Source organism: Anticarsia gemmatalis, chromosome 2 (assembly GCF_050436995.1).
Source record: "Anticarsia gemmatalis isolate Benzon Research Colony breed Stoneville strain chromosome 2, ilAntGemm2 primary, whole genome shotgun sequence".
In the NCBI taxonomy this organism is placed as follows: domain Eukaryota; kingdom Metazoa; phylum Arthropoda; class Insecta; order Lepidoptera; family Erebidae; genus Anticarsia; species Anticarsia gemmatalis.
In genome coordinates this window covers 8,932,592-9,135,571 of record NC_134746.1, presented here as the reverse complement: position 1 = coordinate 9,135,571, position 202,980 = coordinate 8,932,592, and the positions used below count along the sequence as shown (strand labels likewise).

At 34.5% G+C, this 202,980-nt stretch overlaps 19 protein-coding genes across 32 annotated transcripts; 10 read left to right on the top strand and 9 right to left on the bottom strand.

Annotated features, from left to right (window-relative positions):
* Positions 1-11,154: 11,154 nt before the first annotated feature.
* On the bottom strand, positions 11,155-15,374 carry LOC142986349 (uncharacterized). Its single transcript, XM_076134808.1, has 2 exons — positions 12,975-15,374; positions 11,155-11,168 (listed from the first exon to the last, which is right to left on the bottom strand). The coding sequence occupies exons 1-2, from the start codon at positions 15,280-15,282 to the stop codon at positions 11,155-11,157; spliced, it is 2,322 nt and encodes a 773-aa protein (XP_075990923.1). The 5' UTR covers positions 15,283-15,374.
* A 1,624-nt stretch (positions 15,375-16,998) lies between these two features.
* Positions 16,999-18,992, bottom strand: LOC142986339 (uncharacterized). Its single transcript, XM_076134797.1, has 2 exons — positions 17,088-18,992; positions 16,999-17,004 (listed from the first exon to the last, which is right to left on the bottom strand). The coding sequence occupies exons 1-2, from the start codon at positions 18,990-18,992 to the stop codon at positions 16,999-17,001; spliced, it is 1,911 nt and encodes a 636-aa protein (XP_075990912.1).
* Positions 18,993-33,426: 14,434 nt separating this feature from the next.
* LOC142983693 (cytochrome P450 6k1-like) lies at positions 33,427-39,551 on the top strand. Its single transcript, XM_076130694.1, has 8 exons — positions 33,427-33,842; positions 34,063-34,218; positions 37,058-37,242; positions 37,344-37,504; positions 37,739-37,857; positions 37,943-38,048; positions 38,138-38,389; positions 38,840-39,551. Exons 1-8 carry the CDS (start codon positions 33,471-33,473, stop codon positions 38,995-38,997), a joined length of 1,509 nt encoding a protein of 502 aa, XP_075986809.1. The 5' UTR covers positions 33,427-33,470; the 3' UTR covers positions 38,998-39,551.
* Positions 39,552-59,106: 19,555 nt separating this feature from the next.
* LOC142983686 (uncharacterized) lies at positions 59,107-74,555 on the top strand. Its single transcript, XM_076130681.1, has 5 exons — positions 59,107-59,304; positions 66,982-67,150; positions 70,217-70,322; positions 71,185-71,368; positions 71,978-74,555. The coding sequence occupies exons 2-5, from the start codon at positions 66,991-66,993 to the stop codon at positions 72,077-72,079; spliced, it is 552 nt and encodes a 183-aa protein (XP_075986796.1). The 5' UTR covers positions 59,107-59,304; positions 66,982-66,990; the 3' UTR covers positions 72,080-74,555.
* Positions 74,556-79,888: 5,333 nt separating this feature from the next.
* Positions 79,889-97,468, top strand: LOC142983677 (glucose dehydrogenase [FAD, quinone]-like). Its single transcript, XM_076130669.1, has 7 exons — positions 79,889-80,107; positions 91,835-92,739; positions 93,682-93,898; positions 94,751-94,952; positions 95,211-95,422; positions 96,314-96,463; positions 96,751-97,468. The coding sequence occupies exons 2-7, from the start codon at positions 91,859-91,861 to the stop codon at positions 96,991-96,993; spliced, it is 1,905 nt and encodes a 634-aa protein (XP_075986784.1). The 5' UTR covers positions 79,889-80,107; positions 91,835-91,858; the 3' UTR covers positions 96,994-97,468.
* A 303-nt stretch (positions 97,469-97,771) lies between these two features.
* mRpL51 (mitochondrial ribosomal protein L51) lies at positions 97,772-99,083 on the bottom strand. The gene is made up of 4 exons (XM_076122931.1): positions 98,889-99,083; positions 98,698-98,817; positions 98,293-98,437; positions 97,772-97,989 (listed from the first exon to the last, which is right to left on the bottom strand). The coding sequence occupies exons 1-4, from the start codon at positions 98,948-98,950 to the stop codon at positions 97,846-97,848; spliced, it is 471 nt and encodes a 156-aa protein (XP_075979046.1). The 5' UTR covers positions 98,951-99,083; the 3' UTR covers positions 97,772-97,845.
* A 452-nt stretch (positions 99,084-99,535) lies between these two features.
* On the top strand, positions 99,536-104,573 carry LOC142983647 (uncharacterized). Its single transcript, XM_076130633.1, has 2 exons — positions 99,536-99,617; positions 100,003-104,573. The coding sequence occupies exon 2, from the start codon at positions 100,019-100,021 to the stop codon at positions 101,177-101,179; it is 1,161 nt and encodes a 386-aa protein (XP_075986748.1). The 5' UTR covers positions 99,536-99,617; positions 100,003-100,018; the 3' UTR covers positions 101,180-104,573.
* Positions 104,574-104,970: 397 nt separating this feature from the next.
* LOC142983658 (uncharacterized) lies at positions 104,971-107,024 on the bottom strand. 3 transcript variants are annotated; one of them, XM_076130652.1, is made up of 5 exons: positions 106,818-107,019; positions 106,595-106,719; positions 105,828-106,202; positions 105,441-105,652; positions 104,971-105,190 (listed from the first exon to the last, which is right to left on the bottom strand). In XM_076130652.1, exons 2-5 carry the CDS (start codon positions 106,707-106,709, stop codon positions 105,020-105,022), a joined length of 873 nt encoding a protein of 290 aa, XP_075986767.1. In that variant the 5' UTR covers positions 106,710-106,719; positions 106,818-107,019; the 3' UTR covers positions 104,971-105,019. The 3 variants fall into 3 exon arrangements, with proteins under 3 accessions (XP_075986767.1, XP_075986774.1, XP_075986759.1); XM_076130659.1 differs by having other exon boundaries at positions 106,878-107,019; XM_076130644.1 differs by having other exon boundaries at positions 104,972-105,190; positions 106,865-107,024.
* Positions 107,025-107,327: 303 nt separating this feature from the next.
* Coq4 (Coenzyme Q4) lies at positions 107,328-108,694 on the top strand. The gene is made up of 3 exons (XM_076130621.1): positions 107,328-108,114; positions 108,235-108,397; positions 108,474-108,694. Exons 1-3 carry the CDS (start codon positions 107,617-107,619, stop codon positions 108,557-108,559), a joined length of 747 nt encoding a protein of 248 aa, XP_075986736.1. The 5' UTR covers positions 107,328-107,616; the 3' UTR covers positions 108,560-108,694.
* On the bottom strand, positions 108,683-112,246 carry csul (protein arginine N-methyltransferase 5). The gene is made up of 9 exons (XM_076130609.1): positions 111,753-112,246; positions 111,371-111,658; positions 110,983-111,162; positions 110,524-110,680; positions 110,164-110,310; positions 109,812-109,965; positions 109,362-109,600; positions 109,022-109,279; positions 108,683-108,902 (listed from the first exon to the last, which is right to left on the bottom strand). The coding sequence occupies exons 1-9, from the start codon at positions 112,151-112,153 to the stop codon at positions 108,747-108,749; spliced, it is 1,980 nt and encodes a 659-aa protein (XP_075986724.1). The 5' UTR covers positions 112,154-112,246; the 3' UTR covers positions 108,683-108,746.
* A 794-nt stretch (positions 112,247-113,040) lies between these two features.
* LOC142983620 (uncharacterized) lies at positions 113,041-114,344 on the top strand. The gene is made up of 2 exons (XM_076130600.1): positions 113,041-113,577; positions 113,890-114,344. The coding sequence occupies exons 1-2, from the start codon at positions 113,309-113,311 to the stop codon at positions 114,221-114,223; spliced, it is 603 nt and encodes a 200-aa protein (XP_075986715.1). The 5' UTR covers positions 113,041-113,308; the 3' UTR covers positions 114,224-114,344.
* Positions 114,345-114,363: 19 nt separating this feature from the next.
* Positions 114,364-121,073, bottom strand: LOC142983596 (high affinity copper uptake protein 1-like). Of its 4 annotated transcripts, XM_076130571.1 has the most exons (8): positions 120,906-120,981; positions 120,768-120,806; positions 119,092-119,240; positions 117,791-117,907; positions 117,272-117,384; positions 116,453-116,575; positions 115,478-115,507; positions 114,364-114,799 (listed from the first exon to the last, which is right to left on the bottom strand). In XM_076130571.1, exons 3-8 carry the CDS (start codon positions 119,233-119,235, stop codon positions 114,598-114,600), a joined length of 729 nt encoding a protein of 242 aa, XP_075986686.1. In that variant the 5' UTR covers positions 119,236-119,240; positions 120,768-120,806; positions 120,906-120,981; the 3' UTR covers positions 114,364-114,597. The 4 variants fall into 4 exon arrangements, with proteins under 4 accessions (XP_075986686.1, XP_075986702.1, XP_075986694.1 ...); XM_076130587.1 differs by lacking the exon at positions 120,768-120,806 and having other exon boundaries at positions 120,930-121,073; XM_076130579.1 differs by lacking the exon at positions 120,768-120,806 and having other exon boundaries at positions 120,906-121,051.
* Positions 121,074-122,460: 1,387 nt separating this feature from the next.
* LOC142983557 (bromodomain-containing protein 2-like) lies at positions 122,461-137,304 on the top strand. 7 transcript variants are annotated; one of them, XM_076130551.1, is made up of 21 exons: positions 122,462-122,926; positions 125,075-125,152; positions 125,322-125,474; positions 125,556-125,612; positions 125,721-125,891; positions 125,974-126,168; positions 126,309-126,581; positions 126,669-126,767; positions 126,851-127,000; positions 127,228-127,401; positions 127,476-127,723; positions 128,167-128,501; positions 128,586-128,855; positions 129,061-129,219; positions 129,698-129,820; positions 130,034-130,150; positions 133,905-133,969; positions 134,185-135,243; positions 135,325-135,467; positions 135,582-135,765; positions 135,920-137,304. In XM_076130551.1, the coding sequence occupies exons 3-21, from the start codon at positions 125,430-125,432 to the stop codon at positions 135,983-135,985; spliced, it is 3,933 nt and encodes a 1,310-aa protein (XP_075986666.1). In that variant the 5' UTR covers positions 122,462-122,926; positions 125,075-125,152; positions 125,322-125,429; the 3' UTR covers positions 135,986-137,304. The 7 variants fall into 7 exon arrangements, with proteins under 7 accessions (XP_075986622.1, XP_075986666.1, XP_075986656.1 ...); XM_076130541.1 differs by having other exon boundaries at positions 134,182-135,243; XM_076130507.1 differs by having other exon boundaries at positions 122,461-122,926; positions 128,167-128,855.
* Positions 137,305-140,900: 3,596 nt separating this feature from the next.
* On the bottom strand, positions 140,901-149,732 carry Pcl (polycomb protein Pcl). 3 transcript variants are annotated; one of them, XM_076130489.1, is made up of 11 exons: positions 149,380-149,732; positions 146,819-147,031; positions 146,295-146,576; positions 144,737-144,882; positions 144,202-144,291; positions 143,703-143,785; positions 143,143-143,338; positions 142,807-142,974; positions 142,585-142,688; positions 141,595-142,501; positions 140,901-141,425 (listed from the first exon to the last, which is right to left on the bottom strand). In XM_076130489.1, exons 1-11 carry the CDS (start codon positions 149,393-149,395, stop codon positions 141,033-141,035), a joined length of 2,598 nt encoding a protein of 865 aa, XP_075986604.1. In that variant the 5' UTR covers positions 149,396-149,732; the 3' UTR covers positions 140,901-141,032. The 3 variants fall into 3 exon arrangements, with proteins under 3 accessions (XP_075986604.1, XP_075986588.1, XP_075986596.1); XM_076130473.1 differs by having other exon boundaries at positions 146,295-146,588; positions 149,380-149,730; XM_076130481.1 differs by having other exon boundaries at positions 146,295-146,588; positions 146,819-147,029; positions 149,679-149,707.
* Positions 149,733-150,567: 835 nt separating this feature from the next.
* Positions 150,568-151,645, top strand: LOC142978453 (leucine-rich repeat-containing protein 57-like). Its single transcript, XM_076122919.1, has one exon. It carries the CDS (start codon positions 150,728-150,730, stop codon positions 151,442-151,444), a length of 717 nt encoding a protein of 238 aa, XP_075979034.1. The 5' UTR covers positions 150,568-150,727; the 3' UTR covers positions 151,445-151,645.
* Positions 151,646-152,780: 1,135 nt separating this feature from the next.
* On the top strand, positions 152,781-169,946 carry Agpat2 (1-Acylglycerol-3-phosphate O-acyltransferase 2). The gene is made up of 7 exons (XM_076130461.1): positions 152,781-152,970; positions 156,387-156,492; positions 156,611-156,699; positions 160,015-160,148; positions 162,224-162,402; positions 168,450-168,615; positions 169,469-169,946. Exons 2-7 carry the CDS (start codon positions 156,403-156,405, stop codon positions 169,630-169,632), a joined length of 822 nt encoding a protein of 273 aa, XP_075986576.1. The 5' UTR covers positions 152,781-152,970; positions 156,387-156,402; the 3' UTR covers positions 169,633-169,946.
* Positions 169,947-169,970: 24 nt separating this feature from the next.
* On the bottom strand, positions 169,971-179,259 carry LOC142983522 (1-acyl-sn-glycerol-3-phosphate acyltransferase alpha-like). Its single transcript, XM_076130450.1, has 5 exons — positions 178,923-179,259; positions 178,508-178,641; positions 177,733-177,914; positions 176,046-176,214; positions 169,971-175,744 (listed from the first exon to the last, which is right to left on the bottom strand). Exons 1-5 carry the CDS (start codon positions 179,111-179,113, stop codon positions 175,572-175,574), a joined length of 849 nt encoding a protein of 282 aa, XP_075986565.1. The 5' UTR covers positions 179,114-179,259; the 3' UTR covers positions 169,971-175,571.
* A 3,499-nt stretch (positions 179,260-182,758) lies between these two features.
* Positions 182,759-193,501, bottom strand: LOC142983512 (1-acyl-sn-glycerol-3-phosphate acyltransferase beta-like). Its single transcript, XM_076130440.1, has 5 exons — positions 193,239-193,501; positions 186,737-186,870; positions 185,823-186,004; positions 184,147-184,315; positions 182,759-183,018 (listed from the first exon to the last, which is right to left on the bottom strand). The coding sequence occupies exons 1-5, from the start codon at positions 193,427-193,429 to the stop codon at positions 182,846-182,848; spliced, it is 849 nt and encodes a 282-aa protein (XP_075986555.1). The 5' UTR covers positions 193,430-193,501; the 3' UTR covers positions 182,759-182,845.
* A 4,060-nt stretch (positions 193,502-197,561) lies between these two features.
* LOC142978443 (uncharacterized) lies at positions 197,562-199,486 on the top strand. Its single transcript, XM_076122907.1, has 2 exons — positions 197,562-197,864; positions 198,463-199,486. The coding sequence occupies exons 1-2, from the start codon at positions 197,666-197,668 to the stop codon at positions 198,822-198,824; spliced, it is 561 nt and encodes a 186-aa protein (XP_075979022.1). The 5' UTR covers positions 197,562-197,665; the 3' UTR covers positions 198,825-199,486.
* The last annotated feature ends 3,494 nt before the right edge of the window (positions 199,487-202,980 follow it).

Below are 202,980 nucleotides of genomic sequence, written 5' to 3'. Positions count from 1 at the left end.
GAAATTCTGGCAATTAGCAAGATTAATAGCTTGCGGATGCTCGGGTTTCAATAGAATTATTATTTAACACTTTTATCTCTACCAACAGGTATTTTTCTCGATGGGGTTATAATTTTTTATTTGTTCTTTGTGCCAGCGTGTACGTGAGTAGATATTTTATTCATGTGGTGTCTGATCGCTTTCAACCCGCTTCAACACTTACATAAAGTATTTACCAAAGCTTTACAAAGTTAAGGCTTTCCTAACTGTTATATTTTATTTGTTCAGAAGTTTGAGAACGGTATAAAAATACCGATTCTGTAAAGTTAGGTCGTACACTGAATATTGAAATAAACGATGCGACCCGTTTGAATAACTTCAACTACTTAACGCTAGAAGTTTGTTTGAAAGTTTAATAATAATAAATAATAAAAAATATTTATTTCTCTTCAAAGGTAATACAGTTTTTCAGTGTTACAATGAATATATACAACAGAAAATATATAATAGTTGAATAACTTGTAGGTTATATAAATAAATTATTATATATTTAAAGTTTTGTATGCTAATATAATAACGTTTTATTGGCACACAAACTATTATAAATGAACTAACTTTGATGTTTGAGTGACGTAACTATCAGCTCTGCGATACATTTTTCATTTATTTCTTCGAAATGAAAAATGCTATAGCAACATAATTTTAGTAAATATTATGTATTAATAAAATACGAGCATTACGTGTTTGATATATTTATTGACAGAGAATGCCAAATCGTTATATGATTAATATATGGCATCTACCATAGAGTAGAAGGAGTTTAGGTGGAGTTTAGGTTCACCACATTTCTCCCCTCCTAACCTCTTAGCTGTTCTGCTGAATATAAGATGCAGCCAACACCTGGTTGAGGTGTCGGCGCCAGACATCGCCGTTGTCGGTGCGGATCTCATAATGAAGTCGGCCTAGACGTCTTGTGATAGTACCAAACTGCCAATGGTGCTTAGCACTCGTGTAGTCACGGGCCTGTACTCGTTCGCCGACTTCCAACTGTCTGACCTTGATCTCTTGATGTTTTGATGTAGTTTTTTTATGGGTGTTTCTAAACATGCAGTGTAATGCTGTTCGAACTTCTCTTCCAAACATTAACTGATAAGGTGTCTGACCATTCAAGTTTGGTGTCCGTCTGAGGCGAGTTTTTACCATGACAAGTTTCTCTTGAAGATTACCCCTTTCTCCCTCTAAGCTTCGTAAGATTCTCTTGACTGTTTGTACGTATCGTTCAGCTTGTCCATTGGTTGCAGGGTGGTATGGAGCAGAGGTTTTGTGCGAAATCATACAGTCTTTTAGAAATTTTTCGAACTCTCCCGATACGAATTGTCGGCCATTGTCTGAGACAAGGAGTAGAGGTGTTCCATAGGTGCAAAATAGTTCTTTCAATTTTTGGATGCACCAAGAGCTTGTCGTTGATTTAGTAGGTATAATCTCTGTCCATTTCGAAAATGCGTCTACAACTATTAAAAGATAGTATCCGTAAACAGGTCCGGCAAAGTCAATATGAAGCCTTTGCCAGGGGCCCTTTGGGTGTTCCCAGTGGTGTAGTGGTGCTTTCTCTGGTTCATTTTGTTGTAATCTACATGTTCTACAGGACTTAACTTTTGTTTCGATATCATTGTCAATTCCTTTCCAGTATACAAAACTGCGGGCCAGTAGCTTCATTTTCACAATGCCCGGGTGACCGAGGTGTAGTTCGTCCAGCACTCGTTCGCGTAATGTTTTTGGGATTAAGACTCGCGTTCCTCTTAGTATACATCCATCTTGTAAAGTAAATTCATTATCATTGTAACCGAGCGTTTTAAGTGATCGGCCAGTTTGTAATGCGAGTACTAATGGTGTATAATCGGAATCAATACTTGTCTCTTTCGCTATGATATTTGGGTTGACATCAATGGTATGTATTTGTTGAAGTTGAAAGCTGTAATTCTGGTCCATTTTGTTTGCCTTTGTGTTTTCTACTGGGAACCTGGATAAGTAATCTGCATTTGAGTTGTTAGGCGAAGTTCTGTATTCAATGTTGTAGTCAAATCCAGATAAGAAATGAGCGTAGTGGAATAATCGCATTGTACTCATTGCTGGTAACGTTTGATGTGGGTGGAAAATTATTGTCAGTGGTTTATGGTCTGTCACTAGGATAAATTTTCTACCGTAACAATAATAAAAGAACTTCTTCAATCCCCAGTATATGGCAGTAGCTTCTTTGTCAATTTGGCTGTACTTCTTCTCGCTATCCGATAGTGTTCTGGAAGCGAATGCTATCGGTCTTTCTGTTCCATCTGGGAGTCTATGTGATAGTACTGCTCCGATTCCCAGTGGAGATGCGTCTGTTGCAAGAACCAAGGGCCTCTTGGGATCAAAATGTATAAGTACTCTTTCGCTTAGAATTTCTTTTTTAATGTGTATAAAGCTCTGTTCGCATTCTGTAGACCATCGAAAACTAGATTCTTTCTTGAGTAAGTTGTTCAGTGGATTCGTGATCGATGATAGGTTGGGTATAAATTTGTTGTAAAAATTTGCCATTCCAAGAAATGTCCTCAATTCTGCGGTGTTGACTGGGCGTTCTGTTTTAATTATTGCGTTAATCTTTTCTCTGTTTTTGTGTAGACCTTCTTTGTCGATAGTGTGTCCCAAATAGTCGATGCTTGTTTTGAAAAAGTGGCACTTATTTTTGTTTACTCGTAGGTTATTTTCTTTTAGTTTGTCTAACACGAGCTTAAGTCTCTGTAGTAATTGTTCTTTGTTGATGCCTTGAATGATGATGTCATCAAAGAAACATTTTACACCTTCGAGATCTTGAAGGAGTTTATCCATAAATTTCTGCCAAAGGCTCGGCGCGACCTTAACGCCGAACATTAGGCGGTTCACCTTAAAAGTGCCTCGATGCGTACTTAGTGTTTGTAGCATTGCGCTTTCTTCATCCATTGTCATGTTGAGATATGCCTGGGTGATGTCGAGTGTACAGAATAGTTTACCTCCGTTCATCTCTGCAAATATATCTTCTATCATAGGTATTGGATATTGTTCATCTTGTATGACTTTATTTAGTGTAACTTTATAATCAGCGCACAATCGGATACTCCCATTCGGTTTGACAACTGGTACCACTGGAGTACCCCAATCAGAGTGGTCGACTTTCGTGATGACACCCTGTTTGCATAGTCGCTCGATCTCTTCATCCACTTTGGTTTTTAAAGCGTACGGTATTCTACGTGGTTTGATAAAAATTGGTCTTGTGTTTTCTTGTAGATTTAGGTGTCCTCTGTAATTGGGTATTTCGCCTAAGTCGGATCGAAATACTGATGTCTTGTAAAGTTCCAAAAGCTGGTCTAATTCTAGATTTTCGGATTGCTGTAAAGTTTTTATATCTGCTAAATTTAGAGTTTCGAGTTCTTTCATCCAACTCCGGCCAAAAACGGGGTCAACGTTGTTGTTGATGAGGTATAATTTACCGTGGAATTCTTTTCCTTGGCATCTGCATTGAACGTATGCAACACCTGCAGGTTCGATTACTTCGCCGGTATATGTTTTGAGTTTTATATTAGTTTTAAAGATTCTTTTGCCGATTTTCAATTTTCTGTAGTCTCGTAATGACATAGAAGTAAGTGTGGCTCCAGTGTCAAATTCCATTTTCATCTTAGCATGTTCAATGTGTACCGTTATCATGTATTTTTCGGATGTTTCACCAGATATAACATTAATATCATTCCATTCATCATCATCGCTTATCGCTGAGTCGTTTAATTGATTTATATCCGGTGTAGTCTTACTGGGCTTCGCATCTGAGCGCCGTTGTAGACACACACTAGCTAAGTGTCCGACCTTCTTGCATTTATAGCATGTTATGTTTATAGCGCTACATTTCTTGGTTTCGTGATTTAAACCACAGCGGAAACATTTCCCTTTTAAATCTCTTGGTGTGATTCCTCTAAAAGGAGATTTTTTTGAATTATTGTAGGAATCAGTGGAAATTTTATTGATATTGTCACTACTTGGTTGTTCATTCGGAAGCATTGATGTATTTTCTGCTTTACTCATTTCAATAGATGTTGCAATCTGTGTCAGGTGTTTAAATGTACATACTGTTCGGTCTTGTAAAATTTTTGTACGTGCGTCGCTATCTTTCAATCCTCTTATGAGTTGAAGAGATAAAAAGCTTTCTGAAATGTTTTTCTGGCAGTGTTGACATTTAAATTCGCAGTTGGTAGTGAGCTTTTTTAAATCTGCGGCGTATTGCGCTACTGTTTCATCCGATTTTTGAGTTCTCGATATAAATTTATGTTGTAGAACCCATTTGCTAGGTTTTGGGTCTAAGTAGTCGTCAAGTGTTTCAGTAATTTCGTTAAATGTCTTATTCAATGGTTCGTCTGGTGCTATTAAATCACATAATTTTTCATGGAGTTCTGGTGATAATGTAGACAGAAGAATAATTGTCTTCATGTGGGGCTCAGTAATTTCATTAAGTCTAAAGTACACTTCCAGACGTTTTTTAAAGTTATTGAACGTTTCTGATTCATGTAAAGGATTAAATTGTATTTTTGGTATAATCTTATGGTATTGGTATATTCTATGTTGGTCTTCCTGTCGCTGACCTTGAATAATGGTTTTTTTTGTTAAAAGTTTTGATACTAAAATAGTGTGAAGTTCTTCGAATTCGTAGCCGTAATTTTGTTCGTGTAAATACGCTGTTTCATCGTTATCATCTATGGTTTTGTTTTCTATCTTCTCTTGTAACTCTCGCAGTGCTGTTATGGTGTCCTTCAAGGCTGCGGAGCGAGCGGTGATGTCCTCGTCAGACATCGTCGCCCTCTGCTCGATGTAGGTATCGAGTCTGGTGAGCATCCCACGTAGGGTGCTCCGTTTTTTACGTAGCTTTTCCATTTAGGTTCAGTTTTTCCTCGTCGCCAATATTATGTATTAATAAAATACGAGCATTACGTGTTTGATATATTTATTGACAGAGAATGCCAAATCGTTATATGATTAATATATGGCATCTACCATAGAGTAGAAGGAGTTTAGGTGGAGTTTAGGTTCACCACAGTAAAAATATATTTGGATTTTCTCATTACTGAAAGAACTAGAATAACAGTTACTGAATTACATAGTTTTAAAACAGGCCTAAGGGTTAGGTAATATTTTATATTGTAGTCAAAACCTCCCACGGTTATAAGGTTCATATTGTAAGGCGTTAATCGTTTGTGAATTATGTATAACGATCGTAAATATGTTGCTGCTTTGAACGTTCACCGCAGCTGTTGTACAAGTAAAGGAAATAACTACCTGGATCACATAAACCTACACGATATAAGCTGTTTTCTGTAACTAACTTAAGGTTTAATTTTAAAAAAGATCAATAGACTTTAAAGTTGTTTACCAGTGAAATTAGCAACAGTTTTTGAAATGTTAAAAACACATTTAAGTATAGAATTACGACATAGTGACGTCACAATTTTGTATTTCTGGCATTAATGAGTGCATAATATAATGTTACTGCCTGTACTTATTTTAATTTCAACAATATTTACCAAAAAATATTGTTACGCAATAGTACATAATTAATCATTTTTCTCTAACCACTTTATTATTTATTTCGTAGAAGGGCAAACCAGCAATTTAAAATACAAAAATATAATTTTCTGTGTGCCATTTTTTTTAACATCTTTACCAGTAGAGTAGTACGAGTCTGATGTTATAGATGGGAGATTATATTAAACTAACTATAACATCAAACTATCGTTAACATAATGCATTCATAAACCAATTTATTTGTGATATCATGCTTTTATACCTGTACTATGAATCTACGGATTATTGTACATGTAGAAGCAATTAATGGAGTTAGGCTTCGGACGATAATCCTCGAGTCGTCACTAGATAGCGAAACGGTCGCAAGCTGAAATGTAATCAATTCGATACGGGCCAACAACAGGTTAGATTGATCTCATGAACATTAGGTAATACTTATATAGGTACCTATGTACATTATATTCACACTGGTAGGTATATTAGGTCTGTACTGGTAGGTATACATACTGTAATGCGAAAAAGTCTTTTCGCATTACAGTATGTACGAACTTGTAATAAAATCTCTTTGGCTTGAAGAATCACAAATGAGTAAACGGTTCATTAGGTTTCTTTCAGTGAGCTCGTGGGTACCTAAATATCGAGTTTTTTGTGTAGAGAAAAGATTATATTACAAGTTCGTACAAACTATAATGCAAAAAGACTTTTCCCTCACCCTATTATTTCAAATTACTTAACAACAATAGCAATTAATGAATGCTATAGTAGTTCTACGATGTTTTCCCGGCTGAACCGATATAGATGACATTTGGCCTGCATTAGCTACATTTTCCAGTGAAAGATTATAGTTTTTCAGTCCCAGATCAGTCGTACGTTTTAAACTTATACGTTTTGGACATTATTAAAGTGGTAGAGAACCGCAAACATTTCCTCACCACAAGTTTTGAAACACTGCATATTTATGTGTTATTTTTTGCACACGTAGGCATACTTCGACGAATATGAAAAGTTCTCACCTAGTAACACAATGTACATAACCACAACTAATAAAGTAATAAAGAAACCGTGTGAAAGTTAGCTAATAACAAACTATTTTCATATCGGCTCCGTATATCCTGAGATTATGGGAGACGAAACTTTCGCACTTCATAATGCAGATATAAGACTGCGATAAATATGCCTTCCGGCTCTTTTGGCCAGGGAACCTCCGTGGACAAACTTACATACTCTATTCACACGGCTAGTTATACCTACTCTTGTAGGTTCATAATAAGTTATGTTTTAAGGAATTGTTTAAAATACCTACCACATTAGGAGCACGATATCTTATGTGGTGGTATTTGATCCCTCTTATTGTAGGTTTGTCTGGAATTTGTTGTTAATAACAGATAGAAATTTATTAGGTACCTTGAAATAGTCATATTGCTGATATCCTGGTGATATCGCTCCTTTTATATTCTGTAGTGTTTTATCATTTGCCCAATAAAACGCATTGATACTAGGACTATTACTTAGCTATTATGAATCCGTAAAACTGGCTAAAGCGTGGCTAAGAAGAACCAATGAAAACAGTCAGCAAAACTATCGCGCCAGCCACTATTCTGTACAATGTTTCTTTTCTAAAATAATAAAGATTTTTTCGGTACATGAAAACAGCAATTTATTGCATAGTAACTATCTTACTGACGTATACTTCATATCAACTGAGATACACAATACTCATGGATCACAATAACCTAACCACAATACATTTTATGTGACCATAAACCTAATAAAGTAAAACCTCACACATAATTATCTACGACCCCACATAACTTGACGAGAAAATATGATACCAGTTCAAATATTTATAATCATTATTAAAATTTGTCTAAAGCCAAAAGTCTGAGAAGGGTTGATATATTTTAATTAAATGCTAATGAGCTAAAATAAAAAATAACATTAGATACAGCGAACCCTTTTTGAGATATATAATTATTTTATTCAAGACACGTTTTATAGTTTTATAACGTACATTTTGGTTTATTATAGACGAGACTCGTGAGAATTTTGAAATAGAAAATTATATTCTCTAAAAAATATTTGAATAATATTATTAGTCAAGTTAGTATTATATTTTTTATATCTTTATAACTTCACGCCCTGTAATCAATTTTTAAACTGCGACTATGGCCAGTGTTACCTGCACCGAAACAACAGGCATTTCAAAGTAAGATGCGTGTTCGCATTAATTCCTGTATTCTATCAAGCAAACATTCACGCCTTTTATGCCGATAAATGTGAGCAGATAAGTATGAAATACTTGCGTTTCACCAATTGCACTTACTTTCATGTTATAGGCAGCGAATCTATTGCCATAAATACACTGAGCACGTAACCAAACTTCAGATTACAGAAAATACTAACACAATTAAAAATTATCAAAAACACAATGACTAACTCGGGAATCGAACTCGAGACAACAGTGAACATGATCGGAAGTCGTAATCTCTACCATCCAGTCCACAACTGCATTCTAAGTAAGCTTAGACAGAGAGCTTAGTTTCTTTAATTGAAATATTAGATTTTTATGCCTCAAATTGCCTCAAATAAATAAATTAGGTTATTATAACAAAGAACATGACATTGTAATCGAGAACTGTGCCAAAAGTCTTCAGTGTTTCTCTGAGAACTTTGACGACTTTCAACAAAGATCAATGTTATTCTAACCCTTCGCTCGTGTTCTAATTTAATGAGTTTATTACACGAATCACCTTGTTCATTTAATTAACATTTCAACTTCTGAAACGATGTACAGCTATTACTCAGAATATACGAAATATTATTGTTTTGATGCTTGTGTAGCGCAGTCCATGGTGGATAAAAAAATCAAATCATTAACTAAGTTAGGTCAAATACAGACACTTATGAGCGTCAAATTAAAAATAAAAAGTCTAAAGTAGCAATAAGATTAGCAACTGTTGATCACGAGGTCTGGGGTTCGATAACCGGGTCGGTCATAGTTCTATTAGCCATTTCTAATTTGTATTAGACTAGCTGACCTGTGCATAATTTTCCCCGTTTTTGTAACATTTTTCGTTGCTAATCCGGTCTAATAGGCGCTGATCATTCACACAAATACGTTCATACAAAATTTCTCGACAGCCAGCCGGTTGTTGTTAGTCGATACTGGTAGAAAATCGAGCTACAGGCACATGGTAAACAGGTATTAATAGAGGATACTTTCTTACAGATTATTTTGACAGTAGACGTGATATTTTTAATTCAATATAGCCTCTCGCGCTTCCTTCTACGCGGAAATGAAAGGAAAATTTCATTATTAAAATAGGTATTCGTCAAAAATAGGCGTGAGAAGGAAATGTCGAACGGGTATCTTCAGAAGGTGGGGGAGCTTATTCTTTTTTGTTATAAAATGAAAATGGCTGCTTATTATATTGCCTTTCAGTTCGGGTTAGTTAATTAATTTCTATTTTAGTCCTTCATTGTGTTCTATTAGCAACCTCGCCCTTTAAGTGGCAAATTAGTTAATTTTTCTGTCAAATAAAAGTCAATAAATATATTCACGAAAATCTGTACTCTGAATTGTAGAGGTATTTGGCGAACAAAACGTAATAACAACGTGATCAATAATACCTCAGAAACTTGGAAGTTTGTCAAACTAACCAACTTCAAAATTACAAGCAGTTACTTTTACACCGCTCGTAAAAAACTTAATTTCTACTTCATAAGTTTGGAGACACAAACAACTTAATAATACCTATTTTACTTTAGTTAGCTGTAACTCAATGATTAGAATTTATAATATTGCAAAAAGTTTTCTAAGAAATAAAGAGGCTTTTACTTACTTATTTCGAATCCTTTGTAGAATGACAAATTGGGTAATTGAAAACTGTATTAGATAATATATGAAATGGAATAGATTTTATAGAAATTGAATATTTTTTTATTAATTAAAATCACGTTGTTTTGTGGAACTTTCAAGTACGTTGGCCCTTTATCTTTATACTGTTTACACCTTCTCTTTAAATAGCCAATTCTCAAAAAAACGATATGGTCTTTAGGGGCAGAGTATTTTATAAACCAAAACAATATTCTTGCCCCGAACCAGTTTGGCTTTAGGAATGGAAAGTCAACGCAAGACGCAGTAGCTTCACTAGTTGATCAAGTAGTTGACAACCTCGATGGTGGTCTAAAGTGTTTAGGTATTTTCCTAGATATAAAAAAAGCCTTTGATACTGTCTCTACTTCACACCTCTTATCGAAAATGGAAAGATATGGAATACGAGGATATGCCTTACGAATTTTTTCCGACTACCTCTCTGAAAGAACCCAGTGCGTTAAGATCGATTCTAATATTAGTGACTGTGCGGCTCTAGATTTTGGTGTACCACAGGGCTCAGTGCTTGGCCCTACGCTCTTCTTGCTCTACATAAATTCACTGTGTAAACTTGCCCTTCCTAATTGTAGTATAATCACATACGCAGATGATACTGCCTTGCTCATCCGTGGCAGAAACTGGCGTGATGTGTACAACTGTGCTGAACTGTCTCTCAGTTGTGTAATGAAATGGCTAAATAAGAATCTTTTAACATTAAATATTGACAAAACTACTTACCTAACATTCTCTAATTCGAAATTAACCCAGCCCCCAATGAATACTTACCACATCAAAGCACACGTCTGCGATTTAAATACTATAACCCCATGTAACTGTATGACTTTAAATAGAACTAACCAAGTAAAATACCTAGGTGTCTATATAGATCACCTACTAAACTGGAAATGTCACTTAACCAACCTTACATCCCGAGTTCGCAAAATTATTTACATTTTTAAAAAGCTCCGTCACTCTGCTGACATTGAAACATTGAAGACAGTCTATTTCTCATTAGCCCAATCGATTATAACTTATTGTATTGTTGTTTGGGGTGGAGCAGCTAAGACTCACCTCTTGCCTTTGGAACGTGCACAGAGGGCTGTTCTAAAAGTAATGACCTTCAAGCATTTTAGGTACTCTACCTCACAGTTGTATGATGATTGTAAATTGCTGTCAGTTAGGCGACTGTTCGTGCTGGAAACAGTCATCAAAAAACATGCCACACTGGTCTACAACCCAAACTTTACTAACGCACGTCGCTCATATAAGATATGTCAGAACAAAAAATTTAAAACTTCACTAGCAGCTAGACATTATGGTGTGCTTAGTATCCATTTGTATAATACCGTTAATAGATACTGTAACATTTATACACTCCTCAGATCGGAGTGCAAGAAAAAAGTATCTGATTGGCTCATGCACAAAAATTACGAGGAAACTGAAGATCTACTTAAATAAGTATTCTGTAATAACGGTAACAATTACAAACATACCACATGTTGACACACTCATACACAAACATTTATACACAAGCACGAACACAAACACACACACACAAACACACACTTGCATATATATTATGCACACACCACACACCCACACACAGTCACACTCTTAACATTGCATGATTAGTTTTATAGAGGTACATAATATATGAATGAATTATAATGTATTGGCTACAGCAAAATATAATATTGTTTAACATCATTACTGTAACTAATTTACTTGCTGTGACCTGATACCCATAACACAAGTTAGATCTTACCATGGGTATCAGTGTTCCAATTGCTTTGTGTTTAAAGTTTGCCCAATTGTTTTTGATTTGTTAAAAGTTGTACGTTTTTGTGAAATAAATATATTATTATTTTTGTAAAGTGTATTTTTTCTCAGCTTAAAGCTGGTTTTTAACTGCATCTACGGGTGGGTACCAAGTAGATGCAGCGTGTGTGAGTTTAAGTGTGTAATGTGTCGTGTTGGTGAGTAATGTCAGTTTCTTCAATTTCTAAAAATTTACGTACTATCCTACATGTATTTAAAATTGCTGCTTTTTGTAACGTAATATATGTGTTTTTTTTCAGGTCTATTAATTTGATGCTGTGGTGGAGGTGCTTCGGAATAACGCCGGTGGTGGAGAGAACAATTGGTACTACATATACTTTATTCTGTTTCCAGATTCTTGCTACTTCATCCTTCAGTTCTGCGTATTTAGAGATCTTTTCAGTAATGGTCTTTTGCAGGTTATGGGTGTTGGGGACTGCGATATCTATAAGGTAAGTGGTTTTAGTATTTTTGTCAATTAGCGTGATGTCCGGTCTGTTATAATGTATAGTCCTGTCGGTAAGAATGGCTCTGTCATAATATAATTTGTGTGTGGCGTTCTCCAGTACAGTTTCAGGTTTGTATTTGTAATATGGTGTGTTTGTGTTTTGTATGAGGTTATGTTTGAGTGCAAGATTTTGATGTATGATATTGGCTATTTGGTTGTGTCTGTGTGTGTAGTCTGTTTGTGTGAGTGTAGTGCAAGCTCCGGTTATGTGTTGAATCGTTTCAGGTTGGGCGTTGCATCTGCGGCATTTGTCATTCGTTGCAGTAGGATCTTTAATTATGTATTTTCTATAGTTCTTTGTGTTAATTATCTGGTCTTGAATTGCTATCATAAAGCCCTCGGTTTCTGGAAATAGATTACCTATATCTAGCCATTTATTTGACGCTATCTTATCTATGTGTATTTGTTCCAGGTCGTGTGGGTGTCGTCCGTGAAGAGTTTTCTTTTTCCAGTTTTCTATGCCCTGTGTTTGTGGATCAGTTTGATTAGGGTCTTGTGTATCTGTGTGTTCCGAGAGATTTAGTGGAGTGTAATGGTGGTCATTGTGTGTGATAGCTTTATGAATGTTGCTTGTGAGTGCTTTTGTGTGAAAGAATGTTCTAAGATTGTGTATTTGTTTAAGCCAAAGATGATGTATGTCTATTATGCCTCTGCCCCCCTGGTGTCTTTTGATTGTGAGTCTTTCTATTGCAGATTTTGGATGTAAGTTATTGTGTTTTGTTAGTGTGGTGCGTGTTGTTCTTTCTATTTGCTCAATGTCTGTTTTAGTCCATTTTATTATGCCGAATGAGTATGTTAGTATTGGTATTGCGTAAGTGTTTATTGCTTTTGTAAGGTGTTTTCCTGTCAGTTGTGTGTTGCAGATCGCGTGTGTTCTTCGTTTGTACTCTGTAGTTAGTGTTTCTTTAATTGCTGTGTGATCTATACCTTTGAGTTGTTTGTATCCTAAATATTTATATAAGTCCGTGGGTTGCATTGCTGTTATTGTGGTCTCATTGTCTATTTCGTAATCTCCAGGCCGTATCTTGCCCCTCACTATGTGTACAGTTTTGCATTTGTCTAAACCAAATTCCATTTTAATGTCTTTGCTGAATCCTGCTGTAATGTCTATTAGTTTTTTCATTTCTTTTTCATTTTTAGAGTAAAGTTTTATGTCATCCATATAAATTAAATGTGAAATAGTTGTGTCGTCTGTGTTGTGTTTAAGGCAGTAACCGGTTTGGGTTGCGTGTAGCAAATGTGAGAGTGGGTTTAGGGCAAGGCAAAACCATAGCGGGCTTAGGGAATCACCCTGATAAATTCCCTTCCTGATGTTAATAGGTCTCGTGGTGATTGTGTTGTTTGGACTATTTAATTGCAAAGTTGTTTTCCATCCACGCATTATATTTTGTAGGAAATTTATTATTTTTGTGTTTATCTTGTAGATTTTAAGTACCTGTAGCAGCCAAGAATGTGGAATGCTGTCAAATGCTTTTTTATAATCGATGTATGTGCAATGTAAATTTCTGTTTTTGGAGGTAGCGTGTTTGTGAATAGTGGAGTCAATAACTAATTGTTCTTTACATCCCATATGGCCCCGCCTACATCCCTTCTGTTCTTCTGCTATAATGTGATTGTCTTCTATATGAGTGGTAATTTTTCTGGTTATCGCAGACGTGAGAATTTTGTATATGGTTGGTAAACATGTTATTGGTCTATATTGAGATGGTTGCAGAGAGTGAGAGCTTTTTGGGAGCATGTAAGTTATTCCCGTTGCAATAAATTCTGGGATTTCCTGTTTTCCTAACACTATATCTGTCAAGTTTTGAGCCATATATTTGTGTAATGTTGTTAATTTTTTATACCAATAGTTGTGTACTTTATCTACCCCTGGTGCTTTCCAATTGTGCAATCTAGCTGTAATGTTTGTAATGTCTAGTTCTGTTATCTCGTCAAATGCCATCTCCCCTATTACACTATGCCTATTTTCTTCTTCTGCAATCCATTCTGCTTTGTCATTATGCTGTGCCTGTTCTTCCCATATACCTGACCAAAATGATTCTAATTGTGTTTTCGTGGGTGTGTTAGTGTCTTCTCGTGTCGTGTTATTACTTGGTTTTAAAAGATTTCTGTAAAATATTTTCTCATTCGTACTAAATAATATGTTATCGGTCTTTCGTTGTTGTGCCTTTTTGTATCTACGTAATCTATTTACTTTTAAAGCTAATTTTTGTTTTAGTGTGTCTAGGAACTCCTCAGGTTTTCTATTGTTGTCTTCGTGTCTAGTGTGTACTAATCTGTTTCTGAATATTGCTTCTACCCTTGTGACTACTTTGTTTGATCTATTGTTGTTAATATACTGCGTGAGTCTACCACAATCGGCCCTAAGCTTTTCTATATCCTTTTCTAATCGTACTTGCCACGCCGGCTTATTTTGTTTTGGTGCTGTGTTACCTACATAATCTGTTATTTTGTAATTAAGTTCTTCTGTAATAACTAAGGCTGTGCAATATACAATAGTGTGTAAATCTGTTAGCTGGATACTGTCAGTGAGGAAGTGGATCAGTATGTTATTATTAAATATGTTGGTTAATTGTGTTAGATTATAGCTGTATTTTAGTTTAGGAAGCCTTGGACGTGAGGCTGGATTCATTCCAGAATAATGGGTTAATGCTGTTCTAAGTTTATCTGTCAGCTCTTGTACATGTACTTCTGCTGTTGGACTACTTTCTAATATTGTGTCTACTTCAGTTTCCAGCAACTGTGTTATAAATTCTGTTTGTGTAGATGTGTTTGATGTTTGAGTGTATGAGTGTGTTTGTGTGAGTGTGTGAGGTATTAGTGTAGAGTGTTGTTCGTGGTTTTCTTGGATATTTTCAGGTTGGCTGTTTAGGTTAACGTGTGAATTATTGTCTGATTCTATTTCTAGTTGTGCTTGTACTTCTTCTTTTAATCTATTAAGAATATCTTGGGACAGTAGTTTATTTCGGATAATAGTTCTTCGTTGATCGGAGACTCTTTGTTCAGTGACTTTTATTTCAGGGTATTGCAGTGTGAAAAGTTCGTGTAGCTGTCTTCTGTAGGTGGTCATATCTGTTTCTAGCTTTGTAATGTAGTAGTAGGTGCGCATGATGAACGTATTCACTTCTTTGCTCCAGCTCATGCGCACGCGGGGTTTCCCAGCCTTAGTGGACGCAGGTAAAAAGGCGCTAGCCACCTGCGCAACACTTAAGGTCGGGGTCGGTGCTCCACGAGAATCTTCGTCCATGGAAGACACCGGTGTGGGATTGTATGAATTGGTGGATGGGCTAAACGGTTCAACTATTGATGCTAATGAATTTAAACTAATATTGTCATCGTCTGTCTGTCTGTTCTGTGTGTGGTTGGCTGTAGCATTTGGGTCTAACCCGGAGGGAGCCCGCCTATTCAACTCCACTCCGCCGACGGATCGCATGCTGCTACACCCAGCGTCGACTCCAGGTGTGCTCCGGCGATCGCCCCCGGACAGCGGCCCTATACGTTTACTTCTATTACGTGTCTCCATTTTTATGGGTGTCCAGAGCCATGTTAGCCGCGCCAGTAATTTCTCAATCGCGTGTCCGCCCCCCACGTATGTCTGATGTTCGACATGGACGTATGGTTGTTTAGGGGGCATATTATTATTAATTTTTGTGTAAAGGTTTTTTAATCTCAGCTCATGAGCTGGTATAACCTGCATTCACGGGTGTACACCAAGTGAATGCAGGGTGTGTGAGTTTATGTTTGTGTTGTCGTGTGATGTGGTGTGATGTCGTTTTCTTCTATTTGCAGGAACTTTCTGACTATTCTACAGGTGTTTAAGATCGCGGCTTTTTGGATGATTATGTAAGTAGACGGTTTAAGGTCAATAATTTTCAGGCATTGATGGAGGTATTTTGGGATGACGCCAGTGGTAGACACAACTATAGGAACAACATAAACTTTATTCTGTTTCCAGATCCTCGCGACTTCGTCTTTGAGTTCTGCGTATTTACTGATTTTTTCAGTGATGGTCTTCTGTATATTGTGGGTGTTGGGGACTGCTACATCTATCAGGTAAGTGGTTTTTGTTATTTTATCTTGTAGTGTTATATCGGGTCTGTTAAAGTGTATGGTTCTGTCAGTAAGTATTGCTCTGTCGTAGTATAGTTTGTATGATGCATTTTCTAAAACAGTTTCAGGTGTGTATTTGTAGTATGGTGTGCTTGTGTTTTGTATGAGGTTATGTTTGAGTGCGAGGTTTTGATGTATGATGTTGACTATTTGGTTGTGTCTGTGTGTGTAGTCTGTTTGTGTGAGTGTAGTGCAAGCTCCGGTTATGTGCTGTATGGTTTCCGGTTGACTGTGACATCTCCGGCATTTGTCGTTTGTTACTGTAGGGTCTTTTATAATATATTTTCTATAATTTTTTGTGTTTATTATTTGGTCTTGTATGGCTATTATGAATCCTTCTGTTTCAGGAAATAGGTTACCCGTTTGGAGCCATTTGTTGGATGCTATAGTGTCTATGTGTGCCTGTTCCAGATCGTGTGGGTGGCGTCCGTGGAGTACTTTCCTTTTCCAGGTTTCCAATTTTTGCGTTTGTGGGTTAGTGTTGTTAGGGTCCGGTGTGTCCAAGTGGTCACTAAGGTTTAGTGGTGTGTAGTTGTGATCGTTTTGTGTGATAGCTTTGTGGATGTTGCTTGTGTGAGATTTTGTATGAAAGAATGTCCTTAGGTTATATAATTGTTTTTGCCAGAGATGATGGATATCTATTAAGCCTCTTCCTCCCTTGTGTCGTTTGATAGTTAATCTTTCTACTGCAGATTTTGGATGTAAATTATTGTGTTTTGTGAGTGTTGTGCGTGTGGTTCGTTCTATTTGTTCGATGTCCGTTTTGGTCCACTTAATAATACCAAATGAATAGGTAAGTATCGGTATAGCGTAGGTGTTGAGAGCTTTTATTAGGTGTTTACCGGACAATTGTGTGTTACAAATAGCGTTTGTGCGTCTTTTATATTCTGTACTTAGCGTTTCCTTAATTGCAGTGTGATCTATTCCCTTTAGTTGTTTATAGCCCAAGTATTTGTATAAGTCAGTAGATTCCATGGCTGTGATAGTGTTGTCGTTGTCTAGTGTATAGTCTCCAGGTTGGATTTTGCCCCTAACAATGTGCAGTGTTTTACATTTATCTAATCCAAACTCCATTTTAATATCTTTACTAAATTGTGCCGTTACATCAATCAGGTTTTTCATTTCTTTCTCAGTTCTAGAATAAAGTTTTATGTCGTCCATGTATATAAGATGTGAGATTGTTGTGTCTTGTGTTGAGTGTTTGAGAGTATATCCAACCTGGGTACGATGCAGCATATGTGACAGGGGGTTTAGGGCTAGGCAAAACCATAACGGACTTAAGGAGTCGCCTTGGTAGATACCTTTTCTAATGGATATTTGTCTGGTAGTAATGGTGTCATTGTTGCTAGTTAACTGTAAAGAGGTTTTCCATTGGTTCATAATGATTTTTAAGAAATCTGTTATTTTTGGGTTGATTTTGTATATATTTAGGATATGAATTAACCAGGAGTGCGGAATACTATCAAAGGCTTTTTTGTAGTCTACGTAGGTGCAATGAAGGTTCCTATTTTTTGTGGTGGCATGTTTGTGGATAGTTGAGTCAATTACTAGCTGTTCTTTGCAGCCCATATGACCCCGCCTACATCCTTTTTGTTCCTCAGCTATTATGTTGTTGCTTTCAATGTGATTATTAATTTTCCTAGTTATTGCTGAAGTTAGAATTTTGTACAAGGTGGGTAAACAAGTGATTGGTCTGTATTGAGAAGGTTGTGGTGAGTGTGTGCCTTTTGGCAGCATGTAGGTTATTCCTGTCGCTAAGAAATCTGGTATATCTTGTCTCCCTAAAACGATATCTGTTAAGTTTTTAGCTAAGTGTTTGTGTAAAGACGTTAATTTCTTAAACCAATAATTGTGTATTTTGTCTATGCCTGGTGCCTTCCAGTTGTGTAATTTATCTGTAATACCTGTAATATCTGATTGTGTTATTTCATCAAATGCCATCTCCCCTATTTCGCTCCACCTACTCTCTTCTCCTGTTATCCACTCTGCTTGATTATTGTGTTCTATATCTTTTTCCCATATGTTGGACCAGAATTCTTCCAGCTGTGTTTTTGTTGGTGTTTCTGTAGGTGCAGTCTGTGTGTTGGTGTGTGGTTTTAAGAGGTTTCGATAAAATACTTTTTCATTTGTGTTAAACAAAATGTTATCGTTTTTGCGTTGCTGCGCTTTCTTATATCTACGTAGCCTATGGACTTTCAGGGCAAGTTTTTGCTTTAAGGTATCCAGAAATTCTTCTGGTTTCCTGTTATTTTCTTCGTGTCTGGTATGTAAAATGCGACTTCTAAATATTTCTTCCACTCTTTTAACTACTTTGTGCGATCTATTATTATTAATGTATTGTGTGAGTCTGCCACAATCTGCCCTAAGTTTTTCAATGTCTTTCTCTAGCCTTATTTGCCACGAAGGTTTTAATTGATTATTCCGTCTTGTATTATTGCTAGATTCTAATATTTTGTATTGTAGTTCTTCAGAAACAACTACGGCTGTGCAGTAAACTATGGTATGTAGGTCGGATAATTGCATATGGTCAGTGATAAATCGGTCTAGTATATTGTTATTAAATAGGTTTACTAGTTTTGTGAGTTTAGGGCTATATTTAAGTTTAGGTAGTTTTGGGCGTGATGCAGGGTTCATTCCAGAGTATTTTGTTAGTGTTGCTTGGAATTTTTCAGTGATTTCCTGCAAATGTGTCTCTACTTCTGATCTACTATATTCTAATGTTTCAATGTCATTTTCTAGTGTAAGTGTTACAGACTCTGTTTGTGTAGATGTGTGAGAGGTCTGTGTGTGTGATGATGTCTGTGTGTGTATTTGAGATTGGGTTTGCATGTGAGATAATGAGAGAGTACGATCTTGTGAGTGTGATGGTGAAGGACTTTCTGGTGATGTATGTATGGGTGAGGTATGTGTTTCGTTTTCTAATTGTATTCTGACTTCCTCTTTCAGGCTATTCAATATTTCTTGTGATAAAAGTTTGTTTCGTACTATTGTTCTTCTTTGATCTGAGACTCGTTGTTCAGTTACTTTAACATCCGGGTACTTAAGGGAAAATTGCTCGTGTAATGTCTTTCTGTAAATAGTCATGTCTGTTTCTAACTTAGTGATGTAAAAGTAAGTGCGCATTATTATTATTATTTTTAGTTTATACGTTTTGTATCTCGGCTGTTGCCGGTTGTTTTAAGGAGAACACGGGCCGAAGCCAAGTGTTAACCTAAGAGTGTGAGAGTCTTGATGTATGTGTGGGATCGTGTGATAGTGATGATGTGGACGGTCGTGTGTGTGTAAGCGCTGGACTACTTGTATGATCATCAGTCTGAAGGAATTTCCTGACTATTCTGCATGTGTTGAGTATGGAAGCTTTTTGTAGAGTTGTGTATATGTATGGGGGGAGGTCTAATGATTTTAAGGATTGATGTAGTTGCTTAGGGATGACGCCAGTGGTGGAAAGGACTATTGGTACTATTGTTACGTTGTTCAGCTGCCACATTCGCGCAATTTCGATTTTGAGGTCAATATATTTCGACATCTTTTCGGCTATCGTATTTTGTAGGTTATGTGTGTTGGGAACAGCTATATCAATGAGGTGTGCAGTTTTGTTAATTTTGTCTACTAAAGTTATATCCGGTCTATTGTAGTGTGTTGTCTTGTCAGTCAGAATCGCGCGGTCGAAGTATAGTTTGTGAGTGTTATTTTCCAATACTGTTTCTGGGGTATATTTATAATATGGCATAAGTGGTGTAGTTATGAATTTATATTTCAGTGCGAGTTTCTGATGAATGATGTTGGCTATCTGATCGTGCCTGTGCTTGTAGTCAGTCTGAACGATGGCTTTGCAGGCCCCTGTAATGTGCTGGATGGTTTCGGAGGCACTATTGCAGCGTCTACAAATATCTGATGACAGAAGGGTGCGCATAATGTATTTCTGATAGTTTCGAGTTTCTATCACCTGATCCTGAATCGCTACCATGAATCCTTCCGTTTCGGGAAAGAGTTGCCCTCCGATGAGCCATTCGTTCGACGCTTTCTTGTCGACGTTTGGTTGGCTCAGGTCTTGACGATGTCTTCCATGTAGCGATTTTTGGGTCCACTCTGCTATTTTTGTATGCAAACTTTTCTGACGTTCGTTATTTTGGGATGATTGGTCTACCATATTTAATGGTGTGAGTTTCTGGTCATTACACACTATTGATAAATGTAAATTTGAGGTTGCAGATTTCGAATGAAAATAGGTTCTTAATATGGATATCTGTTTATTGTGTAGGTTTATAATATCTATGATCCCTCTTCCACCCTCCTCCCTTGGTAGTGTTTGTCTTTGAATACATGCTCTTGGGTGATGTTTTCTATTTTTAGTCATAGTTGTATTTATGAGACGTTGTAAGTTTTTGAGCTCAGTGTTAGACCAATTTATGATACCAAAGGAGTAGGTTAGAACAGGAACGGCATACGTATTAATGGCCTTAACAGTATTTCGAGAGTTTAGCTGAGTATGGAATATGGAGTTAAGTCGGTGTTTGAATTGCTGAGTAAGGGTTGTTTTAATTTGTTTATGATGAATTTCACGGGATTGAATGTAGCCTAGGTATTTGTAGGTTTCGTTTTCATCAAGGGAATTGATAGTCTCACCGGTCAGAATTTCATGTGAATGTTGATAATTTTTACCTGCTTTAAATGAATTAATTTTGCACTTATCTATACCAAACTCCATAGCAATATCATTTGAAAATTGTTCTGTTATGTCAGCCAGCTTAATCAAATCATAAGAAGTCGTCGCATAAAGTTTAATATCGTCCATGTAAAGAAGATGGTTAATTTTAAAAGGAGTTTGTTGAGTCAGTCCGTCTGTCGTATTATGATTGTCACACTCTAGTGGGTATCCAGGTTCCGCCAAATTTAACAGTTTTGAGAGTGGATTAAGAGCCAAGCAGAACCACAAAGGGCTGAGAGAATCTCCTTGGAATATGCCACGCTGGATTTTGATGGGTTCGGTGTCAACAGTCCCTGAAGATGTCGTAAGTCGTAGTCGTGTCGTCCAGTTTGTCATAATGCTATTAAGAAAATTAATAAGATTCGGGTGAATTTTGTAAACTTCTAAAATTTCTTGGAGCCATGTATGAGGCACGGAATCGTAAGCTTTTTTATAATCTATATACATAGTATGTAACTCCTTCTTGGTTCTCAGGACTTTTTTATGTATGACTGAATCTATAACTAACTGCTCTTTGCAACCTTGGCTAAACTTTCTGCATCCTTTTTGTTCTTCGGTGAGTATTTGATTATTTTCTAAGTGTTTGTAGATCATGTGTGAGATACAAGAGGTTATTATTTTATATATAGTCTGTAGGCAGGTAATTGGTCTGTACTTAGCTGGATTGGTGGTATCGTTGGAGTCTTTAGGAAGCATGTATGTAATACCTTCCATTATATATGGAGGTATTGTTTCGGGATGATTAAGAAAGAGATTGATGTGATTATAGAGAAAGGGGTGTACATAAGTAAGTTTTTTATACCAGTAGTTGTGTATAAAATCTGTTCCTGTGGCTTTCCAATTATGTAATTTATTTATAACTTCTTGAAAAACTTCTACTTGTAAATTCTCAAACTGCATCTGTTCAATATTACTATTATTTTCCTTCTCTAATTTAAGCCATTCAGCTTCCTTGTTGTGCTCTACACGATTTTCCCAGATTCCAGCCCAGAACTGATGTAGTTCATCAACTGGTGGGACACTCCCGCTACTATTCCTATTGATCGGTGTGTTTTGGTTTGTTGTAGCTGTCTTTAATGTTCTGTAAAATTGTTTTTCGTTGTAGTTAAATGTATTGTTTTGAGTCTTTCGAAAAGAACATTTTTTATACCTGTTTAACCTGCTTGTTACTACTGTCAGCTTTTGTTTCAGCGTGTCCATGAAGTGTGAAAGTTCTGTGTTAGGGTTTTCATGTGTTGTATGTATTTTGTAGTTTTTTATAATTTTATTTATTTCTTTAATTAATTGTCTATTTCTGTTTCCTGCTATGAATTGAGTGAGCCTACCGGTTTTTCCTCGTAGATCATCACGTTTTTTCTCTAACCTTCTCTGCCACCTAGGTGTATTAGTTCTCGGTACTGTATTAAAAGTAGGTGACGTTATTGACAGTTTAGCTCCATTTAATTTAGCGGCTGTCCATGCAGCACTGTATATGACAGTTTGCAATGTATTGAAGTCTGTGTCCATATTAATTTGTTCAGGTAATATAACATTATTTATATAGAAAACAATTATTGCAAATTTCTTAGACGGTCTCTGTTTAGGTATATATTGTCTTTGTGTGGGGTGAGTATTTCTGAAGTGTTGTAATGTTTGTGTGAATGTTTCATCTATATCCTTATTTCTTTCAGGTACTTCTTGTTGTGTGTTTCCTCTACAATGTGTGTTAGTATCTATAATATTTTCAATATCTATACTGTTCAAAAATGTGGGTATTTGTTCTTCTACTAATTGAGTTTGTGTTTGTTCGACAGCTGTATTGTGTGCATCTACTATTAAATGTAATGGTTGTAATTCTGCAGCGACTTCATTTTTAATTTCGAGTAATCTAGTCTCACTAATATACTTGCTATTTATTATAAGACGTCTTTGGTCTGAGACTCTTTGTTCGGAAACATGGGATAGGTCAGGAAATAAAGCTATGAACTCTTGGTGTAAGTGTTTTCTGTACGCAGTTTTATTTGTTTCTAATTGTGTTATTTTGAAATATATCCTCATTATTGCCTCATTTTGTTCCTTCGTCCATCTAAGTCTTTGTTCTGGTTGAGTGTTGGTAGAAGTGGTGTGTTTTGTATTGTTATGTACTATTTCATTTTCTATACGTAAGAGATCGGCTCTGACTTCATTATAAATTTTGTCTATTGTTGTTTGTGGTAATAATTTGCTTCGGACTATCGCTCTACGTTGGTCTCCTATTCGCTGGCGACTAACCTGCATCGAAGGGAACTTTTCTAGGAATTTTGTGTGTAGTGGTGCGAGGTATGTGTTTTTGTCAGTGTCAATATTTGTTAGGTACAGGTAGGTCCGTAGGATAAATTCATTCATTTCAGATGTCCATTTCCTACGGATTCCTAAAGAGCTGGTGGTGGGCACAGGTTCATCGACATTATCTGTCTCCTGTGCAACATTCACCAGCTGAGCAGAATGAATGGAAGACGAAGTTTCTATACTACACGGCGTTGGAGATTTACAGAAAGAAGGAGGTGTTGAAGGCAGTGAAGGAAACAATGAAGAGCAAGATTCTGAAACGGATACTTGATCAGATACTGTTGACCTATTCTCAGTCTGATTCCTATTATTTACACGGTTGGTCTCATCTCTTGATGAGCCCCGGCGACCCCCGGGCAGCGGTCTGAGATTATACTTTCTAGTTATATTTTTTTTCCATATTATTCCCACGAAAAGCTAGGGACAAACGATCAACCGTAGCAGAGCCCTGCGTTCACTACGGCAAGAGTAATTAAAACTGAAGGTCCCCCGGTATTCAGAGTCCGCATACTCGAGACTAGGCACTCCCCTAGCCACGCAGCCCTCGGCGTATGCTGTTCCACCTTGGCTTGGATCTCTCCCCTATCACCCTACATATAGCTCGATCTTTTCAACCGCGCACGCCAGCGCCAGAGCCTCGATACATCTAGTAGCTAAATGTATGGACGCCCCGACACCGCCGAGAGCGCAGCTGAAAACATCGAGTCACACCAGAGCCACGTTAGCCACGCCAGTAAATTCTCAATCGTGTGACCGCCCCCCACGTGATCAGATGTTCGATCAGGACGTGTGGTTGGATTTTAGGGGGCTTATTATTATTATTATTAGAGTACATAGACCCAAAATGTAGTGAACAGTGAGTAAGTTACGATCAACTGTATCCGTCCCAAGGGCGGGAAATGTATCACAAAACTTTGCTAATGAGAGCCCTCTCAGGTAGGTATGTGATAATAGCGTGGAAGCCGATCACTTGTTAGTTTAGAACCCAAGCCTCGTTTAATGCCGTCGCGCGTCGTACCAGCGATGAATATGCCTGACTTATAGCCGTACTTACTGCCTCACAAGCTGGGGATCTATCAGCTGAGAGCTAAACCCAGATTACACTTAAAACTTTAAAGGATATGAAATTTAATGATACTATTTTAAAACTTACTTAAACTAGATTTCGTACTGAATGTAGCAAACTTTTCTCAGTTTACTAGCTTACTCAGGAACATAAACCATTGCGTATATACCCATATGATACGAATCTCGGCTCTCATATTACGATATCGCTTATCAAAAATAGTCTGTAGCCATTAGATTTACCCCCGGGGGCTATTTTCTTGCGCCGCTTCCTTCAGGCCGCACCGCACGATGCTTCACCAACCAATACCGTATATATTTACCGCTCCATTGGACCCTATAAATCAAATTTCCCATCGTCGAGCCTTATCTAAATCACTTTCCTATACTCGAAAACGATTCATATTGTTTCGCCAACGAGCTGTGTGTTCTGATTGTTCTCTTCAGAGAAAAAAAATGCGTAAAACTAAATGTACGGAATATACACGACACGAAAAACATATTTTCTGAATATGTTTGTAATTGTTACGAAAACAGGATATACTCATACCTAACAACATGAAAGCCGTCATGCCAGAATAATATTTCCCTGAGGAGAAATCTGAAGAACTTTATAAAAAGTATATTACAGTCTGTTGACACTAACATCCACATTAGCTAGGTACTTAAAACCCTTATGAGGCTCGGGTGGACTCTTACGAGGAGCATGTTTTACTTTCTCAAATTAAATAAGTTTTACCTACAACTTGTGTTTGTTCTTCAAACTTTTGCATACTTACATATGTAATTGGAATACTTGGAGACTTTTTTTTAACTTAGTACCTATATTTATTCACGACGCAAAATCGTTCTGTAAAGAATCAAGAAAAGCTCCTGTTTTTCTTTCGGTCGGTGAATAACAAGGAAACAAGCAATATTGTAATATTGGTTTGAACGGAGACTCGTATTAGTCGCCGCTACAATTCCCCGATCAGTTATTTGTGTTTGCGAGTCCATTGTGTATGACGTAAGGAAAATTGAATAGACAATAACATGGACCACGAGCCACTATCTCTTCTACATGCACTACACTGTTCGGAACGGATTATCTGTTGTAAGCCGTACGGGAGTTGAACACGACGTGCAATACACTCCAAGCCTCGAGTACCTACACATTGTGTTCACGCTACCAATATGTTCGCCCGCTCTAACTATCAATACTATACGACGCAGTACATAAACACAGAAGCCATTAATTAACCTCATCTATGCCTATACCTCACCTGATTTACATTGAGATCGCTAGGTCATCGAATATATTGCAGCTATACATGACGCGACAGAAAGCGCTCCTTCAAAGAACTCCGAGTTCTCTTCAAATTGAAGTGTTTTAATTTAAAATTGCTGACGCTGCTTTTAGCAAGATATCATATAAAAGTGCTTTAAAAGCACATTCAATTTCCTCTTGTGCGGGAAGTGAAATCTTCAAGTTATTTGGAAGCTTAAGTGGTTATGACCTTCCTAAATTTCCCCCGAGTGAAATAATTAGCGTCCATTAGTTGCGTGGGTACTTGTGTATTGCAGCAACACTTGAGTTAAGTGTTTTGTCGTGTCAATGAGCGACAAATGGTGCTCTTTATCACTGGGCTGCAGGCTCGCTGTTCAATTTAGTGAGAAATTGGTGTAGTACTTCTAGCGGTCAGATACACAGTAACATGAAAACGTGACCCAGTTTTCGGTATCCATTCGGCCATTCTTTCAACTCGTGACGTTGATGTATGCGGTTTTAACTGAACACCGACTTCCACTTGTTTTGCATTTCTTTGTGAAGATTTAAAGCCCCGTTGCAAAAACATTAGTGAGCATAGCCCCTAGGTATTTGGGTCACGAGCCTCTAAAACGAGGACCGAAAAAGCACAGCCTAAAAAGGTAAGGTTTAAACCAAATACTAAGAGTTATAAACGTAAAATACTCATCAATCTTTTCCAACATACCCGAGAGATGAAAACAAAAAAATGCGCGAGCGGAGCTGTGCCGTTCGGCTAGTTTTTATTAAGCAGAAACGTATCATAACTTTTAATTAGGTAAAGGACTTGGAATCAGAACGAATAGTTAGTGAAATAGCAACACAGCAAGTTCAGTGTGCTCGTTAAGAACTACCTACCAATGATTCACGTGAAGTTAAAAGTTTAGATTCAGCTTAGTGTCAAGTACTTGAGAACATCAAGACATTATACTTATAGATTTATTTAAGGGACTTACGTATGAACTGTGAAGAATAAGACAGATCAACTATCGAACTATATCCGGGCCATTACAATAGAATCATAAGTATGTGTCAATGTACATACGCTTACGATAATTCGTAAATACGTCCAGTACGTAGAAGGGAGTAATACCACTTATATCACTGTCCCAATACCTATACTACTGATTAAAACCTTACAGTAAAAAGCTAGTTTGATTTTAAAGCAATCTCTGTTTCAGTGCGGTTTTCAAAGTAATAGGACGACCTCAATTGGAGCTTCGACGATAAAAACAAACAACAATCAGCACCTCACGGCAACGCTCGGAAACCGCTGGATAAATGAACCCTATCTCACTGAACCAATGTATTTTCTATTTTCTTTTAATCTTCCGAGATCTTACTTGCATAAAGAAAATAAATGGTTAAGGAGCTCTTAGCTAGTTGCACTTATAAATCAATAAACGGTTGGTGAGTTGGTATTTTCGCGAGGCAATAATTCATGAGGCGAAACAGTAAATTTGTATAAACCTGGATTATATGTTAATATTCATAATGTAGCTTAGAAAAATTATCAGTCCCAATCGATATCTGACATCGAAGTTTAATTGTATTTCCAGATTTTCAAGTGTTGTATTTAAAATAACTTATTGTAACTTATTGCTTCCAATAGGCGGAGAAAATACAAAATCTCCATTAGTAGATTCTTCCACTCATCCGACTTATAAGAAAATAAAGTAGTTCTCACTTGCGTCTGTACACGGAACAGCTGGGTGTTGCAAATTGCTTATCTCATAGTTTGCGACAACTTAAACACCCGGCGAATGGCCGGACAAAAGACTACTCGGGATAAGTGTAATTACTTCGTCGCGTTCCATATTCACTGGAACACTTGCAACCTCCGTGATTCCGGAATAATTGTAGAGTCATATGTTTTGTTTCCAACGCTATAAACGTATGAATGTTTCTGGTCATATTTGATTCCAACTGTAAAAATACGCGTAACATTTTGAATTAGTTTATAATTATTAAACTACAAACTTAATCATCATTGTGAGCATAATTACAAACCTATTACATTAGACCTCTACTACAGGCACTTACATAAACGTAGTAATAAATTTTACTAAAATTAAGTTCTAAACATGTACTACAAAGTTACCATGGCATATAAAAGGCTTGTTCACACAGTACATTCAAAACGTATTAAACAAGTACTTACAAACTATCACACTAACCAGAGTCAAATGACCGAATACAAACTTCCGCAAGCGAACTATCGTACAAGTATCGGTATTGGCATACAAGAGAGCATCGCGATAGAAATGCCGCATTTACATAACGTTGGCTTCAAAACCTCCCGAGTACCATCCAAACTGTGGAATCGCTGTTATCAGTTCGCGCCCCATCGGCCCGAGAAAATCTCCTCTTGAAAACGAGCTTTTAGTGATGCTGAGCAAAATGGAGCAGGCCTTATACATAGTGTACCAGCATTCGTGAAATGAGTTGGTAATCGAGTGCCGCCAACATTGGTTTAATTTGTTTGGAAATGAGATTGTTCTACGTACCGCAAAGAACCAATTACAGCGAACTCTTTTTACGGCTGAAATGTAACTAAGTTTGTAACGACACTTTAGTTGGCAGTTGACACACTTGCAAGCCCGTTAGTCTATATTTTTATAAAGTTATGTTTTATGTAACGTTTTACAGTTTGTAATTAATTAAGTCTTTAATTTAGTCAAACAAAGTTTTATCTTAATCGTATCCTCTTATTTCTTTTAACATTACATTTCATTCCAAACTTATTTCGATCTTTATTCTTATCTTAATGGATCTCCAAACAAAAGTATTTTTTAACAACTAGTAAATAAACAACAAAACACGAAAATAAAAACAACACTTAGCAAATCAACTTTGAACTAGAGAAGAAAGTAAAGCTTTATCAATTTCGTTAGTTAAGAAAATGACAAATCTAAAAATAGACGGAAATAAAAGGGGAGTTTGTTCGGCAATAAACACAGCGCGACGAGGGCGACGGGTGCGGGCGCGGCTCCCGGCCACTCCACCGCGTCTCTCGAACCGTAAAATGGGGTTGCTGCCATGCCGCCAAAACAGCTCCGATATTTCATTGTCTAGCTGAGCAGAATCCACAACTGTAAAGGATTAACTTACGTAACACTTCGTAGTCTTCCCCCGTCTGTTTTTAATTCTCCACTTCAGGTCATAATTCCCCTTGTACATTCACATTCAACCGGCGAGATGTAATTGCATTTTCATTGAGGTCGATTTCAAATGGAGCTCCAGCACCACAGTGAAATGTTTTGTTAGCCTTTCATTTGCTCTTTCATCCGTAGTGTTTGTGAGAATAAAATGCTTAACTCTCACGCCATAAAAGCAATCCCTCAGAAATAAATCTTTGGAATGTTTCCTATAGTAATAAAGCTCTGTAATTTAGCCAAGCTTTGTTATTCATCCACTTAGATACTAAAGAACTGTTAAAAAATACTAAACAAATATGGCAAACCTATTTCTATCTTTAGATTTAAATGGATTTGTGTAAGCCAAATAATGGGTAGAATAAAATCTCACTCAACTTTCATTATCAAGGGCATAAATATATTTAACTCATAATAAAGTTTGTAAACAACTTTTAAACTTCTATTGTTTGTTAATGACAAAGTTAGAAATCAGTGGAAAGCTACTTAGTCACTGCCCACGCAATCTCTGTGACTGAAGCCTATTAATAAATCAATACACGTGTGAATTAGTGTGAATCCTTGTGAACTCGCCGCGTCAGTGTGCAGGGAGCACAGTCAGGTGTGTCTCGCCACTGTCCCTTGTAATTCAATCAGCTGACTGCCGGTGTTGTGCCAGACACGGCACTTTAATTTCCTCCCGTGTCATTCCATTCCTTTTCTCTTTTAATTCTTTTTCATCCGAATTTTCAGGTTCAGAATTGGTGACGTGTTTTTAATTCGATTTACAAGGTGATTTTTGTTAATAATAATATAATGTATGTTTACTACACATTTGAACAAATCATATTTGAATCTATGAGTTTCAATCTTTACAAAATGTATTCATACGGTTTCTTTATCAACAATTTCAACCACATAGAGCTGTGAACACGCATTTAATTTAAAAACCCCAATGTTTGAATTCAAATTTGTCTGTCACCTAAAATCTCAGTTGTTTGATCCGTCTGGATGCCGCCACTCTATTCCACTTGTGATTCAATCAGACGATCGGGTGTTAGCAGACATGACGGCTTTAATTTCCTGCTAAGTCTATCGAATTCTTCATCTTATGAATTCTGCTCAGATTTCGAAGAGTATTCCAACAAATCCCGATTGACAGTAAGATAAAACTTGTCATATTAGACTTGTATTTTTAGAGATAGAAGGTACCATTTCCATAGAAAATGTTTGAGTTTATGGTTAGTGATATCCGAAGGCCTTTGACGTGGATAAATAAATTGAAATTTTTTGAATAAAAATTATAAATTGAAAGACGATTTGCGAAGCGATTTCTTACACCAATGTCGACTAACAAACAAAATTGTGTATGAAGAACTGTACCACGATTATCTACCATTATTTGGTTCCAATTATAGATAATCGTGCTATTGCTAGTGCAATTCGCTACAGTCGGTACTGTCGCGTATCGAGAGTTTGACATTTAAAATGTACTGCCAAAATAATTCCTACGAAGCCCGCCAAAGGCGCTGTTCAGATTTTCCATATTAAACATAGTGCGTAAGGGGGCTTATTCTTAAGTTAGTAATAAACATTGCATGAAACGCCTACAATAAATATGATAGCAATATGCACTTGCTTGTAACAGGAGCTGTGTGTACCGTGTGAGCTGTTAATGTGAGATGCAATACATAGTTTAATTAGTATTTGAGTAAATTGTTTTTTTAACGTGGAGCCATTTATCAATTGTCCAATAACCATAATTTGGTAATTAGATTATGATTAGCCAATTTGGTAATTAGCCAGTTGCACTACAAACGATCTGCGGGTTAAGCAACCCTTGGCGCGGTCATTCTATAGATGGGTGACCGTACCATGGTTTTTGAACTGGGCGTCGCCATGCTTCGGAGGACACGTAGAAAGTCGGTCCCGGTTGTTGTTTATTAAGATAACAGTCATTAAGCCACGTCGAAGGCCTTCGGGCGGCTTGAACAACTTTGACACTAAGTTGACCACTAACCATACGATAAGAAGAAGAAGGCATATTTTTGTCTAGAATTCAAATAACAAGGCGCCTGCAAGAATACTCATGTATTATCACGTGTGCACAGTTTTCCGTACAAAAACCAATAAAAGTTGAAATATTTAGTCAAAGGAGCCTTACATTCCTCAATCGCGTTGTACTTAGTATTAGTTGCACAATAAAATGAAGGATTCCTATGAAAAACACTTTCGGTACAACATGTTACGGTACGACAAATTTCTTCAGTTAGCAACAAATAGTGAGAATAGACTGTAATTAGTTTTATAATCTATACTAATATTATAAAGCTGAACACTTTGTTTTTTTGTTTGTTTGTTTGTTTGAACGCGCTAATCTCAGGAACTACTGGTCCGATTTGAAAAATTCTTTCAGTGTTGGATAGCCCATTTATCGAGGAAGGTTATAGGCTATATATCATCACGCTAATACCAATAGGAGCAGAGAACCAGTGAAAAATGTTACAAAAACGGGGGAAAAAAATGACCCATCCTCTTTTATGTGACGCAAGCGAAGTTGCGCGGGTCAGCTAGTTGTCTCTGAAAGGAAAAGTGGCCTTTGCCTTTTTTCCTTCAATTTACTACTGAACTTCTGAATATTTTAATTAAAATTCTTTGCAATGACCTGCATTAGGTGACTTCACAAATTTTCCAACTATTTATTTTCTTTTGAAGTTTTGATTACAAAATTTTGCTCACTATTTTACTTGGAGAAGTGTTTCATTATGATTTACAGAATATATACCAATTAATAATAGCAATTAAGATTAAACTTGGTACAGCACAATAAAATTAACGCTTTAAACTCCTTAGTACAGTTCAACTCACCAAGGATAAGTAAATAAATTTACTAATAAAATCATAAATTAAAACAAAAATGAAAATAGCTTTAAAAAAATATAGCTATCCAAAATCGAAGCAAGCGAGATATAAATAATATAAATAATAATCCATACTAATATTATAAATGCGAAAGTAACTCTGTCTGTCTGTCTGTCTATCTGCTACTCAATCACGCCTAAACTACTGAACCAATTTGCATGAAATTTGGTATGGAGATATTTTGATACTCGAGAAAGGACATAGGCTACTTTTTATCCCGGGAAAATGACGCATTTCCCGGGAAAATTCAGGTGACGAACGAAGTCCCGAATAATCAATATTATAATGACATTGAATTAACAAAATTCCGTTGTCATGGCAACTGTTTTAATGGCGGATATGCCTTAGCGCAACTTCGTTACTTACATATATTAAGAGATATAAATAATTTTGAGAATATTTTTCGTGAAAAAAAAGCATATTTTGTATCATCATGCTACGACCAATAGGAGCAGAGTAATAGTAAAAAGTGTTACAAAAATGAGGAAAATTCTGACCCATTCTCTCTTACGTGACGCAAGCGAAGTTGCGCGGGTCAGTTTATCTATACTATATACTATATATACTATATACTATAATACTATATACTATATCTATACTAATATAATAAAGCTGAAGAGTTTGTTTGTTTGTTTGTTTGTTTGTTTGAACGCGCTAATCTCAGGAACTACGGGCCCGATTTGAAAAAATCTTTCAGTGTCAGATAGCCCATTTATTGAGGAAGGTTATAGGCTATATATCATCACGCTACGATCGATTGGAGCAGAGCAGCAGTAAAAAATGTTACAAAACGGGGAAAATTTTGATCCATTCTCTCTTATGTGACGCAAGCGAAGTTGCGCGGGTCAGCTAGTATACTATAATATTATAAAGCTGAAGAGTTTGTTTGTTTGTTTGAACGCGCTAATCTCGGGAAGTACTGGTCCGATTTGAAAAATTCTTTTAGTGTTAGATAGCCCATTTATCGAGGAAGGCTATAGGCTATATATCATCACGCTACGACCAATAGGAGCAGAGTACCAGTGAAAAATGTTACAAAAACGGGGAAAATTATGATTTTCTTATGTGACGCAAACGAAGTTGCGCGGGTCAGCTAGTATATATATAAATAATAATATATATAAATAATAATATATATAAATAATAATACATCATATTTATAAAAACGCATAAGTTCTCTATAAGCCGTTTATCAACATACCTACCTATTATATTCCCCGTGGTCGCCTAAACTTGATTATGATACTAATAAGGTCTTATAATGTACTGGCTAATACCTAATTAGATAACTAATGACATTACAGAACACTAAGTAGGTACCAACTACTAAGTACATGCACTTAGCCTCCCAATATGTAATGAAGTATAGCTCATTAACTCTCAGATATTTTAAGACGATAACGATAATGAGAAATTTCATTAAACCTTTACGACATTTATCGCAAATAATTTACGTTTATTATATTTTGCAGGAATTTATAATGAACTAGTTTTATGTTCTGAATAGTTCTACAAATTATTTATAAGAAATCCCGACACCGGTGTACCTATGCATAAGATCAATGGCTAGTTTGACGGCTAAGGGATAAATGTCGGATAATCTATCCGGTAGATAAAATAACAACAAATGTTTTATATACATTTGAGCCGATAAATTAACTGGTATTTATTCAGAAGTAGAGAAACTAGCTGACAATAAAAAAATGATTCAAATGTTTTTTGATTGAATTTGTTTTGTTTTTTTACTAATCAAATCACTAATAACCCCTCATATTTCAGAGTTTCTCTCTAATATACCGTCTACATGGAAAAGTTATCCTACACAGACCCCATAGTTCAATAGCCAACGTGTATCATAATCGATCTACAAGAAAAAATACATAATGTAATTAAATATTAAATATGTTTACATGTAATTTCATGTTCAGATTTAATAAATCCCTGCACTACACAAACCAAATATTAAACAAGATTTTCAAAAACATATTGAGAAGTATACAAAGATAAAGATTTTTTATCAATTTATTAATAGGATGTTATCAACCAAACAGGGAGTCAAGTATTTTGTCCTATTATCTTGCCAAACATCGCGAGCGCATTTTTGTAAATGTACGTAAATCTTTCACGGCTATATTCTTATGCCATTATAATTGTGACACGCGAACGAATCGGACGTAAATATGTTCGAAGTTATTGTGCAAGCGATATTAGTTCTTATGGTGTTATTACTTACTATATTGTATTTCTATCTCCGTCGCCAATATGATTATTGGAAAGACCGGGGTATACCGTACGAGAAGCCGACCTTCTTGGTTGGAAACCTTGGGCGTCTCTTGCGCATCAGTATGTTCGACTTCATGCTTAATTTAACAAAAAAGCATAAGACCGACTACTTCGGAATATTCTTAGGATGGAAGCCGGTGCTTGTGATCAATTCGAGAAAACTCGCGAAAAAAGTGCTTGTGAAGGATTTCGAACATTTCCAAAACAGATATTCTTTCCCGGGGCACGCTGATGATCCGCTTGGAGCTTTGAATTTGTTTACTGTGAAGGTAAGTTTGTAGTTTATAAAGCATAATCTTATTTTTGTTTTCGAAGTTTAAACCATGTAAGGTCGACAAGTATTAATTGTGTTTCAATGTTTTATAATTTAGTAAATCATAGTAAGCTATGACGAGTGGTATTTTGAGAGTTACGGCTACGAAGCAAAGGCATGTCTTTCCTTTAAAACCTTCTTGTACTCAGTTGTTCGTAAAACATTCTATACTACAGAATCCAATGTGGGGCACAATGCGAAACGAGCTAGCTCCAATGTTCACGAGCTCTCGTCTGAAGAAACTGGCTGAACTAATGAACATCAACTCCGGCGAGCTGGTGCGAAGGATACAGGCCGACTACATAGATAACAACAAACCTGTTGACATGAAGGTAAATATAATTATAAACAAGGAAACTCGGTTGCTACAAACCCCTTCAGCCGTTTAGGAAACCTAAGTTTGGAAACTGGTTTCCTAAAAGTATTTTTTTATACTTATACGTAACTGGTTTCTTAAAAGGATTTTTGAATACTTATAGGTAACTGGTTTCCTAGAAGTATTATGCTTATGTTAATAGCCACCTATACGAAACTACTAACCACATTTCAGTAGAAATGTTTACCGGCATTGATTATTTTGGCTTTTGTTGCAATTAATTTAAACCGTAATTGTACCATTTATGTGGTTATTTAATCAAATAAATAAACTCCTAAAACATAAATACAACTCTTCTTAAGATTAAATAAAAACAATTTCCTTAGTTAAATTAAAACAAAAATGCGTAAGGTGAAATAATTTCAATACAGTGCCCCGCAGTTATTACTCCATTGTTCAGGTCATTTATTGCCTTATCAATTTCATTATCTATTTCTAGGTAACCTTTCATTTCTTTGCAGTTATTTTTAAAAATATGAGTAACTTTAGTTTCCTTAATCAAAATTTCTAGTAAATTGTCAACTGTAACATTTTTCTTGCCAATGTATCTTTTAATCCGGCTATGCCAGCCTTCCAAATTGTTCGTTGTCCCGACCTGTTCCTTACTACAGCAACAAGTTATCGTAATGACACTATTGTTTAACCATTCTTTTTTAAAATATGTATTGAATTTCTTTATATCCTCACCAGAAGGGGACTTTTTCATCACGTACTGAATACCACTTTCTATGAAATTTCGTGGCAATCGTGCGATCCCGGCACACCGTGAAACATGGCGTTTCTTGGCAGGGGGTGATATTTTCAGGATTCTACTCTTTCTGATTAAGCATCTATTACAATGGAAATAGCATCCTTTAATTCCTGAGTAAACTTACGACGACGTATTGCTTTCATAGCAGCCTTTTCAAAGTCCATTGTAACTTAAAATCCTTTTAGGAAACCAGTTACCTATAAGTATTAAAAAATCCTTTTAAGAAACCAGTTACGTATAAGTATAAAAAAATACTTTTAGGAAACCAGTTTCCAAACTTAGGTTTCCTAAACGGCTGAAGGGCTACAAACACATTATAAGAAACTTTATTTAGGTCGTATTTAAGTTTTTAGCTTAAAACACGACAGAATAAAAAGGTCACTAATGTTCTTAGCCGGTTGCGCTTCACGGTTGGGAAACTATCTGTGGGTAAGCAACGCTTGGCACGGTCATACCATGGATGGACGACCGCTTAGTGGTATCTGCACTAAGCGTGTCCGTGCTTCTGAGGGCACGTAAAATGTCGCGCACTACATTCGTGTTTAAATGTAGGTACTTCTTAAGATTTCTTTAAAACGAGTGCTTTTACAAGAACAAAAACAGTTTTAAGTTCGCCCAAGGTAATACGATTACATGCAGTCACATAGTCTTACTATAAGACTCGTTTATCTTGAATACAATGGAATTACGTGTGATGGAATATTTATTTCTTTAACAACAATTAAGCGAGATTAATACAATGTTACAAGTTTTAATGATATCATTTAACATGATTACGTTAGTAAATAAAAATGCTTTATAAATAGCGTGAAATGTTCATAAACCTGTATTAATACTGTATGCTACTTCTGTATAAACCATTGTGTATGCTGCTTTTCTGTAGAAACAATGATCAAAGTAATTATTACTTCATCGTACGGTTACTGGTCAACCTAGTGTCAAAGTAGTTTCAATAGCTTCGATATCTCTTAGTGACTGCTATCTTTATCGTCAACAACAGAGGCCGACTTCCTACGAGCCCTCTAAAGCGAGCTCAACACGGTCGATGTGGTCACCGATCTATCGAATGACCGTATCAATAGATGCTCAACCCACAGATCGTTTACCGACCATTGAGCGCAACAGGTTATGAGCGCCTTAGTTATCAAGGTAAATTACTTGAATGTGCACATTAAGCAATTAAGTATAATTAAAAATAATTGAAACCGATTGGAATGCAATTCCTAGTTCATAAAACCATATCCATTTAATAAAGTAGTCATGGATATATGAAAGAATGCCGTCGGAGACACATTTTGTCATGTTGGTTAACATGACAACCAGCATGAGTGAAATATTGAACTCAATCACTACCGAAGATAACTTAATCACCACTACAACGTTAATGTATCAATATTATGAAGAAATAATAATATTAACGAACTAAAATATTATAACCATTTGCAACAGAAATATCGTTCAAATGTGCGGGAAGCAAAAAGGAAATGATATTGAACATCGATGAACGTCAGTTTCACAATATCGCGCTCGGTTGTATATTTTTTGCCTGACGTGAACACGCCCTCCATTAGCAGTTGTATTTTAATAAAATAGTTTCTGTTGACAATATTTCATAGAAAAACAACTTACGTTTTATTTACTCTTCAGTGGCGCGATTCTCTACAGTCAGTACCATCGAGTATTGACAGATCGACATTTAAAATCTACTGCTAAAATAGTTCCTTCCAAGCCCGTTAGAGGCGCTGATCAGATTTCATACAAAATTTCACAAGAAACATTTTACAGCTTCACATCATAGATACCCAAAAGTCCATGCCTAATTATTTATGTCGAAAAACCAGCTATCTTTTGGGCTATCCTGATTAAAAGGCTGAACTCATTAAGAAAAAAAACTTAAAGAATAATAGTAATTCATCTCAAGGCAGGACATGGACTACTTAAAAAAACGCCTTCAGAACACAAATAGACGCAAGCGAGATTAGATGTAATACTACAGTTTTAAGAGTAGAGATAGTACATGGTCATTTCACTTTCTTTGCAACAGGAGCTGTTCTCAATGTACACATCAGACACGGTAGCGTACACAGTGTTTGGTCTGCGCGTGAGTGTGTTGAAGGACCTCACGTCTCCGCTGTGGTTCATCACACAACACATGGTGCGCTGGACTTTCTGGAGAGGCTTCGAGTTCTCCATGATATTTTTTGTTCCCGCTGTAGCTGCGATCATGAAGTCAGTTATTTTTGAAGGCATACAAAATTTCTATTTTCTACAAAATTATTAAATGTAAATAAGCTATAAAGAAAGCCAAAGTAAAACTGTTGTCTTTTCAGACTTAAATTCTTCTCGGAACCTGCAACAAATTATGTAAAGAAACTGTTCTGGGATGTAGTGGAAGAACGTAAGAAAACAAACAACCCCAGTAATCAAGATCTTCTTCATCTGATGTTGCAACTCAAGGAAAACTTGAAGCTTCCTGTAGGCTCCGATAAAGGTAAGTCCCATAAAATAGCAATTAGTAGGTACCCATCAGCCTCCTCGTACTTCAATTGGCTTTCAAGGAAGTATAGCCAGTAAGTCTCATCATGCTTAAAAAGCAATTGAATTGAGCCGATTTAAACGATTTAAAATTTTGTTTACGCCCGAAGACGCCTTTACTTTGTATTCCTTGGAAGAATCTTAGTCTGCAATCCCACTTGCCCTTTAAAACAATAACATCTTCTTCTAGAATTAGCTGATAATCTGATGCTGGCGCAAGCAGCAGTATTTATCCTGGGTTCAATTGAGACATCGTCAACCACCCTGAGTTACTGTCTTCACGAATTAGCCTATCACCCCCAGGTCCAGGTAAGAAGCAGAGGCATTTTTGTTTCGTTTTGATGTTCTGAGTATGAGAAAGATGTTTCATTTTTAATACTGCTGTTTATCTTAGGAAAAACTATACAAAGAAGTAAGCGAGGCAATGGAACAAACAGGAAAAGACATTTTGGAATTTAACGATTTATTGGAACTAAGATATCTCACTGCTTGTGTCAAAGGTACGTAGGGTTATCACCAATATTGTGATGCCATCACTCTATAAATCAACGAATGAAGTATAAAACTAAAAATATTTACATAATTTTAGAGACTTTACGTAAGTTCCCTACTTTGGCGTTCCTGGACCGCGTGTGCAACCGTACTTATCAGTTGACGGATGACGTAACAATAGAAAAAGGGACGCCTGTGTACATCAACGTACACGCGATACAGCGCAACGAGAAGTACTACCCGGAGCCAGAAGAATGGAAACCTGAGAGATTCGTGGACTCTTCAACCGATAATGACAACCATGACTTTACTTTCCTACCATTTGGAGAAGGACCGAGGTTTTGTATAGGTATGTATTCTGACCACTTTTTTGTTTGTTACTGCAAATTTATTTTCACTTCATACTCAACCTTTTGACGTATAAAATAAGGTCCATAACAATTGAATGTTTTTGCGCTACGACACATACAAGATAAGTGATATAACGGATATACTTATATCATAAGATAGTCTGAGATTTGGTTAAATACGATACACTTATCTGTTTAATACAGTGTATCCCTATCGCCAAACGTAAAAATCGTATTCGCTATAAACCTGAACGCGCTAGTAAAAAAAAATATAACAGCATATGAAAATTTGCTTAAAGGCATTAACTGCATGTACCACACGATAGGTAAACGCTCCTAACACGTATCTAAGTTCTCTGTTATTTAATTAGTTTAGTTTATAGCCTATTTGCATTCTACATAGTTTTATATAATTGACGGAATATATTAAAACTCGTATATGTTTACAGGTAAACGTTACGGTATGTTGCAAGTCCGCGCTGCTATCGCGCAAATGGTGATGAAGTACCGATTCGAACCTAAAGACCCTTACAATGTGGAGACGGACCCTTACAGCGTTATATTAGGCCCTAAGGGCGGTGGTAAAATCAAATTTGTTTTGCGTTAAAAACTAGTAGAGAATTATTTAATATCTAGACTTCTAAGAGATATTTTACGTTGTCCGTGACATGGTTATCAATGTATTAGACGGATCAATCTTGATAATGTCCTATTGTCTTGGATGATGATTAAAGAACACGCAGAAATCACACTATGTATGTGTTTTAAACGATTATATAGATAGGTAGAATTATTGGTGCAAATAAGTTTAGTTTTTCAGAACACAGTTAAGTTTATCATCATTGAGCCCAAATATTGTTTTTTAGAATGTTGCAATCCAAACCCAGGAAGATTTTGTTTTTAAGATTTAGTTTTTTTTTAATACAAGGCTACGGTTTTATTTTGTTTTTCTCAAATGACGGTCAAGTTATGAGAATACACAATTGTGACATAATCACGTAAATAATAACACGTTATCATATGGGACGTGGTACTTAAAGCAAGATAAGTACAATTACCGCTCTTCTGCCTAATGACCACCGCTAACGACATATTCCGGGTAAACGCTGTACATATTTACATTGTAATTCATACTACAATAAAATATTTATTATTAATGGCTGTACGCTGTTTTTATTTACGAAACGAGTAAGTCCTGAGAGTCATTTACGTCAGTTAACTATCATCCGTTTACTGTTTCTGCCTAAACTTTTAAGTTATGTCAAAGTTAATGTATTTAGTATGCACGTCTGAATTTACACTGATACTTTATAAAACGATTGAAGATTTTTTGCATATAGAGATATTCTACAGGACTTATGTATAAAGCGCTTAAAGGCTTCGCTATTTTCAATTACCCACCACACTATGTTTTATTCATATAATTTTTCACACAACACCGTCCAGAATTTTGAATATTTCAACCACATATCTCTCTCCCTTCGCACAAATATTTGATATTTCTCGAATGACAAATATGGCAAGTCTATGTTGAAATATTTTTGACTGGAAAATGGATACGACAGCGAGAGGCATTCACTCCAGTCGTCGCCATACACGAATATTCGCGAACTATTTTGATGCCGATGCGCCGTGCCACTTGCAAAATACGAGAACGACAAAATCTGGGAATGATACGAATTTGTTTACTTTTGATATGCACCGCATATACCTATGCATGCACGAGTTTTGTTTGAGGCCTGACGGCAGAACTAGCGCAAAGAGAATATCGAATAACTAAAATTGCAAGGTTGATTACGAATAAAAAAAACGTAGATTTAACCTTTTAGTTCCAATACAAAAAACATAATTTTATACAAACACCCAAAAAACATTTTATGGACCATACTTTCCTAAAACATCATAATATTCGTACACACATCGGCTAAGAATAACTTCTCACATCATAGCTTATATCGAGTTACATCAAAATTAGAAAGTGAAATTACGTTCGGATTTACAATAAACAGAGCACATTTCTCCTAAATAATAAAATTGAAAGATGATACAGTCAACCTGGTTAACTTTGAATCATTTGGTTAACATTGAAATATGAATGAATCATAGGAAACCAACACAATTGATAAAAGTTGGCAAAACTAAAAAAAACCTTTATATATACCTTTGGTTGTTTGGTTTCATATGAAAAAAACTTCGAAACTAGTTCAAATTTCCACGTTCAATGTTACCAGAATGATTCAAAGTTAACCAAATTGACCATATTCCAAAGATGTATAAATATAGATCATTGAATAAACACGAAATTCGTTTTACGATTGAGACGTGTCAAAGAAAGTGACATCCATAAGTGTCAGTTTTGTATCATTGGCCGTACACCCGTATATAATATTTTCCGTTGAGACCTCTACCCTTCACGAGTTATTGTTGCCAATAAATACAACTTATCTGAACGAGACATTATTGTGGTACGAATATTGTAGGGGAGGTATTACAAAGTGCTATAAAAATATTGGGAAATGCATCACACTATCGATGTTTAGTGGACATTAAGATAGTTTATTTGCTGATTGCATTCGATTTATTACATTTATCAGTCGAACTGTTGAAGATAGTTTATACTTTTTGAAATACCTTCTTCAAAACAGGTTACAACTGATTATACCAATTACTAACTTACTAGCTTGGTCCACCTGTTAAATATGTGCCATAGGATAAGGTAACTTTAGGGAAAATTGAGGTTAAATTGATAATAGAAATAAGTAACCTTAAAAAGTTTACCTTAAACATGCCCATTTTTTTTATTTACTAGCAACCCCGTTTTACCTGTACCAATGATTTATAAATAATTGTCCAAAATGTACTATTAGAGAATTTAAGCATCACATATAGAGTTCAAATAAAATTGGCCCTATAAAGCTTAAAACTCTCGAAGCATTTCTTCCTTGTTCTTATTTCTTGTACACGCTGAACGTTTCCGATTTTTCGTTAGAAACAAATGGGCTCCAGAGCTTCCATTTACACGGTACACTATTCAAAGGAGTTTTTATACCGTGTTTACGCTTAGCGCTATTTTCTAAAGTTGGTACTATTGAGAGTTTGACATTTAAAATGTACTGCGAAAATAGTTCCTACGGAGCCCGCTAGAGGCGCTGATCAGATTTTCGTGCAAAATTTAACGATAGCTATTCGGTTGTCGGTAGCCGATAGTGGTAGAGAATCGAGCTACAAGTGCTGGCGTGTTAATTGAGTAGCGAGTTCATTTAGGATGTGCAAACATTGATTGATTGGTTCGGATTAACGTTGGTGAAACTTCGATAGTGTTGGAAAGTTCTCGAAAAGGGAGAAAGCTATTTGCGTTGTTCAAATATTGTAATGGATTTTGAAGTTATGGTATAAATATTGGAACATCAATTGATAAATTGTAAAATAGAGATGGGTTAAAAACTCTTCTAAATTTAAACGGAGGCTTTTTATATTTTTATCAAACAACTTTGACATCGTTGCAATAAAGTTAAAAGTAAAATATTGATATCTTTAAAGAAATAGGTATCGATGCAGTCAAAGTATTTCCTCTAGTACGTTATGCAATAAAATGCTGCAGTTCGAAACATCGAATATTGAAACCTGTCAGCGGAGCGTTGTAAGTATAATTTCAGCGAGAGAAAAAGTGGGTGATAGTAATTTTACTCAATAAAAAAAATAAAATCAATTATTTATTTTGGAAAGACATACATTGTTAAACAAATAAGTGAAAAACCAACTCTTATTCAACACTAGCCGACCCGCGCAACTTCGCTTGCGTCACATAAGAGAGAATTTCCCCCCCGTTTTTGTAATATTTTTTACTGGTACTCTGCTCCTATTGGTCTTAGCGTGATGATATATAGCCTATAGCCTTCCTCGATTAATGGGCTATCTAACACTGAAAGAATTTTTCAAATCGAACCAGTAGTTCCTGAGATTAGCGCGTTCAAACAAACAAACAAACAAACTCTTCAGCTTTATAATATTAGTATAGTATAGATAGAAACTACTTATTACGACTTTAAACAAAAAAGAACAAAAACTAGTCTTATTCAACATAGATCTATGTTACTAAGTGTATGTTCTGTGAATTTACAGAAATAACAGAATTGCATCTACATTTTTACAAATTACTTCTGCGATCATATATTTAGTAGAGCAATCCCAATGTATATTACTTGAGAAAGTGCAGCCATAATAAGCTGGGTCGAACTGATAACGGAATATAAAAGGGATCATTTTTATGGTGCACATAAAAACAAATTAACTATCTCATTTGTACGGATTCCCATAAACCGTAAATACTGGGGTAGATAAAAAATACAGCAGCACTGTTCATATTTACAGTATACCCTTTACAGTTTTCTGAAAGAATAATAAATACTCGAATTGTAAACGTTTGCGTACCGAAAATTATAATGTAAACAAAAATATGGATTCCAGCATCAATAACGCGGAATTCAGCTTCAGTTCGAAATTAATTTGCAGGAAATTCTTTTCGTTTCCAATCTTCGATAAATTAATGGTGGCGGAGGCAGCTGCGCTCATATTGGGCGCCATTGAAACGTCATACTCTATACTTAGTTACCGTTTACAGTTTAGAGCAAAAGTTTGGCACTATTTCGCTTCATAATAACGTACAGATCGTGCAGAAATCCAATCAGCAAATAATAAAATTCTCATAATAATGATCGGTACCTTTTTATATCAACAGCTTTAAATATATTTTCCTTTTTATTTGGCTTCAAAAATTTACGTCTAAACGTTTTAAAGATCAATTTCATGTCATATTAAAGTCCTCCCTTCATAAAATTCAGCACACGCAACACAGAAAGCGCACAATTGAAATGAAGTTATCAAATAAGGCGACGAAGAAGACGCGCATGCTTATTCGTATGTGTACCGTCTTCTGAATACACAATACACCCGTTATTAAACAACGATACCAAATTACACCCTACATGTTGCTATAGGCTTAAGAAATTGCTTGGAGATACTGTCGTGGGTACAAATATAAACAAAAAAGTGTGTGTTTACGTCCACTTTTTTTGTTTTAACTTTGAAAATGTCACAGTGAAATATAATTGCAACATATTTTTTAAATTATAAAGTTAGATATTAAAAGTTTATTATAATTGCCTCGTCATTTTCTGTTTTTATTATAAAGAAAACTTTAGGCAATTATTTCTGTTTTTATAGTCATTAAAGTACGTAAGCGCATCTCTCTCATGCTAGTGATTTTAAGGCACGGTACACTATAAATTTGTGAATATCGATTGAATCGTAACAGAGTTTCGTTAAGCCGCTAAACCTTTGTCTTTGCAGTTGTCCCTCACAAACGGACTAATCCACTGAACACAGTTTCAGCTTTGAAAGAGAGTTTGTGACAAAAGTTAAAAAAAAAAAACAAATGCTTGAAAAGAAAATTGCATTTCAACAGTGAGATTAAGACAAGCAACAAATTCTACAATGCTCCAATAATATTTCTTGTTCTTATTTTTGGGATAAAGCCAATTTTAGGAACATACTGATGTTGTCTCACTTAAACTGTACGTTTGTAACAATTTCCACCACGTACTGCTACGAGGTGCACCTGCATGAATATTTTCATTTTATATCAACCACTAGGGACGGCAACAGCCTTCGGTGTTCATTTCCAGGCTGCAAGGCCTTAATCTGTCATAGATGAATTATGAAACGTCAACTACAGTGAAGCTTCTAAAACTATACGCAGTTGATACAGTTACGAGCAAAAATATGTATAGAGTCATATTTTCAACCGCACTGTTTTATAAAAGTGCCACAAAAATATTTACTATTACAGTCAACAAATATCCACAGCAATTATGAAAGTTATACGCACTGTTGTAAATATCCTATTTTCATTTGTAAAAATGCTGTTGAAAAGTTAAGAGTGAATACATATTTTTGCTTTAGACTGTGCATAATATATGTCTGAAATGCACTTAGCCGATAGCGTTCGTTCGGTTGTAAAAATCCTTCTACATTACTTCCACATATCCTACCAGCTTTTCCCCGTAGCTTCCAGCACCGTTAAATAAAATATATTAAAACTTTCAACCTCTTATTTAACCCTTTTATCTCCGGGTGACTGCTCCAACAATCCTTTCATATTCTATTAACTGCCGCCAACATTTCGTATCCCAGTGGTTTAGGCGTTAAGTTTAGTCTTTCCGTTTGCCGGGTTTTTTTTATACATCGCAAAAACGAGTGAAGTTTTTTGAAGTGTTGTACATGAAAACAAAAATTCTTAAGTAATAAACAGTCCATACAAAAACTGCGACTTTTTTTTGCCCGCATATATCCGTGCCCCACTGCTGGATAAAGGGTTCTTGTATGAATTTCCAGCCCTCTAGGTCGTTCGAAGCGTCTGACCATGTAGGAACGCGGATATAACTAGAAACAAACACGAATAATTGATTACTAAATTCCAGGTTATAAATCTAGTCAAGCTAATATACCCGACTAACATAGTTCTATTGTTGTACTTCGTATAAAATAGTAAATAGCTTGCGCTGAGCTAACGATCAGTTACCGCGTACAATACACGTCAATTTACGATCCCACACGTTAATAATATCCCGCTGTTCACCTATCGCAGGTCGTTAGATGATCGATAATGTTCTATCAGTAAACCTAATGGTCCTACAGAAATCTGTACCGTTCTAAATAAATGATTGGAACTTTCATTGTAAATGTCTCGGAGTTTGGAAGGACTAATGATCTTTATATCTATCCCCGAGACAATCTATTGTGTCTGTCTGTATTTTGAGCTTGAAATTGTATCAGAGATTTTTTGCTACAAGACCACATTATACTTACGTAGTTAATAAACTTTCTACTGTACAGATGATAGATTTTCTTTTAATTTTTACATTTACGAAATTGTACGCTTGCTTTACCTAAATACAACGTATTTCTTGCGTGGCAAGTGAGTCTGATTGAGTCTTATTTGTTTGGTGGTTCAATGTTGACTCGATTAGCTATTTAATTTGTGGTCTAAAGTAAACTCATGTATCGACTACTGACCGCCTGTTGACTTCTGAACGCTGTGTAACTTACATTGTCTATATGTAGGGGCTATTTAAATCTAAGGCCCGGTCTCACGAGTTATGAATAAGTGTCATATAATTTAAGTGACAATAAATGCAAAAAAAAAATCTTTCAATATTTAATTATTATTATGCTAGTCAATACTTATACAGGTAAAGATAGTTAATTCGATAGAAAGTTGAGTACATCACAAAAAAACCGATAAAAATATTTATCACTATTCGGATTCTATTCGTATTCAGTTAATGATATTCTTTTATAATATGTAAATATAAGCAGTATCACTTAGTATAGATAACATTATGACCTGGCTGGCCGGATCTAAAGTAAATAAACGGAGTTACGAAATATTGAGATCAGTACAAATTTCAGTTGATTTAACCAAATGCAAATTAAACAATGTATCAGTTTCTGATGTGTTTATTTATCCGACTAGTAGTTTTATGCAACATAGACATATTAGTCATTTTCGAAAATACATTAGTAAGTAATAAAGATCAAGTCTGTTACAGTAAAAGAGCAAACAAGATATTGATAATCAATTTCTTCCTTCATCTGTTAAAATGGCGTTCAACACTATAAAAGACGTCCGTTTTAATATCTACGCCTATTTCTAAACAGAAAACTTTGATTCGCAATATTTTACAGTAGGCACAGATTATTTTTCAAAACTCTGAAATACGTAGAACATTCCTGGGTTCAATGAAGAGGTAATCTCGACATGCCATTGTCATAGAGAAAATCAATCGAGAATTCGGAACACGATCGGACGAACTATATTGTAAAGAATTTAACTTAACTATTTCAGAACGGCAGCGCGATTCTCTACAGCTGGTATTATCGAATATCAAAAGTGACATTTAAAATGTGCTGCAATAATAGTTCTTACGGCGCCCGCGAGAGGCACTGATCCGATTTTCATACAAAATTTCTTTATAGCTAACCGGTTGTCGATAGTGAAAGCGAATCGCGCTACTGAACCCAGGTCGGCATAGACCATATCTTTAACTAAATAGCTGGTCATTGTTTTAATAACATATTTAAAATTAGTCTTGTAATAATCTCTTATCAGAATCTGTGTTTATATTTTTTTCTTCACACGACTTATTTTATTTACATTTTAAATTTACTTTTTGATAAAGTAAGTAAAATGATTTTAATAAGTAGAAAAAAATAATGAGTGTTTCTATTAATTTAAATGGGAATTTATTTATACAGTTTTACATCAAGAAAAGTAAAACGTTTGCGTTACACTATCATCTTCATGAATCGGTAGAAAAAATCTTTTCATTCTCGGTTATTCATTTGATACCTAATCGATCTTTTGTCTGATCCATTAGTTGTTGTTTTCAGAAGGCATAAGGTGGGTTTCTTCTGTAATACTTAGTATTTACCTCTATTATAAGTACTTCCTAATACGTGACCAACGCTCATACTAGATTCTTACATATATGTAGGTCTAGACTCATTTATATAGAAAATAAACTTTTAAAATAAATACTTTATTAATGTTTAAAGTTTTATTTCTATTCCATTAATTATATTCTACGACAAACATTATTATAAACATAATAACCAGATGCATCGTTACAGAAATTAGTCTCAAGGAATGCATACAAATTAAAACTATAGTATTGAAATAGATCGCACAGGAGCAATGAAACCCACACTTAATTTTCCATGTGGTAAGTATATTATTCTGAAGGTATGCACACTGTTTATCTCAAAGACATTCATATCTCATTACTCTTGATATTATTAGTGTTTTTTTTTTAAGAAATCAAACATAAAGTAGGTACAGCATCCACTTCAATAGTGAATGATTTCAATTCTCCTATAACAATATGCTTAGCAACAACCTGCTGTTTGGAAGTGTTCCAGCTAGCTGGCAGTAGGCAGTCCTAATAAATGTTCACAGGAAATGTGACATTCATTCGAACGAGAGTAAGATAAACATTGGTACTAACGTTCTAGGCTGGTGGCCAAGAAACAACAGCCGCGCAGATCGATCTCTCAGGTTAAGCTACACTTACCGAGGTTGGCCAGTTCCTTCATTCCCCGTTAAGTTGTGGGTCCCGGCTGTCACTTTCAATGATCTTTGACAGTCGTTACCAGTAGCCAGAAGCTTGAAAGTGTGACTACCAATCTTACCAAGGAGCGTGTTATAACCCAAGCAATTTGGTTGTCGAGGTCCGATAGACAGTAGCTCCATGTAAAATACATGCTAGTATTCAACTGCAACATAGAACTAACGAAGTAGGTAGTTGAAATATTAATGGACATGCATTCATTCATTCATAATTTTTACAGCTATAGTAAGTTTATAATAACAATTAAGTAGTGAATACCTACCTTAATTAATTTTGTTTTAAATGTACTAAGATAATCTTTAATGTAACATTCTTAATTCGTCACGCGTAATTTCTCAGATAACATCCACTATCTAATTGATATCACGGCTCACCGATTTTAATCTGGTCGATTATCTTGATTAACTAATCCCGTAAATCGTTTACCTTACAAAGAATAGAATCGGCGTGAGGAATTAATTGCAAAGAGGCACACCCTCTCCGTGTTAGGGGCGGATGGAGTAGCGTTAAAGGCATTTTTCACACGCCGTACACTTATAAACCCAGGCTATATACCTACATGGGTATACTGGGTATATGTCAAAGTATACATTGTTTGTAACCGTCTATGAGAGCGGGTATTTCTAAAATACTATCGATCTAACTCGCTTGTTTACTGCCGGAAATGTAATAAGGGAAGTGAAGTTATTCGAGAGGAAGTGAGATTCCTGTTAAATTGGTAGGTTTCTTCACTTTTGTCTGTCGGCGCTTGTCACTGCAGTGTGTGCCTGACGTTGATCGCTCATTGATGATGATCGATTCAGCTCTACCAGATTGTAGTGCAGATAATTTAAAGGAAAACCCAATTAATAATTGTTTTTCTTCATATAATATCTACGGGAAAATCAAGTAAATACTCAATAAAGATTTTTTAAGTTGATTATTATGTTATTGTTCTTTACCGCAGAAAATAGCGAATCACGTCGTTACTTACTTTAAATCTTCTGCTTTGATTTATTAATAAAAAAAAAAATAACTTGTTAACGTAGAAAATATCCTTTACCTGTTCAAAGCTATTCGTAGTATCGCTACAAAATTCTCAAGACGATCTCAAAGCAAACATTCAGCCTATCCATCTCTCACCGTCTACAATTACCCAATCTGGCTGACTCGGCGCCCCAATTCTATTCTGCGCGAGGCATGAAAGGGTTTCGCTCACAATGCACGGACTTATTGCATAACTACACTTCACAATACGAGTAGCAACACTTGTACGATATACAGAACACGAAAATAATATCAACAATGTCAAAATACTGTGGAAAAAGCACGTAGTCACGCCCTCAGAAAGCTGGAGCACTTGTGAAAGAATAAGATGAGAGTGCGAACACTTTAAATATGGAGGTCACCATGAAAAGGCGTCCTCCGAAGGTCACGTAGAGAGGAAAGTGAGGAACTGATACACAATAGAAGAGGGTCGAGGGATAACAAGCCAGCCCTCACAATGAATAAGATAAGAGCGCGTGGAGGGCGGACTAGAAAAATTAATACGGCTCAACGCTCGTCAGGTACAACTGCATACAAAATAGTTGGAGAGTAGGTTAGAATTTACACGGAGTCAATGAAAAAGGTTCTAGCGCTCTCTCACGGGCTAAATGATGTTTTATTTGCTCATCGTTCTCATTAACAGCTCTCTGGTATTTTTTGCTTCGGTTTCAGCAGAAGCCCTACTATTTACTGTAGCTCGATTCTCTACTGTTGTCGACTACCGACAACCGGCGTGTCATCGAGAAATTTTAGCTACTGATGTATTTACGTAACTTTAATCGTATAAATTTTATTAACATATATTAGAATATATTTCGTCTAAATCGGTAGGTAACAAGCTGGCTCTTTGATGTCAATAAAGAAAGAATAACAAAGATATTTTTATAGTTCAGTCGAGTTCGAAGACCGAAGTGGGACTTGAGCAGACAATGCTTATTGGTTGTCCAGTTACGTATAGCTGGTTATTGTTTGTGATTTTCTCTAGTACCACGAGAAGCAACGTAATGGTACAATTTCCTTGGAACTTCCTTTTCTATCCACCAATTTATTGTTATCAAAATTTTCTATAAATAGAGCACAAGAGTTTTACTTAACCGTTTTAATTTCATCCAAAATAAATTTTCTTTATAAACAATTTTTACATTGTAAAGAAATTAACACTTCCTAAACGGAATTCTTATAAATACTGTTGAGATAAAAAAATTCTTCACCGTTAACAATTGTGAAAGTATTCTTTGAAGTCCTTTTGCTAGAGTATTTTTATTAAAAAATATTTTCGCGTAATAACATTATTTCCAGAATTAAACTCTCTCTTTGAAGAGCACAATTTAATATCAAAGAAGTGTAATAAAAAGTAAACTTATTTTGAGTTTTGCTGCACTTGCAGTGGAGAGCAGTGGTTGATTGCTACATAGCCTACATTGCCTAGCTTGGTCCGAGTTCGAACCCTGTTGCACAACACTAATTTATTTACAACGAACTAATATGATACTAGATTTTTTTAAGTTTGGGAATCAAGATGTCAAAAAATGTTTTGAATATCAATCTACATATTTTACTATTAAACCCTTAAACATGCATACGACCGCCTAGTGCGTTGCAATAGCCACGATTAGCATATTTAATTGCATTTGAAGTAGTACTCACTATTGCACGTGGCTACTCCTCAATATGTGTAGAGGTCAGCCGGTGGGCCTGTAGAATACGAAAACAGAATTACTTAGTTGTGTAGTATTGCTTAAATAAGGACCACCTAATCGGCAAAGTGTAAAGAATACAAATGATCATATTTAACGAAATAAAAGACACACAGATCATACCGGTGATGTCTTGGAAAAAAAACAGGTGCTTAATACTTGTAACAGGCGGTCCTGTATGACAGGGAATGTATGTAGGAATGTGTAAATCCTGATCACTCGGGAACTCCGGGATTAAAAGCCTATGTATGTGTTATTCTAGGTCTTCAGCTTCCTAAATACCAACATCGTGATCGGGTCAGTATTATTTCCGTGAAAAAGTAACAAACATCCATACATACATCCATATATTCTCAGAAACTTTAAAGATAGTAGAAGTAGGATGTATGGATGTGAATGAAGCAAAGGAAGTTTGTACGGATCGTACCAAGTGGTGTTCTTTGGTCTCGGTCTACTTCTATGGGAAAAGGGCGTGATTTTATATAATACGTATAGACATATTTATGGCGTCACTCCTATTTTCCTTTGAAAATAAGACGTACTGTAATCTGCAAGATTAGTCTGTGTAAAAAGATTGTTATACACGAGTCTGGGATTTGGATTTTATCCTTCTAACCCTCAGGAGGTTACGTGTAATTTAAATGAGAATCATATTTTTTTATCGGATTAATTTCTACTCGTATAATTTTCTAGTCTTCTTTTACACAGGAATTGTGTTGATGTGCCCAAGTCACTTTTACTCTCTAATAAGATTTTTTTACAGTACGTATAAAAAGAACATCAATTTCTCACCATGATATTTTGTACTACACACGCCAAATAACTTTATGTATCCGATTACAGTCATGCACATTTGGCACGTGCTATGTGTGTCAGTGTTTTGGCAGACTCTGCTAAAACCTAGTGCCATTACCAATTTCCGATATTATTGTGATACCATATCTTCATATCATGTCACCTGCGTATTTTGAAGTAGGTACTGGACACTTACTACTATTTGATAGATCTCTTGAAACGCCCATCAATGTGCTATGAATAAAAATCTATAGTCCGCAATAGTTCCAGACTGAGAAGCACATAAAAATAAAGTGTATATTTGTGTTAACTATCTAAACTGCGTACGTGCGATTCAAAGAGCCGTTATTGATGATCTTGTTCGTTCCGTGTGCAAAAATGCGTAGATTTAATACAAACAAACAGGCAAAAGGCATATTACTAGTATGTATGTAGAATACGTCAGAGTATTTACTACAACTCGAAAACAGGTGGCATTGATACAAACATTTTATTTTACAAATTAATCAGTTATCGATTAGATCAGCCACGAGATAGCTTCTTCTAGCTACACTACCGATGCGAACACAAATCTAATGATAACTGCAGTATTAATAATCTTACAAGTCCTGTCTGTGATGCATTTGAAACAAAAAGGGTTTTTAATTACCTTAACCTCGCTTAGCAAATGTATGAAAGAATGTAGCAGCAACTGCGTTAATTTAAGACCTATAAAATCAGAGGCATGGCGAGCACACCCTACATTTCACGACTTCCTAAATTTTCTAAAATTACTGCTGCTGACGCCCACACATTAATTACGAGACAGATTTAGTACCATCTACATATAAGTACAATAAAGTACCCTTACAGAAACTTATTAGCATTAAAACACTTATCTCATTGCTCGGTTTAATTTTGTTCACGATATTAGAGGGTGTTTACCTTCGAAAGTAAATTAACTAATTTGCATATTTCGTTCGGCTTAAAAAACTGATCAACAAATACCGTACACCCTAAGGGCAGAGTCGAGATAGGGATTGGTAGAGATTTAAAATTTGTCCTTGTATAAATCTTACTTTATTAATTTACGAAGCCTTCAAATCCACAAGCTTTGAGGCCGCTCAGCGATTATATTTTGATTGAGAAAGAGCTAAGAAGTTAGCTCGTGTAAATACTCTAAGACAAAATATAAAGAACATCAGCAACGTTTTTTAACAAATACACCAAGATCTAAACATTATATTATTGGTAATTATCAAATTTTTATAGTAGCTAGAAATAAACTTCTACCGTGATTATATTAAACTAAATTTGATCAAAAACCTAAAAGACACTTTATCACATATACCTTTATCCTCAATGTCCAGTCTGAAATATTGAGGAGCCTCAAGTTAAAAAACTATTCGTCAAACAATCATGTCCCCGATTGGCTATCCGTAGGGTCCAATCACTTGTGTCGTGAAGGAAGCGAACAAATCTAATAAATCGTCTTGTCCAAGTCACGCGTTACAGAGCCCCGGGACATTTTCACGGGCATTTCTAACCCTCAGTTCGGTCTCACCAACGATAACTATAATTCTTGTTCGCTATAAGGAAACTATTGCGAGTGGAATTCGAAACGGTCCCTACTAATATGGGCCTTTTTGACATCACAACGAGCTTCTTACTTTATACCCTTTGTAGAAACGAGGTCGTTGAACTCACCTTAACGAGCCTGCAATTTTCGGTCCAGAATGACCTGGAGCGATATTTCTACAAGCACTTTTAACGAGTAAATACACTGTCATGAACGATAATGACGCAAACCACGAACTTTTTGATATTCATCCGAAATTGCTCACAAAAACGAGTGGCTCGTATAATAGGTATTTGTTGTTAATTTTCAGTATTCAGTTTTATAAAAGAATAAACAATGCCTCTGGCAGTCTGGAATATACAATTTCCAGGAAGAATTTTAAGAACGAAAATGGGGAACCATTTTCAGAATAAAATTACTATTACAACGCTAGAGTTAAAAAGTCGTTGCATCTAGTTGGTGTCGTGTTGAATAGGAAGCCGTCATACAGCTGGAAAGTCGTTGGCGCGGAAGGGTTTCTTCACAGGTCATCGGCCTGCCTTTAACTTTATTATGAGAGGCTAAGTTCTTCCATAATTTCATTTGCATGAACAAAAAACATCAGCGATTTCTTTTGAGACAAACCTTTCGCTTGATTTGACATAAACTTTGCATTTAGACATAATTATATACGTACATAAAATCACGCTTTTTTCCCATAGAGGTAGGCAGAGGCCAAAGAACGTCACTTCACATTTTTACATCACATCTTGTCATACAAGACCACCGGTTATGAGTACTATGTATGCACCTGACCCTTACAGTCACTGTTCAGTCAGTTGGTATTTTCAGTTTGCTTTGCAGACGCTGAAGAATATATGAGCTTTAACATTTCTAGTTGATAATTTCTTGACAGTACAGTGAATACAAAAATGACTAGCCTTTGTTTCATTTATGTGTGTTTTGTTTGATCTTTGTACTACAAACAAAAAGTTCAATTTAAATCCACGTGACAGGTTTAAAATGTGTTCAAACAAATGAATATAAAAGGTAGAGTTACAGTCACATAACTCATACTGGATTTGCGATAGAACTGTAAAAAAACATTCGCGTACACATTTCAAAATATTAACTGGAAAATTAAAAGGGAACGTGGTCTAGATAATATGTTATTGCAATTTTACGAAACGATGATTAATTGTTTATTACTTGTCTATCTATCTATATATATTAATTGTCTATCGTCAGAGAATATATTTTAAACATCAGATTCAAGGACTTGCTAGAAAAACCTATTACTTTAGTACTAAGTTTCGGTACCAAATTCTATCCTCAAATTCAATTACCGGAACACAATATTGCTCAATTTATTGGAAACCAATCACAGTACCTTTACGGTGTGATGTCTGTTAAACTTCTTTAGAACTTAAAATACCGCTTTATAAATTGCTAAAAAGTATTTCGTAGAATTTTCGCGATATTGCTAGAGCTATTTTTATTATTTAAGCTTTTTTTTGTTTGGAATCAAATGACCGTGTGTGAGTTGTCCAATGATATTTAATTATTTATTTTCCTCTAATACATTTTTTACGCGACACGGTAGATAAAATATTATACCTCTACAGTTATAACGTTTATCTTCAAACTTTACCGCATCTGTTCAGTGACATGAATTTATAGTTTGAACCATAAAAGTATCGTCATAGGAAACTAAAACGCAATCGTTAACAGATTGGAATGAATGAATCAGCGAGGATCGTGTGCAAATAGTGATAACATTCATCATTCAATAATATGATGAATATTCTCTTAGGAGATATATCTATTTAACATTTATTTATCTAACATAAATTTTCTAGCCTTTTATGTGTATCTGTGCTGGCTTCCTCTCTTCCGCTTAAAATTTCACTGCCTTGTTGATACAAGGCAGTGAAATTTTAAGCGGAATATCACGCTAAAGTAAATAAAAATATAATAAATAATTTTAACCTATTACACTATACAAGTGTGCTTGGCACTGCTTGGGGACTTTGCATTCCTTTAGGAACTAAATTAAAGAACTCTTGGGCATGTAAAGTTTTATCTCCGTTAGAACAAGTGATCATTATTTCTAAGACACACATAACTTCAAAAAGTCATTGGTGTTAGATGTACCGGGTTACGAACCATCGACCACTTGCGTGGGAGGTGCAAGTTTAATCCACTCGGTCATCTATCACTGCTCTGTTAAATAACAATTACAAGAGTTAAAAACTTTCTTTTTTAAATAAATCTTCTTATCAAGGTGCGATTAGCGATCGTCTAAGTTGTTTAAACAGCCGTAAAAACATTAGCAAAACAACAGTATAACTTCTACTAAGTTAATTTAATATTAATGGCTAATATACGTATGCTTTTTGTTTTGTTTATTTATCCTTAATAGAACAATCCCCCAGTTGAAGAAAAGCTAAAACCCATTTGAAACGCATTTATTATGTAGAAGGCTCACTGGAAGCCAATTGTTTGACGAAATCAAAGAGTACTTTTTTAAATATTAGAAAGGCCACGATTGAGAATATCAAGAAATACAACTGATAATATTTAGAATCCATTCTGGTTATTGTATCTGAATGTATTAGCCTAGATGAAAATATTCGATTCGAAAATTTTGGTAATATTTCTACCATTTGTATGTAGCTACATGAAACTAAACGCAACCGAGCGTCTTATTCACAAATATTGAGACTATTGTTACAGAAATGGTACAGAAATGTTACAGAAATGCGGATGCGACTGTCACTCCCGCATGGGCCGTTCAGCCACAATGAAGAAGTGCCTCTGCTCCAAATATTTCTTCATCGGACGCTACCTGAATCATCTGCGAGAGATGGGAACATGTAAATAATGATTATGATATGCGTTTTGTAGTGTGCACCGGATTGCTTGGAACTAGGGCAAACCTGATGTGAAAAACTACTAGGGCTATATAGATGGACTATGGCATCTATAACAATGTTAAAAACATGTAAAATTGACAGGCAGATATTTTTTTACTATGGTAAACAAAATTTGTGAACAGTTATTCAACAAACTACCAAAATATAGGTATCAACGACAATATTTCAACGGTGAAACAGATTTGGAGTAGTAACGATTGTATAACTAAACAAAGTGCAGCGACGCGTCACAACTAACATAGCTCACCACTCTTCCACACTATGCACTTTGTTGACTGTACAACTCAATAGCTGTGTCGTTTTGGCAGCTAACAGACAATTTATCTAGTTAACAGCTTGGTCTATGGATGTATAGGTCAGGACTATGAAAACAACGTACAAATACGGTGTGAGATGAATGAGCAGCGGAAAGAGTTTTGTTGTTCGAGTAGCACAGGTTAGAAATGTTTGGTATTGTTCCTGGTGAATAAGAAAAATAATTATAATATTTGGCCCGAAAATCTTCAAACTATTCTCAAAAATAGACAGTGCTAAATGAAAATACAACTAACGTTAACAATATCGAGCATTCAAACTAAATAACATAGTTTAATTGAAAGAAATACTCGTAAACGAATATCCTTCTAAATGTAGGATTTTCAAGAGTTCACCCAACTCCGAGCGTCGGAAGTCGGGATAAACAATAATAGAGAACACTACCGAAGTTAAAGTAGAAAATGGAATACAGAAGATTTTGTAAACTTTTACGAACGTCTTCTTTCAAACTAAAGAGTATATTTAAAACTTCAAGCCCATTTATAAACGTCGGTAGGAGTAGTTTCACTAAGTGCAAATGACGGAAGTCATTATTTCCGACTCGTTTTAGTTTTAAGTTTTAGTCTCCGTCACTCTGACAGTTAGGGATTGTTCTGTGAAATGAAGTCTAGCTTCACGCTTCCGGGAAAAGCCTAGAAAGCGCTAAATGACCATTTAGTCCGTCAGCTTGTTTTAAGCTATGTTCAAATGCGTTTACCAGTGAGCACGAAATAGTTTAGGTAGATATAATATTGTATTTTGCAGTTTAAAATTCATTCATGCGAGCGACCTTTTTGCTTAATGAGTTTATAAGCGTGACACGTAACTTGTCAAGACACTTTTTAGCTAAAAAATATTTATTTTGATAAAATAATTTGCGGCTTGAGTGATAAATATTGCAAAAATCTTGATAAAAAAACTGCGATAACGACGCCACCTGCACAATTGATATTTTTATCATGATAATGCCGAAAGAGCATTTTTCATTGTCTTATACCGTTTTCTTTCTTTTCATTTACCAAAGAACACTTAAATAAATCAGTAAATACATTACATTTAGTAATTAATTCAGTTTCATTAAGAGTTTGTCCCTTGAGAGATAACAATTCCAGTTGTGTTCGAATTCCAACATTTATTTAAAAAGTAAAAGATAATGGAAAAAACATTTTTCTGTCTGCAATAGTGACAAAGACTGACAATTAGTTTCCAGTTGTTTCAATAAAAGACCTAATGGAGGTTTCTTTTGTGCTATTTGAACGTTGAAAGCAGAAATAATATTCAAATCAATTCTGTTTCAACAAAGTGAATGTTTTGAACTGTGGGAGAGTGGTTTCCGTTAATTACCTTCAAACTGTGTAGAGCACGTTCAATTTTATTCAGAACAATATAACGTGTTACCGACCCCAGTTAATTATACCTAAATTATGCTTGTTATTAGAATTTGCTCGTTCCAACGATACAAAAAATTAATTGATTAAAAGTAAACGAAAAATACCAGGTCAATACCGTCGGTACAACATTGTCCCGAGGTACAAAATATTCGGGATTCGATCACTATATTTTCCTCCTTATAACATTGAAGGCATTAGCGTAGAGGCACGTGCCTGGATCTTACAAAAAACAAAAGAGACATAATGGTTTTGTGAATAAAAACGTTAATACTTAGTAGTACATTCCCTTTGTGATGTGCCTGAATAACGTAAACCTTATGTTTAACGGTTTGTTCGTGTCAAACGGGCTAAAAGCCTTCTTTCACTCTTATCCCGCCGGGACACAAATGCTGGAACTATAAGTATGTTTGATATATGCACAACTCTTAGATATGTAGTTTTATCGGCTTTACAAGTTTGCTGTCTGTTTTTAATTTAGGCCTGAGTTTAAGCACAATAAACTAACACTGTGACATAAAACATTATTTTTAGAAAAGTGAATCTATACTTAATATTATAAAGCTGAAGAGTTTGTTTGTTTGTTTGTTTGTTTGTTTGAACGCGCTAATCTCGGGAACTACTGGTCCGATTTGAAAAATTCTTTCAGTGTTAGATAGCCCATTTATCGAGGAAGGCTATAGGCTATATATCATCACGCTAGGACCAATAGGAGCAGAGTACCAGTGAAAAATGTTACAAAAACGGGGAAAATTATGATTCTCTTATGTGACGCAAGCGAAGTTGCGCGGGTCAGCTAGTTTCTAATAAAGGGCTGTAATAATATGCATATATTCTATTCAGGTTTTAATTATACTTCTTATCTAAGCTAGCAGCCTTTTTAATTCATGTACCTAGTTGAACAATTTATGAGAGCCACGTAAAAGTACGATTCCAAACTAAATTAAAACATTTTGCAAAAACTAATATTTGCTCGAAGAAAATTAAAAAGAAAGAAAAGTTAGAAGAAATCTTACGTTCTGCCACTTGGGACATTAATCTTTTAGTGAAATTAAAACAAATAAGTTAACTCGTTAGCGACGTTTTACAAAAAATATAACATTTATAAATAAACGATATTACACTAATTAAGTAAAGGGCTTTAGAGCCAGCCTGCGTTGAGTTATAGCGTTAATAACCGCGCTTATGAGCACTCATAATTGCGTACATTAAATGGATTCTTTAACAGAATTTTGCCTCGACAATTTCAGGCGTCGTCGGTGGCACAAAACAAATTGACTCAAGATCGGGATGCAAAGAGATTGAAAAAGGTTATACAACCCGATCATTAACGAATAGAAGGATAGAACAAAGTCAGTTAATTGGCGTAAGAATCCATTATGTTCAGTTTACTTGAGGTCGCCTCGGCCAGTATTGTTTGTTGTGTCAATCTTGTCTCGTGACAACAATAAAAATGTTTTTTATTGTTCAATTACATTATCATTACGGAGAAAGAATTGTTCTTCTGTACTCTGAATAAAATAAATAATTTATAATCATGCTTGAATTAATTAATTTCGGTGCAAAATATCTTTCATTGTTTTCATATTCCTATAAAACGTCAGTCATAAAATAGAACTTCATATATAAACTTCATCACGTGCGTGGCACTTAATTTTTCAAACATGTTACGTAAAGTTCAACCACAAAGCGGTTTGAATGTAGAGTTCCCGTTAGAGGGAAGTTTTGTTTGATTCTAAAGGGTTTGTCTAAAATCAGCGCTAGTGAAGTGGCGCGAACCGGGTCGTCGGACGAAGTGCACCGACTCCCCAATGTTTCGGTTCCAGACGAGCTCCGGTTTCCAGTCCAACGGCGGGAGAGCTACCGAACGCCCGCCTGTCGCTCGCTCCCCAAAATACTCCGCGAAACCTACCAACACGAAACAAAAAACATCGATGTTCATCAAAATATAATAACAGACCATCAGTAAAGTTTTATTGAGAAAAGTTTGAAAGTGTTCCCGATGTATGCAACTAGGACGGCTACGTTAAGTGCATAACAACGCGCTGCATCGGTGAGTGCAGAATGACATGTGTACCAGCTCACTTAGTTCGGAATAGAACAGCTTTCAATTACCCGTATTCACCCGCCGATATTTTGATAGCGCGAATTTGTGACGAGAATTTTGATGGTACAAAATTTAATTAACGAGTTTCCTATACTAACTTTAGAAATCACTTAAAGGCTTCTCTGGGGATTGATTGAAATATGATTGTCGTGTGATAACTTTTGTAAAACAATAACAGAATTGATTAAAGTGTAATTTATGTAATCACAGAGTAAAGTGAAAATATTAGAGCGTCATAAATAAAGTGAGCCCTTTGATGTCAACGTCTTCAGTAATGTAGAGTCGGAAAGTCCATTACTAGACATTAAGAAAGTAGAACAATGAAGCAGTCAGCCTGTAATGGAGCCGCCTCCTTCAAATTAACAGAATTTGATTTACATTTACGAACCTTCTAATTTTGGTTAATAGTCCGGCTCTCACAGAAAACTAATTGTATTACCGAACAATCGTTAGGCGGGTTACATTAATTTTATAGTAGAACAGTCATTAATTACACACGTCAATTCATTTCTATAGTAAACGTATAATAAGTAGGTACTTTACAGAAATCGTAACATAAATCGGAAATCAATGTTAGGCGTCTCGCCCTCCATTGTTTTGATTAATTACATTACAACATTAAAGCTTTGACAGAATATAAAAGACATGTATTTTTTATTGTCACATAACGATTTTATGTATTCAGAATGTCGGAACGCTTCATTACACTATATTTTACATGACATAGATACATCGTAAGGTATAATACAATATGTTAGGGTCGTTCCCACGGGCTGTACCCTACAAAGTAATATACTAAACATTTTCATATAAGTAACCTGCTCAGTATCTAATAATATTATGTAAACAGTCTCTATGTAAATACGAAAATTGTTACTTATATTCATACGACCTTATTGTTTTGGGCTAAAAATAGAACGGGCGGACAATTTACTCGGGGAGCAAACGTAAAAACCGCTGTGAATCTTATTGCAATCAGCAGCCTACCTGCGTACTCATAACAATGTTCCTCGTTAGTAAAAGGGACTGTGTTGCTAAGGGTTGTTTCGGTGACTTTAAATGCCTAATTATGGGTCTATTGTATACCGTACTAGGTTTAACTCTTTCGGCATGATATCATATATTTTTAATACATCTATCAAAAAGTTACTTATCATGTTTTGTACAATATCAAAAATGCAATAAATTTCAACCGTCATCCAACTACATTAAGAAAGGACGTGAGACAATAACCATTTTCCATTTTTAATCCTCAGATTGTACCGAGCGAAGCGCTTTAAATATAATCCAAAAAATAATTGGTATTTTCTCAAAACTCAACAACAATTCATACTTAATAGTTTTAAGCTGGATCGGCTTATACAGTTTAAGTTTAAATCGCACCTGTGACTTTGATATTTGAAAAGATTAAGTTAAATTCCAAAACGAAATGAATATTTGTCAAAATAGAAAATAAAATAGATAAAAATAAACTTGAGCAAAAAATATTCATAAATGACAACTCGCGCACTTGAAAATGAATTTTGTATTGCGTGGTCTTCTCACTCGAAACAGAATTAAAAGTTGCGGTCAATCTGAAACGAATATCTGAATCTCCCATAAATATTTGTATCGAGAGAATCGATGCAATAATTGCTTTCGACCACCTTAACCACACGCGCCATGAAAAATATTGCACTTGAAGCGAAGTTTATTGACCTAGGCATCACAAGTGGTGCTAACGTTTCCAAGCACTAACTCGACGTCATAGACCACGGGATAATTGGGTCTGTAGGAAAAAGCCTCGTTCGTAGCCTTTGCGGATAAGTGGCGATAAGCCCGCCTATCTATCACGTCGGGACCTAATCGTTATTGTAATAAAGCGTCAACGTATGTGACCACCTATATTTATGATACCGGTGGTACGAGTATGTGTGAAAAGTGAGTGCAAATGATAGCTGGAAGTTCGAAAAGATTACTTACGTACACAAAAAAATGAGGTAGTGTCGTACTAAAAGTGTTATCATACGAAAAGTGTTGAGCTTTATCTGATGTATGACCCGCGCAACTTCGCTTGCGTCACATAAGAGAATCATAATTTTCCCCGTTTTTGTAACGTTTTTCACTGGTACTCTGCTCCTATTGGTCGTAGCGTGATGATATATAGCCTATAGCCTTCCTCGATAAATGGGCTATCTAACACTGAAAGAATTATTCAAATCGGACCAGTAGTTTCCGAGATTAGCGCGTTCAAACAAACAAACAAACAAACTCTTCAGCTTTATAATATTAGTATAGATTAACCTCAGTCATAGCTATATTCTTGAATAAGAATAGCTACGGTCTTCAACTTTAAGTATGTGTTATCTTAAAGCATTTGATCTAGCATCTAATGCGAGTCTTGCTAAAAACGTCATGTAAGCTGTAGTTAGTTAAAAAATTACATTATGTTTTGTTTACTCATAAACGGTTTTAAAATTGATTGAAAGTGGCAAGACCGTGTCTAAGTAATTCTAGCTACACGATGTTTATAAGTAAGACAGCTTTTAGTAACAATTTTTGGTTTAGTAAATAAACAATAAACATGCATTAGCCTATACTCAACAGTGGCTATACGTGGGTAAAATAGATAGAAAGATACATACAAACATGAAAAAGTTTACGATATGTACTCTTACCATAACCTTGACAACGAATGTATAAAAAGATATTATAGTTTATTCTTGCTTTTAAAAGAAAACAACCAACGTTGAGTTTATCTTGTTTATTATGTTAGCTCAAAATAAAGTATGACTAATGAATTTACTCCGTTTAATCTTTTCCTCTCGCACTCAAAGGATCGTGGGTAAAAAACCTCAGCTGTGTTACGACTTTACACAGTATTTCAGTGTATTTCCCGTCTACTGTTTGCAAAATAAGATACGTTAAAAAGCAAAAACGTAGCAGAGTTTAACGGATTTAAACGCGTTTTATTTACTTGCTGTAAATTATGTTGCTACGGTTTCTTGTGTATTTAAATTTACCCAGTTATTTTCAAAGAGATATGCAGCCTCGAAGGGGGTTATAATGCAACGTACTAAATATTGAGTTAAACATTAAACTTAAAACACATTTATATATTTATTATTAATATGTGTTTAAGGTTAATGTAGGCACCAATGTAGCAATTATGAGACTATACAACAGTATAACCAAATTCCAAATTGCGGATAAAAATCTTTACGCGATAAATACAGTACCGTCTGACCTCGGGGTATTCGCGACCACTGAGGTAGTCTTCTCACCAGATTTTAGAAACGAATAACTTAATTAAGTTATTAAAAAAACTATTAATTTTGACCTAGATAATCGAACTTCGTGTTGATAAAACATACTCACCTTCACCTTGCGAACTAAGTGCTGATTTCATTAAACTTATTGCCTACTTTGATTCTATTCGGGGTCAATGTGAATTGTGTGAACTTATTCTATTCAAAATTACGATTGTTTTGACATCCCGAAAATATTTATTTGCAAAATATTACTTCTGAAGATAACTATGTCGGAGTTTACATTCGATGACAAGTTTCCAAAGTCGATTAATTGATAAACAAAATATTAAAAGAGTGAAGAAATTTTACAGCCTTCGTTTTGGTATAACACGTGTTATAGACGATCGATAGTAATCAAAATTTAAATAAAATTTTATGTTTCAGCGATAGAGGTTATAATATCTAATTAAGTACTAATACAGTAACTAGGTATTTTATTTACAATCGTTAAAAACCTTTTCTTTTTCTGTGTTTCTTCCTGGCTATTTGTACCATTTGATGGCGGGGCCCGCCTTCCTTATGTTTTCCCTCCAATTCAAAGCCCTAACAAATAAAAAACAATTTAGATGAAAGCCTTCGAAAAAAAATATTTTGTTGGCAAAGACAATAGAAAAGCGGAAAAGGGGTGCTTGTACTCAGTGCTCACATTGTGCGGTAACAAAAAAGCCTGTCAATCATGATCAAGTACAAGACAAATAAACTTTTTTCTCTTAATATTGCGATGCGATTGGAAACAATCAATTTCTTTTGTGCCATTCCATACCTTCTTGCGTTCAATTCAACTTGAAATTATTTTTTGCTTAATGTATTATTGCCGTTCATGCAATCATTTTATGGAACACCCGAATGTTTGCTTATATTATGTTCCCCGCATTGCTATTTTATCCGACCGAGTATGTTATACAACTTGACTATAATTATAAACAAACAAAAGTAAATATTCTTATAGTTATTCTATCTCAAACAAATCCAAATTGAAGTTTACAATATTTATTAACCCGTCAACATGTTTTAAAATATCTATTACTATTTTTATTACCACTAAAAAGTTTGTTTAAATATTTAAGACGTCGTAACTACGCGTAAACTGCTTTTAGATCGCCTATAACCATAAATAAGTCATCCTACATAAAATTATTTATAGAATTTACCAATACGCAAGTGACGCGTATACTATTTATGTAATATACGCATAGTCATTGGCATTTAAACCCTAGGGTGATCCTGGAAAATACGAGGTAAGCTGAAACGATGTCTGGAGGTAACGATACCAAGGTCTCTGAGCCAAAATAGCAACATTTGTTTATAAATCAATACTAATATTTATATGATCCGTGAAATGTAAATGTTTATCAAACCGTTCTTTTTAAACTACTTACGAAAGGAACAGGGAAATTCAGTTTGGTGGTTTATAAGAAATCATGAAAGCAAAGTACACCTAACACCTGGCAGACGCCATTAACTGTGTATCAAACAAAAAAGCTGACCATATGTAACGCTTGAAAGCTTAGTAGCCAAACTATCGTTCAGTTATTTGTCATTTCATTGTTAGGACGTTTTATCAGGGTAGTGTAAAAGAATAGAGTATCACAAACAATCTCTCAAGCGAAATTTACTTTAATCACACGTATATGTCCAATAAGCACCTTTTTTGCCTGATAAAACTCTCGTCAGAAAACTACTCTTCATGTCCAATGGTGCTATTACATCACAAACAATTTTCAACTGAATTAATCTCGTAGAGGAACTCAAACTTTTTCAATAGACGTCTAGCGACTCCGGTTCACAAGCTCTAAACGTCACATATATGGCTTCACGAGTTTCTCACAAAGGAATATTCTAGCAACATTTGTCAGGGGTTACATTTGAGTGAAGTTTCCGCGCTTATAAGGCCTGTCTAAGAATCGTAGAACAATGCCTGAGCCTCACTACTGACGTTAATACTTCTTGTCATAAATTCCTAGGGAATATCTACTAGTTTGCTTGTTAAAATTACTCAGCCAATTTTAGCTTTCACTGAAGCGGTAGTTTGTTATCTTGTTGTACTAAATGTAGACTTATATAAGTTGATCACTTTTTTTATTAGTGGAAATAAATAAATAGAACCCAATTACCTACAAAAAATAGAGTACGAGCGACAATGATTTGCGCGTAGTGTTTCTGTTTTCAATTCCAAGCAAAATATATTTTTCGTTCAATAAGCAATGCACATCTGTAACATTTGACTGTAATAACTATGATATCCGTCAGAGTAGCTACAGACTAGTTTAACAAAACTGTCAAACATCTCCAAAATTCAAACTCCATTAGCTCGACAGATGATTGAATTGGCACTCTTCCCACTACAGAAACTGTAATTGGAATTCTTCTATAGATTTTTGCTCACGGCTGGAACAGTCCGGTAAATGCCGCTGGGCTAGTTCTATATCGAATTAGGATTGAATACCGTAATCAAAGTGCTGTGATCTAGTTACTTCGATATTACTCGTCACGGAATTCCTATCCGAGTTAGTGACGGATTTATTGCATTACATGAAACAGCCTTTACGTCAAGAAAAGGCAATATGCCCCGTGACTGTGGAGATCTTTTTATCTGGATAATGTCGATATTTTCGCTCCGACGTAACAAAAGTTGAGACTAGACTGAAAAATCCGATGGCTGTATTTATGTTAGAAACGAACTATCTTTAGAAGCTTACCTACTTGTTCGACGCTGCAGTGCCAGTAAAAATTTCTGAAACTCGGCTTTATTCACTTCTGATAGTAGTTTCACACAAGTTGGTGTATAGTATCCATGCACTTTTACTGTATACTATTTGCTTAACTTTTTATACGTTCTTTGAGTAAAACAATAAATTACATAGATCATTAAATGATTTACAATAAACAATAGATTAATCACAAAAGTTAAAAGTTTTAAAGAAACTGAATTATATCGAAATGATTTTATTCATTTTACGTAAGTTCTCAAACAATTCTAGAAAGACGGCTGGAAAAACTGTAATGGCATCACATTACTCGAGTAAATATTAAAATCAATACCGATCCACTGCTTACAGCAACATTATTTACCGAGTAGTCAGTCGTTATTCACTATGTCAAAACGTCGGCCAGTCACAAATACATTTCCCGAACAACTCATTTGGGATTCGTTTTACAACAATAATAAATGAAATCAAATTAACGGTTCTGATTCAATATTTGATTTTACAATAAAATTGATTGACGCTCGTCAAGTTGAAGGTAAACTTGGGTTCGAGACGTAAACATGATCGCAAATGGTTACTGTTTGAGAATTTGTTCCCCTATGGCGTTCTATCGTGCCACGGTACGGCGCGTTTGAGGAAAACGTATTTCAGCAACAAAATACATTGTACGCTACACATTGACATGATTGCAGACAAATATTTATCCCTCTTTTGTTGATATTTAAAAACAATCAAACATTATAAAATGTGGTGAGTGTAAACAATGTTGTTAAATGTTATACATTTAAGCCCATTCCGCTCTTTAATAAATTAGCGCTCGGTGAGTGAAAACATGCGTTTAATATAAATACGTTCACTTTTGCGAATAATACGTGCGATTTAAATATGCTTTCGTTAAAATTGAATCAGGTAACATTATGTTTACAGGTAGATACTACGGAGTACGGAAATTACTGACTATGCACATATTTTTCACTATGACTGAGTATAAGAAATACTAGTCATATTTCTAACTTTAGACCCAGTCAATTGTAATCACAATAAGCTAAAACTTAGTTAGTCGACTAACGCGATAACCCTTCTAGAGTTAATTAGAAGACCTGTCTCCGCTCGCCAACTGTCATTAGTGCTCATGAAAGCTGAGAGTGACATTTTCACATGCTCCCTGAGAATGAATCATGAAACTTACTAATGCGCACTCGTCTGGGAACTTGACCGCAAATGAAACTGAAACCCAACTCTGCACTTTGTGTCCACTGCTTTTAAAAACAGTAGAATAAATAAAGGCTAGAGGCTTTTTGCATCCCCTAGTCTTATCTAGTGATAGGTACGCGATATAAAAAATATAATAAGCTACGGACTAATAATCAATATCCTAGATTATTAGTAATGAACTAATTTTACATCAGAGTCCTAAGCTATAGATAGCGCTTCAATGTACTCACATATTGACAGACAAAAATGTATGGAAACGACGGTTTATGTCTATGACAATGTAGAAGTTTAAATCCGAGATTTTTTTATCCAAGCTTCTTTTACATATCTGTTGTAAATAAACACGGATTTTTGTTCATGATTCTTAATACAGCCAGAGCTAACATTAATACATAGTTATTATTTCATAGGTGTCCAAGATGACGCGAACCACGCCGCCGCCGTTGCGGCTGCTGGAGCGGTTTGGAAACAGCACCCCGGCTCCCACCACCCCGGCCACGGCGAGCAACGTCGGAGCCGCCGTGCACAAGCCCAGCGCCAATAACAAGAGACCTACGCCAATCATCATATACCCCACAGGTAAAAAACACAAACATATATTTCAAATATTGTTAGTAAAAATAATCGTGGCTAGATATACCGCGAGTGGTTAAGTTGGTAATCCAATACGATACCCACACAGAATAAATATTTGTGCTGTCCACGAATAGTTTTTACGTATACACTTGTTTATACTCCGCTGTTTTTATGTTCGCGTAGTCCGATCATCGAATAAATATTTGATGTTTTACTCGTACAACAGTGATAGAAATAGCGCCATTAAAGCACTTTCCACCAAGTTTACTCATATTTCATACGAACACTAATGACAAGAAAATAGTCGCTGCGAACGCAAAGCTTCAAGTAACATGGAAGCATTATTTAAATTAGTTGCATTGCACACCTGTTCCTATTACAGTTTGTCTCATCTCTCATACTGTCAGTACACAAGCTTTCAAACACAGGTGGAAAGAGAGCTACACGAAGATTTGTTTACATTAAAATGAAAACAACCATAAACGTTTAATTCGGCAGTTCCACGAATTATTTTTCAGTATTTGGCCCCTTTAGCTACCAAAAAAATACGTGACATTCACGACTTTTACCCGATTTTCATGCAAAGGATTGAACCGTTCGTGAATTGCCTCGTTATATTTCCGCGACCTTTCAACTTTCTGAGAATGCCTTAGAGGCTTCCGTTGTGCTCTAAGTTGACTATTAAGTTGGCGTTGAAGGGCGGGATTAATAACGCGGAAATGACATGTTTAGGTTTTCTACGACGTTCCTATATAAATATACTTGGGCTCTACGAAATATAGACCGTAAGAAAGCGTGGCTACGGTTTCTTAAACATGTAAGTAGGTTATAACATTCAAAGTCTATTGCCGTAAATCTTCAAGTAAGGAATTCTTGCGCAGCAAAAGAATCCAACGATTAATTACCTCCCAGGATACTGATCAGCAAACGATTAATAGCCGCTATCAGAGTGTACCTCATAGATCTTGCCGAATCAAGCGTGTACTACATCTTTGGTTAAATTGTAGTTGGTGCTTGGTAGCGCGTCTAATGACTGAATACAAGAGCGATTAATGCGCGCAAGTAATTTCCAGCAGGTTTATCGAATAAGTTCAGCGGTAATGGGATCAGTTTTACTTGCCAGCTAAAATATGGTAGCGCGACGAACTTAAATTATGCCAAACAAACTGTACACGCTCATGAACTTAACACAGTATTAGACACTTTTTACACTGGTCATCCTTTTAACTACCGCGCAAAACATGTTTTACACAAAATTCCCATAAAACAGCGGTAAAATGCCAACTTTTTGTTACAATTTTAAGCTCACCGGCGTGATATTTTCAATACCACCTTTATTGCAACATAATATTCTGCGGGCTCGAAATTTGCCTGATTATTATCACGAACTGGGACGGCAGTTAGGGTTGCCAACGTCATTATGCCGACCGAGCCGTTTCGGATGGAAAGTGGGAAAAATTGAAAAAGTAATTAGGAGAGAAAGGAGAACTCGTAAGTTTCGTTTTAACAAAATATTTTGCGTTTTCTACCTGGAAAGTTGATTTAATTCCAGATTTGAGGTCTGATCAAAGAAAGGTTTGTTTTATTTATCGAGTAAAAGGAAAATAAATCGCCTTGAGATTTTCGGTGTTACTTTGTATTAATGGCGTTGTTTCCGTCGTCATTTATTTGTTTTTAGCACCTTGACATTTTGGTCTTCATTCGTAGTTATTCGCGTGATATTAAGTATAAGTAGTATGCATTCGTTTAGAAGTGATATGTCGCTACTTTCCTTTTTATTTGTTGGACGTGCATCACGTAGTAAAACAGGCGGTGTCTTGTTTAATATTGGTCTCATTTATCGTGGAGTAGACGGCGGGGTTGCGCACTTAGCTGCATGCACCGAGTGTCAACGTCACAAGTGCCACACACGGTGCAAAGGGAGCATGTTCCGCCGCTGACTTTGAAATATCAGAACATTTTTATTTTATAAAAACGAATGCAATATTTTTCATGGTCGGCGATTTTTCGTCAGTCGTTAACAATCTAGAGCCGTTTTATTTTTGATTTTAAAAGCAATGCGTAATATATAAAGCGCTATGTTTTGACACCGCATGTTTTTTTACTTTTCGACAAACATATTAAGTGCACTTGATATAAGTAAAAACAAGTTGTATGTCTTTACTCTATACAAATCTGAAATATTCCCTTATTTCCAGTCGACTGCGCTTCAAACTTTCAACGCGCAAACCGCGAATCGATTAACTGTTATTGACAAACGAAAAGATGGGGATTTAAAGTGCCTGAATCCAACTAAACTGGCAACTTCAAACACTCGTTCTTGACAGTTTAATATAGATGTAAATAGTTTCTTAAAACATTTTAATTTTTCAATATAAAAGCATAATAATGTATTGAATATGTTTGTTTTTAATGGACTCTAATAATTTGAATATTTATTAATGCCTTGCGTAAATCAGCCAAGTTCAAAGCTGTCACTGTTGTGATGGTAGCATTGCAATTAATTTATCCGTACGAGTATTTACCGACACTCAAAAAGTTTAAATTGATTAATAGTAGAGACATATCTGTATTTACATTTATTTACACGACTGGAAATTTGAATGAATACTAATTTATTTTATAGTGTCTAGCTTGTACTGTAAAAGTACTTACTTGTGTTGCTACAAATATGAACATACTATGTACAAAAGTTTACGCCAACAATATTTCAGAAGCCAAGTTAAAGTTGAACACAAAAAGAAAATGCTAAAATTCTACACAAACTCTCTTGAACATTTCGTTGGCGTAAATGTTAAATTAAACAAAAAGTTATACTTGTGGAGAACAAAGGTGCATATTTCCAGCCACCTGCGGGAACGGAACAGTGAAATAAATGCGTATATGCAATATAAATAAGTACACATATAGTAAACCGTCGCGTTGTTTTTATCGCCCAAGTTTCATTGTTATTAGTCATTGAGGCTCGTTGGTTTACGCTCTATTTGATACATGTACGTGAAGGGTACGCTTTTCACGGCCTTTTATTTCCGCCAACAAAACTATAAACGTATTTTCTCATTGTTCCAGTGACTCCGGAATCAATAGTAGTCCCGATTGTATCATGTATATTTGGATTTCCATTGTTAGCGCTCACCGTTATCTGTTGTCTACGGAGACGGGCTAAGCTGGCTAGGTAAGTAATATTAGTAATAACATGAACGTAGTGAAATCACAAACCATTTGCTCTAACATAACGTATATACAGATTTTCCGGGTCAGTTACACAATGTTCTCTACGACAAAGCTTTTAGGTAACGCTCACTCGTCCTTAAATCATAAGTCGTTGACCTAGGACTGCTTGCCTTGACAATTTTTATTCTTAAACAAGCCATCGTCTTGTAGATACGATCAGCTTACGAAAGTGAGCAAAATTTGTTGTTATATATTTGCATACAAGCAACGTAACGGCGTGTGTGATTTAACAAATGGTGTTACCCCACGATGTAGGGATACGCTAATACCTATAAAGCGACCCACACGGGAAGCGGTTCCAAGTAATGTACGTGATAATGATGATTGATTCCACCGAGACCGTATGAGGCTGTTGTTGAATTCTGCTACAATATTGCTACAGATTACGTGAACCAATATTGCGAACTGCAGAAAATAATTATAAATATTTAATAGTGTAATCTAGCTAAAGGCTATTTTAATAGCAACACCCAAAGACGTAAGAAAGACTTAGTTTATACTGCAAATATACAAAAAAGTATAAGCATGAGTTGGGATAAATTAAATTACTTTTCACGACTATTAAGGGATGGGAAACTTAGCTAGTCATTCTACGGTCTTATTAAGTAACTTGTCGAATACAGCTGACTCATTCGCCGATGTTAAAATCTTTTTCACTCAAATCGGTATAAGTCCTTAAAATAAAAGTATCAAATGCTAAGCTTTTAAACTCATTTTAAGCTATTCTCTCCGACACTCCGATACCTCTTTAGGATTATTTGAAAGCGGGAGAGAGCTTATTTTAGAATAAAAGATGTTTGCAGAGAGCGCGCGAGGCGTCGCAATTGCGAACTGGACCGCGGGGAGCTGTCGGTGGTGAAGCTCTCTCCTATCAAGACGAAGCCTCGTGCAGTGAGCCTGGTGCGCTCGCCGCGCCCGCCGCCCACGCTCGAACTCGACACCGTGCTCGAAGAACGCTCCGACCCTGAACAAACAACTCTGTCACAAGTACTACATACATATTTATATCATCGTGTTGCAATCCCATTACCGAATCCACTGAACAAAGAAAACACTAAACCTCTCAGATATAAAATATATTTTATTACACAGTTACATCGAGATCGAAATGGAACAATGGAGCGTGACTTTTATTCGATACTAAATAATATTTATTCAACATTTTCTATTGTTTCTCCTATAATAACATTTTAGAGTGATCAATTGTCTAACAAAAGATTTATCTTCACAATAAAATTATTTTTAAAAGCATTCACCAAAATACGTTCGAAAATCTTTAGACTAAAATTACTTTTAAACTGAAACGCCCTCTAGTCTGGCTACAATGCTACTGAAATTATACTAGTTGTAAATCTGAGGGTTTTAACTGCTTGTACCTACTGACAATAACAGACCGTTTTGAATCTTTAGCCTCACTTTTACGTCCTTAACAGTAGACATAACCCTAAATCTAGTAATTCAACCTCTCTTATTATGTAATTCTTTGGATGTAACAACATTAATCAAAACCCGTTTCAACAATCTAGAGAAACTAAGCCTTGTGAAGAATTTAAAAGGTTACTGAACTCATTACTTAAATAGTATTGTAATTCAAAGGTGGAGATAACCCCTGACCGCGAGGTGGGCACGATAATATTCGGTGCAGTGGGTGCGATGGGCACGGCAGCGGCGGCGGCTGTCTGCAATCGGGAGAGCTAGCGACGTGGCTCGGCGCAGCCCGGCGCCCGCTCGCCGCTGTGGGCCGCGCTCACGAGCCAACCCCTCGACGAAGACGACCCTGATGATGAAGACACCACCGCTGATGATAGCTAGCAACTGGACGAGCGCTCTATTGTAGACATTGGAGAGCGCATGAAACTATTCCTGGACATTCCTCTTAGATTTTAAATCAGTGTTGCGTCGACTTCAGTTTTATAGTGATACCTTTTTCCCAGCGTTTAATAAATCCTTGCTTACTGACCTACCCGATATTAAAAAGCGAAGTAAAATTGTGAAAACAATGCATCAATATTTGATTAATTAAATGCGTAAATGGATACATAAGCGGATAATTGACTTCAATTAAGTTTACCGGAATCCATTACACGGTACGTTGTTACCTATATTTAAATCGATACGTGAATTGATTTTCCCTTACAGAACCTTCGGGTGTGCACTCCCTTGTGTAATAACATTATATTATTATAGAAAGCTAAAGTGGCAATGTACCGGTCACATCTGCCCTACAAAATAACCGAACATTGAACGAGTTTGAGTGGAGGGTGCGCACAATGAAGCGTGATGCGGGGTGTTCCGTTCGTCTGGAAGAACGGTGAACCAAAGTGTTTCCTAAAGGCTCAGAAAGTAAAATATTAGACTAGAAAAGGCCTATGTAGGTTACGACATTTAATAAGCGCGACTCTGCCAAGTCTGAGTAATTTTATCTACAAAAGCTCTTTCATTAGAGCTCAAACTCATCTATCTCTGTGAATATCTTTTGAAAGTCACGCGAAAGATTTTAATTATTATCGTCGTCAATTTGTAAATGGCAGCTCTAGGTGTTAACTATTGTATAGCTCTCTTCGATTAATGTATTTTGAATGTAATAAAACAGTGTAACAAACAACACTTTCTAGAAGAAAAACTAAGCCGAAATCAACGTTAGGAAAACTGAGTTTACTTACGCCAACTAAGAAAAAAACATTAGGTCGTTACCCTTTGTAATAACAATATTCACGAAAGAGAGAACTTGTGTAGAATATTGTAAATATGAGGTTACTGTAAATACGGTGCACTCACTCAAATTGCACGGTTAGATTTGAACACGATGTGCATAGCACACTAGCACTGTAAATTGTAAAATCGTAAATAAACTTTAACCTAAGTAACGAAAGCGTGAATTTAAAGTCTAAAACTGAAGTTTTAGGACTAATTAACTAGATTATCGCCGTTAGAGGATTAATGGAGAACTTTCGTGTGAAAGACGAGAATGATAAGTCAAGAACTTTATCGTAACATAGTGAGGTTTTAGACTCTAGAGTTGAAGAACCTATCGAGAAAGGGAATAGTACGCGAATAGAAGTACCGAGACCAATTGTAAATTGAACCAAATGCTTTGTAAAAATACATGTAACTTATGTAAATATGGTCATTTTAGATGTGTGAAAATTTTATTGAACCAATGTCTGGATATTTTGGTGAAAAATAATTGTTAAATATCATTGATCGAATTATAAGTGCGTTGTAGTTTTTCCACAACACATATTTACTGTGTGTAATATTAAAAAATACGATAACCAAATAAACGTTCAATACATCAACACTTCTGAATGTATTAATCATTATAATGCAACTGTACCTAATTGTTACGATTCACAATGAGACCTCACGCAAAAAAAAGGATAATGACGAGAAGAAGAGAAAAATTAACTTTTTTAAGAAAAAATAATACTCCACGTAAATCAAAATATATGTTTGTTTAACTACCGATATTCCAAATACCAGACTTCCAAAATTACACATCAATTGCCTTTTGGATGTTACCATAAATATGTGTAATTTAATGAAATGAGAACCGAATTTTAATTCGTAGTTACGGCTTTTGTAGCAGATGTAAATAAAATGGTAGAAGCAAGCAACTTGATATGGTTTTATATGTCTTCTTAATTAAATCCTTAGTACACAAGTCTTATTTAGCTAATATGATATGGTACAGAGAAAATTTCATTAATGGAAAAAGGAATTCCGCAGAATGTACTCCGAATTTTCAATACTAATAAATACACCGTCATTTATTTTACACGATTTGGCATATTGTTCTTTAGCATCTGTTCACGCACCAATATCGTGTTGATTTAATTTTAATACGTGGTTCATTACACAGTATTAATAGCCCTTTCCTTACGGTCGAATTATTAATGTTACCTATTTAAAAAAAAGTACTTCGTCATAAATTTCGCTGTAATTTAAAACCTGGCTCGCGCCGTATGTTACTAATGGCCACTCAGAAATGCCGTAAAGAAAGAGTTAATTAAAAATCTAATTTGAATTTTTATGAACTTAAATATTATTAAAAATATGTTTGTTAATTCGTCGAGAAACATTAATGTTTTTAAACTAACATTGTTAATTGTATCTGAGTGTAATGTATGTACGAATCAATTTAAAACAACATGTATCAATAGAAGAATAAATTTTATTTGTGTTTCGCATTGTTTTTTAATACTCTAATCCACCAATTTTAAGCAAAATGTATTTTTTATTTTATAATCTAACTATGTTACTCTTTATGATATTCGGCAAACATAAGTTTAATGCTAATGAGTATTACATACGTATTTGATTAACAACTTTTTATTTCATAACTTTTATAAACTGCTCTTGGTTTTGATTTAAAATAATTTTCAAATACGAAAGCCTTCGAAAACAGGAAATCGATATTGCGTTATTGCATAAATGAAAACAAATAACCCCCGGTTTCGCAGTACATTTGGCGGTAGTTTGAGTAAGGTAAGCGCCATTGAATAGATCAATGGCGCTTTTTTTGTATGAGTTTTAACGCTATTGAAGAGATAAACTGCCGCTAAATGTACTCGCTGGATGGATGTAGAACATGTTTACAAAATAAAAACTTGTTTATTTGAACTGGCAACAGATTAACAAACTGATCAATATTTCGACACTGGAATGCAGAGCAAGTTTCGATTTCAAAACTTAATAAGTACGTATTTGTCCATCGTACATAATTTTAAACGTGTGAACTAAAAGGTTACGTTTATTAAAAACAATTACAGACAGGTATCGAAAGACTAAATTTTAATATACTTTTAAAAATAAAACAGCTAAGTATCATTGGAGCTGGAACCAGCCAGTTAATTAAAAATAAACAAATTCATAAGAGAATTTTGTGTTCGTATTCAAATAATATTTGACAATTATATTGTAAGACTGTTTTCAATAAATTACATCATGCCTCTTTTTTCTAAAATTAGAGGCCGTAACTTTTGTTTTTTTTTTTCATGCGTAGTTTAGTTTTATCGCATTTCCATTAGTTAAAACGCCTTTAACACAAATAAACCATTTAATTTATTTTTGCGCACAAATAGTTGCTGAGTGTATGGGCAAACAGAAAAGTTGCCTTATTGACCCAGTTGTGAATAACGCTCCGGGCTCTCCCACTTCCGCAGTCCAAGGTTCTATCATCATAATGGGTAAGTCCCTAAAGTTCCATATGCATACGTACAGACTACTGTAATATGTCGTTCAACCCGACGCAAGGCTGTCTGTAATAATTCACGATCAATGGGATTGTGGAATGTCTTTGTGAGGGCAACTACTGCACCCTCATCTATTTAATTCTCACTACTATTTAGGCAAAGGTTACAGATATAAAACTTAAAAACTAGTTTTTGGTTTTATGTAACACCGCCTTGACCAACAGCAATTTATAACCAAGGTGAATGCCAACATTTGAAACAGTTTGGGACCATGGTTCGACTACGTTTTAAGTATCCATCATATTTAAATTTCGCTTGACATTTGTATTCTCAATGTTAAGTTCAAAATTGCATGATATCATATTAGCTAATCCCGGATGTTTGGTGTTACGTATAAATTTTAATTTTCTTTAGGAAAAGATAAACAATTAAACGTTGAATGCGATTTAATTAACATTATCGTATTTATGACCGAAGAACTATTTAAACTAACTTTAAGCCTAATTGACAACGTGCATATTATAAAAAAATATAAATTAAAATAATTCTCTGATTTGTTTGCAGACAATGAAACAGGCCTGCATTAGTGAAATGTCAATGTTTTATCGCTAATGTGACATTTTGATGAACTTTCAAAAATGCTAAATATTTTTAAAATTGCATCATTGTTTAAACAAATCTCGTATATTTTGGAAATGCAAATTTATTTATTTCACGAAAAAAGTAAAAGAACAGTTTAGTTATTAACAATATTGGTACTGTCAATTTATTCAAAAATCTGCATTTTAACAAATGTTTATCAAATCGAAAGTAAACTGTTAACAGAAAAATTCCAAAAAGTTATTAATTCCAATGTTATAAATTAACACGACAAACATTAAGTTATTTATAGTAAACATGGTGTCATTTCAACTTTTAACACCCATGAACTCTATTCATAAATTACCCAAATAATAATGGGCTTAAATAAAAAGCCTTGAGTCCCCAGTTACGATTACCATTGATGTTCAAAACAATTCGAAGGTTTACATATATTTCGTAACCTTTTTAGTTAATAACATGTCGTTATGTTCTTGATATTCAACCGTTTTCCTTATGTCAAGATGACTGGGCCGTATTTTTGCGTGCGATATTGTTTAGCGCCTATTGTATGATATAATGGGTCTAAAGGACGCTCGGAAAATCTATTCGCTGAACTCAACTGAAGTCATTCCGACCCAAATTTGGTCGATCGTTAATTATTTTGTGGTGTTTTTTTAGCGACAACTTGGTACTTATCAGACAAGATACAGTAGCCATATTTTACATATTCATGGCAGTTGAGTGCTGACGTTGATATATTTTTTTATCGCTGTTTACGCGTAACATGTTGAAATTTTGTTTAGATTTTTAATTTGTGATAAGGCAACTTAAGAAGCTGCAATAATCGCATGAACTTTTAGACGCTTACTGACTAAATAATAGTGGAACATCTTAGTATTACAGTACAACTCTCTATAATCCCTCGATGAATTATTACTGTAATAAATAATTAATTAAAAAGCCTTTAATTATGACCGTGGAGCCGTAATGACACCGCAAATGTAGTTGCTATTATGCATCAAAACCTTGATCTAATATTAATAAATAAAAAAAATCTTTTATTTCTTAAGAAAATACAGTTTATAAAAATGTCTTATTTTGTTGATATGGATTTCCTGTTTCTGATTTACTATCACTCCATAGTACAAGTACATATATAACCTTTTTAGCATAAACTTTAAATGGCTTCCGTCTCAAGCTTGTTTCAATCAAATCTGTGGTAATTTTTATTTTGTTTTTACATTTTTTAATAGGTACAAGGTACATGCAATTTTAAAAAGATCTGGTTACACTTACTTTCAAATTCGAAATTCTTTTAACACAAAGAGAATAGGCGTTCACCTTGAAATTACGAAAGTTTACTCTAAGGTACGCACTTAATTAATATACAAAAGACATTTAATCATACTATAATTATAAATTATAAGTGTATTTCGAAATATGCTTCCGATAACTGTTTTAAAACTGATATTTAAATAAAACCACATGACCGACGACTCATCGTTGTCGACTAGGTCATAGTCGACGAGGCGGCGACAAAGGTTAAGTCATTCATAATGTAAATAAACAAATACTATGCATAATATTTAAGTTATTTATGGTAATGAACTAAAATTAACAAATTTTATAATTAAAAGCCTCCTGGGAACATACCGAAGCACTTTACCTCTTTTTAAAAGATTCGTAAAAGATTTATATATTTTTTTAATAAGCTTTTCCGATCGGTATAAAGTCCAACCAAAAAATTCTCTGACCAAAATAAATCCTCGTAGAACATAAAAATATTATAAAAAAGAATGTTCTTTTAATCTTTTTATAATGCTTTCTGACCAAAATATACTCAGTATTAATAATAAATAAAAAAACCATGCGTACATACGTAAGTACATAAGGACTGATTTATTATGTGGGTATTTGATACACCCACTACCTTCTCATTTTCCATTAGTAACAAGAGACCTACCAGTCTCTAAGGACAGGACCTTTCAGAGACGGACATATCAAAATTTAATAGACAGTTTAAGTTATTAGTTCAGTAATTCTGTTCCTTCAGTGAGAGTAAGTCAGATAAGGAATATAACACTATAATTTTGTTCGTAAATCTTAATCTCATTAAATGTACAGGTATTATTTCGCCGGTGTTTGAAATGAAAAATTAATGAATATGATAAGTAAAATTGAATTTAACTATAAAATATGGTTTGGTGTAGAATTTTAAATGATGGGTACTTAACCTAATGTTAAGGGTGGCTAATGTCATTGTACAATTTGAAAAGGTCACTGTCATTCCTTATTCATCTGATGCTTTATGAAAATGCGTTGCATATTACTCAGAACCTTTTGGGATGAAAGTGTAAATGTAGAGGCATAAGCGAGATGTAGCAAGATGCAAAAAGGGATATATGAATCCGTGAATCGTGACGTGAATTTTAAATCTCATAGTTTTTCTTTAGTTTCGGAAATGGGGAAGAAAGGGAACTTACTTCAAACAAAAGCGTTTTTTTGTTATTGAAAATATACATAGGTAGATATGAAGCTATTAGATCTGTCATGAATAAATCAGATTTCCTTCTCAGCATTTCCATCATTACAAATGTAAATCAAATTGTTTATGACAAATACATTTTTCAGAAGCATCGCTGTACTTTCGTTTTAATATTAAATCAAGTCTTAAGACTTCACATAAAACTTGAAGTAGGGGATGAAACCGTTCGAGGCTGTTTATCACCTGAGAACGATAGCTTTAGTTAACGACTTCAGAAATTATTAAACTACGATTAGTAAGTTCTCTTGAAGATTTATTTTATGGGAGCAGCGGGCGAAGTTGGAAATCAATGATAGGTCGAACTTAGAACTTCAAACTCAGCTAGAGTTACTTGAACGACTTTTGTCCGCGCCACGCAAAAGTTTCCGAACAAAATTTAGCTGTGAAGTGATAATTAAACGAATTGTCGTTTTGTGAAAATCCTTTACCTTCATCATGACCTACGTAGAGGCCTTTGTTTTATATAATTGACGATTTCCATAGACGGAAACCGTAGAACTGAGCTAGTATGCTATGATTTGCCTCTTGGTTACTGACCCTGAAATGCGTTTACTTGAGCTACGACACCGGATTAGACCAGTTAAGCATGGTTTGATGATTCAAGGGCGATGTCGTTACCAAGGGCAAAGTCAAAACTGATTTCTATGTGCAGCAATAGCAACTGCGCTTGAAGTCGCTATGCCCAAAGGTAAATAAACCAATAATTATGGATTTCAGGTGTCGCACATAAATAAGTACTTAATATAAAAAATACCATTTATCCTTAAAAGGTTTATGCTCAAACTTTTATTAGAATTTTATTAATGTACTGTCAAGTTCACGATTTACTTTACCTCGTTTATATACCCAGTTGTGTATATTTATGTATGTACTGATGGACCTATTAGTAGGTACATCAATTTTGCAACAAATTAGCAAATTATCAGATAACTGTTCATATCAAATGCATCTGCGTGGCGTAAATTCAATGTTTTTATTTTGAAGGTCGTTGCTAAACATAAACAATTTGGCGCGGAATTGGCGTGGTTAAATTCTTGTTGATGGCGCAAGGCGAACTTGGCCTGCGAGGGCAAGTTTAGCAAAATGTATCGATTGTAGTAAGGTATCTCTTACATTTATTGGTCCAGTGGCAAGGCCAGCCGACGGCGGACACTAGTTTATATTGCGTGTAGCGTGGTGCGCGCGCGCCCAATACTTACAGACCCGTCTGTTTGAGCCCGTGCATGCGCCGTGCGTGCATCCGCTACCATTTAGCGAACCTACGAACATGCAAACGTATTATTACTCACAATTATCTAGTGTGCCTATTATCACATATGTGATGAACTACTGAAGTGTCAGTGCTGTGTATTATTTCATTCAAGTGTCACTGAATGAAGTGAGTTATCGGATACTTTGAACGAGGTAAGTCTTGTTTATATTTGTTGATCACAAATTGATCTAGTTAAATCAATGAAACCGGCCTAAATTATTTGAGCAGCCTATAAACAGTATCCAGAGGCTTGAAATTGGCTGGTGTTAATTTAAATTTATGAACGTAAAAGCTGTAACATGCATTAATTTTATAACAACATACTTAAAAGTTTTAATCCAGTTGACATTAAACGTACACAAACGTCTTGGGAGCCGTAAGAACGTGAGTCTTTAACAAACTTTTAGAACTTGCGTGGATTACGTACTTATATCATAAACTTTGAATATATTTATTAATTTAAAAAACAAACACCGAAACTTTTTTGTAATGAATTACGAAGTACAGATTGATAATGTTGTCATCATTCCAGAAATTTTATCTCTGCATTCATGCACATATTTGTCTAAGTTACTTAACTTAAATGGCACTTAGAAATATCTATGAGAGGATTATAGATTCTGCAGTCTCTTGGCCTATAAACGATCTGATGCGTTAAGCAATATTCTATGAACACGTTGAATGGTATTTGAGGGCAAAGTTAAAGGGCACACACGAACTTAGATCCTAGTGTTTACATTCAGATAGAAGTTTAAAACATTTCTGGCCTTAAAAATGAAAACGGCGTTATCTTTAATTACCTAGGCAATATTTTTTTATTTATCCATACTCGCGCGATTTTTGTTGCCGATTCTATTCCCATACGACACAAATATCTGTAAGATCCACAAAGAAATATCTCTGGTCTAGCTGTATTCCTTATTCATTGGCTGTAAACAATCCTGAAAAACGTAAAATAGGAGTCAAGTATGCGATTTTTTTTATTAAGGAACTTTGTAGGTATATACGGTACTTGGTGTTTTTACTTACATCACTTACGGGATATGACTAGGATTAGCTAAGACTACGTAAGAAATATAAAAAAGTTAACATTACTAATGACAACCAGTCGGTTCTAAGTTATACGTATAATTGCTTAAGTCTCTATTAAGTGTTCATTCACTATCGGTAGGGTTTCATCACATGACGTAAACTAGTTTTACACCCCACGATGCCTGATAACAAAACACAAGTATTTAAGAAATACAATTGCCTAAAGTTATGAAACAACGGCTTAAATTTAGCAATCCCCTTGTCCATTGAAAATTATATGTGTGAACTACTTAATTTACCTAATTAACATAATTTTAGGCTTATCTTGATTTCCAGCCTTCAGCTACGTAAATGCAACAAGTAACACTGTTATGCTAATTTTTATACACCAAATAAATTTGTCGTTATTTGTAGTAGCAAAATGTCTTGTTAGAAGCTGACTCATTTGTGTTACAATCACGTACACAACTGAGGAGCGATCAGAAATAACTCGATTCTGTCACCGAGAAGCTAACGACAATTTATGAATGGTTCCTCTAACATAGAACGAATAATAAGAACAATAGTAGTAGATGAGCAACAGACGATATGCTTATCAGTCGAAATAAAACATATTTGATAAATATACAGTAGCGATTCTCTACAATTACTACTGGGTATCGGGAGTTTTTATAGACATTTAAAATTTACTGCAAAAACAGATACCTACAGTGCCGGCTAAAGGCACTGATCAGATTTACAAACACAATTCGGTGTAAAGCTTGGACCACCACCGATCTATACAAAAAAAAAACAATTATAGCAATGCTCTTACGATTTTTTGACGTTTGGTCGATATATCGCTCTTAGGATATAGGAGCTTATCGCTATATACGAGCTCGATTTTATCGATAATCCGTGACTGCACTACTAAACACTAATACATAATGTTCTTTTATGTCGATCACGTAATCCAAGTGGGGATTTCCATAATCTGTATTATTACTTACCCATAAGTTACACTAATCATTCTAAAGAATTTCAAAATCGAAAGTACAATACAGGAATTAACATCCGCAAATACTACATACCTATCTCTATAAATGCATATAATGTGCTAATAAATTTACCCACGTACATTTTATAGCTACTGTGCAAACCGCATACCATACATAGCCGCCAGTGAATCCAAAGTATGTGTTAATTTATTACATAAATATAGTCATACTCGGTTAATTGAAGATAGGGCTAGGCACTGGTACAAGTATTTAGTATCACTGCAGTATTTCATCTCAGCTCACGTAAGCAAAAGATATTTGACAACAAATTAATATGAGCTATTGAAAGCTGGGTAAGTGCAAGTTCGATAAGCATCTTCGATCAGCAAACTGAAGCGCAATTTTCTACGGTCAGCACTTTTGAGTATCGAGAGTTTGACATTTTAAATGTAGGTACCGCAAAAATGGTTCCAAAGTTAAGGCTAAAGACGCTGATTTTATATGTAAACTAGCTGACCCGCGCAACTTCGCTTGCGTCACTTAAGAGAGAATGGGTGAAAATTTTCCCCGTTTTTGTAACATTTTTTACTGTTACTCTGCTCCTATTGGTAGTAGCGTGATGATATATAGCCTATAACCTTCCTCGATAAATGGGCTATCTAACACTGAAATAATTTTCCAAATCGGACCAGTAGTTCCTGAGATTAGCGCATTCAAACAAACAAACAAACAAACTCTTCAGCTTTATAATATTAGTATAGATAACTTATAACATCAATTAACTAGTGCACATATGAATATCAAGTGTTGATTTCTGTTTCAAATACCGTTTATTCAAAAGAACTAACAAAGATCAACCTTACCGACACTTACACATTTGGTTGTTCTTCGACCACTCCTGAAAAGAATTTACGCGATCAATTCGTCCTAGATTTCTCAATCTCTTGCGGAAATTGTATTATCTACTATACGGGTATCATTTGATGCAAAAAATATTACGTATTATATCAAAAATGTATTATGCTTTATTGTGACTATAGCGTATAAAAATCAAGTCATGCGGCGAGACTCGTAAACTCATAATGTAACACAGTTTTTTGCGCCAAAAAAAATCTTGTTCGTTCGTGTTCTTTCCTAAAAAGTATTTATTATTTTATTCTGACGTCACTTATATGTATGCACGATTCTTTCATGAATTTAGCCACATCTATACACCAAAATGTTCCTAAATAATTTGGCGTTTTGCCATGAAAGTCCTAATAAATAGTCGTTAAGCGATGGCAAGCGAAATCTGTTGAAATAAAAAGCTAAAGTGCCTAGGCCTCGCCGTTAATTATGATTCTTGAAGAGATATCATGAAGCTCAGTACGTATAAATAATGTTCAATCAAGATTTAGGCTAAATAATATGTTTTTGTACCGTCTCTATCAGTCTTTCATATCTTGAAGTTGACTCTCTATGTAGCAATTCGTCATCTTATTTTCTTTAACGAAATAATTAAGGTAATCTTTTCCTCTACAATACCACTTTGGTCGTATTATTTTGAAACTCATGACAATAGTGTATCGCTTCTGAGTATTTGCAATTTTATGCTACTAAGCCTTAAATACGAAATTAAATTCTATGTTCCTAATGATAAACTGAATTTGTTACTATAAAAGTCTAGACCATTGCGAAAATCTTGTTGGAGGGACATCAAATGATATGTACAATAACCTCTCTTAACTATTCTGAGAATGTAATCGACCCAATTATCAAGACATGTTAATTCCTTAATTATAGAAGTAAATCGATACTCTATAGTACTTGTTCACAAGGTAAAGGATGTACTGATGCGTGCACAATGATTGCGAAACTGTAAAGGTCAAACGCAGTTCGTTTGAATGCTTAGGGCATTTATCTGCTACTAGTATTAGTAAATTGCTTGTAAATAATACGACACTGGTTGACGAAACAAACTTCATTAACAAAGATGCATTTAGCAAACCAATTAAAATGTACTAACTTTATGATCGACTAGATTTTACCCACGATTTCATCCGCGTGGATTGTGCCTTAGGACAGAATTTTCGTAAAAAATTTCGTCCCTTATTTTATCCCTTTGGGGGTTAATTGATCTAAGCCCTTTCTTTGCCTGTGTCGTACCATCTATCTGCATGCCAAATTTTAGCCCTACATAATTAGCCTTAATCATTTAATTCTTAAATCTCATACTTCATGGTTACTTTGGTAGTTTAATTATTAACTTTCTAAGTCGTTCATGTAAACACGTTTTATCATCAAAGAATTAAATAATATGTAGTAGTACCAATAGACCATTTTAAGACTTAAGGCACTTTCTGTTAAATTATTCAACTAGCTATCTTAGAGGATAATAAGAGCATTGTTATGTTAAAGGATTTAACTAGTCATGTACAAAAGTGACTCAAACGTATTAGGATTCCAGTTTCTTAACTACCGGCCTCCATTTCGTAATGTAAACCCGTTCAGTGGACATGCATGGTACCTATAACACACGATTTTGTAATTCACCACATTTTCTAAGTATCTACTTATGCTCAAGTAAAACTACGTAAAACTACTTATTACCGAAATAAAGGAAGCAGTTACAAGTAATGGCAGATTGCTGAAATGTCACTCAAAAACTGTACAAAAAGTTGACAACTATACATTATTTGTAAAGATATAACGAATGGCACATGAATATAGTTTCATAATACAGAAGTAAGCATGTGACTACAATTACACACATAAACGTACATTACAAACTCATAACTAAATTACAGTATCAGTGCCAAAGGAATCAAATACGCACTCATATCAAATAGTTATCTCAATTTAACACGAACATTACATGTAGTACAATAATAATTAGTTTCAGGTAAACGGGGTCAAGAGAGGTGTTAGTATGCCCCTTATTATTTATTCCAAAGGCCGAATCACTTGTTAAGAGCTGACAGATTCCTGGGCTCGAGAATGCGGGTTGCCGCATGGGATTAAAATCTCTAGGGGCTCTCTACACCACTGATTTGTATTTACAACGACAAGTACGGCATATAGAATCATAAAGTGGGCTTGTGTGAAGCGTCATTTAAATATATGGTTCAATATCATGCGAAGATTATGGCCGATCCTTAACGGGTGCTTCATTTGTTTGGATTGAGTTAAATATGGATATTGGGAACGTCTCCGTTATGTAGAGACAAAATTTGCAACATAATACTACTGATTTCTAAATATAAAATGTCTTTATATTGAAGCAGATTGGCATGTCTATCTATTGAAGCGTTGAAGTAAACTTAATACAATTTTGCATTGATAACTTGAATTCTGCGCTGCCAGTAAAAGATCAGTGGGAATAATCGACAGATCTAGCTAGGTATTTCACATCATTTTTGAAACATAAACCTGCTGTTTAACCTTGTAACAAATCACAACCAGTGATAATATATAACGAGATCCAAGATTAAAAGTCACAATTAGCCGTTTCGAAAGACTCTCAAAAAGACAAACAACTTTTTACTTGTAAACTCGAACGTTGTACGGTGCAGTTGTTTATGCAATTCGCCATACTTGAGGAGGTTTTTAAATAAAGATTTATTTGGGAGTCCATCTGTGGAGCTTCCAATTTAACTGCGCGTATTGTTTATTACGAATTAACCTTTTGGTTGATGTTTTATTCCACTTCGTCAAACTTCAACCAGAACTGGCCGGTGTTTATGTATAAAAGCTTATTCATATTCATTTTAAAATGCAGAGCATTTAAACTTATTCGAACGGGTGCTTTAGATGGACTACCTCAACCTATTAGATGGATTGTGTATTTGGAATATAAATGTAATTGCTACAACTTTGCATTTCCTGGTTGCTTTCTTATTAATAAACTTCTTTAATACTCAGTCTTCATTATTTTAATGTTAAGAGTCTATCGATCAGTGAGTTAAGATATAAGTGTTAGATTAATTTGGAGGTTAGCTTAAATCAATATTCTCAAGAAAATCCGTTCTCTTTCAAATCTGCTAACATGTTTTTTTTTGGTCATTTAAATTACAATTTATTCGCAGTTTTTCCATTCGGTATTCAGTCGCACATCTTTGACATTTTTATTTTTATTGCATCGGCGTCGGCAAATTGTGTTTTCAAAGGACATTAATTTGTATCATAACAGAGTTGCAAAGGAAAATAAATCCGTAACGTACCTACTGGCAAATAAAAACTGCTTAGCTATACGTTTTATGCATTTTTTTATGATGAAGACTATTCAGATGCCCCTGTTTAAACGTTTAAAAATCACGCTAGTAATAAGAAATTCCGCTGTAGCTGAAAATAATTATTATACTATAAAACTTAGTTATCTAGTTGCCTCTTATAAGTAGTTTAAAGAAACTGTGAAAGGATAAGTGATTTCACAGCATAAAGCTGAAAATAACTTTGAACTTAGTTCGTCGCGTGTCTAGATCACGGACATTGACGACTATTGGATCAGACAGCACAAGTTTCTTTTGCGTGGAACCAAATACAAAAGTTTCCACCCAAAAGTAAGTTATAAACAAACTTAGTCAATAAGGGTATAGCAATAATAGCCTAGACGTATGAAATCTTGATCAAATCAATCATTCGTATCAAGGACGGGCGGTAACTGCGCGCGTTATTACGTGTATGGTTTAACAATTGCATTTATATATGTTAATATTGATCTATTATCCACTTATATATGTGTACTGGGTTTCCCGTTTTTTATAGTACACTTCTGCGAAGTTTCTTGCACTAAAGTTTGGATATAATATCTGAAAGAAACGAGGTACAAAAAGCAAAAACCGTCTCAAGAAAATCGTACACTACCCGTGACAAATAAGTTCTTTATATCTGTATTTTAAGTAGAAAATGTATTTTATCATTACTTGTAATAAATAGAACATTTCTCTGCATAATATTTATGTAAAAGTCACTCGCATTTTACTTACATAAATCACTTAATGCAAGACGCGTGAGAGATATGAATTCTCGTTATCACCAAAATAACAATTTTCTTTCCCTACCTAGAAGAGAAAATGTTCTATCATTTTATTTTTTATGCTTGTTAAAGTCATTTATACATAATAAAGCAATATTGAGAAGGAAAACACCACCATGGCAGCATCAACTTTAAAAAAAGTTACAGCCACATAATGCGTACATATTAGATGTACTTACCTAAGAATCAATGTAATAATTTGGTACTAATTAAAATTTTGGTTCTTCCCACTAAACTATGAATTCTTAAGTTCAGTTTTCTTACCTACCTAATGTCTCCTACCTATAAGAATTTTAAAATATTTACACCCCGAGACGAACACATCCAATCATAGAAAACTAACATATTCTTCCAATAATGCTGTACAAAAGGCAATAAGTAGTAGTAGTGCGTAATAAGTTTTAAATATAAGTGCTAATGATGAACCTAGGCTGTAATAGTATATTTGCATAAACTCGGTACTTGGGCAGCTCCATGCACTCTGTGTTAATCGTCCCTGCGACAAGTTTGTGTGCACATTCACGCCTACTCACTAATTGTTACGAAGTTTGAACAACATTGACTTCTGTCTTTACGCCGATCATTAATAAGGTACTGTAGACTTGCCTTTATTCTGAGAAGTAATCAAAACTAGCTAGATTTTTAGTCTTTATTTTTATTCACTTGACTATATTATAAAGGGATAAATAACACCCACATTTTATACCCCTGAGATGGTTCTCTAGATCATTATTAAAGTAATGTAGTCTTAGGCCTATATTTTTCTTGTTAAGCCACGTAATCATAAAGTTCATCTTACACCACTCACCCTTTAAAATGGCTCGATAGCAATTGCTTTACTAACCTCCGGTTTCTGAGGAAATTTGGCGATAGTTTATCTATTCAATAGTGTTTTTTTGTATGAGTTTTTACGCTATTGAATAGATAAACTATCGCCAAATTTCCTCAGAAACCGGAGGTTAGTAAGTTTTCAAACAGTTTTGTGGACCATAAGTATAAATTTCATGTAAGAAACACTGTTTTAATAATAATAAAAAAATAATAATAAACTGCCGCTGAATGTACCTCAGGAACCGGGGTAAATGATTTGAACCGTAAATTGTACTAACGTGTCAGATATTACAATTACTGTATAATGTGTATTCTCGCCGTGATATGAGCCTGTAAATATTGAGTTATCATTTCCACCCCATGGCTGCTACTGTAACTGATCCGTAAAGGATAATAGCGTCATCATCATGTTTGCCAAACGGATCACTGATCGCACTACGATTCCCCTCTTTGTATTATGCATTGGCTTCTTTTTTATGCTCAATATTTTATTCATATTCACTATGACGAAGATCAGTAGAAAACACACACTTTTAAAACTTCATAGTATCGTACTTAGTATAAAATTACGCATATCTACATAGGGATTTGCACTATGCAGAGACCAAGCAATGTCATTTCTGACAACCTATACAAACTTTTAGTTTTATTAATTAATACAAAAGACTTTTAAACTATATTGGGCCGTTTTTACATTACATAATTTTTTTTCAAAAAGTTAATAACGTCGACGTGATCGAAATATAACAATTGTATTTTTATTTCAGTACTAATTGAGATAACTTTAAAATTACCTTCACGTATGTCTTAAACTTAAAAAAAGAAACAATTAATTCAAGTCTCGTTCACTTTTATCGATGCACGCCTTTATTTCTATAGCTCTACCACACACGTGCTAATTAGTATGACCCTACTGTTCTATCCTAGTGCCTTATAAAACGTTATAGTTTGAAACAAGCCTATTTCAAAATGACCAAGACAAATCCACAAGTAAAATGACATTGTGACGTCTCCATTTCCTCTAAAATAAGGGACAGCCTCAGGAGACAACCTGAAATATGAATGTTCCTATTTGTACAAACGTGATACAGGCTGTGAATAATAGTATTTATATTTATTTTGACGATGTAAGTAAATTGTTTGCATATGACATAATTATTTTGAGAACAAGGGTTACCTTATATTACGAGAATTACATTCCCATAGGCTTTCATGTTTGTTTTTGTCCCACGGGATGAACTTTGCTTAGGTCTAAAAGATTACCTTTATATAAAGTTATTATATCTACTAATTAGTCGAACTAGGCAAAGACGAAAATAGAATAGTGTATGTCTCTGCACAGATAAACTCTCCTTATCATTTCCATGCTTCTGAATCCGAGCCAAAACTGTTGGTAATGGAGGTTAGAGGCTTTCAGGCGGTTTGAGCAATTCTGACAAGGTTGTCCATTAAATAAACAAAAGGAAGCATTTCGTGCAAACAATTAGTACGAATGGGTTGGTTTGAAAGCAACAGTATTCATTCGGAATCAGGCTACGGCAACAAAGACAAGCTGCCAACTACTGTTTCCGAACCGACATTTGTTTATTTGTGCTACCTCCATGCATAAACATTTTGCACTCTTGGAATAAGGTCATGGAATAATCGTCTCTCTAATTACGAAATACGGAATATCTTACAACTTATTACTGTATGAGTCATCTCGTTCATTCATAAATAACATCACGCAGCACCTTTTCGGATAAGCGTAGGCAGTAACTGCCAAATAACGAGTGTGACGCAATATTTAGTCTGCTCTTTTACTTTTCTTTTTTGTGGCAGACATTTTTGCAGACAAATCACGAATACAGATTACAATCAAAGTCAAGACGTTAAATTATGGATCACATGACATGCTGTCCCGAAGGAATTCAATCAAGTTCACACACATTGCTCACTCACTCAGGCGCATAGAATCTAAAGTGCATTAAAGATAAAAGTGTTATTGCAAAGAACGGTTTAAAGTACAACGCACTTGACCTCCGAAGGACACCTGTAAGAGGTCTTTATCCGTTTATTCATGTACTTATAAATTCAACACATCATTATAACTGATTCTGAATAATGATGGCTATATTATTATAATAACGTGTGAATAATTTCATGCACAATTCTGATCAAAAACCTGAGAATAATTTATGACTTCGGATGTCGGCCATTACGGCTGGCGTGACTGACAATCGTATAATCCTTCATAATATTAGGTGATGGTCAACACACCTCATTTACAATTTGGGTTGCTGATAACTTTATTGTCATCATTGTACCGACAATTCATTCACAGATTTAAATGTATGAGAAAAACCCAGAGGTCAGTGATTCGACATAGTCTCTCGTGGTTTTTAAGTAAACATACATCTACACATCATTTAAATGTGTTACCAGATAATGATAAATCGATCTACTTGCTATCGTCGGTATAAACCTGAATATCGCGAGGAGCCGTCTTCGATATAGGTCACCAAATTACTATAATAAGTATTAGGAAATTCCTACTAACGGTCCTAGATAACGTTCCCAGAAAAAGTCACAAGGCTCTTATACCTGGCCGTAAATAAAAAGAGCCATATTAAATATTCACTCTCGTAGCGTAGTTACGTGATTGGCCTTGAGTCTACAAACGCAATTCAGGTCTTACTACGTACAGATTTCAAGTTCACTCAAGTGTACAATCGCTCTAAAATATTCGGGATTAAAGTTCAGTGAGTTGAGTTCAGGGAACAAAATTGTATATTTATATTGTATTATTATATGCCTTTGGACCCTCATCTCAGCTGATAGTTCATGGTTCTATAAATCTATTCCACTAGGCGGACACATATTAAAGATCAGAAATAGATAGCTAAGCTGTAAGGTATTTTAGGTGACGCTTCGATTTGTGAACTGTGCAGTTTCAGATAGCATTTTGAGTCAATATTCATATCAAATGTCGATGATCGATGAAGATTGGCTCCACGCCAATAGCACAAACATTCAGCGTTTGTCCATCAGAAATGCATAGCACAGTGACGACTGCTTCGGGACGCCTTCCAATTTTACGTTGGCGATCGATCCTTTTCAGACTTTTGATGACACAATAACTTACGACATTAATGCAAATCATCCTCGTGTACAAGAGAAACATAAAAACAAACAATTCAGTCTCCAACTTATCCCATTCTTCAAGTACTTATATATTACGTTCGTATGTAAATCGTAAAATCGCAAAAAGTAATTGGATTTCCGAAGAGTGTTCTGGCGAAGGCAGCCTGAATTAATTCGGAATGGGAAGCGTAACTCACACTATATTACATTTTTAGCATTTATTATACATTTCGATTACGTTAATAGTTACTTAGTCTGGCTTATAAATTGCTGTTTAGTAGAAAAGATTCACCATTTAGATGTACGTCTAATTATATGGATTAGTCGGTAAAATTTGCAGTCGTTAACTTAAGACATAGTTAAGTTTTATTGCGTCAATAAAAGGATACAACATAAGGCATTCGATTTTCTTTTTAACTAGAAATTTTATTTATTAAAAGCTGAATTAGGTAAAGTACCGGTTAAGTGCAATTTAAGCTATGTATGAGGTATGCATACTAGGCATAATACTTAAGTTTATTTGCTGTATGTGAAGTCACTTAACGATCAAAGACGTGAGCAATGATGTCACTAGGAATCATTTGTATTCGTAAAAACCACTCCAGACCTACTGAACGATAATGTTAACCTTCGAATATCTCAACGTAGCCGCCGAAGTGCCACATAACGAGAAGGCGTTGCTGCCTCGTTCCCACAGACTTGAAATTGTTTAATTAAACATTACCACATATTTATTTATGAGCTCTCACTTTTTATACTGTGAAATAAGAACAATGTGTTAATCCATTATAGTACCTCATTTTTTATAGCTTTAAATTAGGGCAAATAGAACATAGATACAAGTATAAAATATATACATAGATACATTTTATTAAGAAGAGATATTCCTTTTTCTTTTTCAGGAATGAAGAATAACAGGAAGCAACATGCGATGGTTCTTCTACCTAATCTGTTTTGCTGCTGTGAAAGCACAATTTGATAGTCGCAGGATCCTTGACTACTGGACTGATCTGTTCCGGCCATATCCACGAAATCCCAAAGAAGGCTTCCTCCCCGACTATACGCCCAAAGATCAAGAAGAATTTGACTTTATAGTAGTAGGAGCCGGCTCTGCCGGTTGTGTTCTCGCTAATCGTTTAACTGAAGTTCCACAATGGAAAGTGTTGCTCATAGAAGCTGGAGGAAACGAAAATTTCTTCTCCGATATTCCAATATTTGCTCCATTCCTATCTTCAACGCCAATGAACTGGGGCTACACTTCAATGCCAGAGGACAGAGCTTGTAGAGATTTAAGAGGCAAAGTATGTTTTTTGCCTCGAGGCAGAGTTCTCGGTGGAAGTAGCGTACTTAACTTTTTAATCTATCAACGAGGTCACCCAGAAGATTATAATGACTGGGCCAGAATGGGTAATGACGGCTGGAGCTATGAAGAAATACTTCCTTATTTTAAGAAGTCAGAGAACATAGGTATAAAAGAATTACGTAATTCTTCCTATCATGGGACAGGAGGTTATATGAATATAGAATATTCTCCATATCACTCTCCTCTCGAAAATATTTTTAAGAAAGCTGGTGAAGAATTAGGATATAAGTGGAGAGATCCCAACGGAGAAAAAGTGATAGGTTTCTCTAAACCACAAGCCACGATGAGGAAAGGTAGAAGATGTAGTTCTTCAAAAGCATTCTTGGAGCCGGTGCGGTTCCGACCTAATTTAAAAGTAACGAAGTATTCTACAGTGATGAAAGTTTTGATCGACCCACAAACGAAAACAGCGTACGGTGTGGAGTTTCTGAAGAGGAAAAAGCGGTTAGTGAAAGATTTAAAGTCTTTTTTTCATTCATAATATGTTGTAGAATATTTAATTTGGAGATAGTTCGAACGGTCGAGCGTTCAACAGTTCGAACAAAGAATAAAACTGTTTATTGTATTATACTAGTTTACCTAAAACATAAAATTGAATAAGTAAGATGCACTGGCAACAAGTTGATTTATGTAACTTGCTTCAGATATTTAACTAATACATATTTGGAAGATAAATCATAATATTTCTTACTAACAGTACTAAATTAATAAATTCAGAAAGTTGTCAAATTATCTTCAGTTTCGAAATATGTTCTTGCCTATAAATTAAAATGAGTTTTAGTTATTCAATATTCTGTCTAAAAACAAAACTTAACTATTAGAATTTTAAAATTATAATTTACTTTGATATTCTACTTTGTTCATTAATTAACGAATACTTACATTGTTAATTAATTCGATGTTGATAAACGCGACTCTATTTTTTACAACTCCCAGTGGGTTCAAAAAATATTAAAATATAATTAGTTTAAAAGCTCGTTAATAAACAGAGGGGTCATCACATATTCTAATAAAGTTTCATATCTCACATACCGTTTCGTCTGTACGTCTATCATGATCGATTTCACAACCGCCGGTTAAGTATGAGTTAGCCTAACAAGTGAAATTTTAGCAGAATTTTTGATACCTTTTCAATTTATCTATCGGATATGGACGGATCGGTCCGTAAGTAACGAAACTGGCACTAAGAACGAGTTTTACGGCCTATGTACACATAAGCCGTAAAATTACAGATAAATGTCGGATTACCTATCCAATAAATAAATTGACATCAAACGTATGAAACTATCCGATTTTTCTTATTCAGAAACGGTGAAACCTTTTTCTTTAGTTCTTTGAGTAACTTTATTTAATTTTATAACATCTTATTATTCTTTTTTTTTGCAGTATACAAGTGTTAGCTCGACGTGAAGTAGTACTATCTTCAGGAACCTTAGGATCAGCACAACTACTCATGGTATCGGGAGTTGGACCCAAAGACCATTTGAATGAAGTCGGGATTCGTACTATAGTAGACCTTCCTGTTGGTTACAATCTACAAGACCACGTCACGTTTTCAGGAAACGCTTTTATTATTAACCAAACGGGAATGACTATGAATGATGTAAGTACACGTGATTTACTCTGGTTTGGCAGTTTCAGTACAGACTCATACAGATATTTTCGACCTTAAGCAATCAATGTAATGGATTAAAAATATATTATGTAATGTACAACTGTCTTTCCCTTGGGGTCGACTTTTCGTCAGCTAAGTTGTCTGAAGTATTATTTTAAAGTTCTCGACGAATAATTTACGAAAAATCTGCCAGAGAGTTTAAAATTATTCATGGAATAAAAATGATTTCAGTTTAACTAGTACTCATAACTAGATGCCTTATTTTTTATCCAATATATGTACATTCGCCCGGTCAATGAGAAACAAAACAAAAATAGAAATATTTGCATTTGACATGCAAAACTAAGTTAAAAAGTGCCTAACAAATTATTATTTTAGTCATGCAATCCGATTATAATTAATGGAAGCCAGAGCCAATTATTTTAATTCAATTAGGACCTCGCCTCGTATAAACTGAACGAACACAACATTGCAAATTAATTAGATGCAAATATGTGAATAACTACAAAATAATCGCATGATCAGCTTTATTGTTAGATAATATTATGATGTTCAGAATTTAATTCAATGTAGGTAATCCTATCCAAAATACCTACATCGGACGTAGCTAAATTCTGTAAACTATAACAGTGTAATATATTACAATAGCCTTTACGAGTTAAAGTAAAGTAACGTTAAAGTTTTTTTGTTTGACACTTTCAACGAACGCCTGTCTGATACCTTTATGTAGAAAAAGTTGTGTTAATTACACACTTGTTTTCCTCCAGAATATACGCAATGTATAATGTATTTCATGCATTTACCAAAATCATGTATTGCTATTGTTTCAATGATTTCCAGTTGACAGCCGCGTCTCCGCTCGTAGCAGCAGCATACATGTCAGGACAAGGGCCTCTCACACTGCCCGGTGGCGCTGCAGGCCTTGCCTTCCTGCACACGAAGCATTCTCACGATGTAGACAAGAGTAGACCTGACATCGAGCTAGTGATGGGAGCCGGCTCTTTGGCTGGAGATATGATGGGCATATTGCGGTCTTTACTTGGTAAGATAATCTTGGATTTAATACGCTTAAGAGAGCATAAAGATCGCTTGTGAGGTGTCATAAGTAATTTTTTTCTGATTTCCATAAAAGTGATGCTAAGAAAAGAACTTACATCATTATATTCTGCATTCAATTCAATTACGGACCTTAGTTTATAACTATTTAAAAAGTTAGCATCCAATGATCCGGGAAAATGAGGTGAAGTGGTTCCAAAAGTAAAACTTTTAATGAACAACTTGATGTATGCTCTTATTCCAGGAATAACCGACGAGTGGTATTGGAAAGTTTATGGTTCGTTGCCTCTGAGTGCTAGACTACGCACATTCACTATAAACCCAGTGTTAATCCGACCAAATAGTGTTGGCCGGCTAATGTTACGGAGCCCGAACTTCACGGACCACCCGAAAATACATTTAAATTATTTCCATGATCTCAACGATTTGCGAACTATGGTTGAAGGTGTTCGATTGGTAAGCGAAATGACTTATTTATCTACATACTTATTGATGTTTATCTATTGTAATGCGGGCCTATATTTTAAGAAAGCTTAATTATAATAGTTAAATATTAAAGTTAAGTACCTATGCCTTTTGTCTTTTGTCAAAATGTTTTTGATGACTCACTGAGAATTTCATTATAACGTTCTGCAAAAAACTCGCTCAAAAACAGATATCGACCACCGAGAATCATCTCTTAATAACAACAAGAATGTAAAAATATATCTGTATAGTACAGAAGTATAGATATTACTTTGCCTTGTACCTTGTAACAAATGAGTCCACGGTGGCTTCTCTAGCCCACGCCATAGCAGATAAAAAACTGACTAAATGCGTGCCGGACACCCATTAATTTAAAGCCTTACGTCAGCTTCTAGGACCCACCTTTAAAATTCATAAAAGATGATTAGGTTTTGTAATGTTAACTAATACAGACCTACGATAATTACATAGCTATATCAAATTTATTGTTACGTACTAATAGGTTCACGTGTCAGCCTGCCATATACTTGTACATAGAATGGAACCCAAATAACTAACCTACTGCAATGTCAATATTGTCACTTGAGGGAACCACTGTCAACTATCGACTATTTTTGCAGTTCATTTGAAATATCAAATTCTCGATAGTCGTTAAAACTGACAATAGAGAATCGCGCTACTGATTTAGCGGTAGTCGTGGTGCTCCAGACATCCCCAAAAGCATCCGAGTTCATCAATGTCACACGATAATAGACTCAAGCCTCCAAGACATCCAAATACAGATATAATGGCTTGAAGTAAAACTAATTCTATTAATAAATTGTGCCTACTACATACTTCAAACCAAACATAATCATTCATCAACATAACCGTATTTTACAGGTGGAGAAGGTGATACACACTAAGTCATTTCAGCGATATAACGCTAGGTTGCACGACAAACCCTTCCCTGGCTGTGAGTCGCTCTTGTTTGATTCAGATGAATATTGGGAATGCGCTATTATGCAGACGTCTATCACGTTAGACCACCAAGTAAGTTATACGATTTTACCTTCATTTAAGAAACTTCAAATATCATGCAAGTTATATTCAAGGTTGCATAACTTATAAATCTATTATTATTTTCTTTTTGTTTTGTTTATCTGTTTGTTTTCCTAATTCAATAAATAAATATTTTATGAGGTCTGTCAGGACACAAAAATTTGATAATTCCTTACTGTGATTAAAGATTTATCTTATTTCATAAATGCCTATTATGTCTCAGCAGAAACCGTATCCTACAATGGAATGAATTACGATAAAATAATATATTTTTACAGGTGGGAACGTGTAAAATGGCGCCATCTGGCGACCCAACTGGCGTAGTTTCTTCGCGGCTACTAGTCCACGGTGTAAAAGGTTTACGAGTTGCAGACGCATCTATCATTCCTCGAATACCAGCCGCTCACACCCACGCTGCGGTTGTCATGATTGCTGAAAAAGCAGCCGATCTTATAAAAGAAGACTGGGGTTTACCCACCAAATTCACAAAGGACTACGTGCAATACTTTGACATTAATTAAAAAGCCTCGCAATCATGACAATTTTGGACAATCTGAGGCCCGTCTAGTCAAACCAGTATACCAAAAAAATACTACCTGTACTTTTTAGAACATGAAATGTTAAATTTAAGTAGATAATGGAGTGTAAATACAACATAGTAATACACTCGTGATGACTTTGTTCATTACACTGGGCACACTGAAAGTTAATACCGGTTCTTTTTTCGAAATTTGAGGTCGAATGTTGCAATATCTAAAATAGTTTTCTGAAAATATCACTAAGTTTTAAATTAAAACTGAAACTTAAAATGTATTCATGCCTAACCTGTGTAAACATTTCGCCTTCATTATTAAAAATACACCCAAATACATAACTTTTACTGTGCTGCATAATCTGGTGTATTATTATAATAATTAAAGGATACACGTGAATTCCAAAGGAAAGAACATAACAGTGTAAACATTAAGTTTAGGTTTATGAATAAAACTGAATTACTAACAATGTTTAATTTTATTTCCCACAAAACCAGTTAACTCACTTTTTAGACATAAGTACATACATTATTTTTGTAGATGAAAAAGGTCATCTGCTAAACAGTCAATGATTAAGAACTGCCAATATGACTTATTTTTTTTATTTGAGTAAATTCACTCTCTGTATCATTGACAATCATAATAGTGTCAGCATTTGACCCAAATGAATTATATATTATATTTGAATGAGATAGGCACTAAAAATAATCCCATATAGTTGCATGCTTAATGCCTGTTTAGTCAGTTCTGTAATAAAAAAAAAAGCTTATAACATTTTAAACATTTTATTGCTAATAATCTTAAAAATCTACAACAAATTAACTAGGTGCAAATAAGACATTAATCTGGAGAAGGTCCAGTCTTTGTTTTCCTGTTCAACTTTCTATACAAGAAGGAGAGCCTCTTCTCCATATCCTTCCACTTAGTTGGCCTCATAGTAGGTGTTCCAGTTTTAGACCACATCTTCTTTTTTCTAAGAAGAATCTGTAATCAGAAAAAGTAAATAGTAGGATGGTTAATATAGATAGAAAACTAGTACAAATTGGTCTAGAAGTTTAGAATTTTTTATTTGTTTGTAGTGGCAAACATAATGAATTAGAATCCTTTCAATATCTTTTTTTAAGAATATAATAATTCTCAACTGTACCATAGAGGTGTATTTTATCCAACTTTACATAAATAAAGTATCAATTTAAATTAAAATAAAGAATGGTATGAAGCATGCATTAAAACCTTAATAATTAAACACTATATCAATCACAAAATTAACATAAAAGAAATACTTACATGATATTCAGAGCCGCTCACTCCTCTGATCCAAGAGGGAACTGTGTAAAGGGTCTTGACTGGATGTATTTCACCAGACCCAAGAATATCAATGTAATCATTCTGGCCAAATAGAGCTTTCCGTTCAGTCCATGCATTAGCAGGCCTGAAATAAAAAAAACTTAATGTATTTTACAGGATAAAAATGACAATAATAAACTACCCATTCAATTGAAAAAAAGTAAGTACTAGATGTTTCATGTAGAACATTGAATCTATGGCAGATAAAAGTAAACACAATCTATTTGATGACATTCTGAGATAACAAAACTTAAAATGTGTATTAATTACAAGCATAGGCTTTTGGCAAGATATTAAAACTAAAATAATTAACGCAGTGGCACTATAATAACATGTAAGTGTTACCTATATTCTGGTAAAGGTAAGGGTTTTCCTAAAGTCCGTGGGAGCAAGCCACCACTCCATATTTTTTCTTCATAGCCATATCTTCTAACCAAGCGAGTCTTTTCGGCGTGATAACGAGTTCTGAAAGTAAAATGTACTCATCAAGTTACAAGTAAAAGTAAATAAATAGTGCAAATTTTTTAAGTCCTAACCTCACTATATTTACAGTGGGTTTCCACAAAATGTTTAACACCTGGGAACCTAACCACGACATACTCGTTTAGTAGATTAATTCATTAAGAGCAATAATTGTTTTTTATAGAAATTTGTCTCATAGGTAGATTGATAACCGAATAACTAATTCGGTAAGTGCAAGTGCACAAGAAAATAGTGTTTAACTTTTAGATTGACATCAGTAAATTTAATGTTACCAGTTACAAATTAAATTTTTAAACAACATTTTTTAATAGCCACAAGATGCAAATACACACTAGACTACTGATACTGGTGTTAAATTAGAATACCAAGTCACGCACAAAGGTATAAATGCTGCGAAACAACCTGAGCTTTGCTGTATCATAATTCATTATCAACGATTTTTAAGTCCGAAATTCCGAATGCAAAGATTAGCAGAACACGTCGACGAAAGTTATTGTGCTTCGATCTCCCTATTCTTAGAACAGTCAAATCAACCTAGAGTCTCTGCACCGAGTTTGTGTTCAATTTACTTTAAAAAACACCCAGATACTTGGTCGAATCGCTTAACGACACCTATTTTAATAATGTCATGACCAGTATAAAAACAATACTAAAAGACTTAGCTACGAAATGCAGCGAAAGCTAATAAAAAAAGTTGTCAAAAACTAATCAAACAAAATGGCCGATGTTCTTTAGTAATAGTTTACGAGAATATTGAAAATTTTATGGAAAGTCTTGTTGTAGTATGTATTACAATTGTCTTATTATAAGTTATAGTGTAAATAAAATAATATGTGCCTTCCGTTGATGTTCTATGTATAAATCTCATAAATCTAGTTTTAGTAAATAACAACGCGAGTTTTGTTCCTTGTTTGTTTATTCTTTGCAACATAAAGAAATTTGTTATTGTTGTTCAAATTGATTTAAAAAGTGATAAAGTAAGCGCATAATGCTTTTGCAAGCCAAGTTTGTCTACCTAAAGAACATAACATGCTATAGTTGTTGATGTGTTTACTTGGGCGCGTAATTGCGTTGTTTGTTTACGTTTCATGATGTTGCAGTTTACACAATATTTTATTCAAATCAACGAACCCGTGAATTTTAATGAAACTTTAATTTCCATTTCAGAAATAGATCCAAAATAATGTCTAAAAGAGATCAAAGCGATCGAAATGAGAGAAAATTGTTGGATCCAAGTGACTATGAGAATCTAATAAGTCAGCATAGTGCATTTGAATCTTCGCGATCTAAAAATCAAGAATTGCCCAGTTTTCCCGGATTTTCTAATGCAGAAACACAGACAAAATCTAGTGACCTAAAAGAGCAGGCGGTGCATTCGGGACTAGGAGCGTGGCATTACAATCCTTGGTGGATGCTGGCCAGCACGTCACGCAATCTGCCTTCGCAGGATGACTTCTCGGAGAATAGTGACCAAGCAAAAGTCAAACAAGAGCCAACTGGTGCTGGCACTCCAGACAGAGATCCCTTACAGACAGAACTGGAATCCTTTCAAACAGAAACAGTTACACCACCAGTGGGGCTAGATTCATTCTGTGATGATTGCTCCGACCCCTTTTGCGATTCAAGTACATCCATTTGCCGCAAACTCTTCCATTGTCCCCACTGTCGAAAGAGTTATCCCACTATTTTAGAATTCAACACACACTTGACAGGAGTTCACCCAACACAAAAACCATTCAGATGTCAGATATGTTTGGAACCATTTCATAAAAAATCACATTTACGAAGACACTTAGATGCCAACCATACCAGAAAGGATGTTAATAAGTGTTCAGTGTGCTCCAAATATATCAAAGACAAAAGTAACTTACGCAAGCACATGCAGGTTCACACAGGACGAGTACCACAGAAACAATTCAAGTGTGATCTGTGCAATAACAAGCGTTACATGTCTTTAGACAGACTCAACAACCACAAAGTGGTGTGCACAGGAGAAAAGGTATTAAAATACTGTGACATGTGCACGAAAGTGTTTGATAATTCAAGATCACTTAACAGCCACAAGAAAGTACATGCGAGAGAATTGAAATGTGAAACCTGTGGGGAACAGTTGCGTTCATTGGAACAGTTTACAAATCATAAGATGATTTGTCAGGGAACAAGTTCAGAAGCAGGTGGCAGTCACAGTGCTGCAATGAATACAGGAGGACCATCCATGAGCCGCTGCTGCACTCAGCCAGGACTATGTGAACATGACAAGCCGGCCTACTTGAACATACCTGGATATGCAGCTGGCAGAGTACTTGATGCCACTCTTTCATCTCTTAAATCAGAACTCAACTGATGATATAATGCCCGATGGCTTACAAAGTAACTAATAATTACATATAAATTAAACAGTTTCTTTTTTTACAAGATTACCAAATAGATAAATGACAGTAATAATTTTCACAATTGAGAATTTCACAAGACTGATGCAAATATCCCGCCTCACGACTTGCTTTATTATTACCATTTAAATTTAGGCTTTAGTTAGTAGGTTAATACAGATAGGAGTAAGTTAAATAGCAATTTGAACATGTTCTAATATATTAACATAACTTGGAATATATTGGAATATGCTTGAATAGCTATAATCCACCTTTAATTTTAAATTAAAATAAAACTGTTCAATGTGAGCAGTATGACATAGAACCAGATCAGACATGCAACAATATATTGTACGTTTATCAGGAATATTTTTTTATTGTTTGATATCTTTTCTATAACAATGCTTTGACTGATTTAGAGTAAAATGTGAATGTGCAGTATTACAAACATTAAATCAATTTTTATTTTTCTATTTTGGAGAAGTTATAAGAGTATGTTATTTTTATAATTTTTAGATTATAATATTTTAGTTATAGATTATGTACCTAAGTTGTATGTTAATGATGGTCCATGGAGACGTATGTGGAGCATGTTATATTTTCCAGTGCTCTGGTGTACTTTATTCTCCAAAGACAAATATATAAATGCATGTAGTTTCATATACATATATAACTTGTGTAATTGAAATATTTTCTAAAGACAACTTTTTGTATGCATAACTTTGGGACATTTGTTTGATGACATTGATGTGGTAGTGTAAGTGAAACATGGTGAAGTGCAATGTACCACTGGCGAAGCCTTGCATGTTATGGTTATTGGAAATATTTGTTGTGTTCTCCTAACCCATATTTATTCTTGAAGTGTTATACACTGAAAAAATTATTGCTGCAATTTATAAAATTATCTAAGTGTGTAAGTTTTTCTTAAATATTTTAACATATTAATTTTAAGATTTGAGGCTATATCTAAAGCTAACAAACTTTATTATACTAAATATTTCATAGGAGTTATTATACTCTCAAATTTTATCTTGTATACTTATATTTTTTTTAAATCTTATTATTTCTAATTTTATTTATTTTGTTCATGTTATGTGGAAGGAGTACTTCTATTTGGAGGCTTTTTATTCATAATCAGTTGTTGCTATTTACAATTGTTTTTAATACTAATAGCTTAGTTTATTTTTAATTTTATGGCATAGTTAAGTAGTTTATATTTCGAAGAATTTTAATAGGTAAGTTCCATAATATGGGAATCTTACACTTACAAGCCACCGAAAAATAACATTGGGTTTATAAATACCAAATTCGTTTTATAAAATTATTGATAGTAATGTAGTTACTTAAATGGTGACTTTATTAAGGCGTTTCGGTTGAATCTGGTTTAGGATATAATATAATAAGTGTTAGATGATTTACTATATTTTGTTGTTTACCACAATTGTTTAGGTACTACTCGATAAATAAAATGGCAAAAACGTAACACTTCCCCTTTAATAGTCTTACACAAGTAAATTTATACTTAAAATATTTTTGTTTAATGAAATCATACCATCTCACTTATCGAGTAGTTCGTGTTTGCTATCGTAAAGTAAAAGATAGTCAGTTTCAAAGTTGGAAAGTCGGAATGCATAGCAAAAATGTGTTCTTTAGTTGTTCGATCACCGATACTATTTTGAGCTGATCTGCTAAATGAAAATAAACTAAAAATAATGTAAACCAAACCCACAATAAACATGATGTTTAAGCAGTACAAGTCATTCTAATTAGTACAGTGTGTCGAAGTATATCAGTACAGTTCGAAATAAATTTCGAAACGCCATTAAGTTGTCAATAGTCTCGTTATTGACTACTTATCTGTAAGGAAAATTATGTAAAAAAATATATTTTATTATGGAAATTAAATATTCGTAAGAAAATGTTAGAATAGAATCCACTTAACAATATATTGTACCGAATTCTATTGTTATAACGGCGATATAAGACAATAATATTGTGTAATTCGTATAAGAGTCATGGTGCCTCTTTTTTAATATCGTCGATTACCGTTATGTACAATTTATTCAAAGACTACGCCTACATTTGAGATACTTAGAAGAATTCGGTACTTAGATTTGTAAACTGTTACTAACTTTTTTACTGGAGACTATTCCTCCTGTATAAGTACACGATTTCTTATAAACTTAAATGCCTAAGTGAAATTTTGACATTATAATGACGCCTATTTATACAATCACACACTTAATTAACCGTCAGAGAACCAAATATAGGCGCTAGCTGATTGTTGCGCTTAACATTTATTTCAAAGATATTCTAAAATGCTTAATCTTAATATTAGTTCCGCGAAGATTCTTGCTACATTAGTGAATGTGTCTATAGTGTCTATTTAGTCAATGTTTCTCAAAGATATAGCTACGTGATTACTACTTACCCTACGCCTTTTGCGCACAATGAAGTACGACATGTAGCTATACCTGTATAGCATTTGTGCTCAGAAAAGTGTACCTATTCCACAAATAATATTATATACTGTTTTTGTACGATTAAATTGTTCGAATCCATGGCTGCCTCGAGTCGATTTCATAGAGGAATATCATGGAACTCACTCAGTACAATCTTTGGTTAACATTTTCTAAATTCATTATAAAAGATTGCTCTATTAAAATATAACAAACAAGAGTCTTCTGGATTCGAGCAGTTAACTTTTCATCAAATTATTGCAAAATCACTCTATACTTACTTTTTTATACACCATATGTTATAATAATATATTATGTAATATTGTTGTTCAATTTTTATAGTAGCTTCGGTATCACGTCTAGCTCGCAATGAATTTTTAAATTTACCTGAAAATTACTTTTAATTACTGTGTTATCATAATCGCCGACTTTGTGACTGATTCTACCATTTGTTTGGATTGATATTATACAGAAAATATATACCATTAGGTACCTAAATATTTTTGTCTTTGTAGTTATTTAGCATGGTGTGTAATTTTTAATGCACCTAGGTTTAAGAAAAAATGTGTTCATATGAATTTAGTTAGGTACATAGAATATAGTTCATCTATTTGATTAGTAATGTAGACTGTAAAACAGTGTAATGTGAATTACTATACGAACGCATTAATTTCCGAGTAAGCCTTCCATCGCGTATTACCTAAAATAAGCCAAATTCGATTTTTTTACTGTTTAGGTCACGTTGCCTTAGGAAGCACTTGTGAGAAACAATGCTACCTCTGCTAGACAATGCCCGTTTTAATTTATTGTGTACCTCCATCCCATCGTAGAATTTAGCTATTGAACGCAAGTTAAAAATAGCATACCGTTACTAATTATCACGAATAAATGACATTTCCTTTCTGTTAAATTGTTTTATCATTTATTACCTTCTCCTTACACTTACCTACATATTTACCTAACTTCCTAAGCAACAGACGTGTGGTGAGCGAGGTGATCTTTTTAACTACTGCGCCACTGTTTCCAAAACTATAGCCCGAGAAGTTTGTGCCAGATAACTTATACAGATACTAAAACCGTCTTTATTAGGCACTTTAGTACTTTCTCTATTATTTTACAAATCAAGATCCACAGTACTCACGAATATAACACAAGGACGGGCCACATAATAATACATGCAAACAATTTCCATGAATGAAATTAACTATGTGTTAAACTAAAACTATAGTAATTTTTCTATGGTGTGTTATGAAGAACACGAACAAATAGTGGATTCTGTCCTGTCCCAACCCTATAATCGAACGAAAAATAAAACTGATGCTTCAGTACAATATTTTATTTTCAAACACTATGAACTTAAATAACGACGCGTCCTCTTTTTACTGATTGTTTCACTATTTTAGACTTCTTCTCCTTCTTCTTCTTGGCAATATTTTCTTTCCTCTTCTTCTGTCTCTCTTCCTTCTTCTGTTCAACGTTCTGAACTCTGGTGTCCCATTGCTTTTTACTATGCTTTTTCTTTTGCTCCTATAAATATGACAGAAAATAAGAATGTAATAAGCTTAAATATTTATCTATACTAATATTTTAAAGAGGAAAAATTTGAATGCAAGTATATTTGTCACTCTTTCACCCAAAAACTACTGAATAGATTTTCATGAAAATTGTTACAAATAAAGAATTTGTGACTGAGGTACCATAGAACACTTTTCACCTTGGGAAAAGAATCTATTTGGACCAAGTAGGTAGAAGCTTGTATTAAATAGTGAAATTATACCATTTTCTTAATTGATTTCTTCAACAATGTGGGATCATCTTTAACTTTTTGTCCTTCAGCTTTCTGCAATACATTTTTCCATGCAATCTTTTCCTTTATTATTTTGGCTTTACCAGTCTCTTCCTTTTCCACTAATTGTTTTATTTTGTCTTCTTGTTGTTTAAGATTTTCTAAGATCTTTTTAGGATCCTTTTCAGCTTTGTTTATCCTTTCTGCAATTTAAAAAATACCATTTTAATTACCCAGAACAAAGATTTTGTCTAAGAAAATATTAATAAATCTATTTGCCTATGGATCTAGTGCATATGTAGTATATAGATTATAGCTATTTGTTTTTCTAATACTATTATACTACCCAGTATAAAAACTAACTTAAAAGTATCTCACCTTTTTTGCCAACATTGGCAAAGTCAAATTTGGAGAACACGAGTTTGCCTTCATTGTTAAACACTGGTTTAGCAATATTGACATTAGGTTTTTCTTCTGTTGATGGCTTAGATAACTCTGAGAAAGGTCTGTCTACAACTGGCTTTACATTTGGTTTATTTATTCTTTCTTTTTTCTTAATCTTTTTATTTAATTTACTGTTTAAACTCTTTTTCTGTAGTTTATTTTTAAAACTGAATTTATTTTGTGATTTAATCTTTTCCAGTTTTTCTTCTAGCTCAGCTATACTGCGAGCACGTTTGGGCACTTCAGATTCATCCTTATTTTCCTGATTTTCATTTACTATTTCAATATCCATGTTGTCTTCATTATCTCCTGTAATTAAAAAACCATTCGACTGATTGATGTACAGGTTGACAACAGAGTACAGTGGTGGTTTAGTATTATAGTCTAGTCAAACTGAGTCAAAATTCTTCTTAGCTTACTCTTCCCCGCAGCAATATTACAATCTGCGTATTACTAAACATTAAGATATAAACTGATATAAATTATATTTGGCCCTGCACAGTGAGGGTTCAAAATCTATTAAAGATAACCTATTATTTCTTTATTTATTCATAGAAGACAATAATTTAAATCACTGTAGGCGCAAAAAAGTAAGTTTTAAACAACAGGTATGTTAATTTCTTGGTTTTCTTGCGAAAAATAAAATATTCGCCAGCATTTTTTCGCATGACCAGTTAATAAGATAGTTATAATTTACTTACCTTTCATTTGTAAAGGTAAAGACATTACTGAGAATACATTCTTCAGAAATGTAAATTCTTTGCTTAAATCTGCTCTTATTTTCTTTATTTTCAGTGTTTTCTTCTGTTGTGTCATTTTGATGTAGCTGAAATTATTAATTAATTATAAAATTACCCGAATAAAACATAAGAATTATACCCATTTTAACATTGCAAAATATTAGATACTGCACAGGATACATACAAAAAAAATGTACACAAGTTTACAATATAAATATGTCTTTAACTCACATATGTTACGTACTAATAATCAATAGTTAAAATATAAAGTTTTGTTACAACTGCATTCAGAATAATATTTCCAATGAAACACGAGTAAACATAACCTAAAACACTTGTAAAAGTTGTAAAATGTCATGCGTGATCGTGATACAATGAATGAACATTGAACAAAAATAGCATCGGATTAAAATCGAATGAAATGGATGAATGAACTAAATGTGTAAGATTTCTGGGTTACCAATAGGTGCCGGTTTATAGTCCTTGCTTTTTTAGTAGCCCATTTGCCAAACTTTTCATTGGTTTGGTTTTACCAATGTCGATTTCCTTTTCCCATCACATAAAATTTTTACGGTAGGTAGGTACTAAGTTAGGTACCTGTAGTTATCAACCCACCTTGTATGGAATTTAGTCTACATGATAAAGTAATCATAAGTGAAGGAAGTGAAGTCATAACATAACTCTGATTTCTGAACTGAAAGAATCTGACTTTTCTTGGAATGGAATATCCATCAATAGTCTGTCTGGTTCTGTTATTTGTCAACAAAGATTTTTTTTTCTAAAAATAGGTTATTCTATAACTTGTCTTGTGCAGTGCGTAAAGGTGAATGACTTTAATACAAAGGAAAAGAATTAAGCTTTCGCAGTATTAATTATTACGCATCTCGAATTCAAACTTTATCTTAGTAAAGTAAATAGTTCGTAAATAGGTACCTATTATCTAATAATTTTGTGCTGCAAGGAATAATAAATTGGTGGTAATCATGCGGCCTATTATTCTACTTAGAAATTACTCCGTAGCGGCACCTAAGAGTCCGAATTTCCTAGATGAATTGAAGAAAAATTTTATCCCAACCAACCCGTTTCAAAGAACACTGTTATCATGCGGTTCTGCGGCTATTGCTCTTTTAAATCCACACCGAGGAGATATGATTGCATGTTTGGGAGAGGTTACTGGTGAAAACTCGCTTAAGTATATGCGACAAAAGATGCTTGAAACAGATGAGGGTACTGAAATATTAAAGGAAAAACCACGAATAAATTCAAAGACCGTTTCCTTCGATACACTCGCCCAAATGCCGGAGAACACCTTAGGACGCGTGTATGCAGACTTCATGAAAGACAATAATATTACAGCTGATTCACGTTTGCCAGTACAATTTATTGATGATCCAGAATTAGCTTATGTCATGCAAAGATATAGAGAAGTTCATGATTTGGTGCATGCCACATTGTACATGAAAACTACTATGCTAGGAGAGGTATGAAATCTTTAAAATATATCACAAGACATGTGATCTCAGGAGTGTTTTTCTGTATATAATAAATTATGTTAATTGGTTTCAGTTACCTTATGTTTAAAATATTGGTTTTTATTTTAGGTGACAGTAAAATGGGTGGAAGGAATCCAGACACAGCTGCCTATGTGTATCAGTGGTGGAATATGGGGAGCAGGTAGGCTGAAGCCTAAACATCGCCATTTGTATTTAAAGTATTATTTACCTTGGGCCATAAGAACAGGAAACACTGCAAAATTTATGCAGGGTAGGTACACATTCTACTGTTCTAGATAAAATATTCTGAAGTGAAAAATCTTATTTTGTTTTCTTCATATTCACAGGTGTGTTCTTTGAGAAGCGATGGGATCAAGATATAGAGGACTTCCACAAAGAAATGAATATTGTAAGATTAGTTAAAAAACAATAAATTTGTTGATTTTAGTAGATTTACGTCTGTAGGTTAGTGATAAGGTTACAGTACCTGCTGGTTTTTTTGTTTTATGGGGACTGTGAAATTGTGATGTTAATTAGAAATTTAAAATAAAATATATTATATGACAATTATCAGCCATTTAATAATCCACTTATACTTATTTAAACATAATATATAACATTTATAAAAACATTTCTGAACTTTGTCCATTAGCATTGTGCAGTTTTGTTGTGCGGTTTCCTACTTCTACTACCCATTCATACCAAACTCTGCGAGAGTCTACACATCTCCAGAATCTTGCAGTTATTGTTTCACCTTTGTGTACCCTTAGAGGAGTCTGTAATGGAAAAATATTTTTAGTGTTCACTGTTTATTATGTTCTTTTTTACGAACGTTTCCCGACACACACAAACCATAACTTATATATTACTGATTATGTAAAACAATATACACTACCTTAATTGGAATAAAGACTGGAAACCATGATATCATTCCTGGACTGTGTGTAGAAGGAACTATACTGATCATTTCTTTTCCATATAAGGAACAGTCAAAATAACCACCAAAACCATGCATTACACTGTCTTTTTCTACTTTCCATGAGACTACTTCTTGTCTCCTGTTATCTGTCAACGGCAACCCTCTATAATCTGACATTTCTTGACCTTCATGATCCCTGGCACCCTTAGCTGGATGATTGAAAGTGAACACAACCTGTATGAGGAGAACAAATTCATTAGAAAATCATTCTAAAAAGTTAAAATACAATAGTTATGAAAAAAATTAGTTAATTTACTTTGGTTTCAGCTATGTCAAATTTATTCTGCATGTAAACAACCCATAAGGTTTCAAGGTTCCCTTCCTTTTTATGTGGAGCAGTGGAAGATGAGGTTTTCGCTGCGGCCCAGAGCCGCGGCGACGAGATCGGAGCTACATAGGATCTGTATTCACATGGTATTGATATACCTCCTGGTTTCAACAGACCTGCAGCTCCATCCAAACATTCAGGAGAGAGCTCATTGTCACCCCATGAACCTAAAACATAAAATAGTTTATTTTAAAACGCAATACATACCGAAGCCCATCGACCTAGTTGGCTAGTTGGCCAACTGCGCGCTTGTGGACATAGGCCGCCGTCATGCCGGCGAGTTGTATCGGCAGGGCACTGTTACAGAGCACTTTTGAATGGGACCGCGCATTTCAGGTCTAAAGGTTATTTTGTATTAAATATAAAAATAGGTTTTACCTAACAATTCCGATATAATAATATCGGCTTTTGGCGACAAATTGAGTTGTCGCATGTCACCGGGTATCACAACGACATCTCGGTCACGCCACACCTCTCTCACTTGCGCTGCTAACACCACTACGGCACAGGGATTCTTTTCTACCGCAATTACCTGAATACAAACATGAAGTCTTGAATTAATGTTATACTAATATGAGTAATTCAATCCTATTTATAGATTATTTCATTAAATCAACCAAATCAAATGCTACAATTAACTTCTAAGTACAATAAACTTAATAAATTGCGTGAGTCATAACAACAAACAATGCAAAGAAATTAGTAAAGCAATATATTGTAAGACTGTTACCTTCACTTTGCTGTTGGTTATATCTGCTGCATTAAATGTAGCTCTAACTAATGGTCCTCTACCAGCCCCTAGAACCATCACAGTAAAAGTCTTCTTTGTTTTATGCTCACCCTGACCTATTTCTTTTTCTTCATTTGTATCAATAATCTGAAAGTTAAGTGTGACAATACGATTTATTAAGCTAGATATTATATACGTTTTTAATTTGAAGTTGACTATGGTATTTGGTAATAGACTAATAGTGTTATTTTTATCTTGCTGATTGATGTTTGAAATTGGATCAGTAGATCCTGAGATTAGTACATTGAAAAAAAAAATGACATTAGCCTTATGACATAAAAAAGCAAAAATAGAGAGTACCTTATCTGTTGGTCCTTTTTGTAAATCAATTAAAGCTTGCGCAATGGCTTTTTGGTATTGGTCATATTTAACTGGATCTTTTTCAAACACATTATATGTGTGTGTATCCAGATTGTCTGCAAGAGGTTGCAAAGGGTGTTGCAAATAATCTTCCCAACTGAAAATAAAGATAAAAGAATATCAGTACAATGCAAAAGATTAAAAGCATTGCATAATCATTTTTAATATAAAAAGCTTATTAGGTAATTTCTGGAATTACAGTAATTTTTAATTTTTACAATTTCCATGCATTCTTTTTCTCACTTATTTTGCACATATCAGGCACAATAAACAGAGGTTTGAAAGAAATTGGAAGAAACATGGCGTTTGCCCATCATTAGAACATTCATGGACTGAAGAAAAAAAACTACCCATAAAGTAGTTACCATAACAAATATAACTATAGTAAAAGCTACATACCCTCTTGCATAGCTCAGCATAGGATCATCACCAAAATAGGGTCGTCTTTTCCAGATCCTACACAGGTATTGGAAGTAGAACTCCACATTGGACCTCCTGGCTCCACTGACAATTACTTGAGCTTCATGTTCAACCATACTTACAACTAATTGTTGGTGGGCTCGGGATAACACTGGGTATCTGAGACATAACATATATAAGATATCAATGTTTGTCTTAAGATTTTATATATTATCAGGCGCCATTTAAAAAATATTTTGAAATGCAGAATTAATTTCAATAAATAAAAATACCTATTAAAGTGTTCTTAAAGTTAATCATATTTCATAAATTATTTAACAACAGTTTGCATGATTTATGTGGTTACACAAACATTGTTCCAACTCACCCTTTTTTATTAGTGTGGAAAATGGAAGTAGGCACTATAATAGCCTTCACAGGTTCTCCTAACCATCTTTTAATTATATCTTGGGAAGGCAAGTCAGCAGTAATTTCAAGTACTACACCAATTCTCTTGTCCCATTCCAAACGTTCATGGAACTTAGACCACCACTGCCATGGCTCCTCAAATGCTTCATCATCATCATTGTAGTATTCTTTTTCAGACATTCGCTTACTCCTTAAAGTTTTACTACATGCCAGAGGTACACGAGCCCATAGTAAGCTTTGATGGTGACTGAAATCAATAACATTGAGTGATTAAAAATAATCGTCACATTATGGTAAAAATATTGCTGCACCGTCAGCATTTTAACATTATAATTACTTACCTATTTTCGTAATGAGTTTGAACTATTCTGGCTAAATTGTTGCTCTCTCTACCATGTAGTGGCAACAAGATAGCGGGAACACCCAAACCTTTGCAATAACTCAATTCTTCACTCAAACAATCTTGATGACGCTGTCTGACTATCGGTGACGAACAATCGGCATTAAGGTAAGGAGATACCTTTGCGACCATTCGACTTGTCCAATCTTGAGGAGACAACACCATATCTGATCTTGTAAAACCACCAACTCTGCTGGCATTCGTAAATGGTCTACGAAAACGTGGGTGAACTACCGGTGATATTATAAAAGAAAAATTTGATCGTAAACCCTCAGTCAAACATCCTTGTAAATCTGTAGTAGTTATATACTCTAGGCCACATGAAATATCTGGCTGCGACATTGTTTGTAGATGTTTAACAACTTTCGCGGAAAATCAAAATGAAAAGATAATCCCACCAGTGCGGTTGAAATTTGACAAGTGTTTGACAATTCTATTGTCGTTTGCTATCTCGCTCACTTCCCTCTCCTGTCATTGCGCTGTCATATTTTTAAAGATAGGTAGGTATGTCATTGATAGGTAGGTATGTCATTGATAGGCAAAATTTATAAAGGTGAACTTAGATAAACGAGTACGCAACTAATTTCTATGCAGAGCGTAGGTACCTATCGCAAAATTAATCGTCTTAATAATATGGTTTACAGTCATTTCGTCGCTCCAAGCTATTGTTCAACAGCCTAACATCTAAAAGATCGTCAGTCTTGTCCGGACATACGAATGATTATAAAAGAGGCTCTATCTCTCTGCAACTCAATGCGGCACGTCCACGCCACGGTATATCTAATTAGAACGTCTGAGATCGTGTGAAATTAGCAAACTCCTTTGATCGGAAATAATCTGAATACAATACAATCCACAACAGTCAGTGTGCACAAATTATGCATCTTCACCTGGAAGGTTGGGCAAACTGTCAGCTACCCTCCAACCTTCTTCTACAGAATGACCTTTTTTTTTAGCCGTTTATGTGTCCCACTGCTGGGCAAAGGCCTCCCCTCTTTCCTTCCAAACCTATCTGTCCTGTGCCATGCTCCGCCACGATGGACCCACAAATGCCGTTAAATCGTCATGCCACCTACGTCGTGGTCGGCCTCGACGACGATGTCCATCGTGTTTACCATTGTGTGTGACCGTTTAGAAACGGCAATAAAAATAAAAATCGTTACAAGTCTCAGAAGTCTGAACCCATCTGTCAAATAGAAACTGACACAAACTACTTAACGTCAAAATGTCAGATTTTTTGACAACATTAATTGAGTTTTGTTGAATGTGTGGTCAAAAAGGCAAATATAAAGTAATTAACTACTGATTGTTATTTTTATCAAAATAATAGTTTCTTGAAATACTTACCTCAAAAGGAAATTATTGTGTTCATTGCTGTAAGACAACCCCTTCATTGTAATCGTAAGATTTGTATGTCAACAAAACTTAAGCGATAACGATAGCTACACCCATTATGGTAGGTAATAATAACTTTATGATACAATAATAAGCATCGAAATGGAAGAACAGAATCCTTTACAAGTTGGTTCAATAAAATCAACGGAAAAAGAAAAGAAAATTTTAAACAAGAGTGGCAGACCTACTACGAGAAATATGATTGTATTTTCACAACCACCAAAGTCAATAGTAGCTCAAATGCTAAGTGATATGAGGGCCAAAGATGTTAAAGATAATAAAGTAGAAGTTATATGCATTGATGATCAAACAGAAGATTCTCGAGATGATGAGAAGTTAGAAGATCATGCCTGTTCAAGTTGTTCATTTAGGCAAGTAGATCAAATATCTTTATAAGATCTTTAGTTATTGTTTGTGTTGATTTATTATGTGATGCGTCTGTTGTGTAAGGAGTATGTTAAATTTAAAATTAAATATAGAATGTGTTTTACTTGGTGTAACTGTTTCTTACTATGATGTTGTTATTTTTGAAACTTAACCTGAGTTTGAAAATCTTTAAACTTATCACAATTTCTCTTTTAGTACCTAAATTGCATTTGTGTGATGAAGGTAGTTCTTTAGTTTTGTTATTTGTTTTGATTTTAATATGTACTGTATTATTAAATAAAACCTATTTGTTTCAGGAGTAATAACTTAGAGGCATACAACAAACATCTATTGGTGCATAAACAGTACAACTGTGACTTTCCAAACTGCAGTTATACTTGTAAAATATATTCAAATCTTATAAAACATAAGAGAATCCATTCAAATGAGAAACCTTACCTTTGTGAGAAATGTTCATTTAGATCAAATTTTATAAATTCTCTCAAAGTCCATAAAAGAACACACACTGCAGAGAGGCCATATCAATGTGAACACTGTGACTACAAGTGCAATAGCAGTTCTAATCTTAAAAAGCACTGTCTTCACAGACATCCTGAAGCGACTAAGAGTCCAAATGACCCATCAAACTAAATATTATTGAATTAGATAGTTAATTTTACAGGCTGTTGGTTATTCATCTACCTATGTATATTTCTATAATAATTGCATTTACATTCATCTCTGTATGTTTTTGTAACCATCAATATAAACAGGATAAAATAAACTAAAGATAATGTCCAAAGCATTTTATATTCAATAACCTAAGTATAGATATATGATCCTAAAAAGTATATAGTAACTGGTATAAATGTTGCCCAAAGTACTTATATAAGGCTTTCCTCTTATAACATGATAAAATTACTCCATGATATTTGTAAAACATTTTGAGCTCATCAACAAGTTTACATGAATAAAAATAATGGAAATAATAATACTAGACTGGTCCATAATATTATAGGCAAGCATCAGTGGCAATGTTCCGTGAAGTCTACAACGACTGATTCCCGCCATCCAAAGAGGAAGTAGCCTGTTGCGGAGCCAAGGACGACAGCTGTACACAGCCACACATTGTACGTCATAAACACCAACATCAACATATAGCTCACTAGGACTTGTACACCGTGTAACACTGTCTGCCATGCGTGGGCTGTGCTCATCATAGTAGGACTGAAAGGCAATCAAAGAAAATGTTAAAAACACATTAAAAAAATGCAACAATATCAACACTTAATTATGTTTTGAACGTAATAAGTATCAACACGATATATTATTATGCCTCGTTCTTCATGGCGGATTACGATTCGATATTTTTTACGTATATTAGAGTCATATACTTAAAAATACGAGACGACCCTTGAATTCGAATTTAATGTAACATTTTGCATGGCGGTTAGCTGGCATATGAATGGAAGTTCTATTTTTTAGAATTTTGCATATTAATATTGGTACTATCACGCGAAATGATTTATATTTACTAACTTGAATTAATACACAAGATAGTTTAAACCTGCGAAATCGTTCCAAGCTAACATTTAAAATACATCTTCAACGATAGTCGTTGACGCTCCTAATTATCACGGTAGGTACATGGTAGAAAATGTTTTAGAAACAAATTTCCCGTGGGTAAGAGCATAGATGTCGTGGGAAAACTTGTATGTTATTACAATGCATTCTATTGTTACAGATCTATTTCATAAATCTTGTATAAGTATGGTAAATTTAATATCATCTAACGTGGCTTTACTGTTTGCAAACTCGTTGTAGACTTTGCGCAAAAAAGCCAAAGGCAAAATTGTATGCTAGTCAGTTATTAAAATGGAATTGCTTATTTTTTATTATACTTACATATTTCTTTCAAGGGCATGAGGAACTGGCCTAAAACAAAACAAATTAATATAATATTTGTAGAAACAGTTGTAAGTACTTATATAAGTATTTAGACGTAAATCTGATATCTAAGGTTCCTAACTGATGGGCTACGAAGATTCTGTATTGCGATGCACTTACCACCCACTATTCAAACCAGCTTAATCGAATTTCTCAGGTCAGATAAAAGCTATAAAGATTCCTGTTATGAGTGGAACCCCAATAAATTGTGGCCTTGGTTAATAAAAACGATACTTTGTTATTTTATGAATTTTAAGTAGTAAGCCTTATTTGCCTAGCTGCTAAAACAGACATCAATTTATTTAAGCCACAATACTAAAATGTATTTTTTTAAATTAAGTTAAATAAATCAACAATTTCTTAGCTCCGCCCTATTTTTAATTTTTCATGTATAATTAAAAAGCTCATGTTAGGAATTTTCTGCACTAGTTAGTTAATAAGCATGTTATGTTTTACTATTCGTTATGGACATAATTGTAGTTTTAACTCTTTCATGGTATGATTACTTTATCTGCACCATATAATTAGGCTTGCCTACTATTAGCAAAACTATATCGTTATAACATGCTTAAAAACCCCTTTAAATTAACCCATACATACAACCTTCAAAAACTAAATTATGTAACAACTTCAAACTTGACTTGGTAATTACTTAAAAGGAAATTGCAATAACGATAACAGATACAGCAATTAACGAGCCTAGAGATCCGATTTCAGATATAAAACCGATTAGATTTTGATGATTTTCATCTAATAGTACCTATTTTCTATCTGCGATTATAAGATTATAAAAAAATAATTGTTTATCGATGTCGATCGCCTACAATTGAAGTTCGTTAGTTCATTTCTTCTGCTTCAAATACTAAGTTTGCTAGGGAGGATAGGAGGGATAGGCAGTCATAAAGGTATTTCTTAACAAAAAATATACTCAACTGTATAACTTGCGGTTCATCAGGGGCGCATAAATTAGCTACTCCTTTATCTGGTGGTGCAACAGCGCAGTACTGTAGTCCAGTATACGTTTTCCACAAGAGATGCTTTCTGTAGTATTTAAGGCTGAAACAGAATTGTTTTGTAAACATCGGAGAAATTATAAAGAGAGGTTACGAGCTAATAAAATGCTGAATGGTACAATAACGTCAGTATGCACAGGTGTACGATAGCAATTTTCGTAAACACCGGAGCACCTGTTCGATTGTTAATTCTTCTCAATCGACCTTTTCGACGGTCAATTGAAATGTAATAATTAACAGCATGTAAATCATAGGCGTCTTGTTTTATTAAAATAACGCCAATTGAACATGATTGAATGATATTACATAAGATAAGAATCATATTAACTAGGTCTCCATTGTTACAGCCATAGTACCAGTACCCATGACCGGGTGAATGTGATATTTGAAGGTCTAAATAATTTATGAGTTGTCTTATTGGCCGGCGGGCAGAGAGCGGTGCAACATTTAAACTAATGATAAGTCACGCGCTAAGACCAATTCCTATAGAGACTGTATAAAATACACACGATTGTGGTTTCGTTTACGGACTAGTTTATCTCATGTTAACAAGGCTGCGAATAATCCACATTTCATCACAATCAGTTTAGCCGTTTATGCGGGATTTTGATAACTTTCATACATACATAAGTAGATATTATATTATGCAAATTATAAGCAGTTCAAATGGTTGAGATGAGTAGAAATAACTTATATGAAATATAGCTAAGTATACAAAAAATATTAAAAACAATCTTACCCTTCGTAAAGTAATGCCATTATGAATATTGCAAAGAATGATCCAATAAATTCTCCCACATCTGTTACTTGCCACCACGAGAATAGTATAGTTTCCATAATGCCCCCATGAAACTAGAAGCAAAAAATATTTTTTGCATCATTCCCCAAAATAAATAGGTAGGTAGGTACTTATTTCTTTCAGTATTTAATAGCAGCGAAAACAAACAGACAAAATGATGTGATGGATTTATTGATAGAACCAAACTTTATTCAAAGTCAGAATCGAACCGGTGAACATATGATCCACCAGTCATTACTCGTGTCTGCTTTGAAAATTAATTTGATAAATAATTACAAAACAATTATCGACCTAAATATTTACGAAACATGCATGACTTAATGATTATGAAAGCGTCTCAAAGTATTTTTAGAAAGCTAAGATTGACACAGGAAAATATTAAATAACGTCTATAAAAGAAAGGGAAATGGAAATAATTTGCGTGTTAAACAGGAAAAGATTAGATAATAAGGTACTTACTGTCATGGCCATGTTGTGGTCTGAAGAATGGGTTAATCTATGGCCCATATGATGGTGGGCAGAATGATCTGTCCTGGGGGTTGTGAGAACCATGTCAAGTGTGTCAGAGCTATTAAACTGAAAGAAAAGTAAAGAGAAGAATTAGGCATTATAGCCCTGTGGCAAGTCTGTCAAACAAAAACGATTTTTTGCGTTTTCTCCTTAACTAAGCACTCAGAGATACGAGCATACAAGCATCGTAATATCTTTCCGTTTGAAATACCTCCAATGTTTATCAGAAAAGTACAAAAGGCTGTTTATAATCTAGTGAACGAATATAACCATCGATGTTTACGATTAGCGGCCACAAATCAAAATAAAACAGCATGCGACGTCGCGGTGGCGTATTATATGAACATGCAACCATAGGCCAGAAATAGTAGGTGGAAACCTTTGGTATCTACCGAGGAATGTAAGTTATATGACCGCAATGATAAATACACTATCATTTTATATTCCAATAACTTTATTTTGCCACTATGAAATGACACATTTTGCTCACAGTAAGAAACTGAAAACATCAGTCTTTTCCAGGTTTTATTCTTATCAAACATCAAAGATAGGCAGGTAGGTATTTAACTTTTCTTGACGAAAAGCGATACCGGGAAATGTCGAACAGAGACGGGAATGTTTGTGGAGGGGTCTACTATTGGATATTATAAACTCAGTTTACGACTAGAGTTACCATAACGACAAAAATCTAATGAAAGCGCGTATGTTTAATTGCGAAATTGGACACCTACACGGATGGTTACCCCACTTACGAGTTCCGCCACAAAGCGTTAACGAACTCAAAACAACAAACAAGAATTAATTGTTCTGTATCTTAAGGAAACTTAGGACACCGTCGGCAAGAAACTATCTTTCGTAATGGGCTCAATTCTGAGTAAAAGCATCCGAAAGGCGCACTGAGATAAGTCTCTCAAATGCATAACAAAAGATTTGTATAATCATAACAGTGGGATCTTAGTCATCATAGATTGTTGTTTACAGTTCTAACTAGAAGCATAGAATTGAGATTAAAGTACAACAATGAAGTACTAGAGACATAGTATACAACTTGAATTTACTTCCCAGGAATGAACTAAGCACAAACCCAACATGCAAGTATTTCTTAAGTCAGTAGTCATGACTATTAGATGTACAAGTACAAGGAGCCCATGTCTCAACATATTTGCTACTAGCCATCGACTGATTATAATTAAAAGCACAAAAATCAGTAGTGGAAAGTATTAATAAGAAAATTTGAGACACAAACTTACACTGTCATTCATACCGTTAGTAGAATTGTCCTCAAGCATAGCATGATAAGAGTGCACCTCATGATGATACATGTTCATATGGTTTCCATGATTCATACTGTCATGATTTGAATCCTCCATGCCCATGTGATTCATGTCTTCCATCGTTTCTAAAGAAAATAAATAATTACCAACAAAATTTTAGCATTGTAATGAGAAAGGAATTCACAATTATAGTTTAGCCCTACACTTACACAAAACTTGACACAATAGAAGGTCTTTTGTTATTACAATGCTGAACATGTGTTCATATTATACATAGTGAAGATAAATACAGTGTGAGAAAATGGACTATAGCCAAAGCTATGATTTGCAACAAGTATATTTTTTTATTATCAAGTTGCACATTATTATTATGGAGAATTGTAGTTTCAGAGATATTTTGGATGTTACCTTCTTATTTGATTACAACTGATTACAAACATATATTATAAAATGTCCTTTGGTACCACTTAACTGTGCCATAAATGAATCTAAATATCCACAGACTACCTTAGAAAAAAAATATAATTTCTCTCTTTTTATTGTTCTTGGACAACTTTACAGCACTCTAACCAGTCTTATTCATATAATTAAAACCTAACACCCAAATGAGTTATTAAAACAACTCTAAAATGTTTTATAACTGTCTGCTACACACCACTGTGTTAAATACAAGTTTATAAAACACCAAAGAGTATGAACCAAAAACAATTTTTGTTATCAAATTGTAAAGTTCTTCACTAGCCCTACACACACATAGGAGTCTGATTTTATTGAATTCCAATTAGAGATTAGATATAATATGAAGAGCTATCAGTTGTTTACACACAAGTACTAACATAGTGCAGATAATACAATACATAGTAAATAATTACTACCTACATGTATAACATATTGGCAACAAATCATTATCTTAATGTGATTGTTGTGAACACAGATCTTGTAAACATTGAGTAGGTAGTTCACTCACCATTTTTAAAACTTATATGACTTGCTCCCATTTTCTGAGCATTTTAACAGTAATTTATCTATTTGATAGCATTTTTTTTTAATTGAGTTTAAATGCTATTCAATAGATATACTAATGCTAACTGTACCTCAGAAACCGGGGGTTAGTAAATTGCTGGCACATTTTTGTAATCAAAAAGAATGAAAATATATTACAATAGGTACCTATGTAGCTCTTTAATATTGTGACAATATTTATTTGTTATTAATTTAGTTTTCAATGTCTTAACAAATGTTAAAACGTATGCAGTTACTTTAGATAGTGATCAACAAATCCAACCGTACAAGTGAAAGTGGTTTAAATAAGTGGAGCACTTTTTATTATTACTATGAACTTGTGAACTTTTAGATAAAAAAATATTTCTACATTCTCTACTTGCTAGTACAGTTTATTATAATTACAACATGCTGTTAAAAATAATAAATTAACGTCTGATATAATGTTTGGTTTCGAATATTTTTGCACGTTGGTATTCGGTGTTCCAATCTGTTTGAGCAAAATATTTGAAGGAATTTTGTTTGTCAACAATCATTTACTGAAGTTATAATAATAAGTAATATGTTAACCTACTTCAACAAATAATAAAGACAATACGTTCTCATAATATTGAACATGTAACATTTACATAATTATCACGGACACTTACTCGATAAAAAACTTTAACGTGGCACTTATTAGGAAGCAGCTTTAACAGTTAAACGTATTGGTTAGAAAAAATATCGGAGTTTTGTTTTAATTAGATAATAATTTTAAGTCATTTCTTTCTCACTAGTCTACAGCTCACCAAAAAACTGAAATCAAGACGTACGAAACGAAACTGCTGTCGTCTGTCCTTCTAGCTGTCACAACCAAATTGTCATTTATATGTCAAGATAAAGTCGCAGTCACACCGATTTTTCGATTCTTGTAACTTTTTACTCTATGGTGCAGGTATAAATAAAATTCTACACCACAGTGATACATTATTGCTTTCGGCACTGCACCAATATCACTTAATGGCGTGACCATCTTGATTAATGGTCCAACACTCATCCAGTTAGTCCCATCTCATGATCAATCAAAAATCGCACGCCAACACAATCGAACATACACCAAAACACCTACTTGGTCGAATGTGCGGAACAAATATTCAAGTTTGGACAAGGAAAGATAAACCACGGAAAATAAAAGATATTGAGGGACCCTCGTCTTTAAATAAGTATTCTCTCTATTTATTCCCATAAGCGCGCAAATTAATAATAAAAGATAATTTTGAATTATTCGGTTTATTTTTCATTGAACAATTGAACAATATAAAATCTCGTCTTTTGCTGGGTAGATTGGGTAGAGATCAAAGTTATTCATCCAAGATTTTTCCAAAATTTTAAAACTTGCCCTTTATTGTTTATGGGTCTTAACTAATACTAGTACCTACTGTGGAACGTGGAACGACACTTTACAATAAATTCAAAATTTGAATACCTACCTACACGCCCAATAACCTGTAACCTGCATTCATATCAATTAAACTAACAAAGCCGTAGGTATGTAATGTTGCATGAGTAAATGCGCGGGAAAATTTTTGGACAAAATATCGCGAATTGTCAAACTAACCTCACACATTCCTCCATCCAACAGCCAAACTGTTCGTTCAACCTTCGTTGCATGGAGAGTTAGTTGGTCATGTTGGATCGTATTTGTATGCGATTTTTGATCGATCGTGGGTCGTGGGAACTTAGCCTTCGGGGAATATCAAAACCTTGAAACAGTAGAATAATTGTACATGTTGTTTCTTATGTTTTAGTTTAAGATTACCTGACGATGTCAATATAGCGTATTTTTTGTAGACTGTGTTACGAACGGTTACAACTTTATTTAAAAAGTATAGGTATATACCAAATTTTATACCTTTATAATGTAATAATTTAACACCATATTTTATTTATTTATTACCTGATAGGTTGTTTAAAAGTACTAATACCTAAATTGTATAAGTAACAAGGAGAATTGGAAGGCCTGCTAATTATCCTTGGATTTAGACACGTCGAGGATAATCAATAATATGTTATAAGTATTTTATGCGTAATAAATCTAGTTAATTGTATTTTTATCAGTAACTATGGCGCATGTGTATTATAACTAAATTGAAAATATTTACAATAAATTATAATTATAATATACTATAAACTTATAAATAGGAAGACAAAAGATATAAATTGTAATTTAACTAAAAAAAAGTTCAAAAAATAATACAAACTAAAACTCTACAATCTAAAGTAAAGTGTACACAATCGCGTGTTTCATTTATTACAGTTGCAACCCTACGGCGCATAGCTTCAGCCAATTAAATATTTTTATGCTAAACTTGAGCAACATCCATATAAAATCCAAAGAACCGAAGTACAGCGCTATCGTAATCAATCCTATGATCTATATGGAATCCTGAAAAATATTCTTATGAAAATTTAAAATACACTCATTTTCTACATTTTCTTATGCTGATTTTTTAGAATTTTCTTTTCCAGTGCAAAATGAAAATTTAACTATGCCTAGAGACGCTCGTCATTCTTGGTCTTGTTTGGCCGCCATGTCTGAAGTTCGTTGTGTCTTCGGAGGTCGTGTTGTGCTACTCTTTAATGTTTATAGATTTCAGTGATTTTAGTTATAATAAGACGATGGATTTATACAAATATTAAGTAATTATGGTTTAGTTTCTTGTGTGGAGTGACTATTAGACTGGAGCAAATCGATACATTTTGCGTTTGAAGAAGTTACTCTAACATCGTATTTTTAGTTCATCCGCCATATTGGCGTTAATATCTCTTCGTAAGTCTTTTTTCATAATTTTTAGCTTTACTGGTATTATTTTGATGTAATTTTCATACTATTTTGTTGCTGTTTTCATAGGGCTGCATAATATGTAAAAGTAGAGTGTGCATGTTGCTTGTATTGAGCAATATATCGACTTTTTGTTCATGGCCTCTTTAGGGCAATTTTCTCCCATTTCTAGTTACTAGCGTTGAGTTTATTTCGATGATATTGAATCTAAAATACTCCTTCAATTGTTGACTATAGTATTGGTTATAACTGATTGTTTTAGAAACATTGTTTTGTAGTTACATACTTGTTTTATATGTACCTGTTCATATTCCTATAAAATGAAATAATTGTAAGAAACAAAGCTGTACCTACGATATATTTTGATTCATAATCTATATTTCTCAAATATATATTAGTGCCAAATCTGTTATTTTTTTAATGTTTCTACCTATGTACCTGATACCTGTTTATCGCTGAAATACAAAGCTGAACCGAAAGAACGTTCTAGATCAGTTATACACTCTCTTGAGCGTCATGCTGCTATGTATGTTGCTTATGACTCATTTTGCAAGTTACAATTTCTCCATGATTTATCATTACCAAAGCTTGTAGTTGATGGTGGTAGAAGTATTAGTTTGATGGATGATATATAGGTGCATGTCTAAGGTACACACATGCATGTTGCAGGTTATATTGGCATTATGAAAGTATCTACCAAAATCACCAAAAGTAGGTTAGAGTCTGCCTGTAGAAATGTTAGCAACTGACAACAACCTAGTGTTTGGTTATCTAAAGTTAAGGTTTGTGCTTTCTACCTATATTGTGAGGAATGTGTAACCACTGTGGACACCAAAATCAATATATAATTTAGGTCAAACATTTTGTAGATAATCAAACATAACCTTGAATCATGTTCTCAATTCTTTTAAATACATTGTAAATGCATAATGTTTTTCTCATACATGAAATTCTAGCAATGTAAAGACATTTTGATGCATCAGGAATTAATAAATCAAAAGTTTTATAAACCAAATAGCTTGTTTGGTTATCTTAAACTGAACAAATTTTATACTTTCACTATCATTAAGTAGTGATTATATATTACTAACTTGCTTATAACCTCATCAATTAAATCTTATGGTTAGGAAAGTGTTACCACAATTTAGCTATATTTGAAAAGTCTTAACAACAATCATTTCCGTGCTTGCTGTTTTGTTCCTATTCCTATACACTGCTTGTTATCTGCTTGTTGATTACAATATTATTATGTTTGCATGTTGTTTACAAAGATTGATAGAACTTAAGAAGAGAGGGAAATCATTCATGGCTGAATTACTTATTAAAACAGTTGATAATATGATATTCTTGATAATAATTTAAACTATGTGGGCTTTTTTGACACAATCCTATAAAATTATTTAGTTACTGGTATACACCATATCAGTATTGGCATTAAAATAGTTTTTAAATAACATTTTGACCATTGATTACCCAATATAATGTCAGGTACATTAGTTTCTTGCCTTTTGCTCAAAAGTTAACTAATAAGCGTTTGTACTTAAGTCGGTTACAAATATCTTATTAAGCTCAGGCTTTTTTACCAATTATAATAACTTATAAACATAGCTTAAGCATAGTATTTCAATAATTTTAGACTCCATGGAACAAGTTCCTGTTTCATTGATAAAAATACACATTCAGGATGTAGACAACCTTCTGCCTTTCACTTGAACTTGATACCTTAAGATCTTTTTCATTATACAGTACAGCTCATTCATGAAATTGAAATGAGTGTTTGGCATGAATATTATATTGCTGAATTGGTATCTCTTTTTCATCAAAATATTATTGTTAGTTTAGTATACTGCATGTTATTTGTCCTTATTTATGTAATTTTTATTTATAGGCCTTGGAATAAATATAGTAATGAAAATAATGTTTCAATCTCTTGATGCCTTAACATTTTCCATCTAATGATAAATGTCTGTTACAACATTAGTTGTATATTAGATTTCAATGTTATATTTATTAGGGTTAACTGCATCGGTGTGTTATGGTTTTGTTTTTTTTATTTAATTATGTAATTCGTGTAACAAAAGTTATGCAAAAATAATTCATTTCAATATTTAAAATTACTTTTTGCTATTGTTGCAGGTTAAGAAGATTCAGCAGTTTAAAAGGGCCTTTGGTGCTTCAATATTCTTATTTTCCTACCCTGCAGTCCGATGCAAGGTAACATACTCATTTACTTATATTAGCCGTCCTTAAACCCGAGACTAACAAAAGGAGTACATTTATGAAAGATTTCAAAACATGATGCAATATTAATATACATTGACATAATAGCGATATGTTGCATGCTGTGGGGAGTATATTATAACACTCAATATATTTCTTTCAGGTAGGATATTTATTTGTCTATGAATGGGATGACCTGCTTCTAGGTGCATAAGCACCAACATATTTATATTATGATAGAATGGTTTAGTGTTATAAGAGGATATAGCTGATGCCTCTTAGTCAGAAATTGGATGAGCCTCTTGTTACAATTGAGGTGAGAGTTCTTTGATGGCTGTACTTTTGTTGTCTCATGTCTATAAAAATACTACAGTAGTGGTGTCACTTTGGCAGGTAGATTGCTGACTCCAGCACGATGCAGCAAGCAGTCGATCCTCTCGCGACCACAAGCACGGTAAATTCTCATTTAATCATCTCTAGGCTTCAATAAGTTCACCATAAAATTTTTGTTTTTTGTCACATTTATTGCATTTTATTTCAATTCATTACTTTCGTTAAACAGCCGACCGCGGAGCCGGTCAATGGCGCTCCACCCGAAGAGCCCGCGAGGCGGCAGGGGCGGATGACGAATCAGCTGCAATTTCTACAGAAGAATGTAATGAAGGCAGTGTGGAAGCATCAGTTCGCTTGGCCATTTCACCAACCTGTGGACGCGAAAAAATTAAATCTTCCTGTATGTATTTCTCATTCCTCCATTTTATTAGCTCGAATACACTGTCCATGGTCAAATTTCTATACTTTATTTTTCATTGTAGGATTACCACAAAATAATTAAGAAACCTATGGATCTGGGGACGATAAAAAAGCGGCTCGAATCCAATTACTACTACTCAGCTCAGGAATGTATTCAAGACTTCAACACCATGTTCACCAACTGCTACGTCTACAACAAACCCGGCGAAGACGTGGTCGTCATGGCACAAACCTTAGAAAAACTGTTTTTAAACCGGGTAAGTAGCACGCACGCTCAATAAACATTGGAAAAGGAAGCGAAGGAAGGAAAATAGCCAAAGATAAAATTCTGTTTTTTTAAATAAAATAACACCGACACAATCAGTCGCTAACATTGCGGTTACCCTGCCATCTTCAGATAGCGCAGATGGACAAGGACGAGAAGGAGATCGAGGCGCCGTCGAAAGGCGGCAAGGGCGGTGTGAAGAAACGCGGCACGAGCAGTAGCGGCGGCGCGGGGCCGGGCGGCGCGACCCCGGCGCCGGCGGGCCCGCCCGCGCGCCCCGCCGTCAAGGCGCTGCCGCCGCCGCCGCACCCCGCGCTCGTGGGCTCCACCAACACCACCACCACGCCCGCCATCACCACGCCCTCCGTCACGCCGCCCGCCACGCACACCGGCCTTCCGCAGCAGGTATGCTCCCGGTTTACGACCTACGTTACGTATACAGCTGTATGTAATGACATAGAAATGTTTCATTAAAACCGCTGCTATTTTTAGGTGGCGACGCAACCCTCTAGTTTTCATGTAACGCAGCCCGCTGCACCTCCCGTTACGGCGATACCGGCAGTGACGTTATCGCAAACTCAACCCGCTAAGGTCAGTATAATGAACGTTTTCAAAAGTTGCTTGTAATTTTTTTAAATAAGAGAGTTAGTTTTAACTGGAACATTATTTGATAGGTGAAAAAAGGTGTTAAAAGAAAAGCCGACACTACTACACCGATGGGTAGTTCCTTTGAAGGTGGTTATACGACGCCTACAATTGATCAACAGAGTGGTCCCAAACCAGCAAAAATATCCACAAGAAGAGAAAGTGGGCGGCAGAAAAAGGTATATTTACGCGATTGTTTATTTTCCATATATTTTTCCTCTATGCCGAGTTCCAATAATCTTGCTGCCCAACATGTTGCAGGAATGCTTTTGTCCCTAAGAGATGGCGTTTTGCCGCAATCGCTGTGCTAAAAAGTGTTTATAATGTATTCTTAGGTTATGGTATTTACCTATGGCCAGTAGTCTAATGTAAAAGATGAATTGATTTGAATTATTTATGTACACAGGCAAACAGGGCAGGTGATGATAGCTTCAAAATGGGTGGGTTATCTCCAAGCGGAGCTGGTGCCTCCCACCATTCTGCTATGACTCCACAGATGGCTAAAAGTAAAGAGAAACTCTCAGATGCACTGAAAAGCTGTAATGAGATTTTAAAGGAACTTTTTTCCAAGAAACATTCAGTAAGTTTCATGAAAATAATACAGCTGCAGTATTTGGTAATTGTGCAATTTGTCTTAATTATCTGTTTCTACAGGGTTATGCGTGGCCGTTTTACAAACCTGTAGACGCCGAATTACTTGGACTGCATGATTATTTTGATATTATTAAAAAACCTATGGACCTCGGGACTGTGAAGCAAAAAATGGACAGTAGAGCATATAAAACAGCTGCTGAATTCGCTGCGGATGTACGTCTAATATTTACAAATTGTTATAAATACAATCCTCCGGACCACGATGTTGTTGCAATGGCTCGAAAACTACAAGACGTCTTTGAAATGCGGTGAGTTCTAACTTTATAAAAATTAATTTCATCATGTTAAGGGGCTGGTAGCCTATTACTGATACATCCACAATTACAGGAACTCGCTTACTTAATAGTTATTGGTCTCAAGTTCTTATTAATCTTAACAACTAATCATATTTTATTGCTGCAAAATTTCGTTCATGACTTAAAAATTCATTTGGCTTAAAATGCGTTAAAATGAGAACATGTTTGATGTATTTCGAGAAGCCAATAATACTATTCTTATTAGGATATCGGATTTTTTGATAAAAGTATAATTGCAGTAATATGATCAACATAATCAGGTTCATCACCCAAAATACATAATTTGCTCTGTTCAAATTTTTATGGACCAGACATGACAGTGAAGACTAAGTAACATTTTATTTTGTATATATATCCATAATTCTTATTTGAAAATTGTTGTCTTATTGTCATAGGTATGCTAAAATTCCCGATGAGCCTATCCACGTAGGAGCTCCTCACATGGACAAGGGAAGTTCAGCGTCTAGTTCAGAATCAGGATCCGAGTCAGAGTCCGAATCGGACGATTCGGAAGAGGAGAGAAATAATAAAGTTAAGCTTCTAGAAAAAGAGTTACTCGCATTACAAGAAAAAATGAGAAAATTAGTAGAGGAATCTAATACAAAAAAGAAGGCGAAGAAAAAAATGAAAGATAAGCAGAAAAAGACATCAATATCGAACAACGCCGTGCCGAAAGCGAGCGCGACGACGGCGTACACGGCGAAAGCGAACAACATCGGCGACAACCTAGGTGAGCCTCGGAGCCGACCGCGGCGTCCGTCCGTCGGGTCTCTCGTCGGATCGAACTCGGAACTAACGCTTTTCCCGTGTACAGCGAGCAGCGGAGCGCGGGGCAAGGCGGCGAGAGCCCGCGGCGCGGGCGGCGGCGGCGCGGCGGGCGGCGGCGCGGCCGGCGGCGCGGCGGGCGGCGGCAAGGCGGGCGCCCGCGCCGCCGCGCCCGCCAAGAAGAAGAGCTCCACGCCCACCGCCGCGCCGCTGCCGCACCCGCCCGCCGGACACCACGACTCCGAGGACGAGGACGTCGCCAAGCCCATGTCCTACGACGAGAAGAGACAGCTGTCGCTCGACATCAACAAGCTGCCCGGTACGTTATATGAGCTGCCCCTCGCTTTTTATACCGCCCGGTCACCACTGCGGTGCCATCGGCGGACGGAATTTTTTAAGCATATTTTGTTACCTCTATTGTCTTGTTGGAATAGTACGTTATTATATTAACACTATTTCGACTATTTCGATAGTCATCGCTTGTGCTTTATGGGTACTAATTGAGTAATATTGTTTGCAAACAGGAGACAAACTCGGCAAAGTGGTGCACATCATACAGAGCAGAGAACCTTCATTGCGAGATTCTAATCCGGACGAAATCGAAATTGATTTCGAAACATTAAAACCGTCTACGCTTCGGGAACTAGAAAACTACGTCGCGTCATGTCTTCGGAAAAAGACACGTAAGCCTTATTGTGAGTGGATCCAGCATTATTTACCTTATTCCTATCTTTCCTTTCCGTCTAGCTCCTCACTAGTGGGTTTATTTTTAATGTGCACTTTTCAACTTGTTATTCAAATTACACAGAATTTGCGCGATCAAATATTTTAATTTGTTCAATTTGGTACTAGCATTTGCCTCAATAGCAATTAAATGTTATGCAAAGGCAGTGGGATGAGAATGTGATTGCAATTATTCTAAATGGTTTGTATTTTTAACTTACGTAAATTTATTTAGTAGTTCTTCACGACTTAAATATAATTAAACCTGTTAGAACACCCATAACAATCCTGTAACCCCATTATTTTTTCTATCCTTTTTATTTCCTATTTATATCCCTACACCTTTCCTTTCCATCCAATTGGAAAATAATGTTGGTGAAACATTAGTATTGCATTTTTTCTGTAAAGCAAACATCTCACACTATTTTTGCTTAACAGATCGTAAGGTATCTGGAAAATCTAAGGATGAACAAATAGCAGAAAAGAAACAGGAATTAGAAAAAAGGCTACAAGATGTATCTGGACAGCTGGGATCAAATAAGAAACAGCAACAGAAAAAAGGTTAGTACAGTTTGGTTCTGAATCATTTATAGAAATTGTAAGTTAGAACCAAAATTTTATATTACTGGTGCGTGACAAAATTCCGTGAGTTACAATTTATCTGAGCTATACATATACTAATCACCTGTGTGGGAAAGAGTAGAAACATCATCCATAAATATTACCGTTGATATATTTTGGTATGTTATAATAATGTGTGATATTTGTCAACAGAAGGTTGTAAGGAGGCGCTGGGCGGCGGCATGTCGTCGTCGTCGAGTTCGTCGGACTCTTCGAACTCGTCGTCGAGCACCGACACCAGCTCCTCGGACAGCAGTGACAGTGAAGCAGGTTAGATTACATTGCCGACGACTTACGTAATCGATTACTATCATTTCGTTCACAGACAGACACAAAGTTAGCACTGAGTGGTACCTTCATTGTACCATACGATGTAAATTACAGTTTTAGTAATAGATTTTAATGATACTTGCATTTAAATTAAGATGGATATTTCACTTTGTATGGATATGTTCAAATGCTTGAGATATATAAATAGTTATAGGTTGTTAGCAATTTTTTTCGTATACTTTTCAAAGACGGACTTTAAGGTTTTTACCTTTGCCAGTATTTTTTAACATATGACAGAGACACACTATATTTTAAAATTGAAATGCAATTTTAACTGTTAAACTTTAATTCTAGTCTGAAATTAATGTCAGTGACAGTATGAATGGCAAGAGTATGACCACGAGAAGGGGACATCAGCTGAAGAGAATGTAGTTGTTAGTATGAACTTGTATTAGTGAAATGACAGTGTGTCTAGGGAAGGCGAAGGCCCCCCTTATTTTATATAGTATTTATTTATTAAAGCCTCATTATTGAGAATTTAAAACATATTTTTTTTATTTTATGGGCAGTTGTTTTTATCTCATTTATTGTTTAGTAAATGAGTGGGTATAGTGCATCCACTGAGTGTTAAATCAGGAGTGTTAGAAAATAGTGTGGATAATAGGTATTATTTTGTTTCCTTAAAATTAGCCAATGTGAAAGAAGGAAAGGATTCTAGAGCCATAGTATGATTGTGTTAGCTAATTGTTTCGTTAGGTGGGGAATAAAAATTTCTGGTGCTTAACAATGCGTATGAGTTTAGCCAAGACAGCACCACTATTCACAAGAGAGTTAACAAATTCTTAAAATTCCCATAATAATTGTGTTCTATGTTTGTGTTGTGAGTATGAGTGAGTACTTTGAGAGTAGTTTTGAGTAAATATAATTTCCATTACTGTGATATTGGAGAGGGATACCACCTGAAGTTTGATTCAATATGTATAATATCGAGTGCATAGTCGGCTGCGCGTTATAAGAAATGTTGGTAAAGGCACAAAACCATTGTTAGTGAGAAGGAGAAGCCAGCTTTGGTGTTCGCTGATACTATGATATTGGTGCCGGTAAGAGAAATGTTATTTGGTTTTCGCTCATAAACCAATAGGAAAATACCTTTTCACATTAATATTTTTAACTATATCATGTCCTCAAATGCGACGTTATTTCATTTGCATCCTTAAAAATATTGATCTTTATATGAATATTACTATTGGAAAGTTCAGATCTCACGGTTACTAATTGCTTTTGAGTGTGAAATTTAAACCCACATAATAATGATTGAGGCTTGGAAGCTACGATAAGCACAAGGATAGATAGTAGTGTCGGTACGTCCAGTGTTGCGAAGCGAAGAGGAGCACCGAGAGCAGCTGGCGAGTCAGCGCAGCACGTAGGGAATAATGCAAACAATTGTGTAAGGACGGATACCAACTTAGCAAGCAAAATTAGCCCCATCATTGTCTCAGTTCTCATTTTGTTACAATGAGGATGTATTTTTGTGACATGTTGTAGTTAAAAAATTATTTTCTGAAAAGGTATGTTTTATTGGTTTAATGCTTGATACACTTTGATGCTTGCTCTCAAAAGTTTATGTGACGTGTGATCAAAAATTGTCTATATTTGAGAATAAAAATACCTAAAGCTGGCCTCCTTCCTTCACAAATTGTTTGCATACTTTGTTAATAATACATAATAACGAGTATTTTTATACAATATCTGATTTTGTCATGGGCACTAGACTTTTTCCATTATCTATCAGTGAGTTGCCAAAATAATTGTTACGTCAGGCATATAAATTATTATTTTGTAATGTATATTAGAATTAAAAGGAAGGCTTTAATTTGTAACTAAACATGGTTTTATAATACTACTCGTTTCGGTATATGCTGATACTAAAATAGTAGTATTATTTATACCTGAATGTGAAGTACTTACAATGGATGCATTGCTTTAGATACATGAGCCAGTTTTAGTGTATCAAACATAATGTATTTTAAGGAAGTCTGTGAACATGTAAATGCTTGAGGTAACATTTTTGGAGCCTGGTAGATACTGACGTTAAACATTTGGTTAGAACACTTTTGATATGCAAGCAAATATGAATTTATTCATGAGTGTTCTTTCTACTTTCATATTTGTTTGAAATCAAGCCTAGATTAAAGTAAATTGGAACAAAGTACTGCTTCTAATACAGCTGTATATAATGTTATATAATGAGATAAAACTATGTACCACAGTCTTGAAGATTGAAGTAACTTATGTAATTTTAATTATTTTTTTATTTGAAGTTATAGTTCAATAATCAATAATAAATCTATGTTTTACAGACCATTTACTAAAAAACGTCAAAAAATTGTCTTTTCTATTAATTTATTAGCTTTTTTCATAAATTTCAAATTACGTAAAAGCAATTTTTGTAACTACTTAGGTTGTACAATGGCCTAAATAAAAAATGATTATATTTTGATTAGGCATGTTGAACCAACGTTGGATGTAAATAAATTATTTATGTCACATACATCACATTTTACGATTGACCTAAAATGTAAAATGTTGAGCATTTTACTTGTATATTTATGTTTTATTGTCACCTTATTTAGAAAGTTTTTACACTATGCATATGTACCTATACCTTTTATTTTAGAGTATATTATTCGGATTGAGTAGCTCAATTAAAACTGACTAGAACAATTAGAGTATAACATTTTGTTTGATTATATAAGAAAAGAGGGAGGAAGCTTCCAAACAAGAACACCATAACCAATAGTCCAATACTTACATAGTATATATTTTTATCAAGTACAATTGCAGGTTGCTTCAAAAGATCTATAATATAAGTTAGTATGTAGTAAACATAATATTTTATATAGGAGTCCTTCCTTGCCGGAGGATATGAACAAAGAAGTTAATTGTATACATTGCAATAAATTTGTCAGAACATACTAGAGATTATCTGTCAAGACTTGGTAATGTTAATTTGCTTTTATATATGGGCCCGTTAGTAAAGAACTGATAAATCTCATTGTTATAGTCTGCTAAATAAATAATAAAACACCATTTATTTTGTAGCTAGTTTATAAATTAATAAAAATAGTTGAAATGGTATACAAATGTTATAACTGACCTAACGGGTTCTGAATTTGTTGAGAGATCCAATGTAACTTTGATTTTAAGCAAATAGTATGTACACATGGTGCAATTAGTTATTTCAACGCAACATTTAGTTGTAATAATAATGTAGAGAGTTGACATGTAAACAGAAACACTATGTGTGTTAAATTTTATGTAAGATTGATTTAATCAACTCATGACTTAAAAATTAATAGATATAAGAGTGAGTGGAAATAAACTTTGTATATATTTCAATATATAACAATTTAAGTAAATCTTTTAAGTAACTTACATTGAATTTCATTTGGCTGCCCTGAGATCTGAACACTAGGTAAAATCGATATTTGTCAACAATGTTGACCTTATTTTAATAAGTCTGTGAAAGCAGTTTACAAATGCTATATATTCATTTTTTATGTAGCAGTGAGATATCAGTGAACATTACATGTACACATGGCTTCTCCTCTCACCCTATATAAATCTTTGTATGAAGATTAGAGAGTACTGGGACTAGGAGTGTGATGCTGTTTGTCAAGTTAAGTATATTTGTATAGTAGTAGGTATTACTGTTTAGAATCACTGTCTATTTCGTGCATCCTTATTTTTGCAGGTACCGGTCCGAGCAGAACGCCCAAAAAGAAGGCGAAGAAGCAACACCAGCATCCACCGCAAGCCGTAAATATCTATTTTGTTCAATTGAACATACCTTTTTGCCAATAATATAGTTACTTTTGACGACACTTATATAAAAACAATAAAAGAAGTCGATTTGTAAAGTAACACAATCTAAATCAAGGCCTTTTGTATGTTTACTTGTCGTAAATCGAATCATAAGTGATTGAATTTAAACAAGATGGAGGTTTTAAAGATGCTTCTTGTTATTTTAGCAGAAGACCGTACCACCTGTGGTCGCTGCCGTAGCTACGTCTGCGCCTGCACCCGCGCCTGTGGCGGCCGCACCCGAGATGGCGACGCCGGCGCCCGTTGAGGTGAAGACCAGTGTGGCGCCACCGGAGGTGCTTCCGCCACCGCAACTTGAACTCAAGGAACCCATCGTGCCGCCCGCGCCCTTGTTGCCGGTGCCAGTTCCCGTGTCCACGCACCCCACCAACTCTATTCCTGACTCTTCCCTCGCTCCTGTCGTTCGTGTACCGGAGGAAGTGAAACCAGTCATTAAAACTGAAACTCGAAATGGTCTCGATAAAGTGGATCCGTCACAGTACATAGATCCGATTGAAAGGTCTCTGGCCAGTCTCGAGAGAAGTCTGAAAGCTGACGTACCTATGGATGTCAGTGTCGGAGTTTCGGAGTCATCGATGCGACTGGAGGAGGAGTTCTCGCTTCCGAAACCTCAAATGATGGCGGACACCGCTCATCAAAACTTGATGGCCCAGCTCGGAGGACTGACGGAAGTCGCCCGAGTGCCTGAGATTAAAACTGATATGTATCTTCCATCCCATAATGGATTTGTCGACAAAATGCCCCACGAGCGCGAAATGTTAAGGCCCGACGTTAATCCTAATATACCCAGTATGACAGGCGTTGCACCCGTGTCATCCATATTTGATCCGTTACCATCGACGCAACACAGTGTCATTGCACAGTCTCATCACAATATGTCTAATCCCTCTTGTTTGTTAACACCTGCCGTAAAGAAAGAGGAAATAAAACCGCTGCTCACGCCGAAACCCATTGAAGACTTAATGGGAGTTCCGAACATGGTGACGAACAATATGTCCGAACGGACCAAGTATGAAATGGAAAAGAAAATGGAAGACCCGAAGAACTCTAACTTTGTACAAGCTTTCAAACTCAAGCAAGACCCGAACGGTCCACAAAAAATGAATCCGTGGTCCTCATTAGCGCAAGCTGGTAGCCCACAGAGTATACCAAATATGAGTACCAATAACCAAATAAAACAGAAGCCAGTTATCATCGATAGTTTCCAGGTAGGTTCATTCGTAAATGAATAGCTGCTACGGCACAACGTGTAAAAATCTGTTTTACTCATGACGGAACATTATTTTTAGGCTTTCAAAAAACAGGCGCGTGAAAAAATCGATCGCCAAAGAGCACTCATCGAACAGCAAGAACTAAGGAAAAAAGAACAAGCCGAGAGAGAAAGACAGCGGCAAGAAACGGAAAGGCGACATCCCGACGAGGATAAGATGAGGTAAAATCGTCAGCACACTGTAAATCCCCATCGAGAAGTCGATAGCTATTCCTAAAATACTAATCGGAGGTCCACAAGTATCGGTATAAGAAGCAACATGTTGCACACTTGCAGGGTGGGGCAGGGCGTGCGCAAGGCGGAGAGCGCGGAGGTGGCGTCGCCCAGCGTGTCGCCCGTGGCGCGCGCCTCGCCGCCCGCGGCCGCGGCCGCCGCCGCCGCTGCAGCGCCCGACAAGCCCGCCGCCTCTGAACGCGAGCGCCTACGCCAGCGGGAGCAGGAGCGCCGCCGTCGCGAGGCCGTGAGTATATTTTGTTTTTCTAGCTTACTAGTTGCGCACTCGTTTCGATATACGATTCATATATGCGGTCAGCCCTATATAATTTTTAATTAATGATTTCGTTTTTATACATACCGACAAACTTTTAACTCGAGTTCTGAATTGAACGTTTCAGATGGCGGGTCAGATAGACATGAACATGCAGAGTGATTTGATGGCGGCATTCGAGGAATCGCTGTAATGTGCTCCCGGGACGTTATAATAAATTGTACATATGAGTATATAAATATAAATTTTACGTCAATGCAATCGATAATTATGGTGATAGTGTGACACCGAAGTGAGTTTGTGATCGTCTCGTGCGTGAACCAGTTGACTAACATGTGGTTAAGTGCTGTGAATAGGTATACTTAAACTGTTGTAACGTCATTATTGATTTCGTGGTCGCATATTATGGGCCTTTACTAGAGGGTTGCATTTTAATTAACATTAACTTGTATTATAAGTTTGTATGTAAGGTCTTAAAGGTAAACAACTCTCTTTACATTCGTAAGTCTATATTTATATTTCGTTTTAGAGGCGTCTCCTTCCTTCCATAATTGTTTTATAGTGTCTACTAATGACTATAGAAAGGTAGATTGAAATTGGAAAATCAACATGTTTTATGTTATTTGGTGAATAGACAATCAAAGAAACTATGAAATCTGTTACGTGGATTCACACCTTTCCTCATTGCATGGCTGTCTTATTTGAATGTTTCGTGAACAACATTTATTGTTGACGCTTAGAAATTAGAGGAGATAATTGTAAGTATATTATGCCATAATATTAGAATGTCGCTTGTAATTCAACATGCAATGGGCGATGGCGTGGGTTTGTATTTATTAGTAAATGGAATTTCTGTTACGTATTCGATTTTCGATAAATATTGCTTAATGTTAGTAGATTTTTTATCAGCCTGTCATTGAAACAGATCAAATGTCATACATTTGATTTGAAATATATTTATTTTACATTGGAATATGTCTTTTTATGTTTGTAGATAGATAACTCCAGTGAAATGTAGTATTTCTTTTAATCCGACTGCATACTCATACCATGATGAGGAATAAAATAATAATACCAATAACAATGCTACACAAAACATTGTAAATTGTTAAGCAACTTAATTTCAACCATTTACTCTCGAAACTCGAAATCAAATGTAGATATGAAGTAAAATATATTGACATTCCATATTGTAATGTGTTGTTTAAATTGTTATTTATGTTTTATTTTCGCCAATTTGTGCAGCTGAGCATTTTTGACGAGACACACATAGCTTTGCCTTTGTTTGTGATAAGACGCTCAATAGTGTAGGGATTTAACACTTTAAGTGTTCCTTATAAACAATCCTATTGAGGAATGTTAATTTCTCCAAGACCTTTAGTCACAATTATTGATTTATTATTCGTTTTGATATGAGATCTTTTTACCATAAAATTGACATGAAATCATTTGTACCTTGTTACATAAAATCATTACCCTAAGTACTTTAATAAAAGGTGTTATTTGAAACAATTATTTTTCGTTTACATCCAGGGCAGATATGTCATTATCTGTGGCGTTATAAACCAGGCAATACTTCCGCAGCATGTTTTCCACGCACCGAATTGCATAGTATTGCAGTGTATGAGTTTTGTGATATGGCGGCGGAAACGTATAAGAGCTTGCAAGGACCAGTCACTTTCCGTAGTCAAATTGAATATGATTGTTCTGTGCACTTATGTATACTGGCATTTTTTTTGAACAGTGCACACTAAAAATCTTAAATAATATAAATTACACCTTAAATGGACATCAAACTAGTGTGAAACAATGAAAATAATAATCATCTGATTACAAAATAATTAATAATACCTTGTGAAAGTACATTGCAACCTCGGCAAAAAACGTTATAATGGCGTAGTTCAGCCATAGACGCTGAAGTATATTAATTGCGCGACCCCCCGATACGTATCAAAACTTAAGTGTATCGATACTAGGGCACTGGGATCCAATCGACTATTCGATGCACCAATACACAATTTGCGGGTAGATATTGAGTTGCAATACTTATCGAGTATATCCATCTAGATTAGCGCCAGTATACTTGAGCAATGAATATTCTACATCAGGATCATAACATATCGCATATCCGAGATACTATTTTCATATTCGACCAATCTTACACCGTTGACCCAGCAACTTCTAGAAGATGAGGATAAACATCTGATTAAAGCGAACATCATGGGTCCAGCGGTGTAATGTTGCTATCAGAGTGTCGTGGCGACTGCACTCATGTGAGTTACTTTAAATGGCATTTGGAAGCATATAAAGGTAGGTATCTGGATGGATCACGCACATTTTCTAATTATCTAAGCCCCTATACTAAGACCTGAGGATCCGAGATTTTGGTTTAGGACTTGAAATTTTACCCAAGCATCGTATTTAGGTGTTCAGGTAACTTTTGAGTTTGGTTTGAGCTTTTAGCCCGGTGGATGGTCTTTAATCGAAAGTTGAATTGAATTATATTGTCGGAGCCAGTCAGTAATTCAGAATATACGCTAGTTATTCTTAAAACTAATTAGATGGCCAGTTTACTACCTCTGGAAAAGCATTAATTAAATAACCAAGTGGTGAGAGACAGATGTTTAAAACGTTTGCTGCTATATTGCCTACTAGATGTCGCTGTCGCCCGCGTGGAATCCCTTCCCGTATACATTCCGATCCCTCGGGAGCTCCGGGATAAAAAGTAGCCTGTGTTATTCTGGGCCTTCAGTTGCCTATATACCAAACTAGCTGACCCACGCAACTTCGCTTGCGTCACATAAAATTTTTCCCTGTTTTTGTATAATTTTTTACTGGTACTCTGCTCCTATTGGTCGTAGCGTGATGATATATAGCCTATAACCTTCCTCGATAAATGGACTATCTAACACTGAAAGAATTTTTCAAATCGGACCAGTAGTTCCTGAGATTAGCGCGTTCAAACAAACAAACAAACTCTTCAGCTTTATAATATTAGTATAGATTTCATCGTAATCGGTTCAATAGTATTTGCGTGAAAGAGTAACAAACATCCATACAAACATTCTCACAAACTTTCGCATTTATAATATTAGTAGGATCTAAACGGACAATACAATTATTCGATAAAACGAGCCTACTCTCGCTTGTGATTATTTGTAAAAAGATGTTAATAAAGATAATGAAATGATGCTATGTAGCCTATATTCTAATGAAATTAGGATGAGAGATTGCACGAGGATATTTTCGAACGATTTTAGAAAGGTAGGTAAGTATATAAGTACAAGTTTGGTTTTAAAAATCGGCCATTAGAAAGGTGGAAACTAGGTGATGAAAAATTCATACGTATCACGATCGGCTTGACTAGGTATTGTCTAGTCGTGACAAGCGAAAGAAGAATCAATCAGGCGCACAGCGCACAGCTCCTGCGCTGCTTGCTCGTAAAATTCGTGTGGACACAACTGCGAACGTTTCATGTAACGCTTGTATTTAGCTCGTAGTGCTGTTCGCACGTAGAATTTTATTCACGTTACATTACACGGTGGATTACATTTCACGTTACACTCTCGTCTTTACCTGGACCTAGCTTAGTGGGGAACACATCAACGCGGCCCGCACCGATCATGACCCGTTCACGTCTTGCTCCCGCTTTCTGTGAGCTAGAGCTTGTGGCGTAATGAGTGCCCAGTCATTCTTGCCTATGCCCGATTTGTCGGGTTTACTTCTCTTCTCTGTTTTTTATATCTTCCAGCAGCAATTCAAATGCTTTTTTACGTAAATTGACAAGCGTCAGAGGTTTGACGAATAAAATTCAAGAATACTTTTTACTTAAGATTGCACACAAGCGTTTATTGTAATAATTGTATTCTTGAGAGCTTTTAGAAGACAAGCTCTCAACGCTCATTAACAACTATGTACAAACCTTTTATTCAGGCCGGACATGCTAACGCGTGTTGGCCTAAATAAAATGTTAGTAAAAGCGAGTTATCATATCACTCTTGTTATGTGAACGTGGTCTAAAGCGTTAAGAATATGAGGATACTCGACTGCCTATTTATTTACAACTACTGGGTTGGTCGGTAAAGGTAGGTGTCGCCAAACAAGTTAAACAATTCCAGCAATATCGGGACCAATAATATTTATAGTCCTCTGCACTGGGTTTACGTTCAGTTTGCTTTCAGGCATACAAAATTAGATTCCAGTTAGTTTCATCCATTTGCTTATTAAATAAGAATAATATCAAACTAAGATGATTTAACCCATGTAAATTACTTGTTTACTTATTCATTACATACATTTTTAACATATTAAATTTCATACAGAATACTTTTCATGCATTAACGTTAAGGGCGAATTCTATAATTTATAAAATAGCATTTTTCCTATTAGAAGAATAGCTTTTTTATGTAAGGAGACAAGCGGTTTTGGACGTTAGGAGAAAAAGAAAGGTACAGACTTGTAAGCAGTAATAAAAATAGATAGGATTATCTACAAGAAAAACAATATTTTTTTTCTGTCTGGCACTTTTATTTTTTGTGTATTTTTTGTATGGAACGTAAAAAAATTGTACTTTACACCATGTAATTTAAATTAGTACCTTACAGTAAAATTGTAACAAAATAATTTGCATCAATCTATAGGCGCGACAGGATTGAGTAGCTAAACACCGACGCACAATAGAAAATTGCCTGTATGTTATGTCGGAAGGGTCATCATATAATTTCGTTCCAATGGCAGTGACCTGAAAACGCGCTTTGCAAGAACATGCTTCGTAGACAAAATATGTATTCGAGGTGATTTTGTATTTACCTATTGTAAGTTAACTTTAATTAGGCTTCATGCACACTAGTGGCCAACCCACCGCTATTATTTTAGTGCTTTAGTATCTACAAACAAACTCGAGTAGATATATAGGAAAAAGAAAAGCAGTGGTTTTATCACCAAATTTTTTTACCGCAAGTGCATATGAGGCCTAATACTTATGCAACTGATATCCTCAGTTCATCTAAGTGCATAAGCTTCCAAGAACTATTAACATCTTTTAGTAAAAATAGAGAAAAGTTGAAAAAGAAAAAGATCTATATGTATATAGCAATAAAACAACAGAATCCAATTGGAATAATAATATATCACATTCCTTGATCTTACTGTACAACTAGACTACAGACAAGCACTTATATATTATTACATTAATAATATGTATAGATATTATTTAAATAAATTCATGTAACGCCTAAAATTTACGAGGCGTTAGAATCCCACTCGATGAGGTAGGCGGGCTGCGCACCAGGCGCCAGGCGACGCGCGAGCACGCGGAACGTCTGTCCGGCGCGGAAGTACGACTGCACGCTGGACTTGAGCGCCGAGAGCTGCTCCGCGTCCACCTCCGGCGTGGTGTTGTTCACCTTGTGAGGGCTCAGCTGTAGACTCTTCACGCTGTTAATACTATTTGAGTTGTTAGTCGTGTTCCTTCGCGCATTTTCATAGTAGTTCTTCTCTTGCCTTTGTCTCAGTCTTCTACCGTGAAATTTTGCGTTGTTCATTCCTCCGCCTTGTGTGGTGACTTCCCCATTCTCGTTTGAGATTTGAGCTGGTTTGTTCGATTCGTCAGGCAGTGGACACGACTTGTTAAGCTAGAAACAAGATAGTTGATTATTTTTGAGTTACAAATCCTTTCTTAGGGCGTAATAATGAATTAGAGGGCGCGAAGGTTTCGCATTCTACTGCGTCCGTAAATAACCGTAGAGTTGTACCAAAATGTCAGTGTTATAATCGCTGAAAAAAAAATCAAATGTTCGTTACCTGTGATTGCAAGTATTTCCGCGGTCTTCTGTATTTCCTTCTCTTTACTTCTCCATTAGGTCCAATGACTATGTCTTTTTCGCTGAGTTTCCTCTTCATCGGTCTTATGAGGGGACCCATCAATGGATTTAAGTTAACCGGTAATGATAATCTAGAGGGGAAAGGACTTTGCTTGCCGTTCTGTTTATTGTATACAGTGGAGGAAAAAGGCCTCTTGCCTGAATACGTATATTGCATTAAAAATGGGTTATTTTTACCCTGGAAGTCTTTTAGCGGTGGTATAATATGATCTAATGTACCCCGGCTGACCGAGGTTTCATCTCCCGACGACTCCACGTCATAAAAATTGCTAGGGTAGGAAGGCCTACTAGTCATATGCTGTAGGGACATTATTTTGGAATGTTCAATAATGTTCTTAGTAGACAACTTAGATACTTCTAAGTTCATGGTGGCTATTCGCGTCGTGTGCGTGTTGATGTCGACGCTAGTCACCTCACCCTTGATTGTGTTATCGACTACATTCTCTTTGGATATTTTATCTAATTTAACAGAACATGGAACTAAGGAAGTAGAATGAGATGGCACTGGAGGGTTTTCACAAACCGAATTAGTTTTGTTTGTGTTAGCTACGTTCAGTTCTGACATTTTTTCTAAGTTATCAGCTTTGGCATCGGATTTTCTAGGAGTAGACGAGAGGATAGAAGAAGGTGAAGGTTGTTCGTCTGCGTCTGTGGGTTTCTCGTAGGAACTAGTGGAATCATTTTCCGAATAAGAGTTGAGATTTTCATGGAAGCGTTTACCCATCATTAAGTTTAACCAATGGCCGTCTACTGGCACGATCATACTATTACGTTGATTATGACTTTTGTAGGAACTTTTATCGGTATTACTGCTGGAAGGTTGCGAGCTGAAAAAGTACATTGTTGTCTGTTAGGTTCTGTAATTATACTTTATAAAATAAGCGCTTCATTTTTTGTAAGAAAATTTTACCTATCCTCGATGGAAGGCGCCGGAGACTGCGCACGGGGCAGGAACCGAAGTCGCGGGGCATACTCCCGCACTAACTCATCAGTCAAGGATTCCCCCTTTTTAATCTAATACATAAAAACGAAATATTAACGTTCTAGTCTTTAATAATTTTTGCAAAAATTATATAAGAAGATATTTCTTGTGAGTAAGAAACGTAAGAAAACCAACGAGTGAAATATTTACTTGTTCTAAAGCAGAAAGCTGTAGGGGAGGCGGCGGAGGTCGGCGCAAGCGCAGGCCCCATATTGTGGCGCGTTTCTTCATCTCACGACCACACTTGAATCGCTTTCGAGACGATGTTAGCGCAGTCAATATTCTTTCTCGGCGTTCGTTTACTGGAGTTCGCCACATCTGACATTTGATTAAAATAATGAGTCAAGATGACAATTTCGGTAAAAATAATACAAAATTCAAATATCGAATTGCGAGTGTTGGCGAAGGAACTCAAACATATTGACGGGAAATGTTTCGTTCGGTATCAAAAAAGCCTTAATAAAATTTTGGTATTCATAAACAAACCTTTTCAGGTAATTGTAGCGCATGCCAATTATCCATGATGTACGGCATTATGACGTTGTCGAGGTCGAAATAATTTGGCGCATTGTATGCAGTGAGATTATATAGAGCAAGGTGCGCCAAGTCCAACCAACACAGTTCCAGTCGCCGAAGATACTCCACGCCTCCATTACAATGAGCACACGCAAATATGTATAACCTGAAAGCATATTTGGTTTGAAAATTGCCCTCGTATGTTCATGAAATAGTATAGAATGTTTCTAATAAAGATACAGAACATGGACGATCAGCGCAAGATGAAAGAGGGTCTACAGAAAATATTGTGTAAATAATGACTAAGGTTCGATCCTTGGGTATAACAATATATCAATTTTATTCAAACATTTCATAGATGGTATGTTTTGTGAAATTAACATAGGACTTAACTGATCACCGTGAAATGCGATGTATTTTTCAGAATATAGCGAAATATTCAGAATATAAAAAAATGGTTACGAACAGCCTTATAGCCCCTATGTTCAAAATAAATCGCAGTGATTTATAGAAATATGCATAAGACTCACTTGTCGCCAGCATACAACGGATATTGTAAACTCGATACGCATCTTTGGTGAAACCAACGAGAACACCGACAGCATAATAACATCTGGAAATATAAAATATTGTAAAATATTCATTGTTACACATGGACTGTGTTGATTTAAATTTAAAGGTACACGCCCTTGATGTCGCACACACTTCTAGGAGAAGGAAACCATTTACTGTATTTATAAAAAATAAATAAATTTATAGATAGAATATTTCTCGAAAGCAGCCCGGAGTTTGGTAATGTGAACGGCAAACAATGAGCGTATTTCATACATCTCTGCCTTCACCTTCAGGTATAACAGGGGCGATATCTATATGAAAACGAATATGAACAACGGCATTAAGTTGTAGTATTATAAGCACAGTGGGAACGGTCTCGTATAAAATGTTTAACGAGATATAAAACTTTATATTATATCAAGATGTAAGCCGGGTTTAGCATAGGTAAAATTCAAATTATATTTATGTAGTTACCTGTGCCAGCCAATCGCTTTTTTCTCCACAATAACAATGCTCTTGGTCTTTACCAACATCGGACGCCGCGGAGGACGTTGTCGAAGCGGTCTGAAATATATAACGCTTAATAAAGACATACGATACAGATACAAACTCCTATTATACGCGGTGTTCGTATTTTTAACGTAAAACCTGTTGAGCTGCAAGATATTTTTCTTAATATTAATAAATCGTGACTTTGACAAAGAGGGAATCACGGTTTCCTTTGACTTAACGTGCAGGAATAAACAAGGTATTTTCTGTCATCTGATGATTATCAAATAGAGACTGCGGATATAAGTTATTTTTAAGTTTCAGATTCCATGAAAAAGGCGGAATCGAAAAACATAAGAAAATCTGTTAAAGCAAGTGTCTTCGAATACGAAAAATTGTTTTAAAACTGAATAGTGAATACTCTTGAAAATAACCAGGCTTTTTCAAGAGTTAAAAAAATCAGGTTTTGCATAAAATACACGAATATCACACGTATAATTGGAACGTGGTATAAACCTACATCACAAGGCGGCGTGAGCTCCTGCTGCTGCCTCCGCTGCTGTCCCCCCTTAAATCTAAATAAGTCTGATCTCTTCAGTGCCCTGTTCTCCGCCGCCGCCACTCTGTACCTTTGGTCCACGCATCTTTTGCAGTGCCACGATGCACCTGACGACAAAAAGCTTTCACTATACACATTTCTTTTTTTAACGCGTTTCTTTCCCATAGCTGGGCAAGGGTCTTCCCCGAAAAAGGGAGCAGGATTAGGCTTCGACACATTTACTAAATTTTAATCTCACTAGTGTCATAAGTGCGAAGGTTTGGATGCTTGTTACTCAATCGCGCCAAAACTGCGGAACAACTTTGATGAAACAGGTACACAGATAGTTTATGACTTGGATTAACACGTGGGACACGTTAAAATCTTTTCACGCGGGACTATAAACTATTAATAATACAATAAGGGCAAGATCTTCTCTTCCAATAAGCTTACACCTATGAAGACCATAAGTAATTCGACTTCATGGGATGATTAATTATTCATTGTAAACTAATTTTATCATATTGGCAAAGAAGAAGGTAAAAAGTTAATTTTTGAAAGGATAACTCGTAAACGATAACGTTATTGGTCGAAACTGTGTTTTTGGAAGTATTTATATAGATAGTTTATTATTACGGGAATAAGTCACAGAAACTCTTCACGCGCAAATGATCAGCAGGCTCTTGGCACTTAAACTTCCGAACCGATACTGACTTCTAATAATGTTTTAAATAAAAAGTCGCAATAATACACATGACAATATTTTGTTAGCGAGTGGGCAGCGATCTTTTGAGTCTGTAAACAATTGTATTTGTATTGAGAATTGAGCTGGAAATCAGTCTAGTCACAACAAACGCAGTGCACAACCTGTCTATACGTATCGATTCTTTTCAAATTAGGACAAATCCAATGTCTACATCACTCTCGAGCCTTTTAAGCTGGCTGAAGTCTATACTCTCGCTTTAACGATAAATAAACACTTCATTACCCATGTTTCATTTAAACTGTAACACAAATCGCAACAGAAAAATGTTTAACATGAAATCTAACGTACCGACTATCATTTTTTATGTTGGCCTGTTGGTTTCAAGGCACGCTTATCGGTAACATTTCCGTTATAAATGCTGAGTTATAATATTTTGTATTGAAAGATTTTCAATAAATTTCGGTAACTACATAATAAAATAATGTTGTATTCACAATAATATCACATCGCAAATTGGATAGCCGCGCTGTCTGGGATTTGTAGCGTAAATAATTAGACTGAATTGTAGTAACATCGGCGAGCACATGTAACTGGATTTCTATTTTATTGCGAACTGAAAGTCGCAAAGACGGTAGATATAAAATGTTCTTTGCGTAATAGAAGTAACAATATTCCTCTCGACATGTTTCAGTTATTCACCAGCAGCTGACACTAATAGGCCAACTGCCAATTTTAAATGATTTACTTTTCGAACGGGGATTAACAAGGCATAAAATACTAGAAAAATCATTGTATAATTTCTAACAAATAGCTTTAGCAGCGGTTGATACATACCGTTAATCCACGCGTCGACCGGCGGCGAGTGACACTTAGCGTGATACCCTCTCCCGCACATGTCACACGCGATGATTGCATTCGTAGCGGGACTCGAGGCTGGGCCTTCCCTTCGCTTGCACACCACGCACATGATCCGCCCGTCGTCGGCCGGCGGCGCGCTAAGCAACTTGAGAGAAGATACAGGGGCCGATGCGTGTGTGCCGTCTCCAAACTTGACCAGACATCTCGCCACACCCGTCCCCACCTCGCACGAGTCATTGTCGTTGCTGGTGCTTAGTTCTACGATAGTTCCTGGTGGGACCAACAAGTTGTATGAACTTTCTATTTGGCATGTTTCCTACTCGTACACTGCTTAATTTCCGATACTCAGCGACTTCGATAAGAACGAAACCCTTTGTACGAGTGTTATTTTTATGACGAGATAAATACGCGTCGAAAACACTCTTTGACCAGAACAATGCACTTTCATGAAGAAATAAAGACATTTGTTGATAAAAGATAATACTCAAATTAATACACACCTAAATAATAACGTCCATCTTTGTTAGGTACGAGCACGTCATCCCCGCAGTGGAATGAATTCCCATTATTTTTCTCCGTGTTGGTAGTAGAGTCTGGCATGGCATCCTGTGTTTCTTCTTCTTTTTTCTCATTCTTTTTGCTAGCACATGGTGTGATCGTTTTGTCAAGGTCGCTCAAGAGTACATCGATCAGAGACAGCTGTGTGGAGACCTCTTTGAAAAAGAAAACAGTAAAGTAAATCAGATTGCGGATACCTTTTTACTCTTACGACAAGCGCCGAATGATTGTTTATCAATTGCACAAAAACAAAACAAACACTATAACTACAAAATCAAAGCAAAAGAGTAAAGTTAGTTAAAATTTATTTCTGTGGGATTCTTACAAGACATTGTAGATTAAAGCTATATCCAGGTATCATGAGCATAAACTTTAATCACATGGCCAGTTTTAAGAAATTTATGAATTTTAGTGTTAGTGAAGTTATGTCTTAGTTGGGGCTATGTATGATGATATGGATGAGCTATAGAAGACTAACTAATACTTTTTGTCTGTCTGCAGAATAGGAACCCCAAAAACCCAATTTTTGTTAGGAATTAATAAAAGAAGAAAGAAAAATATACAAAATTTATACTGGAAGAAAGTCTATGAGAGGGAAATGTAATGCCTTGTATTTGTTTTTCATATAATTTGAATAAAACCAAAAGTATAGTGCTGTAGAAGGCTCAAAGTTACTTTAAATACAAATTACATTACTGTACTATTTAACAGCTAAATAAAACCAAGTCTATAAGAAAATCAAAGGGTTGCACACACTCTAACTGTAAAGCCTAATATCACTAACAAAATATTGAAATACTAACACTACAATAAACTATAACCTAATACTAACTACTGCAAATCTATATTTTTGGAAGAACTATAGTGAAACTTACTTGATGTTTGTTATTCCACCATTGGTGAGCAAAATACAAACACATTAATATAGTACATTAAATTGCATAGCAAGCTCAACGGTGTATAAATGTACTGTTAAAATATAATAATTAACATTTAAATATATGTATACAGGGCTATAACAGTGGCAAATGCTTTCAATTCAAAGTGAATTACCAAAGTGTGCCATAAACAATAAAAAAAATTGTCACAGCAGATTTTACATATTACAAAACTATACACATAACAGTGTTTATATATAATATGTTGTGTAATATTTATAATTACATTTACAGATTGTTTGACTGGAGGTCATTATTATTCTTAACAATATGTAGTTATGATAACAGATGCAAACACATACATTTATTCGGGTCAATTTGCTGTTGTATTTTGTGAATTGTTTTCCTTTATTTATGTTGAGGAAAACTTTATACTTCCTATTGCACCCCTACTCATTGTTCTAAGGATATGCAGCATCAATACTATGAAGTATGAAGCACTGATCTCAGAATGTGAATTATTTCTATGACAGTACTAAAGTCTGAATAACTTCACCTGATGTTTATACCCAAAAGCCATGATAGTGAAATTCTTGAACATGATTGACAAATTGGCTATTAAAATATGTTTATTAGTAGAAGTTGCGGGCAATGAAAAATGGTTGTTGGATTATGGTGTACTTCTTCAATTTGAGAGTTGTAGTACAGTGTAAGAGACATATTAGTTACTTATATACCTACCTAGCAATTTTAAAAGTAAAGAAATATACTACACAGTATTTCAAACAATAGCAGAAACAACAGAAGACTAGTTAATGACCAATGAAGTTGGTAAACTAAGTAGAAACTTTAGAATATCAAAAGATCATCTAAATGTAAATTCAATCAATTTGATATAACTGTAATAGAAAGATGGCATCTCAATGTAAGCTTTGTAACATAAAAAGCTGTAGTATATTAATTGAAAAAGAAAGCATTCTTACATATCTTAGATGTGAGTTAGTATTGTTACTTAACTAAGTAGAACATGTATTTGTGACATGGCTATTCAATACATTATAATCTTTTCTGAGACTTAGGGCACAGTTACTGGTACTCTATTGAAGATTATGGATAAAAAATAAAAGTACATTAACACACAATGTACTGTACTGTTCATTACATTAACTGAAGTTGTCAATCTCCTTGCATAAAGAAGTCAGAGGAGGCATCAATGACACCCATTATGTTGCTTAAAAACTTTTTGCTTTGCTTTGTATTTATTTGTGGTTGTCCATTCAAAATGACAGTTTTTGGGGAATGTAATATTTTTGTGACAATATAAAAGTATCACAGAAAGGTGAGTTTTTGATTCTATTACCTTCAATTAGATTTACGTTTGACTTACGAAGATATCTCGACGAACATGCCAACGTATATACATATGATTTGTTTTCACACAGCGGCGTTCGTTAGATTACACTATGTTATTTGTGAGATTATTTCCTACAGGCAAATAATGTTGTTAGCACTAGGCACACGCTGAGAAAAGTTACGAGTAATCTGAGTAAAGCTATCATCACTAATAATCGAAGCATTTCGAAAATTATGCTTATATCTTCTTGTAACAATTATAAGGTACTCACCAGCGTTGATGTCCATTTCAATTACTATTTTTTAAACTTATTTAGAGCATTGGAGAAGCATAATTTGGACACAAATTTCATACTATATGAGCAAACACGTAAAGCATTGTCGCTTTTGCGGCCATTATACTAGTCAAACGTTTCACAGTTTTCCCGCGGTAACGAAATGTATCATAAAAATGATAATTAAACTTATTAGTTAATAATTTTATTACTTAACTACACTTTCATTTTTTCAAATGAAACACTTTTATTACTAAATTCATATTAATTATCCATTAAAAATTAAACAAAATAACCTTTCGAATATCTTCCATTGGATATATCAATCCCCTTGTGCACGTCACAAATTCACTGTTAACAAGTGAGTGAATTAAACGATGTGAACAATCGTCGGGTTACTTTGATTTATTTTTTATTTATGAAATGAATATTATTTGCAATGCCGTTAGTATTTTACGTGAGAAGTAAAATAATTGATTATTTATTTCACAACATACCTACTAAATTGATTTACGATTACGATTTAAATGTATTATGGTTAGCGAATGCATTGTTCCTACTTTTTTAGTCTATCTTATCTTATAGATTGTCTAAACTTATTAGGTTTTGAACACCATTAAATTTTGAAAAGTTTATTAATGAGGATTTCGAGATATATATTTTTATGGTTGTTGTTGAGGTACCCTTTTAGTATGATTAAAGTATCAGTTAATGTAGAGTAGAATGAATCTTTATAGCAGCGTGGTATGAGTACAAATTAATCTCAACGAATTATGCTGCAAGCTTACGTTCATTTATGTGGAAGCTGCTTATTGACCTATAAATTCTTTGTATTTATCCAAAATCAAAAAAAATGTGTAAGTTATTTTAATACCTAGATGTACCTAGCTGATAAGATGACAGCGAAATAAATATAAATAAATAAGACTTCAAAGCGCAAATCATTTAACAAATACAAAGACATTTTCGATAATTGATAAAGATTTGGTATTACGAATTAGATTTAGTCACGGTGTTAGGCTTGCGAGTACTCAGCAAGTACCTACTAGTTACCTACCTAGATAGAAAGATTTTTTTACACCTGTGTAATTAGGTCCGTAAATTCACGGAGAATGCCAGTGCCGCGATTTAGAAATGGTTCTCATTTTATTTTATCTGTGCTGATCTAAAGTTCGTTTTTGTTGTCAACATGTCAAACAATGACACATCCATCAAAAAAATCTATCAATGTCAAAGTCACAAGCCTGAAACTGATACACAATAAAAACCAAATAAATAAATTCAAGCAGCAATTTTAATGTATTCAGCAATAAGTGATTGTAACTATCTTCGATAAGCTATAAGAATGGGTAATTCTGGTATTAAACAGCACTACGACACTGCTGCCAAAACAGGTGTCCTACAATTGTCTGATTACAAATTAAAAGAAATTCCCGTCGAAGCTCAGAACCTGTGTGATACTTTGAGGAACTTGGACTTATCGAAGAACAGATTATCAACCCTGCCCGATGATATCTGTAAATTTAAGTTGTTAAAGCAGTTAAACTTGGACACAAACAAAATTGAAACATTACCTAATACTTTGAGTAACATGAAGAAATTGGAGATGTTAAACGTATCTAACAATCTTATATCATTCCTACCAGACTCCTTTGCACAGTTGAGTAATTTGAAGCAGGTTTATCTAAACAATAACAGGCTAAAAGTGTTTCCGGTACAGCTATTAGGACTACAAAACTTGGAAGTTGTTGAAATATCAAACAATAAGATTACAGAGGTACCGAGTGGAATGTCAGAACTGTACGCAGCGGAATTAAATCTAAGTCAAAATGAGATATCTGTGATAAGTGAGGATTTACATCGGGCACCAAGGCTGAAAATTTTGAGATTAGAAGAGAATTGTTTAAGTTTAGATGCAATCAAACCAAGTTTGCTCCGTGACTCTAAAATTCATACCATTAATTTAGATGGAAACCTCTTTGAGTCAAAGCAGTTAGTGTCAGTTGAAGGCTATAATGAATACACTGAGAGATATACTGCCATGAAGAAGAAAATGTTCTGATGTATTGAAATTTCTTTGGCTTACAATAATCTTAACACATATTTTCAAATTCTTTGCAAATATTTGAAAGATTTAAATAATTATTATAAGAGAACATAATATTGTAATAAAGTCTATACACCAAATCTAGTTTACTTATTTATAGTGTTTTTCACTTGTTCCATATGTTATGTGATCAGAAATATATAATTATTGCTACAATTTCAGTATTTTTAATGAAATACCCTTTCTATACACAAATAATTCACATTTCCTTATTAATTTTGAAAATGAAGTTAAAGGTGAAGAATCACATATTTATCTCATGTTTTTATACTGTTTCACTTTTTTTTTTACTTTAATCTTGTGACTCCTAAACATTTTTTGGTGTCCCAAATGTAAAACTGTATATGAAAAAAATTTACGACAATATTATAAGCACTAACACATTTAAAATTGTATGTGAATTCATAATGATGTAATCATACTATTCCAACGACTTTAACACTTGATTAGTACCCGCCGATTGCCTTTGTGTCTTAGTCGGAACAGTGTATGCGAATGTTACGCCGAAGTCTCAAGTTCGAATCCTTGGGCCGGCCAGTCTCGCCTCGAAACATCGGGGTACCTACTCTCAGCGACAGAACTCAACAGAACTCCCTAGATTTAATTATCACCCAATTATTGATATTGTTTTTAAATATAGTTAGATGCAGCTCAAAATTCTGTGTCGGATTTAAAATTATGTTCTAAAGCGCCGCCTATGTAAATGTTTAACTCCTGTGGTGTTTCTAACACATTAATCACATAAAATGACTAATTAGCTTACTTTAAATCTGCTGTTTGATTGGTCTTTCGGCTGTTCGGAAACCGGAGACCGATATCCGGCAAAGTTTTGATCAGATAATAATAGATTTGATTATTAAACATAACTAGTCCGAGACTTTCTCTAGCGAAGTAATAAAAATCGTAAATAACGTCTTAATGAAATAGACGGGAATTAGTAGAAGTCCTATTTTTAGCATAACTCGTTTGGATTGGACTGGTGATAGATATAATAAAAATTATAAAGTTTGATGACACTTCCTTGTTTTTAGAACTCGTTCTGGACAAACAAATAAGGCAAAGCATTCTATTTGTTCATAATACGTTTGGCTTTGTGACCTCCGACCGTTTTTATCGAAATATACCTAAAACTGTTTACCTACTTTATAAAATCTTTTGTTTACTTGCATTTTGTACGTCATGTCACTGTTCCAATAAAAATATAGTGTGTAGTTTATTTGAATGCTATCGTCCGCATGTAGCTATCATCGGTTATCGCAATCACGCTGACGCGTTTAGTGCATTAGTTCAGTCAGAAGTCCGAAGCCAACCGTCATCCAATCGAACTCGGACTGACTCAGTCGTACTTCAGTGTTGTTGACGAACTGTGTCGTGGAGGTCGCGTGAGTAATGCACCTACCGAAAGTTTCGCGGGTACCAATTTAATAACGAAAAGCTATACCGGAAAACTAAGTTTTTGTGAATTTATTTATATTTTTAAGGTGGGTAAAAAAGTTTACAACTATTTATAATAGGTTTAATTATAAGATAAGTTAAGCACTGTGCGTTACTTACGTTTTCCTGATTTTATTAATTTTATTTACGACTCTTACTCTTATTTCTTTTTCATAATAAAAAGGTAATTTGTATGAAACACATTATGTAGGTAGGCAGGTACTTACCTACTTCAATTTTAATGAGATAATAAAAACAAAGATTATGGTTTACCAATTTCTTCTAGACGTAAGACGTAATGTGTTTGCTCAACAAATAAATCGGAAGTAGGTAAGTGCTTAGTCAATAATAGTCAAATAGGAAAACTATAAGGACAAAAGTAGGTAAGATAGTAAACTCTGGTGCCTAGTTAGGTATATAAGTAAACACACAAGAGACAAAGGTTTTTTTTTAAACTAGTTGAAGTATATTTTGTACAGCAAAGTTAATTGACGTCCATAATAAATAAGTGCGAGTCGAATTTATTCACAAAGGGCGTAATATTTAAAGGGTTATCCTTAAAAATCCAAAAACCGTGTATTTTTATTCATAACTTTGAATTTAATATTTCCTGTTATGGTGTTAAAGATTGCTAGATAGACGTATATTATTACTAATCATACTTATGTACTTTAATGCTCTTTATACAACTGGTCTTACTCTACATTATTTTCATGTTTTGTTTAAAAGATACAGCGCTGTCTGTGCCTGTAACTGGTTATAGCTCGAAGTGTAGCGTTTGCAATAAGATCCCTTGGCTTCCTTTGGGAATGAAGCCGTGAACCGCCCTTATGCCATCTTCATAAACATTAATCAAGAAAGTTCTACTAATCAATTTACCTACCCAAATCGAAACTACTATCTGCCTAAATTATTTTCGATAAACGTATAAGTACAGAGGTCATAAAAATTTGAATTGTTAAATACATTATCGGCGATGAAATAATCTCTAATTCATTATCTATTTAAATCATGCTTAGAGGGACAGCTAATCACTGTTAAGACCACCTCATCAAACGTGATTGTGGTCAGGGGGTTATCTGTTACACTCACCTAAACACGTGCAGCGACGATGATATGAAATTATAAATATTTATACAGATAGGTATCAAACGATAACTCGAAATCAAGTTTCCGATCGGAAGATTTCTGTTTTTAAATCTTTTGATGGTAAACACAAGCGTCTTCCATTTTTTAGACACTTATTGTGTGTCATAACATTAGCTCTTGAATAGAAATAAAAAAATTGCCGCGATACAGTAGGTACAAAAAAATAGATTTTAGTTTAATTAGGCGTAGGTATATTATGGAAAATCTGCAGGATATTTTAATAAGTTCGTACATTCGTTAGCGAAACATTTTTTTATTTTTCATGCATAATCTTAAACATGCGTTTTTTTAAATAAGACAATAGACTGTAACGAATTAATTATTAAAATTTATAACACATTTTGCAGATTTATTATCATGATCAAACAGGTTTTTGATGCGATGGCGCGATGATAAATTATTTAATTTAAAATAATATTTTGGTATTTACCATATTTGGATTTTTCGTAAAAAATTTAGATATTTTTTGGCGATAAGCTTCACTAGCTTGCTTTCTGTGTAATCCAATGTAATGGGCCGAATTTGAAATCCTTTCCGAATTTTTTTACCTGCAGTCTAAAACTGGTTAGATCAGAATGGCGGTCCATCTAATTAATATTCCAAACAAGACATTGCAAATTAAGAAGTATTTAAAAAATATGACGTTCGGTTTATTTTTTATGCATAAAAACACAAAAAAAATCTAGAAATTTTATTCCTTTTTTCGCGCGCTTTTACGCAGCGATCGCAGTCTGGTTCCCTGTGTAGGTACCTATATAATAACAATTTAACCTTGCAATGAAAACCATATTGTTTGTTTATCCATAATTATCATTAGCACATTAGTATGACCGATTGCATGGTTTACGCATCTACTTATCATAGTAATAGGTACAATACCGTGCACATAATGTAATGTTGATTTTTCATATTTACTTATTAAAATCACGTCTATTTGCAGATTACTTGAAGCTTTTCCACTCTTTGATACCTACCTAAATTCTGATTCCGATTATTGCAATCATGGTCCTTGCAGTCCAATTTGCACAGTAGTCGTATAATGACTGTCGAACAAGAGGTCTCAGGTTTAATTCCGCGTCGGGCAAAGTGCTGTTGAGTGTTTCCAAATTATAGGTTAGACTAACTGAATACTTACTTGAGGTGACGAACAATAAGTGTAAACCGTAAAATGATGGCGTATTTCTTACACCTCTGTTTACGCATTCGAGTAAGTACCTACTTATTAAACGCATGGGAATAGTAAAATAAATAATAACGGTGTGATTTCAATAAGCTTTCCCATGAAATAAGACAGGTACCTGATGAACATATTTATTACATATATTAGGGCAAAACAAAGATAAATTATCACTAAAGGGAAAATCGAAAATTTCTGACCATGATAGGTAATTAAGGACTAATTAATATAGAACAATTAGTTACGCGAAGTTATAAACAGGTACAGTATGGGGATAATCGAATTTAATTTATTTAATGACTAGCTTTATAATATCGTGATCGTAAGTTCCTACAAAAGCACGTGTTTAAGAAATGTGTCAGGTCAGAGATTGAACGTGCATTGATATGCACAAGCTATTATTAGGTTATCGACTAAAGTCTGGAGAACTAAGTGCATAAGCGATTACCCACGTATTTACATTCAATCGGAAACTTATTGATAAATACAATTTACGAGATTATAGAAGGTATTAATGGAATGACTTAAGAATTTTATTCAGTGATTTAAATTATATCTAGACGCATTCATTGTTTAAAAAGTCATTGTTCTCTGTGTAAAAAGAACTTTGAATAAATTACTGACCAAAAAAGCTTTTGAGTACTAATTGCCTAAATAGTTGCTTTTAATAGCTTAGCTTAGATACGTTACGTTTACCTATGTACCTAGCAATATGTTGCGGATATGTTTTATGTGCGTAGAATCTTTCTTGCTCTTGACCCCTAAATCTGTTAGGCTGAATGAGTCAGCTTTGAACAACGTAATGAGTTGGACGTTCATAAAAAAGTACCTACCTAATCGCTGTCAGTCGGGGTTCCGACTGGTGCCTCAGATAAAAGTAAAAGTAAAACCCATTCTCGGCATTCACCCATCACCTGGCATTAACAACCGCTGTAAGTAGTCTACACTACTCAACATCTACAAAGCATACATTTTAAAAGCGTCATAGATTCGCTGCAGAATAAAATAAAATAATAATAAAATAAAATGCAAAACAGTATAATGTCACTGACCTCATTCAGCTTACGTATAAAACAAAGCTGGCAATGTAACTTACTTCTTTAAAAAAATAATAAAAAAAGGTTTATTTTTTTTCAGGTACAGACTCTTCAAGATGTCTGCCTTTAACGTGGTACTGGGGTGCGTGATGGCGTTACTAGTCATACTTTTTACAATGAGTTCAATGGCCAGATACTACATAAAGGTAATTGTTTCTTTCTTGTGTGTACCTACTTGCTTTCATTGCCTAGTAAACTGTTACACAGTATTACAAATCAAGAATACCTTTCTAAGCTTTTTCTAACAATTTATTTTGTTTGCAGTTCACACTCTTCATTGTTCTATGTTTAATATTCGCTACTGCTCCAGTGCCACTCATGTTACTGAAACCCTTTGATCCAAGAAATGCATTGTAAGTACATTATATTATAATAATTAGGATAGGTACCATATTATTTTAGTTATGCATATGAATGTGAAATAATACCTAGATAATTAACCAGATAATAACGATTGGCGCCCACGTCATACAAGTACCTACTATGTTTTGTTTTTTCAAAAAGTAGACAAACTTAAAATAATAAAATTTTAAAATTTAATTCTTCTGTTAATTTTTTTTATTGTTTAATTTTAATTATATGCAAAAGATGATTGCTCCCTCGAGACGAAACACGTGTAGGTGGCTGTTGTTATGCATAATATTTTACGACTATAAATATAAAAAAAACTAATTTAGTATTTTTATTGTGGAGGTGTGAACTTCACAGCTTTGATAATATCACACTGTGAACCATGTAAAACTAGAAATGCATGGTCTACAACGAATTTCTTTGTAGATCAGATAAATAGTTTATACAGTTAGTCATGAGATTGTGCCTTTGATTACTCCATACGTGTTTATAATATTCCCACAGATATAATTTCCTTTCTTACTTAGGTAGGTATTTATTTTTTAAAAGATTTCTGGGTACCTGAATACCTAAGTACCATTGAGATATTAAAACAAGTACATAGCAGTCATAGATCAATGTCTATGTACTTATATAAATAAGTTAAGAAATTACGACAAAGAACATTATTATTAATGTTCTTTCTTTTTAAAATGTCACTCACCTTATTGCTACACTTATATTGTCAGTCCAGAACAGCGTTCCTTTATAATTATATCAGTGATTCACCTAAACAACATATTTTCCATTGTAAAGCTTTATCTTTGTTGCAATGTTTACACCTAATTTTGATACGACATAGGTGGTCGTTGAAATCATTGCGAATTAGATTTGATATCAGAATAATTCCGCGATTAGGTTTAGATTCTGATATTTCACCACGCATTTACTAAGAGTACTTAGTATTCATACATGCATTGTTACATACATACATAAAATCTCCTTTTTTTTCTATAGGGGTAGACAGAAACCAAAGAACGCTTTCTGGTACGATCCTTACAAACTTGCCTTATTAATATCCATCAAGACCGCCGGTTACGACTACTACGCATGCATACAGTTTACTTATTTAAATAGGATAAACAGTCAAAAGACCCAAATTTCAGTTAAACTACATGGAAAATTAAATTTCTTGTTTGATTTATAATAATTAGATACATTCGCGTGCTAGTCATTTCAGGGTTATTTCTGACCAGTAAAAAACAAACGTGACTATAATTTACGACTAAATTTGTTACCTATTGTTTTAACATTACCTATCTCTTTGTGGCGCTTTTTCTGATGTTTTTTTATTTATATTTATTAACCATGCAAGGTCTCGTTTTAATCCATCACATTACCTAATAGTGGTGATTTTGATTTCGGAAATCCAGCTGGATTTAGATTTAGTTTTGTCTAACTAAATTGCTTACTTACTGCGTTTTTGCTTACTTAGACAATTCGTTTTTAGAGGTATTTTATCACGACCTCGTTTATAATTAACTTTCCAAGTGAATTATTTAATAGAGTCTAATACATTTTTCATTACGTACAGTTTATTGTACTACATGCTTGCGTCACTTTAATTTAAACAATGCGCATTACCCTACTTAATCGTGATGTGTATGTGAAATTAGAGAGTATTGTAGGTACCTTTAAACATTCTTTTTGGATGTGATTGTTCAAGGTGTTTTGTTTAAATCAAATGTTGAATTCGTGTCACGTAAGCTTGCATCGATTGTCGGGTTAGATTTACAAAACCATTGCCTAAAATGCCTAAGCACTAGCCATTAGGTAATAGATGGTTGGTAAATACCTAAATGTAAAGCCCAATAGCGTTTTCACAATGAATTTAGCTTCTCTTTGTACAAGTTATTAACAAAACAAGAGAGTTTAAAGCGTTTCATGGTTTCCTATTTAGCAAAGTTAGTTGTTGATAACAATTAATTGCTTTGGCTGTTACGGAGACGCCGTGATGGCTTTTGTGAGGAATTTGAATTTAATTAGAAGTTACCTAATATCCATTCTTATCAAGAAAAAAGAAATACGTATAATTAATAATATTAAATTGCATTTTATTTAAGCCTTATTGTTTTGTTCACTCTCAGGGTCTCGGGACAATGAGAATATAAAATATTTTTTTGCATGAGATTAATAAAAATATTATATACATATGTAAATACATTCATTTTTCAGTATTTATCAAAGAAATAAAACTAGAACTAAGACTAACCGTTGGTCAGTTATTGTGACGTACAAAACATTTAGTTTTAGAAGAAAAAAAACTATTTATAACTGTATTCTGAAACAACGACATTATAATAACATGCGCAAGTCGTTATTAGTAATCATTAGGATCATCTTCACTTTGTTTCTGCTAATACTAATTGTACGAGAGTATACAGAGAATTGAGTGTTTATCGTAAACCGGAACTCTATGCAAATTAAAGTGACGTTCATTACAATTAGTCACTCAAATAATACAAAGTTAAAGTCGTGGCGAACAACATGTCAATTAGATAAGAGCTCTGCCATGTTAACTACTCCTTTGTTACTTTTAACACTAAATAGATAACGATATCAGCACCAATATTACAGGATGTTATCTAGATTCCAAACGTCAATAATATGGTATATTGCTTCAACTTAGGGATCGACACTTTCAAATTAAAGATTATCTATAACTAGCTGACCCGCGCAACTTCGCTTGCGTCACATAAGAGAGAAGGAGGCCAAAATTTTCCCCGTTTTTGTAACATTTTTTGCTGCTTCTCTGCTCCTATTAGTTGTAGCGTGATAATATATAGCCTATAGCCTTCCTCAATAAATGGACTATCTAACACTGAAAGAATTTTTCAAATCGGACCAGTAGTTCCTGAGATTAGCGCGTTCAAACAAACAAACAAACAAACAAACTCTTCAGCTTTATAATATTAGTATAGTATAGTATAGTATAGATTTCAAATTAAGGATTATCTATAATATTGATAGACATAAAAGACAGATTTGTCGATCATTCTAAGAGCTGCATAATTTCTGCATTGCTATATACTTAATATTGTCGATGGTCTAAAGATATCTTCAGAAAAAAATACTTGAATGCTAACAGTCGAACATTGATCGTGTTTATGGCGGAGTTTATGATCGATTACCCTTTGTAAACCCTTTAAGACAATCAAGACAACTTACCTTTCGTGATATCCTTCATAATGCATGTTATGAAGGACTGCACAAACCTTGCCTTGTCATGAATATTTCATTGGTAACATTTACATATTATGGATATTTCTGTTGTACAGGATACCTTCAGCGCTGCTAAGAGCTTTTGCAAGAGTGCTCGGTCTTCGTTGGACTGTACGAGGACTAGAAAATGTGGACAACAGCCGAGGAGCTGTAATACTTCTGAACCATCAGAGCGGTCTTGATCTCTACGGTACGTATCTAATGGAATAATAGACCACGGAGTAATGTTTTAAACAATCGCAATGTGTTCTTCTTTATAACTTAGCTACGTGGAAACGAAACTTGTTAGCAATCGTCTATTTCTGGCGATTTGTTACAATTGATTAATTTATTCGAAGCATTTAAGACCCAATTGATGACTTCCGCACCTACATAGAACACATACATTCTTAATTTTTGTCTACATTTTTATCAACTAAACACGTGTATGTAGTGTAGTGTAGTGTACGTAAAGTCGTAATTTTCCTTTTCCTTTATTTTGTTTTTACGTTGTCATTGGACTATTAGCTATTGTTACGGTGCTGTTTTTCATATTTATGCTCGAATAACAGTTGTAATTTTATGAAATTTGCTCGATCAACACAGGTATAACTATCGCAATTTAGGTCATTATAATGATAATTCCTCATCACGGGCATTGTAGTCATCGAGTAAAACGCTTGCTATCTGTAATATTTTGTGTCCTGTAATCTCATTTGAATGAACTAGAGTTTTTTTCGTTACTTTTGTATTATTCTAGTGTAGTATATAGAACGGCAAATGACCTATTTGAAGACATAACATAATGTGTGTTACGCGATAAACGCCGTGTTTTCCTTTTTTTTTTCTATGCTTGGGGAGACTCATATAATCATAATATTAAATTCCTGTCTACTACGAAAGAAAGTACTAAGGTAAACTACCTCTATACATACGTTTCTCTATTTATTTAAGGTTTTTCATCTATAGTAAGTTCAGTATAGATAAAAGCTCATAATTTTGCATTTCGCAAACTCTGCAACCCGCACTTGATCAGCGTGGTGGACTCAAAGCCTAACCTCTCCTCATTACGGGAGGAGACCTTTGACAAGTAGTGGGATATAGGTACACTAAATTTATTTTAATTTCGTTTTATTCCTTCTTTCCTTAATTCTACTTTCTCATTGTCGTCCTTTGTCAAAGAGCTGTACCGAGTATATTTCCGACATGTTTAAATATGTCACTTTATACGTAAACAAAGGCTATCAGTGCACTACTGCTCTAGATATTTTCTGAGGAAAGTTTATTGTAGTGGACAAACATTTCCGAGCTAAGAATAAGTTGCTAGGGAAATTTACTGGTTGATATTGCAAATAAGTATGTAAAATATTTTTTGGTGTCCTAATCTTTACGTTTTGTTACATATGATTATAACAAAATTGTTCTGTAGGTAGCTAATTATGTAGTGGGTAGGTATAGCATTTTGCTAATTTAGGTAGGTACGTAAAAAAATGATTAATGCTCACAAATATGATTAACTGAGGCGAGAAACACAAAGAGATGTTCGGTACTCCTATTACATACCATTCCCGCACAAGTGTTGTGCTAACTTTTTTTATAAATAAAGAAGTTAAGTGATGTGTTTTTGACTAAATATGTTTTTTCTGTATTTACCGTAAAAAGATATACCTATTTTTAAAAATTACACTTCCTGAGGTCTTCATACAGCAAGATTAATAGCGAGCTAAATGAAGGCAAAGGTGTTAAGATATATAAATCTTATCTCTGTGAGCGAAATTTATTAGGTACTTATTACTAATGTGTTTTACATTTCCAATGATAAATTTGGTATTTACAGAGGATTAGCGAGCGTTAGCAGATAAACAGAATTATTTGTGTACTTTTCTGATAATAAGTTTGATTTCGTTAGACTAGCTTAGCTTAGAAACAAGATTTTTAATAAGTAGATTTGAGCTTTGACTTATTATAACATTTTGTTTTCTTTACATACTTCATTGTGTCGTCTTTATATTTTTTGACGTCTGTTCCTTAGTTTTTTCTTGCAGCTAAGTAAATATGTACTCTATTAGCTTATGTAGGTACTTAGCGATGAATTGCTTATTAAACACAATACCTATTACAAATTGTCTATGGACTTGCATCATAGTTCTGAATAATTATACTCAAGAATTTAGGATTTTGGTATAAGGTGGCACTTCTAGTTATCGTACCTCAGTGCAATGAAACAGTATTAAATGTTTTTTTTTGTACCTTCAGGGTGTGCTGACTTAATTGTGTTTGTTACAGCGTTGGCGATAATATGGCCGCTCATGTCACGTTGTACTGTGGTTGCAAAACGTTCGCTGCAGTACCTTGTACCTTTCGGCACTGCGACGTGGCTGTGGGGTACTGTGTTCATAGACAGAGGAGCCCAGACAGCACGTGACGCCCTAAACAAGCAAGTTGTCGCAATCAAGGAACAAAAGGTAAAGTGGCACTGATAAAAATTCCGTTTAACGTCAAACGTGTATGATTTCCCAAAAGAAAGTTGCAGTGGTAACTAAAAGGTCAAGCACTTCACTAAATGCATAATAATTTCTACTGACATTTCGTAATCTATTTTACATAATAATAGCCGCAATGTTCGTAACGAAGTACGAAGTAGAGCGGTGACTCACAGATTAGTATGGTAGGAAGTATTTTTCGAGTGTTTTCCATTACAAAGTTCACGTAATGATCGTTTTTGATAAAAGTTGACCTTCCGGAACAGTGTCAAAGTCGAACCATTAGTCAATATTTATGATTGTATTCAACAGACGCGTTTTCCTGTAAATATGTACCTCGGTATGTGCCTATTAGTCCTACGCTATGAACCTTGTACTCTGTTTTTATGGCGTATTTCATCATAGAGCATGATCCAATCGCTAGGAACGAACTAGACCGATGTATAACCATAGTCGCTATAGTGAGGCATGCATGTTCCTATGCTATGTTGAATTTACATAAGTAAATATCCTGGTATATTCCATACCGGATGATGTAATGTGTGGACAAACGATAGTGCTGTTTGACATGCTCTGTTTAAAAAGCTTTATTTGGGTTCCTCAACCGGAAGGAAATCAATTTAAGTCTTTATTTTGGTTGTAGTCTTTATATTTACGATGCCGTGGGTGTGCGGCCATGAAAATTGCTTTCTGGTGGTATATATTCTCCATGGAAAGGACTGCGAAGGATTATGTGTGGTTCTATAATGGAACGGTTATAATTTGAATAAGCGAATTGTGAAGGACATCATTTCCGATGGGAAATAATTAATTTTAACGTAATATTATAACAAATTCTTTAGGGAGTTTGTACTGTAAAAACATTACAGTTTTAATACATTAATGTAATTAGTTTAAACAGGTAGTAAAAGTAGAAATAAAAGGTTAATGACTACTTGCGGACTGGGCAAGTTAGGGCAATCACCTAGAAATTGGACTCCAGACGAAACGTGTGTATAACTGCACATTATGATCGAATATAATAATAAACATAATGACACACTCAATACTTAATACGGTCCACGTTTCATTGAACCAGTATTAACTATAATAGCTCGGGTTCATTGTCCCAACTGCTCCACATAATCTAAACTTCGAACAATGGGCCCTGTCTTGTCAAGAAATAAGGATGTAAGCATTTTAACTAAGGCATGCTTATAAAGAATCCTTGATTAACAATAAAAACATTATATTTTAAAGATAGGATAGATTAACCGTTAAAACCAAATGTTTATTTTTATTTTAACAGCGTGATTATACATAAGTTGTAATAAAAAAAAAACAACGAATAGAAGTCAGCTTATGTTTGTAGATTGTTGACAAAAATAGTTGAAACTATGTCACGATATGCGCAGTTTTCTTAAAATTACATTACAGCATTATGCTAACAAAATTGTTTATTGTTTTTGTTGCAAGCTTTTGAATTTAAAAAAAAGGTCGGTATATACCTATCTACTTAATACTGCAAATAAGACAATCTAAGATACCGTTGTCGCAAGCAGTTTCATCATAAAACTGTCATGTCATCGCAACATTTAAGTCATTGTCCTTATGCCGATGTAATCTCATACACGGAATCGTATAACGCAGTTTTTTTGCACTTTGGTCGTTCTGTTATTGTCGAACCTTGGACTGGCTTATAAAGTAATCTTATAGATATTGTGTACAGCTTGCAGATAATGTTTGTTTTTAGGCTTATTGCGATTTGTGCATTATCAAAAAATAATAATTAATTATGGAATGATAGATAGATACTTGTTATCAATACGCATACACGCATGTCAATAGTGGTGTAGTAAGTATTCTACTTGTTATATAAACGAGTCCGCGGATTGGTCCGTCAGGAGATTTCTGCCGGGATCTATCAACTTATTTCTTAAAAATATTTTAGAAATAACAAGCATTTCCCATTTTTCTTTTTATTTTCGTTTTGTTATTTCGCTCTTATTCCTCCATTCCATATGTACCTATTACTCAATTGATTTTTCATAATTATTAATGTAAGTTTACTACTACTTAGTTGATTTGCAGTTTTAATAAAAAAATAGCTATTATTATTATTTTATGAAAATATATTAAGTCAGAAAATACCCACCTATTTAACGGACTTTAATGGTTAGTTAGCAATTTCATTTCAGTCGTATTAATTTTGTGTTATTCAGCCTTGATGGTTAGTGGAATACGTGTTAAAATCACATAACAGGTACCTATGGCGTTGTTTAGTCGAACTGTTTACACGCTAAACGTGTGATTCAAACATTAGCAAAAGTCACACCTATACGGCAGAGCAGCTTTGCGTAGATATAATTACTATACACTTTGGCAGCTTTTCTACGAATTTTAGTATGTCTTAAAGCAATGGTTATTTGTTTGACTAAAATCCTTAGTTAAAGTTTGATGCATATAGATATCAAACTAGGTTAATACCAGTGCCTTCTTGATGTGCAATCACTAGAAACCACAATAGAACGTACCTACACGTACATCATTAAATATTATCACCTCTGACCTATCAATCACCAACGCAATGATTTCGGAGAAAGCTGATTCCGTTTTTCAAGTGCTTCAACGAGAGACAATTGGATGAATCATTCGAAAGATTCTTTATTATAAATCGAAGTCCTATGTTTGTCTGACCATAGCTTGAGTAAATTGTCATTATTAAAAAGTATTACCCTTGGCAAAAAAGGTAGTTTGAATAGTAGGTAAGTGTATTGTCTTTATCGCCGGCTTCTTGAATATTTAGTGAAACAGGTAAATGGTTACCAAGTCGTCCAAATAACAACACCTTTAAATCATCATAGTTGAATAGAACATTTTACCATATTCTTATATTTTCTGCTTTGAATGCCAAGACTAGCGTTAGAACGAAGGCCCCTATTACGTCAATGTCAAGGGCATTAGAGTCAAGGTGGTCTCTATTGCAAGTACACAGCTATATTCAATGCAGATTGCATGCAGAATGTGATTTCCACTGCGCTTTATCTAAAACTACCTAATAAAATCCAACCAAGCAGATCAATGTTGGCAGTCCTTAGGTACTATGAAAATATGGTAATTTAGACTGAGTAGTAAGTAGTGTACAATGTCACGTTTTTAAGATTAAAATCAATTAAAATAGTGAACATTAACTTCAAAGTAATTTAACAATCACTACGTATTGTAAAGTATTGTCTGTTGACCAAATGCAATAATTAAATTAATATTTTCGTACAAAAAAAAATGCGATTGAAAATGTGCCAGTGTTTAAGAACATGTATTTTGTTTTATTTCTGCAATGCAGGGCAATGGTAAACAAGTTTACATATAGGTACTTATACCTAGTTCTTTTTATAGCTTAACGCACAGGAGGTGCAGGTGTAATAAGTACCTACCTACTTGATTATTAAACTGTATCTACTAGGTAAACATTGCCTTACTAGGTAAACTTGCTTCTAATTTACCACTTATAAAAAAGCACAGTAATCCTAATGATATGTACAATAACTTTTTTAATACTTTTGTACTGAATTTGACTCGGTGTTTACTTCCAGAACGGTTACGGTCCAAGATAGCGCTACCTTTAGTGAATGGGCTACTATAGGTATATATAAGAGTAGGAGAAAACTTTTCGAGCTGTATGAGGAAAGGAATCACAATAGAAGTGAACATTTTCAAGAATATGTAAAAAATTACGCGAAATTATTTAGACAGGTCTGTAAATTAGCTAAGTCTCGTTACTTGAGTTCAAAGATTAAAAATAGTAATGACAAAATTAAAATGACTTGGAGAGTAATAAATAGTGAGACTGGAAATGTAAAGGGCCATGATCGTGAGATTAGCTTGAATGTTGGTGGCAACACCATCTCAACGGATTCCGATGTGGCCACAGCTTTTGAGGAGTTTTTCACTGACATTCCAGTCTCGACTACCGAATCTTTGAACTCGTCACCTACTGTTGCTGAATCAATTCTGAAAGAAAATGTTAATGTCTGTAATGCAATTTTTAGGTTTGACTATGTCTCACATGTAGACATTATAAAAGCTTTTAATACTATAAATGTGAAAAATACTTTAGACCTTTGGGGTAATTCAGTAGTTATTACAAAAACTATTATTGACTTAGTTGCACCCCAATTAGCTGTAATATTTAACGAATGTGTAAGTGGTGGTGTGTTTCCTGATCGAATGAAAGATAGTAAAGTAATACCACTCTTCAAATCAGGCAGTACATCTGACCCCACTAACTTTAGACCTATTTCTGTACTGCCAACATTCAGTAAAATTTTTGAAAAATTAATATTAGATCAGTTACTTAGTTTTTTTAGTAAAAATAAATTATTACATAGCAAACAATTTGGTTTTACAAGGGGTCGCTCCACTATCGATGCTGGTGTTGAGCTTGTAAACCATATTTTTGATGCCTGGGAGGACTCACACGATGCTCTTGGCATCATCTGTGATTTATCCAAGGCGTTTGACTGCGTCCCGCATGAAACATTACTCAGGAAGCTACATCACTACGGTGTACAAAATGCGGCTCTGAATCTTCTTATCTCCTATTTGAATAATAGGATTCAGAAAGTCGACGTAAACGGTGTACGATCTGCTGGGTCGGTGGTTAAAATGGGTGTGCCACAAGGTTCAATACTTGGCCCTTTTTTATTTTTAATCTACATTAATGATCTACCTCATCTTGTTAAAAATAGTCACGAGATAGTATTATTCGCTGATGATACATCACTTTTATTTAAAATTAAACGACATCAAACTAATCTTGACGATGTGAATAATGCTATCTCTAAAGTGGTGCATTGGTTTGATGTTAACAATCTGCTATTAAACGAGCAAAAAACTAAATGCATAAAATTTGTAACACCTAATGTCAAACCAGTGAAAACTTTGATAAAGATTAAGGAAGATGAGCTGGACCTTGTGGACACAGCCAAATTTCTAGGCATTACAATAGATTCGAAGTTACAGTGGGGTCCACATATATCACAATTGTCGAATAGACTTAGTTCTGCAGCCTTTGCGGTCAGAAAAATTCGCCAACTCACTGACATTGAAACAGCTAGGTTAGTATACTTCAGTTACTTCCATAGTGTCATGTCCTATGGAATTTTGCTCTGGGGTAATGCTGCCGACATCGAAACCATCTTTGTGCTGCAGAAGAGGGCTATTCGTGCAATTTATAACTTAGGCAGTAGACATTCACTAAGGGAAAAATTTAAGGAGATAAATATATTGACGGTGGCAGGTCAATATATATATGAAAACCTAATTTATGTACACAAAAATATAACACATTTCAAGAAAAAGAGCGATATACATAGCATTAATACACGAAACAAAAATAAACTTGTTATTCCAGCCACTTGGCTCCAAAAAATAAACAAATCCTTCAGAGGTCAATGTGTGCGATTCTACAATAAAATCCCTAGTGAAATCAAAAATTTCAATAAATTTAAATTAGTCATTAAACGCAACTTATGTTTAAAAGGCTATTATACTGTTAAAGATTATTTGGACGATAATAAAGCTTGGGACTGTGCTGCTTCTACCAAGTCTGTTTCAAATAATGTACTAATGTTTTAATGTACAATGTTTTACTGTGTCCTACCAATAAGTTTCCTTTTGAAGATTATTACTATTTTTATTAGCTTAAATTTTAAATTAGATTTATTCAGCTTTTTTTGAGTGTACACAGTAAATCATCAAATCATCTTGTATCAAGCAAATTGACATTTTTAAAAGAGCAAGCCGTGAGTTTCTTGCCGTTTCTTCTCACGAGCAACCAAAGCTTTTCCGAAACGGACAAAAGAAATACAAATACGTGACTATTTCAAATACTTTGTAAAAAGTTTACGAAATAAAGGATATTTTGAATTTGAATTTGAATTTGAAGAGAGCTTAATCATTGCGGGTTGTTTCGCCGACACTGGCTGGGATCCTTATTATTGTATGATTTTCCACAAAGCATTTAAACATAAACTGTTTCTATGTTACAGAGGAAATTGCTGCTATTCCCCGAGGGTACAAGACATTCTGGTGACAAGCTGTTGCCTTTCCGTAAGGGTGCTTTTCACGTGGCAATGGACGCCGGAGCGCCGATCCAACCAGTGGTCGTATCAAAATACCACTTCCTTGACGCCAGGCGACACAAATTCGGCTCAGGTGCGTAGGGAACCCGTTCCCCATTTTAGAACCGGTTGTACCTGTCGGATGCTTTGTGCCTATGCGTTTGTTTGTACGAGATTTAGATTTTTTATGTTCTTAAAACGAGAGTTCAGCCACATTTAGTCGTTTGAACTCATTTTAATATTAAAGAGAGTAACGTTGTTGGTTAAAGATTCTATTTGAAAGAAATTGTCAAGTCTATTTTAAAATTCTTCTACCATTGCAACAAAGGTACATTTTTATCATCAGAGATCTTTCCACGTGGATACAAGCCGAGACTACTTAGATATTCAATCTTGTTGAGTTACAAAATGTTACATGAATAATATTTTTCTATCTTATCGAGTAGTTAGGTACCTACCACATGCAATACCATATCATGCATCGTGAAATGTTTGGGTATTTTATGTATGTTTGTCTTTTTTATCTGTAAGACAACCTTGAGAGGCGATCAGAAGATGCTATTACATTATCTATCGTGTTGATAAAAAGTTTGTGTGTCAGTGTTCCACACGAAACGTGTGCTTATCAGACTGATATTATTATGTTTTGGGAGAATGTTACCAATGGATTAAGTTAACAGCGTGATAACTGCTTTATTTCCAGTTTACTAATACGAGTTTATTCTAGTCCTGGCTATTGAGAAATGAATACCAAGTAGAGTGTCACTAAAATCCCAAACTTCTTTGAAAGTAGGTACCTATTCAGTAGGTAAAAAAGTAAGATGGCCTGATGCGATGTAGATGCACACTTTCACTTACCGTATGGGAATGATTTTTTTAACGTAACCTAGTTCTTCAAGTTTATTATTCATCATTTTTAACAATAATATTATTCATAATTTTTACAGGTGAGTTCATCGTCTCGTTTCTCCCTATAATCGAGACCGAAGGAATGTCGAAGGATGACATCGAATCACTGATCGAGAAAACACAAGCCAGCATGCAGCAGGAGTTCACCAAGATCTCAGCAGAGACGCTAGAAAGATACAATCAACGCACTAAGGCTGATTAGATGAGGTACATATACTAGTTTATGGTTTAAGAAAATAGGGTAGTTGCAAAAAATACTTAAGTACCAGTACCCGATAGTTTGGATCATTTAGGTCAGGACCTAGTCTAGATAAAGGAGGTAGATATGTTCATTTTTATATTTCAGATAATTTAGAAATTCATATCGACGAGTAAAAGAGCTGTGATAAATATAAATAAACATAATGTATGTAATATTAACTAAATTATAAATTGACAGTTGTTGCGATTGTTGGTGTTAACATTGTTGTTCTCTATAGAAATGTGTATTTATTTAATAAAATTAATAAACTATTATGGGAATGTTTCATTAAAAATACGTTTACCCTGTGATTTCTTTTATTAAAAGATTTCACATGCGAAAATATGTAAAAATATACATTTCATCGTCTTTTTTTTTCTACACATTTTGTCACACGAATACATTTTTAATTACACTAAAAAGTATTGAAAATACATCACAATATTTGCACAGAAACATTGATATACAATTAGATACGCAAGAAAATGACCTAAGCACGATAAAAATCTACCTCGTAGGTAGATAATTAAAATTAGGAACAAAATTTCATAATCCAATACGGGTAACTTAGCTTGTTCGTAGACGTTGAAACAACAATGGTGTAACAGTGTTGCAATAAAAAATAATATCACGATACAAAACTAATCTAATGATTAGAACATGGATTAAATCAATGAAATGTCCGGTGTAAATATACATCAAGGTATTAAAAACTAGATAATGAATTCAGATAAACAGACAAGTATTGTACAAAGTACTTTCATACGAACTTACAAATAGAGAAATTCAGCAGCTATTTACTATAGTCGGATCATTACAAAAGTGCGAACAATGACATAATTAAAGGAATGACAGGAATAGGACAATGTGTAAGTGCGAGCGAGAGACTCCGATATAATGACATGACTTGGTTCGCACGTTTGAAGTGGCCCAACTATAGTTTCTGCTCGCGCAAAAAGATTTCCCATTGTTTTGCACCCTGTAACAGTGATATATATAGTCTATAATACATTATTGCAACATCAATCATGCCACGGCTTTTGCCATTTCACGTGCCCAATTTTAGAAGCTTATCTAACCACTTACAGTTAGGATTAAAGATAAAGTGTGATAAAACGCACGTAATAAATTTTATAACCAAATGCGTCTAATCCTCTAAAACCGATGATGACATAGGATGTAAAAATATTGCTAACGGTGACAAAAAACGTGTACCTAATATATGTTGGTATCTATTGTGAAATACTATAATTCTATTGAAAAATATTGTTTTGCTTGACATACCGTTGTAAGAATGTGATTGATTAATTAAAGTTATCAGCGTAATTTCAATTAAAATGAGACTTTTGTTTATTGTAAAGGAATGAACGGAAATGGAATTATATTTATTTTTTGTAAATCTTACTTTCCATCATGGAGCTGTCAGTCACACTAGTTGTGCCATTATTTGGTTTAATTTAGTTGTCTTTATAAAGAAATATCTTTTAATGATTAAGGAAAACCCAACGTGTATTTCCATTTTATTTCCCATAATTGCATCACCTATTAAAGAAGGTATAACAACTGTAGGCGTCATACAAATAATTACTCTTAATTGCGCATTATAATTATTATTTTCAGTAGTGCTGAGTTTCAACGTATTTTATTTGTCACAGTTTTTAACTACCATAACAGGTTATATTCAAAAGTTAATAATTTAACATACTATATATGCTGAGTGCATTTAGAAAATAGTTAGTCATCTTATATTCTAGTTTAGCCACGCCCCCAAGTTATCTAGCGGATATCCTATTGTAAACCTAACTTTTATTTTCAGTTTTTGCAAATATCGATTGAAGTTGACATTAACACATATGACATAGCCCTCGGTTTTCTTTAGATACTTAATACAATATTTGTCTGTTTATTTAAGGAATGAGATTACAAGAGTAACTTTTCAAATCACGGACAATGTCTAACACAACTTAATAATAACTAAATGTAAGCTTATATTTAATGGTTTGAAAAATTATATGTAAGCGTACACAAGATGCGGGCTCCATCAGTGAAAATTATTGAATACAGAATTATAATATGGCTATACAAACTAAATGATGAAGGTATATTGGAGATTATGATTTTTACAATTTAATACATTCAGACTCCGTGGCAAGAAACTATATTAAATCTTTGAAGCAAGCTAATAGTAGCAAGTACATAAACTGACATGAAGTATTATAATTGTCAAAACTAACAACGAATAAGTATGATTTAAAACTACATAATAATATCGTCTAAATAAATGTAAGCACAATTATTCCGTAAGTTTAATATGAATAGATAAGTGCAGTGGTATTGCCTTCGTAATATAAGTGTTGCCATCATAGATTTAGTCAAAATTTAAACTATTTAAGTGTCTAGTTTAATTCTGCGTTCTATGAGACAGTAACAGTTTTAAAATCCCATTGATTTGTTTAAAGTAGATCTAGCATTGCTACTAAATAGCGAATTAATACAAAGTGCGTGTATTATTCACATGTAACGGTCATGCGCTCAGTGAATATGTTCGTTGTTATATTTTCTTAGGTATCCCTTATAATTCACCCCTGGGCCATATTACGTCATGCTAAAACTATGCAAGTTCCACCGTCAAAGAAGACACCAACTTGAATTGATTTAACATGTCATGGTACGATCCCAGGATTTTTTGTTTACATAAAATGATACAAATGAGTATATACAGTAAAAACGGACCAAGTAAAGAATATTTTTATTGCACTAAGCTCCCTGAGCTGGCTCACGAGAATGCAAAATGTTGTCCGATTTATTTCTATTCAACAAAATTCATCATACAATACTTTCAGTATAAACATATCCACAACATTTAACATCCAGGATCTGTAATCGAATATTTAAAGAATAGTCGTAAACACTTCTATTTTAAAATAAATTCTTAAACATTGAGATATTAATACAATACTATTTCTATACATAGATATCGAATGTAAAGCGTGGCGTAAAACATACGATAACATAAGTTTATAACATTTCTATAATAAAATTATTATGACATCACAATAAATATAAAAGTCAATGAGAATGAAGTTCTATTAGGAATGGCATTGTTGTTTGGATTACAAATATGTTTGATAATGCAGCCAACGTCTTTGGTTGTCTAATTTTCTCAAACGAATACTAAGTTGAAAACATGTCTTTGGTGAATATCTTTATAAATATTATGACCGATTCTCAGTACAATCTTTACTAATCCCAAGAATGATATAATTATTAAATTACAATATCAAAAAGTACCATAGTTGAAACGCTACCTTATAATGTTATAAAAAATATTACGAATAAAAAGATTTTGAAATGTAGATTTTTATAATTTCTAAATTGAGTTAAATATCGTAATAATCCTATATACATATTTAATTAGAATACGATATCATATACAAGATCCATATCACTAAACAAACATTACATTGTTATGAATCATTATCATAAATTTACGATTAATAAGAAGATGTATTGTATAAAGATTTCTCAACAATAGATTACCTCGATATAGTACACAAAAATACACGTTAATTTGGTTATTACTTTTATCATAATATCTATTGCAATGGGTAAATTGTGGTCCCATTATGTATTTCTATGATATTTAAAATAAGATGGCACTGCATTTTAAAACGTGAATTTTCTAAAATTAGTCTTTTTATTATATTAATTTTCAAATATGATTAATTTTCGATATGAGGACATTTTTGGTAACATAGGATTTTATATCCCTAAAAGCAATTTTGAACGTAATGTAAACGCGTTATGCATATAAATTTTCCTGGTATTCAATTATATAATATTTAATGCAACATATAGTAATTTAGTACATTAAAATCTGATTGGCTACCATATTATTATATTTATAATAAAAAGAATGCTTTCAGCATAAGTATATATAAGGGGATTTTCAATATAAACTATGAATTGCAGATAATTGGCCTACACCGATCAGAAATAACAACATGATCGATCTTCGATACGATTCGTAACTTTGATTGATCATTGAATTATTCGCAATTATAGTTCACTCACAAAATAATCATATAATAATTTAAAAGGGAATACGAGGAATGCTATAATCGTTGTCGAGTTCCCAAAACATGTATGTGCTCCAAACATTATTTGAGCAACTACACCAAAGTATAAGAATTGCTAATTCAGTAAATTAGTCGTCACATTTGCGTACATAATGTTGTCGTTACGCAATAAATCGCCAAGAGGGCGTGAAAGTTTCCGTATAAAGTGTATTTTTTTGGTAATTTTCCTCACAATGTACTTTAAAGTGATTACCAACAACGTATACGGAATTTTTATTGAGCGGTAAACGTGCGTGGTTAGTTATTTATCACAAGTGTGGTATGATGACACCACTCCGAAGTACAAGATCGACTTCACTGTTTAGTCGTATATGACTAGATAGTAAAATTTAAGATACCATACCATAATAATAAACAATTAAAACTGATGACTGTATACTATTTTAGCAATAAAAATGAAATATTTTATAATACTGGTTCTATATACTAAGTAGCAATTGCATATTAGAGTAGGTACATATTATTTATTCTTAAACTAAAGCGTGAAATTGAAGCCTCAAGTTTCAGCCGCTTTCACCTTTGTGATAGTTGTGATCTATGAAAGTGAAATGCTTATGGTAATTGATATGAGAGTGTGTTTTAATGTTAGCGTAAATGTGTTGAGTGAAAACTAAGTACTAGCTGGTTTTTATTGTCAATGTTTGAAGTTCTAAATATTGTTTTTTTTTATCGTACTTATTAGTATTTTCATTCAACAAAATGTATCATTGTTTTTTTTATCGTACTTATTAGTACTTTCATTCAACAAAATGTATCTCTTTAGTAATGTGGTTAAAATAGTGTCTTATTGCACCAAAAAAAACAGTAGTAATAGACTTTTCCCCAACATCATTTTTCTTCTTTTTTGTAGTCTCAAATTGTCGTAAATTGGCATTTTAAATAACTTTAAAATTCAATAAAATCCAATAATAACATGTTGTGCGCTTTAATATTTAGGACGAATTTCAAACAACAAAAAAATATAACAAAACAATACTATGAAACTTGAAATACAAATAACAATATGAAGTAAACTTTCGGCAGACAGTGTTAAAAATACTGATATGGTACCGCTCCCGTAAGAACGTAAAAGTGCTAGATTGCTTAACCATTGATTAACATTCAACGATGCATCACGATGCAGTAGCCACTAAGTAGGCTGGACGCATGTTCTGAATACAAAAAAAATATCAACAAATAATAAATTATCATCATTGCCGCGCAGGAGCGCCTGTCGCAATCAATTGCGTCTCTTGTTTATTAATCAACCGGTCAATGTGTCTGAGATATTTTCATTTGATACAAACTTTTTACACACTTTTTGCAATCTCATATTATGGCTTTCAACCAACACTTAAAGTGTTTATTGATAAAAAAGTATATAACTAATACAGTTATAAAAATAATACTTCATAAAATATTACACAAATAAAATACTATTGCATTTCAGTGTCTATAGTATAAAATATGACTAACATTTTTTGATGTCTTTATCTCTGACTATATTGTGTAAAATGAAAACCTAAAAATAATTCACTTCACTAGACAATTAAGTGATCTATAAGATCATAAACACAAAAGCGTGCCTTAGAATTACCGATTAGACAAGTTACAAGTTTCTAGTATAAAATCACAGAAATATATTTCATGCGATTGGAATGCCCGCTAAATAGTAAACATATTTCATTAACCAGCAATATTATGCTGACATAGAAGCTTAATTCAAGAGTGATTATAAATTTAATATTAATAGGTGGTACCGTTCATTGCGTTTTATGGTGTTCAGTCCTCGATAGCGAGGGGGTAGTTTGGTGGTAAAGCGCTAAGCACCTCTTTGGAGAGTTCCTTGTATGCTGCATCCATTGTGTTGCGAACTTTGATGATCAATTCTGGTACATCATCCATTGACAGACCTACGGTCGGGACTGGTTCTAGACACTGGATAATTGCGTGACCTGAAAGAAAGACAAATTAGTGCCCATATTTAAAAAAAATCCTGCTCTCCATAAAGTAATTTTTGACAGCTTTAGTTTTTGTTGGAAATCCTCAAGTCACACCGAACATGCTTCTTTTCATCATTAAGTATTAATCGAAGGGGAAAAGACAAGTCGATACGGTCACGGCACAAATTACTTTGATATGCGGGTGAACACGACATTAAATGCGGGTCGGACTATCAAACGACGCTTTGAAAATACCATAACATTTTATTAGGCTAACAATGTTATACTATATTTACCTACTGAAAGTACTTACCTTTGTTAAATATAAACTTCTTTCTATTAATAAAATAGTAAGGTGAGAACACAACGGGAATTATTGGCACTTGTGCAGCAACTGCAATATTGAATGCGCCCTTTTTAAATGGTAGCAGTTTTGTGAAATCTTTATTTCTTGTTCCTTCCGGAAATAACCAGATTTTCGTCTGTAATTAGATAAAGATTATTTTATTTAAGAAAAGTATACTTTTTATAACATTTTCGAAGTGAGACTTTTCAAACGAATGAACTCTAAAAATTATGAAAAAATTATAGGAAACGAAGAATTGATTTGCCTCTTAGTAGATAGCATTTATTTAATAGCAAAAGGACATAGATAAATACAATTAACAGTATTATAGTAGAACTGTCAGAATTATTTGGAAAATATTTCCCAATAGAAATCAAACCTCTCACGTGTGGACGCCTTAGCTATGTATTGCGCTTCACGCATCGTCATATTATGTAGAAATTCTATCTACAGTGAGACTACGTCATTGTGGGCTGATTATTATGTAACTGAGATCACCAATGCGCCCATGTAATGAATATGCTAATAGAGAGTCCTTCAATTGTTAATTGCATCACTAATTTATAATGGAAAGGCGTTTAAATAGGTTTAAGATATTTTTGCTATTTTTAGAGTACATGCATTATAATTTTTCTTCTTCAGTAGTTAAAGTACAAAAGTGAACATAAATGTTTAACTATTATTGACCACTTTTACTACTTCTGGATAACGATAACTGTTAGATAGCTTATTATATATGATTTTGATGAATGTTTTCATACATTTGCTGTCACTTTATTTAGTAGATAGTAAATCTGTAAATTATTTCTAAATTGTAAATCTGGCCCTAATTTTTACTGCTTAGTTATACAGTATATCATAACATTATAAGCCAAAAGTTAGTACAAAATTGAAACTCATTTTGTTTTTATTACAATGCAAATTAACATTCGTATTGATAAGATTCTAATCAAAATATACAAGTATAAATTACTAGTAGCATCCAAACATCACATGTCTCATACTGCAAATAGATTGTTGTAGAGATAAATTTACTACAGACAATGTACATGCAACTCATAAAAATTTTATAGTATTTGTTATCTACAATTCCACAACATTGAAAATGGCCTTTGTTTTTAAGACTGTCTAAGACTAATTTATAATGAACTTATTTATGGTTTGTGAATATAACTTTGTTCACAGCTCCCACAATGCAAGACATTTTCTTGATTTGCATATTAGACTTTGATGTTTCTAGGTGCTTCTAAATTTACTAAAATACCTTGACAATAAATCTATTTTAAAATAAGGAAATCATAGCAATTAGAGTTCATTGCTACAAGTTGGACTGGTGCCACATGAGGTAAAAAGTTAGTGTGTTTGATAACAAAATCTATATAATTATAACTATATTCATATGTTATAATAGGGAAAATATGAGAAACCTAATAATTTTTGTAAACTCTGTAAAGTAATTCACAATATATATGGACACAAAAACAGATGTTTATCACAGTATACTATGGATACATTAGATCTCTTTTCTCATTCAGAAATAACTAGATTTCATATTACTACCATAATGCCTTTGTTTCATTTTATTTACTGTTTTTCCTTTATCAAAGATAAATGAATAAATAAACAGTGGAATTGTAATAAAAGTATACATTACCTTATTCTTGATCATGACTTCTGAAGTAATCTTGAGCTGTTTATATGCATCTTTGGAGTTATTTCTGTCAATAAACACTACTCCTGCCAGATAAGCAGCGAGCCCAAATGGCCACACATAGAATATTTCTTTTCTAGCAATGGCAGCTACTTTGTCTGCTACATGCCAAATATTGAACATTCCTGAAATAATAAAAGCATACATTACAATAAATTTGTTTAAAAAATACTTCCCTATCTTCTCAGGTGTGTAAAATAATTGAAGAGACATAAATATTCAACGAACTCTTAAAATTTTACATAGCCAATTTAATCTATAAATTATTTACAAAAAGGCTTACTGAGCAAATTTGATTCTATTTCTTTGTGTTTTCAGATATACATTAGCTCGTCTAGATTTACAGATGACTCATGCAAAAATCTAACAAACCTTTTTACTATCAGTGCATTGGCCTCTGTTATCTCCTTTATTTACAAAGATTTGAAACCTCATGGTAAGCCATGTTTTGCAAAATTTTACTTGTTTTGTGTAACACTTAAAGGCTACTTCCTTTAATTGAATGTAATACCAACTTTCTATGTCATGTGTTCTTGAGTTAAAATGAGTATGCTACTGTGAAGCGAGCATCTGATTTTGCTAGGATGACAATTGGCAATTGACCTTAAGATCATTACAGTGAGATCATAGTTCATTGTGATATTATACTTTTTATATGACCAGTGTCAGTTACATTACGTATAATGTGAACACTATTAAAATTATGAATAAATTCTACCTAGAATGTCTATTGATGATTGATGATTTGATACCACAACAGCTCCACGGTCTTCTGTTAAAACTTTACCATTTCTTAACACCCATTTAACTTCTATAACTTTGGTTACATGCTTAACTATTTGAGATCCAAACCTGAAAACATAAACCCATGTTTAATAATTTAAAGTGCCACCAATGATAATGAAATCTAATAATAATCTGTAGAAGTATAATTGCATTAATTATATGGCTGGACATGAAAAATCTTGTGTGGAGCAGGGATGAAAAACATGAGTTAAGACAAACAGGGTTCTGGTAAAACCCAAAAAGTCAACGTCTAGAGGTGAATCACCGGCTGGCGGCTAGCTGAAACGGTGACATAAGTTCCTACTGTAAAGTACTCGATCGTTACGTATATTGCAAATTGTACTCACAGAGAATTCTTAACGTTTTTCGGGTTAAACACAAAAAATGGTAATAACATCACTGCTGTTATTGAAGTCCAGATATAGAAGAGAAGAAATTTTGATTTAAATTTCACGAAATTTGGTGTTTCTGAAAACAACTGTTTTAAAACATAGCTCACTATGATTATAGCCACCATATAAATGATTTTATCCAACATTTTAAGTATAATATGAATAATATCACTAAATAATACAAAAGCTCTTCAAGCTTCTAAAAACAAAAATAAACACAAAACTGAAAGAAAACGTTTAGCGCACAACCAATCATGACAAACGAAACACTGAACGCGAATGAAGCGTTCCAGTAGTTGTACACAAAGCTTTGATTATATTTTGAGCATTATAAATTGTCTATGCGTCCTTTCATTGGCAGTGGATTCTGCTATCGATTTGTGTTATTTTGTAAAATAACTAATAATATTATTATATTACAATAATGTATAATCATGCTTATATCGAGTCATCTTATTAACAGTAAAGAAAGCGTATTTATTAAGGACTCAAGTGGGGCTCATATATATTCCTATATAAAATCACAGACAGAGAACTAAAAGAGTGGTGTTCGTAATTGATCTGATATATATAGCTCAATTAAATATATATTTATACTGCAAAAATAGCTAATTGAATATTTTTATGCATATTTTGTGTGTTGATAAATACGATAATGAAAAAAGAGAGTATTCAGAACATTCATTTACTGTCAAATTTAAATGCGTACAGGGCGGTAGTGGGTATCTTCTCAATTAAATCTTGGAACTATCTACTTATAATTTGAGAGTAGAGTAAGTACCTACCTACCTAAGTACTTTAAGGTTGAGAAAGAGTAGGTACTTATCTCATTCTATAGCTTCTGTTCATTCACTTAAATAGTATTATGTAAATGATAGTTGTAAAGACTTCATAGCTGTCATCTACGCTACTGGGTTTATTAATATAATAATTATAAATTATTATGTTATTAATGAAAATTTATTGCTTCATGATTGTTATTGAACCATAGGGCGTCGAGAATTTTGCAAACCAGTCATAAATCATGTCTTTGACGCTTTTATTGAGAGCCGTGAAAACAATTACTGGCACTTTGGGAAATTGGTTTATTAAGTCCTGCACGGCTAAATGTTTACGTGTTTACCGCATCGCAGTGTAGAAAATATTGCCAGATGTAGAAACCTACTTAAATATTTTCCAACAAACACATTTTTGAAGAAGAAGAAAGTAATAACTTCCAATAAATTAGAGAGTCGGGCTAAGTTTTCCCTGTCGTCCTTTGTTTTCAAACTTTGTATGCAGGCCAAGTCTTGAGGTGCGGCTATAGCGTCCATCAGTTTTGTTGTCAGAGGATAACTAGTTATGTAAAATATGACTGCTGTATTACATTAATGCTTTAATGCCTCTACTGAATATACGCAATCTGCAATTTCCGTAACACGTATGACGTTATCGTAAAAAATAATAGAGTCTCCAAACATAATCATATGTATTTTCGACATAAAATTGTTAGGTACTTCCTTTTTCTCAAAAACAACAGCAAAGGCCAAGGGGCTTGGACTTTTCTGAGTCAAAAAATCTCCCCAATTATTTTTTTAAAGAGCTCTTTATTCTTCAAAGACAAAATGAAACAGCCGGTTCCCAAACCCCAGTTTACTTTAAACACGATTATGTAAAGCCCTGTCCTGACATTTGACAAAATTATGACTGTATTAGTTACAAGTTATAGCCAAGGGCTGCGGAAGTCCCTTTTGGGAAATTAAAGGCATTGTTTCTTTTTAGAGCGTAAAACGAGCTGAGAATATTTAATTGCACCAAATACAACGTAGACTGCTCATAATGAACGGTGGGATAGGTAGAGTTTTCGTAATAAAATGTTATTGGCTGTTACAATAAGAACCAAGTGCGCAAGTTGTTAGAAAGGAAATCCTGTTCATTAAAATTAAGGTAAAAATAAGCAAAAATATCAGCGACAGACTGATGCTGATTGTTTTAAACATTGAAGTATAATAAATTGGGTTGAAATTGTAACGGGGCTAAAGAAAAGTTCCTGAACAAAATAAAGGCGAAATGACTGGAAACTGCTCCTGGGAAAGTTCTGTTAGTTATTTATTCTATACGACACCTCAGTTAGAAGTTCTACTGCTGGCTGCGTCATGACTCATGAGCATGACCTATGGTATGTATTCCATTGTTTATGGAGACAGCCTTTTGTTTAGGTACCTATATTATTTACGCTCTTCGTCAGGAAAATGTAGGTATGGCGGTAACGCACGCTTCAATCAGAGAAATGCAAAATTTTATAAAATTCGGAGCTCCTTGTGTATGTAGATTGGAGATAAAATGCAAGCAACATAAAATTATAGGGTATAAATGTGAAGTCTTGAGTTCACATTTATAGATATTATGTACCTGTAAACTACAAAAAGTGTACAGGTACATAATATGTTGTTATATATTATATCTTGTTTTTGTTTCTAGTGCCTACTAATTCAAAAATATGCAATGTTGTTCAAAATAGATTCGTTTGAAATTTTGTCGTTCGTAATAAAATTGTACTTTCTATCAACTCATTGTAGATAATATAAATACAAAAGATCGATTATATAGTAACTACATTTTGACATTATTTGAGTGGTAAAATATACATAACTCTTTTAAGATTTAAATTACTTTAACTGAATTTAATTAAATAGGTATAAGTTCTTGTTCTATTTGTAAACGAGGATAAATGCCATTAACAAGGCTTGAAACAACTTTATGAGACCATTGTATAATGAAATCGTGTGCTGCTACAGTGCTACCTCTGTTCATAGTTTGTGGTTTATTTAATATACTGTCTCATAAAATATATGAGCGCCGGAAAATTTTAGCTTTAATGCACAGGATGGGGTAGTAGTGCACTCTCATAGTATATGTGGAAATTAACTTCAGATGCATAGTATAAGAGTCGGTAATATATAAGAAAGAGTTTGAATATGAATCGGTTTTAAACCATACTCTACTCAAAGCGGGACTTCACAAATTCAAAAGAAAAAAGGGGATCCGCAATTTTTTATTTAAAAAAAGGTGATTTATTTTAGAAGAAAAAAATACATGAATAAAAAATGTTGATGTAAAAGTGGCACTGGCATGCCCTTCCTATTTGGTTCTTAATGTATGAATTGTTTTCTTAACTAGCTCTGCTAGTTGACTTCCAAGTGCGTTTAAGAAGTTATCTCTTCTCTATAAGCCATCAAGGAGTAAAAATTGGATATCGATCAAGGGGTAACAGGATCCAAGAGGCGGCCATGTTTGTGATTAATAAGCCGAAGTGACTCTTGTTTCAAACTCGGTCAAGTACCAGCCCTGCTTAGATAGGTAAGTGTTTCGAATTGTTTTTATAGGGTTAATTAAATTACTTTGCGTGTAAATTGACACTAGTCAAGGAGTTCCTTTATTTATTTCTGATTTGATAATAAAATAGTTTAAATGTTTTTGATAATGGACTCTTGACTTGCCCGATTTAAAGTTCAACAACGATGTGATGAAGATACAGGTGTCCGCAATAGAAAGAGTAAGTACATATATCTGAATTTTAGAGCTGGTAATATTTATAGTAATATTTCCACAAGTTTTACATTTAAAGTTGTTTTAAATGTAAGATTTATTACGAGAGTTGCTGAAAAGTGGTTGCTAAATATAAAGATTTTGTAAACATCAATGATACAATAATATCATCTTGAAGACATATGAATTTACGGCCGCCTTTCTGAACGCATCTTATCGCACCTCCGCGCTCGCCACACCGAAATCCAAATAAAAAAGCTTAGTCGGTATAAAAGTTTTATATTCAATAACTCTATCTACGTATTAAAATAGAATAACAACCCTTAAAACTAAATAATTATACAGTCTTTCTATCCTACTAGAGTGAAGGGGTAGTCTGCTGGCAAAGCGTTGACGACCTCTTTTGATAATTCCTTATAGACTACGGACATTTTGTCATGCACTTGCTTGATGAGATCTGGTACATCGTCCATGGTGAGCCCCACTGTGGGGATGGGCTCGAGGCATTGGATTACGATGTGACCTGCGAAAGAAAAAAGAAACTGCATTATTTTTTAGTCGTGCATTGGTTCTGTCCTATGATTTTAAGTAGCTTCTTCTAGATACGAATTAGTTACATACATTTATGTCGGTGTAAAAAAGTACCCCTTGTATACTATAGTGCTATTTTGTATGCTGAATCAATGTAGATCCAAGCTATAACAAACGTAGGTAAAGTAAAGATGTTTCCATTGTTTGTCAAGAACATTCTACGTGAAACGACGTCTTGAAATCATAATTAATACAGTTTTAGTTCGAGACATAAGACAGAGAAAGCTACTTAATGAATCCACGTACATTCATTAGTAATCTGCAGAGAGGGCACAATAATATACAAAGACATATTAACACATTAAGCTCACCTTTACTTAAAAGCAGTGGGATAATTACCTAGCGTATGCATCTAGCTGTAGTTTGAAAAGTACCTACTAGTTTCGCGAAAAGCAACGTAGAGTTCGTATGAAAGCAAGTAACGTATTAAGTAGAGCTTTGATTTAAATGTATTCTATATATCTATTGATCTTTATATATTCCATATTAATACTCAAGAATTCTTAGTTTACTAAACCAAAGAAAATTTAATTTGGACTGTTTTTAATAATCTCAACCTAGAATTTTACTTTTTGTTACAGCTCTTTTCAGTTTAGTTTACTTTTCACCGAAAGACTTTCGGCTGAACAGTAAAGGGGATTCTGCTGATAGAAAAAATAAAGGCCAAATTAGAATATAGATGGCCTACTTTTTGCACAGAATGAAAGGGTCACGGAAAATTTGACCTGTGCGAAATCACAGAAAAGTAAGCAAAGATATAAAATCTTTTATTCCATTATTGAATTTCAGAAGACGCAAAGTGATAAGCTAGTACGTCTGAATACATAAGTCAGTAACGATAACGACAAAGTGCTTTTATCCGAATTTCTCCTACAACTTTTTATAGAAACCGACTTAGGCAAAAATACATAACTAAGTACCTACTATACGTAAAATATCGTATGTAGTTACGTAAAGCGTCAATAATATAAGTTAAGCAAAGGAAAATATTCATATTATGTCAATATAGATGTTTCCAGATCAGAGAACAGAATGTATGTAGTGACGCCGAGGTACTTACCTTTATTGAAAATATATTTCTCCTTGTTTATGAAATAGTAGGGCGAGAACACAACCGGTATGATCGGCACTTGCGCTGCTACCGCAATGTTGAACGCGCCCTTTTTAAATGGCAGCAGTCTTGTGTAATCTTTGTTCCTCGTTCCTTCAGGGAAAATCCAAATCTTGGTCTGCAAAAAATAAATTTTTCGCTTAACAAATAATTTTCATAAAGGCGTCGTATTTTTTTTCACTTTCCTCAGTAAAATGTCTGTTTGAATTCCCGTTGGACTTTTTAGACAGTTGTGATGTTTATATTTGTCTTGATCAAAGCTAAGCTGATTATAATATTGAATATTTTATAAATTTCGTAGCTCCACCTCGAGTCGGATTGTAAATCAATAGAATAAACTACTCTACTTCGCAACAAGGTAATTTTCAAGCAATATCTACGTTTACAGGGGTTGTGTTAAATTTACTGTTTTAATATGATGCAAACAGGGAAAATGCTTTTAAGTGCTTTTAATAAATTTTAAGCATGAAATGCAACACAGTTTCCGAGCTCATTAAAGAGTAGATGAGAAAAATAGAAGTACCTAGGTTTAATCAGGCTGTTTAAATGCTGAAGTTACGAAAATAGTTAAGGAACATTCGGAAATGAGATACTTTGATAGGATACGTGACGCGCCTATTGCTTTTCACATGTCATGTTTGTACTAAAGTTATGTTCCCCTGCGGAAGGAAGGGTGCGTTCAGCTATCAGGAGAATAGGCAGCAGCCAATTGTGTACTAACAACGTCGTACTTCGATCACAAATAATACAATGGTCGAGTTTGAATATATGACTAGGTAGGTACTTTGGGATTCCCCTTATAGGGGTTTACGGGTGGTATTAATGTTCTCCGGTGAGCCCTTGTAGCTATTCATGATGCGAGGAATTCTAAAGGGAGAATATACGCGATAAACAAGGTACAAACTCCTAAATATTTTCGAACATGATTCATGGATTAGGCCATTCTTAGATAATATTATAGTTACTTACGTAATAATAATTATATGATTTTATTTATATATTGACATGGGCAGTTTTATCTGTTTTGTTAGATAGATCGGCCTACCTATATGATAATTAAGATTACAACCGTTGATATTGCAAAATATTATATCTCCATCCGCATTCGGTTTGACTGATAAGATGAATTATATCGGTTAATTGCTTAAACCGTGTTACGTATGTATGTTATCCGAAATTGGACAGAATTTGTTAGGTACAGGTACCTAAGGTACAGGTAGTTGTTAGGTGTAGGTCTACATACATTTTTGACAGAAAAGCAAAGAGACATTGTTTTGCAATGAATGCTTTAAGTAAGAGGCTTAAAACAATTGATAGCATTTGAGTTATCACTTTTTGTTCAAACTTAATCAGATTTATTGTAGTTCCTGAAATGCTCAAGTAAATGTGTCTACTGTATCAGTGTCTACGCGTGGAAATAAAAAAGTATTTTCCGTTTATTGCCACTGCATCACATAAAACGGGGCAGTTTTAATGGGATTTTCGCTGTTGTTTTTCTTTGCGAATCGAACAGACTATACATTATCGAGTTATGCTTAAAGGGGATCGGACAATAAATTTTATAACCCGATTCCGGCTAACGTAATCAACCGCGGAAAAAGCTTGTGCGAATAAATTCAACCAACCTTATTTTTCACCATGACCTCTGAGGTCACGTTTAGTTGTTTGTAAGCGCCTTTCGCATTACTCCTGTCTATGAACACGACCCCGGCCAGGTAGGCCGAGAGACCGAAGGGCCACACGTAAAATATCTCCTTCTTTGCAATCGCTGCCAACTTGTCAACCACTTCCCATATATTAAACATTCCTGAAAAAAATAACCAACCACATTGAAATATACGCGTACAAAGAATTACTGTAGATAATGCTAAAGGCAGTTATCAATAACGTGGGATGTGAATGAACTTATAAGCCTTTGTGTTCGTGTTCATATAGAAAATAAATTGCGTGATTGAATTCTGTTTGAGGTATGATTAATCCTGATGAAATATTTTTTCCGTGTAACCTTTTTAGGAAGGTATCTAAATTGAACATTGTGTTATATCGAAGTTTGGTCTAGACTTGCTCATTAGTAACAGTAGTTGTTATGAAAGTAGTTATCAAAACTGGTATACTAGAGAGTGTAATGTAACTGATGACTGACTTAGTTCTACTTAGTGCAGGCCTTTTTTTTGTATGGTAAGTGTAGATACCGTGCATCACATTAGCAAAGTGCACATTAGTTCGGTTCTATTCGTACGTCAGTCAGTTGCTACTTTTCTTTTAACCCATTACTGTCCTACTGCAGGCCAAGGGTATCCTCCCAAACGAAGGGGAAGGAAGCCTTGAGTCCACCACGCTGATCAAGTGCGGGTTGGGGACTTTGCATGCACTCAATAACTATACTAAACAAATTTTTAGGCATGCAAGGTTTCCCTATAAATGGCTACTTATGACTTTATATTCAATACTCTTGGGTTTGCGCCGAAATGCTTTCGTGGGAATCCAATGGCGGTTATTACTATCAATTACTTGCTAAGTATGATAAGTCTTGTCTTACCTAATATATCAAGTGAGCTCTGATGATTTGAGATGATGACTGCTCCTCGGTCCTCTGATAAAATGTGTCCATCTCGTAGATGCCATTTCAAGTCGTAGAACTTCGTTACGTGCTTTAAAATACGGCATCCTACTCTGAAAGCGAAATTATGACATCGTTTAATAAGTTATTGAATACATTGTAGATCCTCAGCAACTTTTTGTTTCGATATTTTACAGTCTCTAACCGAAATCTACTCTAATGTTAACACAAAACCTGTTCATAAAGTCTAACATTTAACACAATAACTTCAAGTATTTTTTTTTGGTAAACTACGTAAATAACTCATACAGTAAGTATATATAATTACGTAAATATTCGTAGTATGAATTTTACATGAATTAACTAAAAACTACCTCTATATTCTTGTCCCATTGTTTTTATAAGATGGCGAATGAGAGTTCGTGCGACTTAAACTAAAAATATTAACATTATTACAGGTCGTTTTTACTTGTACATTGTTTGCAAATCAAGCTGAGTACTTCTTAAAATAGCCAAAAGGTAAAAATTACGTGGCCTTTTTCTGTAAATTGTTTTGATGTCGATGTTAAACCGACCGAGAAAGGAAAATTAAGGAAGATTTTTTCGTTTAAATTAAATAATTTTATGCTTTGTACGCAGATTAACTAATTGTAGGTACAATTGGTTTACTTACTTAAAGCTAACCAAATGATCGAAAACATTTGAAGTTAATACTAATTTAAATGAATTACGAGTAAAATCACGTTTGGCAATTAAATAAAAGCCAGCAGTAGCGTAATTTTTTATAGTCCATACTGTCGGGTATCGAGAGTTTGATGTTAAAATATCCTGCCAAGAGGCGCTGATCAGATTCTCAAGCAGAATTTCAGAATTTCAGAGCAAAATTTCTCGATATTTAGCCGGTTGTCGGTAGTCGATAGCAGTAGAGAATCGAGGTAACTGGTGAGACCGGTCACCATATCAGTTAGTATCTGGAATAATAAACCAGGATGTTGTTATTTCTGTAAATTAATTAACTGATAAACTACAATGGCAATCTTATTACGAAGCTCGGTTAATTGTCACAGATAGATGCAGTTTTGATATAAATATTATTGTCACGGGCTACTGCTAATTACGAGTATAATTATGGCTAATAAGCACTCATTATTATAAGGATTTAATAAATAACTTGACTTATGACGTAGAATGTTTGCACGGGATTTAGGGTGTGGTCGTATCAAACGATAGGAGTTGGTACCTAAATATTGTATCGCACAAGAGGCACGTATGCAATTTGAATTGACAGATTAGAAAGCAATTGAGTAGTCCTATAGTTTTAGGTTAATCCTATGACCCAAAAGACTATACATAGAAGTTGATTGCTTTTGCATTGCTCAGCCCGAAATGCTAGGTTTATTTATATTTTAAACTAAGAATTAAGTTCATATGTGGCATAAGATATGCGTCTCTCAAAAGCAAAATATGCCGGCTATTCACTACAAATACAATATGTTCTACTCAATAGCTTGTCACTGGGACAATGCCCTTATGTCCACACACATGAAAATATATCCGGATGCAGAAAGAGTCGGTCAAACTTACGACTCAATTATGTATTGTCATACGGGTAAACTCTCCTGCTAACCGATGATATCCTTTTTCCTTAGACACGGATATGACGTTGAAACGGGTAAGACAAGCTGCTGTCACCGTACAGTTCTCGGTGTCAAATGCTTCAGCTTAGTTCAAAGAAATACTCCCATTGTTTATTCGCCACAAGAATAATAGAATAGTTACGTGAATATAACGGGACTATGGAAAGATCGAGTGAAATTTACCAGCCTGCTGAAGACTGATTAACATCAGCAAAAGTATTTTTAAATTGGTAAAGCGCAAATCAATTTAGATAATCTGTAGTACGATTCTCTACTACTATCGAGTATCGACAACAGGCTAGCTATCGAGAAATTTAGTACAAAAAATTGATCAGTGCCACGAGCGGTTACCGTGGGAACTAATTGTTCAGTACATTTTAAATGCCAAATGCTTGATACTTGTTCGTACCGACTGTAAAGTACCTAGCTACTGAATTAAATAGTATAGAAAATTGGTGATACTGTTACACATGGGATAGAAAAACATCGCATTAGTCGCCTACTTATTCTAGCACTTTACCGAATTTCGGAAAGACAGCTGCCGGATTAAATACGACCCTAAACTAAAAGTCCCAAAGTTCTTTGCCCGTAACTATGCTTACGTCATAAGTCCACACACTTTTATTACGTTCAACTCTACTGTAACATTAAATATTCGGCGGTTTGCTGAAATATTAATAATCTACATTTGTAATAAGTTTCGCCCTTTTTGCTTTTTGTGTAATGTCATTCCAAAAATCAAACATTTGTAATGGCGACGTAAAATTCTTACCTACACGGCCAAAACGTTGACAAGTACTAGTAGAGAAAGTTATCTAAGACATCTATCATCAAAAACCCATTCACTTTCGCAAATCGGCCAAATGTCCAGTCAGACAATTAATAACATGGTGTGCGAGCACAAGAATTTCTAAGTCTCAAAATTATAGGAATTTAAAACTAACGGAGATTACGTCACAAAGTGAAAACCCTCGATGGAGCATTTTATAACTAATTAAAGAACCTTTCCCGCAACCTATAACCACGAGTAGGAACTACCGTATGTATTTTTAATTTACTAATGGCCTCGTTCAAAGGAGATCCACAAAGTGTAACAATGTTTTTTTACCATTTTGATATTAACCCATTCAATTACTGAGTTAAAAGTATGATGTTACTCTATTTTTGTGTTGTTTCTACATTTTAAATGCTGGTTGAATCAAATTATTCGTAGTTGTATGAAGATGTTCGCAACAAGACTAGACGAATCTTTACAATTGTGGTACTTGTGAAGAAAACTTCAACTAGGTTTTCGTGTAGAATTTGTTTACATTCTAAGAAATGGTAAGTACAGTAACTTTTCCTCTTAGTTGAAATACTACGACTTTACTACCTTTATATTTTTATATTACTTGGTACACCAATTTCCTGACGTAATTATCCTGTATTTATAACATTTTTTTTACAAAGTTCTGATGATATAATCAGCAAAGGTTTTTCTTTCACTTCAAAGTGCCTGTTATCGGCGGAAACCGGAAGTCTTTATATTTTTTAAGCTAACTTGACATCGATAAGGTCGAATGCAAAAAGATGTTATAAATAAATTGTATTTCCGTTTTATACTGCCTTCGCATTCGCCTTGAATATCGTGACCTCTTGTTGTTATTCTTACGTATTTATTGCGATTAGTTATTAGGTCATCTAATCTCTCGTGACAATAAACAATCCCATTTTGATTCGCACATGTTCAGAATTTATGATCAAAACAAATGTTTTATTTAATTACACTTTATAAATGAATACTACTGATTAATTGGAGTAATTAGTGCAATTTGAGTTGTAAACAAACACGTTTACAATTATTAGAGAAAAACAGTGTAATCCTGTGGTAAAAGTTATCAGGTAATCAAATAACTAGCTAGTATAGATTTTCAGTTTTGAATGGTGCTGCGGTCCTTGCGGTGTACTGAAATCGGGTACGTTGGCCGAATGCCTGAATAGTGCGACTGCAAGGCGTTGTCGCGGTACACCACGAAAGCGGACCATCTACTAATCGAAAGATCTAGTCTTCATTGAACAAGATTGCTTTGCCATAGTCCTGGTTTTAAAGCAATCGATGTTGCGTAATAATTTGGAAAACCTCTGCTTAATATGGATTGCTAGTTTAATTTTTCATCAATCATGATTAGGGTCTGTTAGTATGATGTAGTATCAATATTAAATCAAAAGGCGCACAAATAAACAATACTTGGCACAATATATGTATAGCTGTGTTACAATATTTGCTCACCGATAACAGAATTACGAATAACGTCGTACATGTGATATTTGCGTTCGGAATGTCCACATAATAATTTTGGGGGAATTGATTGGATCGGACTGATGAGGGACGGGCTTCAACCCACGCCAGCCCTAAGTGGTCTTTACTCGAAAACTTTAGCCAACAAGTTCCAATGTGGGGACACATTTAACTTCGGTTTATTTATCCAACTCAAGTTCCTTAGAAAAGTTCATTTGTGTTCGAAAGCAACTTCGACTCTATTTCCTACTCCAATGACGCACTTTTATTGAACTGTATTTTAGTTAGACATTTAGTTCAAGTGCCGGAAAATTTATTAAGATTGGTAGTTTATTGATTTATTAGGATTTGCGCATCAGGAACAGGAAAACAATATAATATTACAACTATGTATTGCGTGGTTAGATAAAAACGTACATAATTCAGTATATCCTTTTTATCAACTTAAGCTTTAAATGAGTCATTAAACCTGCATTATTCTTTGCATATTGTTTGTTTACAGATACTGGTATAGTTTCTTATAAGAGGTATTATAATGAGGATGGGGATATATAATGTATTAATACATCGATACTTATATTTTTTGTTGACATAGCACATTACTGAACTCCGGTTTGTTGTGAACCTAACTTTGAATCATATGATATCAATCATAATAATAATTATGGTTGAGATGAGTTCTTAATAATAATTAATTACCCACGTTGTCGTGAGAAAACGAAAACCATATTCGATTTTTAATCAACAAAAAACAAGATCTATTTATGCATGACCCTAAAGATTCAAAGTCAATGTAGCGACCCCGAAACTTGCATTAATTATGCAAAATATTTCACGTTTTAACGGCCCTCGAAAATTTTATAAGGCCGTTTCTATTACGTTGATAAATGTTATTAATCAACGGAGGCCGGAGTTGCCGATATTATCTGTTACTAAAAGATAATGAGTATTAAATACACAGATAAACAGTTCTGTGTAAACTGATATATTATTGTTTTTATTGGCATATTTTCAATTTATTGAAGCATTCATTTTATGCTGCTTTATTTATTTCGTGTAGGTACGAGTAAGTTTAATTTATTCACGACATTGTCAGTTATTTGTCTGTTTTTTGTAGACTTCATTGTTTTAAAATGCCTTAATGTTTCAAAATTTTCTCTTTTGTGTACGTCGACACATGAATACATAATATCACGCCTCATTTCCATGGGGGTACGTAGAGACGTCCTTACAAACTTGCGTCATTCACATGCACACATTTTGTATGGATGTGAACAATTTGTGGACGTATACTTTTTTATTTTATTAGGAAAACGAACAGTGACATTTAACAGTTTATTTATTTATTATTTTTGCACCACTTTACATCGATTTACAAAGTATTCAAAACAAACTTAAGTAAACAAACACTAAGTAATAATTGTGCGGCTGGTGCTCAAAAATGGAAGACCTGTACTATAAGCACCAGCGCCCTCCCAGTTTAAGACAGTATTCTTCACAAACTAAAAATCTGAACACCATTTATTATATTTTTCACATAACATATAATATCTTTAACACTAAACGTTCAAACTATTTTAAAAAATAAAAGAGACACCACAAAGCATTTGGATTTAATGTAGCACAAATAGAAGTTAGTCGTACCCTCAAGCTAGGTGAGCTAGGTTTCCAGTACATAAAGTCGTTCAATTCAAATTACGGCGCCCTGGATTAGCAAGGACCTTCGAGCCGTCCTAGACACGAGTAGGCGTGTAGGGCGTTTTTTTTTTTTTTATTACAAGTTCATACATACTATAATGCGAAAAGACTTTTTCCCCGACCTAATGATTTATTTAAAGCTATTTTCGTACGACTATATGTATGGATGTGAATAAGGCAAGGGAAGTTTGTAAGGATCGTACCAAGTGGCGTTCTTTGGTCTCTGCCTACCCCTATCGAAAAAACATGTTTTGATCTCATAACTTTTAAACTCTCGCGTTGCATGTTTAATGTATAATAGAATACGGGAATTAACGCGAACACGCATTTTACCTTAAAATGCCTAACGTTTCGGCGCAGGTTGCACTCGCCGTGGTCCCAGGCAGTCTGCCTTTATATTTTAAGGTAAAATGCGTGTTCGCGTTAATTCCCGTATTCTATTATACATGTTTTGATCTCTTTCTACCCCTATGGGTAAAAGGCGTGATATTATGTATGTAAACCTAGTTCGGAGTTAAGTTGCAAGACTTTTTATATTTGAACTTGATCTTAGGTTTAGTCATCATTGATTTACGTTTGTTTATTTATTTCCCTGTTATAATAATATTTCCTATACATTGTTTACAGTGTATTGTGGTACAATTTTATTATAACTCGTATTTTGCGTCATTCGAATAGGTATGCAGTAAACTGTAATTTGTTGGTTGGTTTAATATGACAATTTCTTAAGTTTGATTTGTTTTATAGAATGTATTTAGCGTTGTTCATAAACATTTATCTATCTGTCAATGACACCTCCACAATATGTTATTATTAAAAGTGATTTTTATTTAAAAATATTTAAATAATAAAAAATATTTGTACTTACTTTGCGTTTCTCACATTTTTCGGGCTGAGTAGAAAATACGGCCAAATAAGAGCCGAAACTAGAGATCCACAAAAATAGAATACCGCAAAATTAAAATAGAACTTTACTTTATTTGGTCCAGTATCATTTAAATTCTTTATTAAATATGTGAATATGCACAATGCGGTAAATATGAACGCCGCGTACCACATTTCGAACGTAGTAGTCTACACCAAACACACATATGACCGGTCCTATGTTTATGTTCGCACTGACTTAATTACGTTATCTTTCTATTTATGTTTTATCTCGCTAGGATTCTACGAATACGAGGAAAACCTTACAACCGGTTCGTCGGCCGTAGATTGTAGAATAATCGCAAGTTTTTTAAATATTAACTTTGATTGGCGACCTTTCGTTCATTCCACGTCAATGAACTTAATGGAGTAACTATCATTTGGTACATAACAGGTTTTTATTCGTGGGTGATTTTTATATCACAGTTAACTGTTGTTTTGCTGTCCTTGTGAATAAAATGAGCAGGTGTTACTGGGTCACTGCGCAAGAATCTATCTAGAAGTAGCGGTAAGTAGTGAGGGTCGAACGGATAACACAATAAAATTAAAAAAGGAAATAGTCTATCCTAATTTTGGGCATAGGTAACAGTATTTTTATATATTTTAGATCTCTCGATTCAAATACGAGCATATTACGGGATTGCATATTATAAAGATGATTTTAGGAATGAAATTAGTGAAGTTTTTATAATTCTTTGAACCTTTATTTATAAATAAAGATTGCATTAAATTAGGTAAAACTTTTGTAAAAATTAAGTGAGTTTGAACGTAAAAAGTTGTATGAAATCCTTAAGATTGCGTCCAAAGAGACGTCCGTTTTAATTAACCGCGGATAGCGAGGCTCACTTCCCAGAAATAAACGCTAAAGTAAAAGTACATTATAATAGCATAAACCTTAACAATAATTGAAATTCCAACAACAAGATATCGATCGAAAAGTTCAAACATAACTGTAATAGGAGCTGCCACTCAAAAAGTGGAAGTAAATTTAAGTTCGTACTATATTATATTTATAAAGAGGTAAACTTCCTTTGTTTGTTTGGGGTAAATTTCCCAACCTGCTGAACCGATTTGAAACATTCTTTCGATAATAGAAAGCTACATTTACCTTTGGTGAGAAAAAATATTTTATGACAGAAAAGATTTATCATGCGGAAATAATATCCATTTTTTTACATAAGAGAGTATTGTTATGAACGAATGTAGGCAAAAAAAGAATGTGAAAGATTTTAAAGGAGAAGTAAAAGAACTAGAAATTTTAAATGAATACGTGTGCGGAACTATTGGAAACATGATACGATTCTGTTGTGCCCATGACATCGTGGTACTAGCCCGAAATCAGTTTACGTTTCGTACGTCACCGGCTGATAACAGCATTATCGCGTTTACGATGTCTCACGCCTACACGATGCATACGGCTATAAAGGTCACATATTTGGCGCGAATTTTATCAAATCACCTTTATCATAAGTTTGTTATTAAGTAAAGAGATTGAGAAAAGACTTTGTTGTATTTAATCCGATGTAAGCCGTTTCTGTATCCGGTTCTTTCTTAATACTTCAATGACTATGAATGAGAAGGCAACATAATATCTTCAGCTTATATTATTATTTACTTTGAAGAGATAAACAGTGTCCGAACTCCAAAGAGCGATTTTTTGCGTTATTGTGATATCAATTATAATGATTACGACTAACGTAATTAGTATAAATTGCTAAGGCATAACAAGTTATCAGTTTACTTATAACAAAATACAATTACCAATATATTATTGTAACTTACCTCAGACTTCTGGATATTTTCGAAACCGTGTGACACCTATAAAAAGCTTTGACCTAAATACATAGAAATATAATTTTGCAATGGCTTAAGAGGCTTAAAGCACATCCAAGGTTACAAATGACTAGATAAATTATTTCTATTTAGAAACACAAACACATAAATCTATAGAAATTATTATTTAGATACGTAAAATGTAATCACGAACACCAACAAACGTCATCTACATAAATGAATACAGAATAACTGCCACCGAAATTCAGAGTTCCGTAAAAACACAACAGATTGCCACCTTGGGAACAGTTTATGGATTGTGGGAAGAGTTATAACACTCACTTACATTTTCCGAGAACATTCATTCTCAGTAGTTGAACAGCAGTCTAATTTGAATTTTAATTATTAGCTGTAATAGCAGAGTAAACATTTCTTTATCAATTCGGATCCCTCACTAATGGTTTAAAAGGAGAATAATGATGTCTTTTCGAACTTACTTATATATTTAGAAATACCGCCTCATGTCGTGAGGAAACATTGTATACCTAAAAGTCATTTCAATAGCTACGGAAGAATTACGAAATCTTTAATCGGCACTTTGTCGTCGTGGTAGACTCAAGGAGCTCTATCATTACTCGAAGAGACCCATACCCAGCTGAAGTCTTTGTACTGTGAAATATGACCGAGATTGATATTCTTTTTTAACGATTAGTTATTAACAACACACTCTTATCAGAATTGTATTGTATTTTGCCCAAAGGAAATGTTTTGCTTTCCAATTTGGAAACCGCAACACTACGTGTTTGCAATTGCTCATTGCTAATTGCGCTGCAAAATTGAATTAAACCACAGAAGGTGCTTTAGAGACTGAAAGGTAAAACATTAGGTACACAATATACCATCAACGCGAACTAAATATTGTTGAGAGTTTACATTATGTATGCAAATATGCAATTTAAATGCTGTCCGCTCAACTTTGCTCTAATTGGAACAGAAATGCATCACGACTATTGACTACTTGCGGCTTCAAGTTGTCAAATAGTTGCTGGCAATCCTTTTCACTGAGTTCGTCGTATTCATATTAGATTCCATTAATCAAAGCTACGTGTTTGTAACTTTGACGTTCTACAGTGTAATAGTATTTAGTAATCGGACTGATAACTTTCAAAAACCTAGTTTAAGAATTTTCGATTACAATACATAAGTATACGATGCATAATATACGATACTTTTATATTTAAACAATATTGCTCTATACATAAAATCATGCCTTTTCCATATAGTTCAGTCGCTCCAAAATCTCCTTGCTTTATTTACATCCATACATTTTGTCATAAAGGACATCTACTATTGTACTGACAGTATGAATAAATAATATATTGTTCTCCAAAAGGCTTTCAATTCTATCCTAAACGAAGTACAAACACTAGACTATCAGTTCCACAATTTGTTATAAACAGTATCTATAAATTGTCCGTACCCAGTGGTGTATAAATATAGTTTTCATTAAGTAAATTGACTCATTGTTGAAGTGCATTACTGGCAGCAATGTTATTACTTCAATACAGTGTTATTCTGCACGCTTTTGTGTTATTAACCCATGTCTCTTGTATTCTCGATTTGTTTCAATATTTTAAATTATGTGATTCAGGTTTCCCTTTAGGGTGTTTTGGCAACATTAATTGTGTACTGTTTTAGAGGTAAAAAATAGCCAAATGGACGCCTTCTCTGAATCTGAATATCTTTTTTTAATCAATTATTGATTTATTGCTTTGTTTTCGTTTTTCTTGAATGCCGAAATATTTAATGACCGTAAAGAAGTGAGACTATTTTCAAACTTCACTTAAATATAAAATATCAAAATATATCTGAAATTGTTTTAGTTTTATCCATTAAATATGAAGGTTGGTCTGACCTAGAATTGGATAGAGGTAAATAAGGCAAAGTTTAGTTCTAAGCGCGGCTAATGTCCCAAAGTGTGGGCATAAAAGTTTTATGTATTGCGACGCCCAGTCGTAAACCAGACGTTACGGTAAAACAACCTACTTTCAGGGTGCGAAAAGCACACATTTCGTGGTTCACAAAAAGTACCTATTTCACTATTTTATGGTAGTGAGTTTTTTCGTGAGGAATGCCAATTACGTCACATTTATAAGATGTAGTGACAAAAATGTGGGGAAAGATATTTAGGTGCCACTATCATGAAAATAAAAGTAGTAAATGCTACTCGTATTTGAATGTGTCCTAGTCTGGTCTGTAAAAAGGGTACGAGAGAAGTATATGTATAAGACGTACATATTGATAGACAGATAGTATATATTGATAGAATTTAATTAAAAATATAATATATTTTTTTAGTATAACTCAGTGACGAGATAAGAGTGTAAAGCATTCGTCAATATTGTCAGCAATTCCCGCGAGAAAAGTGACACGATAAACAAATACCAATTAAACCTATAAATCACAATATTGGTTTTTCCCGTCGAATTAACTGCACATACAGAGGCATTAAAAATAATTAACTGATTGCTTTCCGATAAAAAAGTAAATAGTACGCATCGTTACACGAGTTAATTAGAGGCTGTATTTGGTATTACAATGTCGCTGTACGTGATATTATTTGTTTTAATTGTTGGTTCACAAGTATTTCTATCTTCTAGCCAAGAAGCAACTACTAATAAAATGCCGATGCTGAAAACCCTGTTTCCTAATCTAAAATATCCCCAGTCGTACAGGGACCATGTCTACCGCCATCTGACTAAAAATGGGAAGGACATATTCTACGCTACTAATATACGTATGTAAATGATTGATAATTGTTTTTTTATTTTATTTCCATAAGAACCGCTTCCTTATGTCCCTTTTAAAACTTACACGACACACAACATGTATGATTTGCAAACCTTTTTTTGACTTACCTACCAAGTACCACAATAGATTTCACAAGACATTTTCCACATAAACTTCACTAACGCCATAACAAAGACACAAAAATCATAGTTATCACCTAGGCTAGTCTTCTATTAGGGAGTTACATAAAAAAATATAATTTCATGATGTCATAGCCCTCGACGATCATTCTTCGTCTTATAAAATTACAAGCAGAAAAGCCTGATCACTTTTCTGTTCAGAACATGACACACTTTAAAAGCGCATGAAGCCTATGTACTTTTAAAACACAATAATTAATCATGCAAATTTTAATTAAACAATATGCACCCATTATCCTTGCATTATCCTTGCTTGCAGTCCTGTTATTGCGATGTGTCGTTGACATCGTTGTCGTGACACTTCACGCTTACGAACAATTCAATTCAATAGATTACAGCTGCAACATAGTACAATAAACACTTAGAATCACCCACCTTATTAATAAAATGTAATATTGTCTCCAGATCCGCTGTGTGCGAAGAAAGACGGTAGATGTATGAGGAGAGGCGAATGTAAGACGGGTTATATGTTGTACATAAGTCGCGTTTGTTATCGTCACGATTTTATCTGTTGCTATGACCACAGACCAGTCCGGCCTCTCATAGGCCCAGCCAGAACTAGACCGTCTGAGGAAGATTTTACAAATATGACCGATAATTTCCCTCAAGAATATCCTACTACTATATTTGACGATTTCACTGACTACAATAATACGGCTACTTTTGATTATGTTATGGATGACAACGATACTACGTACAACTATGATTATTTTAATTTTAAGTTCAACGCTTCTAAAGGTTCACTTACTTCGGATGATGAAGTGTAAATCACATATTTTGTAATACTATACAATAAATGATTATTGTATTCCTTCGATTATGTTTCATAAGCGTCCAGCAAGGCTATACAGATGATTTGTGAGTTCTAACAGGACTCATAATAAGGTTTAAAGCCTATAGAAATCTGTTATAACAAAGTCTTTTACTTCCATAAAACAATATCACGTTAAAACAATATCTGCAACAAAACCAAACTTGCAACCAAAGTGCCCGACGCGCAAGAAAATCTTCTTTCCTAGTTACACACTTCGCTTTACAATAATTAGTCAATCGACGTAGTAATGAGTTTAAATATTTAATAAGACATGTAATTTGTTTGAATCAATTACGCTATGTATAACTAGATAATGTTGCTCTAATCATGTTTGTGCCAAACATCTACTGTCTGTTTATGCTTATCTAGGTGTAACACGTAATGACATTCGTGATAATGTATTTTCAGTTGATTCAAATATAGTAATAAGCATATGTATTGTAAAACATTATTATTATAATTCAATATGTATGTAAATAATATGAAATCGTAGGTATTTTTTGTGATATCTATTATTTCTACGATGAAAGGTGAGGTAAAGGCTTAAATTCATTTGAAAATTCGGGTTGGTCCGCTAGTTAACTCATGCCAAAAACCATCGGACACGACTGAACGCTACTAATTAAACCCTGAGGAGGTTGATCAACCGGATTTGTTCGGACGTAATGAAGTAAATGAATGAATAAATTGGCAGATTTCATTTAAGCATTTGTATTGAAAATCAGAGCTATCCCTTATAATGAAACAATACATAATGGAAATGAAAATATCGTGAATAGTGTCACGATTATTTTTGAATATTTAAAAAGACAACTCCCTCACTAATAAATTGCTTTTGTGTTACGGGGATTTTTACAAACATACATACAATAAATGGACATAAAGAGCAACCAGACCCGGAAGAACTATTTGTGGATTGCACAAATTATTTTACCGTGTGGGATTCAAATCCACGGGCTCTCGACATAAAGTCGGCAGTCAAGTAACAATTACAAGACAAAACTTCTATCTAATTGTATTTTTCTACCTTCTATTTCCAAGTTCTCGGTTAAACAATCGAAGGAACCTAAAAATAAACGATTGATGAGTTCTAAAAAAGTTAAGATTTGATTGGAAGTTCTAACAATTAATAGGATTAAGTTGCCGCTGAAATCTAAAGTTGGATTCGAAAACTTTTTCCAATCACAACTGGAGGTTTGTTCTTCAGTTTTCCTCTTATTTGTGTGACATTCTCGTGGATATTTAATGATGTGTGCATGATATATATGAGTATTTTTCGTCAGACTCTATTTCATCGTAAAAGGAGAAGAATTCTAAATGACTGAATACATTAGTAAAAAGGTATCGTTTTAAGAAATTGATCATTGATTGATTAACAAACTTTATGACTAAGATAGAAAGAAGGATTTCAGTTAGATTTACTTTTTCAATTCGGGTAAGCTATTTACCGAACAGAATTTTATTGGGTTGAGTTAAAATTGTTATTGGAAGTGTACGTGCCTTTGTAGATCAAGCTAGGGTGAGTAAATAATGGTAATAGGTCCGAATGCTCTTAGCATTAACGCGTATTCTACAAATTGAATTAGACGTAGTTAAGCAGAAAGAACTCAATCCGCACTTTGACCACAATGGAGTTAAGTATGCAATCATTCTCCTGAAATCTATGATGTAGTGAAATCCCTATTTTTAAATGTATATGGAAACTACTTTTCCTTCTACCTCGACTCAACCCTCAGTATGAAGAGTGTTAAAATGTACCCTCAGGAGAATGATAACATGCTTAACTCCATTGTGGTGAAAGTGTGGTTTGAGTCCTTTCTACTTAACTACGACCAATAGAAATGTAACTATCGATTGTAACTTGATAGATGTCTAACGTAAGTAGTGTATACTGTTAGGTTCAACCCCAATTTTCTGACACGGTTCAACCCTGGGTCATTTATTAACTTTGCCAATATATTCTCTGCCTTTTCGCAGGACTAACGACCGCTTTGGAGGTCTAGGATCAATCTATCTTATTTCCTTCTTACAATAATTACCGATTTCTAGTTAATTAGATAGACTTATAGGTGAATAAATAAATCATCAATCTGACAAATACTCTATTACGATGTAGGTATCTTGTCCTTTCGAAACTTGTTTGCCGGCTTCATTGGGTGTAAATGACCTTAAGTAGGTACAATTAAAACTTCATTGTGGCATTGTCTTTTATATTCTTAAAAAAATGTCTGAGAATAATTTCTGGTAAAATTCCATAATAGTTGTAAAATGACCAAGGTATTACACATTTTAATTATTAGTTACGTAAGTTAGAACAATGAAAATTATATTGTGGAAGGCGACATAACAACGAAATATTTTACTAAGTAATCAAATCATCTTGGTAACTTTGATTTTTTAAATTTACGTACATCCGGTTTTATTATCACTCGTCACTAGCAGTCCAAAATTATTTTTGACATATTTTCTGCAATACTTATAGGTGTTGCCCAACAACTTGAATGCAAGCTATATTGTAGCGCTATTGTTTACCACATTCGGCTATCGACAACATTTGTATGAAAAGTTTAGTAGCGCTTCCAGCGGGCGCCGTAGGAACTATTTTGCGGTCCATTATAAATGTCAAACTCTTAATACTCGATAGGACCGATTGTAACGAAAAGCGTACAGTATCTGAAGTAAAATGACCAATTCAAAAATCCTTTATCTAATAAAAAGCTTCATTCTCCATGAGTAAACATAGGACAATTTTTATCACAGAAAACATCTTTCCACGCGAACGAAGCCCCGGGCGCAAGCTAGTATATTATACAAACTTACTGCATATTGGGGTTTCTGTTCAAGCCGCATGTATCAAATAGATAATGGGGAAGCTAGTGGGGGATGTTTTGGAGCTCATAACTCACTAGCTAGGGGTCTTTTAAATAGAACTTTCTAGAAAAGATTTTTAGAAGACATACTGTATGTATAGTATGACAACTTAGAACTATGACTCACTTAGCATATATGACGTATCTAGATTACATATATAATATCACGTCATTTTTCCATTATTTTGTATTTATGTATATCTAGATTATAAACAATAATTCTGCGTACTTCCAAAATAAAATAGCTGTACCTAAACAGGCCAATATCGCTGCAAAACCTCACAGTGAGTCATGTTTTTAATTCTGAATTTTGTATACTATCCTTAGCCGCGATACTTGCACACACGGCTCTTTACGAAGTTGTTCGATTATAGTAACAATATAGTATGATTACCATAATTTATTATTGAAGGTCGGAATGGCAGAATTAAGACAATTTATTGTTATTGTCACAATTCATAATTGCGCTCCAGTTAAAGCCATAAAGGTGATCTACTTTCCATTGTCCTCACATAACTTTAAACTTAAATGGCTATGTTTTTGTTCACACATGTATACTAGATACATACACTATAAGGATAAGCAGAGACCAGAGTTTCTGGGTTTTCAACCCATTACTGTCCCACTGCAGGGCAGGCTTTGAGTCCAACACACTGGCCAAGTGCTTTAGGCATGCAAGGTTTCATTTCGATATTTTCCTTTACCGTTAAGAGCAATTAATAAGTATTTCTATACATACATAACTTCGAAAAGTCATTGGTGTGTTCCCCCGGGTTCGAACCGTCGACAACTTGCATGCAAGGTGCCAACTTAATCCACTCGGCTATCACTGCCAGAGTTTATAGGATTTTATTCTACTGTGAATTTATTCATGAATCTGTTGTGGCAGAGGGTCTTCGTTTTCAATATTCCGCGTCATAAATTAGAAGTAACACACGATTTCACCTCCGTGTCCGTCCGTCTTTCCGGACCTTTCTTCTGTCGACGGTTCATTGTAGATAGTTGATTTATAACCGTGTTATCTTACCGACCTAAAAACGACCTTAAATGCGAAAGTAACTTTGTCTGTCTCTTCTTCATGCCTAAATTACTGAAGCGATTTCTATATAAAGACAGTTTGAGATTCGAGAAAGAACCCAGCATAGTTTTTCCTGGAAATCTCTCAGGAACGGGAACTACATTACGGGATAATAAGCTATAACACTATAGTCCACGCTGACGGAAGAGCTGATTGGTACA

Excerpts from the sequence above, each read along its gene's own strand:
- LOC142983620 (XM_076130600.1), top strand. The coding sequence starts at position 113,309 with ATGGAAGAACAGAATCCTTTACAAGTTGGTTCAATAAAATCAACGGAA. Across the intron at positions 113,578-113,889 it reads TGTTCAAGTTGTTCATTTAG|GAGTAATAACTTAGAGGCAT; the intron begins GCAAGTAGATCA and ends TATTTGTTTCAG.
- LOC142978453 (XM_076122919.1), top strand. The coding sequence starts at position 150,728 with ATGGGTAATTCTGGTATTAAACAGCACTACGACACTGCTGCCAAAACA.
- LOC142983693 (XM_076130694.1), top strand. The coding sequence starts at position 33,471 with ATGTTCGAAGTTATTGTGCAAGCGATATTAGTTCTTATGGTGTTATTA. Across the intron at positions 37,243-37,343 it reads GCTGTAGCTGCGATCATGAA|ACTTAAATTCTTCTCGGAAC; the intron begins GTCAGTTATTTT and ends TTGTCTTTTCAG. Across the intron at positions 37,858-37,942 it reads CCTATCACCCCCAGGTCCAG|GAAAAACTATACAAAGAAGT; the intron begins GTAAGAAGCAGA and ends TGTTTATCTTAG.
- LOC142983557 (XM_076130500.1), top strand. The coding sequence starts at position 125,430 with ATGCCTCTTAGTCAGAAATTGGATGAGCCTCTTGTTACAATTGAG. Across the intron at positions 126,768-126,850 it reads CGCAAACTCAACCCGCTAAG|GTGAAAAAAGGTGTTAAAAG; the intron begins GTCAGTATAATG and ends ATTATTTGATAG. Across the intron at positions 135,766-135,919 it reads AGCGCCGCCGTCGCGAGGCC|ATGGCGGGTCAGATAGACAT; the intron begins GTGAGTATATTT and ends TGAACGTTTCAG.
- LOC142983596 (XM_076130587.1), bottom strand. The coding sequence starts at position 119,235 with ATGGAAGACATGAATCACATGGGCATGGAGGATTCAAATCATGACAGT. Across the intron at positions 117,908-119,091 it reads CTAACGGTATGAATGACAGT|TTTAATAGCTCTGACACACT; the intron begins GTAAGTTTGTGT and ends CTTTTCTTTCAG. Across the intron at positions 116,576-117,271 it reads ATGGCATTACTTTACGAAGG|CCTTAAATACTACAGAAAGC; the intron begins GTAAGATTGTTT and ends ATTCTGTTTCAG.
- Coq4 (XM_076130621.1), top strand. The coding sequence starts at position 107,617 with ATGCGGCCTATTATTCTACTTAGAAATTACTCCGTAGCGGCACCTAAG. Across the intron at positions 108,115-108,234 it reads AAACTACTATGCTAGGAGAG|GTGACAGTAAAATGGGTGGA; the intron begins GTATGAAATCTT and ends TTTTTATTTTAG. Across the intron at positions 108,398-108,473 it reads CACTGCAAAATTTATGCAGG|GTGTGTTCTTTGAGAAGCGA; the intron begins GTAGGTACACAT and ends TCATATTCACAG.
- LOC142983647 (XM_076130633.1), top strand. The coding sequence starts at position 100,019 with ATGTCTAAAAGAGATCAAAGCGATCGAAATGAGAGAAAATTGTTGGAT.
- LOC142986339 (XM_076134797.1), bottom strand. The coding sequence starts at position 18,992 with ATGCGCACTTACTTTTACATCACTAAGTTAGAAACAGACATGACTATT.
- Agpat2 (XM_076130461.1), top strand. The coding sequence starts at position 156,403 with ATGTCTGCCTTTAACGTGGTACTGGGGTGCGTGATGGCGTTACTAGTC. Across the intron at positions 160,149-162,223 it reads GAGCGGTCTTGATCTCTACG|CGTTGGCGATAATATGGCCG; the intron begins GTACGTATCTAA and ends TGTTTGTTACAG. Across the intron at positions 162,403-168,449 it reads TCGCAATCAAGGAACAAAAG|AGGAAATTGCTGCTATTCCC; the intron begins GTAAAGTGGCAC and ends TCTATGTTACAG.
- LOC142986349 (XM_076134808.1), bottom strand. The coding sequence starts at position 15,282 with ATGGAGACACGTAATAGAAGTAAACGTATAGGGCCGCTGTCCGGGGGC.
- LOC142983677 (XM_076130669.1), top strand. The coding sequence starts at position 91,859 with ATGCGATGGTTCTTCTACCTAATCTGTTTTGCTGCTGTGAAAGCACAA. Across the intron at positions 92,740-93,681 it reads TTTCTGAAGAGGAAAAAGCG|TATACAAGTGTTAGCTCGAC; the intron begins GTTAGTGAAAGA and ends TTTTTTTTGCAG. Across the intron at positions 96,464-96,750 it reads CTATCACGTTAGACCACCAA|GTGGGAACGTGTAAAATGGC; the intron begins GTAAGTTATACG and ends ATATTTTTACAG.
- Pcl (XM_076130473.1), bottom strand. Across the intron at positions 146,589-146,818 it reads AGATGGACGTTATTATTTAG|GAACTATCGTAGAACTAAGC; the intron begins GTGTGTATTAAT and ends TGGTCCCACCAG. Across the intron at positions 143,786-144,201 it reads AAAGCGATTGGCTGGCACAG|ATGTTATTATGCTGTCGGTG; the intron begins GTAACTACATAA and ends TTATATTTCCAG.
- LOC142983686 (XM_076130681.1), top strand. The coding sequence starts at position 66,991 with ATGACGCGAACCACGCCGCCGCCGTTGCGGCTGCTGGAGCGGTTTGGA. Across the intron at positions 67,151-70,216 it reads AATCATCATATACCCCACAG|TGACTCCGGAATCAATAGTA; the intron begins GTAAAAAACACA and ends TCATTGTTCCAG. Across the intron at positions 71,369-71,977 it reads AACAAACAACTCTGTCACAA|GTGGAGATAACCCCTGACCG; the intron begins GTACTACATACA and ends TGTAATTCAAAG.
- LOC142983658 (XM_076130644.1), bottom strand. The coding sequence starts at position 106,709 with ATGACACAACAGAAGAAAACACTGAAAATAAAGAAAATAAGAGCAGAT. Across the intron at positions 106,203-106,594 it reads TTTACCTTTACAAATGAAAG|GAGATAATGAAGACAACATG; the intron begins GTAAGTAAATTA and ends TTTTAATTACAG. Across the intron at positions 105,653-105,827 it reads TGCCAATGTTGGCAAAAAAG|AAAGGATAAACAAAGCTGAA; the intron begins GTGAGATACTTT and ends TTTAAATTGCAG.
- LOC142983512 (XM_076130440.1), bottom strand. The coding sequence starts at position 193,429 with ATGTGGTACGCGGCGTTCATATTTACCGCATTGTGCATATTCACATAT. Across the intron at positions 186,871-193,238 it reads AAAAATGTGAGAAACGCAAA|AGTAGGATGCCGTATTTTAA; the intron begins GTAAGTACAAAT and ends TTTCGCTTTCAG. Across the intron at positions 186,005-186,736 it reads GAGCTCACTTGATATATTAG|GAATGTTTAATATATGGGAA; the intron begins GTAAGACAAGAC and ends TATTTTTTTCAG.
- LOC142978443 (XM_076122907.1), top strand. The coding sequence starts at position 197,666 with ATGTCGCTGTACGTGATATTATTTGTTTTAATTGTTGGTTCACAAGTA. Across the intron at positions 197,865-198,462 it reads ATTCTACGCTACTAATATAC|ATCCGCTGTGTGCGAAGAAA; the intron begins GTATGTAAATGA and ends TATTGTCTCCAG.
- mRpL51 (XM_076122931.1), bottom strand. The coding sequence starts at position 98,950 with ATGTCGTGGTTAGGTTCCCAGGTGTTAAACATTTTGTGGAAACCCACT. Across the intron at positions 98,818-98,888 it reads CCCACTGTAAATATAGTGAG|AACTCGTTATCACGCCGAAA; the intron begins GTTAGGACTTAA and ends TTTTACTTTCAG. Across the intron at positions 98,438-98,697 it reads TTACCTTTACCAGAATATAG|GCCTGCTAATGCATGGACTG; the intron begins GTAACACTTACA and ends TTTTTATTTCAG.
- csul (XM_076130609.1), bottom strand. The coding sequence starts at position 112,153 with ATGTCGCAGCCAGATATTTCATGTGGCCTAGAGTATATAACTACTACA. Across the intron at positions 111,163-111,370 it reads TTCCACACTAATAAAAAAGG|ATACCCAGTGTTATCCCGAG; the intron begins GTGAGTTGGAAC and ends GTTATGTCTCAG. Across the intron at positions 110,311-110,523 it reads AAAAAGGACCAACAGATAAG|ATTATTGATACAAATGAAGA; the intron begins GTACTCTCTATT and ends CTTAACTTTCAG.
- LOC142983522 (XM_076130450.1), bottom strand. The coding sequence starts at position 179,113 with ATGTTGGATAAAATCATTTATATGGTGGCTATAATCATAGTGAGCTAT. Across the intron at positions 176,215-177,732 it reads AAGTCATGATCAAGAATAAG|ACGAAAATCTGGTTATTTCC; the intron begins GTAATGTATACT and ends ATCTAATTACAG. Across the intron at positions 175,745-176,045 it reads GAAGTTTATATTTAACAAAG|GTCACGCAATTATCCAGTGT; the intron begins GTAAGTACTTTC and ends TCTTTCTTTCAG.